At 42.7% G+C, this 217,939-nt stretch overlaps 1 protein-coding gene across 9 annotated transcripts; it reads left to right on the top strand.

Moving 5' to 3' along the window:
* The first annotated feature begins 4,489 nt into the window (after positions 1 to 4,489).
* SBF1 (SET binding factor 1) lies at positions 4,490 to 205,032 on the top strand. Of its 9 annotated transcripts, XM_088447263.1 has the most exons (44): positions 4,490 to 4,717; positions 58,546 to 58,631; positions 58,864 to 58,995; positions 59,639 to 59,758; positions 64,169 to 64,279; positions 64,456 to 64,479; positions 68,895 to 69,000; positions 69,111 to 69,243; positions 69,537 to 69,645; positions 71,244 to 71,357; positions 73,421 to 73,498; positions 79,167 to 79,280; positions 94,088 to 94,216; positions 94,360 to 94,458; positions 102,150 to 102,354; positions 102,609 to 102,721; positions 104,222 to 104,371; positions 104,679 to 104,747; positions 104,962 to 105,114; positions 107,041 to 107,297; positions 107,402 to 107,574; positions 113,057 to 113,130; positions 113,383 to 113,578; positions 114,360 to 114,487; positions 141,220 to 141,395; positions 141,780 to 141,854; positions 148,104 to 148,243; positions 156,727 to 156,931; positions 157,985 to 158,181; positions 172,959 to 173,090; positions 177,367 to 177,444; positions 178,048 to 178,104; positions 178,410 to 178,591; positions 181,784 to 181,960; positions 182,159 to 182,260; positions 183,161 to 183,346; positions 183,572 to 183,698; positions 184,028 to 184,158; positions 184,317 to 184,544; positions 196,236 to 196,343; positions 196,949 to 197,163; positions 201,233 to 201,320; positions 202,095 to 202,226; positions 202,419 to 205,032. In XM_088447263.1, the coding sequence occupies exons 1-44, from the start codon at positions 4,663 to 4,665 to the stop codon at positions 202,515 to 202,517; spliced, it is 5,763 nt and encodes a 1,920-aa protein (XP_088303389.1). In that variant the 5' UTR covers positions 4,490 to 4,662; the 3' UTR covers positions 202,518 to 205,032. The 9 variants fall into 9 exon arrangements, with proteins under 9 accessions (XP_088303389.1, XP_088303441.1, XP_088303407.1 ...); XM_088447281.1 differs by lacking the exon at positions 178,048 to 178,104 and having other exon boundaries at positions 4,491 to 4,717; XM_088447288.1 differs by lacking the exon at positions 141,780 to 141,854 and having other exon boundaries at positions 4,491 to 4,717.
* The last annotated feature ends 12,907 nt before the right edge of the window (positions 205,033 to 217,939 follow it).

Genomic DNA, 217,939 nt, shown 5'->3' on the forward strand with positions numbered 1-217,939 from the left:
ACCAAGGAGCTACCCGGGTTAACCCTGCAATAACCCGGGTTTTAGCTCTGGTTGAAAAGGGGTATCAGATGGTTTTTTTTTCTGAAAAAAAGCAGCTTATCCCGACCAGTGGCAAACGCAGGATTTTGAAAGGGGGGTTTCCAAATTGGTTACTGAAAAACATCTAGCCACAAATAAATATATAAATGCCCCCAGTAATGCCCCTTATACAGTGCCCCCAGTAGTAGCCCCGCCTATGCAGTGCTCCCAGTAGTGCCCCTTATACAGTGCCCTCCAGTAGTAGCCCCGCCTATGCAGTGCTCCCAGTAGTGCCCCTTATACAGTGCCCTCCAGTAGTGCCCCTTATATAGTACCCCTCTATGTAGTGCCCGCAATAGTCATGCCACTATGCAGTGCTCCTTATATAGTCCCCCCTATGCAGTGCCCCTTATATAATGTCCCCTGTAGTAGTCCCTAATACTAACACTTTTATAATAAATTGCTCTACAGTGTACATACTCCTACAAGTCCTGGTCTGAATCTCTTGCCATGCTTTTCTCACTCCCCTCCCATAGCCTACACACATACACACACACAGACATACATACACACACTGACAGACACTCATAAACACATACACTAACACAGACACACACTGCAGCGCAGCCAGCGCTTACCTAAGAACATGAATACAGACTTAGCCAAATAAATACTGTCTGGCACCACCCCTGCCGCCCGCCTACTCAACCCCCCCTCCCCACGCACCTCCACCCACGGCGCGCGGCTACGGGACTCGACAGCGCTGGCAACAGTGGATTACACTGTGTCACCCGGCAGCAGGCGCGCTCATCCTCAGATGCCGGTCACGATGGTGCCCCTATGCGGGAACTGACCTGGAGGGGTTTGCGTGCTGAGCTCCTCCTACAGCCAGCCCAGGCAGTCGGGACTCTTGAAAAAAAAAAAAAAGCAAAATTGCTCAGCCACTCGGGCCAGCGGCGAATGGAGCAACGGGCAGGGGGGGTTTCTAGGTACTCCGAAACTCCCCCTGCGTGCGCGTGTGATCCCGACTAATTGAATTTCCCCCTATAATGTTTATACAGTGGTGCTAGATTTGTGAAACTTTAATAATTTCCAGAATTTCTGAATAAATATGATCTTAAATATATTCAGATCTTCTTTAATGTCATTATAATATATCAAAAGAACCAAATAATATACCATTGATAGAGCTTCGTTTTCTGTAAAGTGCAACAGTCAATTGTTTATCACCCAAACAGTCACAGCCATTTAAAGAACAGAAGGCTTATTATATTGTGAAGTGAACCATAAACTGCCAAATGGAAATCTATATAAATCACTGTACATATTAATATTTATAGCCACATTAGCACCCATTGGGACATCTATACTTTGAGAGCAACATATAGGGACATAATTACTCAGCTACTTCTACTCTTAAAATATGCAGTAGTAGCTTGGTAATTATGTTCCTTTATGCAATGTGCATGCTTGGTCAAACAGCAGGTGCTATCACCTTACTTTTTTCCCCTCGCCAGGCCAAGCTCATGGCTACAGGTTCATAAATACATGCCCAAAAAATGTTCGTATTGCTGCGATATACATTCATAAGGAACGTTAATATTCAGGGCTGAACTGCAAGTTTTAATAGCTATTTCCCTTAGACTGGCTGTTAGTACACCTTAAGATGGATACACACCTGGCTGACAAGCACTGGGCCTGATTCAGACCCGTTCGCAAGCGGGTCGATGGTGCCCTAGTGCGCATGCGCACGACGGAGGTAGCTCCGTCGTGTGCATGCGCGAGACCCGCATAGCGACGGCCAGCTGTCGCTATGGGTCTTGCACCAAAGGGGGCATGCTGTCGATGGTGAGTGACAGCACGCCCCCTTTGGTGGGCGTTGCTGCCCAGATGGAGGCGTTCCCATGGGAACGCCTACCGTCTGGGTCTGGCCCCACTGACATCACTAGTGATATCAGTGGGAGTGCTTTTGGCTCTGATAAGAGCCAAAAGCACTCCTGGGCTTGCGGCAGCGAGACCCTACTGCAGGGTCTCGTCGCAAGCCCGATGGTCTTGACCATCGCGGCCATCTTTTTGGCCGCTCGCATAAGCTGTCGGTGGTCACCCACAGCTATGCGAGCGGCCAGGAGGCCGCTCCAATTTTAGGTAGGAGGGCACTGATTTAGAGCGAGTGCTCTGGTCAGAGCGTCCGGCTCTGAATCAGGCCCACTGTCCCAACTGCTGCCTGCCCTCACCCCCCATAATATGTCATGGGACCCAGAAACAGTGAAGTAGGACCCCATTTTTATAAAGTGAGAGGTATCCGAGACCCACAGGACAGGACAGGTAGGACTCACCTCTGGTGAGTGAATACTGAAGTGCTAATGTAACTGGCTGCACCTGAGCTACGTCTGTCACTGTGTGCAAGTGTGACAGCCCAGGATCTGCCAGCCCCAGCTCACAGAGTAAGTACCAGCCGGGACAGGCAGCTGGATTCAGGGGGGAAATCGGCTGGTGTAGGGACAGCCATCAACTATCGATGGTTAACAATCACTGATGGTTGAAACCATTGGATCTCTGCCAACGAATGCAGAGCAATGTGATGCTTTTTTTTTTTCTCATGTGCCAGAACACAAAGCATGGCAGCCCCCCTCAGACATGACCCACCCCCGCTCCTTGACTGGCCCACTGCCCAGCAAGTATTAAAGCAGGAAGGACCATTGGTGGATGAAACCATCAATGGTTGCCAGTCGATGGCTTCATACCATCGAGGACAACCACCAATGGTACCAACTATGGTTAACCCACCAATGGCCATTCATAGGCTGGTGTACGGAGCTGGAGTAGTTGGACTGGGCTAGGGACCTGGATTGTGGGAACTAAGCTGGGGTAGGATAATGAACTGTGTGAAAGTGACAAGTGAGAGCTGTGCTCCGATTGGCTCTCTGAGACAGTGAAAACCAAACACGTCTAGCTATGTGCTCTGTTGCCTAGCAGCAGCCTATAGAGTCGAGGGACCAGAGCATTAATATCTGAGGCAGACAGAGATAGCCTCCAACAAAGCCAAGATATCCCTGATGCAGAGGGCAGCAGCCAGGTGTGGTGCAGCTCTCACAATTTTTTTAAAAAGTAACCATTGGAACATCATCGAATCATTACCATTCAATGGCTGCAATCATCAGAATGCCGCAATTGAATGGTACAGCACTATCATTGATGGTCTGCAAACATCGACCATCAATGTCCATCCCTAGCCTGCAGCTGATGCAATCCCTAGAAGCCAGCTAATTATTTTGTGTACGTACGCACGCACATATGCAGACACCCCCCCATAGCAGCAGTGGTGGTTCCTTCCTTGTTAACTTTCTGTTTTTCCCCAGGTCTCCTCACATGATCACAAGTAAAATCAGTTGTCGGCAATGAATACACTGTTGCGTATATTTACTAAAGCGAGAGTTTTTAGAAGTGGAGATGTTGCCCATAGCAACCAATCAGATTCTAGCTATTATCATGTAGCAGGTCCTAGTTAAATTTTAAGTAGAATCTGATTGGTTGCTATTGGCAACATAACAACTTTCACTTTAGTAAATATACCGCGTGCTCCAACAAGATATAGAAAACATGCCGTTAGAGATCTCCGAGGATTGGAGTTGGGAAAAAATGCTATTAAAGCCTTTTAGCATTCATCTAATGCAGTGATGGGCAACAGGAGCTTTCACCTGCTATACCCCTTGGCACCTCTCTCTGAGACAGTTTCCACAGCAACTCCTGTCAGTCCAAACAGGAATCGGAGTCCTGTCCTGCTTTGTGTGCATCCAGGAAGGCGTCGTGGATGCCAACATCAGTCATTAGATGCAGACAGTATCCTAATGGTAGAAGCAGCTAAAATTAAACTTTTCACACCCCTGTCCCTCGTTCTACCAGACACGGACAGCAGAAGTCTAGGCTCTCAGTGACTATAGGGAGGACGGACACAAACCACCTCTCGTCTCCTCCTCCCCCCCCCGCCCCGCTGAGATAACGGTGGAGTGCAGCCGCAGCCCGGCCCCGGTGTAAACACAATACAGTTCCTCGCTCCCGGCTGTCTACAGCAGCAGCTGCGGCGCTGGGCTCACACTGGCACGGATTCCCGCAGCTTGGTGGGAAGGGAATGTTATGTATAAAGTGAAGCGTTAGTTAGAGGTGTGCGGAGCGGGCTCCCATGTAACTTATTATGCACAGTGTAAGTTTTCAGCCTCCGTGGCGCAGACCCACGAGGACAGAGGGGCCGCCGGTCTCCACGCGAACATGGTCGTGGCCTCTTCCTTTTGCCAATAGTACCGAGTCCGGCGGCTGCCGAGCCAACCCCTTACACATGACATGACAGCGCCCACGACCGGACGACGCCTGTCATTAGCATATGGCTGGTCATCGCCCCGCCCGCTCCCCGGTGCGGCCGCCTCCTCCCTGGGACACAGCTCTCTCTCGCTGCAGGCCGCGGGTGACGCTGCCATGTATACCCTCCTCCTGACCTCAACCCCCGCCCGCCCCGTGACGTCACGGCGGTAGAACCCGCCCGTTTCAGCAAGCTTCGAGGTGCATGCGCAATACCGGGCCGGGCTGGCAGGAAAGATGGCGGCGGCGGGAGGAGTCCGGGGTTGAGAGAGCGGCCCGGGGAACGGGGACATGGCGAGATTGGGAGACTACTTCCTGCTGGTGGGGTATGACCTGAACAAGCGAGGTGAGAATGGGCGGGACCATGAGGGGATGGGAGCCAAGGGTGTCTAGGGTGATAAGGATAGAGATCTTGGTGATGGGGGGGTGAGAGGGGATTGGGGTGTGATGGTATTGCTGAGTATAGAACCGTTCGGGGAGATAAACCTATACGTGTAGGAGATGCTGTAGAGATACATCCTGTATATTGTGATATATAAGCACATCATGATATAATACACTATGGTTAGTAGACTGATCTGTGCATATAAACGTGCAGTGTCTATTTCAGGGAAAAAGGTTGCAATGCATATTTTACCCCAGTGCTCAATATTTGAGTTCAATGAACATAACATGCCTGGCGATAGTGAAATACTCAGCTGCTAATGCATGTTTTGGATAATAACTATGATAACTCCACTATTCTGACCATTTGTTTGTGCTGTGAAACTGCAGAGCTGTGTATACAGTACTTGTTATTACATTTAATGTGTACATTCCGCTCCCTATTATCCTTGCTGCACTGTAGCCTGATCCTAAGGATAGTGTTTTCATGCCAAGTATCAGATTTGCCATTTTGTTTTAATTCCGTAACACCGACATATCTGTCTAATGCTGTAAGATTGTAGTCAGAGTGAACAGAAAAACATTTTATTTTTGTGGTTTTTTTTTTTAATTCAAACCAGACATAAAACCTTAACTGTCCACTCTATTTGTATTGTGTAGCTCACTGCTGAGCGTTCATCAGGCTTCTCTTCTAGAAGATGTTCACCTAAAAGATTTATACAATGAGATCTGTGGTGGAATTTATTTTTTTTTAAAGTATTTGAACCACTCTTTTCATTTGAGGTTGTGTGTGTTTATGTGTATGGGGATAGATAGACCCGGGATGTAGTTATCAGACTGGCGGACGGCATGCTGCTGGTCTGAATCCCGCCGCGGAAAGTCCAACCACCGCCGAAATCCAGATGGGCGCCAGCCCGAACGAGGTAAGTCCGGGGTACCCATAGCTGTTAGGCAGGGTTAGGTTTTGGGAGGAGTGTTAGGTTAATGCACTAAGGGAGGAGACTTAGGTTTAGGCACTAACGGTTAGGCTGCAAGAAGGGAGGGTTAGGGGGAGAATGGGGAAGGGTAAGTATACTTACCAACCATCCGGATGCCGCTGTCTGTATTTTGACAGAAGGCATCCCGACAGCCGGCATTACATACCGATTCCATATATCCTATGAATTTTAGTGCTATGAAGAGAGGGGCTAATTACATACATTTGAGTTCATATAGTAAGATCCCTATGTTGCAGTGTTTAAGGGCCCAGGTTTCAATTGTTAGCACCTGCGGCTGCAGGTGTCGGGCGCCCGGCAGAGCAATTCAGTTGTTGCAGTGTACGGGTGTCTACAGCCGCAGGAGCATACATTTCATCTCACAGCCCCAGAAATGTGCGATAAGTTGGCACTTTGGGCGCCCACACGGGGGTTTGGGCACCCAAAGCAGGGCTTTGTGCAGCTAAACCCTGTCTGTTTGGGCGCGATATGCATGGGCGCCCAAACACAATTGAATACCACACCCTGATTTCCCATCACTTTAGACTGGAGATATGGTGCGATAAAACAATTGAATCGCCACCTATGAGCATTCATAGGTAATTAACAAACCTTAATTATTGGAGAAATACAAAACAATAAAAAAATATTGTACATCAATATCACAGTACAAAGCGATCTCTGTTAAATTTTGAAATAGATGGTGCAAAAGTAATGAAATTGGGGCCTGATTCAGAGCCGCTCGTAAGCGGCCGCTCGTTTGCTCCGAGCGATGTTCGCACAACTGCGCATGCGTACGGATCGTTATACGCATGCGCTAACCAGTCAGTGCGGCCGAAAATCGTTTGTTCGCTAAATAGCGAATGCCTGCTAATATGAGTGACCGGAGGAGGCGTATGTGGGTGGTAACGGGAAGGTGCTTGAAAACGGGGAGTGGAAATCAGAACGCAGGCGTGCTTAAAGGTCAAAACGGGCGTTTTAACGGTGTGCATAATTAATACTGGAGCGTCATTGACCACGTCACTGGGTTATTTTATAGCCAGAACTGCTCGCAAATTTGTGGTAGCAAACACCAGCCACAAGAATAGCGAGCAGATCATACGCTGTTCGATGTACTCGATTAATCTAATAAATAGCGGACATGGTGTATGATGCGAGCGGCCAGGGGGCGTCTTTTTCAAAATTACAACCGCAAGTTTTGTTCGCTCGTTCAGACATAGAGGCGTCAACAGACCGCAAAGAGCGAACGGTTCATTTGAATAGCCACCCCTTTTTGTTGAACGAACGACCGCAAATAGCGACCGGCTCTGAATCAGGCCCTTGGTCCATTGAAATACAGTATGAGAAGCCTTAGAAACAAATGAAAAACCAAGGAAAGTAAAATGAGGTTTGATTGTATTATGAAACTGACATTAATATACATTGTAAATATTTTCTTTCAACACTGATTTCAATGTACACATTTTATATTACTATGTGGACATCCCATTTGTTGGATATCTAGTTTTGTCCTAATGTATAGGAACAATATAGATAAAGAGGCCTCTGGTCTCATTTTGTTTTAGGATATTAACCATTAAGATGCATTAAGGCACTAAACACCCCTTATTATTTTGTATTATATGTCAGATTCAGTATTGTGTATCATTACACTTAATAATGATAATTGTATGGCATTAATAATTAAAATTTTTACAATCAGTAAGTTTACAAGTTTAAGTACTTATACTTATTTTTTGGGGATTATGGATATATTCTGCTGCACATCTTTGCAACATTTGTACTCATTGCAATCTTTGTATGTTTTACCCAACAGTAACTGTTTTTCCTTGGAAAAATTTGCAGCATATATTGAGTAAAACATTGAAGCTCACATTTTAATATTTTCATTTATAACAGTGAAATAAGAACACAGTGTACCTGTGTCATTGTGAAAACAGAAATTCTCCTCGTGCTGTGGTTACTTTTGCACCTCTTCCTTATGAAGCAGGTTTGCTGTTGATATCTACTTCCAGGATTTGCATCTCCATCTGCTAGAATGTAGACATTTACTCATCGCCTCCCTTTTGTCTAGGCCACATAATTCTATGTAGCTTTGCACACCGGTTCAATGACTGTGGTCCTAATCCAGGGGTAGGCAACCTGTGGCAATCCAGCTGCTGGGGAACTGACATCCCAGCATTCCCTGCCACAGTTATAGTGTGCCCTAATGGCAAAACTGTGGCAGGGCATGCTGCAATGTTTATTTCCACAACATCTGGAGTGGCACAAGTTAGCTACCTCTGCCGAAGTGTTAAATTTGCAAAACGTCAGAGTTACTTGCTTTTCAGTATCTGCATCCTCTTTGCTCCCTGGAGGGGGAGTATGTTGGATATATTATTCTCCCTAGAGAAGGCTGCTTCATGCAGTTGGTTGTCCTGGTGCTCCTCTGGATCTATAATACATAACCAGTAAATCAGTTCCTATGCTACTTTAACCCCTTCAATGCTACGGACGAATGGGACTCCGAAGCACTGCTGGATTTCAAATGGGAGCAGGAGGACTAACCTAAATGTTGACCCACCCTTCATACTTGCTGTCAGTTGGACCTGAGAATGTGATGATGTCATTAGGCCCCACCCCCTCCATTGAAAATTCTATATGCATTTTTATAAGCCAAACATTAACACTCTATATAAAAAAATTTTTTTTTTCTTTTTAGTAAACCCAGAGATGGTGGTCCTAATACACAGATCTTCCAATCCTGACATTAATAAACATAGGAAGTATTAGGTTGTCTATTTTTCCAAACTGTATGCCTTGTTGAGCTACCATATTACTCATATGCATTTTATATTTTTCTTCCAAATGTAAAAAAAGACAAAACTGCATCATCCTTATCAAGTGCAGTTTTTACTATGAAAACTTACGGTGCTTACACACGGGACGACCGTCGGTGATGACGATAGCACTGAACGATCTCCCGGGTGTGCTGGATGATCGATATCGATCATCCATCACACCACCAACGATCGCGGGCCCCTATAGTAACCTGGTCGATATCGACCAGGTTGGCCTGCATGCACGGGCTATGGATAATTTCGTCATCGCCCATATGTGCCCGCGCATCCAAGGTCGTTGGAAGGGACCAAAAAATGTACGATATGATCGATATAGTTCATATTGAGCATTTTAATTGTCCTGTGTGTACGCACCATTACATGTAGGGGCGCCTGATGGAGCAATTCAATTGTGACTCTGTTCAGGCGTGAATGCTGCGGGTGAAAAGTCCTGGTTTTGGACTCCCAAACTGTTGTTTGGGCACACTAACCAGGACGGGTTTAGCCAGTCTATGCAGCTAAATCTGGTGTATTGGGCGCGACGTACACAAAATCAATTGAATATTGCCCCCCGATCTCCTGTCACTTTAGACAGGAGATCCGGTGGGCCTGATTCAGCAGGACTTTTGCATGGTTATAGCAAGTTGCCCATAAATACATCCAAACCGATTGAACAGAGAAAAATTTTAATATTCGTCTATAGGCCACACTCAGCAGGCTGGATGATCCAGCTCCTGTAGACCACTGACTGGGCACCGCGGCTTTCCCCAGTACTATTACCAGCCCCATACCCTGCTCGGCGGTGACAGCCCCCGACCACACTTGGTAGTCTCCGTTTCCTGTGCGGAGCAGAGGGTGAGGGGAGGGCGGGAGATCACAGTATCCATGGTCTCCACCCCTTCCTCTGCTTTTGAAGCATGAAAGTGATTATTATTACAGGACAGCGCTACTGATTGGTCAGAGCGCGTCCTGAGGGACCCAGCGTTTTTTTTTTTGGAGTCCCCACCCTCAATTCTCTTGATAAATGCGCATATTTGCGGTCACTGATACAAGAAGTTTATAGGATGTAATGTGCTTCATTCATTGCAAAAATAAAACAGTTTGTCTACATCATGATGTATATTTTAATTTTCTCTTTTCTATAATATATAATTTCACTACATTTATAATGATATTTGGCCCTTCGCTATTGATAATTGCTACAGAGACTTTAGATTTTAAATGTTTTTAATTAAGAATATTTAATTGTCTTTTGAGCTGATCCAATGTGTTTTCGTGGGGCGGAGTTCTTTCCATGTTATAAATCTCTTGATGAGTAATCTCATATGGTTTATCTGTGAACTGATTCTTGTTTTTTATTTATTAGGCCATTTGAAGTGACATAAGAAAGTTCTTTTTTTTTGTATCCTCTAGTAATTTTTTGAGTGTATGTACATACCTGTGGCTGGAGACCCAGCCCAGGTGGCTAAAATGGCCGCCACAACACTGAAGTGGTTAATCCTCGTGCTTCTGTGCCATTTTTTTAATAGACCAGTTCCAGCACTGAGAGATGGGACTAGTGCCAACAGTAATGCACGCGCATACTGTATATAATAAACTGTATTAAAATATATATATTGTGGTAAAGGGGATGTAGTCCGACAGTCTAAATACCTGGCTCCAGAATCCCGACCGCCGCCTTCCCCAAGGTAAGTATTGGGGGTTATGGGTGGGTTAGGGTTAGGCACTAAGGGGGGAGGGTTAGGTTTAGGGTGCGGGGAGGGGGAGCTTAGGTTTAGGCACTAGGGGTGGGAAGTTAGGTTCCGGCATCGGGGGGGGGAGGGTTAGGTGTAGGGAACTTACCTTCCAGTGTCGGCATTGTGGCTGTTGGGATGCCGCTGTCGGTATTCTGACAGCCTGCATCCCAACAGCTGGGATCCCATGCCCAACCCGCGGTAAATCACTGCAGTTGATCTTCAATGCATTGGTGTATAAAGCAAAGTATATTTAATAGTCTATGACATGTTTAAATGTATTTATGTGTTTAAATGCACTTTTTGTAAAAGGAATGACCAACTTCTGTGGCTGCAGGAAATTGTCATTTCCTAGCAGGAGGTCTAATGAATGGAAAGATCTTTTTTGGTCAGTCCACTCCAGGTGAGGCCTGGATTGAAGTTTTCTGTGGGAAGGTGTGAAAAGTGTGAAATGGCCCTGAGGTTGTCACTTGTGTTTCTGGGCTTTTGGGGGAAAAAAAACGTTTGTTTTCCATGATTTCCTGCACATTGGAGGAAGACGAATGCTAATACTATTGCTGGTTAACCTATATATATATTTTGACTCTGTGTGATAATTGTATCAAAGGATGAAAGTAAATTGCAAGTTCCTGTGGGATGTGAGTTGTAATTACATTTAGGATACATGGTCTGATTGGTATACAAGACCAACTGTGGGAGGATTTTACCATGCTGTATTATGTGTTCTGACTATAAGGATTGTATTGCTGTGAAACATCTGTATGCTGGCCCCCCTTAAGCTAGGTGAAGAGTCTTTTTTTTTTTTTTTTTAAAGACTATTTGTGCAATAAACATCTTGCCTTTACAAACGACTACTTATGAATCCTGCGACAACAGAATTGCGTCAAATGCTATTTTGTTCTTTGGCTTTTCTGGATTGAACCCAGTGTCTCCAAGCTCAAAGCCCTCTGCCAGCTACCTTGCAGAGCCTGGTCCATTGTCGACGCATACGCAGCAGCAAGCGGTTCCAGAGCCGGTGGAAGGACCTGGTGGTGGCAGCTAAGTTACACGCCCACAGTGCAGAGTCAGTAACAGGAGTTACTGGAGGTAAGAGGGAATCCCTGATACCTCAAGATCCAATGGGGATAAAAACTAATTGGTGATTGGGTGGCTAGTGAGGTCATCCGGTCACAATACCCTTGAATGGTGGTAGTGTTTTTTATTTGTATGTTAAATGCAAACTCATTTAAAATGCGTTTGTTGCTAATGCTTTAGAGCTCACTGTAGGCCTTCACAATGTGCTTACCTGTAGTAAATGCATGTGGATAGAACACAAATTGCAAAACGCCGATTGCTAGTGCCAGCGGTGGTAGACATTGTGACACTGGTTTCTATTGTCATACTCATTTGAGCAGTTCAATACGAGTGAGTAACCTGAAATGATACAAAGGTAAATGGAAAATTAATGTAGATTACAGCATGAAAACAAGTAATGGGTTAAGAACTTCTAGCTGTTCTACAGCAATGAAAAAGGCTTGCCTGGACTGTGCAGCACCACTAGTGGACTACTGAAGACTGGAAGAAGGTCTTATGAACCAAGAAATCTAAATTTTAAATCTTTGGTTTATCACGCAGGGTTTTAGTACGACATTTAGTAGGTGGAAGGAAGGTTCTTCAGTGTGTGGGGTTTATTTACTGAGCTTCCCTGTGTTTTTAAGCCCAACATTTAAAATGACAATGCTATTAAAGCATTGCCGTTTTAAATTTTGGGCTTAAACATGCCAGGTAGCGTTTGCTTTGACGGCAAGTTGGTCAAGGGTTTATCCTGCAGCTATATAGAGACCCAAAACATACTTCCAGGCAATGTGGGAATGACTTTTAAAGTAAAGAATAAAATGGTAGTAATTGAGGTATGGCATGGTCAGCACAGTCTCCAGACTCAAATGCCATTGAGCTGGTTTGGGATGACCTGAACAGAAGGGTGATTTAAAAAAACTAAAAATAAATAAATAAATCTATATATATATATATATATATATATAATCTATCAATCCTTATTCAAGGAACAAATTGCGCCAGTTAGTTTGCACATTTGTTGGAACTTCTTGTAGAAAGAATGCCTTGAGTGTGTTCGGCATCTTTATCTGTTACTTTAATTAAAACATTTAAGTTAACCTTGGATGGATGTGTTCTAAAACTTCTTACCAGCAGTGTGCCTGCTTACATGAATTTTACTTGCAATAAAGACACTAGTAAAACCATGTAATTAATGTTTATGATTGCGTTCAAACTTTTATCTACAAAATTGGAAAAATTAATAAACCAAGCTAGTTAAAATCCTACAACACCATTGACCTAAGTAGCTTGGCAATGCTTAAGGGACCTATCCATTAGCAGATCTTTATCTACGATGAAAGACAAAAGATAGAACACGAATTGCAAAACGCAGAGGGATAACTTGAAAATTCCTGGGGCTGCGGTGATAGGTATCTGTCATGTACATGACAGATTTTTGTAAACGACGAATGATATTGCATGACATCATTCATGGAGTGTTTTCTTTTTTTGTTTGTATTAATTTTCATTAAAAATATCGTTCGTCGTTTACCGCTTATAAACTGACAGATATTTCTAATATCTGTCAGTGATAAGCGATAATTGACCAACATGTTGGAGAGATGAAAGACACACTTTGTCTGCCGCGGGAGTGCGCATCTGTCATCGTTCAGGGCCTATCCATGACAGATAAATTGAATGACTGAACAATATATCGTTAATTGTTCAAATTTATCTGCTAATGGATAGGCCCCTATAGTGGCAGGTGCACTGTTTGTAAATATGGCACTCATGAGCACGTTCAAGTCAAAGAACTGCTATGTTTATATCGTGGCTTGATAAATACTGGTCGCCATGGTGATCAAGATTTGGCGACTGGATTATCCTATGGTGGGAGGAATCCTCAGGAGCCCCAGCATCCTTTAGTTGCATGTAATTCATACCACTGTCCTACAAAGACATCTATATCTCTTGCTGTGTATCATTTGGTTCCTGGTCCCGCAGCCTGTTTAACCAAGCAGCATTTAACCACTGAGTTTTAAAGCCCCCTTCCTGGGCCACAAGTTTATTTAGGGAATGTGAGTTACCCACATTCAATAGTATATTGTTTTCAGATGCAGTGGCCGATTCAATTGTTTTTTTCTCGCCTGATCTCCCATCTAAAATGATGGGAGATCGGGGTGCGATATTCAATTGTTTTGGATGTGTATGCCTTTCGCGCTTTTCGTTGCCCAAGTAGGCCGGGTTTAGCTGCGTATAGCAGCTAAACCCATCTAAAGTCCTGGTTAGCGCATCCAAAACCTGGACTTTTTCGCTGATTTCTGCTCACCACCTCAGGTGGGTGCAAGCAGAAATCTGTGGGCCTGCGGCATTCACAAGAAAACAGCAACAATTGAATTACATCATTGGGCTCCCATTACAGCCGCAGGTAAAAACAATATAACTCACCACTATATGGTTACGCAAAAGGTGAAGTTTACATTTTGCAATAAGAGTGAGTTCTATGATGTCAATGTCAGAAATGCAACTTCTGACATCAGCCTGATGACCGCTTTAGACAACTTTCCAGATCGGTGGAGGATATTTGCTCGCTCTTCACCGACAAATCCATTCTGATTTCAAATTTGGGACTCTGCTGTGTGGTATATTCTGAATTGTAGGTCCTACAGTATGGTATACAAATTGGAGGCACTACTATGTGTCTTTCTATGAATTGGGGCCTTTACGGTGAGGCATGCTATAAATTAAGGAACCTGCTGTGTGGCATACTGTTAATTGGGGGTCCTGCTGTGTTGCATGCTATGAATTTGGGGCAGTACTGCATGGAATTGTATGAATTGAGTGCTAAAGATGGGCATATGGGTGGGTCTTATGGATATTGAAGGGTCATGTGGTGGTTTGAATACATTACAGGGCCATGGACCTCATTCAGAGTCGGTCGAAGCGGCCGCATGGTCGTACACCACCGATGTTCGCTATACTGCGCATGCGTAAAGTTCGCAATGCGCGTGCGCAAACTAGCCGCTACGATCAGAAATTTCTCTCTCCTTGAACACAGCCAGGTTGGTAGTTTGAGTGACAGATTGAGGCGTTTGTGGGTGGTAACAGGGGAAGGCAGGGGAAGGTGCTTGAAAACGGGGGAGTGGAGATTCTAACGCAGGCGTGCCTAATTATGCGAACAGCGTTTTATGGGAGTGCATAGGGTTTATGGGAGTGCATAATTAACAAAGTAGTGTCATGGCACATGTGACATGGGAGGTTTTTACACTGACATGATCGTAGAGCTTAAGAGAGGGTATGGTCAACCTTAAGCTCTACGACCAGTTCCGATGGTCTCGATTAATCCTTATATGCCCAGAGATGACATGCAATACGTACGAGAAGGGGGCGTATTTTTTTGAATTCCGGCCGCTTCCTCCCCTTGGTCGGCCAGCTACCGATCCGAACTTAGGGACGCAACTTGCGAGGGAATCATTTGCATATCTGGCCCCTTTTCCCGTACGAAAGGGCGGCCGCTTCGACCGACTCTGAATGAGGTCCCATGTGTGGTAGTCTGATTTTCAAGTATTTTGTTTGGAAAATGATGGTCTGGTTCCGAAACTTTTTAGCTGGCCTCCTAGATTTAAGAAATAATTGACAAGCCCTGGTTTATACTGTATAATTAATGCTGAACTAACGTCTGAATAATGAGCTACCTCTAAAATTTATATTTGAACTCAAACTTTTAATAAGCTTGTTTTAAACTTGGATATTAAAAAGTTTCAAAACTGATTTTATTTAAAACAAAACCTAAACTGTAATATGGTGAAATTACCATGGACAACTAAAACAGTGTAAAGTGTGTCCTCCTTAAAGGCCCCTACACACTACACGATTTTGTTAACAATTTGGACAAATACAACTCATCGGAACGACAAATCGTTAAAACGGACAATGCGGCTGACGACCCCATGCAGCGGTATGCGGCATATCGGGTTGTCGGGCACCGGATCGTCCAGTGTGTACGGATCACACAATATGTCGACACGTCGTCGTCCGTCGCATCACTGGGTACACACGTCGTTTATTGTTTACCCAGCTTTAGTTTGCAATCAGAGTACAGGCAATTTGCTTGTTTTAAATCATGCAGTTCTAAAAGAATTTAGAGTTTGAATGGGCACGATTCAATTTAGCGCGATATAAATAGCGCCGGGAGATAGCTCCCGGAGCTATTCAATTCATCGCGCTGTTAGGTCGGGGAAGGCTTGTTATCGCGCCTTAAACAGGGTGTTTAGGCGCGATAACGGGCATTCCCCGACCTAACTTCCCGGCGCGAGGCTGTTTTCCCGGTGCTAAGGGCAGAAAACAGCCTCGCGCCGGGACTTATGTCGGATTTCTTCTCTCATCCCCGGAGGGATGAGAGAAGAAATCATTAGTCGGACTTGTCAGCGCGGTGTATTGAATAGCTCCGGGAGCTCACTCCCGGAGCTATTTACATCGCGCTGAATAGATTCGAGCCCAGTGTTTTCTTTATTTTGAACTAAAATAGACATAATAAATCAAACTGTATAGACTGTCCAATTGGAGAACTGTTTGCAATCCTTTTGTATCTGCCTGACCTCTCTCCACAGTGTCAGTGTACTTGAAAACAATTACTTGATTATTTTTATGTCCACTTGTTGGATAGATGAAATGGGTATGGGCACAAGGTGTGTACCCCACTTAAGAACAGAGCAGTCTGCAGTTTTAAGTACAGTTCTCTTTCAATACCACGTCCTGTTTAATACCACCCACTTTACCATTAGGTATATTATTTGCACATAATTCAATTCAAAGGTATTTGTTCCATTATGTCACTTTTATTTTATAATTTCTAAAGCGAGAGTATTGTACTAGCAGGGACACTATACTAGGAAATGTATTTATCCAGTAATACAAGATTGGAAGGGACTTGTATTTACAAAGTAGATAATTTAGGTCCATTATGCCTATTTCAGTTTGGACTTCTCTCTTAAATCTCAATATTTAATTTCACCATGTTATATGTAACTAATTCAGTAAAAGGATACATGCATGCATGCATGCATGCATGCATACATACATACATACATGGGCCAAAAGTTTTTAGCATGACACAAGTATTGGTTTTCACAAAGTTTGCTGCTTCAGTGTTTTTAGACCTTTTTGTCAGATGTTACTATGGTATACTGTTCTTGACACCAGGCCATCCTCCAAAAGTCTTTGTCCTGTGTCATGCCAACAGTAAAGCATCCTGAGACCATTCATGTGTGGAGTTTCTTCTCCGCCAAGGGAGTGGGATCACTCATAATTTTGCCTAAGAACACAGCCATGAATAAAGAAGGCTACCAAAACATCCTCCAAGAATGCTGCACTTACTGCTTGCATCAAAAAAGGTTGGGGTGCTTCGCTAGAGACACTATGGTCCAACTTACAAGTCCAAAGAAAATGGGCACTCACCAGTCTGTAGATAAAAGGTTGCTCTTTAATTACTCACAGATCACATTACAAGTAGTCAACGTTTCGGCCTGGATTGACCTTTGTCAAGACAATCACGCATAGCTACCACCATAGAGACCCATAGCCCACATGTACCAAGAACCGATTTAAGTAGCAAAGCCAATTAGCAAGGCACCTCCCACACCTCAACCAGGAAGTGCACCTCCGTGGGTTCGGAAGTGCTCAAAATCATCAACCTAGATAATAAGTACATATTGACATCCAACTTCGCATCAAAACAGTATAGCAAACATATCACTGTACCTGAATAGAGCACACGCCATACATATACACCGCAGCATCGCCGACCGGAAATGCAATGCATTTCATCTCGTTGTACACACAAAAACTGGAAGTGACGCTGCTGTACCAAGACAAAGCCAGGAACCACAACTGGAAGTGGTATGCTCAGCGCAAAAGTAAAAAGTATGGCTAAGCTGAGAAACAACTACAACAGTAACCTAGCAACCTCGATGGAGGTGTATCATTAAAGTGCCTGTAGATACCAATCAACATAATCACATCACTTCAAATGCTAATACTATTCAGATCGGCTCAAGGAGGACAAAACACCACATAAAAAAACAACACACAAAAAAAACAACAAATCGTTCTTGTATATAAAATATCAATTCAATTTCTTAAAGACAATAAAAACATAAATATAGGAATATGTCAAAAAATAAGAGAACAAGAGATATAAGAATGTCAAAAAATAAAAATACAAAAATAGTGAAGTATCTCTAAAGGTGCGTACACACGGGATGATCTGTACCACCGACATGAAAGATATCTTTGAAAGATACCTTTCAAAGATCTCTTTCAAAGAGATCTTTCAAAGATATCATTCAGTGAGTCATCCTGCCACATCTCTGAACATGCAAAGTTGATATCGTCCAGATTGACCTACATGCACGGACGATCATAGATATTGTTATCGTTTATGCGGGAAGGCGCATCGTTGGTCGTTCACTGCATAAAAATGAACGATATGAACGATATATCGTTAAACGATATAGTTATCGGTCATATCATAACGATATATCTGTCCGTGTGTACACACCTTTACTGTGCCAACATTATTGCCCTTACCACAAAAAAAGTATTGTAAGGATGATATTTGTTCAGGCCCCTTGGGTTAACAGTGTCCAAATTAAATATCCATCTGGCCTCACAGTTTTTCAGGCATAGCTCCCTATCTCCACCACGGGTCAACTTAGGAACATGATCGATCAGCATACATCTAAGTGATACCGCAGAATGGCCTGATGTAGCAAAATGTATGGCCACAGGCTTATCTGAGCTTTTAAAGTGTATTGCTGCACAGATCAATGAACGATGATTGGCCATGCAAAAGTATTCACCCCCCTTTGCATCTTTCATGTTTTGTTGCCTCACAACCTGGAATTAAAATGGATTGTTTGAAGGTGTGCATCATTTCATTCACAGAACATGCCTACAACTTTGAAGTTGTGTTTTTTTTTTTTGTTTTTTTTTGAATATTGTGAATCCAACAACATTTAGGACAACATAACAGAAAACTTCAGCATGCATAACTATTCACCCCCCTAAAGTCAGTACTTTGTTGAGTCACCTTTTGCGGCAATTACAGGTGCAAGTCGCTTTGGATAAGTCTCTATGAGCTTGCCACATCTTGCCCCTGGGATTTTTGCCCATTCCTCATGGCAAAACTGCTCCAGCTCCTTCATGTTGGATGGTTTCTGCTTGTGAACAGCAATCTTCAAGTTTGACCACAGATTCTTAATTGGATTGAGATCTGGGCTTTGACTAGGCCATTCCAACACGTTTAAATGTTTCCCCTTAAACAACTTGTGTTGCTTTAGCGCTATGCTTCGGGTCATTGTCCTGCTGGAAGGTGAACCTCCGTCCCAGTCTCAAATAACATGCAGACTGAAACAGGTTTTGCTCAAGAATATCCCTGTATTTAGCACCATCCATCTTTCCCTTTAATCGCATCAGTTTCCCAGTCCCTGCTGCTGAAAAACATCCCCACAGCATGATGCTGCCACCACCATGTTTCACTGTGGGAATGGTGTTCTTGGGGTGATGGGATGTGTTGGGTTTGCGCCAGACATAGCGTTTTCCTTGGTGACTGAAAAGTAACTTTTTAAACTCATCTGACCAGAGCACCTTCCTCCATACATTTGAGGAGTCGCCCACATGCCTTTTAGCAAACTCAAATCGTGTCTTCTTATTTTTATCACTAAGTAATGACTTTTTTCTGGCCACTTTTCCATAAAGCCCAGCTCTATGGAGTGTACGGCTTATTGTGGTCACATGCACAGATACACCAGTCTCTGCTGTGAAACTCTGCAGCTCCTTCAGGGTTACCTTTGGTCTCTGTGCTGCCTCTCTGATGAATGCCCTCATTGCCCGGTCTGTGAGTTTTGGTGGGTGGCCCTCTTTTGGCAGGTTTGTTGTGGTACCATGTTCTTTCCATTTGATGATGATTGATTTGATGGTGCTCCGGGGGATCATCAAAGATTTGGATATTTTTTTATAACCCAACCCAGAATTGTACTTCTCAACAACTTTGTCCCTGACTTGTTTGGAGAGCTCCTTGGTCTTCATGGTGTGATGCCTCTTGCTTAGTGGTGATGCAGCCTCTGGGGCCTTTCAGAAAAGTTGTGTTTATACTGGCAGATCATGTGACACTTCACACAGGTGGACTTCATTTCACTAATTATGTGACTTCTGATGGTAATTGGTTGCACCAGAACTTTTGAGGGGCTTCATAGCAAAAGTCGTGATTACATATGCACATGCCAAATTTCAGAATTTTATTTCTAAAGAATCCTTTTATATATATTTTTCTCATTTCACTTCACCAAATTAGACTATTTTGTGTAGATCCATCACATAAAAATCAGATTAAAAAAATAAAATAAATTACAGGTTGGTTGTAATGTAACAAAAAAGGTAAAAAGCCATGGGGGGGGGGGGGGGGGGCGAATACATTTGCAAGGCAGTGCATATGTGTGTGTGTATGTATATATAAATCTCTATCTCAATCATGACATTCTCTAAGATTTAATTACATTATATGTATATTACTTGTATGCTATATTTTTTGGCAAGTGTGTATTCAACATTCACTTCCTTGTTGGTACTACATGTACTGTATTCTTATTCTTTGCTACTGTTGATAATTGATGCAGTGATCATGTTGTAGCTCTCCTTATTACCTCTCTCTGCTCAGATACTCCATACATACTTACTTTTTTTTTTTTTTTTTTTTAAAGGTGGTATAAATCTTGCATTGCTTTCAAATAAATCGCCACTTTAATATCTGGTAGCTAAGCTGGCTACAAATGTCTGTGATTGAAGTTTGTGGCCAATAGTTTTTAATCAGTAACGCTTAATTTTTTTTTGTTGCACTGTTGACTACTAGGTATTTAAATGTTCATAGGAATAAATAGTAAATTGGAGAGCATTGTGTAAAATATGTAATATTATCTAATTATGTAATATAATTAGATAATTCCCAACCAGTTGGCTTGATCATGGTAACACCCCTTAGATTATGATCCCCAGCTCTATAGATAGACACATGGGAGGGGCTTATGGGCATGGTGGAAGCCTTCCCTGCAGCATGTCTTTATTTATAGTTCTAAATGGTGAGTACTAACATGTGCAAGTATATTTATAATTCGGTATGTACAGGTATATTGTGTATCCATGTGTGTACAGCGGTAGCAACTGTACATCTCTAATTGTTTAAACATTTAAGCAACTCATTTAAATGACTATTTATTTTGAAGCTGCTACTGATCTTTTTAGCTGACAAATGAACTATTGTTTTATATTTAGCATATAACAAATCATCTTTGTTATTAGTGGAGTTACATTTATCTGTATCAATCTACTAAATAGCTGATGCAAAATAGTCAGTGTGCTTTAGGTCCAGGCTACAGAAGTGACGCTTATCAAGCAACAAATCCTATTAGACAAGTATTATGACCTGTAAAGAGTAGTCCTCAAAAGAACTTGCTATATATGTAGTGTTCCCGCTAGGCTGTTTTAGCGGGGCGCGGCGCCCTGCCCTCCTTCGGGAGGGCAAAAAGCACCCTGCCCTCCAGGAGGAGGGCAAAAAGCGCCCTGCCCTAACAGCCTGCGGGAGCCGTTCTCACCCGCGGGACGCAGTGTCCCGCGGGTGGACAAACATGCGGTGACCCAGTCTATTCTCCCTTTCTGCAGCGCTTGGGGGCTGCCCGGCATGTCCGTAAGCGCCGGGCACGCCCCCAAGTATGACGAAAAGGGGGACGCGTCTTATAGACACACCCCCTTTTCGTAACCACGCCCCTTTTCGGACGCGCGCACGCACCAAAGGCGCGCGCACAACATTGCCCTCTCTAGCTCCGGCCTGCCTGCCGCCGGAGCTAGAGGGAACACTATATATGCTACTGCCTTTCGGACTCCTGCGTGACAGTCTAATGCACATTTTGCATTGTGACAAATCATATGTCCATTAACGTTCATGTGATACCCATATAATCATAAATCAACGTTCTATGGCCATAGTATCAAAACTGTGCTTCATTTTCCCTATTGAATGTAAGTTGAAGCAAAATTAGTTAGAAATAGTCTTTTGCAGTAATTTTTTTGTTCATAGTGTGAATGGTAAATGCATGTTTGGCAAATAAAACAAGGCTTGGATGTGCAACCAAGATATTGGCATATGTCTCCTCTCCTGCTCTATGTAAACCTTGTTCTTTGCATGTATAAGCACAGACTATTTAAATGAAGGATGCATCTTCTTCCTATCTCACAGCAAGGTCAGGAATTTCTGTGACATGAACCAATGAAGGGAGAATGTATACATAGTATGCATACTTTAGTTAGTGTATTTATAATAATATACCAGTTGCATTGGCTTGCTTATACTAGCTGAGATTATAGTCAGCGTATTCGTATTCTATCAAGGAATGCTTATATTCAAATATTACAGCTGTAGGCCTGCATTATAATAGAGCTGCCAACATATGTGACAATTTTATTTATTACCAGTTATTTATATAGCGCACACCTATTCCGCAGCGCTGTACAGAGAATATTCGTCCATTCACATCCGTCCCTGCCCCAGTGGAGCTTACACTATATTCCCTACCACATGCACTCAGACATACACACTAGGGGTAATTTTTGTTAGGAGCCAATTAACCTACCAGTATATTTTTGGAGTGTGGGAGGAAACCGGAGCACCCGGAGGAAACCCACACAAGCACAGGGAGAATGTACAAACTCCACACAGTTAGGGCCGTAGTGGGTATCGAAACAACGACCTCAGTGCTGTGAGGCAGTAATGCTAACATTGCACTGTCTGTGCTGCTTCAAGTCTAGTTAGTTTCATTTACTATATATCATATACTAGCTAGCACAGCAAATGACAGCTGCCTCTGTATATAAAGGGCCTCATGCGGAGTTGGATGTGAATACATTTTGCAAGGTTTTTTTCATCCTGTGCATGCGCATTAGAAAGGAGTATGTCTGCCTGCATACATACAGTTACTAAATTATTGTTCACCTATTTCCAAATGTGGGAGTCCTCCTTGGTCTATGTAGCATCACCTATCCTTAAACACAAATTTTGTCCATCTCTGTATAAGGCCCAAATGTCTGTAAATAATCTGTGCAGCAGATCCATAATACTGCATTACCTGTATAATGATTGTCATGGTTTTCATAACTTCGCTCAGTTGCACCTTAAATGCAAAAAATGTCAGCATGAGCATAGTTAACACTATGTAAGAGGCATTAAATCTTAACTAGAAAGTCAAGAAAGCTTATGCTGATGCCATGTTGATCTCTTTGAGGTTGAGTGTGTGTAAAATATGTGTGTGTGTGTATATATGTGTGTGTGTGTGTGTATATGTGTATATGTATGTATATATATAATATATGTATATATAGATATATATATATTGTTCACTCTAGCTCCGGCGGCAGGCAGGGCGCCGGAGCTAGAGAGGGCAATGTTATGCGTGCGCCCGAAAAGGGGGCGTGATCATGAAAAGGGGGCGTGTCTATAAGACGCGTCCCCTTTTCGTCATACTTGGGGGTGCGCCCGGCGTCTATTCTCCGGCGGTGACCGGGTCACCGCATGTTTCTGCACCCGCGGGACACTGCGTCCCGCGGGTGAGAACGGCACCCGCAGGCTGTGAGGGCAGGGCGCTTTCTGCCCTCCTCCTGGATGGCAGGGTGCTTTTTGTCCTCCAGGGCAGGGTGCTTTTTGCACCTGGCATCTATTCACCGGCGGTGACCGGGTCCAAGACTGCTCCCGCAGGCTGTGAGGTCAGGGCGTTTTCTGACCTCCAGAAGGAGGGCAGTGCGCCGCGCCCCGCTAAAACAGCCTAGCGGGAATGATAGATATATATATATATATATATCTCTCTTATCCATGTTAGTAGAATATTTTATTGGATTGCCTAATGTTTTGAAAAGAATAATATGTAAGCTTGTGAAAAACTAAACAAATCTGTTGTAGTATACATTGTTGCTGTCAGTCCAATTTTTGATTTTTAAATGGGAACTTGTGTTACTGAAATATGGGAGTGTGCAACCAACAAACTTAATAACGAACTCTGACTTTAGAAAGAAGAGTACCAACATTCAAGGAGAGAAAGCTAATGCTGGCCATACACCTGCATGATTTCGGGCCAATTTTCAACGCGCTGTACGATCAATCGTGTATAAATCTGGCATTTTTCAAGTAGGATACAATCCGATGCGTGCTCCCGCAGCTCCTAAAACGGATCGTGTGATCAGATGTGCAGCCCATATGATTCGTCATATTCGTATGCTGATTGTGCCCTGTTTTTTCACCATGCGATGAATCGTGCGTCCGAGCGGCATCATTTGTTAAAAAAATAAAAAGACTGATGCATGTACGGGGAGATGCATCTGTCTGTAATAAAATAAGCACAGATGCAGGGATGGTTCAGTGAGATCCGTGCATCTGTGAGAAAAAAAAAGCCCTGGTTGCCAAAATACGGGGGGACAAACATTGTAGGGGTCCCCCGTATTCTACGCAACCAGCACTGGGCTCTGATCCGGTTCTGGAAATACAGGGGGGAAAAATGAGTAGGGTTCCCCTGTATTTTCCAGAACCAGCATCGGATGATTTCCCCCTCCCCCCCCCCTCCCCTCCAGTGCGTGCATCAGTCCTTCTTTTTTTTTTTTTTTTTTTACAAATGACGCCGTTCAGACGACAGACGCGAGATGCATCGTATCGTGAGATTGTATATACAGTCAGGTGCATAAATATTGGGACATTGACAGAATTTTCATATTTTGGTCTCTATTCACCACCACAATGGCTTTGAAATGAAACAAACAAGATGTGCTTTAACTGCAGACTTTCAGATTTAATTTGAGGGTAATTACATCCAAATCAGGTGAACGGTGTAGGAATTACAACGGTTTCTATATGTGCCTCCCACTTTTTAAGGGGCCAAAAGTAATGGGACAAACTAAACAATCCTAAATCTAACTTTCACTTTTTAATATTTTGTTGCAAATCCTTTGCAGGCAATTACAGCCTGAAGTCTGGAACGCATAGACATCACCAGACGCTGGGTTTCATCCCAGGTGATGCTCTGCCAGGCCTCTACTACAAATGTCTTCAGTTCCTGCTTGTTCTTGGGGCATTTTCCCTTCAATTTTGTCTTCATCAAGTGAAATGCATGCTCAATCGGATTCAGGTCAGGGGATTGACTTGGCCATTGCATAACATTCCACTTTTTAACCTTAAAAAACTCTTTGGTTGCTTTTGCAGTATGCTTCGGGTCATTGTCCATCTGCACTGTGAAGCGCCGTCCAATGAGTTCTGAAGCATTTGACTGAATATGAGCATATAATATTGCCCGAAACACTTCAGAATTCATTCTGCTGCTTTTGTCAGCAGTCACATCATCAATAAATACAAGGGAACCAGTTCCATTGGCAGCCATACATGCCCACGCCATGACATTACCACCACCATGCTTCACTGATGAGGTATGTTTTGGATCATGAGCAGTTCCTTTCCTTCTCCATACTCTTCTCTTCCCATCACTCTGGTACAAGTTGATCTTTGTCTCATCTGTCCATAGGATGTTGTTCCAGAACTGTAATGGCTTTTTTAGATGTTGTTTGGCAAACTCTAATCTGGTCTTCCTGTTTTTGTGGCTCACCAATGGTTTACATCTTGTGGTGAACCCTCTATTCACCCTTGTGAAGTCTTCTCTTGATTGTTGACTTTGACACATATACACCTACCTCCTGGAGAGGGTTCTTGATTTGGCCAACTGTTGTGAAGGGGTTTTTCTTCACCAGGGAAATAATTCTTCTGTCATCCACCACAGTTGTTTTCCGTGGTCTTCCGGGTCTTTTGGTGTTGCTGAGCTCTCCGGTGCGTTCTTTCTTTAAGAATGTTCCAAACAGTTGATTTGGCCACACCTAATGTTTTTGCTCTCTCTCTGATCGGTTGTTTTTATTTTTCAGCCTAATGATGGCTTGCTTCACTGATAGTGACAGCTCTTTGGATCTCATATTGAGAGTCGACAGCAACTAATTCCAAATGCAAATGTCACACCTAGAATCAACTCCAGACCTTTTACCTGCTTAATTGATAATGAAATAACGAGGGTATAGCCCACACCTGTCCATGAAATAGCTTTTGAGTTGATAGTCCCATTGCTTTTGGCCCCTTAAAAAGTGGGAGGCACATATAGAAACCGTTGTAATTCCTACACCGTTAACCTGATTTGGATGCAATTACCCTCAAATTAAATCTGAAAGTCTGCAGTTAAAGCACATCTTGTTTGTTTCATTTCAAAGCCATTGTGGTGGTGAATAGAGGCCAAAATCTGAAAATTCTGTCAATGTCCCAATATTTATGCACCTGACTGTACATCGTGTGGCCGGGACTGCCAAGGAGCTGCCGGGGAGTTCAAGGGGAATCGTAAGTAAACTCTTATCTTATGCTGGTCGTACTAGTGTATGGCCAGCATTAGCGCAGTTCACTCTATGCAACAAGCATTAATGTTTTTGATAACAAAACCTAGTATGCATGTAAAAGTATATTTATCTACACTTCATATCACCGTAGTACAGTATATACACTAAGGGCTAAACGTAGTAGGTTCCGAGTTTTGGAAATGTGCGAGTATAGCTTTATACTTGCACATTTTTAGACCTCACTCTATGTAATAGGGTGCAAGAACATGCAAATTCGCATACTCCTGAAACTTGCACTGCAGAAGCTTGCATCCAGATGTTTTGCCATCAAAAACATACAACTCAGCCAATGTAATAGAGTACAAGTTTTTAACTCGCAAAATATTACTTACTTAAAAAACGTGAAAAAAATATAGACCTGCTTCAGGCTAGTGAGTATAGCCTAAGCGGATGCGAGTTACACAGAAGTCTTTGTGGAAAAAGCTCTCAAAGTGTAAAAAAAAATACGACGTGGTGTTCCCCCTAATAACACAACCAGCACCGAGCTTTTCTGAGCCAGTCCTGGTTTTGGAAATACGGGGGACAAGATTTGAGAAGGGTGTGTCCAAACACAAATCTAAATCTCTTTTGCACATTTTTACATCTGCAGTGAAGCATGCTGTTACCCAGTTACACAATTACTTGCTCTTTTCTGCTTTGCTGCCAACTCAGAATTAGCCCCTTTATCTAGTTATTTTATATTCTACTATCTCAGTGTTTATGGATTCATGCTTGTCATGGACAGGACTCTTGTGTTTTGTAACCATGGTGGAAGCTTCTTTTTTTATTGTTGGTTTTTTTTTTAAGCCTTGTTTGGGGCTGCTCCTGGGATTGTTGCTTCTATCATTTTATATTGCCTTGGTCCATGCTTTTGATTTTTGTCTATTATGCCATGCGATGTTTTGGCATTACATATGTATTGCCTAAGCTAATTTCTGCTTTTCCTTGTACTGTTTGTGAGATATTCTGTACTATACCCTAATGCATTGTATCCCAAACTTTTTTGAATCACGGCGCCCTAGTGTATCAGCAGTGTTTTCACGGCCCCCCCTAAGCCAAACGTTTGTTATTGAGAAATTCAGAAAAAACGTAGTAAAGTGAAGTAAATTGTGCTTATCTATCATCCTTAGGGTCAGTTATGTGATGGAGGAGAGTTGTGCTTCTGTTTGTCCACATTTTTCCATTACTTTGTCCATAAAGAATTTGATTTGGTGCTAGACCACCAACCTGAGGCACCACTGCAAGTGTCCCAAGACACCCCAGGTTGCCATGGCGCACAGTTTGGAAACCACTGCCCTAATGTATAGATTATGGGGTGTATGGCTTCTCTATTTTGTTTTCCTCCTGCTCCACTTTAATAAAAAGGAAAATAAATGGGTTGCTTCAAGTCAACGCCATGTGCAGTTCTGAAGTGCAACATCGTGTCCACCAGCCTTTGCGCATTTTCAGGGTAATGCAAAGAGGAAGCATCACTATTTTCAAAACACATACTGCTAAAGTAAAGTTCTATTCCATGGTATGAAATTGATGTTGACAAAGATCTAGTCATGGACCTTAAAACATACACCCATAAATAAGTTGTATTGCAGATACTGCTCACATTCCTTTTCAGGTATATGACCCCATCATGCAGGACCAAACCTTAACTTCTGTTCTGCTCGCTCACTGTCTGCTTGTAGTCCATGCACATGTACCTGCCACCTCATCTCTACTTGTGCCTCCACTCACATCACAGGTACTGCTGACTTCTGCCCTTTTAAGGTGGTAATAGAAATTTTTTAGTGTGATGAGTTCTTTCAGCCATTGCACACAGCATACCTAATTAAGGTGTTATGAATGCTACCTGTATGCAGTGAATAATCCCTAGTAATCTTCCACTACTGGTTAGACCACAGGCTCTGGCAACTCTTCCCTTAGTTGGAATAGTGATGTTCTGCTACAAGTGTTGGCTGTCTGAAAGATCTAATAACATTAAAGAGAATATATTACCACCTTAAAGTGGTACTGGTCAGTGTATCCTGTGATGTGGGTGGTGCTAAGGGCTAATGGCGCAGAACTGTAATGGGTTTGGTCTGTAGTGGCATTGCCACAGACGGATCTGTATGGATTGCCAAGACTGGTATTTTGATTTTCACATGTGAGGCAGACTGTCAACAGTACTCAAATGTGTCCTTCCTATCTACGTTTGATCATTTAACAGCTCCCATATATAAATGCACTATGTCTGCTAACCAAGTTTCTGAGTGTTTAATAAAGGATATATTTATTTTACAGAGCTACATACATATTTCTTAGCAGTATATGTTTCAGGCAAAGTCAAACCGTAACGCAGGTGTCCTGAGGCGAGTTCAGCAGGGAGGACAGAAATATTGTATATTTCTCCTGCACTGACAGGCTCTGCATCTCTTTTATTGTAAATTTGTTCAGAAGTTAAATACTGTAACTGCAGAATAGTTATATTTATACCCTTGAAGCCTCCATACTTTTTTAATTATTTTTTTTAATCTTAAGGGTTTGTTACTACTCATCATTACACATGCAAATATAAAACGTTAGGCTACAGTTTATTATGGAGCCCACTCATGTTATGGAACCCACACTTGCTCGACACGACTGCCAAAGAACCACATCACTGAACATTTTAACTGCATATGTACGTAGCATATTTGCAATGATCTAGCTGTTTTAGGCACAGGTTGAACAGCCATATTGTAATGTAAGCAGAAGTGCCTACATTTTTTGGATTAAATGAAAACCTCACATGTGCTGTAAGGGCCATTATTTGAACAATTTAATTTTCTATCCTTCATAGCATTGCAATGTGTAGCTTCCTTGCTACTTATTGTAAGTTAGATAGAGACAGGCTAGGTAGAAATACCCCATAAACTGTATATTAAGCTTCTCTTCCTCTTCTGTGTAGTTCAGGACCTGCTTGTTTGACGTGCAGCCCAGAGATGTGCATAATATATCTTTCAGATATAGCATATCTCCCTGTGTGTACAGGCGACCTACTGATACATTATGCTGGTCGCAGGAACCAGTGACAATGACATCACAACTGGGCGGCAAATTTAAATGTCCGCCCAGTTGTGATGCCTGGTCAGACATATTGAGAGGCCGATTGGTTAGTGAGTATGCTTGGTTGGTAAAATTTTACATATGCAAGTTACTTTATATCTATCATCCTACCAAATTTCACGAAAATCTGAGGCGGTCAGGATGAAGAGTTACTTTTTTTTGTGATGATTTGGCATGAAATGACCCAGGTACAGGACTAGATGCATTAACAGTTCCATGCATGTGGCTAAGAAAATAGAAAATAAATAGTAGAGGTGACCACAATCCTTCCATTTAGTCCATGGCATGGGAGATCCTTCATGGAGAACCATGGGGTCTACCTTATATTCCATATTTATTGCTTCAGGAGTCCAGTCTTTCACCCAAATATAGAACAGTTCCGTTTTTAGTGGTGTGAGAATTGCTCAGTGATAAAGGAGTATCCATGGTCAATAAACTGAGCCGTTTGAACTGATACAGTAAATTTCTCTGAGATGTATGACACTGAAGGCAGTGTTCCTGATAGCAGTTACTTCTGCCACAAGAGGAGCAGAGTTACAGGCACTATGGTGCAAAGAACATTTTTGAAATATCTGAGGATGTGGTTGCTCCAGTAGCCAATCCAGTAAGTATTCTTGCCAAAAGTTTTAACCAGATGAAAAAGTGATTAAACAGCATTCATTAGATTTCTTTAGTGCAATCAATATATATTTATTGAGGATTTTAGGAATACAGGATATGATTCCAACAGGACCTCTGATAGGTTCAAGCAATAGATCTGCGGGTTTGGTTTGATTCGGTTCTTATCGCCAAAATAGCACAATTTTGGATTTATTTTATTGAATATCCAAAACATGTGAAAGCCAGATAGCCAATATGATGCTGTTTTAAGATCCGAGCAAAACCGAACCGCTCATCTTTAGTTCAATCAAACCACTTCCAGAAGCATTAGACAAGTCTTCATACAGGTATACAAGATTAATATGGCGCTAGATATACTGAGTGCACACTCCAATATGAGCAGTTGCAACACCTTGGACAGAAAGTTCTCAGGTTTGGAGGCACAGTTCTGCAAAGCAGCCCCATCAATACTTTCTGTAGTCACTATCACATAGAGACATCCTCTACACTCCATAATGAGATATGGCCTCCAAACAACATTGTAAATAAACTCTTGATTATGCAGCATGTTTTGTTTTGGTATTTCCCTAGCATGTTTATTAGGTACATTGCATTGTAATGGCTGCCTTGGAGTATTGAAAAGGAAAACCGCAAAGTACATTTACCAGTAACTACTTTTTCTTACATGACAGCTCATATTTTACGAGACATTATTATAAATGTTTCAGAGACCGTTTGGGGAGTCACTTAGACACAGGAGAAGAGGAGGAGTTGCAGTGGCTGCGATTCAATTCAATGCGATGTTGAATAGCCCCGGGAGGGATCTATTCAATTCAGCGCATTAAGTCGGAGAATGCTGGTTCTCGCGACTTAACCTGGTTGTTTAGTCGTGAGAACCGGCATTCCCTGACTAATGTGCCGGCCGCGCGGCTCTTAGCGCCGCGCTTCACCGGGAATACAGCCGTGCAGCCGGCACTTTTGTCGGATTTCTCCTCGCATCCCGGTAGGGTGCGAGAAAAAAATCCTTTTCGCCTGACCAAACATTGCATTGAGTTGATTAGTTTCGGGATCTCCATCCCGGGGGCCATTCAACATCGCATTGAATTGAATTGCCCCCATTATATACTGTCTGGTGTCAATTTTAGCTGTCTAACTAAAAACTTTACGGATAAGGAATTATCAGCAAGTAAACTTCACTGTTTTTTTCACCATTGTGATTGAGTTTTGAATGCATGTCATTGCTGTAGGGCACAAAATGAGTATAATGTTTGTTTACCTTGGTATAATTGACCCACCAGAAATGTGATGTGTATGGCCAGATTAATTAATATGCAAATTCTTTGACTTCTGTAGATAACTGGCGCACTGACTTAAAAAATTTAATTTTCAGAGTCCTAAATTAAGCATTACTGAAAGAAAACAACTTATTACTGAAATAAAATATATACATAGCCTACATACATACATATGACATCCTTCCTTGTAGTGACGATCTGAAGATAGCACAAAACGTGTTGGGTATGCGATTTTGACAGTAAAAATGTCGACAATCAAAACGGGGAGACTTGAAGGTCGAACTCTGGCATACCGACATTCTAATAATGCTATTTAAAGCATTTTAACAGTGTTCTATTGGCAACTGCAAATATAATGCTTTACAATCTTGTTTATAGTTGTAGTTGTAAAGCCAGTGCCACTGTTCTGATTCTGGACATTTTGAATTTCAAAATCAGAACTGCATCCCACACCAACACACTGGGGTTCATGTATCAAGCCGTAAAAAGTGTGGAGAAGTTGCCCATAGCAACCAATCAGCTCCTACTTATTATTTTATAGACTGTACTTGATAAATGCTACTTCAAAGCTGATTGGTTGATATGGGCGACTTCTCCACAGGTCTGCTTATTCACGCTTTTCACTACTTCATACATAAACCCCAGTGTCCAAAACTTTCAAATCTAAGCGATTTTATAATCTCCTTACTATTCCATACAGATGTCTCAAAGTATTCATACAAATTTGCAAACTTTGGGCCTGATTTAGCATGGAACTCAATTGCATCTGTGAATCCTGACGGAATGCAGCTGCTAATTTATGCAGATTCAGGCAACCTTATCCGTGCATACAGAAGCCCACTGCTGCCTTCTCTGACCAGAGCGCTCGCTCTGAATCAGGGCCCTCCTCCATGAAAATGGAGCGTCCTCCTGGACGCTCGCATAGCTGTGGGTGACCACCCACAGCTTATGCGAGCATCCATGATGATGGTCAAGACCATCGCGACATCGGGCTTGCGACGGAGACCCTGCGGTAGGGTCTCGCTGCCGCAAGCCCTGGAGTGATTTTGGCTCTATCAGAGCCAAAATCACTCCCACTGACATCACTAGTGATGTCAGTGGGGCCAGCTTCAGACGGTAGGCGTTACCATGGGAACGCCTCCGTCTGGCAGCCACGCCCACCAAAGGGGGCGTGCTGTCAATCAAAATCAACAGCACGCCCTCTTTGGCGCGAGACCTGGAGCGACGGAGAGCCCGTCGCTATCCGGGTCTCGCGCATGCGCACGACGGAGCTCCCTCTGTCGTGCGCATGCGCAGTGGGGCAACATCGACCCGCTTGCGAGCGGGTCTGAATGACCCCCTCAGACCAGCATACACATCAGGAACATCGGCCACCATCGACCACTTACGGCTAGTCTAACCTGTCTCTAATTCTGCGAGTCTCTGCAGAGAGCTCTTGTGCTGTAGAGGTGATTGCACTGGCTAAATTATGGTTGCCCATTAAATGGCATCCAAAAGGTAAGACACACCTGCGGTTTTAAGACCATCCCCGTCACCTCCCCCAAACGTTTGTTAGCTGTCAATCATTTCTGCGTATTCGCTGGCTTGCGAGCGCCATCGCAATGCGATCGCACGAGTATGCTATTGTGCGCATGCGTACAGGATAAAAATTGCTCAGCTGTATTGATGATAGCAATTGCGATCCACGCTGAATCAGGCCCTTTCAACATTTGTGTGGTTTAGTAAGGTGATTATAGAATCACTCCAGTTTGAAAGTTTTTCATGTGAAAGAGCCTTTTCCGATTTGAGTGGATTCTGTAACTTAAACTATAATTCATAATATAACTTAACTGAGATGCTCCAGGTGTATACCCCAGTTCAGCAGTGCGATGCTCATTCTAGCCAACAATGGGCTGGATGCCTTGATGTCGAAGCAGCCAGTTTTTCATAGCCTGTATCATAAATATCAAGCTGCCTGCATGAGTGAGGAGTGCACCTATAGGTACACATCACATTGGGTTGAGCACCAGCTCTCGGGTAAATAAGGATATACTGCCTTTGAACCTCTATATACCCCTGCCTATACCTTCTAATATCCTTCCTATAAACCTCTAAGGATGACTCTAATTTGCGTACGCAGTCATCCAGTAATTAAAGACTCCAGACTTAGAACATGTGGTTTCAAAGCACAAAGTATTATTCAAGTAAAAGTACAGCAGTTACACGCTATGATCCTCATATAATCTTAGCGCAAAGAGATTATACAGACCCAAGTACAATTATACATACGCAGCGCTCTCTGGTCCAGATGTTAGGCATCAGCAAGAAACCCCTCGTCAATCAGCATTCAGCACAAAGACCAGGAACCCAGGGTCAGAGCATATTTATACCCCCCAGAAATAACACAATAGAGAAGTTTGTTGCTAATACCATTGGTCCTAACGGGGAGGGCATATGTTACAAGGCATTTAACTGGTTGATTCAAATAGACACAACCCAGCCTCTAACTGGGGGTCTCTGGTTTCCTGCCCCATACAACATCCTAACAGTTGTTCATATAATGTACATTTTGTTGCTTGAAGTCTCTGCGGTCCATAAGTTGAGAACGCATGATGCGATCTCCACACCGATGGTACCGGAATACTGTTGGGGCAGATGCGTGCGCATGAAGCTAATAAACAGCGTTTACATACAGGATCTTATGCATTCGCTAACATGCGATTAGTTACCAGCACAATTGTGCGTATTAATGTGTGTATGAGAAATGGTGCACTTAAATCTCACTTAAACTAAGTGAACACCTAGCAGTGTGGAATGCTGAGCCTTATAGTTCCACACGCCCCCCCTCTCTCAGCAGCCCCCATCCTTCCCAGGCTCAAAAGTACAGTCCTTTGTTCTCCCAGGTTCTTGTGTAAATGCAAATTAGCACAGCTACAAGACCCAAACCTCAGATAACACTCTTGGCTTTGAAGGTATTTTATTGCATGAAGCCTGCTAATGTAAGGTGCTACAAACGACCCTCTTGCTGTATTCGAGCAGGGCCACCTGGAGTGAGAGCAGACGTTATGTCCAGGAAGCTTGTCTACACAAGCTAGTTGTCACATGGCCATTTGCTCTGTTAATATATCCTTTAGGGGAATTATAATAATATACGCTTTATCCAGAGCACCCAAACTGCGTAAAGTCATGAAATGGGCTTTTGGTGAATCGTAACTTATGGCGATGTTCACAGATGCAATAGCATGATGCTAATAGTAATATCGCCACATGTACTAAAGTGTGAGTTTATCTAAAATGGCTCTTAGGCGGACATTCGCAAAATGGCGTCTTGCGATCTCATTTCCAAGATGGTGTCTTGCGGCCAGTCGCAAGATGGTGTTGCTGCGATTCAATTTTAAACTGATCTTGTCTCAGCCAATAATCCAGCTTCGACATAAATAATATGTTTCATGTATGGAACTGCATTAACTATGCCCTGCTTGTGGGAAATCTATAGCAAAATGTAATGGCATACCCACCATAGTTAATTCACATACTACCCATAAAAATTTTCTCATTGTATTTGATTCTGAGAAGTGTGCTCGACAAGGTAGATTTAGAAGAATAGTTTACAGCTGGCCATGTACTGCAAGATCTTGCAGGAAACCATCTGACAGGGCCAGGTAAGGAGCCGACTGCCCGATAGTTGGAGTGCATCCATACACACTATACGATGTCTGAAGGTGGCTGAACAATGTTCGGGTAGGTTTAAAAACCAATGGATCACGACCGTTTTTCAGCCATTTTCAGACTGAGCGATCATGTTCAATATCTTACACTGAATGCTAATTGTTCAAACCAGTTCTTTAGTTGGCTGGGTTGCATGATTATTGGGCATTACTAGTCTAACCATTTACAGCCATGGCCAAGGTTTTGAGAATGATGCAAGTATTGGTTTTCACAAAGTCTGTTGCTTCAGTTTTTATGATGGCAATTTGCATTTACTCCAAAATGGGATGAAGAGTGATCAGATGAGTTGCAATTAATTGCCAAGTCCCTCTTTGCCATGACAATGAGCTTAATCCCAATAACATTTCCACTGCATTTCAGCCCTGCCACATAAGGACCAGCTGACATCATGTCAGTGATTCTCTCGTTAACACAGGTGAGAGTGTTGACGAGGACAAGGCTGGCGATCACTCTGTCATGCTGATAGAGATAGAATAACAGGCTGGAAGCTTTAAAAGGAGGGTGGAGCTTGAAATCATTGTTCTTCCTCTGTTAACCATAGTTACCTGCAAGGAAACACATGCAGTAATCATTGCCTTGTACAAAAAGGGCTTCACAGGCAAAGATATTGCACCTAAATCAACCATTTATCGGATCATCAAGAACTTCAAGGAGAGCGGTTCAATAGTTGTGAAGAAGGCTTCAGGGCACCTAAGAACATCCAGCAAGCGCCAGGACAGTCTCCTAAAGTTGATTCAGATGTGGGATCGGTGCACCACCAGTGCAGAGCTTGCTCAGGAATGGCAGCAGGCAGGTGTGTGCATCTTCACGCACAGTCAGGCGAAGACTTTTGGAGGATGGCCTGGTGTCAAGAAGGGCAGCAAAGAAGTCACTTCTCTCCAGGAAAAACATCAGGGGCAGACTGATATTCTGCAAAAGGTACAGGGATTGGACTGCTGAGGACTGGGGAAAAGTTTTCTCTGATGAATCCCTTTTCAGATTGTTTGGGGCACCTGGAAAAAACGCTTGACCGGAGAAGGAAAGGTGAGCGCTACCGTCAGTCCTATGTCATGCCAATATTAAAGTATCCTGAGACCATTCATGTGTGGGGTTGCTTCTCAGCCAAGGGAGTGGGCTCGCTCACAAGTTTGCCTGAGAACACAGCCATGATTAAAGAATGGTACCAAAATATCCTCCAACAGCAATTTCTCCCAACCATCCAAGAACAGTTTGGTGATGAACAATGCCTTTTCCAGCATGATGGAAACTCCCCCACACCTTAATCCCATTGAGAACTTGTGGTCAATCCTCAAGAGGTGGGTGGACAAACAAAAACTCACAAATTCTGACAAACTACAAGCATTGATTAGGCAAGAATGGGCGGCCATCATTCAGTATGTGGCCCAGAAGTTGATTGACAGCGTGCCAGGGCGAATTGCAGAGGTCTTGAAAAAGAAGGGTCAACACTGCAAATATTGACTCTTTGCATAAACTTAACGTAATTGTCAATAAAATTCTTTGACACTTATGAAATGTTTGTAATTTTAATTCAGTATACCATAGTAACATCCGACAAAAAGGTCTGAAAACACTGAAGCAGCAAACTTTGTGAAAACCAATATTTGTGTGATTCTCAAAACCTTTGGCCATGGCTGTACAGTGGGGTGGAATTACACATTCTAGCTGTGCTTGCTTTGGAAGGGCAAGGTGATTTGTGAAGGAAAAATAATTTTTGCAGTTTTGTAGCTACTATGTAGGCTACTTATAGACATTATTTTAAAGGGTTTAATACTTGTTCTCTAATTGTACAATTCATGCTTTTTATGCTGATTGTTCAAAAAGTAATGGACCTGTACACACAGAAGTGTGATAGTGCTTAGCAAAATTACTATAGACTCCTATGGAAATACTTTAATACTATTAGCCTCTACAATGCTTTGATATGTTTTAATGAACTTACTTTTGTTAAAATTATGAAAAAGTACAGTGTTTTGTCTATGCTATACCTAGTGTTTGTTAAATTTGTTTTGTATATTCCTTAAATGTAAAACCTTGCAAAAAAAGACTACATGTTGCTAAGTGTTTTATATAATTTTGTAGAGTATGTTAAATATTATATACTCTTGTTTGCTCAGGCAAGATCTTCGGAAAGTATTTTTTTGGATGAGTAGCAGGCGTCTGTCTGCATCAACAGTGCAAGATATGTGTACATTCTGTAAAGCTGGTCTGTTTTCCAGGGAGCACATAAGCGGAGTGGCTGCTGACAAGTTACATGCAATAAGTGTGTATAAAAGTTTATGCATTCTATGAGATGTGTTTACAAGCTTTTTCCATGACCGATTAGAATAAAAAAACCGAACTAGAATACTGAGTAGTGTAATGGAGGGAAGACGAAACTATGCATTTATCTAATGAAAAATATTTGTATATTTAATAACAAAATTTTAAACTATTTGCTTGTTTCTTACGCATGCAAGTCCTATTGACTAGTTCTATGTGCTATCTGTGTAACTAGGTAGCTATGTAGGCTAAACGGGATGTAGTTAACAGACCGGTGGCTGGGATGCCGCCAGTCTAAATCCCGACTGGGTAAGCCCAACAGAGGATTTAAGATAGGCTTCGAAATCCCGACGCCAGAATCCAGAAGGACAGCACCCCAAGCGAGATAAGTCTGGGGCGTCTTCTTTGTTAGTCGCGAGGGGGAGGTAGGGAGAGCGAGTGTGTTAGGTTTAGGCAGCGTAGGGGGGAGGGTTATGGCTAGGTACTAATGGGGGAGGGTTAGGTGTAGGTACGAAGAGGGAAGACTTATGTTTAGGCACTAACAGGGAGGGTTAGAGTGCGGGGAGGGTTAGGGTTGGGCTACAAGAAGGTAGGGTTAAGTGAGTAGGGGAGAGGGTGAGTATACTTGCCTGACCCCTGTCGGGATGTCGGTGTTTTGACAGGAGGCATCCCGACTGTCGGTATTACATACCCATTCCGGCTAAACATTACAGGACAACTAAAAGGCTTATACACTATTAAAAATCTTCATAAAATTGATACGTACAGCATGTAAGCTTTCCACAGCTGTTTATAACCAGGGCTAAATCATATAGGCTACAACCTAGTGTACTAAACACAAAACCTTGATCGGGTGATGGTGTTATGGATTATTGTTTGGAAAAGGGCCTTTAGCCCACCCGTGTAGTTACTATTAAACCATGTGTAGCCTTTTATCTCATTAGTGTCATTGTGCTCTGTTACAATCCTGCGTAATATTATTATTTGTAAAGTTGTTTTTGTGTGTCTAGGTTTGTCCATTGTGCCACTGAACAAATTAAATTCAAATGTATTAGTCTAAAATGGATGTATAACTGCTGGCAGTGCCGTATCTGGTCATTTTATCACCCCACCAGCAGTTCTCTGCGGCACTTGTACAAATCGCCTGATTGTAGAATGCCTGCAGACGTCCTGGGAGAGGATTGATTGATGGATGTGATATTTTACTTGACCGCTATCGACATCCAAAACGAAGTGTTAAGTTTTAGGTAGAGTTATTCTTTAGTAATCATAACTAAATGGAGAGCACCCTTATCTTTTACAAGATGTTGCTTGGTCCATTAGTTTTGCTTGCCCAGTTTTTTTATATATCCCACAAGCATAAGCAGTACTCTAAGGGAGCTATGAGTGTATCCTGGTAATGCCTCTGACATGCTCCCTTACATCTTTGCCTGGTTTCTGGTAGCATTCCTCTGACCAGTCACATCAAATATGTCCATTACTGTAGAAATGAATTCTGACTTGTGACAGCTGCACTGTGGTTACTGTTATTTAGTTGCAATCCTAGTTGAAAAGTAGCATAAGAGATGCACTGATTAGCATGCAGAAAGTAGTATAAATGGAAAATTTAATTGAAACGAATTTTCTTATACATGCAAATTTTGCATGTATCATTATTTATTTATTAGCAGTTACTTATATAGCGCCAGCATATTTCATTGTGCTTTACAATTGTAATAACAGACAAAGAGGTAAGAGGGCCTTGCTCTCAATCTATAGATCATTAATCTGATTGCATGTACAATTCATGTATGTCTCTATTTACATGGTAGCCCTAAGCAGTCACAGTGTGTGCAGCCCAATGGAAGGTCAGAAGTAGAAGTTATGGCCTGAATACAGCGATTCCTACAATTCTGGATCATGACCTACTAGGGGAATGGGTATGAAGTCCCGGTGGCTGACAGCCGCCGGTACATATCCCAATGCCGGCAGCCCGAAGGGAGAAGATTCCGACAGAACAGGTAAGTACTCTATCCCTACATCTCCCCCCCCACTAACCCCAGCCCCCCTCCCCCTTACTGCATCCTAAACCTAAGCCCCACGGCTGGGGGGGGGTGCCTAACCATCCCCCGTAGGGGTGCCTAACACTAACCTCCCCCAACCCTAACCCTGCTAGGCTTCCTAAACCCTAATCCCCCTCCCCGTCCTGGGTTAAAGCTAAGGCCCCCTGCACTTACCTCGTTCGGGCTGGCGTCCCTCTGCGTTTGGCGTTGGGATTAAGATAGGCATTGAAATACCGACGCCTATCTTAAGTCCCTTGTCGGGATTCAGATGTCGGTATTGAGGCTGCCGGACTCATAGCTACATCCCCTACTAGGTAACAAGGATACCACAACAGATTTGCACTAGAATCTTTTAGTTTCAGAAAACTACTTTGGTTTACAATAAACAAGCTGAATTTATATTGAGTTTTAAGAGGATGACTAATAGGACATGATAAAGCCAAGTTATATAACTGAGAGCATCTCTTAATTACATATTACTCATATTTACTGTGCACAGTTGTTAACCTTAAATATACTTAATTGTCTAATTATTAGATTGTAATAAGACAATCCAACAATTATAACCATTCCCTTTATGTATTTGTTGACAGTTAGCAATGCACATTTTCAAGTTTCAGAAGTCAAGTAATGGCCAGCATATAATCAGTGTTTGCCCACAGAAAGTTGGGTTTTATATATAATTATGAATTCGACCCAGCTGCTTTTCATATTCGAAATCTCACTCTGCATACTGTTACCCAATAATATTTCATTATCCTGTCCAAATTATGGCTCTGTTCCTCCATCCTCTGCTTTGCATCTGCTGTAAACATATAGGAACCACACTGCAATAGTGAAAACCATGGTTATATAACCTGGCTTTCTGACTAATGTCCAAGTGTGGCTCTGGCTGCTGTAATAACAGTGTCTTCAATCAGTGTCTGGATGATCTAGCCACTGGGAACCAGTTCTTATGGATCCAGATAGATGCATTGCAGACAGGGGCTGCCATTCACAGGCCGTCTCCAAAAGGTGTGCGTTAGTTTCTCTGGAAACCAGTATTTGAAATCGAGCAGCTCGGGTAGCTCAGATAAATACTTATAAGTTGCTTACTGCATGTTTTCTTTAAAAAAAGGTAAAAACATTACAATATATGATCGCGGTAGAAGTTGACTTAAACACTTACAAAACTTTACATAAATGTATGGTACAGTAGGGTGAGAGAAATGTGAAAGGAAATCTATTCTCTCACAACATTACAGAACATAAGTACATGGAATAGAATCAACTCAAAGAACATCATTGTTTAGTAAGACCAAAGAAATGTGACGTTTTTATTTTGACTGAAAATGTAACCACCATTTGCTGCTGCTGATAATAAGCAGTGATGCTAGTGCATTTCTGAAGCCACCCCCAAGCTCAAAATAAACAGAAAATAAATGAATACAATCTAGTAGTAGTACATTTTGGGGTGGGCAGGTGGAATGACTGCTCTCAATGCCTGAAAAGGGACGTGGTCACTAGAAAAGGGGGCTAGTAAGCACTCCTTAGGATTTAATTTGAAAAGGTACATGTTAAAAGTAATGTTGTTTTATACATGCCACCCAAAGAACTAACAGGTACAGAACAAGTGTCAGAGCGCTTCCCGTTCTATTAGGTACTTAAAATACTTTTTACAATATTGTATACAAGTATATTTTCTACATTGCGTCTTTTGCATCATTTGGCATTGAACATTGGACCTCATTCAGACCCGCTCGCAAACAGGTCGATGTTTAGGCCCTGTGCACGCTCCGGAGCTCACTACAAAAGGGGCGACAGCTTGCCCTGTTTTGTGGGCGTGGTGGGGAAGTGGTTTCACAAACGGAGGCCGTTTTGTGGGCGGCCGCACTGACATCAGCAGTGATGTCAGTGGGGAGCTTCCTGCTCAATGAGAGCAGGAAGCTCCCTGGAACTTGCAGTTGCCGAGACCCGACCTTAGGGTCTCGTCGCAGGTCGCGACCTTCAACCTGGTCGGTCGCTAAAGCTTAGCTAGCGACCAGGAGGCCGCACTTCAAAATACAAGCGGCCGCCTACATTCAGAACAAGCGCTCGCATTTTGCGAGCGCCTCTGAATGAGGGCCATTGTGCTGTTTGTATGAAAATAGTAGCTTTATGATTTTATTTGTCTTCCTCATTGTTCAAGCAACATAAATTTCACAGTTTCATTTATTTATTTTTTTTGTTTTTCTCTGCGCCCCTCCACCCCCCCCCCCCCAAATCTCCATGTTTATTTTGATTAGGCGGGGTGCTTCTGAGCATGTTTGTGTGTGGGGTGCTATCACTGCCTACCAGCAGTTACCAATTTCAACACCATATTAAATCAGATTTTATATTTAACTTTGCAGCATTGCTGGGTTTTTGAAGCACACACGTTGCCAACTCCAAAATGCCTTAGTTTTTGCATTGGTGTGCCTGGATGGTATGCCCGTGTCATGTCTACACCCATCTCTGGGGAAACACCTATGCAGCTTACAACAATGTGAAACATTATGCAGAGTTTTACATGCAACCTAGTGTTCAGCCTCCTACCATTTTATTATCATGATTTTTAATAAAATAAACTTCTTTAGATTTTCTACATATATTTCTGAACTTTGCCTAATGTATGGCTTAAATTTATTGCAATGCAGTAACATTGGGGCTACTGTTTTGCATGTGGCAAACGGTTAATATTAAAACTCCTCACATTGCTTGGAGGATCCCAGGAAGTGTGCTTCTCCACCAAAGTCCTTTTCTGAAACAGTGGGGTGTAGTCAACAGACTAGCCCATTTGTTTCCATGAACAAATTGTTACTGCTTTTGTTGTTCCATTCATCAACAGTCTGTTGTGGATGACTGCTTATTATACTGTAGTGACTCGTTCTGCTATGACAGTGTTCTTTTTCCTGCACATTCCTGCCAGTATGTACAGTGCTGTGGTTTTTTTTTTACCCCTCTACTCCCTGTGAATAATACACAGATTTTGGGTTCATTCTAGCACCCTGCACCTATCACAACCTCTGCAGTTCATGTTTCCTGCCTGGGGTGCCGCTCTCTGCTCAGGTGCTTCTAGCACACTCAGCTGATGCAAAAAATCGGCTAAGATACAGATCAGAGTGTGCTAAAAGCAGAGAGAAGAGAGCGACACCCCAGGGTGTTAGAATGAACACTACACATATATACACTGTTGGTACCTGCCTGTAATTCTGTTGGACCAATCCCAAGCCGCAATCAAGTGATGTTGCATGTAGAGTTCAAAGGAATTGCAGGAGCATCAGCGTATACGTAATTGGTAGCAATGTCTGAGGAGCAGATTGAGAAGTTACAAAGGGTCCTATCTATCATTAAGTATTTGCAAGATATTCCCTGAAAACAGATGTTTTCAGGGGGTACCTGCAAATATTAAGGATCCCCCAGATGTACTAGGAGGGATCTCAGCAGATATCTCCGATGTCTGCCCTTGTCATTCCCTTTTCGTCAGCAATTGGAAGAGATCTTACAGAAGTGATAGTGGTAAGGAAGACCAATATCTTATATACAGGGGAATCACTTTGTTTTATGCATGATACTGGAAGATGATACTGTACATCAGACCTGGCCAACCTGTGGCTCTCCAACTGTTGTGAAACTACACATCCCACCATGCCCTGCCAAAATATTAGCATTCTCTAATAGCAAAACTGTGACCGGGCATGCTGGGATTTGTAGATTCACAGCAGCTGGAGAGCCACAGGCTGCCCAGGCCTGCTGTACATAGTCGGCTTCAGCTTTTTTTTTTTTTTTTTTTTAACTCCTAAGATAGTCCCTGGTAAAGAAGGAGGTCTCATGTTCCAGGGAATCATGGCAGCTCTGTTATCTTAATTGCAGTCACAGCTCTGCTTGTTAAGCTGCATACACACCTATAGATATATCTGTCCAATCCGTAAGGTGGGATGGAAAATCTGGTAATGTATGGGAGCAAATAACAATAGAAATTTGTTACCAAACACTGAAAAATGGACAAGATTTTTCTTCCCACCAGACAGATTGAACAGATATATCTGTAGGTGTGTACAATGCTTTACAGTACTTTCTACTCACAGGAATATCTTATCTCAGCCTGACAAATATTGCAGATTTTGATATCAGTGGCTGGCTGGGGTGGAACTAAGGCCAAGGGTCGATGGGAAATGAGCATCCATTGCAGGATTTCCACAGACTGGGTGGCCTGACGGTGTACAGATGAAGCAAAAACTATAGAAGCAGCATTGCACCCTAGGGTACACTAGCTTACCTGGTGGGCTACAAATGAATTCTCTGTTGCCTGTGTTTTTATATTCAAAATCTTTGTTCTTAATTCCTATTCTATATTTGCTGTACTTGTATACCTAGATACTACCCAAAACCTACCTCCTTAGAAAATGACTTGGTGCCTTTTTGCTATTAACATTCATCAACTGAACTATGATGGGAAGTCCTTTTTTTTGCAAACAGTGTAGTGTTCTCTCAAGTATACAGTGTTGTCCTTGCATAAAAGCTAAAATGAGTAAAATCACTACTTAACAACTGCAAATTAGTTTGAATTCAAAGAGAATTTGCTATCCGAACATACTGTGAGTTTGACGATATGCAATTTTTAAAAAATTTTCAATGTTTGCTTTTATTTGTTAATAATTGTAGCCTAGACATATAAGCATAATGCTGGTTACAGAGAAGCTGCCTGCAATCAGTAATCTATTTGGTGTGATTCTGAATTACTGATAAATTACAAATACACAAAAAGTAGCTGGCTGAAAGTAAAAATCCTGGATACGGGGAGTAAATTTTGTCTGCTATAGTAACAGCCAAGTCAGAGGCTTATCCCTCTCATGCGGATTACTGTATGCAGTCTCAAGGTGGTGATGTATAAGGTTAGCAGCCTTGGCTTAAGGTAATTCTCACAATTTACCCCTGCTCTGAATGGCAATAATAGCTATAGCTATTTGCCAAATACAAAAAAAAATAATTTCTCCTAAAATACTTATGTGCTGGATGCACTGTGAGGCAGCAGTAATAATTATATGCAAATGTTTATATTTTGTCATATTTTGTTACTTTCAACTTGCAGATATTGTGTTTGTTTTGGGTACCAATTTTGCCAGTATCAATGGATTCAATATAAACTGAATCTAGTAGAGCTGCTTTTGTTAGATCAAGTAAAGTGCCTGCTAATAGTGCTAGCAGGCAGTAAAGGACAAGTCTCTCCTGCACTGTCCTTAGCCTGCGTACTGCCATTGAGTCACAGGATTTTCTGTTCAAATGTGAAAGCAACATTCTTTGTACTGCAGTCGAGGTGCCAGGAACCAAATGATACCGTTCCTGTAAGAGCGTGGGCACTATATTCTGCCTGCTATATTAAAACTACAAATTTAACTAGCCACAACTATGTATTTATTTTTATTGTAATGTTTATATTGTGCAATGTTAAACATTGCTTAATTGGAAATATGAAATTCAAACATTCAGATTTGCTCTTAGTAGCTTGCATTTATATACTGTTTGTAAATAAACAAACCAAAACATAAAAGGAATTCGAAAAGAGAGAAGCTGTCGATACATACAATACAATAACAAAAACACAGTACTGCGCAGGGAGCACAGAGGGTGTGTGGTATAATTGATTGCCACCAGAATGTTGACAGGCAATAGGTTGACATGGTCAAAAGGTTGACAGGGAAAAAAGGTTGACATGTTTTTTTGCAATTTAACCCTAGCCATTCCCCTAAAGCTGGGTACACATTAGCTGATTTGTAGGCGATATATCATCCAATCCGGCAGATCGGGCCGAGACATTGTCAATATTGGCAAGTGTGTACGCACTACTAATGACCAAGCAAACTCCTGTTTGGTTGTCAGTCGCATTGTCAGGTCGGCCTTACATGCAGCTTAATCGGACAATGCGACTGACAATCCCATGCAGCGCGATGCGGCTGGTGCCAACATATCGGGCGCGTCTGGAACGTGTAATGTGTACCTGCCACCCAATATGTCCTATTGGCAGTGTGGTCGTCCATTGCAACGCTGGGTACACACATCATTACGTGTGTACCCAGCTTTACCCTTCCACTAGTGCCTGAACCTAACTCTCCCCCAGTGCCTAACCCTAATCTAAAAATGTTGAATAACCCTGGAAAAATATGTCTATCAACTTTTTTTGTGTCCATTTGTTTGTATTGAACATCTGGTATTGCACTATTGACTGTTGATATTCCATCCACATACAGTACAGAGGAAACTACTCCCATATAAACAGGCAGGGCCATAGCACAGTTAGACAGAAATCATATAGACCATAAATAATAGTACAAGGGGCGGCATAACGTATTTTTAAAGGCTGGACTGTGCATACCAAACCTAGAATGGTACCATCGATCCCAAATCTTGTGATACTTAGCATTTCTATGGGTATACAAGTAACGTGCATGATTGGAAGCTTCGTTAACAAGGGCTCTCCACTTAAATAGGTCAGTGTGCTATGGCGCTAACCACATCCTGGCAATAGTATATTTGTAAATCACTTTATTGGATTGCTCCTCCACCCTAAGACCAAATAAGCAGATTTTAGGATCTAATGTGCGGAGCATAGGAGCGGTCACCCTAATATCAGGACAGACACGAGTCCTAAAGTCAAAGACTTCAGATCAATCCCAAATGGGATGCCAGAAGAGAAGTTCTACTTCAATTTAGTGTCTTTATGATATTTCCTTTTCAAATTGGCAATAATTTTAATCTGAACTTCCCTCCCCCAACACTAGTCAAGCTAGTCAACGTATTTTCAAACTGTTTATAGAACTTTAAAGGGGCCTATCCATTAGCAGATCTTTCTAAAAGACAAAAGATTTATCTTTTGAAAATTCCTGGGGCTGCTGTGACAGATATCTGTCATGTACATGACAGATTTTTGCAAACGAACGATATTACATGACAACATTCTGGGAGTGGATTTTTTATGTTTCTATTAATTTTCATACAAAAATCGTTCGTCATGTGAGAGAGACGAAAGACCCAATTTGTCGGCCGCAGGAGTGCGCATTTTTATCGTTCAGAGTCTATCCATTAGCAGATAAATTGAACGACTGAACGATAAATCGTTCATCATTCAAATTTATGTGCTAATGGATAGGCCCCATTAGACACATCAACACTATTTTCAATTCATTAACACGGAAAAAACATATTGCAAATTAACTGATTTTATCCTAAAAAAATTTCCCTTAGTTGATGATCTTAATCGGTATGACAGCATTCTAAAAATGCCACCTAAACTCAGATGCTAAGAAGATGGCAACATGGTAAAGAAATGTTGTAAAGCTTTTATTTTGTTAAACTTCCTGCATATTTGTAGATTCACAAAATAAAGCAGCCAGGACCAGCATAACTATAGCCTTGCTTAGAAAATCTGCATTTCTAAACCAATGAAGGATGTGAAGAGCAAAATTAGTTTTGTTCTAAATCAAGTACAGTATCAATTGTTTTTCAGATTTGATATAAATGTGCTTCTTTTGCTGTGTTCATTTTTTGATGCAGACGAGTGTGATGGGATAACATGCATACTATTAACTTTTTTTTAATGCAGTTTTGTATTGCAATATTCTTTTGAATTTGGTGGTTATAAGTTAGTTTTACTTATGATTGCTTTTCTACTGTGGTGTTTTTTTTCTGTGGTACACTTTAAATCTCAGTAGCATAAATGTATGACAATTCATAAATGTATGTGTCATAAATAGGCACAGTCTGTCCTATTTATGTAATAAATACTTAGGCACGACATATTTTTGGTGCATAACGTCTTTGTCACTTTTATAATTGAGCTGCTAACACACACAGTACGTGGCTTTCTGAGATGGAAATAGAACAGGCAGTCTGTCCTACTGCATTCTCAGCACGATATATGATGCATAGATTCAGTTTTGACATTTCTCTTGTACTGATTTCCTGTCTCCATGCTACTGTGAACTCCTCTGCTGAGCAGGACAGAATGCAGGGTGGGGTCTGTGACAGGAACTTCTGGGGGACCAAGTCCCTCTTCCTGCATAGAGGTTGTTGGTTGTGGTGATTTTCAGTTTCCACAGTGGTCACTTGTCCCCTCATTTCTGTACGAGACACTAAAGCACAGGATATGCAGGAAGCGTGTATGATGAGTGCAAGTCAACAGACGCAGACTGTACAGAGGTCTTCAGCTTACTACTATTTTTTTTTACAGCGGCAGCAAGTGTTAATATGTAATATGCATTAATTAAAGATTTGTAGTATATTTGTACTTGATATGTGTGTAAATTATGAATATGTTTATAACTGAATATATTCTGTTAGTAGTATTTATAGATTTGTCAGTCTTTTACATGCTATTAATTTATATAATGACCCACTCTCAAGACTCAGTACTTCATCAAAGCCTTCCAGCTCCCATCCTAACTTGCTGCTACATACTCCTTCCTCCGTTTACCCCATCTGTGTCACATCTGTTTGTGTGCCCCTCCCCTTTAGAATGTAAGCCCTTACGAGCAGGGCCTCTGCCCTCTTGTGCTTCTCCTTACTTTACTTTCATCTACTTCTTACCCCCCACCAGGGCACTTAACACTAGGTTGCTTACGCTCTGTTGCATATCTAGGTGTTGTGGTCACTAATGTAGTAATGTATATTATCCATGTCCTTGTCCTATATTGTATTGTACTGTAAGTCACTTGTCAAATTATTTGTCTATGTACTTTGTAAGGCACTGCAGAACACTTGCGGCGCCATATAAATAAAGGATGATGATGATAATAATAATAATGACCAGTTTAGGTCTTATGACAATTAACTAATGGCTTAATTGTATTTCTAGAGTATACCTTGCCAGACCTCAACAGTGTTTTACTGAGGTTCTCCAATTATAGCAAAAACTATGCAGCATTTGTGTCCGTTTCTGTCTAGATTTACAACAGGTTATTTACATTTGTGTATATCTGTGCACTTTTCCCTACACTGTGGTATTTTACACAACAGAACTCTAGCTTTGTAGTTGGACCACAAGGATAACAGCCATTTGTATATAGCTATTTGCAGCCTTGTTAAACATTCTTAAATGATGCTGAATCATGGAGTACAATTTCTGTCAGGATTAAATAATAAGATCTAGAATAACAGGCTCTGCCTGAGACAGCCACGTCATGCTGCTGACCTCTCTGGCACAGCTTTCTACATGGAACAGTTGGTACACAGCACACTCCTTGCCTGGTATTGCATTTTATAGTGAGAACCTTTCTAGTGTCAATAAGTCTTGTACTATAGACAGACCTTCAATGATGATAAGGTTCTGAAGGTGTGTTTTGGATATATATATATATATATATATATATATATATAAATTTGAGATAAAAAACAGGTGTGTGGTGGTTTTCCTGAGAGATTTGCAGATAGCAACAGATTTGTTAACTGATGGATAAGTATTTAGGGCCTATTTATCAAACTGATTTCTCATAAAATTATGAAAAACCCATAGTGACAGCTAAGTATTTAGGTGGGTATTTATCAAAGCATTGAGAGATATAAGGTGGAGAGAGGTAAACTACCAACCAATCAGCTCCTTACTGTAATTTTTTCAAACAAACTTGTAAAATGGAAGCTAGAAGCTGATTGGTTAGTGCTTTCTCTTTGATATATACCCCCTTTAATTTATCTTTGATAAATACCCCCCTTAGTCTTAGCTGGCCTGACAAGCTACTTTTATACAAGGGGAGTTTAGGCGGGTTCAGCTATTTCTTGAAGCCCTCACTTTAATGAACAGGGCCTTTTTATTGGAAACAGAACTAACCAAGACCTTATATCTGATAAACACTGTTCGGTACTATGAAACGTCATAGCTGATATCAGGCAATATTTGCTGTTTGATAAATGATAAACGCGAGGCCAATGTATGTTTTGGCTTGTGATGTTTTCAGCTGTAGAAATGTAGTTTATTTGGGTTATATATAATGCAGCTTTTCCCCTTCCACTGTGTGTTTTCCAGTTTTTAAGCTTAGATAGGTCAGGTAGGGGCTTGCACATATCGGACACTTACAGTATTGCTGACAAGTTTGGTGTGAGGGTATACTTGCAATGCTGACCGGACGTTATGTGTTGTTTCTAAGTTAGGGGTGTCTTTCAAATGATTCAACATTATACCAGACGGAGTGGGATTGTATTACATAAATCCCGACAAGGAGAGACCGACAGGCTGAGGTAAGTTCTCTAACCCTCCCTTCTCTTCCCCCCCCCCCAACCCACCTGTAAGGGTGCCTAACCCTAATCTCCCCCTGTTAGTGCCTAAAGGGGGGGGTGCCTAACCCTAACCCCCCCCTTCCCCTAGCCTAACAACCCCCCCCCCCCCTCCACCCCATGGCTAAGAGAATGTGCCTGTACTTGCCTCGATTGGGCCCGCAGTGTTCTGTATTCCGGTGCCGGGATTATGGCAAACATCGGTATCTTGACACCTGTCATAACTCCTTAGCCGGCGTTCCGGCGTCGGGATTGTGTCCGGCGGCCGTCTGTCATATAACTACATCCCCACCAGATAGTGTATTGTTTTCAGTACTGTGGAGCCTATGGGAATACAGAAGGACCACATAATAAAGCAGAAAAAGTTTGCAGTTTGTGATCTCTTTCTGTTGGGTATGCAGATGCATTTTAAACGAAATACTGTTCTCAGATAAAAGGAAAGTCAACCTCCAGAGCAGTTTAAAGAATTTATAGCATAGATCAGTGGTTCCCATACTGTGCGCCGTGCCACCCTGGGGTGCCTTGGGACACTCATGGTGGTGGTCCAGCACCAAATCTAATTATTTATGGTCAAGTAATGTAAATATGTGGACAAATAGAAGCACAAACCTGTCCCCCACCACATAACTGAGCCTAAAGCAGTGTACGCACTTGGCAATATTACTGAGCGATTGCATGATTACGACATCGTAATCGTGCACAAGTTGTGCACTATAATGTCGGAAATGAACAGCAATGCGCGCTCCCGTTGGTCGTTTCTGACATCTATCATCGCCTGAACATGCAGGTTCAGGAATGATGGAGGGTGCCTACACTGAACGACATATCGTTCAGTGTAGGCACTACAGGGGACCAGGAATGACTGTACGATTACGATGTAGTGTGTACGCACCTTAAGGATGACAGGTCAGCACAATTTACTTCACTTTACCATATTTTGTGTGAATTTCTCAATAACAAACTTTTGGCTTAGGGGTGCCGTGAAAACAATGTTGATACTCCAGGGCAGGCATATCAAACATGCGGCCACAGAGTGTGGGCTCACATATATATAATTTGCGGCCCACACCCCTGCCACGATCGGAGCAGAGCTCCGATTAGGAAGTGTTTGCTTTACAGGCTTGCAACAGTGGTCTCTGTATCGATCAGAAGCCTCTGATCGTTTCAGAGGCCAGCATTCCAGGTGATGCAGCGCGCGGGTGAAGTCATGACTTCCCCCATGACGAGCGGAGCCTGCGCCTGCCACTCTGGATCTAATTGGATCCAGTCAGCGGCAGCGTTTACGCGGGACCCAGCAGCCGTCGTGAAGAAAGGTAATAGGGCAGGGCAGGATGCGGCACCCCGCTAAAACAGCCTAGCGGGAACACTATACCTCTTAATGTGGCTGAAATTGAGCTAAGTGGAGACTGTTTGTTTTTCTCATGGACAACTTTACGTGGCCCTTTTGCATGTCACGTCCAAACTAAATCTTATTCGTGTCAGGAGGAAAAATGACTAATTTGTCTACAAGGCAATCTTATAAGACCTTGGTTAATAAAGACTATTGCCGAAAATTCTAAATTGTTCCTGTGCGAAGCTGGGGCGGGTCACTAGTAGTCTATATTTCAGAGTGATCCACGAAAATAATTAGCCAGAATGTACTATTATGCAAGTGAATAGATATTGCCTGGAAAGCTTTTGTCTATATAGAGAGTGATATCATCCTTGTGTTTTCCAACCTAATCTAATTCTGAGTTGGGAGCAACACAAAAAAGGACAAACCATTGTAAAACCATGTTGAACTGCAGGTGGGGCAGATTTTAAATGTGCAGAGATTTAAGCTGCATACACACGGTACGATCTGTACCACCAACGACATTAAAGATATCGTTCAGTGAAGTCATCCTGCCACATCTCTGAACAGGCAAAGTTGACGATATCGTCCAGATTGGCCTTCATGTACGGTTGATCATAGATATCGTTATCGTTCATGCGGGAACGTGCATCGTTGGTCGTTCACTAAATAAAAATTACATATATAAACGATATATTGTTGAACGATATCGTTATCGTTCATATTGTAACCATATATCGTTCCGTGTGTATGCACCTTTAAGGTGCGTACACACTGAGCCAGTATTTACTCTGCATGCAAAAATAATGAATGTATTTGAACCTTATGCATTGCAGCATGGTTTGTCCCAAAGTTACTTGCTTTTTTGCTTTCCTCTCATCTCAGAATCTGCTCCAGAATGTGGTGAAGATTGTAAGCATGGAGTTTAGAGCTGTCTGAAACCGTTTTATCCCCTTTGTATTTTTTTGCACCCCCATTGGCAGTTTTAGTTGTACAATTAATTTTATCAATGATTTAACGCCCCTTTACATCTGCGATGTAATTGACCAATTCCCCGATACCTACACACCGACATGATGGATTTCACTGATTTGCTGATCACAATCAAAATATGATCGTGACCAGCAGATCTGGGATTTTTAAAATGAAAAATTTCACTGATTTCTCGAAGGGTCGGCGATCATCAATGGTCTCTAATCGGCATTGCCGGTCGGATCAGGGAATCGGTGAAACAGCTGGCAGATGTATGGGGCCCTTAGCTTATTCTTACAGAGCTTATTAGGCTGTTGCAAACAGACTTGTGACGATACTACATTTACCAACTGGTATACACAGCACTAATTTACATGTTTACAATTTTCCCTTATTGGTTTGGAATCTGTGGGGTTTTTCCTGGCATATACAAGGGCTTTACACTGCAGCACAAATTGTTTGGTACATCATCTCAATGATTCTTTAGGGGTTCTTCATCGTATGCAACTCTAACTGACTTAACAAGTGCAATTTCCATTCTGCCATGGAGCAACATTTATTAAACCACCAACCAAATTGTTTTATTTATGTCTGGAAGGCTCTAGGAAGCAGACATACCATGTCTGAGAGGGCATCACTGGGTAGGATGAGATGTAAGGAGGAGTTTTATCAAACCTTCCAAAGAAGACAAGTTCAGAAGTGGCCCATAGCAACTAAACAGATTCTACCTATCATTTTATAGAATGCAATAGATAAATGATAGCTAGAAGCTGATTGGTTGCAATGGACAAATTCTCCTATTGACCTTTAGAATATTTGATGCTTCTCCCAGGCATGTATCTCACACATCCAATTCTGGTATGCTCTCTATGGCAAGGTCTTGCTGCTACCGAGCCCTCTGGTCACTTTATATATTATAATTTGACAATACAAGTCAAGACAGTTGTGCAGGGTTTTATCTATACAAAATAAATCCCTTTTATAACCCTTTCACACTGCCAGCAAATAACCCGGTTTATTGCACATAAAGGCGCAGCAACCCGGGTTACTGTGCAGTGTGAAAGGGTCCAGTTGAAATGACCCGGTGTTTCAACTCTGGTAACAAGCAGGGTTGATCCCATCTCGTGGTTCAGTGTGAACAGGTAACCCGGGTTGAGGCGACTCTGGTTCCGTTCACTGCATAGGAAGAGCCGGCGCTTGGAGATTATCTCATCTCCAAGCTCCGGCTCGATGTTGGCGGTGACGTCATCGACCCGGCATTATTACCGGGTCGGGCCGCCAGTCTGAAAGGGGTCTCAACCAGTTCTCACCCGGGATGGACTCGTGTACAAATCCTGGGTGTGATCCGGCGTTTGCGATGTAAAAGAGGTATTCGATGTAATGGTTAGTATTCCTTTATAGTAATGTAGACATTGACAAGGAAAAGTATCTACTTAGAGTGCATTATATGTACTTCAAAGTGCAGACTGCAAAACATCACATTACAAAGCTTTTCAGAGTTTGGGCCTGTTAGTTTACACCACTGGTCGGGGAACAGGGGTAAATTACCCCAAATGGGGTAAATTACCCCAAATGGGGTAAAAATGAAATTCCTGGGGGTAATGGACGGACAGCCGGGCATGTATATTAATCATTGCATGCACGGCTGTCTGTCCATTACCCCCAGGAATGGAGGTCACTGGTGCCGGGTGCGGTTACAGGGGCATTATATGGGGGCACTACTACTGGGGCATTATATGGGGGCACTACTATATGATTTCCTTCCCTTCAAATCAAGGGATGGTGTAAACCGCTTTAAGTCTATGGAGGCTTTACTTGCAGGAGAGAAATCTTCCAATCTTTCTCCTGCAGCCGATCAGTTCCTGAAACTGACACAGTGTACATGTGCAGTGTCAGAGTCCCCCAGAGGAGCCTTTGATAATGTGAAAGACTCCCCCAAACTGGCAGGGAAGTAACTCACAGAGACAGCGGTTATCACTACCAGTATCCCTGCGTGTTTAGTCAAGTAAATAGCATCGATATTTTAGTTCAAAATACATAGGCCCCTTAGTGCTTCAATTTCATGATACGCAAGGTTTTTTTCTTCTTTACACTAATAGTTTCTTTCTGAGTTTTGAGCAAGCGGTTTAAAGAATGATCAGTCTAGTATTTTGTGAAGTTGCGATGAAATATGTTCCCCCACAAAAAAAAAAAATGTTCCTTCCATGCACCATTATAAAACACACTGCACTCATGTAGATTCCCTCTATCCCACGCCATAGTGGAGTTTTGTATGACCTAAATTCTGAACAACCTTAATTTCAATACCATGGGGTGCACTGAAAATCTTCTGAAACCTGTTTCTTGCCCTCTATGCCATATAGTGTTAGAGATGGTGGAAATATGCTACAGACGGAAGTGGTTTTGACACCACAGTTAATCTTAAAATGAAACTGTAAGCTAGGACTGTGACGCATCACAGGAAGAACTGCACCTGTATCTGCTGCTACATCTACAGGCTATGTACATTGTGCCGGCTGTACATGTGCTCAGCAGACACACACACACTTGCTAAATATTTACTAACTGGGTATTACTACTTTTGTTTGGTTAACATGGGTAAGTCTTCCAGATCATTTACGTTGCTTTTTGTTTGATCAGTCTGCATAAGGCAGTGTTTCTCAAACCCGGTCTTCTTGGAACCCTAATGGGGGGTATCCACTTAGCGATATACAAACGAGAGCACGATTGCGACATTGCAATCGTGCTGTCGTTTGTATAGCTAGTGATGTGCCTAGACTGAACATTCACTTGTTCAGTCCCGGCACATCCCTCATCCCCGCACATGCTGAACCTGAAGAGATCGTCAGGTTGATCTGCATGTACGGGCGATGTCGGATGTCGGAAGCAACCCGCGGGCACGCGCATCGCGGGTCGCTTCCGTCCAAAACATGCTTGATGCATGCGTGATTTGCAAGCGATTGCACGATAACGACATAGTTATTGTGCAGTCGCTTGTTTAAATCGCTTAGTGGATACCCCCCATATCAGTGCACGTTTTCCAGTTGATCAAGCTGGAGTGTAGGTGTTTTAATTGACTGACTCAATAGAATTTTTTTCCGAGGATACCTTGAAATCCCCCGCTGTTAGGGTTCCATGAGGTCTGAGTTTGAAAAAACACTCTCATAAGGTATTGTGAGGAATAATACATATTGAATGCAGTACATATATATATATATAGAGAGAGAGAGGTGTGTGTGTATATCTATCTATCTATCTATCTATATACACACACACACACACACACACACACACACACACACACACACACACACACACACACACACACACAGTCAGGTGCATAAATATTGGGACATTGACAGAATTTTCATATTTTGGCCTCTATTCACCACCACAATGGCTTTGAAGTGAAACAAACAAGATGTGCTTTAACTGCAGACTTTAAGATTTCATTTGAGGGTAATTACATCCAAATCAGGTTAACGGTGTAGGAATTACAACGGTTTCTATATGTGCCTCCCACTTTTTAAGGGGCCAAAAGTAATGGGACTATCAACTCAAAAGCTATTTCATGGACAGGTGTGGGCTATACCCTCGTTATTTCATTATCAATTAAGCAGGTAAAAGGTCTGGAGTTGATTCTAGGTGTGACATTTGCATTTGGAATCAGTTGCTGTCTACTCTCAATATGAGATCCAAAGAGCTGTCACTATCAGTGAAGCAAGCCATCATTAGGCTGAAAAATCAAAACAAACCCATCAGAGAGATAGCAAAAACATTAGGTGTGGCCAAATCAACTGTTTGGAACATTCTTAAAATGAAAGAACGCACCGGAGAGCTCAGCAACACCAAAAGACCCGGAAGACCATGGAAAACCACTGTGGTGGATGACAGAAGAATTATTTCCCTGGTGAAGACAAACCCCTTCACAACAGTTGGCCAAATCAAGAACACTCTCCATGAGGTAGGTGTATATGTGTCAAAGTCAACAATCAAGAGAAGACTTCACAAGAGTGAATATAGAGGGTTCACCACAAGATGTAAACCATTGGTGAGCCTCAAAAACAGGAAGACCAGATTAGAGTTTGCCAAACAACATCTAAAAAAGCCATTACAGTTCTGGAACAACATCCTATGGACAGATGAGACAAAGATCAACTTGTACCAGAGTGATGGGAAGAGAAGAGTATGGAGAAGGAAAGGAACTGCTCATGATCCAAAACATTCCACATCATCAATGAAGCATGGTGGTGGTAATGTCATGGCGTGGGCATGTATGGCTGTCAATGGAACTGGTTCCCTTGTATTTATTGATGATGTGACTGCTGACAAAAGCAGCAGAATGAATTCTGAAGTGTTTCGGGCAATATTATATGCTCATATTCAGTCAAATGCTTCAGAACTCATTGGACGGCGCTTCACAGTGCAGATGGACAATGACCCGAAGCATACTGCAAAAGCAACCAAAGAGTTTTTTAAGGCTAAAAAGTGGAATGTTATGCAATGGCCAAGTCAATCCCCTGACCTGAATCCGATTGAGCATGCATTTCACTTGATGAAGACAAAACTGAAGGGAAAATGCCCCAAGAACAAGCAGGAACTGAAGACATTTGCAGTAGAGGCCTGGCAGAGCATCCCAGAAACCCAGCGTCTGGTGATGTCTATGCGTTCCAGACTTCAGGCTGTAATTGCCTGCATAGGATTTGCAACAAAGTATTAAAAAGTGAAAGTTAGATTTAGGATTGTTTAGTTCAGTGTTGGCTAACCTTGACACTCCAGCTGTTATGGAACTACATAACCCAGCATGCACTGCTACAGTTTTGCTATTAGGGCATGCTAAAACTGTGGCAGGGCATGCTGGGATATATAGTTCCACAACAGCTGGAGTGTCAAGGTTAGCCAACACTGGTTTAGTTTGTCCCATTACTTTTGGCCCTTTAAACTGTGTGGGGCCCATATAGAAACCGTTGTAATTCCTACACCGTTCACCTGATTTGGATGTAATTACCCTCAAATTAAATCTGAAAGTCTGCAGTTAAAGCACATCTTGTGTGTTTCATTTCAAAGCCATTGTGGTGGTGAATAGAGGCCAAAATATGAAAACTCTGTCAATGTCCCAATATTTATGCACCTGACTGTACGTATATACGTGTGTGTGTGTGTATGTATATATATATATATATATATATATATATATATACACACATATACTTTAGCTGGGTACACACTTTATAATTCTCAGGCCGACCTGTCAGATATTTGGTCTTTTGTTCGATAATTAGCTGCACACGCTATGTTTGTCACGTCAGAAAGAGTGTATGGAGATCGGCCTGATCCTCCATATAACAAACCTCACCTCAACAATTTAAAGTCCAGGTTATCGTTTAAAATTAAGCAAATACTGTATAGGTTGTACACTCCACAATGGTGTTATCGGAATTGTTTCAGCCATTGGCTTAGTCATTGGCAAATCTGCCAGGTGTGTACTTTTAAAGTAGATAACCTAAGAAATCACTTTGTTTTACAATTTCTAGATTAGAACTGCATTTTTGCAAAGAATCAAATAAACGAAAGGCAGACTTATTTATCCTACAGAATTGCGTGTTCTGATTTAAAGGTTTAAACCACAATTGAACAATTTGAAGATTTGTTGCCCGATCTTTAAGCTGGGCATCCACTATACAATTTTCAGTCAGATATCTGTCCAATCTGGCTGGTTGGAATGAAAATCTGGTAATGTATGGGAGCAAATGACAAGCGCTCACAAACACTGGAAAATAGCCAAAAATGGTTTGCCCTTTTTTGTGTTTAAAACCATATGGTCGACTGTCATTTGTCATTCCAACCAGCCAGATTGGACAGATATCTGACAGATAATTGTATAGTGGATGCCCAGCATTAGGCTTTTCCAATCTAGCAATCTGCGCCCATACATTACAGATTTTTTCAGTGATTTGCAGATTATTTACAGCAAATACAGATCTGCCAATCTTGAAAAGCCCATGATTTTACTAGCAATGGTTTGCAAATCTGCTGACTGTTACCATAAACAAGCAATCAAAGCCCCAATTGATCTGTGAAGTCCAACTTGTTGGACAATCTGATTTACCAACTCCAATCACTTTTTTGGTTGAAACCTGCAATTGTTCAATTGTGGTTTTCTGATTGCTGATGTATGGGGGGCCTTAACCTGCTGGTATGATTAGTAGGTTCTTGCTTCTGTCAGAATGCTGTAGAATGTATGTATAGTTTGTCCCTCCATAAAGGCAACAATCGGAGATAGAGAAAAAAAACAGCATCATTTTGTCATACAGGTTGTTCCGGGGTAATTATGTTGGTATATCAGATTCTCCAGGACATCTTTCAAACAGTTGTCTGTCTCTTTCCAGAAATTTCTTAACACTAAGCAATCAATACTAAACACTTCTCATTTCCACAATATGTATGTATAAAATTCCCCAAATAAAATGGGACTGTGATGAAGTTTCTGGATCATAGTGTAATAGTAAGCCGTTTGTACTTGGTGGTGTTTCTGTTTTGCTTGGATAGTGAATGTTTAATGGCATTTTGAACTACAATGAGCTATTCTTTTTGGTTAGTGATAAATCAGTTTTATGCGGTTACATGTTTTCATGAGCAGAACGTTATTTAATTAGAAACATATTCTATCCAGATGATGGCTGGGGGTAAACAGTTGATATCATGTGTGAAATAATATTGTTTGCATTGTCCTTATGGCGTTTTTAGTGGGACACTTAATATCATTTGTTTAATTTTGTGATTATCGTAAAGTTCTTGGAGGTAACTAATTATTGTGTAGAATATTTGGATACTTTCCCTTCTGTTTGTCGTATGTATTGTCTGCACAGATGATTACTCTGTAATATATAGATTCTTCAGAACAAAATAAAAAATAAAATATGTAATGGCAAACTTTGTGTTTTTATTTAGATTTAGACTTTAAAAAAAAAAAAAAAACCTATATGCAACCCATTTTATGAAATACATAAAGTAATTTTTATATTTTATTTTGCCCGATATAAGTTATTACTCTTCCAAAGTACTGGTCATAGTTTTTAATTGACTATTTCAAAGTTTTATTTTAGACGTTTTCATTGGGATCATTGTGTTATGATTTATAATGTTAGACTTGGATAAGATGTCATGTGATTTTTTCCTCTTCCTGTAGGCAGTGGCATAGGACAGGGGAAGATTCTGCAGAGGTTCCCAGAGAAAGATTGGGAAGACAATCCCTTTCCCCAGGGCATTGAACTGGTAAGTGTTATGATAAATGCCGACTTGTAATGTGTACATTCTCTGTACATTAGTCAGCTGTGAATTTCACAGATGAATCTTTGCTTTATGCAGAAAACATGTTCTGTGAGTCTTCCTTGTTCTCGCTAGGTTTTTCAGAAACCTTTCATGATCCTTAAAGGTCCAGTAAACACAAAAACTATTCATGCCTTCTATCTCTTTTCATAAAATCCCCTTTTCTATTCTTTACTAGTTCTGTCAGCCTAGTGGATGGCAGCTGTATACAGAGAAGAATCCTCCAACGTTCTTCATTGCAGTTCTGACCGACATCAATTCAGAGCGTCACTACTGTAGTTGCTTCACCTTCTGGGAGGAAATCACACAGGTATATCTACTTTTTTATTTTATTATTTATTTGCTGTGTATGTATACACCCACATTATGTTCTCTACCTTGTTCTGTTAGGTCTCTGATTTCCATTGCACACAACCATTGTGTTTTTGTCATTAACCCTGCTTAGGTCTTTACGTATACATCCATAGTCTGCATTCCCTGCCTAAGTAAGACCTACTTATTATGTCTTGTTGAATTCAAATGTCTTGTATGCAGTCACTGTTCACAGACTGAGTTTGCTGTCACAATGTCTAACTCTCTGTGCTTCCTTCTCTTTTTCTCTGTCTGTTATGTCAAGAACTTAAGGAACCAGAAGCTAATGTGGTTTAATTTACCTTTTTTTAATTTTATTTCCGTAATGATCATAAATAGTCTGATTGAAGACCTGCATGTATAATAATAGTCTTTTAATTTGGACCTGTAATCTAAAGCTAGTTTTAGAAACATACTGGGGAGATTGATCTACTTAATAAGCAAAATGACCAGATGGCATATGCTAATTCCTGGATAAAGGCTGCTTCAAATATTTGTTTTGACACCACAAAACTTAAACACCCGTTGAATATATTACACATATTTGATAATACACAAAACCTTCAAAGCTATTTAATCTTTATATACCCTGAATTCTATAGAACCTTATTGATCAGAAAGATGGAGAAGCAGAAGATACCCCCCTGCCGTCTGCATCTCAGCTTTATGCTCCCAAGACTCTGGTACTCGTGTCACGTTTGGATCATCCAGAGGTCTTTAGGGTGAGTTGCCTTCACTGGTATCTGACTACCATCCTATCTGACATCTATATTTTGTCTAGAAGGCTGGACGACCTTCATTTTATGTTACAGGTGTGAGGTCTATGCACAGCTCTTACAGTGTATATCATTATCAAATATATATGTATATGTTGGTAATATCCCCAAAAAGTTCTAGGGGGTGATTTTATTCTTCGTGATGGCCACATTAAGGTGCTCAGGAAAATTGGTTACTATAATGCAGCTCTTTGAATGAATTGCCCCTGTAAAGTTTAGTATGTTGATGGGCGACAGGTGACTTAGTGCAAGATGCATTTATCTTCGACCTCCAGCTCTATCCTGCTGTATTGTGATATTTTTTGTTATAGCTTGTGACACCAGTTTAAATGTTGTTACAGGTAGATGCCTCTTTCTTTAATTAAATGTATTGTTTTAACTTATTATTGAGAATAACTGAGATTAACCACTTAACTGATGATTTTTCTCATTCATCCATGGAGAACACAGGGATTACAATGGGTATAGGTGGTGAGCTAGCTGAAGCCTTGGCATCAGACAGTTCATTTATTACAAAGGCTCCCTCTCCCCTATACCCCACCACCAGCCTACAGGACCAGTTTTAGTTTGGTGCCTGTACTAAGGGCATGTTTTTTAGGGGGTTCCTATTAGTCCCCCTGGTTTTAATTTAATTCATGAGTGGGTGGTGGTGGGACAGCATCCTAGGGACGTCCCCACATTTTCCGTGCCGGTGGCCAGTGCACTGGCAACTGGGTCAATGTCTCCGGCCAAGTTCCTCAGCACACCACGGAGCTACAGCCAGGAATTGGGTAATGCCGTTCCCTGCTTGCACTATTAATTATAGCGGCTATTTCCCTGGGGATTGCCGGAAGGGAGAGTACAGCTTATACCATTAGCTACTCCCCCACCCCTTGGTGCTTCCCTATCTCAGGCTACCCGCCAAAAGGGCTTCTCTCCCCACCCACAGACAAGTGCTTGGCAGACATTTTACAGGCCTTTGCTGAAGCTGAGAGAGACATGGACTGCCTCCCTGTATACCTCACCTCACAGTCAGGTTATTAATTTGGTTCCTTCCTCCCCTGTTGGGGTTGATTTGAACATTATATTGCCCATTTATACTTCTACATTGAATGTTTTCTGTGTGCCTGTTTTGTTTAATAGTGTATAGGAGTAGTCTCATAGGCTCTTGACTTTCTGTCTGCTGCCCTTTTTATCCATTTAAAATTTTCTACTGTCTTCTGTTATTTTTCTGTGTTTAGTCTTCTACTTAGTGGGAACACTCATTTGTTTATTAATCTTTCACATTTAATTACCGCTACAGGTTGAGTCTCCCATATCCAAAATGCTTGGGACCAGGGGTAATTTGGATAATGGAATATTCTGTATTTTGGAATATTTGCATATCATAACGAGATATCTTGGGAATGGGACCCCAATATACACACAGAATGCACTTATGTGTTATATACACCTTATACACACAGCCTGCAGGTAATTTTATACAATATTTTCAATAATTTTGTGGCTCAAGCAAAGTTTGTGTACAGAAATGAAATTCATTTGTGTTTCATATACACCTTATACACACAGCCTGAAGGTAATGTTATACAATATTTGTAATAATTTGTGCCTTAGACAAAATTTGTGTACATTGAACCATCAAAAATCAAAGGTTTCATTATCTCAGTCATGCCAAAATTATTCTGTATTTCGGAATATTTGGATATGGGAGACTCAACCTGTATATACATTGTTGTAGCCCTACTTATTTATTTGTGGTGTTCTCACATTCAGTGCTCTCCCAATAAACTTGTATGCCACTATTTTATTATAAACTTCTGTGTGTGGCGATATTTTTTGGAACACTTTTTGATGTCTTCCAAGAACAAGGCACCCATGGAGGGGGCTACTGCTGTGCTGCACAACCGCAAGAACTGTGCTGAAGCACTTTCTCTTCAAGCACAGGATCATGATGGCTTATGTGTCAGGTGTTTCACAGGTATACAGCGAGAGGTCCCTTCGGCCAGGGCTTCCTCTCAGGAACCGGCATGGGCTTCCATGATCTCGCAGGTAATGTTGCAGTTAGCTAACAGACTTGCAACCCCCAGACCCACCTCTTGCTACAGGTATGGGTTAGTTGGCTAATATTTTGCCTACTCAGGGAGACGCACAGCCTGCTGCTGTAAAGCCACCTTGGATTCAGACCTTCTCACAGTCAGTACAGGATGTAGCGCAGGTGTATACTTCTCCCCAACAAATGCTGGACAGGGGCCGCCGTCCAGATGCAGACCCACCCGGTAGGATAGCCGTATGCCCCCATCTTTGTGTGACCCCAATTCGGATGTTTTCTCAGACGGCGCGAACAATGTCTTCATCTTTTCTGAAGTGGAAACCTCCTCTGTTCTGGAGAACTCTCAACCCCTGGTGGATGTTGAGGCCCCAATCTGGGCGGTTAAGTATGCTTTGCTGATTAAGGACTCTGACCAGACTTCTAAGTCTGACGCTCCTGTATTTAAATGTCCGAGAAAGGGGGGCTGCAGAGTTCACTTTCTCTGCTCAGCTGGAAGACCTCCTGTCGAGGTGTGGGCTTATCATAACAAGCGTTTTGCAGTGTCTAAACGCATTTACACATTCTATCCTCTTCAAGCTGCAGATCGGACCAAATGGGAGTCCCCTTCTCCGGATGACACAAACATTGCCAGATTGGTGAGATCTACGACCCTTCCTATCCCAAACACTACTTCCCTTAACATCCAACAGATAGGAAACTAGAAATTTTCCTTAAAAAAAGCTTTTGTAATGCAGGAGCAGTCGCGCGCCTAGCTCTTGCGTCCGTTTCGGTGGCTAAAACTGTGGAGCGCTGGACTGACTCCCTGGATGAATGTCTATGCTCCGGAGATCACAGGTCAGAATTATTGTCTCTGGTTGAGCATATCAGGGAATCAGGCACTTATCTTGGGGAGGCAGCCATTGATGCCGACATCTTCACTTCTAATGTGTCATACTTCTAATGTATGTTATCACAAGTCGCTGCCAGGAGTGCCCTCTGGCTTCGTACCTGGCGGGTGGATGCGGAATCCAAGAAGGCTTTCGAGGCTCCTTCCATTCAGATAGTGGCTACGGTACATGCTTCTAAAACAGCCTTTCTTCCATCTGTTGCGGCACCTAGGTCCCGCACTTCTAGATTTCACTCCTTTTGTCCTTAGGGAAGAGCCAAGGGTCAGTCCTCCACCAGGTTCCTGGGCTCTTCCTCTAAGAGCTCAAAGTTCAGAGGAAAGCATACCTGGTCTATTAGACGCCCAGCTACCAAGCCGGCTGACAAGCCTTCCCATGACGGGGTGGGCCTCCACCTTGAATCCCCCAGCGTGGGGGGCAGTCTTCTGCTTTACTCCAAGGTCTCTGGATGTCGACAACTTCAAAGGCCTGGATAAGATGAGTAGTATTCCAGGGTTACACTCTTATCTTCAGGGAAAGTCCTTCAGCTCAGTTTTTTTTCCACAGGCCTTCCGGTGGATCTAAGAAAGGCAGGATCTCTCTGAGAGACCATTTGTTTTTTACTGACTTCCCAGGTCTCAGCCGCCAGGATGTACATGTGTGCAAATGGTCTCTCCAACCGGAGGTTTCTCAACTCCTAGTTCAGAATTGGGTCCATCCGGTCATCGACATGATGGCCTCACGACACAATCGCGAGCTACCGAAGGCACCTGCGATCCGGGAGCTTTTCTGGTAGATGCACTAGAGGTTCGGTATACGTTCCCACTCTTCTAAATCTTTCCTCCAATTTCAATGATTCCACGTATCCTCTGCAAGTTGAAGTTGGAGGGCGGCACGGTGATCCTCATTGCTCCAGATTGGCCATGCAGACCTTGGTACCCTAATTTTCTAAGTCTCTCCATCGACACCCCGTGGCTGCTTCCCCTCTGGCCGGATCTTCTGTCTTAAGGCCCGTGGTTCCATGCGGATTTGGCCGATTTGGTCCTGTGGGCTGGGGTTTGGGGTATAGGGAAGCGGTAGCCTGTGCTGCTGGGTAAAGAAATGTAACAGTTTGGTGCTCCAGGCTCTAACTCACCACCTATACCCATTGTCATTCCTGTGTCCCCATGGACTCAGAGAAAAGTATTTTACAGATAACGACAAAACTCCAGATTTTTCACCAAATACCGGTCAGAAATTCGTCATTTTTTTTACTTAATAAATATTAAAATGTATTTTTAAAAAATATATTTAAATAGTGTATTTAAAAATAAATATACTTAGGGTGTGTTTTGCATAATCGTCTTAATGCCAGGTAAGTGGTTAAGAGTAAGGTTAGAGAGTCACCTATGGAGTGCATCAGGTTACCTATTACTAGGGTAATAAGAAGCATGTCATGATTTAACGCCTCTTCACTTACAGGACTCCCTAGGACTGATTTACACCATTCACACAGATGGCCTGAGCGTATCTCTGGAGAATGTCATAGGAAACTTGCTAACCTGCACTGTCCCTGTCACCGGGGGTTCCCAGGTGAGTGTTACCAGAGAGTTATGGTTATGCTTTATGTGAATAACTGGGCAGCTGAAAATAGAGTTTCTTGCAAAGCATTTTATTATGCCTGTTAGAAATTTTGCGTGTTGAACATAGTTTTACTATTTAGAGCTTGTGCATTGCTTTCTGACTCCATGTTAATCTTTGTCTCCCAGTCTGACCCGGAGCAGGATTCTATGGTATGCACCTCATTATAATTGCTGACACACTGCCTGCTTATCCTCTCCCATCACCTCTTTTGGGGAAATGTGTGTTCCCTTCCATGTGTGAAGATTTAAAAGAAAATGGGAATGGCATAATATATTCCCAAAAGTGGAGTACCGAAAAAATGTTTTGAAAACCGTACATTTTTTTATTTAATTATACACAGATTATACATTTGGCAATAGATTTTAAATAATGTAAAAACATTCCCCCTCCTGGCAGAAACATGGTATCCTTATGCCTAGCTTCCCATTAGTTCTCCCCCCCCCCCCCCTTGGTGGTGCCTAAAATACCATGATGCACAAGGACTCATGCAGATTGTTGCAGTGACTTTTTGAATCAGCTGCATCTACAACCTCGGGGCCTGATTCATAGATGGATGCTAATGCGATCGCAGCTGCGTACCGTGCGGAAACACAGCTGTGATGGTATTAGCGGCCATCTCTGAAAACATGCTAATAGTTCCAAAGATCCCCTGAGCATAGGGACACCATTGCTGACTTCTCATTTGCGTCAATATCTGTAACATTGACGCACATTGAGCAGCCATCTTGCCCTTGCGGAAGGTCTGACCAGCCACAAACAATGCAACTCTCCTCAAGCGCAGAGGGCTCTCATGCTACGCAGGAGATTGCAATGGCTAATTTATGCACACCCATGTAACTGCGTTTAATCGGTAAGACACACCTGCATTTTTCTGACTACACCCTGTTACCTCCCTCTAATGCTGACTGCCTCTCACTCATTTTGTGAATGAGTTCTCTGTGCGTGCGAAATCGCAGGACAATCGCAGCGTGTGCGCAGTGCAACTTATACGCATGTGCAACAATCGCTCAATCTGCGTAAAAATCGCCAATGTGTCTGTCTCTGAATCAGTCTCTCAGTTTCTGTTTTGAAACCCCCTGTCAGGACCCTGCAGTTCTGTCAGATTATGGCAGCAATGTTTTATATACCCACACATTTATTTTCTCTTTTAGTGGTAGTGTGACACAGACAGTTGGTTCCGACAACTACTATCTAGGTAACTAGTATAAAAGTGCATCCTCCTTTCTATAACTCTCCTTTTTCTTTGTTTTTCCTAATGCCCTACCAAGGAAGTAGGCACATTACTTTTTGGGGGGGATTTTGCTTACAGTAATCTTTTTTTTACAGTAATTTCAGGAATCTCCTCACCTTGCCAATGTAAAAGGGCTGTTCTCTGCCCAAGGCCTTACTTGTGCTCAAATAGACCCTTGTCTGCCTGAATTCAGGCGAATATGGTCATTGCTACAGACACCGGAAGCATCCTATCCCCAGTCTTGACAGTGCCCTCGTCAGAAAGTGCTGAATGGAAACAGCACTGTCCCTGACAGCCGAAGAGCCGATTTACAGACTGAACTCGCCGGAGTGGGGTTAGCTTCAACACAAGGACAGCTATTTGTCTTATTTGTCATTTGGTGGCTGTGAGGCTGAGGGAGGGGCCTGTGGAAGTGAGGTCTTGCAAACACAACACTTAGTGGAAAGTAGCTGTCATGCTTGGACTATGTCCTCTTCTGTACGGTCACCATTTTTAAGATTTGCATAGTTGACTATCGGCTGCAACCCGCTATAATACTTTTAAGCTTTGTTGTTTCAATCTTCCCAGTGTGCTCATAGTGCTGCCTATTGATGATGGTCTCCTGTTCTCACATAATCTCTCCTTTTATGTGAAGTGTTCTCTTTTTCTCTCTTTACATACAGCAGGTGGTAAGTGAGCTCATCACTTAAGACAGCAGCAGGGTAGTAGATTCAAGCTGTCCACTCAGGATGGGCATTGCTTTTACTCAGAATTTTGTGTCCAATATGAGTTTTGCAGTAGCTTTATGGTCCTTGGTGTGTACTAAATGCCAGACTAAATAACCTGTGACTCTGATGTCCTCCATGCCACTCCATGGGGCTGAAAAACTTCACACCTGAGCCAGTGGGTCCATTCACTCAATCTGTGTTGCAATTTATTGCCTGCCTAGCTGACAAGGCAAGCCTGAGAACCTTGGGGCATTTCTATCCCAGAACTTGCTTGTGTTGGGTCTGTAAGGCAGTCCCTAAAAATAAATTTGCAAACCTGTTACCCACAGTGTATTTGTTCTCCTTCCCTGCCATTTAGTCTTCTGGCTAATGTTTCAGATCATTTGGAACCTTCCTCAAGTGAAGAAGAAGGCTAAACCAGGAAGTTGCAGATGTGGCCCTTAATAATTCTCTCTCCCTTCCAGAATCTGCAAACACTGTGACATTCTATATATTGTCTTATCAGATAGTATGTTTTGACCAGAAAATGGAGCTTTTGCAAGACGACCCTTGTGTTACTTTGTTTTTTTTAAAGCGATTTGTTGTATTGTTGTTTTCAACCCTGTATAGGTTTATAAGGCGTTGTCTCAGGAGAATGGTATGATCCAAACACTTCCATGCCTCATGCCGTTTCAGCCCTTTTACACTTTTTGTTATGGAGATTTACAGTTGAGGAATTCTCTGCTGTTGTCTGCCCTCATCTTTAACAGCTATCTTGGGAGAATCCCAATTTCTCTTGGGGTCACAGAGTCTTTCAGGGACCCTTGGTCACTATGGTATATGGTCTATTTGACCATGTAAGAGGTGCTGGACCTCTTCTGCCCCGTCTCAAACCATCAGAGGGGTTACATTTTCTAGGATATTATTTTCTGGCTGCTGTTTCAGTTTTGCAATTCAGTGACCTGGTAGACCTTTTACAGTCTCCATACCTGTTTCTTCATGGACTCAAAGGTAGTCACATGTTATGCCTAAATTCCCTTTCAACCACAAAGAGGCATAAATTCTCAGATTTTTCACGTTGTCTGCTGATCTACCTGTCCAGAGTTCTGCCATGTGGACATCCTGTTTGTAAGTGAGCCATTTCCTGGGAGTAATCATCTCCTGCTTAATCAAACCTGAAATTTAGCAGAGGTGCGTTCCAATATCCTATGGTCTGATAATGCAGTCGACCAAAGTGATCAATCTTTCTTGGTTTGTCATTGAGTTCAATGAACCATGTGTGCAAAGTGGCAACTCGGTCACACATTCTTTTTGCAAATGTTTTTAAAGTGGACATATTAGTCTTTGCTGAGTTCATCTTTAGTGGGACTGTCCTCCAGCCATTGATTCCCCTCTCAGAGACTGGGTTTGGGATCTCCCATTGTCGTCATCCTATTATTACTGAGAGAGAAGTGGGCAAATTCGTACTTGTTGTTAAATCCTTTTCTTCAAGGCTGTAATTAAACAGGCTAACCCGCGTAGGTATGCATGTCTCTGTTCATCCACTGCATCTTTTCTTGTCATCTTGGTGGGCTAATTGTGAACAGAGGAGCAGTAGGTGTACAGGGTAATTATAGGGAAAAGGAGTCTGTTCTTTTTTTTGTCATTGCCCTGCCTCATAGGGGTGCAACATTTCCCAATGTCCATGTCTCCCTACCGCTTCGGAGACACAGATTTAATGAAATTCCTTATTTATACTGGACATAGTGTAAAACAACCCAAAAACTTAAAGCAGAAGTAAATCTTTTGAAAATGTTACAGTTTTTAGAACATCTTTTTATATTGCACTTCTGAAATTCTTTCCACATGTCTGCAAAGATTAGGCTAATAGCAAGCACCATGGGAGATCCAGTCTTAATTTTTTTTTTAGTGTTATGGTCCCAATAATAATTTTACATATACTGCTTTATGATAATAAAACTATTTTATATTCCACATGCAAAGTAGTCATTTTTCCTTTACAATATGCCTGTACTACAGTCATTCTAATGAACAATTGATTGGTATATTTATTCTGCTTTTTTAAGGGTATACTAAAACTATGATATTTTGATTGCAGCTATTACATAAGCAGTGATCTCTACCATGTGTTGCAGTGTCAATGAGGGAGGCATGATGACTATAGGAGTCATTTATTCCTAGGTTACAATGTGCTTTTGATGGAGGGTAAACAATAAACATACGGCACAGCCTGCCTGCACTCTTCCAAAATAAATGTACAGTGTAAGCAAACCCTAAGAGTATGATGGGAGGGTCTGACCATGCATACTATACATTTTTCTCCTATGGAGTGTGTCCGTAAAATCTATGGGCACAAGTTTCCATACACGATACACGGAAATGAGCACATTCCTCACTCACTGTGTGGCTGCTTTGTGGCCTAAACTTCTGTAGTGACCCCTCTTCCTGCTGTTCACCTGCTCTGCCCTATCCTTAGTCCTCACAGTCTCCAGATTTTTTTTACGTCACACAGTCTGAGTATACTTCCCTTTCTCACTTGAATGCTGCCACAAAGTCTTCTATTTATAATATCTCAGTCTTACTGGAATGCATATGTACAGTAATTATTCTAATATCTAAATGTTGTTTACTTCTGAAATACAAACAGAGAACCATATCTCTGGGAGCAGGGGACCGTCAAGTGATACAGACCCCAATATGTGACTCGCTTCCTGTCAGCAACTGTAGTGTGGCCATGTTATTTCGACAGCTTGGTAAGCACCCATCAAATGCTCAGTCAGCCTCTTATCTCTGTCTATTAATTGTATGATTTTTTTGTTTTCCATCTTTCTTTGACATTTTACTTTTGACTCCTACTCTGCAGGCATCACCAATGTACTGTGCCTCTTCTGTGCAGCTCTCACTGAGCACAAGATCTTGTTCCTTTCACGAAGTTACCAACGTTTGACTGAAGCGTGTAGAGCCCTGTTGGCTATAATGTTCCCTCTCCGATACTGGTAAAATTCTCATCAATTGCAAACATCATCAAACTAGTACATACGAGAGAACAGGCATTTCATATTGGCAAGTTTGGGATACTTCTGAAGCTTGCCCTAATATGTGGTACCACAGATGCCCTTAATTCTTTCATTTAAGATTTTATTTTACTTTTTAGAAAAACACACACACACACACACACACACACACACACACACACACACACACACGCACGTAGATGTAACAAAAGTACTAAAAAGTATTAAACACTCTTCCACTACTTCTGCTTTACACCTTGCTTTTTGTCTTGCAGTTTCACATATGTACCCATTCTCCCTGCTCAGCTTCTTGAGGTTCTCAGCACCCCCACACCATTCATCATTGGAGTAAGCGCTCTCTTTCGGGCAGAGACCCAGGATTTGGTGAGAAGTATTTTTAGAGCTTGCTTATCCACTCTCACTCTTGCTGCCCCAAGTGAGCCACTTTCTATACATTGTTGACATATTGCTTTTTGGCAGGTGCACCTATATCCTCACATTTGCTTGTTTCTAGGGTCAGTGCATGTATGTTTAGGCTTAGCTAACATTTACTTTTGATCTTGACTGTAAACTGTTGCCCTATTTTTATTAGGGATGTGCAGGCTCGGATATTTTCGAGTTTGCACGTGGAGTTCGGATTTTTCCCTCCAAAAAAACGGAACTCAGAACGAGGCAAAACGTCATCTTACATGGACGAACATAATCATTCCTGGACTTTTGTCCAGGAATGATGATGTTCGTCCATGTAAGATGACGTTTTGCCTCGTTCTGAGTTCCGTTTTTTTTGAGGGAAAAATCCGAACTCCACGTGCAAACTCGAACCTATCCGAGCCTGCACATCCCTAATTTTTATACCTCTGATCACACAAATGAGTTTCTCTGAGATCAGCTAGTACTTGAATTTTGTCTGTCTGATCTTAGAGGTCCTTTTTAGGCAAGTTTGTCCCTCAACATATTGATGACACCAATTTTAATCCTACCTCAAAACGTTACTTTTAGCAATATGCAAAATTTGGATCCCTAAGCAATACCCCCACATAGTAACTAAATTCAAACACCTTAACTCAGTGGTCGCCAACCTTAATTGAGGTGTGAGCTCCTGAAGGGCTATTAAAGTTGCAGAAAAAAAATCTGGCTAATAACCGAACAACTGAAGGTCATTTAAGGAAAATTTAAAAAAAAAAAAGGTTTCATAGAAAAAAAACAATGCATTTAATTATTACAGTGATATTGTTGTAGTTTGTAAACAAAATGTAAGCACAGGCACATTTCCCTGTTACTTACCTGCTCCAAGGAGGTACGTGCAGTAGAGGAGCAAAAGATACTGTATAGGCAGGGCTGCTGTGTTATTTTCCAGCAGGGCTGGGTGGGAGTCACTCGCTCTACCTTAGCTTAGACGCCGTGGGTGGAACCACAGGGAAGCACAGCTGCAGCAATCACCTGACATGCTTCCCTGTGGCTCCACCCATGGCGTTGACACCATGGGGGAGCACGTGTCAGAGGTCACTTCCTCCTAGTTTACTCGGCAGTACTGCAGCTAGTTGAGCTACCAAAATTAAGACCGCGAGCTATCAGTAGCTCGCGAACTACAGGTTGGAGACCACTGCCCTAACTTAAACCCCCAACAGATGCATGTGTTTACACATGAACATTAGGCAACCATGCCTATAAAGCTGGCTGGTCTTGCACTAAGTGGTACTGGTGGTCAAAGATAGATATTTGAAATTTCAGCCTTTTTCGGGATCAATTCAATAAGAAGCAAGTAAGTGTGACCGTATGCTGCACTTACGGTACCGCCAGACTCGCAAATTTTTGTCTGCAACCCATAGGGCTGCATACAAAAATCCACGAGCCCAAGGCGAGGTGCAGGACCGTTGGCTCGTTTCTCTGCTATTACAAAGGTAACTCGACCCCCTGCTTGTCTAATTGATTTTTTAATATTGTCAATTTTGTCCCTCTCTAATTTTGTCCTCTCTCCTCAGCTTGATGTGGTGATTGCAGATTTAGATGGTGGCACTGTAACAATCCCAGAGTGTGTTCAGATTCCATTGCTGCCTGAACCTTTGCTCCACTACACACAGGATGCCTTGTCAGTGGTGAGAATGCATCTTCTTCAGCCAACCTTAAAAAACCTTTGTGGTTCTTTTACTTTTCTCACCTTGATTTTTTCTGCAAAATAGTGGTAGCCATTGACTTTTCTTTATCTTCTCTACTGCACCTTATTTTCTGCTTTGGTTTTTGACAGTCTTTCTTGCAATGTTGAATTAGTGGAGGAAGATATTATATGGAGAAATATGGTGAAAGGGGAAGAAAAATATAAAGGAATAGAATGTATGAGCATTTTCTGTATTTTTATAACTTGCACTGTCTGACTGTATCTTCTGTTCAGGAGTTCTAAATTGTAGATAAAATAGGCAGTAGCAGTGCAGCTGCTAATGGTAGTTAGACTAGGCAGTAGATCAGGGATGGGGAACCTCCTGCCCAGGGGCCGTATATGCCCCGCGGAATCATTTGGTCTGGCCCTCTGAGCTTTTTTTCTGCTAGTCTCATCTGGCTAGCAGGGTACCTAGAATGGCACCCTGCAGCCAGAATCTATGCAGCAGTGCCGCCTGGAGTGTCCTTAGGATGCTTCAGACGGTCACACTGCTGCCCTTACAGCTCCCCGGAGCATCCTCAGGATGCTCCGGGCATTGCTGTAATCACCGGCAATCGTGCCCCGTCCCCATGTGACGTCACACGGAGGGTGCGTGGCCTGCACCGGGCCCCAGAATAATGTTATATATATCAAAATGGCCCTCAGCAGAAAAAAGGTTCCCCACCCCTGCTATAAATGGTTGGATAGCCCATTACTCCATAGAATTATTGCCTGCCTTTTGTCTCCTTTAATTCTTTCTGTAACTGCAGTGTATATATCAACAGAATATTGAGGGCGTCTAGATAACAGCATTTACAAAATGCAGACACAAGTAGCTAGCGGTAGTGCTGTGAGGTCTTGTGTTACAGTTATTGGGAGTATTGCTTGTGTAGCTCTAACTTTAAGAGTAGACTATTATATTTATTTTAGTTTTGTCTCCAATTGTTAAGGAGATTATTTTAAATTTGCTAACTATTTAGCTGCTGTCTTATGAAAAATTGAAAAACAATTTAAAGACTATTCTATTTAAAATGTGTGGTCATCTGTTAAAGCTTGCCAACATTTGGATCTTACAACAGAATCCTAAGCATAAAGCAAACAACAACCACAAAATTATTTAAAATAAGAGTCAGGGTTTTGCAATAGCTTTGGTCAAGTCAAAGGCTGGACCACGACCCCACTGAGATGCATTGATGGGATCTTAATAGAGCGGTACATAAATTAATGACCATACTGCTATAAATACCATGTAAGAGACTGATTACAAAGAAATGATTAGCTTCAAATTTTTACGATAACTGAAGCATGGGATGTACTTATTAACTCGCACATGGGGGTATATTTACTAAACATCGGATTTTCAAAGCTGCTGATTTTCAGCAGCTTTAGGAGCTAGATTTAAAAGGGCAAGTGAACCTCTTACACAGTGGAGGCAGCCTCATTAGTTTTGAAGGTTGAACTAATTATCATTAGAACATAGTCTACAAAGTCAGTCAAAACCAATGTCAGGCGATTTAGTCTGTTGTCATTGGATAATAGCAAAATGATAGGTGCCATACAGTTCATCTCACAGTATGGTTTCCTCAGCAGTTTGTAGGTGGAAGATCCACTTTAAACTGTGACACTGATTACACTAGTGCTTCTACAACAGCAAACGATTTGCAGGTTGCCTACCATGTTGCCTGACTTGCTCTATAATAAATAGTACAATTGTTCTTAAGATAGATGATTAAAGTAATAACTTAAGTTTTATTACTGCCATAACAATGAGCCTGGATGACTAGTCGTGTACTTTTGACACTCAGGACTTTTGCTTTCCCAGTATATTTTCTTGCCTGTGTTTTGTTATCAGTCTTTGACCTAAACAAGTGCTACATGTTAAAAGTCTGTTCCTCATATACTAAAGTCAATTAAGCAGTGCATTTATGGTTAAAAATGAAGCATTACCTGATTGCCTATTGTATTTGAAAGTTTGTACTAGTAGCCATGTAATTTGCTGACATCCACTCCATCTCCTTTCCTCAGTTCCTAGATCCCTCTTTACAGATTGCTGATTTGGCATTCCCTCCATCTTCCATTACTGCCTCCACTCTGCGAATGCAGGTAAGTCTGTTACACGCATAATGTGAGTCTACCTCCGAGGTGTACAACCTGGTGTGGTCACAGCATCTGGTCTGTGTGTCCCATAGGGGTTTGTTATTCCATACTTTCAGAGTGAATCTGCCTCTTCTGGCAGGGTTCCAGAACAATGGTACACAGACACCAAGGGCCTGATGCCCGCAGCTGCATATCTTGCCAGAGTCACAGGAGTGATAATATGCAAATGCTAGTTACAGCTTATGCAGGAATGTTCAAGCTCTGAGGTGCCCACTTTTACTGCCCATGCACGCTGTAACACTGCCAGTGGTTCTGGACAATTCACAATCAGCGCACCATCGTGTGCACCATCAACAGTTGCATCTGTCCTGTGGGTGCTCTTTCTCTGAACATGGCCTCTGTGGCTGCTTCTGAGAATGCAACCGCTTTCACTGACACCCGCGAGATTCCTTTAAAATGTCCACATTTGTTTTTTTTTTTATTGTTCACTTCAGGCCACTTCCGAGTCACCATCCAGGGATGCCCATCTCTTGCCTCTCTGTTTCTGATACCTTCTCTCACATATGCAACAGCACATTTGTGCTTATACTCAGGGTAACGCATGGGGGTTTTCATGATATTTTGCACATGGGCAGTAGCAATTAGTCCCTCAACTTTGTGAACTCTGTGAACATCGACATTGTGTGTGGTTTGCATGCACCTCTGAATAAGGCCTCAAGTCTCAGTTGATAGAAATATTAAGCACCAGTAGTCTAATTTGTTCATCTAGATCAGTGGTACTCCGTATGAACAGTGCCAGTTGGGCAGGTCCACTTCAAGCACAGGTTGAAACATTCCTTCTACCACCTTTGATTTGATTTGATTTATCTGTACCAGTAGAAGATCACATAAGGCCAGAGATAGAAACCACAGTCCTTTACCAAGTGATCTCTAAAAAAAATAAAATAAAAAAATAAAAAAATTTCTGCAGTCCTCACACTCATTACGATCAAGAAACAATTATTGCCGAGATCAGATAACAAGCATCACCTACATCAAATACCATACGTATGTGTATATGTATGTATGTGTGTGTGTGTGTGTGTGTATACATTGAAGTGCCAAAAGTCAGGGGATGCCTAGTATCGTATAGGACCCCCTCAACCACGGCGAAGTGCAGCAATTCGATGTGGCATCGATTCCACAAGTGGACAGAAGACCTCAGGAGACATGTTGATGCATGCCGTCTGGATATATTCCCACAGCTTCCTGATATTTGAGCATCTTGAGTGTGAATGGACCTTTCCACTACGTTCCAAAAATGCTCGATTGGGTTCATGTCAGTTGAATGTTGTGGCCACACTATTCGTCGTAACTTTCCAGAATGCTCCTCGAACCATTTCTGGACAACTTGGGACCGTTGACATGGTGCATTATCCTGCTAGAATATTCCATCGTTGTGGCAGTACATGAAGTTCACGAAGGGCGGCAAATGGCCATCAAGCAATGCAATGTAACGGTTATCGGTCAATGACGTGTTTTGGCGGAACAGCAGACCCAACCCATGCCATGTGAAGACACCCCTCACTATTATGGAACCACCACCAGTCTGCACAGTGCCTTGTTGACAACTGGAGTCCATGGCCTCATGCGGTCTGCGCCACACCCGAACCCTACTTTCAGCCTGAAATAACTAGAACCATGACTCATCGGACCACGCCACATGTTGCAAGTTCTGCAGGGTCCAATTAGCAACGTCACAAGCCCAGGTGAGGTGCGGTGTCCGGTGTCAGTGTTAACAGGGACGCTCTGGTGGGTCTTTGCTCTCATATCCCATGGAAGCTAAAGAACACTGCACTGACTTGCTGGAATGCATCTGGTACCTCCTGCATTGAATGTAGATGTGATCTGTCCACGGTGGGTGGTAATGCCTTCCATAAGGTATTCCCGGTACACGTGACACCGTAGATCGAGGAATGTTGAATGTCCGCACAACTTTAGAAATGGAATGTTTTATCCTTCGGGCACCCACTATTATACCCCGTTCAAACTCTGATAATTCACATCTCCTTGCCATGAGCATCCTAGCCGGTGTTCAGACTGACTCACAAGATGTAATATTACAACTGCTACAGGTGTGGGCATTTCCAAGACGTCACAGTACAGTGACTCCACCTACCATTACCTTTACATACTGCTATCCCATGGCTTTTGGCACTTCAGTGTATAATATATTTATTTATTTGTGTAAGGCTGTCCTGTTTCTACAATGAGTGCGCAGTGGAAGCCTAGACGTGGGCCCAAACGGCTCCCATTGTGCGATGGAGATGGGACAGCATTAGCAGATGTTGACTGGCTGCTGGGGAGGGTGGGGTGAGTGTGTGGATATATGTTTATTTATTTTAGTGGAAAGCAGCGCTACACCTGTGCAATGTGTTAAAGCAAGCCTTCTTTGGAGTAACAGCTCTTGGGTACGGGTGACAGCTTTTTCGTAAAAAACGATATTCCAGCAATTCATTAAAATTCGTAAAAAGATAAAAGCGCCTTCAGTGTTAATATTTCCACAGTTCAATATGCGTGCCAAGCTTATTCTTTATAGCTTATCTGTATTTGCTCTATATCTCACACCTACTGGCCCCATACATTATCTCCATACGTTAGAAGATGAAAGTCAGGCTTATCTGTATTAGAGGTAGTTGAAAGTCATGAGTTCACACATGCATGTGATTCATCAGACCAGTCCACCTTCTTCCATTGTTCCATGGTACTGTTCTGACACTCACTTGCTCATTATAGGCGCTTTCAGTGGTGTACAAGGGTCAGCTTGGGCACACTGACCGGTCTGTGACTACTCAGCCTCAAACACACCTTTCTATCATAGCCAGCATTCAATTGTTCAGCAATTTGTGCTACAGTTTACTCTTCTGCGGGGTCGGTGAAGTCTTCGCTCCCCACATGTATCGGTAAGCCTTGGGCTCCCATGACCCTGTCACTGGTTCACCAGTTATACTTCCTTGGTCCACTTTTGGTAGGTAACTAACCACTGCATGCCAGGAACACCTAACAAACCCGGACATTCTGGAGATGCTCATACCCAGTCATTTAGCTATACAATTTTTTATTTTTCTTGCACAATTTTTCCTGCTTCCAACACATCAACTTGAGTGTTCACTTGATGCCTAACATGTCACACCCATTGTAACGAGATAATCAATGTTATATACTTCACCTGTCAGTGGTTTTAATGTTATGGCTGGTTGAAGCATTAAAATTAAACTGTAGTGGATATACTGTATATGCCCACATATGGGTAAAAACAAGGTTTGTTTGTTTTTTTTTTCACATTTTCTGCAAGTAGATAGAAAAAAATAAATTTTATTCCTTAAGGCTACACAATTTGCAAATAATTTTAGCAATTGCAATGTTACTTTCTTAAAGAAAACATAATCTCTAATTACACACAGTAAATATATCAAACATTTACATATACTGTTTTAAGGAACACATAAAGCCGCTATACCACAATATATATATATATATATATATATATATATATATATATATATATATATATATATATTTTATTAAGCTGAATAATATATGAAATAATTGTAGTGCTTATATTAAATTAACCCATAATGTCCTTACACTCCCCTGCCCCAGGTAGTTATGTTAAAAGGGAGATTCTTTTCAAACAAAGCTGACAATGTCATCAGTGACCACTGGGCCGACTTGCTTTGTAGAAATGAGCAGGCTAAGGGGCCTATGTATCAAAGCTTGAGAGATAAAATAGTGAGATATAAATCACCAACCAATCAGTTTCTAACTTACATTTTATAGGCTGTGTTTGAAAAATGACAGTTAGGAGCTGATTGGTTAATAATTTTCTCTCACAATTTTATTTCTCATCAAGCTTTGATACATAGGCCCCTAAATTTGTGGATTCTTGCATAGGGGTAGGGTAAATTATGTCATAGCTCCACTGACTGCATTCTCAGCTTTTTGTCCTGCATCAGATCCTATTACCGAACTGTTATAAACCGTGTTGTCCTGAAATGTGTATGTAATACTGCGCAACATATTTTACCTTCATATGGCATGTCTAAAATTTTAATTTTAGTGAGGCTTTGTTTGTCATAATTTACTACTTTGTGCCTCCTCCATTCCTTTTTGCGCTTAGGAATGTGCAGTTATATATATTTGAATCATGTGGTTAAAATAAAGGCATGTCTCTGCTGTGTGGGCAGTCTTACAGCTTTAGAACCACTGTACTAGTTTGTGGAGAAACATTTAAATCAAAGCATATCTAAATATTGGGAATAATTTAATTCTTGGGTGTATAAGCAAACATAAAGGTGGGTACGCACCTATCAGATATCTGCAGATCGAGTGATCTGCAGATATATCTGTAGATGATGGTCGTTCATATACACTGAACAACCTTTATCTTAGCTTGCGAGCAGGGCCTTCCTACTTATATATCTATATATTACCCAGTTTTGTTCTATTAATGTTCCAATTGTAAAGCGCAACGGAATATTCTGCGCTATATAAGAAACTGTTAATAAATAATAAATAAATCTTTCACGCAGCCGCGGGTCCCGTTGGCCGGGAGGCGGGTCTGCCCTCCTCTCAGCTGCTGCATGTGTATGGGTGGTCTGCTGACCGCCCGTACAGACTTGCCGATGGACAGATATGTCTGCAGATATATCTGTTCATCGGCTGTGCAGCACAGCCAATGTAATATGTCTATGAACGATGTCGTTCAGGCATATCGCTAGTACACACTGGCCGATGGGCACCAGATATATTGGCCGATCAAGTGATCGGCCAGTATACTTGTCAGTGTGTACCCAGCTTTACTCTTGGTACTTTGCTAAGGGTGAAAAGTTTCCTTGGTCATTTTAAATCAGACTACAGAACTAGCTGTTAACTGTGGTGTAATTAGTATGTGCAGTATGTATTTATGTTGTAATGTAAAATCATAATAATGGACCGTACACACTGTCAGATCACACAACGATCAGATATCGTTGTCTGAACGTCCTACATGTGCTGGATGATCGTTATCGAACATCCAACACATGCACCATTGCCCCAGCTACTATAATGACCCTCGATCAACGATCGAGGGTCCCTATAGTAACCAGGCTAACCTGGTCGATATCGACTAGGTTGGCCTGCATGCATGGGTGATGGTCGATATTGACCATCCGTGCCCGCTCATCGTTTGGGCGTTTGAAGGAGCAAAAAAGGATGATTTAAACGATATCGTTATCGTTTAAATCGTCCTTTAAATCTGACCGTGTATATGCACCAACAGATAAGATGAAGATAATACTTTTATTGTCATTGTTAAAGAACAACAAAATAACAACGAACCAGGTAAACCACATACGCATCACACCATGGAACAATTCACATTAGTTAAAATTTCCATTCAGGTTCATTCTAACAATAATAGATGGAAAAAACTGTTCCTATACCGCAAAGTTCTAGATTTGATACACCGGAAGTGCATTTTTGATGGTAGAAGGGAAAACATACTATGGTCCGGATGCTGGTAATACTTTATGATGCTATATTATATTGTAATGTAAAGTCATCTGTTGTATTTAGTTTTATTGTTATGTAGAGGGATAAGGGGGTGCATTTGTGTCATTGTGCATTTGTTTCATAGTGTGTTTGGTTACAGGATATGGAAGTGCGTGCTGTGTTCCTACGCCTTTTTGCTCAGATCCTGCAAGGATATCGCTGCTGTTTGCAGCTGATCAGAGTTCATCCAGAGCCTGTTATTCGCTTTCATAAGGTTAGTGCATTGCCTTTTGATTTAGCCATAAAAATGTGAAATGCGTTTGTGTTGTCCAGCAATGTACATTTAACACCCTTCGGAAAAAGCATGAGGCCACTTCCCCTGGTGACACAAGTGTGCACAAATGACTAGAGGGACAGGACCAATTAGTGACTTGTAGGGGAAGGAGAAGGACAGTGCTGGGGACTGAGACAGAGGTGTGAATATCTCAGATCCCTGGACCTCGGGAAAAACCTATAAACAGCCTATTTGCCTACATGTTGGGAGGAGCTGTGAAACAATAAAGCCAAGCCAGGGAAGGGGGTGCTGTATGGCATCTAGGAGTTTGAGGGTCCTAATTATCAATCAGTTTCTGCATTAATCTGCAATAGTTATCACTGAATTAAGTAAAATCACTGTTAATAAGCCTTTCATGCAGGAGGTATTGTAGATATCTCCTGTGTTTATCAGTAGTGGGGTGCACACTACAGTCCCTGCAATATAACGGGACATTGCAGTTGTGCTATTTATCAAGAATAAAAAAATTAAGTTTTCATGGCTTTTTTTCCGATGACTAATGCTGCCTGCAGGTCACGTATGCGTAGTTACTCTGCGGGACCTACCCTCTTATGTAAACTTGTCCTTCTGTCATTAGGGTTGAAAGTATAGCTTTTAGTCTCCACTGGGACAGCTGTTCATCAAAGTAGCAAATAAAAATGAAACTCGAAAAATACTGGCAATAAGGAACATTGGCATTTGGGTCATTTTATCCCAGTCTTAATCAATAGTCTACTGAGTGAGTTTTTCATCGAGAACAAGTTCCCGCACCCGTCCTATAAGGTAAAAGCAGGATTAGATAGATGTACATGGTTGTATTACTATTGCAACTCGAGTACTGTGCTCGACTGTGAATAAAGTTAATTTTGTTTTGAAATCAAGATATGGCTGGTGCCAAATTTTGCTGTGACATCTGTTTGCACTGCACCACCAGCATACCACTATTTGTGTCTGATTCAGAGCGGCACACAATGGCGATGTTCACGTATTTAAGTGTGTTTTTTTTTTTTTTTCACTACTGCGCAAAAATCCCTAAAAGCTCCTTTGTGCATATACGCAGAGTAACGCATGCACCAAAGGAGCTTTTAGGGGTTTTTTAGGGATTCAAGCACACTGTATGAAAAGTCTCTTAGAAAAGTGATGTGTTCATGGGCAGTTATAGGGAAGTGTCTTGGTGCACGCACAGAGATGTCCTTCTTATGGGCATGTTACGGGCGTGTCGGTGAAAGTGGTTGCGTACACAGACGCTTAACCACTCACTTGGGAGGACATACTCGGATAGAGGAACCGCACCTGGCATAGGGCTGGTGCTTGTTTGGAAGGTGCGTTTAAACACGCACTAATCGGTAAGAGTGGGCGTCTCAGTCCTTGCAAATTCAGACATACAGATGTACTCAAGGACTTTGTAGCTGCATTTCCATAAAGTCGCAGACATACGACCGCCAATAAACACAACCACGGCCGCTTCTGAGTCCACTTCTGAATCAGGCACTTTGTTCACATATGAAGCTGCTGTAAGATCCACATGTCCTTACCCAAGAGCTAGCCAGGGCAAATGAGAGCGCAGAGGGGGGGGAATGCATCACCAACTTATGCGCACTCTGATTGTACACACGGAGGGAGGGGGATACATATTTTCAAAGTAAAACTTTCTTCATGGAGTTCGTAATAAAAATGTATCACAACTATATAAAAATAGGAATGCCACTCCTCTCAAACAGAAAAATGATGCGTTCTTTAGCTTAATCATCCACTAAGCTTTGCTTTTGCTGAGTTTTCTGAGACTACTGCATCCTCCTATTGTGAGTAGAATTGTATCTGTAACCGTCCATGAAGATGTATTGAATGTCCGCCATGACCGTAGTTAACACCATTATGAGTTTCAGGATGTTTTGAGTTGTGTAGTTTTTAGTTACATTTCTCCAGTGCTGTAAAAAATATCCACATGAGTTTGTATTTTAGGCCACATGAATTATCTGTTAAATAACATATTTGGCATAACAATATATAAACTTGACAACAGACATCTCTTCACTACCCCAAGGAAGCCCTTACATCGGTTAACTTCCTTTCTAGATTAGGTAGGTACAGGTTGTTTAAAAGTGCACCCTGTGATGATATAAAAGGAAGCTGCTCCAATTACTCAGTGTCTATGCCTGTCTCTAGATCAGACAGGTAGTGTGTTAGTTTCTGCTGAAGCTCTGCTTTGGAACTCAATGCTTTCTTCATGCACAAGCATGTGCATTGTCATTTCAATGCAGAGAACTCGCTAGCTGGAGCTAAAAAGGACCAGGTACTTCTTTTCAGTCCGCTTCTCAGCTGAGTCTTCCTGCTCAAGGTAAACTTCTATATTTGGGGAACACTTTATTCTTATTTTGGAGTATATGATAATGTGCCACATGTGGCTTACTGGTATAAATGGATCCCTTGTCCTAGCGAAACAAAATCTGCCTTCAGAACACTTTTTTAAAGAGCTTATTGCATGGTCAAAACTAGATCTTGTCACAAGACGAGTTGGAGGACAGAGATAGAGAATCTCCAGATACTGATGAATATTTATCTAGTTAGAAACAGATATATAGGTATATTATAGTGTTCATCCTATACTTCTATGTTAGGGGAACACACACATACATACACACACACCGCCCTCCCCTCCCCCCCAAAAGCAAGAGTCTAGACCCACCCCTTGTGCAGAAGTAGAATAAAGTTCCCTCCACTGCGTCTGACATCAGTGATGATATAAAGAAACGAGCAGGGCCTGTAAACAGCCTGCACTGTAACTGTCCTGTTAGTTCCAGGAAAGGTCTCCGCTCTCCCTGTGGATAGGATTCTCCCCTCCCCAGGCAGGTCTAAACTCTTGCTTGGGGGGGGGGGGGGGGTTGGGCGGTGTGTGTGTGTATGTGTATATATATAGTGTGTGTGTGTGTGTGTGTGTGTATATATGTATATATATATATATTTATATATTATACATATTTCTACTTCAGGGTCCATAGGGTATCCACAGGATACCTTGGGGTATAGGTGTGACGTCAGTCGCAGGGCACCAAAGAGTTAAGCTTTCAGCCTCCCAGGATGCACTAGGTCCCCCTCCTATACCCCGCCCCCGGGCCAAGGCACCTCAGTTTAGTTTGGTGCCCGGCCGGAGTCGGGTGCACATGTTGGAGTGGGGGCTAGAAGAGCCCCTGAAGCTTTTTCTTCATGCAGCTGTGGCTGCACATCTGGATGAACAGCATGGACAGTCAGTCCTGACGTCCATGCTGTCTTCCCTACACCCCGCCGGTACCAGAACGCCGGTACTGATCCGGGGATGCTGGTGGGCGTCTGGGGTCACAGCTAGCGGTGACCCCAGATGCTCCGGACCATGGCCGGATCCAAGGGGGACAGAGGTAAGCAGCGGGGTCCCGCGGTGGGTCCCCGCTGGTCACATGGTCCTAAGTCCCCAGGCAGGGGGCTCCCTGGGGACTGGCTGCAGCGTGGAGCCAGGCGACCAACCTGCGCTTCCACTACCCCCTGGGACAGCGGACCGCAGCAGAGCGGTAGCGCTGCGGCGTCCCAGGGGTTAAATGCATGCCAGAGGAGCGCGCCTTCCCTGTCTCACAGCCGGCGCCTCCCCCGCTGCACACAGCCCTCTCTGCACTGTGCTGACTGGTCCTGTGTCAGCGCTCCTCCCCCAGGCCAGCTTCTCTCTGCTCCTCGGCGGCCATCTTCTCTGCAACGCATGGTGAACGCTGCTGGAAGTCTGGAAGGAAGCATCGTGGTCTGGGTCCCCCCGCATACCTCTCCTCCGCTGTGGCTCAGGTCTGTGTATGCAGCGCTGTGTCCTACCAGGCCCTGTGTCTGTGTAGTTGAGTGATCAGCGCTGTTAGTGCAGGAATTGTTATTTCTCTGCATTGTATGTGACTGTGCTAGCGCTGCCTGTAACTTTTCTTCTCTAAACTGTCAGCTTTATTACTGTCCCTGTTCTTCTGCTAAAGCCCTTGCGGTGCGGTGCTGCAGGGTGGTCTCTCGCCTATTTAATACTTAATTGGTGAGAGAGGTCACATACGTGGTGCCATTATGTCTGAAAGTGATTTTCCCCTCCGGCTACAGTGTACCACGTGCAAAGTACCGTTAGCGGAGGGGGAGGGTAGCGCGGAGGGCCTTTGCCGGCAGTGTTTGTCCATGGCGCGGCCTATTACGGTTACAGCACCGGTACAGGAGCCGCCCTGGGCTTGTTTCGCTCAGGCGTTAACAGCTTTAGTGGGCCAGTTAGCTCCGCAGCCCGCGTTTACTCCGATGGGTTTGTCCCAGCAGTCTGTGGTGTCGTCACCCATGCAGGGGTTCCCACGACAATTGGTGGTACCCCACAGTCTCCCTATTTCCCCGCTCCCGGGTTCTCAGGAGCCAGCGTGGGTTAACTCCCTGACGAGTTCTGTACAGCACTTGTCGGATGTGTTGCAAGGGGAGTCTGTGATGCGGCCTCATAAAAGGCCGGTGGCGTCTCTGTCCGCTCCTTATGAGGATGACGAAGGGACGTCTGATGATGGGGAGATTCTGGATCCTTACGATCAGGAACCTCTCCATACTAAGGACGCTGATGCTAAGTCCAAAGTATATATTCCTGGACTTATTCGGGCGGTCCGCACAGCCTTGGTGACTGAGGACGAAGTTCCCCCAGCGGCTAAATATACCAGCCGCAGAGACGCCTGGCGGTGGCTTATCCGTTCGCGGATAATTATTTTGCTAAGTGGGAATCCCCTCCACAGGTGGATTCTCACGTGACCCGTCTTGTCCGTAGTGCCACATTGCCGATGCCATCCATGTCCTCCCTTAAGGATGCTACGGACCGCAAGGTAGAAATCTGCCTGAAGTCCGCTTATTCCCTTGCAGGGGGGGCAGCACGGCCGGCTATGGCCATTTGCTGGGTTGCCAGAGCGATGGAGCGCTGGGCGGATTCATTAGAGGCTTCTTTTGAATCCGACTGTCCGGCCGAACAGGCGGAGTTGATTGGCAATCTCCGTGATTCGGCCACCTACATCAACGAGGCGGCTCTAGACATTAGTACTCTGGTGTCTAGAATTTCTTCAGCAGCGGTAGCTGCTCGTCGCACCTTGTGGCTGCGATCCTGGAAGGCGGACGCAGATTCCAAGAAAGGTCTGGAAGCGTTGCCGTTTACCGGAGAAGTTCTCTTCGGTCCGGATCTGGATAAGATTGTGGCCACGCTGGCGGCAGCCAAATCTGCTTGTCTCCCGTCGGCCGCTGCTCCTTCTGGTTCGGGACCATCGTCCTTTCGGTCATCTAGGGCCCAGGGCAGGCCCAAACCACAGTCGTTTCCTCGACAGGCTGGCCCTAAGAAATCGGTCAAGCCCCGGAAGCAGGCATGGAGTACCAGACGTCCGGCCCCCAAGCCAGATGACAAGCCTGCGGCCTGACGGTCCGGGCCTCTCTTTGGGGGATCCCAGGGTGGGAGGCCGCCTGCTACAGTTCGCCCAGTGTTGGTCGACCACTACGACAGACACTTGGGTTCTGGAGGTGGTCTCCCACGGGTATGCCCTCTCCTTCCGGCACAGATCCCCGGCTCGCTTCTTCACCACGGGTCTACCATCAGACCGGAACAAGGCTACGGAGCTGCGGAAGGTATTGCACACTATGCTCCAGGCTGGAGTTATAGTGCCTGTTCCATTCTCCCAGAGGGGCCAGGGTTTCTATTCAAATCTATTTTTGGTACAGAAACCCAATGGGTCATATCGTCCGATTCTCAACCTCAAAGCACTCAACAAGTCTTTGCGGGTCCCGAAGTTTCGGATGGAGACCCTACGGTCCATCATTCTGGCGCTGGAACCTGGGGACTACATGGTGTCATTGGACATACAGGACGCTTACCTGCATGTCCCTATTCTTTTGCGCCATCAAGAGTTCCTTCGGTTTGCAATCCGCAGCGACCACTTCCAGTTTCGGGCGTTACCTTTTGGCCTGGCGACAGCACCACGTGTTTTCACCAAGGTGATGGCGGTCATGGCGGCTTCTCTGCGGCTGCAAGGAGTCCGCATGTTGCCGTACTTGGACGACCTGTTATTGGTGGCAGGATCTCCAGAGCTCCTGTTACACCACTTGGACCTGACCATTGCACTGCTGCAACGGCACGGCTGGCTAATCAACTGGCAGAAGTCCACTCTAATCCCGTCTCGGAGGATTCTGCATCTTGGAGCCTTATTGGACTCGGGACAGCAAAGGATCTTCGTGACGGAGGACAAGATCTCTGCTTTACAGTCAAGGGTGCGCAGTTGTCTGCACAGCCGCCGGGTGTCCTTACACTCGGCGATGAGGTTACTGGGCTCCATGGTGTCGGTGTTCGACATGGTGGAATACGCCCTGTTTCACTCCAGACCTCTGCAGCACCTGATCCTGTCCAAGTGGAACGGGCTGCCTCAGTCTCTGAAGTTCCAGATGATTGTGCTCACCCCGGAGGTTCACCTGTCCCTTGCGTGGTGGTTAAAGACGACCCACCTCAACAAGGGACGTCCGTTCTGGGTTCCAAATTGGGTCCTGTTGACAACGGACGCCAGTCTTCGGGGCTGGGGAGCAGTTTCGGGTCCACACTTGTTCCAGGGCAGGTGGACGCCGACAGAAGCGGAGCTTCCAATAAATATCTTGGAACTCCGTGCGGTCTTCAATGCTCTCCTGCAGGCACAGCGGTTTCTCCAGGGTCACCCGGTGCAGGTCCAGTCGGACAATGCTACCACCGTGGCCTACATAAACAGGCAAGGAGGAACTCGCAGTCGGGCGGCTCTCGTAGAGGTCTCTCGGATCCTGGTTTGGGCGGAGCGCAATCTTCCGGCCATATCAGCGGTCTTCATCCCGGGAGTGCTAAATTGGGAGGCGGACTTTCTAAGTCGCCAGGACGTTCATCCAGGGGAATGGTCCCTGCACCCGGACGTTTTTCAACTACTGGTGGACAGGTGGGGTCTTCCAGAAATCGACCTCATGGCGTCCCGGCACAACAACAAGTTGCCGGTGTACGGGTCTCGCACAAGAGACGAAGGGGCGTCTCTGGTGGATGCTCTGTCCGTCCGGTGGACGTTCAGGTTCGCATACCTGTTCCCTCCGGTCTCCCTTCTTCCACGGGTAATCCGGAAATTCAAACAGGAAGGAGGGACGCTCCTGTTGATAGCTCCCGCGTGGCCCAGACGGCACTGGTTCTCAGACCTTCAGGGTCTGTCCGTGGACAGTCCTCTGCGGTTGCCGCTACGACCGGACCTTCTGTCTCAGGGTCCTTGTCTTCACCCGGACCTGACTCGGCTGTCTTTGGCGGCGTGGCTGTTGAGACGGCCATGCTGAGGTCCCGGGGGTTTTCCAGCTCTGTGGTGCGTACCATGTTACGAGCTCGGAAACCGTCTTCCGCGAGGATATACCATCGCGTGTGGCACACGTTCTTCCAGTGGTGTCGACCGAGAGGTTATGCACCGCGGGAGTTTCGTCTGTCTCGGATTCTCGCCTTCCTGCAAGCGGGACTAGATCATGGGCTTCGCCTTGCTTCTTTGAAGGTACAGGTTTCGGCCCTATCTGTCTGGTTTCACCGTAGGATTGCTACAATCCCGGATGTGCGCACCTTTATGCAAGGTGTTCTCCGTATTCAGCCGCCCTTTGTTCCACCTGTGGCGCCTTGGGATTTGGCTGTGGTCCTGAGGGCTCTCCAAGGACCGCCGTTTGAACCACTGGGCTCAGTGGATATTAAATGGCTAACAGCTAAGACTGTTTTCCTTCTGGCCGCTGCTTCGGCCAGACGTGTTTCTGAGTTAGGGGCTCTTTCTTGTAGACCCCCTTTCTTGGTTTTTCATGGGAACAGGGCAGTGCTCCGCACTCGGCCCGAGTTTCTTCCCAAAGTTGTTTCCCAGTTTCATGTTAACGAGGAAATAGTTGTTCCGGCCTTTAACTCACCGAGTCTTTCCGTGGGTGAGGCCTCTTTGGATGTTGTGCGGGCCTTAAGGACTTATGTTGACCGCACTTCTTCGTTTAGGAAGTCGGAAGCTTTGTTGTCCTCTATGGCTTCTGTAAAAAGGGTTGGCCTGCTTCAAAGCAAACTTTGGCAGCCTGGATCCGTATGGCTATTTCTGAAGCTTATCTTCATGAAGGCCTACCGGTCCCTCCTTCTCTGAAGGCTCATTCCACTAGGTCTGTGGGTCCTTCGTGGGCAGCTCGACGCGGTGCCTCGGCAGTTCAGATCTGCAAGGCTGCTACGTGGTCTTCTGTCCATACCTTCGTGAGGTATTACAGGTTTGACACCTTCGCCTCTCAGGATGCTTCCTTCGGGCGACGGATTCTCCTTTCTGCACAGGAGCGTCCCCACCCTTAAAGGATACTGCTTTGGGACATCCCCAAGGTATCCTGTGGATACCCTATGGACCCTGAAGTAGAAAATATGAGATATGGTAAGAACTTACCCTTGTTATCTCTATTTCTACGAAGTCCATAGGGTTCCACAGGACTCCCGCCCTGTCGCACCTGTGCTGCAGATGGGCTTTGCTCTGGTCACCGGTTTTCCGTCTCCCTCTGGTGAGAATGTGATTCTTGTATGTGTCCAGATCTTTGTTCTCTCTCTTCCTTCTCCTCCACCGGCCTATGGCTTGGTAACTAACTGAGGTGCCTTGGCCCGGGGGCGGGGTATAGGAGGGGGACCTAGTGCATCCTGGGAGGCTGAAAGCTTAACTCTTTGGTGCCCTGCGACTGACGTCACACCTATACCCCAAGGTATCCTGTGGAACCCTATGGACTTCGTAGAAATAGAGATAACAAGGGTAAGTTCTTACCATATCTCATATTATATAGTCCAATGGCAGGCAGCACTCCTCATTAGGTAGAATTAGATAGTAACATGCAGGTGCCCTCCTAGTCAACCATCAGCGGTCAGGTAGACTTGTACATAAGCAAATGGACGGCGAAACTCAGTGCAGAAATAAACACACTTGCAGCAGTGTTTAGAGAAACCAAAGTGTTTCTCTAAACACTGCTGCAAGTGTCTTTATTTCTGCACTGAGTGCCGCCGTCCATTTGCTTATATATGCACATATATAAATATATATATATCAATGATGACAGCACCTCCATACTGCACCAGTCACTGGGAGGTTCACTTGGATCATCTATCTCAGTCCCTTCACCCACACGTACCCCGAGAACCAACCTACATGTCTCAGCAGGTAGCACCTCACATTGTGCTTGGGGTGTGCAATCTAGGGCCTCTGCATTCTGTGTTGTGTATGCATCCGGAAAGTATTCACAGCGCTTCATTTTTTCCACATTTTGTTATTTTACAGCCTTATTCCAAAATGGAATAAATAAATTTTTGTTCTCAAAATTGTGCACACAATACCCCACAATGACAACGTGTAAAAAAATTTTTTTTAGATTTTTGGAAATTTTATAAAAAAAAACAACACTAAGGAATCACATGTACGTAAGTATTCACAGCCTTTGCTCAATACTTTGTTGATGCACCTTTGGCAGCAATTACAGCCTCAAGTCTTTTTGAATATTATACCACAAGCTTGGCACACCTATCTTTGGAAAGTTTCGCCCCCCATTCCTCTTTGCAGCACCTCTCAAGCTCCATCAGGTTGGATGGCAAGTGTTGGTGCACAGCTATTTTCAGATCTTTCCAGAGATGTTCAATCGGATTCAAATCTGGTCTCTGGCTGGGCCACTCAAGGACATTCACAGAGTTGTCCTGACGCCACTCCTTTGATATGTGCTTAGGGTCATTGTCCTGCTGAAAGATGAACAGTCGCCCCAGTCTGAGGTCAACAGCGCTCTGGAGCAGATTTTTATCCAGGATGTCTCTGTACATTGCTGCATTCATCTTTCCCTCTATCCTGACTAGTGTCCCAGTTCCTGCCGCTGAAAAACATCCCCACAGCATGATGCTGCCACCACCATGCTTCACTGTAGGGATGGTATTGGCCTGGTGATGAGCGGTGCCTGGTTTCCTCCAAACATAACACCTGGCATTGACGCCAAAGAGTTCAATCTTTGTCTCATCAGACCAGAGAATTTTGTTTCTCATGGTCTGATAGTCCTTCAGGTGCATTTAAACAAACTTGAGGCGGGCTGCCATGTGCTTTTTACTAAGAAGTGGCTTCCGTCTGGCCACTCTACCATAGAGGCCTGATTGGTGGATTGCTGTAGAGATGGTTGTCCTTCTGGTTGGTTCTCCTCTCTCCACAGAGGAATGCTGTAGCTCCGATAGAGTGACCATCGGTTTTTGGTCACCTCCCTGACTAGGGCTCTTCTCCCCCGATCGCTTAGTTTAGATGGCCGGCCAACTCTAGGAAGAGTCTGGGTGGTTCCGAACTTCTTCCACTTACGGATGATGGAGGCCACTGTGCTCATTGGGACCTTCAAAGCAGCAGATATTTTTCTGTACCCTTCCCCAGATTTGTGCCTTGGGACAATCCAGTCACGAAGGTCTACAGACAATTCCTTGGACTTCATGCTTGGTTTGTGCCGACATGCACTGTCAAGTGTGGGACCTTATATAGACAGGTGTATGCCTTTCAAAATCATGTCCAAACAGCTGAATTTACCACAGGTAGACTCCAATTAAACTGTAGGAATATCTCAAGGATGATCAGTGGAAACGGGATGCACCTGAGCTCAATTTTGAGCTTCATGGCAAAGGCTATGAATACTTATGTACATGTGATTTCTTAGTTTTTTTTCTATTTTATTACATTTGCAAAAGTATTGTGTGTAGAATTTTGAGGACAAAAATTAATTTATTCCATTTTGGAATAAGGACGTAACATAACAAAATGTGGCAAAAGTGAAGCGCTGTGAATACTTTCCGGATGCACTGTATGTACACTGGAAGGTCAAGACTCCTTCTACCCTGATTAGCACCCCTCCCACCTGTTCCTGGGTGTTTTTAATTAGCAAGGAGTCTTTGATCAGACTGCACTTTACTAATTATTTTAATTATTTATTTTAATCAGACTGCACATCTGATAAGGCACAATAAGGGTAAGACCTACTTAAATATATACTGTGTGTTAGTTTTGGGACTGGGTCTGAGGCGCGGAGCTCTCTGGGCTGGTGTGGCTGGACTGTTTCATTGCATTATAATGTACACTTTTTTTCACTTTTTTAGTTTGTTTATTTTATATATGTAGCACTTCTTACACTTTTAATTATAACCTCTTACTCATGTAAGACTTAACACATAGGAGTTTCTTTATATTTCTCTAATTATAACTTGTAATCTCACCCTAGTGTGATGCCGTGGGGCGGTTCTGCTGGGTTGGCCTGCGGGGTCCCGTGCCCTGTACATGTTCCATAGAAGTATTAAGGACCTGTCTCATAGAGGTCACCTGGATGCGGTGTCCAGACCCATAATTATGGCCATTATTATACTATGCTAAGAACCTCTTTGGTGCAATTTAGCAGAATTATTATTCGGTTTAGCATTGTTATTGTGTGCACTTGTATGTTTTCTCCTTTTATTGCTTGCAGCACTACATGTCTCAGCAGGTAGCACCTCACATTGTGCTTAGGGTGTGCAATCTAGGGCCTCTCCCCTATGCATCCCGGGAACCAACCTACCTGTCACTAGAGCTGTAGAGATTCGGCCCGGGACCAGAAGGGGTGTGTGGCCTAATTGCAGGAGGCGTGGCCACGTCATCTTAGAAATAAAAACACATCCTTTTTGCAGAGCGTTGCGGCATGTCCCCCAGGCTTCGGCTGTCAAAAAAAATATCTATATCCCTTCTCTTGTTGCTGGGTCCCGTGTCCGGAGCTGCATTGCTGCAGCATCAGTACTCTGTACAGCGCACAATGGTTGTGTTACAGGGGGCTATCACCCTCCCTGGTTTCGCCACTGCATCTGCGCATGCATCTAAGTTGTACTGCGCATGTGACCAGATTCCATACACAGTTGGAGTAGTGATTGAGATGCACGGTCTCAGAAATGCTTTGAAAATGTATTGTGTTCTACAAGGAGGTGGCTAAGCAGATGCATGGAGATGGTCCGTCTTATGAGCTTGTTATAGGAGTATCGCAGGCGCGCATACAGATGCAGAATCGTTTACATAGGGACCATACTCTTACGGATGATATGTACCTGCCATAGGGCTGGTGCAAGTTGCAATGGTGCATCTAAAGACACATCAAGCGGTATTTGAGCTTCTGAAGACACTCAAAGTGGGTGTCAGTCCTTGCACATGCAGATGCACCAGGTAAGGATTTGTAGTGGTAATTGCATAAAGTCGCAGAAGCATTACCTGTAAAAAACGCACACAAAAATTCTGCAGTGTCCGATTTAGAATCAAGCCGTACCTGTCCTGTTATATACACCACCTACCCCTTGTTATGTCTGCTTCATGGTGTTCAGGTAACAACTGGTATCCTCTGGAATGCTGCCTCCCTACAGCAGCCCATGCCACAGAATCACCAGAGACTTTGGAGAGTGGAAAATTCACAGCCTTTTATAGGGGAAAATGTACTAAGCTCTGGAAAGTGATCATTTGGAAAGTGATAAACTACCAACCAATCGGCTCCTAACTGTCATGTTACAGGCTGTGTTTTAAAAGTGACACTTAGGAGCTGATTGGTTGGTAGTTTATCACTTTTTCCAATTTATAACTTACCTGAGCTTAGTACATCTTCCCCATAAACAGAGACTGGCTGTAATTGTCCTGCATGGAACCAGATCAGCCTCAGCACTTAGATATTCACTGGGAGGGAGGAGAGGCTGTGTCCAGGCAGCCAGTAAGCAAGGGGGGGGTTACTCGCTCCTTGCAGCTCTCTACTTGACTTGTGCTAGACACACACACACATACACATATATATATATTATTTTTTTTGGTGAGTAAAAAAAAGTGAGTACAAAGAGAGAGGGCCTAGTTAGCGCTTCGTGAAACAAACCACATGGCATAAATAATAAAAGATACATACACAAAAATGTGACTCTGGTTCATTGCAGCCTCCCTGGTAAATACACCTGTTCATTGTAGGAAAATCTGGAGAAATGATAAAAGGGATAGGGGCTCCACAAATAGTGCATTACAAGAGATGACTAAAAGGACATATGCATATGTGCATACCAGAAGACAAATAAATACATGCTGTTTATATATAAATCTTGCTTCTCCTGTTTTTTTTCTGGAGATTAATATTTGTTGGTACCTGTACCCCAAAGCAAGGGAACTAAAACAATGGTGTAGTGTCTGTAAAAGTAGAAATAACAAGGTGCGTGTATAATAATAAGCATACCAAAAGGTGAATAAAATTCCACTTACCACAGTGTAATCTTGCTTCTCGGTTGATATATGCTCAAATCTCATAGAAATTAAAATCAGCAGAATGGTGTAGTATACTAATTGTAATAAAATTGTGGGAGTCTGCATACCTACAAGCAGACTTTTCAGAGCGTATTAGACTACTTCAGATCATTCCTGGGATATGTGGAATATATCACTACATGAAAATTCTCAGCATATTTCTTGCCACTTTAATTTTTTGGGTGACCTTAGATCTAATCATCTGTCTCTAATAATTTGTACATTTTACTTTACTGCATTTGTCTCTTATATACTTCAACTTCCATCTAAACTTTCCTATCTTGTAAACTTTAACCACCGAACTGACTGTTTAAAAAAAAACCCAAATGGTCAGAAATTGTCAGTGGTTTTTTAATTTAATAAAGTTTGGAATGTATTTTTTAAATATATTTAACATTTTTATTTAAAAAAAAAAAAAGTGTGAGTCTGCCAGTGAATGAACATTTTCAGGTTTAATACAGTAATCCTACATTTTAGGGCAATGCAATCTTAGATCTAGTGACTGGACTTGTCTGTTCATTTGCTAGCATTGTGCGTTCATTCACTGATAATTTCTACACCTCTCCTGTTTTTTGGTTGTAAATAATTCCTCAATCTTTAAACCAAAAATGTTTTTTAAAAGTATACATAGTAATAAATATGGCTCATGTCTCAAAATAGTTTTATGTTTTATTGTCTTGTCTACATACACAATTTCCTTAACCGTTCATTCTCTAGACAATTCACCCTACCTAAGGGATGTTTTCACCCCCCATGTGTATAGGCCCCTATTGTAAAATCACCTACTACCCCCCATCAGAAATAGCCCACCCAGTGGCAAAAGATCCCCTGAATTATCAGCCCCCACTCTCACTGCCACTGTCAATGGGCCCCCACTGTTTAGTCCCATATTCCCCCCAACCAAAAATATAGATCCCTATATTTTCAATAAAACATAATTAGTATGAAAGAACTATTATCTGACTGTTGTCAGATTATCGTTCACAATTCCTCATTTCCTTCTTGACACAATCCGCTAATTTATTGAAATGTTAGGGATATATAGCAAGTGTATCAGCAATCTGCGTATATTCAACTTTGCAAGCCTCTAGTCTTATAATGCTGCCTTCTGTGAAGGTAATCAGAATAACAGTAACAATAATAAGTCGCACCAATCTGCCAAGGGACCAGCACAAAACAGAAGTAAAGTTCACCACTAGTTTAAAATAATATTAACATTATGTATATAAAAAGATGCTTTAAAAATAAGAATGCAACTCATTTCTGCTAACAAAAAAGGGGATATACACAGTGCTGTTCTCATTTTAGTGTTCTGATAAATATTTATATCCATGTTCTAACAAATATAATAGTGTCCTCCTCCTGCTATAGCCACAGAAATGTCTGACAAGTTTGTCTTGTCATACTATGTGCTTATGGCCTTTTCCAACATTTTGCTTTTCTATTTCCTAGGCCTCTTTCTTGGGACAGCGTGGATTAGTGGAAGATGATTTTCTCACCAAGGTCCTGGAGGGCATGGCATTTGCAGGGTTTGTGACAGAGAGAGGCCCACCATACAGAGCCCTGGATTTGTTTGATGAGGTAGACAATGAGCAAAACCTGGATGTATGGATGTACTTTTTTAACTCTTGTCTATGTTTCCATTTGACCATTTTAGATGATAAATATAACTAGGCCACCTCCTGTTCCTTTTTACTCAGTAATCTTCTGTTTTTCCTCCAAAGCTGGTAGCTTATGATGTGAAGAAACTACAGTATCAGGAGGGAAGTCAGAAAAGCCTTGTGAAACATGTGCGCGAACTGGCTGAGAAGCTCTATCGGAATGTACGTTTCAGGGTTACATGGGGCGGGGACTGTCACATTACTTAAATCATGTGGGGTTATTGGGAATGCTAATGCAGTAGTCTGATAGTGGGAAATAGAAGCTGATGTTATGCTAGAGAGCTCAGTTATACACAGGCTCTTGTAAGAGTGCACCGTATTAGAAAAACTTGTGGAATTGGTTTGTGCAATGCAGGAATGGTTTTACTCTAACCTTTATATATGATACATTGTTAATTGAAAGCTATAATTAAATACCATGCAGCCAGATCTGATCGGTATTTACTTGAGAGCCTATTTTAGTGATCAATTTACAATGCAGAGAGCAGTGTAGTGTCTGATATAAAACACATAATATTTTGGTGGCTCATATACAATACAGTTTGTGTTCTTGTGACCTCAAATCTGATATAGTTTTAGTGACCAATTTAAAATAGAGTATTCTGATTGACAGAATACAGGGATAAACATAGGAGACATCATTACACAAAGCAGTGAGGTTCTTAGAAACCGATTTTAATATTCTAGTGGCCACTATAATAAAGAGACTAATGTATAATATAGAGAGCAGCCTAGTGACCAATATATAATGCCATGAAAATATTAGTGTCTGATGTATAATGCTGCGTGTATCTTATTTACCAGTGTGCAAATGTCTAAACTTTTCTGTAAATAAGTATATACGTAATACAGACCCAAATGATTAGTTTGAAGTTTTAACTTTTCTGGTAAGCCTCAATACCCAGTACACATCGCCCAACACTCTGGCGATTAGTGCCAACCATAAACAAATAAATTTGTCTGGAACCCTTAATACTCTCAGTGATATCCACCAGTTAGAGTGCTGGGTGTAGTCTACTGGTTATGATTATATCAAGTCTTTGCAGATGAACAATAATCCCCTCTCTCCTTCAGCAGTAGTACATTGGGGGAGTATATAGACAATAAAAATGTGTCCCCCTCACCTAGCCTCAATAAGCCAAGCTGCGCTAGATGCAAGTGGGCTGTGCCGAACGGTATAGCGTCTTTTTCGCTTGATGTTCTTCTTAATAGCAACGTGATGCAACACAAGCACGCTTCATGAGACTGCACTGATTATTTAATTGATATGCAAAACTTGTAGATCTGTGTGCGACTGACTCATTCTGTACAACAAAATATGGGGTGAAGACAAATCATAGCTGCCGCATTGTAGCACTTAATATACAGATTCAGACAGCCGCACACAACTATACTAGTGTTGCATATCAAATTAATCAGTGCAGTCTCATGAAGCAGTTTTGCCTCATCATGTTGTGACTAAAATGCTTATTTGAGCAAAAAAGACGCTCGGCAGAAGCCAAGTTAGCATGGAACCTGGCACGTCGAGAATGACTGTTTGGCGTTACTGCGGCAATAGTGTATAAAGACACAATAGTACCTGAAGGGCTTCCAGTCTTAACTGTCTGTAGGATGTAAGGGATCAATGGAGTAAGAGGGCGCAGATAGATTATCTGGAGTGGCCATGGAACCTTTACTGTGCTGATGAGATGCCCCTTGGGGCTGCCAAATGCTCCTCCTGTTGCAGAGTGGAAGATGCTTTCCTCATGGTCTGGGTGCTGCCAATGCACACTTTGATGTTCAGATAAGCTAGTGATGTTGCATTGTTAGAAAACTTATTGCTTGATTGTTGAGGAGCGGCATTCAGGTGTCTGTGTGAGGAATTGTCCAGAGTTCTAGAGAATCGATCGGTATGAACAGTGAAACATCCACTAAATTGGCTACGTATGTGGCAGATAATCTGCTGGAATCAAGGTCATGTCTTTTTTGTAATGCAATGTGTGCATGATCTTGTTTTTGGTGTACCATTTTGAAATTGGCTGCAATGGCAAAGTGGAAAAAATATTCTCTTTAACATACATTCTAACCACTTAGTTGAAGGATAGATAGCTGGACATTGCAGTCAACAGAATGAGGACTGTAATAACTGTAACTTAATAATGTTTGGAGGGTTTTTAGCCCTTGGTGATGCTTTGCGGGACTACATCATGGCAAAGGGAGCTGGAAAAACAATTTAAGGGTAAAGGGCAATGGGATTACAGTGGGGAAGAGTTGTTTTTCTTCCGGTGACCATCCTCCAAGGGGTAAAGTAAGAGGATTTTTGGTCACTTTACGTTGAATCCTTTTACTCTTAAGCAGGCTGCTGGTGGACACTGGACCATGGGAATTGTGGATGGGGACCAACTAGCTGGCACTGAAAGTATATCTGTAACTTTATATATAAGCTCCTCTCCTCTGCAACTCCCCACAGGCCAGTGCATCATAAAATGAGCCCAGAAGGAGAAGCTGTAAATCTAAAAAACTGTTAGAACAATAAAGCAGAACAGTAGGGAAAAGATAATTGAAATATAACCTCTCACGACCGAGCGTGAGGGAGGGCAACGCACTGTCCCCCAACCTGCTTAAGCGAAAAGGTTTCAACGGTAAGTGACCAAAAGTCCTCGTTTCTTTAGCAGCAAGACTGGGGGACACTCGACAATGTTCAATAGCCGCCACCAGGGGGAGAATGGTCAGACTGCCTAACCAGAGAACTGTACGCCCAAAAACAGTAAAACAAGCAAATGTGTGGACAGATGACCAGGTAGCTGCTTGACCGACGTGTTCTGCCAAAGCCCTGTGTTGCGCATCCCAGGAGGTCACTACCGCCCAGACTTGTTCGGCTGGCATCGGTCTCGTGCCGGATGGCATGCACTAGAATAGGCCAGTGTGATGACCAAGCGGATTCAACGCACAATGGACTGCATTGTAGCTGGCCAACCACATTTCTGTGCAATGCAAAGAACAAGCAGAGAAGCTCTGCTGCAGAAAGTCTTGTTCAAGTAAATCCACAAAACTCTGTTGCATGAAGTTGTGGATGCAGGAAATATTGGAAAGACCATTTTCTGGGTTAAGTGGAAAGTCAAACCAACTTTCATCTGGAATGTAGTAACCGTACGGAGAACCGCTCAATCATCATAGGATATGAGAAAAAGGTGGCCTGCAAGACCAAGCCCCCAAATTAGAGACATGCTGAGGCATGGTCATATGGAAGACGAGATTGCAAGCAACGAACTCAAGGTCCGTTAAATGCAAAGGTTCAAATGGAGCCTGCTTGAGACTTGAAAGGGCCAGCTCAAGATCCCACGGTGGTTGAACATACCCTGTAAGAAGGTTCAAAGCTCTAGAAGAAAGGCCATACGCTGCTGGAAATAAATTGACTTGGCCGAAATTTGTACTTTAAACTGGACTCCAAACTTCCTGAAGGAAGGCCAAGAGATAAGAGGCAAAACCTGGATGTATGAGCCCTTCTCTGTTCAAACCACAAGATGTATATTGTCCATGGTAATTGCGTGACAAAACCAGTTGCCAGGCCTGCTGCATAGTATGGACTACAGAGAGAGAAAAACCTTAAGCCTTTAAAAACTTGGTTCAAAAGCCAGGCCATTAAACCTAATCGAGGACATTTCTTGGGCAGAAACTGTTTCTGTAGGAGCAAGTCAGGGCGTAGTGTAAGACGCCACACGGGGCCTACGGACAATTTGAGAATGTTGTTGTACCACGACTTGCATGGCCAGTCTAGAGCCACTAGGATTACCATCATCCCTTGATCCGTGATCAACTTTAGTATCTGAAGCAACATTAGGATCAGGGGAAACAGATATGCCAGATGCAAATCCCATGGAACTGTCATGGCATCCACAGCGAAAGTCATCGGGCCCCTGGATCTCGCACCAAACTGTACAACCTTGAAGTTGTGTAGAGAGGTCATGAGGTACATCTATCGGAAGACCCTATTATGAACCAACTCTTGGAACACCTCTGGATGGAGAGACTACTCCCCCGGGAGAACATGGTTCTACTGAGGAAATCCACTTTGCAATTTACCTTTGCAAGCATGAACACCACTGAGAGTGCCAGTACAAAGGCTTCTGCTCAGGAAAAATTTCGGGCAACATTCACCATTGTTCCTGTGTTCTTTGTGCCTCGCTGATGATTTACATATGCCACCAAAGTGACGTCGTCCAACTGAATATGCACTGCCGGTTTGCCAGGATGGACTGGGCTCCCAATGGAGCCAGAAAGAAGCTCGGAACTTGAGCATGTTGATTGAAAGACCTGTCGCTGATGTTGACCAAGGGCCTTGAAGTAGCAGAAGTAATGTCACGGCACCCTAACCTAGGAGACTCGTGGCTGTGGTCACAAGTATCTAAGTCAGAGTGACCAAGGATCTTCCCTGAAGGAGATGATCAGAAACCAGCCACCAATGCAGAGATTGACTAATACTGTCGGACAGAACGAGAAACTGAGACGCGAGGGATGCTGAGTACCCCGTCCAATTTGATGAATTTCACACTGGAATTCCCGAAAGTGGAACATGGAGTACTTAGTGGTCTCGAAGGTGGAGACTATTATGCCCAAGCATGTCATGCACAACAAGCTCGACGGAGGAGGCACCAAAAGTATCATTGTGACCAAGTGCTGTAGAGTCTGTGCTTTGGAAACCAGCAAGAATACTCACTAAAGAGGTGGTGAAGACCACCCCTAGGAAATGAAGATGCTGACGATGTATCAGACGAGGCTGTTTATTTGAAATTCAATATCCAGCTCTGATCCTGAAGTACTTGTACCTTACAATCTAGGTGCTGTTGTAACTGTGAAAATGAATTGGCCTTTCTGAGCAGACTGTCTAAATGAGGTATGATCGTGATTCCTGCCTTGCGCAGCAAGCTCGCCATTACTGACTTTGGTGAAAACTTGCGTGCACCATGGCTATACCACAAAGCAGGGCCTGAATTCATAGTGATCAGATTTGACTGCAAAATGGAGGAAAAAATGATAACCTGCCCAAATCGGAGTGTGAAGATACATGTTCCTGACCTCCAGTGAGGCCAAAAATCAGTTGCCTCCATACCGTGGATCACTGACTGGACGGATTCCATTGAAAAGTAATCCACCCACAACCTGGTGTTCAAGGTGTGAAGATACAAGATTGCCCGGAATGAGCCATTTGGCTTCTGAACAATTAATACATTGAGTAAATTAAAACCCAGTTTTCTTTTCAGCACCAGAACTGGAGCATTGACGCCCAAGGAGAGAATTGATAGTCTGGTCCGATGTCACCCTCTAATCCGCATCCCGGGAAAGAGCGGTGACTAAAAAAAAAAAATTGTTGTAGTGGCCCTATGGAGATGGTGCCCAGCACTCAGGCGACTACACCTACTACGGCCTCTGAACTCAAACTTCCTCCTACTTGCTACCAGATTGGATGGAGAAAGACCCACGTGAGACGCTAGGGCTTGTCTGGCGCCTTGGCCCCTGAGTGCTGGTTGACACCAGAAAATCTGCCCTTAGGAGCCGAACCCCTGGCGGTAAAGAAATGGCCAGGAGTTCGGCCAGTTGCAAGGATGGAATTGCAAAGTTACTTGCGTGCAGGGCGGGGATGGGCAGCAACGGCCTTCGTTTTCCTAAACAGATACGTGACGCTGCTGTTGGGGGGAACGGAAGAGGCCAGTATCTCTGTTGGCTGACGGAGATTTCCTAGCCTCTTACTCTCATCTGCGGCAGCAGGCTTGCGTGACCTCATAGGTCACTTAGCCGGCCGATGTTCTTGCAGATTATCCTATGCTGCGTTGTACAAGCGTTGTACAATGCGTTGTAAGTAATTCATGCATTACTATAATTGCAAGGACGAAATTGCATCCTAAGCTGCATAAGTCCCTCAGTCTTAATAGCTCCAGCTACCCAGCTGAGGCTAGTAAAGGTTGGATAATAAAACCGGAGCCTATAAAAATGGACTTCAGACAACGTTCCAGTTTTTAAACCATTGGATCCTTAAAGGGTGCTGCCGCTTGAACAGACCACAGTCCTCGTTTGGTAATCCACATCTAAGCAGTTCATAGAGTGATGCACTACAGCATTGAGATCTTCTACACCGTGACTGGCGGAAGACTCCAGGTCTTCACCTTCCAGAACTGCACCGCCAGGAGCAGCTGTCTTGGTTCCCCGCACAGAGGAGCAATGCACAGTAGCCGCTATAATCTGATCATCTCGCTACTAGATTCACTAGGCCGGAAACTGACTGACTGTGCCCATGCTGGCTTTGTCAGGATAGAGGTGGCTACTTCTGATGTCTGCACGTCACCAGGCCTCGTAACACAGCACATAGCGCCCCCGAGTTCCACCTCTCCACATAGCAACTTGACATTGCATTGTCCCTCTGATTGAGAGGCCAGCCCTCGCGTTTGCCTGGGGTGAGAGCGATTGGTCGCGGGTGGCGACCTGGGAGGATGGGAGTGCACCTGGCTAACGTAAACCACGCTATAATGACACCTTTATACTTAACGGACTTTGCCTACCATTACCTCGTAATGTGCAGCAGGAGAAACAACACTACAGGGGTACAAGAAATAATCAGTGTCACGGAGTTACTCAAAAAGTAAACCAAGACACAAAAGGGATTGGTACTTATCCTTCCAGAAGGTTACCAGTGACAGCTACAGAGGGGGAAGAGCCTAGTGTACCCTCTTGTCGTGAATAGTCCTGAGCCCCCTCACAGCCTGGATGAGATCCATCGGGCAATGGCTGCTTTCAGCATGCAACTCACTGCCAGGGCTGCTCCTGCTCAAAGACGCCAGAACCGCTTGGTGGAACTCAGCTGTCAGAAGCTCCAAACCCCACCCCGCACTGTTGCCACACTAGACATTGCTATAGCCAGTTTCAGCCCAGCCCCCTAAGCGAGCGCACTCCACTACAGGAAGCCGCCACAGAAACCCGATTAAGATGGCGCCGCCATCGTAAACTGCACTAGCACCCCGCATCCTCTAAAAGGGTGAGGCGCTCGCAAGTCCAGGTCGTGTCAACAGAGACTGGAGTGACACTGTGGGAGCGACCGGATAGGCAGCACTCCCCAAACTGCCCGCCGCTGCATGTCGGCAATCCGGTTCCGACTCCCTGCAGCCGGTGAACTCCCACTATACACTGCTACAAGCAGTGTACAGCACACAGACGAAATAAAAACTTCAAATAATAGTTACAAAGAAAAACTAAGGGCTGGCATTGCAGCCCCCTGAAACCATGCCCAACTCCCACAGACATTTAAAATGCACTGGCCTGTGGGGAGTTGCATAGGGGAGGAGCTTATATTTAAAGTTACAAGTATTCGTTTAAGTGCCTGCTCCTTGGTCCCCATCCGCAATCCCCATGGTCCAGTGGCCCCAACCTTGCTGGCAGAGAAATAATCAATTATCTGTGTTCTCATGAAGCAGGAAAAAGACTGGTACTTGCAAGAGCAAATGCAGTCTAGCAATGACTTTTGCTTCTGAGTTTGGCTTTTTGTCAGACAATATCAAACAGCAGGGGGAGCACTCAACATAATTCAGTTTGAGTACAGTACTCCTTTTTGTATATTTGCATTTTAAAATCTGATATTGTGCACAATAAAATGAAAGTAATATAATAGTCTCACTGTCAATCTGTAACATGAGTTATGATGAGTTTGGTCAATATATCAGTGTGTGGATTTTTTTTGGGGGGGGTTACCAAATCTGCTAAATTTGTGGAATTAATTTTTTTCTGGAGCAAGTGGCACATGTTGAGCAGATTTTCAGAGGAGATGCGTATCTACATTGTTTGTTTATTTTTACGTGTGCATTGACATATTTTGCCATACTTTGTAGGAAAACCCTTATCCTGCTGTTAGCATGCATAAAGTGCAGCGCCCAGCGGAAGGCAGTCATCTGCGACCTCAACATAAGCCTTTCCCTCTACTGGATGAAAGTTCTGTACAATGGATCTTGGATCAGGCTGCTGCCAAGATGCATAATGCACCTCCAGCTGTTAAAGCAGAGAAGAAGTGCATGGTGCCGCCCGGACCACCTATTGGTTGGTGCTTTTGTTATATAGATTTAACCAATCCTCTTTGACAGTTTATGAAATTTCTACATTATGCACCTTAAAGCCCTCATGTCTTCTCAACTTCATTGTTCAGTTTGTTGTTGTTCGAAGTACAAAATAATTTTTCTTTCTGCTCACATTTGTGTCTTCCATCCCTTACCTCACTCCACATTTACATTATCCTCTTCTCCTGATACTACTAGCCATTTTCTCACTTATGTCTTTGTTTTGTTTGTTTTTAGCAGCAATTGTAGATTGGAATGGCAGTGCCCTAGCTAACAGCAACCGGCGACTAGAAGTTGTGAGGAACTGTATTTCTTACATCTTCGAAAACAAAATGCTGGAGGCCAAAAAGGTGATGGTCAACCTTTGTAGACTACAAACAATAAGTGAATTCATTTTACATAACCCATAACATACACATACTGGTCATTTTAGACCAAATTGGATGTGTATTTAATCAGATTTCACAGTAAGTCCTTTCCCAGTTGCTGCCCTTGCATTTTGGTACAGCGTGTGTCCAGATTGGGAACTGGTCCCATCAAGTGGCAGTTCTTTAAAAATACATAAATAAGGATTGCACTGTGTGTGTTTCATCTTTATTATATTACTTTGTGTGGAACATAAATATACATAGTTTGTAGGATTATATATTGGGGGGACATTGCAGGAGAAAAAAAAAAGTTACTGTTTATGAGCTCAGTGTAGTCTTTTTATAGCTTTTCACAGGTCATTTATAAATATTATGCTAGGTACAGATACTACATTTGAGAAAACGTTCCTGAAACCTTAAGTATTGCTTAAAGTATGAGCTGTATTAGATCACAGGCTAATGAACCTATGGAATTAACAATGATAAAGATTTTTTTTTTTGGGGGGGAAGCAACTAATAGGGACAAGAATTATACTATACAAAGGGGGGATCAGATCCCATTATCTAATTTTCCCTTCGTATAGTATAGTTCTTGTCCCTATTACATAGAGAGCGGTGTCCAATTAGCACCAAACTAATTGACCCCCGCAATCAGCGAAAAACGGGGACTTTCGCAAGTGCTTTTTTTTTACCCTATCCTATTATTTTGGTCAAAATAATAGGATAGTTCTCCCAAAAACTCATAGGTGCCGCGATAAGCTTGCGCACCTATGTGTTTTCGCCTTTTTTTAGGTGAAAAAACTACAATTATCGTGTATTCTTTTTCGGGACACATCAGGTCCCAAAAAAAAAACCTTGATAAGTACCCGCGTCAGGCCGACTTCGGGGCTAATTGTATAGCCCCGGGCAAGGTAATTAGCCTCGGTAATTTACCGTGGCTAATTGGATACCCCCCAGAGTGTTGTGAGGTGATAAGGGTGAGTTTTATATTCCTCCTATCCGGCCTACTATGAGACCTTTTCAACCTGAGTTCACCCAAATACAACTAATAAGCTCTTTGACAGCCTGTAGTGCCCACTTTGGATCTTGATATCTTGTCAGGCTGTCAAAGAGCTTGTCCCTTATAAAGGGAGACAGCAAGTGTACTAACATCTGTCCAACAATGATCAAGATGTCTATGTCTATGTATATGTGAGAATACGTTTTAAATGCGATTTTATGTTTTTTTTAAATAAAACTCTGTACTAAAAGGAAAGAAGGTTATTAGTTGTATTTGGATGAAAAGGTCTCCTAGTAGGCCCAATAGGAAGAATATAAAATTCACCCTTATCTCACAACACTCTATGTAATTGGGACAAAAATTATACTATACGAAGTGGGAATTGGATCCCATATATATTTACACACTTAAAATATATAGCCTGGATCAGTGAGTACTTATAAAAGCATTGGTCCTGTTTGACTGTGATCTTCTCTGTGTAGCTACAACCAGCTGTGCTTCGAGCACTGAAAGGACGCGCAGCAAGACAATGTCTAACCCAGGAGCTCAATCTTCATGTGCAGCAAAATCGTGCGGTGTTGGACCACCAACAGTTTGACTTTGTTGTGCGTCTGATGAACTGCTGTTTACAGGTCGGTGACTATGTCTGTAGGTTTTTTTATATTATTATTACATTTTCTTTTAATTGGTAACAAACCATAAGAAATAATTATTTCTACTACTGTAAAACCAACATGTACTTGACTTCTGTAACAAGCTTGATGCCATTAAAACCATGCTGCAATCCATAGAAGTGATTTTGGTGGATGTGCAGTGTAGTACATAAGCTGGGTGCATTGCTTAGAAGAATATGTGTAAGGGAGAAGAGTGAAAAGCCTGAAATAATTTTGAGTAGGAGAAATAACGCTGTTACCACTCTTCTTGCCTCTGATTCCTCAGGATTGCACATCTCTGGATGAACATGCTACAGCTGCAGCACTTTTACCTCTGGTCACAGCTTTCTGCAGGGTGAGTTTAGAGACTTAAAGTTACTTTTTTATTCGAACTTTTATTTTTTTATTTAGCTTACCTTACTGAAACAAAAGCTGCAGAACATGTTATCACTATGCAATTAGTAGTAATAGTTGTGTCCAATTAATCTTTATCTGGCGTTATTTTTAATGTTATTTTGTCCTTAACATAGTATTGTGTTGCTTGCAATGTTTCCTTTTCCCCCCTGCAGAAATTGAGCCCTGGCATCACCCAGTTTGCTTACAGCTGTGTGCAAGAGCACCTAGTTTGGACCAACATGCAGTTCTGGGAAGCCATCTTTTATGGGGATGTACAAAACCACATTCGCGCCCTGTATCTAGCACCTGAAGAGTCTGCATCAACGGTATTGCCTTGCCTAGATCCTAAACTACTTCTCCATGTGATTTTGCTGTGTGCTACATGCTACTCCCTTACTGTACATTTATATTCTTCATAATAATTCCAGTTGCCATGCTAATTTTGTTTGTAATCCATTTTACCTGTTTGTAGAATGTCACATCTCTTAATCAAAAACACATTGGTACTGGCAGCCACAAAAACCTCTTCCTTCCTGTGTTGTCCAGTAGTGTATTCCCTCTTAACTTTAATGATCAGCCCTAATCTAAAAGATAACACTTAAACATCACTTCATCAAAATATAAATAGTAGTCTCTATCACGCAAGTCAAATTGATACACTTGACAGAGGTCTATAATTAAATTTAAAAAAGTGAGTTAAGAGGTTATCAGACTTTGCATGCCTGGTCTAGAAAAAACTAATGACCCCATCTTTATACTCTGTTGTATAGGGAGACTTAATTAATAAAATAGAAAACATCTTTCCTTTATTATTTGTAACACATGGTTCAAATTTTATTTTATTTGATCCTGTGGGTTGGCTCCCTCATCTCTATCTTCTGAAGACACTTTGCAGTCTGTCATCTAAAAGCAAATAAAAGAATGTAAACTTCATTGAACTTAAAGTAAAGTGACTAAATGGGAAGCCAAGAAAAAGTGCTTAGCTTTGACTAGCACTTGAAGCCACTGAGTCCCTGACAGCAAATTGGAGTATAGGATGGACAAATCTGAGCTTTTGCTCAATTTCCTGTCACCATACTCTATACTGTACCACAATTGGACTCTAGAGCATCCCGCAATTGGATGCTAGAGAAATAAGTTTAAAAGTGTGTGATTGTCCTTTAGATATTAAATAAGATCTTTTTTTCTTAAGCTGGGTACACATCAGATGACCCGCAAACGATGCGATGGTCGTCCAGATTTTACATGAACTCCCGGACAAACGATATAGTGCATACACACTATACAAACGACCAAACGATATTTGGTGCATCATTCAGTAGTTCCAAGATTTCTAGCCAAATTTAAATAAGGGGTGCCATATATACACATGCACATCACTAGGTAAAATAGATGGTCAGCTGCAGTGCACATGGGAGAATAGGGAGGTGCAGGCATGGACATCACATACCAGACATGTGCAGATTGGATTCGGACTGCAGAAATCCCAAAAATGCTGCTGATGCTGCTTCAAATCACTGCAACGTCAATCCTGGTACAAAATGGCGGAGGGGAGTGTCCTGGGTCTGTCTCAGGCGATGTCCACATCGGGCAGGTCTGAACGACATGTCGTTTAGTAGAGCGTATACCCTGCACGACTTGAGTAAAATCGTTAATGAGATTGTCGGATTGAGTTGCATGTAGGGGTGACCTGAAGATGCCGCGGGAGCGCACATAGTGCGTATACACTTGATGATTTGAACGATTTGACTTTCCGATCCGTTGGAATCAGGGAAATTGTTTAAAATATCGTCTTATGTGTACCCAGCTTTAGATACACAAGATGTTTCCTGCAACATTATATACCCCCCTTCCCCCCCATGTACTGCTTTGCCCTCCAGACTTTTGAATGATCAGTATACAACAGTGGTTCTCAAACTCTGTTCTCAAGATCCCACACAGCTTATGTTTCCTGACCACCTGTGGATCTTTAAAATGTGACAGTTGGTGATATACCTGTGCCCCTGCTAGGTGGTGTGGAAAATATGAATTGTTTGAGTTCCTGAGGAAACACTTGTATAGTAAAAGAACCAAACTTTTAGTAATCACAGTACTGATGATTAAAAAATGGACACATCTGAGTATTGTTGGTATGCTTCTCATAATGACCTTTGGGGCTAAGTTTACCATTTTTCCCCCTTTTTACCTTACCTACGAGTATCTCTCAAACAGTAGTCTGATGTATGGTAATAATATACAATATCTTATGTCAGGATGAAGTAGAAGAGGAGGAGCGATCAGCACTGGAGCTGGCAGCAGAGCAGTGTCGCCTGTGGCCAACACTTCAACGTGAAAAACAGCTGGAGCTCATTCAGAAAGAGGAGAGCACAGTGTTCAGCCAGGCCATCCACTATGCCAATCGCATGAGCTACCTACTTTTACCACTGGATACTTCTAAAAACCGCCTCCTGCGAGGGGCTGCTGGCCTGGGAGACACAGAAAGTGTAACCAACAGCTTCATCACCAACAGGTTATTCACATAGTGTCAGTCATGTTGTAATCTCCCTTCCTGTGCATCAGCAGATGCTAATTCCCAAACTCCTCATATCTGTTGTTTTCTTATACAAATTTCAGCATGGCAGGCAGCGTTGCAGAAAGTGCAGACACAGAAAGTGGATTTGAAGATTCAGAAAGCTCAGATGTAGCCCATTGTGTGGTCCGATTCATTACACGTTTTGTGGACAAAGTATGTACAGAGAGTGGCGTCACGTCTGATCACCTCAAAGGGCTACATACGATGATCCCAGGTGCGCGACCTTAACATCAGTAAACTTCATCTATTGCACAATTGACTTGACTGAGTTACATGTCTATTTCTAGATTTAACTCTGGATCAGGCCTTTAATGTTCAAGTGTCATAAAAAAATGTTCTTTTATTTTGAAGACTTTGGAGGTGATTCTGAGTCAGGTATACCTGCGGCCACTGCTCTGTATGGCTGCGGAAGCCCGATTACTAGCTTATTCTAATCAGATAATTCTCTTGTGTATGCAGAAGATCCTTGTGACTGCATTTGGAAGCCTGTCCTGCCCACTGTTCTATCCGCAGCCATCATTTTAGTATCTGGACTTTCACCCACCTCTCCGTCAGCACGCTAGGATCGAGCACATAAGTCGGCCTACGTGATCATGACAATAGATCAGTGTTCACAAGGCTCGAAACGCCCATTTCCACGTATAGCGCGGTTCAAAGAAGGACTGAAAAATGTATACAAGCTAGCAAACTACATCTGTGTCCTTAAGTCTGATTTGACACACACAGTCGCCAATTTCTTTCTTTGGCATGTGCAGTCTACTGAAATACGTGAGGTCCCACTCAGAATCAGTCCCTCTATCTCCCCAGCCCCACCTCCTAGAAAGATGGGAACAACCTTCATTTGAAAGACATCAGTCCCTCTTTCAAACTATGTGCCCTCATAGAGATTGTTGCCTGGTGATAAGTGTGCACTACATAAAAATCATAGAATCCAGGGATGGGGGAACACTATCATAGGTGGTAAGCAGCAGTCTATCGTGCATCCTCCCATCTGGCATCTCACTGTTTGGCGGGCTCTGGGTAGGTGAGGGGGGAGGCTGTGAGGCTGTAGTGCCCACCTCCAGTGTAGGAAGGGTCGAGGAGGAGATGGGGCCAGGATCCTACTTCAGGTGGGGCTGGCTCCGTGCAGCGAGCTGCACTTTGACACGGCCAGTGATGCTGCCAAAAACCGGCGCTGACGTTTCTTTAAGAGATGTCAGTGCATCACGACTTTCGCCAGCATTACAGTTGAATTTTGCCGGGTGGACCGCTCAAGATATATAGCATGAGGAGAACAATGAAAATAATTTTTCCATCCAAGTGTATGATAACTAGAATGCAAATAGAAGTGTCACGTGCAAATGATAGATAACATGGGGCAGATTCAAATGGGTGTAATAATGTTGCAGGTAGCCTCACAGCTAATCGAATTAGCCCCTACATATGCGGTAAAAACTTTTTAATCTCCTTATTAAAACGAGGAAGGGCTACAAATTTTATTTGTTATATTATATGGGGATGATCTTAATTAAAATCTGCATCTACAGATGTGTCCTTCTGGTATACAGTCGGGAAACCGGCTGCCTTAATACCGGCAGCCGGCTTCCCGACTGTCATATCCCGGCGAGGGTGAAATGCCGGGCGTCTAGATGTAGACGCCTGACATTTCCCCGGCGCCGGGAGACCGGCGCCCGGCATCCCGATCGAAGGGATGCCGGGCGCCGCAAGCGGACAGCCGCAGGCGGGGGGGGGGGAGGAGGGTTAGGTTTAGGGCACCCGGGGGGGACTTTGGGTTAGGCACCCCCCCCCGGGAGGGTTAGGGTTAGGCTAGGGGGAGGGAGGGTTAGGCACCCCCCCGGGGGACTTAGAGGGGGGATTAGGGTTAGGCACTTGGGGGGGAGGTTAGGGTTAGGGGGTTAGGTTAGGTTAGAATATACTTACCTTAGCGACGATAGGGATTTCCAGCACTGTCGGGCTTCCGCTGCCGGGCTCTGCTCATCTGTCGGCCAGGTGCTGCCGGGAATCGAACCGGTTCCGTCCTTCTACACCATTGCTGCAGTCATGCCAAACAGCCTTTCTTGGTGCCTCAAGTCCTGTGTGACTTGATTTGCACTGAGTGTCTTCTCTGTGTCTTTTGCCCAAAAATGCGTCTTAAGGGGCATATCCATTAGCAGATGCATTTCTGAGCGATGAAAGACAAAAGATATCTATTGAAAATTCCGGTGGCTGTGCTGTAATATATTTGTCATGTACATGACAGATTTTGGCAAAAGACGAACGATATCGCATGACATCACTCAGGGAGTGGATTTTTTTCTCTGCAGCGCTCTGTAGCTGCTGCTAATATCTTTCGTTGTTTACCGCATATAAACTGCCAGAAGTTTCTAATATCTGGCAGCGATATGCGTTAATTGACCAACATGTTAGAGAGATGGAAAGATTCAATTTATCAGCCGCGGGAGTGCGCATCTGTCATTGTTCAGGGCCTATCCATAGCAGATAAATTGAACAATATATTGTTCAGTCGTTCAATTTTTCTGCTAATGGATAGGCCCCTTTAGTCATAGTCAGATGAGACAAATCTTTTGATGAGACTGCACTGATTTATTTGATATGTGACACCTGTATATCTGTGTGCGTCTGAATTTGTAAATGAAGTACTATAATCTTTTTTCCCTGTGATGTTCCGTTGCTTAGTAGACAGATTCAGTCGCACACAGATATACAATGTGTTGCAAATTAATCTGTGCAGTCTTGCGAAGCGGTTTGTCGCATCAGATTGCGACGAAGAAACATTTTTGGGATAAAAAAACACTCTGCGCAAGTCGTGTAGCATGAGTCCTCGCACTGCGTAGCGTATTGAGGCTTGGTGTATGAGGACACATAGCTGCGAAGGTCAAAATCAGAACTAATGCACTGCTCAGTCAAAAATCTTATGTATGAACTTTATGTACTGAAAAGCATATAACCAATCAAAGTATAAAAGAGTGGTCTTAATAATCCTCCTCAATGGATGGATTCACATACAATACCATATTTTTAAAAACTTTCACAAAAGCCATAATTGACTATTTTTATGATGGTAGTCATGTTGGCAGAGACATGTAGAGCCATGTAATTCGGTATGATCAACTGGATTTGCTGGGATGCCCAGTTGTAAATAATCTCTTACTGTATAATGATGACATTCAAATTGTTTGGAAATCAACTTAAATACTGATGAATAGCAACAATTGCTTCTCATAGATCATTGCAGATATATTTTCTGCTAGGCATAGTGTTAACAGTACCCTGAATGCTCCAAACCAAATTGCCAAAGATTCTGTTTGTAGAAGGGATGGTAGAACTTTAGTTGGTAGGTTCTACATAATTTTATGAAAAACATATAAATAGATACATAGGCTCCTTAGTGAAGACTAGATAATTATATCCTGACATGTAAAAAGATTTGAAAGGGTGCACCTTACTTTTGCTGTGACTATACACCATTTTAGGTTAGGTTTCTATAAAGTCCATGAGCGGATTCAAGTTATTGTCTTCTACCGCTTTGCCTGCTTTGTGTGGTATTTACAGTATTATAAAAAGCAATATCACATGTCCGTAAGACTGACAAAGGAGAGCTCTGGGAAAGAAATCTAGAAGTGTACTAAATGATTAAGCCTTTCAAGCAAACTTGCTAGTTCCATCATAGAAATACGTTATTATAGTATAATAAAAATATTTTGTGTGTTAATTCCTTAATATTTACTTTACATAAATACAAAGACCAAATAGTTAATTTAATATCCACACATAGATTCATGTTCCTGTTAACATACAGGTGTGTCCTCGTACACCTTGGGGCTTATGCAGTAGGCTGTGAGCTGCAGCCGCTGTGGGAACACCTGCAAGTCTTCCTGTATTTTTAAAGCGGAAATCATTTTAAAAGCAAAACCAAGCCTATCTGACGATTGGTAAGTGTATACACACTTGCCAATCGTCTGCCCGATGTGAGGGGCTTGACATCACAACTGGGCGGGTCTTTAATTTGTTGCCCAGTTGAGCTGTCACTAATCGGCAGGTACCTGCAGCATATGTACGGGCGATCGGCGAGTTCCCTTACACACCAGCTGGGACCGGTTGTAGACCAAGTGGAGTCCAGGGTGAGAATTTCCTTTGCTCCCTCCCCCCCAAACACACAAACACACACACCCTCTGATATAAGCAGATACTGTCCTAATACATGAGAGGAGGAGCTGCCTACACACAGGTCCTACTCCTCCATGTAGTCTGGAGATGGAGTAAGATATAGACGTCAAGCTCCGAAAAATAAACCTTTTCACAGTTTGATAAATATGACGACATATCTGTTCCCTTCAAATTATTTGGATATAGCGATGTTATATGGTATTATGCAGATGCTTACTTAACGCAGGAGATATTTACGATATACCCTGCGGTAAACCATTTGGTAAGTGGGCCCATACTAAAAATATCTAGAAAACATGCAGAAAATTAAATTTTTGTATGTTGGTCAGAAAAAAAAAAACAGCCTGATAAGTAGCAATTAATGACTTACTGATGTATAATTTGCAAGTCAGGGTTGTTATTTTTCTGCTGTCTTATGTTGCAAATAAAGCACATAATGAAGCTGTTTTAAAACAACTACAGTATTTATTTGCATCAGAATCTGGCTAACCTCTATTCTGAGACAGTCAGGTACCTCCTCCTGTAGCTGCTCTGGCAACAGCGTGTCCTCTTCATGTTGTTCTCCCACAGCCCGCAATGCAGGGGTGGAGGAGATGGAGTTGCGGAATGGTTTTGGAGCGGAAGAGAGGGCGGCCTGGGCCATATTTATTGGCAGACACTATGGTGGTAGCAGTGTGCAAAAGGAGGCTAGTCCACACAGCAGATTGTCTCTTAACCAAAGGGTGGTTTATTAACCAGGTAGAAAACAGGAACATGTAACACAGGATTAACAAGTAGGTACAGGTTGTAAGGATTCCTAGTTGCAGCCAGGAGCTTTAGGGTTATGCTGGGTAGTACACACATTGTAGGGCCACTTATGCATAGTGGTGGCAGTGGGGTTATGTCTAATAAAAGTAGCAGTGGTGGTACAGTGTAATTTGGGCTCTCCATGGGGCCTCCCGTTATATGGGATACTCAGGGGCACGTTTGATAGTTTTACAGACAGGCACTTGTTGGAATTTGAGCCTCCATGGTGAGCCACTCTGGGTCGTAGTGCACGGCCGGCTAGTCTAGTAGTAAACAAATGCAGAGCAAAGTGTAACTCTAGGTTCAGCCGGTGTCTGGGGCAGTGCGGCACCCTTTAGGTTATGGCATCGCATTGCAGGTAAAAGGCATTTTAGGACAAAAAAAAGACACTTGGCTCTAGCAGAGTTGCTCAGAACCAGGTGCGCCGAGAGGGGCTATGTGTTGTGTCATTATTAAATCTCCTTAATATAAAATTGTGCAACTTTCTGCATTAGAAATCACATTTGTTGTTTAATGAAATATCTTAAGCCTGTGTTTGTCAGCTACACTACATTATTAGTGCAAAGAGGATTACAGTATGGTGCATTTTTTATTAGATTGTATATAATGTGAGTTTTACACTATGGATGACACCCATTGGTCAGTAGATTTGTAAAAGAGTACTTCAATAATGTGATTGGTGAATGTGTTTTTTTGGCTACATAATATGACTAATATACCTTTGTTGGACTTTTCCTATGTAGACATTGTACAGATGCACATAGAGACTTTAGATGCTGTGCACAGGGAGAGCAAGAGGCTGCCTCCAATCCAGAAGGTTCGTATCTAAATTTGTAAAAGTTTAAAAAAATGCATGTAAACACCATGGTTCAGTCTTCCCATTACCTGAATGTTTGTTTAGTAAGGTGATTTATTTATCATTTATCTTCTGAATAGTCCTCCAGCTTGCCTCTGATACATCTCTGTTCCTCTTTGCAGTGACTCCACTTTCTACCATATACTTTTATCTTGTGTCTTTGCATGTTTTAATTCAGCTGGGTATTTATTTTTTTAATTTTTCTCTTCACAGCCCAAGCTTTTGCGTCCGTTACTGCTAGTAGGTGAGGATTTGGTAATTGATGGTCTTAGAGTCTATCTGCTCCCAGATGGGAGAGAGGAGGCGTCAGGTGGCAGTCTTGGAGGTCCACCCTTACTTCCTGCTGAAGGGGCTCTGTTCCTTACCACTTACCGTTGCATCTTCAAAGGCACTCCTGTGGACCCTTTAGGTAATTTACATTTTTCTATAATACAATAGAAACATTTCTTGTTTTTGATTGATTTGTCTTCATTTTCATCCATTTATTTTGATAACGCAGCATTATTACTCAGATGGCATATAGGAGACCAAACCTTGTCTGCAGCTTTACAGCTTGCATTTTTTGGATATATTTGTGTTTTCAACTGTGCTTATTGTAAAGTAACTTTACAGATAATCATACCACTGCATGATCCAGAAGAGTTTTAGTTTTGTGCATCTCCTCTTATACACCAGTCACTAATTTGAATCTTTTGATTTAAACAGTTATTCTAGTATTTTCTTTCAGGAAATTTAAGATTTTGATAAAAAAAAATTCCACTAATGACACTCTTACTCGCTTTGATATATGATTGATAATTAATTATGCAAAAAGCTGTATTAATGTCTAAAGGGGAGATCATTTTCATCACTACTTTACTGCAGGACAAGGTGTGAGCGAGCAGGCCAATTCAGAAGCAACACTGTGTCTGTGTTTGCAGCTTCTCATTGGTCTGCCTCATCACAGCGCCCTCCAGGGCATGGCAATGGTTTTCCGGTGGGGCTATGATACTAACCACGAAGCCCTGGTAAAACCATCTGCAGAGCTTCAGGTATTATTGCAGCATTTAGCAGCTATTTGGGAGGTTAACACACAAATGTATGGTTAGAGGATCATTCCTACATGCCTGAACGGACAGCAAAATATGCAGTATACATAAGTACACAAACTTCTACAGTAGCAAAATGATCAAATCTATCTCTGTATGCAGTGGCTGAACAGTCAGTTGTGCGGACGTTCCCCATAGCTTCTCTGACGAAGGAGAAGAAAATCAGTGTCCCTGCTCAACTGGACCAGTACGTTCAGGAGGGACTTCAGCTTCGCTCATGTACTTTCCAGGTGAGGTTACTACTTTGATAATAAACTTTCTTGTGAGCATGAGCTGCTAGGAAGTCACTGTCTCTGACAGTGGCTACAAAAATTGAGAGAGATCTTTTTTTATCCTGCTGTCCTAGAGGTCTCTTACAGTCTAATAATGCAGTCCTTTTTCCTGTGAAGGTGTGCTCCTTTCAAACATACAGCAGTGTCACTGATGCGCCTCCCCATTAATTTACGCCCCACATGATAGGAGAAGTGGCATTAAAAACTTTGCCTGTGCATAACCATTAGACTGTGGTAGCCTTCTCTCTCTGAATCTTGGTGTTAATATTTACAACTCTGTATAGTAACCAGTATATTTGCTGCAATAAATGGTTATCCTGTGATGACACAATCATTACATTACTAAGGATGTACCTGTGTAAAGAGAGATCAACTGAGCTTCTGAGGAGATATCAGGTTCAACCTAACTGTCAGCACTAATAAATCCTGTATAACTTAGATTTGATTTTTTTTATATTTTTTTAATGCATTGCACAAATTGCTTATAAATAACCCAATTAGGGGCAGATTCAATTAACCTGCGAAAAGCAGAGATTGTCAAAAAGTGCAATGTTTTCGCCTAATTCGCGTGTTTTGAGGCAAAGTTTTCGCCTGCTTACTCAATGCGGTCACCCACTTTTCGCCCTATTCAATTGTAATACACGGCTAAAAAGCATATGAGCGAATGAAGAAAATAGCTGAACTGGCGAGAAGTTCAGTTTTTTTAAAGTGGAAATCAGTCTGTACCCCCAATAAAGCCTAACTCACCCGGGGAATCAATATAGAAGTGTATTATTAGCCATAATAAAAGTAATTAGGGATCTTATTTTGAGTCAAAGGCTGTTATTTGCATAAGTGTGGAAAAAGTATATTAAGCAATGTCTTTTATGATTTTTTTTTTTGCTGTAGTTAAATTGGGGGTATATGTAAATGGATACTAGTATATTTTGGGGTTTGTAAAGTGCAGAATAAAAAAATGATAAAAATACACCTGCAATCATAAAAACATCTGTCCCATCCATAGAGCACCCCATAATACCTATCCCAGTACTTTAGCCCAATTTTCAATCACTTTTTGCATTTTCACCCCAAAATTTACATGTTTTTTTGGGTATTTATAAAATTCGTTCATATTTTTTTTTTGGTCTAATTAGTCATTAGGGGGGTGCATGAAGGATTCTTAATTAAGTTCCCACTTTTTTATTCAAAAATAAGGATTTTGCATTTCTTTTCTCCTGCCTTTTGGTGGAGAAACTTTTTCGCCTAGGCGAAACATCCTCGAAGTGAATAGGGCAATACTTCAGAAACAGGCGAAAACTGCGCTGCTTTTCGCCTCTAATTGAACTTGCTTCAGCTTTCAACTTGGTTAAACTCTCATACAGCAAAGTAATGAAATTTGTCTGCTCACAAAGGTATAAAATACCACATCGTAAAGATGTGAATTTTAGATGATCTTGGTAATAAATGTACATAATTCACAAACTGTTAACCTTATTTGTCCTTCATCCACTAGGGGACACTGGAGTTTAAGACAGTGGGGTATAGACGGTGGTAGAGTAGAGCCTGGCACTTGAAATAATTTAGAAGTGTAACTGGCTCCTCCCCCTCTATGCCCCGTCAGCCCCAATTTAGAAAATGTGCCTGAGAGAGTCGGTAGCACATTAGGCTGTCTCCAGCCTTTTTCATATATTTTTTTATTTTTAGATTTGTTTTTTATAAACACTGAGGACAGGCAGACTGCTTGTTGTGGCAGTCTGCCTGCTTCGGGGGAGCCGCCGGCAAGGGCACCGCAATGGCTACTGCAGCCTGTGTCCGGTGACCCTGAGGAGGGGGCTCCGAGGACTTTAATGTATAGCTGGGCTAAATGACATGCACGTCTGTTACTGTCAGGAGAGACCCGATCTCCACCCCTATCTCCTTACTGATAGTAAGCTCAAAGATGCCCTGGAGGCATATTCGCGGTTACAACATAGGAGCTAGTGGGGTCGGAGCTTATAATTTCAGCGGCCATAACTTCTGCCATCCATACCAGCAGTGTCCTGCATATCAAATGGTGCAATTACTATTCGGCTTCTCCCTCTCTAGCACGACAGTAATTGCACTGTGCGTTGGGTGCATCACTCCCTGCTCGCGGCTGTCGGCACTCTCCAGTAGGGAGCTCTAAGCAGCGCCAGCTCTCTGAGATGAGTACCGACGATGGCTTTATGGGGGCTGTAATAACAAGTCCTCCTGTTTAGCAGGAGTGGACTGTCTACGAGGGCTGCCAAGGCAGTCACAAAAACGGTCCCTCCTCTCAGTGAGACAACAGCCATCCACACGTGACTAAGTCCCTGTTCACTATCCACCCCCCGGGGCGCGCCTCCTCCTCCACGGTCTCTATGGAGAGGAGACCGCGGCATCCTGCTGCTCCCATAGCAGGGAGTTTGCAGCGCAGCCCTGTCATTTTGTAGTACGCGCTGTAGACACAGTACTGTAATAGAACTTCCCACTGTTTAAGAGACCCCGGCACGCGCCTACATGCCCTGGTGTGCTCCTTATAGCACTGCTATTTCATTAAGTGGAGCTCTCATTAAAGGCAGTTTGATAAAGGAGGATGTTGTGGCTCAAGAAGCTAAGACACAGCAGACATCATACTGTATTGTATGTGTATATACATAATTGTATATGTATTTGTAGATTTATGTATCTATATCAGAGTATGCTGCCTCCTGCGGTCTGATTGGCCATTCTGGAGGACTGTTTGCACTTGTGTGTATTTATGTATGTATTCTTTTATGGTACTAAGGAGGGGCTTCCGTCTGGCCACTCTACCATACAGGCCTGATTGATGGATTGGTTGTCCTTCTGGAAGGTTCTCCTCTCTCCACAGAGGAATGCTGTAGCTCTGACAGAGTGACCATTGGGTTCTTGGTCACCTCCCTGACTAGGGCCCTTCTCCCCCGATCGCTCAGTTTAGACGGCCAGCCAACTCTAGGAAGAGTTCTGGTGGTTCCGAACTTCTTCCATTTACGGATGATGGAGTCCACTGTGCTCACTGGGACCTTCAAAGCAGCAGATATTTTTCTGTACCCTTCCCCAGATTTGTGCCTTGAGACAATCCTGCCTCTGAGGTCTACAGACAATTCCTTGGACTTCATGCTTGGTGTTTGCTCTGACATGCACTGTCAAGTGTGGGACCTTTATATAGACAGGTGTATGCCTTTTCAAAATCATGTACAATCAACTGAATTTACCACAGGTGGACTCCAATTAAGCTGTAGGAACATCTCAAGGATGATCAGTGGAAACAGGATGCACCTGAGCTCAATTTTGAGCTTCATGGCAAATTTTAAATTTTTTTTTTATTACATTTTCAAATATCTCAAAAAAACTTTTTACACATTGTCATTATGGGGTATTGTGTGTAGAAGTTTGAGGACAAATATGAATGTATTCCATTTTGGAATATGGCTGTAACATAACAAAATGTGGAAAAAGTGAAGCGCTGTGAATACTTTCCGGATGCACTGTATTTGGTTAATTTCTAACAGACTGCAGTTACTGCTCCTATGCCTGAAGGTCAAGGGCTGCCCGCCGATATCAGCAGGGTCAGGCCTGGCTTGTATTATATTGGTGGGCATCAAATAAATCCTTGATATCCCCATCATTGTGACCACTATAAATATCAGGGGTCACTGGTGGTGATCCATCATCAAATATGTGATATTCTATGTGTACCTTGACCAATACATGGTCTTAGTTTATTTTTTATGCTATCCTGTGATTCTGCCCCTTTGGCTAATACGCTGTGCACCATTATATCGTTATTGTAAGGATAATTACATTAGCAGACCGTTTTGGGGTATATGTATAATCTCTCTATGGATACACATCCCTAATGGAACAAGCTAGAATGTGGTCTTGTCGTACGACTTTCATGTTTCCATTAGCATTCTGCTAGTTTTTACAGTATTTTCTACTGCAACATCTCCAGTCCGTGCTGTAGAACATTGGTTCTTAACCCACCGAAGCTACTCTCTATACCGGAAGAGGCTGGTTGCTGTGAGATGAAAACGGTCAGTGACATTCTGCATAGTGCCCAGAGGGTTTCTGGTCGCTCACAGGTAAGTGGGCTTACCCCACTACAGCTTAGGAAGATGCTCCTATTAATGCAACCTGACCTTACACAGCTGTTATTTTCCTTTACGCACCCTAGCTGCTGTCCTAGCAGCCATCCGCTCTTTTATGGTACCTGTTCATATCAGTTGGCTCTACACTTTAGAGCTTTCCTGATGTGTGGGTTCATAGTTCCAACATAGAGATTAGTGACACTATTCTATTAGAATCTGTTGGGGTTCTGGACTGAGGTGCATCTATGGGCTAGTGCACATCTTTACATTGAAGTGTGACAGTCACTATGTTCCATGTAGAATGCCTGGTTGGTTTTCTTGTTCAGTATCTGTTGATACTTTAATTACACTGTCGGGTACCTGATGGGTACCTTTAAGGTTGTCCTAGTGCTCTAGCCTTGCTTTTGGGAGGCTTCCCTATATTGGTAGCTCGCTCTCCCTGGATGGCTGTTGCATCCGTGATTTTTAACTGCTACAGTATCCCGGTTGTTTTCATGCTATGTTCGGGCCAACAGCTGGTACTGACTACGTACTTCCATCATGGTGGACGTTATTGTTGTTTGGGGTTTGTTGCTGTGGTTTTTCTCTTCAGCTGCAGGGTTCCAGGTGCTGTTTTATCCCTCTGTTTCCAGAATGGGTTATACTGATATCTGAACCTCTGAAAGGAATTGTAGTCTCAATTCTCTCAACGCCACATCTGCCTCATACCCAGTGGGTTCTCCCTCGTTGGAGACTTGTTTGATTTAACCTTCCGCTAGTTGACAACCCTGTAATTAATTGAACCTCAAGAATAGTCCAGGTCGACTGTTCGGTCGTGGCTTTGGCCTCCTTGTATACTCTTTGTTCGAGAAGTCAGTAGACAGGCTCAGCTCTGTTTCTGTAGTTTGGTACCATTATACATATATCTATATGATTTGTTTATATCCGGCAGTGCTAGGTTTTCTGCTGTTGGAAACGGTTGCATTTTCCTGTGTTAGACTCTGGTATGGTTTTCTCTAGTTTTTTTCTCGTGTTACCGCCCTGCTCCTATGGATTCTTCTTGGGACTCTCCGCTACCAACAGGTCCTGGGTGGTCTGTTTTCAGCTGAGAATACAGTGTTCTGACTATTCTCGTCTGCTGTTGTCCACTAGATAGATGTTTTCCTGTTCCATTAGACATACGCTGTATGTGGGGGAATTACTGTGGCTGTTCAGCGAGGAGTTTTGATGGTCTCCTAGCCCTTCGTCGCTTGTCCTCAGCCCTTGCTTTTCACTTGGACCTCCGGGTTCTTGGTGGTCCCTGTTTCGGTTTGCCCGCGGGGTCGGCAAGTTTTCAGCGCTTCCCACCCGGGAGGTTAGCTTTGGGACATCCCCACTGTCTTGAACTCCAGTGTCCCCTGGTGGATGAAGGAGAAAACAGGATTTTGGTACTTATCGATAAATCCCTTTCTCCAATTCCACATTGGACACTGGATGCCCGGCCAGCGCTGCGCACCTGCCGTTTTGTTTGGTTTATTATATTATATGGTTGTGTGACTGCATGGGTTCCCTGCAGTGGCTTCCTCTGTGCTCCTTCAGTTGGTCTTGGTCCGTTCTGTGGATTTCTCCTTCTCCTCATTTTCCTTTTGTCCTCTGTCTCCTCTCGGGCTCAGTTTCTTAAAGTGAGGCTGATGGGGCATAGAGGGGGAGGGGAGGAGCCAGTTACACTTCCAAATGATTTAAAGTGCCAAGCTCTATTCTACCACCGTCTATACCCCACGATCTTGAACTCCAGTGTCACCTGTGGAATCGGAGAAAGGGATTTACTGGTAAGTACCAAAATCCTGTTATTTCTTCTGAACAAGAAGTGGAGTAGAAACTCCAATAGCTAACTACAGCTGCTATTTTTTTTTTTTCCTTTATTTCACTGGACTGCGGTTTGGTTGAGAAGATTGCTACAGTGAAGCCCCACACTGCGCTGGCGACTGTGCAGGCTTTGAGTGGTTACTAGAGGTGCCATAGCAGTAAATCCATTGCTGTGGTTCCTAAACTCTGTCCTCAAGGCACCCTAGCTGTCCAGATTTTAAGGATATCCATGCATAAGTACCTATGTCAGTTTAATTAAACTATCTGCGCAGAAGAATGGATATCCCTAAAACCTGGACTGTTAGGGCGCCTTGAGGACCAAAGTTGGGAAACCCTGTTCCAGGAGAACATGGTCATTACCAGGGGAGGCAGTCTGCTGTCCCTCATTTTTGATTTGCCAGGCCCCTTTGGGTTTTGTGGCAGGTGTTCAGGAGGAGTCTGCTTGGATTCAAGGTTTTGCTTCATCAGTGCAGGATTTGATTGGTGCCTTCTTGATGGATAAGGTAATATTGCAGGAGACCATGGGCAAGAGTTGCTTCTTGACTGTGAATGCCACTAGACCTTGAGATCCTAGGTTTCTGTCTTCCACACCGCTTGTAGTGCATTGTGTCAGACCTTGATGTCAGCTATCTGTTCCTCAAGCGGCCAGTAGAGAAACAAACTGTTTCTACGAGCCTTTGCAGCTACCAAGAAACCGTGGAAGCAGTCTGCATGATGGACATCAGTACCGACCAGGATCTCCTGTTTTTAGGAGCCTGTCTGCTGTTCTTCTGGAATTAGTGGTTTGATTCCACCATAATAAATACAAATATAGGAGAAGTGTAACTTCAAATAATAACAAATCTTCAGTGTTCTAAACAATTTAATCAATGCAGATAAAATGTAACAAAAATAAAATTACATACATTATACATAGATCGGTTATAGTTCAAAGCAACCTTTGTCAATAATCCAAGCAATTAATATCACAAACAAAAACACACAGAGGGGGCGCTATACCAATAAAGGAAAGACTTAATTTGGACCCTAAATGAATGCTGCTACCAATAGAGGAGCTGACCCTCTTAAAATATAGACTTGTAGGACACAAATAAGGAGCGCAAATTCAAAGAAGGCCTAATTGATACACTTGAATAGATGATAAAAACAATTTCATATTTCTTTAATGGATCAAAAGGAAAGAAAAGAATAAAGGAGAGGACTTTAAAATAATCAATTAATTAAATACAATAAAAATAATACTCAGAAAAAACAAAGAAAAAAATATATAAAAAATTGAAATTAACAAATAAAAATAAATGGCAATTAAATTATATACAAATATACAAATGTATTAAAAGTAAAGTATAATGGAATTGCAAACCAATTGATATCACTTCTGTGGTAAAACTGAACCTGTGTATCCCTAATTGTTAGATCAGCACTAGTATGAAGCACTATTGCCAGTTTGTATCAATGTTATGAAACACTGCCATTAGATCTCCTCTCAAGAGAGGAGCCACCAGCAGAGAAGAAAATCTGCAACTTACATATAAAGTTTAGATAGTCACCGGAGAAACAATTGGGTCTTAGACTTTAAATCAAATCACAAACTGTGAAAGGTGGTTAATCCACCACTGGTTAACTTGTGTGGTACCTTTATGTCCCGGTTAAGTTGCTACAAGTCGTCAGGTCTTATGGGATTAATCCATTGCAAGTGCAATCGCGACCACGACTGTGCTCTCGTTGGAGCTTACTGGTTTATCCGGATATAGATATCTGCAGGGTGGGCCGGTAATAGGCAATATTCCGTGGTGTGTAGGATGGTTTTCTCAGAGGGTTCAGCTGGGATATCCTGCAGCATGAACCTGCAACCAGTCGTATTGTGCGGTGTATAAATATTAATCCTCAGAGGGTGCTGCATGAAGCAGTTGGGGCAGGCTTGACACGTTTCTCGGCAATTGCCGTTTCCTCAAAAGCAGTCTCCCCAGTATGTAAAGCCATTACTTTAAATACCTCAGGTAACCAATCCAATTGCGTGTTACTCACCTATATCCTGTTCTTACTAATCAATAGATAACGATTAGAACTAATGCATATACACCTCTTATTTAACTTATATAGTTTAAAAAAGGAAGCTTATTCAAAAGTCTATTACTTCATTAAAAATTATTGAAATCAAGATACACAATATCGACAGACTGAACAGGTATTAAAAAATGTATATTGAATGGTATATTACCTATCACCAGACTGAATAGGTGTTTGTGTATGTATATATATATATATATATATATATATATATATATATATATATATATATATATATATATAAAATTATTATGATCAGTACTGCAATTTGTATACAAGTATGTATCTAGAGATATAAAGTGCCTTGCAAAAGTATTCACCCCCTTTGCATTTTTCATGTTTTGTTGCCTCACAACCTGGAATTAAAATGGATTGTTTGAAGGTGTGCATCATTTCATTCACAGAACATGCCTACAACTGTGAAGTTGTGTTTGTTTGTTTTTTTATATTGTGAATCAAACAACATTTAGGACAACATAACAGAAAACTTCAGCGTGCATAACTATTCACCCCCCTAAAGTCAGTACTTTGTCGAGCCACCTTTTGCGGCAGTTACAGCTGCAAGTCGCTTTGGATAAGTCTCTATGAGCTTGCCACATCTTGCCCCTGGGATTTTTGCCCATTCCTCAAGGCTAAACTGCTCAAGCTCCTTCATGTTGGATGGTTTCGGCTTGTGAATAGCAATCTTCAAGTTTGACCACAGATTCTCAATTGATTTGAGATCTGGGCTTTGACTAGGCCATTCCAACACATTTAAATGTTTCCCCTTAAACCACTCGAGTGTTGCTTTAGCAGTATGCTTTGGGTCATTGTCCTGCTAGAAGGTGAACCTCCATCCCAGTCTGACATCACAGGCAGACTGAAACAGGTTTTGCTCAAGAATATCCCTGTATTTAGCACCATCCATCTTTCCCTCGACTCGAATCCTTCCCAGACCTTGCTGCTGAAAAACATCCCCACAGCATGATGCTGCCACCACCATGTTTCACTGTTTGGATGGTGTTCTTGGGGTGATGGGATGTGTTGGGTTTGCACCAGACATAGCGTTTTCCTTGGTGGCCGTAAGTTCAATTTTAGTCTCATCTGACCAGAGCACCTTCCTCCATACATTTGGGGAGTCGCCCACATGCTTTTTAGCAAACTCAAATCATGTCTTCTTATTTTTATCACTAAGTAATGGCTTTTTTCTGGCCACTCTATGGAGTGTACGGCTTATTGTGGCCACATGCACAGATACACCAGTCTCTGCTGTGGAACTCTGCAGCTCCTTCAGGGCTACCTGTTGGTCTCTGTGCTACCTCTCTGATTAATGCCCTCCTTGCCCGGTCTGTGAGTTTTGGTGGGCGGCCCTCTCTTGACAGGTTTGTTGTGGTACCATGTTCTTTCTATTTGATGGTACTCCAGGGGATCAACAAAGATTTGGATATTTTTTTATAACCCATCCCAGAATTGCGCTTCTCAACAACTCTGTCCCTGACTTGTTTGGAGAGCTCCTTGGTCTTCATGGTGTGATGCCTCTTGCTTAGTGGTGTTGCAGGCTCTGGGGCCTTTCAGAAACGGTGTGTTTATACTGTGACACTTTACAGAGGTGGACTTCATTTCACTAATTATGTGACTTCTGAAGGTAATTGGTGGCACCGGAACTTTTGATGGGCTTCATAGCAAAGGAGGTGATTACATATGCACATGCCAAATTTCAGAATATTATTTATAAAGATTATTTTTTATATATATTTTTCTCATTTCACTTCACCTAATTAAGATCCATCACATAAAATTCAGATGAAAAAAAATAAAATAAATTACAGGTTGTAATGTAACAAAAAAGGTAAAAAGCCAAGGGGGGTGAATACTTTTTCAAGGCACTGTAATACCAATCGAGAAAATAGAATATCAAAGATACCATTTTGAATAATTATTCTGATCAGGTAAGTGTATTCCTATTGTATCACCAAGACTATTAATATAATCACTCTCTTAATCGACAGAGACATAACAGTAGAAACAAAAAAGCGAAAAGCAAACAAATAAACTTAACAAAACATTATATATACATATATATGTATCCAAATACACAGACACGTACAGGTGGTAATCCAGTTAGTCAAAATATTAATATCAATAGTCCTAGGACTAAGATATAGACATAGACAGTCTCTGTACTACCATTTATATATTTCTTAAATAATTTTTATTATGATTAATGTCAATTAGTATTCAGAAATAGGTTTAGTTTACTCAAAACATATAAATCCGAATGGATGATAAAATAAACTCACGTGATGTCTCTGTTAGCCCCGGTCTCCCCCTTTCGAATAGTCAATTAGGCAAATAGATTCTGAATGACATAAAGGTACACAAAAGAAAAAAGAGAAAAAAGTATTCCTATCATGGGGCACTCCAGGACAGATACATAAAATGTTGTTATTTTCACCTAATCACCAGATATAACAACAATAATGACCCATGGAATAAATTTAAAACTTAACTTTTAATCAATCCTTGGATTGGATACAGCGAAATAAATTCTCAGTATATTTTTATTATTTTTTTATCTATATATAAAACCATTAAAATAATAGTGCCACCTTGAAATGTTTAATTAATATTTAATTATGCGGACTAACTACATCAAATTGAGTGTAGTTTGAAATGTCCTTGTGACAAAAAATATATTGGAATGACCACCAGACCCCTCAAACAGAGGGTGCTCGAACATGTAGGGAGCATAAGGAACTCTAAATCTGATCTGATGAAGTTTAAACAACTCACATCGGTAGCGAGACACTTTCATGATTATCATGGTGATGTCTCAGCTCTAGGAGCATTTGGCATAGAGAAGGTGAATTTGGGGATCAGAGGTGGAGATGTCACTCAAGAGCTACTGAGAAGAGAGAGTCATTGGACATTCCTATTGGGAGGTTTACAGCCAGTCGGAATGAATGAACATATACATTTTGGTGTGTTCTTAAAATAATTTGTCTCACTTTATTAATGAACTTATAAAATTATGGTATTAGTAAATTTGCACTTTATCTTTATTATCCTAATAATCAGGTTTATATACCTGTCGTCATTTGTTTTCACGTAGTATTTATCACTTTTTATGATTTATTTATTGTATCACAATACACTAATTTGTGTTTTCTATTGATATAGGCAAATTAAATATTTTTATTTTTCAATCTATTCTTTTTGATTGATTTTCACATATGAATCATCATTTTTTATGATTCATCATACATATATATATATTTTTAATTGCATCACTAAAATTTACATTTGATACAGGCACATTTAACACTTTTTAATAATGGTATTGGATACAACTGTTGTATTATTGGAAAATATATTTATTGGGATATCTGAATATGGTATGAACATTGGTGTGACACACATCTATATTAATTATATTACAGTCAATTGTAAATACTGTAATATTAGTTATGAATATTAGAGGATGTGTAGGAGGTATTATTTATTGTTATTTATAATTATTTATTTATTTTAAATTTATTATATATAGGGGTTTTTAGTACACATTATTAACACTATAAATTATGATTGTTATTTAAGGAGTATTCTTTATTAAGATGATGGTGGAATAATTCTATCAATAAGGATTTAACACAGAATAGTACCACATGATTTTGTAACCATTATAAAAATGTTGATTGAGATATGTTATTATGGATTTAAGACCTACTCTATTCTGTATTTTGGTATAGATTAATTATTGATCCACAGAATCGTTGATATCTCTAATCGATTGGTTGTAACCACTGTCAATCAATGAATATACTTTGTTTCTTTGCTAAAATTACTCTCTCTAGCCGTCAACCAATGAAAACACTGACAGGCTATACTGATTGGCGGATTGTTCCATCAGTCAGAGGGGAGAGAGAGACGGTTGGGGACTATGAACATATGATTTTACAATCCGACGGACCTGCTCCTATGATTAATCCACATAATAGGAGGTTTAAGATTAACTTTATTCTGTATCTTGGTACAGATTAATTACTGATCCATAGAATCGCTGATAGACTTTACCGATTGGTTGTAACCTTTGTCAATCATGAATATACTTTGTTTTTCTGTTAAAATCACTATCTCTAGCTGCCAACCAATGAAAACACTGACAGGCTATGCTGATTGGCCGAGGGTCCCATCAGTCAGAGGGGAGAGTGTTGATTGGTGGGTACTTTTAATATAGGATTTGACAACCCGACGGACGGGTTGCTCCTATGATTAAGCCATACAGCGAAACGCGCGTCAGGAGACATGCGATGCACGCTGTCTGGCGTGTTTATGTTGTGACCACCGAGTTAAAATATGTTCCTAATGGTATGGGCGTCTGTTAGACATATGGGACATTGATCAGCGGGCGAATGTGACCCAGCATTTACAGTTATTTGAAAACATTCATGTTCGATATCAAGTTGGAGACAACTGGATACATTGTTATACAACTACGATACCTGCATAGATAACGTAGCAAAGCTATTTAGGTGCAAATCAAATCTCTGTTTAAATCTTCTGCTAAACAATCTGATTGTTAACATCTGCACCTGTAAGATTAAATATAGTATAATATTAGCCCCTGCCAATGGGGGGATAGGAGAGCGCAGATGTGAATTATTTGCAGCTAGTGAACTACTAGAATCATATAAGCTCATAATAATAATATACCAGTGCAATTGGACATCTTGTATCCACAATATCGATCTCATTTAATTTTAAGGATAGTGGATACAAATAAGCTGGTTATAATAAGGGATACATGATATTAAGTCACTGGATGATCTTATTGGACATAAAACTGCACCATATATTTTCATGGTAGCTTATTATACGATATGTCTAATAACTGAGCACAGGAGTATGATCTAGTAATAGCTGCAGCAGGAGATATACAATGCACTAATAACAATACTTATCTACAAGCAGGGAGTAATAAGTAATATTAGCCTACAATGGTATGTTAGCAATACTGAGTGCATCATATCCATATGGTATCCAGTATGTAGCAGTAGATTGATTAATCCCTTCTCTGCATTTGCCGTATTTTAGAATAAAACAGTGAAGGCAACATTATTGGTTCTCCACTAATAGACATATAGCATACACTGATATTATATATGTCCATTGTCTACAGACGCCCATAAGAGACGTTAAACTACACTCAATTTGATGTAGTTAGTCTGCATAATTAAATATTAATTAAACATTTCAAGGTGGCACTATTATTTTAATGGTTTTATATATAGATAAAAAAATAATAAAAATATACTGAGAATTTATTTCGGATTGGTTAAAAGTTAAGTTTTAAATTTATTCCATGGGTCATTATTGTTGTTATATCTGGTGATTAGGTGAAAATAACAACAGTTTATGTATTTGTCCTGGAGTGCCCCATGATAGGAATACTTTTTTCTCTTTTTTCTTTTGTGGATATTTACTTTATTCCTGGGTGCACCCCCCTTTTTGTGAGATACGCAAAAAATTGCTAATTATTTATAAGGGATAGGACAATATCACAATATTATGATGGAGTATTAGGAGTCTGTGCGGATCTTGTTTACTCCTCGTTGTGACATAAAGGTACCACACAAGTTAACCAATGGTTGATTAACCACCTTTCACAGTTTGTGATTTGATTTAAAGTCCGAGACCCTATTGTATCTCCCGTGACTATCTAAACTGTATATGGAAGTTGCACATTTTCTTCTCTGCTGGTGGCTTCTCTCTTGAGAGGTGATCTAATGGCGCTGTTTTTTCTGATGATTTTTTTCTCATTTCCCCTGCACAATTCTAAACCATTGTTTTCTATCAGGTCTATGTGCTATTGGACTGATACCTGTTATATATAAAGAAAAATCCCTCTGTGACTGATCATTGTATACAGTTAAACTCAAGCAGTTCCTTAATGTTCAGGAGTATAAGCACGAAATTGGAGGGTTAATTCCCCTATAACATGAACTGGCAACAGTGTTTCATAACATTGATACAAACTGGCAATAGTGCTTCATACTAGTGCTGATCTAACAATTAGGGATACACAGGTTCAGTTTTACCACAGAAGTGATATCAATTGGTTTGCAATTCCATTATACTTTACTTTTAATACATTTGTATATTTGTATGTAATTTAATTGCCATTTATTTTTATTTGTTAATTTTAATATTTTATATATTTTTTTTCTTTGTTTTTTCTGGGTATTATTTTTATTGTATTTGATTAATTGATTATTTTAAAGTCCTATCCTTTATTCTTTTCTTTCCTTTTGATCCATTAATGAAATATGAAATTGTTTTTATTATCTATTCAAATACAAACAATTAGTAGGATTACAAATAAATGTCTCTGAGTGTTTGGTAAAAACTGTAATACATATCAACAGTACTGGCAAACATGAGGATCTCCAGAGAAACCGTTGCAAGTGAGACAGAGGTAACTAGTTACCTAACCAGGATGAAATTGTGTCCATCAAGAACTAGAAAATGTTAAAGGCGTTATCACACCGCTCGCTTATGTACCTTTCCATACTGCTGGTGGCCAACCAGGATCATTCTCACAAACTGCTGTCCGTCGGTGGTATTGGGTCCCTGCGATTGTAAAAGCGGCAATAGAAAGGCAGCAAAAGTGGAATATGGGGAGCTCTGTAGTTGGAGCATCCTGACCGCACTGCCAGCCTTGAATGAAGGCACTGAAGGTGACATGGGGTGAGCCATGTAGTACGAGCCTCCTGTCACATCACTGAAAGTAATAGCTAGGAAGTGGTGGAGATCCATGCAGAGTTATATTTTGGGTAGTTGCCCAAGGGCCCCAAGATTCTAGGGGCCAGAACTGTTCCACCCAGGGCCGGATTATCCACAAGGCAGTGTAGACGGGCACTAGGGGCCCATCTGGCACCGGCCAGGTGATCTGCGTTCCAGCACGCTGGCTGTCGGGCGTCAGGACTAGGTGCCGCTGCCTTCATTCACAACAGCCTGATGCCACTAACAGCCCCAACACTGCTGAAATTACGGCTTCTCCTCTCATGCACAGCAGCCTGATTGCAGCGGCGCTAACAGCTTCAATACTCTGGATCCGGCGATGGAAGTCCTATTCACAATCACAGCCACTTTTGGCCTCCTGATCACTTGCATTTTTCCAACTGGCAAATTTAAACCTGCAACAACAAAGAAGTTGGAGTATCAATCGGCCACCAGCAGCACAGAAACCGCAGCCGATAGCTATGTCAGTGTTTGCCATCTAACCAGGGGATCTTGACATAATGGAGATTTCTCCCTATTAGAGATTGTTCATCATCCGATTCAAGTAAGCAGAGAATTATTGATAGAGTTGCTGCTAGTTGTACTTTGAGACGATAGTACATTACCACAATGGTCGTCTGAACATTGGTACAGATTTATATCCAGTCTCTATTTTAATTTATTTCACACTGTTAGGTATTGTGACTTTTAACTCTAAGGTGTATTGCTTAACATACATATTGAATTTTATGATTGCGTTTAATAAATATTATACAGTTATTTTACCCAAAATGTGGTCAAAAGTACAAAAGCTGTCAGACAGCTGAAGAGGCTAGACGTGGATGTCTTGAGCTCCAGCTAATAAGCTATAATTAAGGCTAATAAACCTACTCTGGAGGCTCAATCCCATCCTCCCCACTACCCTGTGACCTGATCTCCTGAATAGTGGGGTTCGCCAAACAGGGCAACGACTATTACCGCAGCCGCGGGTTGCGGCCTTACACCCCCGCTGCAGCCGCGGCCTAGATTTATTGCCGCGTCCCGGCGGAGCCCACAGTAGTTGTAACTGTGCCCACCAGAGTGTGCCCCCTCCTTCCGGCCCCCCTGCGTCTGGCCCACTACAGATGCCACAGATCTTGCAGACAACATACCTGCTCAGAGTAGCCTTCCTGAACCGGCCCCGCGGCAGAGCTGTAGAAGACGCCGGCAGCATCCGGTGACCTAGAGGTAAGAGCCCCCCTTACCCTCAGGGGCGCCGAGAGGGGGGGGGGGAGCGGGTACAGATTACCCGGGTCCGGGCTTCCTGAGGGGCCCGGGTCCGGCGCCACTCCCCCCACTCACAGCAGCACGGCACACAGCGTGTGCTGAGCTGCAGTTGGAGACTGCTCGTGGCTGCTGAGCAGCAGCCACAGCAGTCTCCTATGCCTGTGCGGGAGAGCGATCACACTGATCGTGCCCCCTCTGGCTTTGCGCCGGGCTGAGGGGGCTCAGAGCGCCCCCCTGCTTCGCGGCGCTGCCAATCTTTTTTTTTTCTCGGCAAGGGGGCGTGGCCACGCCTCCCGCGATTAGGCCACACCCCCTATTACCGGGGCCCGTCACAGCTCTTGGCGGGCCTGCTTACCCTCACGCTGCCCACTAAAAACGCGGCCCAGGAGTCCCGGAGCTCGCAGCTCCCGCCCCTTGGGTGACACTTGGCACCACACAAGCAGGGAGTGGGAGGGGCCTTCGATCTGGGCACAGTGCCAAAACACACTCCGGCGCCATCTTAAAAGGAAACCCCCCCCATCCCTGACTCCTTTCTGCAGGTCACCTCCACTAGCACTGACCTCACTATCTCTCTGACCCCTGCTTCTGCCGACCCTGTGAGTCCTCTACAGAGACTCTCTAATAAGCATAGAGAGCGGGTCCTTTACATTGAGGAACTCCTACACACATTCTTATAAAAAATACCCAGCATTCCTATTTCCCAGCTGTGCTCAGCCTCAGCCGGCCATTCGGGCAGATCTGGCTTATTGGTCTTTCTCATTACTGTGGTCCTCAATTGAAACACTAAGTGAATATAAGCTTTGGACCTTGCAAGAAATTCTGTCTCACAGACTCTTTCATTTAGAATTATCATCTGCCAAAACAACAACCAGCTTTACTCTGAGCCTACTTCCATTGTCTCCTGGTTCATGACCTTCTGGACTTTCCTGTACGCACTGTTTGACCCCCCCTCAACAACCCTTTGCTATTATGATACTCACTATTTGCTACAATAATCTGTACTAATGACTCCCTGAATGTACCGATGTCACGCCCTCTGGTGGTACTAACCTAGGCTATATAGTTCAATACAGCATTTTTCTCCAATTCACTTATACCTGGTCTTCTGTTGCTGTACAACTCATTTCAAGTACTCTCCTTGCCAACTCACTTTTCTCTCTTCCCGACCCCAACGATCTCACCATGAATAGGTCCAACGCAAACACCAGAAAACGAGTGGGCGGAGATATAGCTCAGCACTTTTCCAATGGAGACAAGTCCTCAATGGCTAATGACCCTCAATCACCACGTCCACACCAGACAGATGATGATGATTCCCCCCCCCAGCTCTGTCCACTAAAGAAGATATCATGGCATTACGATCCCTTATCACAGACCTCAAGGAATCGCTGGAATCCAAGCTTGACAAAGCTCTCATCATTGTCATCCAGAACATCTAAACTGGAGTCTCGCCAATATACTCTCCAAAAATCCCAAAATGAAACCCACAGAGATCTATACCACATTATTCAAGATCTTGCTGAACTCCGCACTAAAAATGAGGATTTAGAAAACAGAGAGAAGAAATAACCTTTGTATCTGGAATATTCCAGAATCTGTATCCCCGGACAATCTAGAGACCTATCTACACAAAATATTCACCTTTATTATCCCTGATCTTGGCTCCAAGCAACCACCACTAGAAATAGTCCACCGGGCCCTAAGACCCAAACCTCGAGATGGTGAACCCCCACGGGACGTAATCCTGCGCTTTCTCAGCTTTAAGGATAAGGAAAGAGTCCTTGCTCCAACATGTAACAAATCTCATATTCTATATGATAACGCTAAGCTACAGTTCTTTCAAGACCTGGCTCCCCTGACGATTATTAAACGCCGGGAGCTTCGAGATCTGACTAGCTCACCACGCTCTCGAGGTATCCGTTACCGCTGGTGCTTTCCCTTCAAACTGCTGATTGACTTTAATGGGAAAACAGTTGTCATTAGAGATCCCAGAGAAGGCAAAGACTTTCTCAGTCATTTGGAGGACTCTGGCCCTCCTCCCATCACATCAACTGCTACTTAAAAGAAGTTTAATGTATCCTTTTTCCACCAACTCTAATCCATATTTGCTGGGATCTTCACAAAACCAAGACTTGACCATACCATAAATGACCACTTCCATTTTTTTTTTATTCTCAATGGTCACACAACCCACGTCTATGGCTCTGCCCCAACAACCATTTCATATCCTTTTCAACAACAATAATGTTATTTTATATTCTGATATATATATATAGATATTATCATTGTTTCACTCTATTTCTGCTTGATAATATCTCTAATCAATGTAATTTAGTTCTTAAAAGTATAGGTTAACATAGATACCTCTCTAATTTTTCAGCAGCTCAACCAAGCCCATATGTGTATATTACTGACTCTAACGTATCCTTAGAGATCTCCATTTGACTGCTAAATTACATTTATATAATGGGTATACTGTTACTTTCTATGTTAACGACTACATTTGTGTATTTCATATCCAACCCCTAATTGACCTTTCTACCCTTCGCCTGTGCTCCCTCCCCCCTCATCATCTTCAGTAACGTACTCACAGATTCATTAAGCGTTTCTACATTTTCTTTTCTTTTTATTATATGACTGCCACTGGAGGGTTATGACTCGCTGATACTCCCACCCTCTAATTCAGATCACCTCCACACACCCCCTCACATTGAATACTATTCAATATTATAGTCCATATTTTCTAAATTTCTTAAGGAGGCTCGGACTGTTTTCCCTGCAACCTTTCTGGACTTTACTGTCCTGACTTCCGTCTGCGTTTTCCTCTTCAGGACACGAGGAATTCTCATTCAGTTCCTTCCCCATTATCCCTTGTACTTTGATCTTATCATTTCCCTTTCTTCCCCAGCGAGTCGGATTCTCCTTAATCTTTTTTCAAACTACCTTTTCTAACGTACCCTATCATTATGTCACTCACCTGCGTCTCCCTAAACGCCAAGGGGTTGAATACCCCCAAAAGCGTTCTTCGCTTTTTCAATCTGTCCGAAGTCTCAAAGCTGGGATTGTTCTAATACAAGAGACTCACTTTAAAGCTAATATGAACCCTTCTCTACATTCCAAGAACTTCCCCACCTCATACTACTCATCTAGTCAATCGAAGCATAACGGGGTGTCAATACTAATTAGCAATAAAGTCCCTTTTATCCAAAGTTCTGTACACACTGATTCTGATGGAAGATACATTATATTAACTGGTAAACTGGGTAACCCGTAGTGCACAGTAGCTAATAAATATGCCCCTAACAATGGTCAGATTTCATTCTTCAACTCCTTTTTTTCTAAATTGAATAAATACAGGATGGAGTGTCTTCTTGTAGGAGGAGATTTCAAAGCCGTCCTCAACCCTGATCTTTACAAATCCCCCACCCCTACTAATCTGCGACCTTGCTCTTTGACCAGATCTTTGAATACACATATTCGTGATTCAGGCCTTTTTGACACATGGCGAGCTCTCCATCCTACTTCCCGTGACTTTATCTTCTTTTTAAATCCCCATCAATCTTATTCAAGGATTGATCTTTTTCTATGTTGCACCCCAGCATCTAAACATCTTTCCAATTCATCTATAGTCACCAATCACTGGTCTGACCATTCCATAGTTACTGCTTCATTTGATTTTTTTGACACACCCGTATCTCGACCTCCTTGGCGCCTAAACGAGACTCTATTGAGGAACCCAAAATTTCAAGAGAAACTTGCCCTCGAAGAATATTTTTCCTTAAACGTTAGACTCTACTTGTACACCTTTGGCCTGGGAAGCACATAAAGCAGTCATTAGGGGACACATCATTAGCTATGCCTCCTTCAGAAACAAAGAACTTAGATCCCAAATGACCTCCCTGACAGATGAGGTCCACCGTTTGGAAACCTCTCATAAACGCCTCCCTACCCGCTTCATATATAACCAATTAACTTCTGTAAAAGCCTCCCTTAATGCCCTTCAAGCCGAAAAAACTGAACAGTCCCTATGCTGGCTTAACCAATTATGCTATGAAAAAAGTAATAAAGTGGATTCCCTTCTAGCTAATAAGTTGAAGGCCCGGAAAGCCAAAACTGATCCCAGTATTAAAAGACGACCTTGGCACTCATCAATATAATCCTACTACCATCAATTCGCTATTTAAAACATATGCCCTGATTCAGAGCTGGACGCTCTGACAGAGCGCTCGCTCTGAATCAGAGCCGTCCCTCTTACTTTTTGGAGCGGCCTCTTGGCCGCTCGCATAGCTGTGGGTGACCACCGACAGCTATAGCGAGCAGCCAAATTGATGGTCGCGATGGTCAAGACCATCGCGACCAGACTTGCGACGAGACCCTTGCGGTAGGGTCTCGCTGCCGCAAGCCCTGGAGTGCTTTCGGCTCTATCAGAGCCGAAAGCACTCCCACTGACATCAGTAGTGATGTCAGTGGGGCTGGCCCCAGACGGTTCCCATGGGAACGCCTCCGTCTGGGCAGCCACGCCCACCAAAGGGGGTGTGCTGTCAATCACCATCGACAGCACACCCCCTTTGGTGCGAGACCCATAACGACGGCTTGGTCGTCGTTATTCGGGTCTCGCGCATGCGCAAGACGGAGCCGCATCCGTCGTGCGCATGCTCACTTGGGCAACATCGACCCGCTTGCGAGCGCTCAGCGCTCGTGAGCGGGTCTGAATCAGGCCCATATTACGAACACCTCTATAATATTTCCAAATACTCCCCCCTTCTTTCGCCAGCCGACACTTCAATCGCAGATTATTTAGCCTCTTGTAATCTTCCCTTCATAAATAACGCAACTTCATCTGCTCTCAACGACCTTATCTCCGCTGAAGAAATTATCTCGGCCCTTAAATCGCAAAAACCCTCAAAAGCCCCTGGTCCCGACGGATTTCCAATGTCTTATTATAAAACGTTCCAATCCTCACTGTTACCCCATTTAACAGCGTTTTTTAACCAAATCCTAGAAGGAGCTTCATTTCATCCAGACACGACTAAAGCTACTATCACAGTCATCCCAAAACCCAGTAAGGACCCATTATTAGTGTCTAACTACCGCCCCATTTCACTACTTAATACCGATCTGAAAATTTTCGCCAAGGTACTAGCGAATAGGTTAAACCCACTACTCCCCACTCCAATCCACCCCGACCAGGTAGGCTTTATCCTGTCCAGGCAGGCACAAGACAATACTAGAGGCATGATTGATGTAGTTCATTATATCAATACTCATAAGCTTCCCTCTCTGGTGCTTGCTTTGGACGCGAAGAAGGCCTTTGATAGGGTTTCTTGGCCATTTATGTTCCAGACACTGCGCAGCTTCGGGTTTCACTGTAAATTCTTACAAGCTATTCAAGCTCTTTATTATAACCCTTCCGCTTCAGTATCCGCAGGCGGTCTACTTTCAGACCCATTCTCGATCCCTAATGGAACAAGACAAGGGTGTCCTTTATCACCCCTGATATTTGCCCTTATCATAGAACCGCTCGCTAGCCGTATAAGGGAAAATCCTAACATAGCCGGTGTCAACATCAAACAATCCCAATATACCCTTTCCTTATTTGCTGATGATATACTCCTTACATTAACAAGACCTCTCACGTCACTTCCAAATCTATTTCAGGAACTCTCTCTCTATGGCTCCTTATCTGGCTATAAAATCAATCATGACAAATCTGAGGCCCTTCCTCTCCATCTCCCTGGAGGTACGAAGCAGTTATTACAATCAAATTTTAGTTTTTTATGGAAAAGGGATTCCCTGAAATATCTTGGGGTTTCCATCACAAAGTCCTATGACTCACTCTATAAAAGCAATTATCCCCCCCTCATTAGATAAATAAATACAGACCTGCAACAATGGCGAACATATTTTCTTTCATGGATAGGGCGTATTAATGCCGTGAAAATGAATATTATCCCTAAACTATTATACCTCTTCCAGACTCTCCCTGTACCTATTCCGTCTCACACTCTAGACACTCTTCAATCTGCGCTTGGCAAATTTGTTTGGGATAATAAAAAACCCGTATTCGTCGGGATATATTTACTAAACGTACATGGGTAGGAGGCCTAGGTTTACCCAACCTACGCTGTTACTATAATGCCACCTGATTAAGCCAGTTGGTCTCATGGCATTCTCCTCGACATGTCAAACGTTGGGTTGACCTGGAAAGCGATCTTGTGGACATATATTCAATCTCCTATTTGCCGTGGCTGCCTCGTAAACATAGACCCAAATCATCCTTACTGTCTCCCACTATTATGTTGACACTTAGTAATTGGGATCTAATGAATAAAAAACTAAACCTCTTCTCGCACCCTTCCCCTCTAACACCCATCTGGTATAATCCTGCATTCCCTCCAGGCCTATCACATGTCAGGGCTCACCCCTGGACATTGGCCGGTGTCACAAGGCTCCACCATATAATCAGGGCATTCTCTCCTCTATCCTTCGCAGAAATCCAGGAAAAATATGGAATCCCTAATAACCTACATTACCAATACTTACAAATCCGCCATTTTGTGACTTCACTTTCCTCTGCTCTCTCCCCACCCAACCCCACACCCTTTGAAAGACACTGCATTTATAAATTTAATAACAAGGGAGCCATTTCATCCATATACCATACTATTTTGGCGTTGGAGTCTCCTCCACTTGAAATACATGAACAAGCATGGGAATCAGTTATGGGCATATGCCTTGGAAAGGAGGCCTCTGAAACTATACGCTTGGCTATCTCAAAATGTTCCATCAGCGTAGCAATCAAAGATAATTCTTATAAGGTGTACACCAGGTGGTACCTAGTACCGTAACGTCTCCATCAGATGTATCCAAACTCTTCCAACCTTTGTTGGAGAGGTTGCGGCCAAATTAGTAAATTTTTTCACACATGGTGGACCTGTCCTCTGATCGTTCCATTCTGGGACATGGTTCATACCCTGCTCTCTCAACTCCTTAAACTTCCGACTTACCCCACCTCTGCTAATCTACTTTGTGCTCCGATCGATAATGTCCCCAACATCTCCAATAATTTAGCTCTTCGCATATCTTCAGCAGCCAGATATCAAATAGCCCGTAATTGGAAGGTCCCGAACACTCCCAGCAAACAGGAACTTGTGAACAGAATTTGGTTTGTAGCTAAAGTGGAATACATTACTAGTTTGCGGAACAACACTGTTTAGAGTACCAAGGGCTCCAGATAGATTGGAACTTCTGATCAAAATTTACCCCTCCCTGGTCTTGGTTAGTGACGTGATGATCACTTCTACTGAAACTCCTAATTCCAAATCCTCATTCGACTCGCTCTCCCTTTATCTTTACCCTACTCCATCTTCCTCCTTTTTTCATCCTTTTTTTTTTTTTTTTCTTCTCTCCCCCCACCTTCCTCACCCCTACTACCAATCTTATATATTCTAACCAATTTTAGAAGTCAATTTTAAATACGTTGTGCTTAACTGTTTATTTTTTTTGCCTATTTGAATTGTTTTATAATAATTCAATTTTTTGCCTGTTACATTTTTTCAATGTATTCTCAAACTCTTTCATTAAACGAATACAACAAAAATACGAAAGCTATTATTTTTGTAGGTTTGACCGCATTTCCCATTTGCACCAAGCTCCGGAAAGCAAAATTTTCTGGAGCTTGTACACCATAGGCAGTACCATCTATAGATTGCGTTGCCTAATAGTAGCCTATGGGCTTCTTTTCACTTTAGTCCCTGAGAGAAATCCAATAGGATCCCTCCCAGTGTCCTCCGCGGCTCGCACATTAACTTGCCGATGTAAACCCAGAATTCCTCACACCGCAAAGAATAGCGGTCCTTTGTGTTTTTAATCGCAAAACTACATCAATACAGCATTTCTAAACACTTATGCATGCAATCATTGGCAGGATACATTGCTTTCAAAATGTGATGCATGATGCATCACACCCTCACATTCTATATTCATATAGTTACCTGCATACATCATACTAGATGATGTCTAGTGTGCCCGACCTCGTCAGCAACAGGACTCGGCGGGGGTGCCGGCATCAGCAAGTGCATACACACTTGTTGATGCTGGCAGCAACGGCGGGGGCCATGATGCATTTGGCAGCATGGCCCCACTAATGATATCGCCCGTTGGATCTGCACGCAGGGCCGATGGAGGATGTCCTAGCGGGTAAACACTAGACAATGTGAAAATCTCCGATCTCCTGGATCGGACCACACATTGTCTATTGTGTACCTGGCTGTGCTGGCTAAAGGGAAGAGGGGGGGGGGGTGGTCTGGCAGAACATATGAAAACTCTGAGTGAGGAGCCACATTACCAGCCGTTCTGAGAGGGGGCACTGCAATGCTTTGTCCAGGGCCTACACTGCTATTAATATGGCCCTGGGTCCGTGGCTGGAGTCTCCTGTAACCGTAGGTAGCACCAGAGATGAATTGGAGGGAGCTCCATGGCCTGACCAAATAAAATAGCCGCAGCAGCAGCAAGATTTTAGTGATGAAGCTGCTAGATTTAAAGTGAACATTTTTCATAAGTCGAAACCAGGTTGGAAATCTCGCCACTGCCCACAACTCGAAGACTACTACATTTCGGGCCAAGGTGTCTTCCTCTACTGGGGAGTCATTCCGTCTTTACTTTCCTCAGAGATGAATGTTACAGTTCCAAATGGACAGAAGAGGTTTGGGGATTTACCTGGATCATCTAACTTCAAACATGAAGTTCTTGAACAACTCCGCTCAGGGTGGACAGATTCATATGGGAGGGAGATTAGAGCCTTCTCTGGTTTGTGGGCAGAACCAGCATTACCAATTAAAAAACTTCCATTGGATCTGGCAACAAGTTCACAAGTATTTGCAAATATCATGTCCATGATGACGGCACTTCTATACTTAGGTGTAAGTGACCAAAAATCAAAAGTATAAAGACCAATATGTATGATGAAGAATGAATATATATCTGAAATGTGCAACAAAATAATAACGATAATTGTTCATATATATTTTATCTCCCAGAGGTAGGAGTACATTAAATAAACATTACAATAACAATTCAATTCAACTTTATTTGACCAAGTATACATAAATATACAAGGAATTAGTTCCGGATTAACACACTTCCATAGAACTCACAACTACAATGCCAATCAACCATACCACAGAACAGCCCACCCTACCCCCTCACCCGTTGTGCCCTATACCGCCTACCAGAGGGTAACATTTGAATGGGTGACAGCCTGGATGTACATGATCTGCCACAATGTTACCAGCTCGCCTGCTAATCCTGGCTAAATATAGATCTTGAAGGGGGGGGGGGAATCAATACCTATAATTTTTTCTGCAGCCCTAACCACTCTCTGTAGTCTGTTCCTCTCCCATTCTGTAATAGAGCTGTGGCAAACAATAATTGATATACAAAGGACAGATTGAATTATTGTTGAATAAAAAAGGACTAGCAATTCTTGTGGCTGATTAAACTTCCTGATCTGACGCAAAAAGTACAGCCTCTGCTGAGCCTTCTTCACAGTGGAGTCCACATTAGTTCCCCATTTTAGGTCCCGTGAAATCACTGACCCTAAAAACCTAAAGGAGTCTACTACAGACATCACCGTGTCACTGCTGACAACAGGAGACATCACAGGCGGCTGTCTTCTAAAGTCCACTATCATTTCCACTGTTTTCTGTGGATTTAGCTCCAGATTATTCTCACCACACCAAATGGCCAAACGTTCAACTAAACTACTCTCCTGTAAGCGGACTCATCACCGTCCCTAATGAGGCCTATAATGGTAGTATCGTCCGCAAATTTCAATAATTTCACAGATGGCTCACCAGAACTGCAGTCGTTTGTGTACAACGAAAAGAGCAGTGGCGAAAGGACACATCCTTGAGGAACCCCTGTACTGATTATTCGACCACCAGATGTAAACCTACCCCACCTCACCTGCTGCTTCCTGTTCTTTAAAAAATGAAATAAATCAACATATAGCAATACAAAACCTTCAGGAGCTCATAGCCTTAAATTGCATCTGTAATAGCCAATAAGAAAGATAAAATAGTCCCGGAATGTATTTAGTCATATCTCCAGTACCAGTAATAAGAGAATATTATACCTCTGGAATTAGGTAAAAAACAGACTGGTATTAGTAATGCAGATGTTCAAAATTGCTGATAGTGAATATTCTCACTGTTCTAGGAAGCAAATTTTCTCAGCACTATTGGAAATGTGTGTTTCCCATGCTGATCTTCCGAGCCTACGACTTTTAGCTGGTAGATAAGCTAGTTGGTGGACCTGAAGGCAGGAGTGCGTCACCGCTGTTGGATAGAGTATTGTCGCTGGGCTGATTGTTGAAGTCCCGCTGATTCTGGATGGATGGATAGTTGCCTAACAAAAACTGGAGCTTGTCCTGAAGGTGTATGACTCTCGCGTGTTTCACCATATGGTATGGTTTCTTCATTAGGATAAGTGTAAATTACCAGAAAGTGCAGAAGGTCTATGCGTGAGCAGCCCTCCTTGACCAAATGATATTCAAGAGTTAATAAAAGTTAATGCGAAATACCTATTTTATTTATTTATTTTTTTCATTCTTTTGCATTTAGTTCACCTGCACACAATTTTTTATAGGCTTTGCTTAACTTGATATTTATATTCTGATTACAGCTTCTGCGGGTGGCATTTGATGAAGAGGTCCCATCTGAGGTCTCTGAAGGTTTCCGCAAGCAGTTGCACAAACTGAGGTACCCTCAAGATGTTCTGGGAACCTATCCGTTCAGTATTGGCCACTCCCTTCAGAATACTGCACAGCCAAGGACCAAGGATAAGAATCCCTCCATCAAGTGAGTTGAATCATACTTCTATCAAAACCCACACAGCCTCCCCAATTCATTAATTGAGTGTTACATGCCCCCCACTTTTCCTTCCATGCCCAAACCAGGCCAAAATGACATAATTAATTTAAATGCGTTTAGTATGTTAATCTACAAAACACATTTGAGTGCGTGCTCTGATCTGCATGTTGTTATGTTGCCTTCTTTGTATCATTGACCTTCCCTCTCTTCTATGTATTTCTTGTACAACTCCCTGTGGTTTTCTTCAGCATATATCAAGTGTTCCGGACCCATGCTATAAGTACCTTCCTGCCTTCTTAAATACCGTACTGTGTGATCCTATTTGTGGACCTGGTCCTCATCAGTGCAGTGACCCCCTATCTTTCTCTGTAGCTCTCTCCATGTCAGTGATGTGTTCCAAGGCCGTCTGGCTGTGGGTTTATCTCTCGGTCGCTTCCATTCAGAAACGTAAGACCTCACATTTATACCCAGCCTGGTCGTGGTCTCATGGTGACAAGCCGTACTTCTGGGTGTGCAGCTATTTCCAATCTGTCCATTTTCTATACTGGCACTGAAATACACACAGTAAACAATAAGCACAACAACTGAAGACTGTAACACAATACCAAGAAGCCTTTGAGCCCAATGCTGCTGTGACATAGCATTGGGTGAAAAGATGTGTGTTGGTGATTCACAGCATTGTCTTGCGTCATAACTTACTATCATGAGGGATAGGATGCCATCTAAAACCCAGTGCTACATTGAGAACACAGAGATTATATTATCCACTTTCATGTGTCATATACAGCAGGGTATCTTGCCAGGTCCTCAATTGTATTCTCCTCATGTGGAATTAAATCCACTTCACTTTGTATGGTCATTTATCTTCAATGGTTAGGTAGATTTCCACTGCATTATCTTATTTTAGCAACATTGGATTGTATCATGAAAAACTATTAATAATTAACTGTTATTTAAACTAAAATATTGGCTTTTATTATCTGTTCAACTGTTTGTATTCTTCATCACTTATAAGATATTAACCATATCACTACAAAATGGGTGTTGAAAATTCAACTGCTTCCTCTACCATCTAATCTGGGGGCACTGCTCTACTGTAGGTTAAAGGGGATGGGACAAGGAGCAGGCACTAAATCAGGGGTCTTCAACCTTTGGCCATCCAGCTGCTGTGGAACTACACATCCCAGCATGCACTGCCACCATTTTGATATAACAGCATGCTAAAATTGTGGCAGGGCATCCTGGGATCTGTAGCTCCACAGCAGCTGGAGGGCCAAAGGTTGGAGACCTCTGCACTAAATAGTTAACAAACGAACTATGCTCCACCCTCTTCTAAGCCCTTTTACCTTACCAGAGCTCAGACCTCACACTCCAGAAGGATTATCAGGTCACTAGCCCAGAGTGTCCCAGTACCTTATAGACCACTTTGGTGGTGGTTAAGGTAGCCTACATCTGGGTAACGCTGGGCACCGGTCCTGTCACTTAGATTCTGATGAACAGTGGTACAGTTCAGTGAGTTGTTTCTACTGCTGCAGCCTCCTCCCTGGGAAGAAATGGCAGGATGCCATTCTCAGAAAACTATACAAAGGACTTCAACCTTCAAGTATGTCTTCTGGGATCCAATGTTACCACTCTGTGAAGTTGTATTCCAAATCCATCCAGTTGAAGGCTCAGAACAGGCTCCCCGGGTCAAAGTTCTGCCCAGTGTACACCAACGGGAGGTCAGACTGGGATTCTAACCCCTGCCTAAAACCTGTCCAGGATCCAACTGGACCACCTCGCGTTGGTTTCATCACAATTGGTGCTGGGGGTGTCCAAATGCATAATCGGAAGCACAGACAAACAAAGAAATGTATAGACCAATGAATTTTATATATAAGATATATTTATATGGAGCCAGCACATCCAAAGTTTATGCAAACAAAACTTTATCTGGGTAAGAAATCTCCAGTAGACATAATATCAAGCAAGCAGAGGGATTTCACGCAAGCTAGCAGCAAATTTCATAGGGCTAATACTTATCAGCAGATAATTGGCATCAAGAAGCGTCTGCAGCAAATTATGTAATGCCTTTCCCTCATAAGCAATTTGGTCAGCTCAATAGTTGTTTCAGTGTATGAACAAAACTATCATCAGGAGCATAACTGACAAGTATAGTGTAGCCCTATATATTTATATAGATATACAGCCGTGGCCAAGAGTAAAGCATCCTAAGACCATTCATGTGTGGGGTTGCTTCTCAGCCAAGGCTTACTCACAATTTTGCTTAAGAACACAACTATGAATAAAGAATGGTACCAAAACAGCCTCCAAGACCAACTTTTCCCAATCATACAAGAGCAGTTTGGTGACGAACAATGCCTTTTTTTCAGCATGATGGAGCACCTTGCCATTAGGCAAAAGTGATAACTAAGTGGCTCGGGGAACAAAACATCTAAATTTTGGGTCCATGGCCAGAAAACTCCCCAGACCTAAATCCCATTGAGAACTTGTGGTCAATCCTCAAGAGGCGGGTGGACAAACAAAAACCCACAAATTCTGACAAACTCCAAGCATTGATTAGGCAAGAATGGGCGGCCATTAGTCAGAATGTGGCCCAGAAGTTGATTGACAACATGCCAGGGCGAATTGCAGAGGTCTTGAAAAAGAAGGGTCAACACTGCAAATATTGACTCTTTGCATAAACTTAATGTAATTGTCAATAAAAGCCTTTGACACTTATGAAATGCTTGTAATTTTACTTCAGTATAACATAGTAACATCTGACAAAAAGGTCTAACAACACTGAAGTAGCAAACTTTGTGAAAACCAATACTGGTCATTCTCAAAACTTTTGGCCACGGCTGTATATAGAAAGAGAGATGATGGACTATTTCTTCTTCTGGGCGCATGGACATCTGGTATACATCAGATGTATAATACGTGTTTATATATCACTGAGGTGGTATGGTATACGTCATACGTTTAATTCTATAAAGCTTATGTGCTCTCTTTTTTTGGGGGGGGGGGGGCGCATAGTTATTTGCTATACATCATACAATTGCATATGTCCTACGATTCAAGCGGTGTCCTACAATGGGCATGGCCATATAATGTGTATCAATTCTCATTGCTAAAAGTTCAGTTGCAACGTCTGTGTGTGCCTCAGGGCTCACAGGTCCTGGTACTGTCTTTATCACTCGGATTATAACTATCTGTGTCAGTAATTGGCTTTTCTTAGCGGTGACTTGTAAAGGTCATTGCACCCAGCCCTGACTAACTGCTTTTTGTCGCAGGGTTCCTGTGGGTCCCAATTGATCCCCCATAGGCGTCAATTAGATGGACATTGATAGGGAGGTTCTCGCATCTGGGGATGTCAACTTCATCTCTGTTCATTGCCTTTATGGCCAATATTTCTGCATTGCTTGAATTTGTTGGAAATTCCCTTATGGTTCTAGGCCTTCTGTTGATGTGTGTCTGCAGTTTCCGGTTTTCAGAGCTACTTTGATGCTCTTCTGAAGTTGCCAGGGTGTGGCAGTTCTCCCCGTGGAGCCATTCTTCTTAATGAGGCTGTTTTGAGTCACAACTCAGCTGGATTCTCGTTGTGATTTTTTTATGGTTAAGATCCCAAGACTTGGTGGTATCCCTTATGAAGCCCACACTGATTGCATTGTCTGGTCGTCTTCAGACTTCTGGTCAGGTACTGGGACCGGGTGATGATGTTCGTTGGTACCAGTTTTGCCACAATGAGAACAGCTTTTTCTTGTATCGTAGGCTTCTCGGCTGAGCTCGCATTTGACTGTCAGGAGCTTGTGTGTGTGGACGGTTTCATGATAAAGTCTTAGTGATCTTTTTCCTAGAGGTTCAGATTTTCGTCCATGGTTTTGATGGTTGTCAGCTGTACCCTCCGCATGTGCCCTGTCTGCCCCTTAGGTGCATTTTTGTCTTTTGTGATCTTCTAATTGAGCCTCCCTGAAGTTTTGTCTGACCCTGGTGCACAGGGTTGCTGTTTGTGGTCTTTATGGTTAAGCATCTCTGAGGTACATTTTTCTGTGATGGGACTATTTTTTTTCCCAATTGCTTGGATCGGGTTGATTGATGGAGCCCCTAAGTTCCAGTTTCTTCCCGATTCTTAGGGGTTTTCTCGGGCTACTGCCAGCTTTTCCTTTGAGTTTCTAGGATTCAGTTCCAGTTGCAGATGACTTAGGGTCCCTTATCCTGGACAGACTGGCCTGGCTTCCTGATGGGCAGTTCATCATGTACTGTGTCGGCACTATTTGGTACTCGTTCCTACTTTGGCCTTAACGCTGTTTTGAAACTCATCCAGGGGTATTTAATTTCTTCAATTGGTGGAAGTTGTTCCTTTTATTGCAGATTCTAATTCTGTTTCCTCCAATCATTAGCTTCTTTTGTCGACAGCCAGCATCCAGGTGCTTCATAGCATTATAACGTAAAGCAAGGCATAGGGTCTCAGTCTGATAGTGGTGCAGAGCCGGCCTGGACCTTGGAAACACTTTTGCTTTTATGCCTTGGATTACATTAAAGATTCCTGAGCCGCCAGTTGGCGTACAATTTTAAGACTGGCTTTTCCAGGCTTTACCACTCCTCCTTCCTTTAGGCTTGCTTTGGGAAATCTCACAATCTAGCAGTGTCGCCCAGATTAAATGTAGAGAAAAAAGGCTATTTGTACCGTAAAATCCATTCCCATCTGGGGAACACTGCATTCTCTCCCTGTAGCTTATTCTATTTTGGATAGGTTTTTCTTCTCTTTACCACCTAGTTAAAGACTTAGCTGGGTACACACTTAAAGATTTTCTGTCCTACCATCCAACTAGTTGATTGGTTGGAATGAAAATCTGGTAACATATGGGAGTAAATGATGATCAGCAATTTGCTCCTAAATGCCAGAAAACCGATATAAATGGTCGTCCAGACAAGTTTGTTAAATGTTTGATCTAAACAATTTGTTCAAACAACAGTTTTTTTCCATTTCCCAGCGTTTGGGAGCAAATTGCTGATTGTCATTTGCTTTCATACCTTACCAGATTTTCATTCCAACCAATCAACTAGTTGGATGGTTGGATAGAAAATCTTTAGGTGTGTACCCAGCCTAAGATATGAGCTCTGTTGAGTTAGGTCTTAGAGGGGGGGTGAAGCATAATTCTAGTTTAACTATTTAGTGCCTGCTCCTTTTGCCATCCCCTCTAACCCACAGTCTACCAATGTTCCCCAGATGGATTACAAGGAAAAGATTTTATGGAGAGAACAAAAAAAAACTCCTCTTTTACCACACATGTTAAAACACTAGTTTTGCATTGGTGTCTGCATTTTACTGATACTGTATTGGAGCAAAAATATCAAGAGTTTAGAGTCCATGCACCTGGCTTGTTACCCTTTGCTATCATAATACAAGAGCGTTGGAATAGATCTGATCAATCTCCGTGTTTTCATTTACTCTGGGTCTCTCAAATATGCACCACGTTTTCTTGTAGATACAGCTCAGGATTCTTAAAGTGCAAAGCAAGTATTTTACTAGTGCAGTACTGTGTGTAAGAAATTCATTTGGTAGTCTTTATGCATGTACCTACCCCATCCAAACTATACACTGCTTATTTTAGTTGCTTTACGGTAAACATAGAAATAGTTAAACACATTGGGAGACATTCATAAAAACTGGTACATGTCTAATTGTGCAGAAAAGTGCTGGAACTTATAGCAATCAAATAGTTTTGAAGATATAATGCAATTAATCCCATAAAAATAAAACAGAGTACACATGGGTACAATTTGTTATAATTAATGCTTTATTTCAGGCCAACCCTCTCCATGTGTAAGCAAGGTTGATTTGGGAGGTGCTAGGTCAACATAAAGCTTTAGGTGCTCAACTTGGCTACAACAGTACAGTGGGTGATTCAATTCAGTGCAATGTTGAATAACCCTGGGAAGGAGTTCCTGGAGCCTCTTCACTTGACTGCGCTGTTAAGTCCTCCAGAGGTGCTAGCAGAAATCTTACTCACGTGCTGGCCGCGATGCTGTTTTGCTGCTTAGCACGCCGTTAACAAACTCGCAGCTGGCACTTTAGTCAGAGAATGCCAGTTACCGCAACTGAACACCCAGCTTAAGGCCCGGTAACTGGCATTCTCCGACTTAAGTGGTACTATTCGGGCTTAACGGCGCCATCCATTGCATAACTCTGGGAGCTCCTTCCCTGGACTATTCAACATCGCGTGAATTGATTCGCCCCCACAGAGAGCTGTAGAGTGAAACTTACGCCTGCCTCAATTAACAATTATTGCAGCTCTGAAAATGAAAGCTAGTATCCGATTTGCTCTGCTACAGCACCTTTCTGCACAATTCCATATGCACCAGTATTGCAAAATATAACCTGGAATTTCGCTATGTGCTTTTCTTAACTTACATCAGCTTTCAAATTCCCTATGCTATCCAGTACCTTTTTGGATTTACTTCGTGCTGTGATGTACAGTACAGAATTGTGGTGGACCCTTCTTATCTGCAGCTGAAATAGGTTTATATGTACTTATAAATCGGTAACCCTTCCTATCTGTATTATTATTATTCACTTCAGAGTTTTGATTCCATAAATGTCTTTTTTTCTGTGGGATAACACTATGAACTGTGCAAAAAGTACTTGTTGGTTTTATCTTCTCCACTTATTGTCTTCTCTTCCTTGTGGGCTTTGCAACTTATTTTGCCAAGGACCATCTCTAAGAACCTTGTAAAGTCTGCTAAAAAGACGATTGGCCGGCAGTATGTGACACGTAGGAAATATAGCCCCCCATCCTGGGATCTTCGTGGGAGTCAGAATTCTTTGGAGCAGCAGGGTGATGACATTTCAGGTGGGTGTTTTGGTCCTGAATTATGTAAAATGTAATATTTGTGCTATGATGAACTCTAGCTTTCCTTTAACACCAATAATGCACAGGTCCAGGACAAATGCAGCTTCCAAACTTGAATTATGACATTTCTGGTTCACTGCATGCTTATGTTCCTATGAACTTGTCATCGTCTATATAGAGCGAGTGCTGGTCTTCCCAAACAATTATCATTCATGCCGAAAACTAAGAATTTTCTAAACATTTTTGTTTTGTGTGATTCCTTATTGATCACTTCAGATTTTGTACAAAATAATTACAGGAATTCAAAGCGTTCTGAAGGGTTCAGTGTTTGTTTTTCTTACATGTTCATGTGTAATCTTTTTGTCCACTTAGGGCCCTAGATTTTGTTGATGGGGTTTAGGTTGCATGATTTATGAATGTAACCCTTCATTTCTCTAGCATCCTATCTGGGGGACACTGTAAACCATGGTGGGTAGAGGGTGCTGTTCAAGAAGAAGACACTAAGTGCAAGCTTAAACTTGTTTAAGGATAGCCTCCTCCCCATCTGTATCCCATAGTGCAAAGCACCTCTGTTTCTTTTTTTGTGTCCAAGGAGTGGGCACGTTTATACATTGGGCTATTTTTGTTTTTGTTTAATCTTTTAACTAGCAGCAATGTTTATGCAGAGTTCTGATGTGAACTCTGCTGGAGGGCAAGTAGGAGCACTTCTCTGCTCTCCCCACACCACGCATGCCCTCTTGTGCTACCTGGAGAGGAGGTCCACGGCCACGGACCTGTATGTTGCTTTGAGTGACCTACAAGCTCCATGAGTAGTAACTCGCGGGCACTAGAACAGTGGCTCTGGGGGCCGCGGCTGAATCAGCAATAAGCCCTGTCTCTCTAACTGCTGTTAAGATGGGGCTTGCTGCGGTCCTGCCACCAGAGCGACCGCATTTACTCCCCTTAGCCCCCCCCCAGCAGTTTACCTGATGCAGGGCTTGACTTGCACAGTAAACTGGGTCCCTCCTGTGATTCCTGTCGCTAATTCAGGTTTACTACTTTGGGGACTTGTGGCGGAAGTATGCCCTACAGCTATATAATAATGCTGTTTGTAAAAAAAAAAAAAGAAAACATTTTCGCACAAGTGCCCAGTTCCCGCCCCTGCTTCTCCAGGCTCGACAGGTGGGAACCATACGCTCGCTGTATGTGCCCATGACTGTGCTCTGGATGCTGCGGTTGGCATACAGCCTTGTGTTTCTCAGTGCGATTGAGCTGGGGTTGGGAGCTGCACTGTTCTCCTATCCTTATTGCTCTGGCCTCTACACAGTGGTGCTGCTACTCTTTCCATGTTATTTTATTGAGTACTGTCCTGTCACGATACTCTCTCCATGTTAGTAGATTGAGTACTGACTTTCATATTATGGCACAATGATAAATTTATAGTTATTTGTTATTTTTCACTGGACATCACATTTCTGTGATGTGATATAATGCTTTATTAAGTTGGTATTCACATGCACTTACAGACGTGTCCTTATACATCTTTGCTGCAGTCGCGCTAAAAAGCCCCTATTGGCATGCCAGGTCCCGTGGGATTTTGCTAGCGCCGGGTGTCTTTTTTTGCATCGTCTTTTGCTGAAAATGCAGCTAATACTGGGTGTACACTATACAATTATCTGTCAGATATCTGTCCATTCTGGCTGGTTGGAATGAAAACCTGGTAATGTATGGGGGCAAATGACAGTCGATCATATGGTTTTAAACACACAAAAAAAAAAAATTGGTTAAATTTGTGTGTTTTAACCAATTTGTCTGAACAACCAGTTTTGGCTAATTTCCACTGTTTGTGAGCAAATGGATGACTGTCATTTGCTCCCATACATTACCAGATTTTCATTCCAGCCAGCCAGATTGGACAGATATCTGACAGATAATTGTATAGTGTGTGCCCAGCATATGTCACAACTTGTATGTGTGCAACCGAGTCTCTGAATCTGTATACAAAGTGCTACAATGTAGCGGGTGCAGATATACAAGTGTCACATATCAAATTAATCAACACAGTCTGCTGGTTCATCCTAGTCGCAACACATTGTGGGGTCTATTTACTAAGCTGTGATAAGGTGCCAGCCAATCAGCTCCGAACTGTTATTTTTCAAACACAGCCTATGAGATGACAGTTGGGAGCTGATTGGCTGGCACCTTATCACTTTTCACTCTCTCTTATCACTGCTTAGTAAATAGACCCCTGTGACTTAGACACATTTTCAGGAAAAAAAGACCCCCCAACGCTACCAGAGTAGAACGGAACCTAGCGGCTCACTCATGCCATACAAGTTGCGCTGCGTGACATATTGAGGCTAGATGTATGGAGAACACATCTTATACCCTGTGAAGCGATCCAGTATCCTGGGTCCCAGTAATGCTTCTTTCTGCAGAGTTACTGTGGTTGTCCGGGTTTTGGTCCTTTCTGCGCATACGCTGTCTTCTCAGACTGTGTTTTCCTGTGCATGTGCCGAGGGGTCTTCTAGCTATACTTGTCTGCGCATGCAGTGGCTGCTGCTGGGATACAAAGGGGCGGAGCTATAATTGAGAGGAGATGACACACAGGAAAGTAATCCACTTCCCTGTCCTTTTCGTATGGAGGATCAGATTACGCTACCCTGAAATGGCGAATCTGAAAAGAGCAGAGTTTTTTATGAATTGCACTCGCCATACAACAGTAGACCCGGAGCAAGGCCGCTGCCGGAGAAGTAATAGCTTTCACCACAATAACCCTGTTTATGAATAGACAAAAGCAGAGGGAAGCCCTGTTTTCAGCTAAACAGGGCTTTTCACTGCTCCGTGAAGATAGTTAGCTAAATAAGTAACTGCTAAGCCATAAACTTGTCACCAGAAGTTAAAAATGAGGGCACAATGCCACATGCAGTGTATACACATCGCTTCAGGTACATTGCACTTGGGATAGGCTCCTGAATCTAACAGACCTATGATGAACCTACAATCCTCTCCATTTGTTTAAGGATTGGGCCCTGACTTACTAGCTCTGCTGTTATGTCACACAGCTCTCAAGGGAAATTCTTTGAGTACAGACCTACTGGCTTTCATGTCTATCACAATACTCTATCCATGTTAATATAATGAGAGCTGTCTTAACAGTATTCAAGTTCTGTCCAATACTATCTCCATGTTGTTGGACTGAGTACCGAGAGCCTGTTTCAGAGATGAACACCATGGCGATCCCGTACGCAGATCGAGCGGTTATTTGCCATCGCGCATGCGTTTAAGCCGCACTGCTCATGCGCAGCAATCGCATTGCTATTACAAATGCACATAGGAATACATCTCTCAGTGATTGACAGGCTCAGTGTTTGGGGGGTGGTCAGAAAAACGCAGGCGTTTCTGACTGTTTAAATGCTGTTACATGGGCATGCATAAATTAGCCCTTGCAATGTCACTGTACCCCTCATTTTGTCTGCTACATACTGACCTACAGATGTGTCCACATACATCTATCCTCTGTGCGCTACACATAATGTGGGAGCTCCATGTGACTCTGTAGCGGCGAGCGTCTTTCCGTGCGACTTTTTACCTTCAAATGCGTCTAATTCGCAACAGCCGCTGATACTGTATCGTAGCGTTTCGCATGCAGATAAACCTGCAGCCGCTCACAGCCTGGTGGCTCTGTACTGGTCAAATCTGTTGTGGTATGTGGTACTCCGTACGGCTGAAGATCATCCTTGGCAACTACCCAATCTGCCCGGATCTGCTCAGTCTGGGTCCATTTTCCATCAGAACTTAGCTCGGTTGGCTGTTGAGGCCATGATCCTCTGAGCTAAGGGCCTTTCGGATCAGGTCATTCAGTCCATGATCAAGGACAGAAAGCATTCCTCTGCCACAAATTACCATTGCGTTTGGAGGATTTACATTTCCTGGTATGAAAGTAAGCGGGCCCATACTTCTAAATTGAATTTGGCTTGTCTCCTATAATTCCTGCAGGACGACAGTGTGTATATATATATATGTATGTGTATATGTGTGTGTGTATAATATATATATATATGTGTGTGTGTATGTACATATAGAAAAATCCACCAACTACAGGCACTCCCTCCAAGGGTTAAATGGCTCCGGTGCACAATTCGATAATTTTAATACAGAAGCTCCACCAAAAGAGTATGTGTGCATATATATATATATATATGTGTGTGTGTGTATATATGTGTGTGTGTATATATATATATATATATATATATATATACACACACACACACACACACACACACACACACAGTCAGGTGCATAAATATTGGGACATTGACAGAATTTTCATATTTTGCCCTCTATTCACCACCACAATGGCTTTGATATGAAACAAACAAGATGTGCTTTAACTGCAGACTTTCAGATTTAATTTGAGGGTAATTACATCCAAATCAGGTGAACGGTGTAGGAATTACAACGGTTTCTATATGTGCCCCACACATTTTAAGGGGCCAAAAGTGATGGGACAAACTAAACAATCCTAAATCTAACTTTCACTTTTTAATACTTTGTTGCAAATCCTTTGCAGGCAATTACAGCCTGAAGTCTGGAACGCATAGACATCACCAGACGCTGGGTTTCATCCCTGGTGATGCTCTGCCAGGCCTCTACTGCAAATGTCTTCAGTTCCTGCTTGTTCTTGGGGCAGTTTCCCTTCAGTTTTGTCTTCATCAAGTGAAATGCATGCTCAATCGGATTCAGGTCAGGGGATTGGCTTGGCCATTGCATAACATTCCACTTTTTAACCTTAAAAAAACTCTTTGGTTGCTTTTGCAGTATGCTTTGGGTCATTGTCCATCTGCACTGTGAAGCGCCGTCCAATGAGTTCTGAAGCATTTGACTGAATATGAGCATATATTGCCCGAAACACTTCAGAATTAATTCTGCTGCTTTTGTCAGCAGTCACATCATCAATAAATACAAGGGAACCAGTTCCATTGGCAGCCATACATGCCCACGCCATGACACTACCACCACCATGCTTCCTCTTCTCTTCCCATCACTCTGGTACAAGTTGATCTTTGTCTCATCTGTCCATAGGATGTTGTTCCAGAACTGTAATGGCTTTTTTAGATGTTGTTTGGCAAACTCTAATCTGGTCTTACTGTTTTTGAGGCTCACCAATGGTTTTCATCTTGGGGTGAACCCTCTATATTCACTCTTGTGAAGTCTTCTCTTGATTGTTGACTTTGACACATATACACCTACCTCCTGGAGAGTGTTCTTGATTTGGCCAACTGTTGTGAAGGGGTTTTTCTTCACCAGGGAAATAATTCTTCTGTCATCCACCACAGTTGTTTTCCGTGGTCTTCCGGGTCTTTTGGTGTTGCTGAGCTCTCCGGTGCATTCTTTCTTTTTAAGAATGTTCCAAACAGTTGATTTGGCCACACCTAATGTTTTTGCTATCTCTCTGATGGGTTTGTTTTGATTTTTCAGCCTAATGATGCCTTGCTTCACTGATAGTGACAGCTCTTTGGATCTCATATTGAGAGTCGACAGCAACTGATTCCAAATGCAAATGTCACACCTAGAATCAACTCCAGACCTTTTACCTGCTTAATTGATAATGAAATAACGAGGGTATAGCCCACACCTGTCCATGAAATAGCTTTTGAGTTGATAGTCCCATTACTTTAGGCCCCTTAAAAAGTGGGAGGCACATATAGAAACCGTTGTAATTCCTACACCGTTCAGCTGATTTGGATGTAATTACTCTCAAATTAAATCTGAAAGTCTGCAGTTAAAGCACATCTTGTTTGTTTAATTTCAAAGCCATTGTGGTGGTGAATAGAGGCCAAAAAATGAAAATTCTGTCAATGTCCCAAGATTTATGCGCCTGACTATAATCTATATATATATATATGTGTGTGTGTGTGTGTATATATATATATATATATATATATATATATATATATGTATGTATGTATGTATGTATATACATACATACATACATATACACACAGTACCAGTCAAAAGTTCGGACACACCTTCTCATTCAATGGATTTTGTTTACTTAAATTATTTTCAACATAGTAGATTAATACTGAAGACATCAAAACTATGAAAGAACACATATGGAATTATGTTGTAAACAACAGAGAAACGACAGTCTATCATTGCTTTAAGACATGAAGGTCAGTCGATATGGAAAATTTGAACTTGTATGTATCCTCAAGTGCAGTTGCAAAAACCATCAAACGCTATGATGAAACTGGCTCTCATGAGGACCGCCCCAGGAAAGGAAGACCAAGAGTTACCTCTGCTGCAAAGGATAAGTTCATTAGAGTTACCAGCCTCAGAAACCGTTACTTAACAGCACCTCAGATTAGAGACCACATACAGTCTTCACAGAGTTCAAGTAGCAGACAAATCTCAACATCAACTGTTCAGAGGAGACTGCGTGAATCAGGCCTTCATACTCGTATTGCTGCGAAGAAGCCACTACTGAGGATGAACAACAAGAAGAGGAGAATTGTTTGGGCCAAGAAACACAAGGAATGGACATTAGACCAGTGGAAATCTGTACTTTGGTCTGATGAGTCCAAATTTGAGATTTTTGGTTCCAACCGCTGTGTCTTTGTGAGACGCAGAGAAGGTGAGCGGATGGTTTCTGCATGTGTGGTTCCCACTGTGAAGCATGGAGGAGGAGGTGTGATGGTGTGCGGGTGCTTTGCTGGTGACACTGTTGGTGACATTCAAAATTCAAGGCACACTTAACCAGCATGGCTACCACAGCATTCTGCAGCGCCATGCCATCCCATCTGGTTTGCGCTTACTGGGACCATCGTTTGTTTTTCAACAAGACAATGACCCCAAACACACCTCCAGGCTATGTAAGGGCTACTTGACCAAGAAGGAAAGTGATGGAGTGCTGCGTCAGATGACCTGGCCTCCACAATCACCCGACCTAAACCCATTTGAGCTGGTTTGGGATGAGTTGGACCGCAGAGTGAAGGAAACGCAGCCAACAAGTGCTCAGCACCTCTGGGAACTCCTTCAAGACTGTTGGAAAACCATTCCAGGAGACTACCTCATGAAGCTGATTGAGAATGCCAAGAGTGTGCAAAGCTGTCATCAAAGCAAAAGAGGGCTACTTTGAGGAATATAAAATATAAAACCAATTTTGATTTGTATAACACTGTTTTGTTTGCAACATAATTCCATATGTGTTCTTTCATAGTTTTGATGTCTTCAGTATTAATCCGATGCGGGATGGCTGTTGAATAAACCGAAACGTTGCAAAGCCCTGCTTGCTCTTATTATGTACTTTCAAGACCTGGAGTGCCTCCGTTCAAGTTAGCGCGTATATCTATTTTTCGGTTGTGCACCTAGGCCTGGTCTCTTGGAAGGGTGAGTGCCAATTCAGTGACTATATGTGTGTGTGTGTATATATATATATATATATATATATATATATATATATATAGTACATTACACACACACACACACACACCTGACAAGTTTTTTTTTTGTTTTTTTTGCTGGTCATTTCATCTGCCCAATGAGTCTCAGAGTTGGCATTTTTTTTCTTGCAGGTCAGCGCTCCCCAAGACGGGGATTTTGTATACCAGACCTTCCTTTGAGCTGGCGGTTGCCTCCCGGTTTCATCTTAACTAGGTTATTGTGATTCCGGCTCTGTGTGATGACTCGTTCTCTGACAGCAGGGATGCTCTAAGTTTTCTTGATGTTGTTAGAGCCTTGCAGATCTATGTGCAGAGATCTGCTGTATACCGTAAAATGTACAGGTGCGTTATGATGCGTTCCGAAGAGGTTGGCCAGCAACTAAACAGTCGGTGGCTAGATGGATCTTGGCGACCATCCAACAAGTGTGTGTTTCGGAAGGGCATCAATTCTAGATCGCCTGGTGGCCCTTTGTGACTCTCTGTGAAACCATTGTGCAAGGCAGCTACCAGGTTTTTTATTTTTTTGATCCATAATTTTACAGACTTCTACAAATGTAATGTTTTTTTTTTTTGTAGCTAGAGACGCCAGTTTTGGATGTGAAATTTTGCATGCAGCCATAGGTGAGCCTACCCTCCCTTAGGAGGTATCTTTGGAATGTCCCCATGGACTCCAGTGTCCCTCAGATAGGATGCCAGAGAAAATAAGATTTTTGATAGTCGCCGTTAAAAATCCGGTTCTCTTAATCCATCTGAGGAACACTGCACCTTCCCTTTCTGTGTTACACTATTTGAGGGTTGTTATTGTTACGTGTGTTACCTTTATCTCCTATGGGCTATTTAAAGTAAAAACTGAGGTGCTTTGCGTTGTGCGCTGTAGGGGGGAGGGCAGCCCTCAAACAAGTTTAAGTGAGTACCAAAACCAACTTTTGCGTTGTATATGTTTTGTATACTATATACCTTGTACATTGTAGAAATTCTAGCGTTTGATGAGCAAATTTGATAAATTGTGGAGCATATATTTTGGTCTTTTATCAGTGACCTTGACATATTTTGCAGTGTCTGAAGATATGGACAGGAGTACATTAACCTTGTCCACTTTGAAGGCCCCTGAGAAACAAGCAGGAAGCAATATGGCAGAGCGAGCATGTTGCCGTGATTACCAGAGAATGGGGCTAGGTACTTTGAGTAACAGCTTAACCCGTGCTAAAAATGAACCATTCCGAATATCAACAGTGAATCGTATGTATGCTGTTTGTAACAGGTGAGGGTTATGGCTTAATGTTTTGGTTTGGAGCTTTTCTCACTTGTTTTTGTTTTTTAATAATAAAGTTTTTGTCTTTATTACTGATACACAAATATTTTAAATATTTTTGTAAAATACTGTCACGTTTAGTATAAATTGTGAGTACTGATGTCATTAGCAAAACGTGTTTCTTATAAGGAGTTATTCCTGTATTATTATCATCTTTTATATGGTGACACTAGTGCCTCATAGAAGTGAGTAAACAAAACAATAAAAAAGTGCAAGAGAATTACAGTGCAAAACTTAATATGGGATGAAAGCTATATAACCAATGTTTCATGTGTTGTCATACTACGCACAAAAGCAGTGCCAGTGCTGAACCAAAAGATTTGGTGCCGCTTTTGGCAATGGGGATGAGATGATGGTATAAGTGAGGGAGAAGCACATGAGGGAAGAGGGCCCTGCTTGTTAGAGCTTACACTCTAAAGCATTATAACAATTTCATATGATCAAAATTTTCAGCCTCGTTTTTGGATTTATGAAACCGTGATTATCTGTGACCTGTCCAGATGTGTCAACATACATCTAGCCTCCTTGCTCGTTAAATAGCCCTTCTAGTGGCGCAACTCTGTAGCGCTGAGTGTCTTTTCTTGCAACTTTTTCCCCTTAAAATGTGCTATTCGCAAATCGATGCTAATTGGACGTACAAGCAGCTTTTGCTGAATAAATTGATATGCGGCATGCCTGTATTCTGTGTGGGACTGCGGCTGTTTTTGCATGCAAAATGCTATGTTACAGTGTCACAGCCGCTGCCACTGTAATATAGCATTTCGCATGCAGATATAACCGCAGTCGCGCACAGAATATAGACATGCTTCATATTTTATTCAGCATAAGCTGCAAGTCACACTGCACTCATGCGTTGTGTAACGCAGCTTGTAGCACATGGAGGACGGATATATGTGGACACATCTGTACATATGCCACACATTGTCCATTCATTTGAATGTTCTTTGTAACAATTATGCCTTGTTAACTTAACTATTCATTTTTGTTCTCTTTATTGGTCAGCTATCCAGGGTTGCTAATCGTTCCTCAGACTATCCAGGACAACACTCTGCAGAAGATTTCCCGCTGCTATCGACAGAATAGATTTCCTGTAGTGTGTTGGCGCAGCCCTCGTACCAAAGCTGTGCTGTTGCGTTCTGGGGGTCTTCATGGCAAAGGTGTGGTTGGACTTTTTAAATCTACCAACACTGCTGCAACAGGTTAGTAGCTGTCCTATATTATTATTGGTGTATATATATGATTAAAAATAGACCGTTACATTGTACAGGCACTATAGGAAAACTAAATCCTTTTTTCCCTTATAACTAGGGGTGTGCACCGGCCACTTTTCGTGTTTTTGTTTTGGATCTGGATCTTTCTTCGTGTTTTGGATCTGGATTGGTTTTGCCAAAACCACCCTTCCGTGTTTTGGGTTCTGGGTTTTGTGTTTTGGATCTGTATTTTTTTGAAAAAAAGCATAAAAACAGCTAAAATCACAGAATTTGTAGGTTTTTCTGCTCCTATACTATTATTAACCTCAATAACCTTAATTTCCACTCATTTCCAGTCTATTCTGAACACCTCACACCTCACAATAGTGTTTTTATGTCCAAAAGGTTGCACCGAGGTAGCTGGATGACTATGCTAAGCGACACGAGTGGGCGGCACAAACACGTGACCCATCTAGGCGTGATACTGCAGTGGCAGACAGGATGGCAGTTTGAAAAACTAGGCCCCAAACTGTACATAATGCAAAGAAAAAAAAGAGGTGCAAGATGGAATTGTCCTTGGGCCCTCCCACCCACCCTTATGTTGTATAAACAGGACATGCACACTTTAACAAACCAAACATTTCAGCACCAGGGTCTGCCACACGACTGTGGCTGAAATGATTGGTTCGTTTGGGCCCCCACAAAACAAGCTGGCAATTAATCTGTCCCTGCACAAACTGGCTCTACGGAGGCAAGATGTCATCCTCATCCACCGATTCCTCACCCTCTTCAGTGTGTACATCCTCATCCTCACAAAGTATTAACTCGTCCCCACTTGAATCCACCACCACAGGTCCCTCTGTACGTTCTGGAGGCTGGTCTCCCTGGAAGAGCTGATAATTCATTTTGATGAACATCATCTTCTCCACATTCTGTGGAAGCAACCTCCTACGCCTTTCGCTGACAAGGTTCCCGGCTGCACTAAACACTCTTTCGGAGTACACACTGGAGGGGGGGCAACTCAGGTAAAATAGAGCCAGTTTGTACAGGGGCCTCCAAATTGTCTCTTTTTCCTGCCAGTACAGGTATGGACTGTCTGACATGCCTACTTGGATGCTGTCACCGATGTAATCCTCCACCATTCTGTCAATGGTGACAGTATCATATGCAGTGACAGTAGACATGTCAGAAATTGTTGCCAGGTCCTTCAGTCCGGACCAGATGTCTAAACTTGGTCCTGCTTGCCCTGCATCACCGCCAGCGGGTTGCTTAGGATACCTAAGTTTTTTCCTGGCAGCCCCAGTTGCGGGAGAAAATGAAGGAGCTGTTGACGTGTCACGTTCCGCTTCAGCTGACAGTGTGTTCACCAGCAGGTCTTTGCACCTCTGCAGGCTTGTGTCGGCCGGAAAGAGAGACACCACATAGGCTTTAAACCTAGGATCGAGCACGGTGGCCAAAATGTAGTGGTCTGATTTCAACAGATTGACCACCCTGGAATCCTGGCAAAGCGAATGAAGGGCTTCATCCACAAGTCCCACATGCCGAGCGGAATCGCTCCGTCTTAGCTCCTCCTTCACTTTCTCCAGCTGCTTCTGCAAAAGCCTGATGAGGGGAATGACCTGACTCAAGCTGGCAGTGTCTGAACTGACTTCACGTGTGGCAAGTTCGAAGGGCTGGAGAACCTTGCACAACACGGAAATCATTCTCCACTGCGCTTGAGTCAGGTGCATACCCCCTCCTTTGCCTATGTCATAGGTGGATGTATAGGCTTGAATGGCCTTTTGCTGCTCCTCCATCCTCTGAAGCATATAGAGGGTTGAGTTCCACCGCGTCACAACCTCTTGCTTCAGGTGATGGCGGGGCAGGTTCAAGAGTGTTTGCTGGCGCTCCAGTCTTCGGCACGCAGTCGCTGAATGGCGAAAGTGGCCTGAAATTTTTCGGGCCACCCAAAGCGTCTCCTGCACGCCCCTGTCGCTTTTCAGAAAATTCTGCACCACCAAGTTTATTGTGTGAGCAAAACATGGGACGTGCTGGAATTTGCCCAGATGTAATGCCCGCACAATATTGGTGGCGTTGTCAGATATCACAAATCCCCAGGAGAGTCTAAGTGGGGTAAGCCACTGGGCGATGATTTCCCTCAGAGTCTCTAAGAGGTTGTCGGCGGTGTGCCTCTTACTGAAACCGGTGATACACAGCGTAGCCTGCCTTGGAACGAGCTGGTGTTTCTGAGATGCTGCGACTGGTGACGCTGCTGCTGTTGCTGCGTAAGGTGATACATCTACCCAGTGGGCTGTCACAGTCATATAGTCCTTAGTCTGCCCTGTTCCACTTGTCCACATGTCCGTGGTTAAGTGAACATTGGGTACAACGGCATTTTTCAGGACACTGAGGACACACTTTCTGACGTTTCTGTACAGTCTCGGTATCGCCTGCCTAGTGAAGTGGAATCTAGACGGGATTTGGAACCGGGGACACACTACCTCCATCAATTGTCTAAATCCCACTGCACTAATGGCGGATACCGGAGGCACGTCTAACACCAACATAGCAGTCAAGGCCTCAGTTATACGTTTTGCTTCAGGATGACTGCTGTCGTACTTCATCCTCCTCGCTAAGGACTGTTGGAGGGTCAATTGTTTAGTAAAAGTAGTGGTGTTCCTACTTCCTCTCTGGGATGATGAACGACTCCCAGCAGCTGCAACAGCAGCAGCGGCAGCAGGAGGCGTAGCAATGCAGGATCCTCCGGAGGAATCCGGGATAGGAGAGTCAGTCATGCCAGTGACATGGCCTGCAGGACTACTTCCGATCCTGACTAAGGAGGAAATTGACGAGGAGGGAGTTGACGGTGTGGTTTGCAGGCGCTTGGATACAACCGGACAACGGGATTTAGGTGTCCCTGGACTGCTTACGGTCTTAGCCAAAGTTTCTGAACTTGACAGTAACTTATTATGAACGCGCTGCAGGTGCCGTATAAGGGAGGATGTTCCTAGGTGGTTAACGTCCCTACCCCTACTTATTCCACCTTTACATAAGGTACATATGGCAAGACAGTTGTTGTCCGGATTTGGATAGAAATATTGCCAGACCAAAGAGGTGGAATGTTTGGTCTTCTGCCCAGGCATGACCGTGATGGGCTTTTTCATCCCACGGACAACAACTGTCTCCCCCGGAGCCTGATTTAAACAAACCACATCACCATCAGAATCCTCCTCGCCAACTTCCTCCTCAGCGCCAGCTACACCAGTATCCTCATCCTGTTGTACTTCAACAGTGACATCTTCAATTTGCATATCAGCAAGTGGACTGTGGGTGCTCCTTTCAGCACTTGCAGGGGGCGTGCAAATGGTGGAAAGAGCCACCTCTTCCCGTCCAGTGCTGGGAAGGTCTGGCATCGCTACCACCACCACACTTGGACTCTCCTTGGGGATTTGTGATATCTTCTTAGAAAGCACAGTTCTTCGCTGTGCTTTTGCCAGCTTAACTGTTTTGATTTTTTTAGTGGGAGGAGGGCTTCCATCGTCATGTGAAGCTGAACCACTAGTCATGAACATACTAGGGATCGACCTTAGCCGTTCCTTGCCACTCCGTGTCGTAAATGGCATATTGGCAAGTTTACGTTTCTCTTCAGCTGATTTAAATGTTTTTTTCAAGGTCATTTTCCTGAACTTTGTCATTTGGGATTGTATGTGCCCTCTATTATGACATTGGGCATCGGCCTTGGCAGACGACGTTGATGGCATGTTATCGTCTATGTCATGACTAGTGGCAGCAGCATCAGCACTAGGAGGAAGTGGTTCTTGATCTTTCTCTATTTTATTTTTATCGGAGAAAGTTTGGTCCTCCATTTATGTTATATCGATTTGATATATACGTGCGGCTAAACACAGAAAATATTTTTTTATTTTTGCTGGAGAGTAGTGCACTTTGTGGGTTACACCAGCCTTTAAGAAATGAGCCAGCCGGCTCTTTACTTATGGGACACAGGCGCACGCTTGGCGCTGCTCCTTTGTTGATGCACGTGTGGCTACTGCGCACACAATTCACAAACACAGAAAATAATTTTTTTTTTGGTTTGGACTGGAGTGTACTTTGGGGGTTACAGCACCCTTTAACGGTCAAGCCAGCCGGCCCTTTACTTATGACACAGGCGCACGCTTGGCACTACTTTGTTGATGCACATGCGGCTACTGCGCACACAATTCACAAACACAGAAAATATATTTTTTTTTGGTTTGGACTGGAGTGTACTTTGGGGGTTACAGCACCCTTTAACGGTCAAGCCAGCCGGCCCTTTACTTATGACACAAGCGCACGCTTGGCACTACTTTGTTGATGCACGTGCGGCTACTGCGCACACAATTCACAAACACAGAAAATATATATTTTTTTGGTTTGGACTGGAGTGTACTTTGGGGGTTACAGCACCCTTTAACGGTCAAGCCAGCCGGCCCTTTACTTATGACACAGGCGCACGCTTGGCACTACTTTGTTGATGCACGTGCGGCTACTGCGCACACAATTCACAAACACACAAAAAATATTATTTTTTTAGCACTTGGGGGGAGCACCCCTGATGGACAGAGCACCCCCTGGACAACACTACAGCACCCCTTTAGGACTGGGACACTGCACAGGACTTTGGAGTGGACACAGCCCCTATGGAGAACTGACTGCACAACACAGTCCAGCCAGTCCCTATGGACTTTGAAGTAGTGGACACAGCCCCTATTAACAACAGCAGCACAACACAGCCAGCCCCTATGGACTTTGAAGTAGTGGACAACAGCAGCACAGCACAACACAACACAACACAACACTACTCTGCACTACACTACACTACACAGCCCAGCCAGCCCTAACTCCCACCCTCCCTCTTCACTGTCCACAGCCGAGTGAGAAAATGGCGCCGACGCGGGTTCCTTATATAGGATCCAAAACCCGCGAGACCCGGAAGGCGGGATGATGACGTTTTGCCTCGATTTCAGATCCGAGTCAGGCGGGAAAAGTCGAGCCTGACTCGGATCGGACTCGGATCGGGGGGGTTCGGATTTCAGAAATCCGAACCCGCTCACCCCTACTTATAACCCTTCTTCTCCACTGTCCCTTCTCTGTTATCTTTCCCCTATGTCCCTCCTGCCCCTCCTCAGTTATCTATTCCCATTTATCTCTGCTCTTCCTCAGTTATATTGTCCCCTAAAACCCTTCTTCCCCTTTTCATTCATTTCCCACATATCCCTCCTGCTCCTTCTCAGGTATTTGTTCCCCTCTATAGCTCCTTTCCCTCATCAGTTTTTTTTTTCCTAAAAATATCTCTTGCTCCACCTGTTAAATTTTTTTACCCCAAAAATCTCTCCTCCCCCCCCCCCCCCTCCAACCACCCTATTTTTTTTGTTTTTACCCAAAATCCATCCTGTCCATCCTCAGTTATTTTTTTTCCCCTTAATCCCTCCTCATGTAGAGATGTGTCCTCATACACTATTGCTGCAGTCACACCAAAGAGCCCTTCTCAGCCTGCCTGGCCCGTGCAACTCGGCTTGTACCGTGCATCTCTTTTGCTTTATTTTTGCTCAGTTGCACATATATATATATACAAGTGTCGTATATCAAATTAATCAGGCCAGTCTCGTGAAGCAGTTTTGTCGCATCTTGTTGCTACTAAGACGCACATTTGAACAAAAAAGACGCTACACCATTCTGTGCAGCTAACTCGCACTATTTGTTTTGGGCCGCATGGTATTTTGAGACTAGGTGTATGAGGACACATCTGTATTTTCCCCTATGTCCTTCCTGCCTCCCCTCCATTATTTTTCCCCTAAATCCCTCCTGCTACACCTGTTATTTTTTTTCATGTGTCCTTGGCATGGTCCATGGTACCGCCCATTCTGTCCTTGTTCATTACCAAGGGTCATGTGTATACCCTAGCTGCCCTGTATAAGGAGCATATAGATATCTATGTAGAGCTTGCAGCATTCGGGTGCTCCCACACTGGTCACCATAGTGCCACGGGCAGGAAAACTGGGAGGGTGACAAGTATTACTATGCTTAATGGAAGGGTGGAAACCAGTATTTTGAAAGAACCAAAGGAGGGACATCACACCTTGCAGGGGTTTCCCGTGGATACTCTCAGATCCAAGAAAGACTTATAAGTAACGTTTTCAAGGGAGTACAGGATATCTTTTTCAGAACTCCCTTCATACATATTCTTCATATCCCAAAGACTTGCTTCACAGGGAAAACTTTCATGTTACTCCTGGAGAGGTTTTAGTATATTCCTAAAGTCTTCCTTTTATTCTCCTGTTTCATCTTGGGACCTTAGGGCTTGATTCAGACTTGGGAATAGAGTGAGATATTTCTCTCAACTGATCATCTTATACCCCTTTCAGACAGAAAAGAACCTGGTAATTTCCCGGCTCTAGCCGGGTCGACCCGGGTTTTTTTTCTGTCTGAAAGGGTCAGCACGGGACCTAATTCCCGGTACTTCGACCCAGGTATTTACCTGAGTTTTTCCCGGGTCTTACATGGGTTGGCGGCTGTCTGAAAGGTGCCGACCTAGGTTTTTCTACTCCGGGCATAGTAAGCAGCGCTTATTGGCTGAGATGGCGGTGCACAGGCTTCACTTTTTATGACCTCATCTCTGTGTGCCATAAAAGCAGTCCATTTATTATGACACACTGTATATTGCAGGGATAATCTGTGTTCTGTGTGAAAGGGGTCGACCCGGGAATTTCCCGGGTCTTATGTGCTGTGTGAAAGGGGGTTAGGAGCAAATTCCCGGGTCCTTCCCGGGTTGAAAGATATGGGAAAAACTCAGGTTTTAGAGATTTTTCTGTCTGAAAGTGGTAATAGTGAAACCATGCTGCACTGCAGGTGGGGCAGATTTAAAATGTGCAGAGAGATTTAGTTTTGGGAGGAGTGTTTCCAACCTGTCATCTAAATTGTAGAGTAATGATAAAGCTGTGCAGTATTTGTGTGCTACATGCAAAAGCAGCCAGTATTTACCCCACATGTAAAAAAATAATGTATTTACACCTCTTGCATTGCAATATGGTTTGTTCAGGTTCACAGTTGAGAGAGATATCTCACTCTATTCCCAAGTCTGAATCAGGCCCTTAGTCCCTGCAACCGGTGTTTCTCCTTTAGTACTTCATGGCAGCCCTTACAAATTAGGCAGAGGCTGCTAGGTAAAAATACAGCAGGGATGGTATATTATGTGGCTCCTCCGCCTTCCTTGTATCTTTGAGTCACTTTCTAAACTGTCTCTGAAAAATATATAACATTTGAAACATGGTTGGGAAACCTGGGCTGCCATGGACCACCTTGTAGATAAGGTATTATCAGATAACATAATTTGCTGTTCTCTCTTTCAAAGCGTAGAGTGCTTGTCTGAATAACCACACAAAGATATTTAAAATATATGTTGTAATTTAATATCACTGTTGCAAATACAGTATATAATAACAATAAAAAATAGGTATAAATACAAAATAATGCATTGATCTGTTCAAGCTCTGTGAATAGAATTTTTCATAAGACCCTTTCCATATAAAGGTATAATGGATCAGTCCAGCATAATTAGATATCCATGATGGATGTTATAGCTATATGGTTTTATCCAAAAAGGTTAAATTGATTTGTATGTTCCAACCAATCTTCTTTTGTGTCAGTACCTATACTGGTATTTCCAGGTCCCGAATATTTAGGCACACATTGGTGGATATATGGGTATCTGTGGCACCAGTAAGCGTTATGGCCTTAAACACTCTTAGTCCCCCAGTTAAATCAGGGATACAAGCGTGTAACCAACACTGGAATATGTACTCACTGAGAGGTGTCTGGCACAGACTCGCTACAACCGCTCGTCAGCGGGAGCAAGCTGGTTACAGCTCTGCCGTACTGTGGCACAGCAGCCAGATCACACAGGGGCAGCCGTCTGGATCTGTCAGCAGAAGCACGCTGATTGCTGCACTTCGGCTGCCGCTCCGCCATCCAATATGGTATGGCAGCCAAGCTATGTGGTGAGTAATAGAGTCTCAGGTAATCCACCGGCGTATCGAGTGGTCACAGTGGACAGTGGGTCAGTGTGAAGGGGTAAAAAAGAGCTTTGAGCAGAATATTCTCTCCGTCCTTGACGCGTTTATCCGGTTGTGTTACTACCCAATTTTCATCAGAAGGTATGGATCTCACTGAACCAGTTTTGGCACCTTAAATAGCTGAAATTGCCTTTCAATCAGCTGTTTAAACTGGTATCAGTGAGTGAATTTAGCACTATAAAGCTGCATACACACGTAAAGAATTTCTGTCCAACCATCCAACTAGTTGATTGGTTGGAATGAAAATCTGGTAACGTATGGAGTAACTGATGATCAGCAATTTGCTCCTAAATGCCAGAAAACAGATGAAAATGGTCGTCAGACAAGTTTGTTAAATGTTTGATCTAAACAATTTGTTCAAACAACAGTTTTTGTCCATTTTCCGGCGTTTGGGAGCAAATTGCTGATTGTCATTTGCTTTCATACCTTACCAGATTTTCATTCCAACCAATCAACTAGTTGGACGGTTGGACAGAAAATCTTTACATGTGTACCCAGCTTTAGAAAATGTGTCCAAAACTAGACACTACTACACCTAAGCATAGTACATTTAAAAGAAATCTATTTACATATAAAATTCAAATAGATAGTCTGTGTTACTCAGTTTTTACAACAAGGAGAGGAATGAAATAAACTAACCATAGTCATGCAGAAAAAAATAATAAAATATAAATAAAAAGTATCCACATATATAGAAAGAGTAACGCTCTCATACTCTATAGATTACTATCATCAGAGAGGATGCATATTTAATCGTACCATTGTTATTCATAAAGAATATATCTATTCAGCATGTCAGCTCATGAGGTATCATAGATCACTTATTACACATCCATCTTTCATCCTGCAATATCTCGAATGCATTTACATTATATCCGGGATTGGTAGTTACCATGGTAACAACAAGGCTGACACTGCGTCTCACCAGCGGGAAGCCAGCCTCTGGTGGAACGCAGATTGTCAGCTTCCTCACATGTTGGGGATAGCACTGTTGTACTAGCTGCGTGTGTCTGGTGACTCTTTGAGACGCCGGACTAGCGTGGTTACCATGACTACATTGGAGCCGAGTGTGCATTCCACCGATCGAAAATGACTCCTGGGTGGAGCGCACGCGGCTGATCGATTAACCACCCTTTACAGCAGCAACAGGTTTTTTGCGATTTGCTTTTATTAATTTTATGCACAGATTTAATGTTTATATGCTATATAATATTATGGTGGATGTGTTGTATATTGTTGTATGTTTGTTACATCACATATTGTTCCACTGGAGAGTTTTGGGTTATTTTTTTAGGTTAGACAGTTAGGGGTGGGTTTATTAATTAGAGTGGGAGGTGTCTGCAGGTGCTCTCAGGGTACTTATAGAGGTTTGCAGCACTCAGTTATGTATCTTGACAAAGGTCCAGACTTGGGACCGAAACGTCGATATGATGTGAAACCTGCTATTCATAAATTATAATAAAGGATTTTTATTCAGAAGACTGGTGAGTGTACCCCATTTTTTGTTAAACTTTTTGTCTTTTATGGGTGTTTTTGTGACTCCCTTTTGGGTAAGCTACCCCAGCAAAGTGTCTGTGAAGACATGAGTGTGGTCCTATTTGGAATTATATATATATATATATATATATATTTATTTATATATTACATCCACGCCAAAACTTTGTTGCATATTGGCCATTATATAAAGAAAAACCCTTTCAAGGCACAAAATATTCAGAATTTTAGTTCACAACATAATCTATTGTAATGGTCAAACAGGGATACAATGATAGATCTTTATAAATATAGATGTAATTGTACTATACCTTCCAATGGTACGGTAGACCCTATACTGGTTTGCCACTTAACCCATAATCTTATCATCATATTCGAGGTAGACTTCAGGTCTATTAACTAAATCTAACTCAGAGGTGAAATAGTCTCTGCCCAGTGTTATAAAGAGGAAGAGCTACTTATAGGATCTACAAAATTGACAATTACAGCAGAAATTCACTAACTTATACAAAAATCTACAACGAGAAAGTATTGGGTTAATATGGGTTAATATATTCTAAACTTTAGCATCATGTGTTGCGATTATTATTATCATAGAGTAGTGTTAGTACATAGTCATAGTGGGATCACTATTCCTTTCAAAGATATTCCTTAACATACTAATAGCTAATATCCTCTAGAAATGAAAGCACACATATCACATCACGATGCAGCGGCACTAGGTTCTGTAAACTAATTGATGTGTCTTAGGGATAAGAGAAAACATTTCAGCAAAAATCAAATTCGATGGTTTCGTTTAACCCATCTGGAAACAAGGTATGTAGTGCATGGATCCAGAAGGCCTCTCTCATGCATAGTCTTTTATATCGATCCCCTCCTCTTTGAGTTCTTGGTATTTGCTCAATAATGGTTGCACTAAGTAATTCAGGATTGGCCCCATGTTCCTGTGTCTGGTCATGCGATTCATAATATTATGTCTATGTTATAAGAACCGTAATTTAAATTTCCTGATAGTCCGACCGACATATTGCTTATTGCATGGACATGACAAGACATAGATGATGTATTTCGTCTCACAGGTATTATAGGTGCCAACCTCAAAGAGCTGTTCAGTAATAGATGAAGAGAAAGTTTTGTCTCTTGGCTATGTGTTTACATGTAGTACACTCATTATGGTTACACTTAAAACACCCAATGGGTTTAGGAGCCCATGAGATTTTATTGGAATCATCTATCTTTTTGCCCAATGAGTACATTGTATCATATTCCAGTGTTGGTTATATGTTTGTATCCCTGATTTAACTGGTGGACTAAGTAGAGTGTTTAAGGCCATAACGCTTAGTGTTGCCAGTGATTGTAATAACCAGAGATACCCATATATCCACCTATTTGTGCCTAAATATTCAGGACTTGGAAATACCAGTATAACAATAGGAACTGACACAAAAGAAGATTGGTTGGAACATACAAATCAAACCTTTATGGATAAAACCATATAGCTATAACATTCATCATGGATATCTAATTATGCTGGACTGATCCATTATACCTTTATATGGAAAGGGTCTTGTGAAATACATTCTCTTCACAGAGCTTGAATAGATCAATGTATTTATACCTATTTTTTATTGTTATTATGTACTGTATTTGCAACAGTGATATTAAATTACAACATATTTTTTAAATATCTTTGTGTGGTTATTCAGACAAGCACTCTATCTCTATATTTCCTTACAATAGGATGTATACTTCCAATACAATAGGAAAGGTCTCAAAGAAATTAGTGTGAGACATTTTATGGCTGCTCAGGGAACAAGTCTCCTCAACCTATCCAAGTGATAATGCCTAAAGAAGTTATGGATAAACGTACATTCTGCTGCCTTTCAACTTTCTGTCATCGAGGTTCGAGCCGTTTTTGTCTAAGAAGTTGTCACCTCTTGAGTAGAGTATCTCTGAGCTCATATTTTTGTATGATTAGAAATGGTTTACTTGGAAGGGATATAACTTTTTCCAAGGTCCATCTGGAACCACAAATATTTATGTATTCATCAGGCATTTCGTTATGAATAAGTACACAGTAATGCTCTCACTAAATCCAGTGAATGCAGTATCTTCTCTTTGCTAACAAAAGGCTGAGGGCCAATAGATGGTAAAATAAATTCCTGGTTAATATGAAATGTGTATACCATATTTGATAGAAAGTTTGAATTGGTTCCATTTTAACATTGTAGACACCATGAAAAAACTCCTTGGGCTATATTTACTAAAAGTTGATTTTTGGTAGATTTTGTGTTTGAGTCTAAATTACACATTTACTAACAGATGATTTTTTACATTTTTTTAAAAACAAATCATCTCTAAGTAAATGTGTGATTTAGACCGCAAAATACTAATGGACCAAATATCGACTTTCAGTAAATATATCCCTAAATCACACATTTACTAATAGATGATTTTGACATTAACATTTTTTTTGTGAAATATAATCTGTTAGTAAATCTATGATATAGACCCTGAAATACAAAATTGTCCAGAAAATCGACCAAGCATTGACCTTTAGTAAATATCCCCCTTGTGCCATAGTCCAGTAACTCTCCAAATCTTCTGACCAAAGTAATTGCCTCTAGAAACACTACCTTTTCCTGTCTCTAAGCCAGTTCAGTCTCTTTCTTCTGGGTCTAGAACTGCATGTCAACATTTTCAAACAGAATTCCTAAACTAAAGACTGTTGTTTTGCATTTGTGCACACACCATGTCACATGAGAAGCTCCAGGCAGAAAAGGCCATGAACACTGGGCACTCTTGCAGTATTTCAGTTTTGGTCGGAAGCAGATAGATCCTGAGCCCAATCCCAAACAACTGAAAAACACCTGTTCAAGTTAAACCCCTAAGTTATGGGTATATTCATAGGATATTGCTAGAAAGATTGGTTAGTATTTTTATTCAGTACCCTTGCAGAACCTTTATGGAAAAAGGAAGATAAGTCACATTAATAAAGCTGTGCAACTTGTGATGAGTTTTTTTTCTTACACAATGTAAAGGAGCATTTCTAACATTTGCAAATGTCATACTAATGTGGGGTACACACCTGGTCAATCGTCCCGCCAACCATGCAACATATTTGGTAGGCATACACCATATTTGGTAAAATCGGCTGTTTGATATGTCTGGCTAGACATCACAACTGGCTGGGTATTTAAACAATAAAACAAGGTACCACTCAGCATGTGCTAAATGATGCAGCCTATACTTATACCTTCTGAATAAGTACCACCTAATCAGCTTCTTATATGCAGTGGATCAAATAAAAAAATATTTTGAAGGCAAAATACCGGTGCTTGTTACTTTAATGACAAAATATAAAACGATGTGAGACTTAGTCCTTATTGACAATTACCTACCCTCCAACATGACCCATTCCATTAGGTACACAATGCTCTGCTCCTGGACTCCCCACCTATGTTGTAATTGTTGTCACTTGTGTTGAACTAGGTAATAGATGAGAAAGGTGTTTCCCCACAGGTGGCTGCAGTCATAAATTAAGAGTGAAGTCCAGGAAGAGTATTTTGTACCTAATGGAACGGGTCTTGTTGGAGGGTCTGCAATTAAATGTTGCCGATGGATTTAGTTCCTCTGTTTTTCTCCTTTCTCACGTTTCTCAGTTCATATAACAAAAAGGGTGAGAAAAAGGAACAATAGTGTAGTTCGTCTGGATTTGTGAGTGTTGTAAAATCACTCTTCGTACTTCACTGAAGATAAACTAGGTGTTGTCTCCTGACCCGTCACCTCTTCATGAAGAGAATCTCGCTAGCATACTTTATTTACTTACAGATAAGTATTGCAGGTTTGAACACATAAAGGTATCTTTAATGCCCAGACCAGGATCACACCCTTATGTGTCCTAACTTCAGATAATAATCTTGTACCATTACATACAGAACAAGTAATGTACTAGTGCCTATCAAGGTTTTTTTTATATTCAAGAGAAACACCCCCTTCAGATAGCCAGACAACTCCCACACATCCGGATTTGTGTCTGGCTGTCTGAAGGGGGTGTTTCTCTTGAATATAAAGAAACCTTCAAGGGCCAAGCCCACACCGGTATCTGGACCTGCCTGATGTCCCAGCAGCCATGTATGTTCCATTGCAAGGACTGCCATGTAGTACTGAAGGAGAAAACTGCATATTATGTTACCTGATAATTCCTTTCTTCAAAGAGTATGTTTCCCACCCATATTGTTTCAGATGTTGTAGAATTTTCAGAGAGCGCTTGGGAACTTACTCAAAAACACGGAAGAGAAGGAGCTGCATCCAGGAGTGTGATTTTGTCTGTCTGTCTTAGAATTGGCTTAGGGGCTTATTCAGAGATGGACGGAATTGCACGGCCGCAAACAAGCTGCTGTGCAATTCCGTCTATATCAAATGCAGCAGGAGGTGTCCGTAGGAAACTGACACCTCCTTGCTGCATCTTCGATCCCACGGTCGCAGCCTGGGATCACCATCGCGACCAATGGTTGCTCCTTTGGCCAGGCTGTGTAAGCTGCAGCTTACCGCAACTGACTGGGTCCTGGCAGCTGTGAGGCCAGGAAATCTGTGTCCTCCAACGCAGACCCTGACCTTGTCCATGGCAGTTAACTAGGGTGACACACTCCTGTGTCTGGGAACAGTGGCCAGCCATGCCCCCACTCCACCCCCCAAATGCAGCAGCATGTCAATGATGCTGTGGCTGCTTGAGGGGGCCTGCAAGCAAGATTGCAGAACGGGTCGTGTGCATGCGCAGACCCCAGTCCAGAGTACTTTGAAGAAAAGGAAGCATAATTCTCTGTTTTCTGCTGGCCAATGCCTCACCAAGGAGTTCCCATCTTGCAGCTCTGTACTATATTTCACAAACATGAATTGTAAAATGCTGTAGGGTATGCTGATACTACATAAGTAATAATGATAAAAACATAGTGCTTCATGTAGTCCCAAGTTTGCAAAGCGACCACCTGGTTGTTAAGAATATTTGGCATTGGCAGAGGAGCCTTCAGCACAAATTTGTGCAAACAGTGGTTTATTTTCAGCCATTTCTTGAGTTGATCTACAAAGACTTTTTGCTATGCCATTCTCAGTATTGTGTTAATTATAAATTTGCCTTATACAATGTTGTGAAACAATTTTAGCACATTCTGACCTTTGTTTATGCATTTTCCATGTACTCAGGGCCGTCCCAGACAGATTCCACTTCATTGGAGCAGGAGAAGTACCTCCAGGCTGTGGTGAACTCAATGCCCCGCTATGCAGAAATGAGTGGGCGCAACACCCTTAGTGCTTTCCCTTCTGCACATTCTTATGGTAAGGAGGACTTTATTGTGTGAGAGGGAACAGCCTTCATTAACTAACTTGGGGACCACAAAGTATTTTTGTTCATCCTGCAGTAAACGATAGTTACATTTTGCTGTATTCTGTCTCCTTATTTTTTTTCTCATACCTTTCCAACTTCCATACAGTCCTATGCTAGCTATCACTACAGTTCTTCTTGCTTCTGTGCATTGGGGATTAGAGTATATGTGATCTTTATATATTGCTTGTTTGTATACTTTAATTTACACTTGTGTGCCAGAGACTTTAAACCAGTGATTAAAGGAAAAATATATAAAATCAGCTAATTTCAAACATAAACTTGAAAGCAGAAATGTTCTTTAATTGAAGTTTGAATGCGTTAAGATGCAAAAGAGTAAGTATTGATAATTGCTCACTCAAACCTGGTGCGTTTATGATCACTCTCTGAATGACCTGTATTAATATAATTCCCACAGATCACAAATTTAATAAAAAAAAATGACAGGTAAAATCCAGATATGCTGTTACTATATGGTTAGGGGAATATCTCCCACAAAGGTGTCTATCTTGTACCACATATAATTTTCACTTACCATCCTGCCATAAGCTTCAGTCTGCCAGCTGTTCTTACCCCACAGTCACCTCTCACCATTTGATCACCACTTACACCAGCACATCCATACTACATTCATCTGCTTCACCCATATAAATAAGAAGGCTTTTGAATGCATAGCTGTTATATAGTTGCCATCAGTCATCGTGTCTGCTGAATGGTGTATTTTTTTTAAGCCTCTGGTCATTTCAGATAATGCTAAAGTTTCTCTTATAATACACATGGACCATGATATACAACTTGCCTCAATAATAAGCAGGATGGAGAGATTTCCCCGTATTTAGGCTTATGTGGTGTTTGTGGCTTATTTAAGTAAATAAAAAGAAATATGTGCTGGTGTAATGAAATACACTTACATATACCAATACGTTTGTTCTTTTATTTGGCGCACATGTGGAGAAATTTATAAAATATTATTTCTTTATTAGGTATTCATTAAAAAATTCCAATCTGAACAAGTTCCAGCGAAATAGGGGTTAAAAAAGTAAAGTCTAATTGTGTAACTAGTAGTGATGAAAATGTGAAAATAAAATCAAATAAAGAACCCTGCCTGTGGATTTTCTTATTAATAGTATTTTAGATATCTATGCTCTGTTAAGACAAGTGTTATTCTTACATGGCTCTGTGTTTATTGATTAGAGACAAAATATAATCTCATGTAATTGGTTGTTGTATTAAGCAACAATATTGTCAGTTGCAAGTTATACACATACTTCAATGAGAGTTGTTATCTATAAGGATAATTGATGTCTGGTATATTTAATTCCAATCAATATATAGTGTTGGCAAAAGTAGCTCATTACAATTATAATCAGACCATAATATACACATAGTTCATGCAGATTTAAGGGCAATATTATTGATAGCCGCTATTTGTACTGAGCACTCAGCATCATTTATATAAAGTATTGTCCTGTAGCTAGACATATAATCATATAATCGTCAGCAATGTTGTAAACAACTACACGATGCTCCTATTTATTTATAATGAGACCAGAATAATATAAGCCTATGAAAATTCAAGAGGCATAACAAATGCTAATTCTGTTATCTATCTAGTCCCATGACTTCAGTGTACATAGATTATATGCATGAACTATGTGAATATCACTTGTCTTAACAGAGCATAGATATTTATAATATTATTAATAAGAAATAAAAGCCACAGGCAGGGTTGTTTATTTGATTTTATTTTCAAATTTTCATCACTAATAGTTACACAATTAGACTTTACTTTTTTAACCCCTATTTCGCTGGAACTTGTTCCGATTGGAACTTTTTAATGTATACCTAATAAAGAAATTCATTTTTATAAATTTCTCCACATGTGCGCCAAATAAAAGGACAAACTGTTGCTTTCCCTCTTTTTGTGAATATCATAGTATTCATTTGTTGATCGGCAGCACCCCTGCTTTAGAGTCGAATAATATTAATAATCATAAAAATATGGGGTCACTACAAATATCAGTATGTAATGTGTGCAGATGTATATATTCCTTTGTATCGTATATATATACCAATATGTAAAAGAAGTTATTTATTTAGACCTATAAAGCAATTATTAGTAAACATCACAATAAATATATATTCCCTTTTACAAACATTAATAGCAGTCAGCACAATATTAAACATATAATCCAAGCAAACAGCTAACCATCTCAATATTCAGAAAGTAGCAATAGGATAATGATGTTACTAATCCTTTTTAGAAACTTTGTTGCAATTCAGGTCTTTTCTGTAGCTGGAAAAGTTAGCATATAAAATCAACTTCTTTATGGTAAAAACCGAGCGATCTCTTTTATGTTTAAAACATAATTTCCTTAATTAAAACAGATCCTTATCTTAAGGCAGTGAATGCATATTTTGCATGTAGCCTTAGTTGCTGCAGCATTCATTCACTACCAAGAGTATTGTGTGGCTTGAAATTTAGTCTTCTGCCCAGAGAGAGAGGTTATGCTAGAAGCAGTACATGCTGGAATAGTGGAGACCGCTCCTGAAAGACTTTATCATCCAATTAATTTCTCTGACGCTCTCTTTCCCCTAAGTTCAGCGGGACCTTGGGAGACCAGTGCTCTACAGACGGCAGCGGTACTTGTACTCCCCGTTCTCCGGTAAATTAGAACTATCGGCAGGTTCGAGGTACTTAAAGTTGCTGGATCCGGTATAAGGGGGCAGATGTCAGCTCTTTCCCATCCAAGGGCAGATCGTAGGTAAACGATACAGGTATAGTGCAGTCAGTAACCACTATCAGGGTATATTAAGGAGACAGCAACACGTTTTAGCTGGTACTGTGGCCTTTATCAAGCTGGTTTCTAATTTACCGGAGAACAATTGCAAACCTTATGCGCACACGCTAAAAGAAAGGAGACACAAGCTGGATCCCAAGTCAATAGAATGTATCATGAAAGCAAGGGATACAGACTGTGGGACATTACAAAAAAAAAGCTCATAAAGTCCAGGGATGTGGTATGTTGTGAAACGGCACCACCCAATGTGAAACTGGAACATGAAGCACAGCACAAGCTTATTATGCTTGATATACCGACCGCTGGAAGCGTGCCTGAATTAGAGACTCACAGTGTGAGTAACTGAATTATACCCCTTTCATACAGAAAAGCAAATTGCCAGATCAAGCATTTGGACCCAGTAATTTGCAGATCATCGCAGATCCTTTTTCTGCGTGAAAGGGTCAATCTGGGTCAAAATTACCTGGACTTTGACCATGGTTTTGACCAGGGTTGAAGTCCCGGGAATTGGGATCCAGGTTGACCCTTTCACACAGAAGAAATACCTAGGTTGATCCGCAATTTATCTGGTCAAAATTCTTGACCCGGCAATTTGCTTTTCCTGTGTAAAAGGGGGTGCAGGCTGGGACCGGCAAGAAAAACCTGTATATTAAATGCCGGGTAAAATCCGGGTTTTTCAAGTTAGTCTGTGTGAATGTGGTGTTAGAGACTCAAGTGCAGAACAGGAGTTTAGTAGAAACAATAAAGGAAAGCCCCCCAAGAAATGTTATGAGCAGTTTGCAAATATCACTTTCTGTGAACCCCAAAATATACAGGAAGCAAAGTCAAGTATTAATTGGGAAGAATGGAAGTCAGCAATAGACAAATACATGGCATCATTACAGGCTGCGTCACCGCAAGACAGTCAACAACAAGTGGGTCTTCTGTGAAAAGCTGAATGTAGAGGGGACTGTTACCTGTTGCTGTTACCAATAAACCCAGTATCCTAGTTAAGGACATCTATGTGGCCTAACAGCCACTGTCACATCTGCAGCACCCTATTGGGGTCACCCCAAGGTTTCACCAATAGGTCATATCAATACAAAAGTGACTATGTTTAGGCAGATGCATGCTCACATTTCTAGGAAGTTTTCCAGCTATTGAGACTTAAGGCCTCTAATTTTCTCTACATACTCATATAGGCTTAGTGTCACAGATTCTTCACCGAAATTAAATTATGCCAAAGGCATTTGTGCCATTAATGTTGGATTTTTCAAATGCGCATGGCATGTCTGTTTTTAACCTCGCTTGGCTGAGGTTTTTCTAATGCGTGGTTTGAAGCCTTGCTATATTGAATAAATGGCCTTGTACATACAAAATATTAGCAATAGATGTGGAGTGTTCCTGATTAGAGGTGTACAAGGTATATAAGTTGGTATTTCTGCTGCAGATTCCCAAGACAAACGTCAACCCAAGCTGGGTTCATTGATGAAGCAGGTGATGGGAGGGAAGGAGGACATTCGAGGAGGTAGGCTCCCTACTTATCGGAGTATGTTTGTAAAAGTTTTGGGACAATTGTATGTAATCTGTCTGACCCATGCAATGAGTTTTGCGAGCTGATTAGAGTTGTTATATTGTAGAGAAAATGCAGTTAGCTGTATATGATTATTTATATGCAACATATAGAAGACCTCATTCTCACATTTTTTATTCCAACACTGTTTCTTAATTCTTCTGTGCAGATCTCAATTTACATTGATTTCCTCACCCATCTGCCTCCAATATTGTTTACCATACATTTACATTTCCAGTCTGTTAGTTTCTTATCATATGCATATGTTTCACCCCCTCATCATCATCCTCTCCATCTCTCATGATGATCCATGTCATCTCAAACACAACTACTCTCCCCTTTATTAGATCACATGCAGTGACAGCCGTTTTCACATATACAGTACATTGAAGATTGGAACTTACTGTTGTGTGCCAGTAGTGTAACCACACCCTGTTCTGGTTATATCCCACTTTATTCACCTCACTCCCTAAATGTTGTTCCCATCTAACACTTGGGACCAGAAATTTTTTTATAAATTTCTCCCTGACCCAGTTGCCCCCTCTCTTCTTAAACCAGGTCATTCAGTACGGGGTACTAAGCACCCCGCAGTGAGACGAGGCTATGCTGAGCAAGGTCAGTACACACGTCCTGTTGTTTGCACTAAATTGACTAGGCTTTGCCAGTAAATTCGATTCTTACCTTGTCCGTCCCTGTCTATAACCTCACAGCCTAATAACTTAGCTCCCCACTTACTGATTCAGGTTAATAAAGCTTAAGCTGTCTGCTTACATTTAATGTCTGCTGTTTACCCTTTAGTTTTGTCAATAGAGTTTGCTGTACTTACAGGTAGGCTATAATGATATGAATAATGGATGATTTTTCTGTGCAAGTAGTTTACAGTATATTTCAGTACTTGTCTCCTTGTTTTGCTCATGTAGGTAAATGGGGAAGTATGCGTGGCGGCGGGAGACTTAGTTCCTATGGAATGAACTCAGATGTAGGAACTAGACTAGCTGCAAGAGAGCTTCTGACCCCCCATCAAAATGGAGGACCTTTGGATAGTGCTGTGCCCCCTCGGAGAGCTGCCCTGTACATCATAGGTGACAAATCCCAGCTTAAAGTGAGTGTGATAAAGCATTCCTGTGGAAAATTCTCAATTTGTTAATGCTTTGTTTTGTTTTATTTCTCTTATACTATAGGCCTCATGTAATGCTAGGAGCAAATCCAGCTAAAGGTGCAGATTTACACCTGGACAAAGCATGTAGTGCAAATGTGTTATTTTATATTTCTCTTTAACCCTATGAAGGACACTGGATACGCTGGGGCATAGAGAGAGGAGCCATAAGCTTTGTAATAAATTCACCTCTGATAGTTCAATCTCCTCCCTCTCTTTACCTCATATGTCCATTGTAAGCTTCTGTTTTTCTATGTGCCCACTAGCTGGGAGCTGCATAAATGGCTGCCAATGTCAGACGCTATTTTTACACTCCATTTATATAACTTTATTGGAATCCTCTCTGCCATCACCCTCATTTGCACAGCCGCAGCGGCTGAGGGATCCCTGGAGAGGCATCTGCCTACTGTCCACTCCCAACCTGAGATCACCTTGGGAGGAAGTGTTATGAATATCCAGTGTTACTCTTTGGCTTGGCTTCTCTCACTGTAAGGCAAGTCTTATACACTTATATCTTATGCACCGGAGGTTACTATTAATTTTGGGTCTATTTTGCAGTCCATTACTAGCTTTTGTCTTTGCTCGGCAAATTGCATCATTCTGTGTCTGGTCTTGCAGTGCACTTTCATTTTTGCTTTTTGTGTACTACAACTGTTCTTTCTATCTCTCTTTCTCATTCCTATTTGTCCGATTAAAGGGGAGTCCATCCAAGGCTCTTCCTGGGAGTGGGACAACACTAATATATTTTAGCAGTTCCAGATCCATTTCAGAGTTGATGCTTTTGTGTGCCTTGGGAGATAAGAGCCAGCAGCCACACTCACCAGCATAAGGTTCCACCGAGTAGGATGAAATTGCTTTAGCGAGGTGCCTGGCCTGTGTATGTGTATCTTTTACAGCTGTCTGCACTTTCTTGGGGATTAACCACATTTCCATATAATTGGGCCTGGAAATTTCCGTGTCCTTTGGCAAGGATTCCTGTATGCAGCAGAGAATAGGGGATTTAGAGTCAGCCTCATGCCATGTCAAGTAAATTTTTTCGACAGAAGGTTTTATTCTCTTCCCCTTATTTGGGTGACTAATTTATCAAAGCATTTTCTAGACCTAACAAAAAGTTTCAGGTCTCAAGCAAATGGCAAAAGCTTTATCATCTCCACAAAGCAGGATTGTGTCCTCTTTGTAGTTCATAGGAGATGCAACAGTCCATTGGGGCTAAACTTCAACGTCACTCGCCAAGGCACGTTGTATGTGCTGGCTTAAGATCTGGAATGCTGATACAGGGTTGCAGATGACTTTTATAGTTCCTGCATTTTTTTAAGGAACATATTAGTACCAGTGCCCTGGCCACAGAGTTTCTTTGTACCCATCAAAGCCCTTGACTCCTGCAGGTTAGGAGTCTGACAATCAAGAGGTCAGCAGGAAAGCAGATTTGTGTAGAGTACCTGCAGTTTGATTCCACCAAGACAGTGAGGAACTGTAAGTCACCATAGATCTCCTGAATCTATTGCCAGTCTTCCTGGATGGAAAATCTTTGTGTTTTGCCATAAGGGAGGCCATTCAGTTGGGGTAGTTATTCCAGTACTGGATGAATTGTAGTGATTAGGATTTTACTCAAATCTCTCCCTGGTCTAGAATCATGGACACATTATTTTGACTCCTTCTGAATCTGAAATCATCAAATATTCAGACTGTGTGTATAGTCAGGTTCAATTTGGGAGTCCTTTAGTTTGATTCAATGCAACATGGAACAGAGCAAGTTCATGGTGTCCTTGTACATCATGAACACATTCTTGCATGTTCCAAATTTGGGGGAGAGACCACGGTGCCTCCTTAGATTTGTTTTTTTTTTTCTGTTACTGCCTGACCCAGGCCCTGTGAAGCTTTGATCCTTACAGCTGTTGATTTTAATGCAGTATGGACCATGCTCTCGTGGCTAGGAATCCTGATTAGCTACGTATTTCCACAAAGGTGGCAGACCTCCATCATCTGGTACGATGCAAAGGGTTTTACTGTTCCCAAGTTACAGGATGGGTCTGGAAGGAGGTTTTAAGATGAAGTCTTTTTAAGGATTCACATCTCGGCTCACTCATTTTTCTTTTGAAGAAAACAGTCTCTATTGTTAAGTAAAGATATTCTTTCTGGGTATGAAGCATGTGCAGTTCGATACTTCCATTGGTAAGTCACCAGGTGTGCATTGGGACAAGACAGACTGTTCTGCGTTTGTGTCAGCACACATCAACCAGTTCATTGGGTACTATTTGGGTGGCACGACATGTTTATAGGATTCCACCGAGTCATTATTTAGAAGCCAGTTTTAGCTGAAGGGTGCGCTCTGTACCACTACTTCAGAATGTACTGTCCCTTGTGGACAACTTTTAGGTTGTCCCCAGCATATTGAGTATCCCCCAAAGGATTCAAAAGATAATGGCATGTTAAATCCTTTTATCTGAGATGAAAAGTGTACACTGGACATCTACTATTAATGGTCTTATTGGAGAACTTTGTACCCTCTCCCTCTTTTTCTGTACTCCTGATTCTGTCCTTTAGATCCCCCTCCCCCACAGAGCAACATGGTTTTGTCATAGTCCAAAATTGCATCTTCTAGTTGAAGTTTAAATTGAGCTTATACTGTAAGTGACACTTTTGTTTGTAGCCCCTGGACAAGTCTATGTGTAAGAAATATGTATTAGCATGCCTTCAGCCCGGCATTTGATGAATGTACAGATATATTGGCCAATCAATTGAACGGCCAATATATCTGGTGCCCGTCGTCCAGTGTGTACCAACGATCTGTGAATGACGTTGTTCACAGACATATTGCGTCGGCTGTGCTGCACAGCCGATTGACAGATATATCTGCAGATATACTGTATCTGTCCATCGGCAAGTGTGTACGGGTGATCAGCTGCAAGAAGGAGGTGCCCATGACCCGGCCAGCGGGACCCGCGGATGCCTGGAAAATGATGGTTGTTCAATGTATATGAACGACCATCATCTACAAATATATCTGCAGATCACTCGATCTGCAGATATATCTGCTAGGTGTGTACCCATTCTTAGTAAAGGTCTATATTAAACTTTTAGATCATTGATAAATATCTTGTGCTGTTGCCTTAACATCCTTATTTTTCCTTTGTCCAGGGAGTGAAACAGGATCCACTACAGCAGTGGGAGCTGGTGCCCATTGAGCTGTTTGACGTCAGGCAGGTTAAGGCTAGTTTCAAGAAACTGATGAAGGCCTGTGTGCCAAGTGCCCTCTCCACAGACCCCAATCTGTCATACCTGCGCACACTGGAAGATTCTGAGTGGTTTCTACAGGTCTGCTTGAAGCCCTTTTTTCTTTGGTCTTTTTCCTGTTCTTATTTTTTAACTTAATATATTTGTTGGCCCATATTTGCATTTGCCCAACTCTTTCACCTCCCCTTTACTTTGGATACCTGCCTGTTTGACACACTATAAAATCTACTTTTAGTACAAAAGTTATTCCAAACGCTTATTTTTTATCACTATTTCCAGCTACACAAGCTGCTTCAAGTATCTGTGCTGGTTGTGGAATTACTGGATAGCGGTTCGTCAGTCTTGGTTGGTCTGGAGGATGGATGGGATCTCACCACACAGGTAATGACTTTAAAAGACTGTCTATGTAAGACAGACTACTAACACTAGAGAATAGAAAACTAAAGAGAATTGTGATTGGTGTATACATTTTATTTATGGTTCATACCTAAAGTTCTGTGACAACCTTTTCAGTTAATGGTCCCTATAGAGGAAAGAAGGCCACCTGTGGCTGCTGAAGGAAAGGGATGTAATCATAGCCTATAATGAGGATTTTTATAACTGTAGGAGCCAGGAAACCTTGCCATGCACTCCCACAATAAATGGATTTAATAGACGTTGTAGAAACTGCTTTGGAAAGAATGGGACATTGCCTAACAAACATAAATTACAGGGTTGTTGGTATTAATAACACAATATAGTAAGTTGGTTCAGCACATGCTCTAGTTGTCAACGTGCCCCTCTTAAAGTAAACTAGACTATGCTTTATAGGGGAGAGCTGCCTTATTCTAGATCAGTGGTTCTCAAGGACCCCCAACAGGTCATGTTTTCAGGCTTTCTGTCTGTGTAAACAAGTGGGCTAATTACTGACCCAGCAAATTAGATCAACTCATCTGTGCATGATTAAAGAAATCTGGAAAGCATTACCTGTTGGGGGGTACTTGAGAACTGAAGTTGAGAACAACTGTTCTAGTTTCACTAGGGTTTTTTGTGATCGCTTGTTATATTCGTTTCCCAAATAATTATATTCATGTTTTCCTATTTGCATGAAGATTATGCTGATAAATGATTCTAGTAAACTCCTTTTCACCCCCTTTCCTAAATGTACTGTGTGCAAGATAAACACCTTTTTTTTTTTTTAACTGTTCTGATGTCTATATAGAACAAAATCTGCCAATCCCCACATCCTTCAGATAGTTTGTCTCGTGCGGTGCAGCAATAATATAACCTGAATTTCCTTAGGTGGTATGTTTGGTCCAGCTGCTATCTGACCCATATTATCGAACGATTGAGGGATTTCGACTACTCATTGAGAAAGAATGGCTGTCATTTGGTCACCGATTTAGTCATCGTGGTGCGCACACAGCTGCAAGCCAAAGTAACGGAATTACACCTATTTTCCTGCAATTTCTGGACTGTGTGCATCAGGTCAGTGTTTTTGTAAGACTGGCTGTTTAAGAACAGTTGTATGTTTTTCTAATTGGTGTGGAATATAGCCCTCTGCTGTGTCGTTAAATATCTTTATATAACTTTGAAACACTGTCTCATATTCATAATACATGAGTGCAGTCAGGTACAAGTATTTGGCCTAAGTACAGAAAAACATTTTTAAATAATTCTGAATCTTATTTACCTGTTATACCATCCATACAGATACATCTGCAGTTCCCCTCTGAGTTTGAGTTCAGCCAGTATTACCTGAAGTTTCTGGCATATCACTATGTGTCAAACCGGTTCCGCACCTTCTTGTTGGACTCTGATTGTGAGAGGATTGAGAAAGGTAAGGGTTGGGAATAAAAGAGATTAACATTGAAAAGTACATTTTCAAATAATTGTAACAACATAGAAATATATAAGACCACTTTAATAAATAACCACTTATCTGACGGTTGCAAAACTGTGTCCTAAAAATAGGATCGAAAATATATCTTGATTCATGGTAAGCCTGTGTAAGGGTTTTACATTAAGAATATTAGGGGGGATGGACTAAGCCCGATAAGAGGGAATAAAATGGTGAATGTATGTTCCTGATAGTCCTAGAGCAAATGTTTTCCTGAGTATCAGTGTTTTATGTTTTGTATGATCCTGGAGACCATTTTTTCATTTCAGGGGTTCTGTATGAGGAGAAGGCTGATCGCCGTGGTCCCCAGGTCTGCCGCTCAGTGTGGGAGTATATTGAGCGATTGCACAAGAAAAGTCAAGTGTTTTACAACTACATGTTCTGCCCTGCGGACGGGGAGGTGAGAAGGAAAACACAGCAGGTGCCACTCACCATGAATATAAGCAGTGTACATTCAATATAAGTAACTGGCATTCTATATAGAGGGGCTTTAATCAGTAAATAATTTACAAGACTGCTTCCACTAAAAAATAATGTTTGAGTGTTACTTCTCTACAGGTTCTGCGCCCTTACAGCTCTGTGTGGGGTCTTCGTGTATGGGATTATTACACTCATGAAGCTCTGAGTGAAGGCCCTTCTTATGATTGGGAGCTTCTTCAGGGATCCCGGCATGAAGAACCTGAGAAGAATGATAGCTCTGCCCCCCAGACCAAGCGCAAGATCATTTGGCCATCTTACCATGCACCACGGCGGCTCCAGCCAGATGCCATCACCTGTCTGTTAGAGGTCAGATACTGTAAAAATGAACTGGTCACCTCCGAATATTTTCTTTTTAAGTCTAGTATATTTACTGTAATGATCATTTTTGCTTTGCTTTATTAAAAACACAGCTCTATAGACACAAAACATATTTTAAACACACTAAGGGCGTGAGTCTTAGTCACACGCAATGCTGATGTCAAACGCAGTGGAGTGATTTTTTATTTTGCCCAAGTGCCTAAGCTGCACCAATTGTGTTCATATAGAGTTGCAATTGTGATTTCAGATGCACTCACCGAGAATTGTATTGAAAATGTAGTGGGCGCTCCTGGGCGGTGGCAGGGAGATGGCTTAGCGCCCTCACAGAGCTGTCTTATGAGCGTGTTATAGGAGTGTAACTGGCATGTCAGTTAAAGTGGCTGCATACACTGACACTCTATCCCTCACACAGGAGATTATACTCTGATGCAGAAACTGTACCAGCCATAGAGCTGGTGCAGGTTTCTATGGTGCATCTAAAGATGCATCAATCAGAATATCTGCGTCTATGGACGCTGTCGCATGGATGTATACCAGGGTATGACTGGATAGCGGTATTTGCATAAAGTCGCAGACAGGCGACTGCTAATAGACGTAGACACGAGCGCTGCTGCTTCCAATTTGCCCTTAAATCTTTATTTTATATTCATTCTTTGAATCTGTAGTGCATACTGAACCCTTGTAACACTTATAATGTAAATTACTTTCTTATGGCTGGCTGCCTAACAGCTATGGGGCTGAGAAAAATCTCTAGCTCACAAACCAAATGTTTGCCTTAATAAGCTCACCAACATTGTTTATGCCTTACATTTATGCAATGCAAGTACCAATAGTGCGTTTTTTGGGGGCTGATGCAGAGATAAAGAAGTCAGCTTTCCAGACAAATCTTGACATGTTTTCACGCTCTTCATGTTCCGGACTACATACTCTTCATCCTCTATTATTCCCACAAACAGGTCATAACCCACAGGATTACATCACCCACCCACCCACCATGCTATATTGGGGCAGGAAAGCCTACTCAGGAAAATGTGAGGGCCCATTTTACTAGGTCTGTAGGCACTTATGTTAAGTAGAGGTCTCAAGCCTCAACGCACATGAAGTAAAAAAGCGGCGACCTAGTATTACAGGAACATAAATTCTATAGATTTACTACCCAAGGAAGCCAGTTTTGAGTGTAAGGTTCTGAGCACCATTCCGGAGCTGTCCCACCCTTCGGGACAACTTTGGATTGTTTGCAGTGTTCGTGTCCCCCAAGTATGAAATAATTTTTTTTTTGTTTTTACTTTATTAGATTCCATGGAGGACTCTGGACACCTTCTCTCCTGTTCTGGTTTTATTTAGCCTGCCCTAATTTGTTCTGCTTTTGACACTGTTTCTTGTGTTTTCCATACGCTGCCTCTGCCATTTTTGGGCATTTTTAGTTGGGGGAGAAGTTTCAGCTGTAAATTTAAAAGTGCCCAGGCTCCTCATAGTACTCGATATAGCACTGTTACCTATGGAATCAAAGAAAATTATTTAATATCGAATATGTACAAAAATCCAGTTTTACAGCTTTTTAAAACACTACACCAGTGGTTCCCAAACTGGGTGACGTAGGGCACTTGCAGGGGTGCCTTGAGTTGTTGGTCTGGTACCAAGCAAAATGATTTTTAGTCAGTGTGATGGGCAAAACCAGTGCTAAGGGCTGCCAATCAAAAAATATGCGGTCAAAAAGAAGCGCAGCTCTGTCATCCACCACATAACTGAATATAAGGGTGACAAAAATAAGAGTTATGGTATAACAGACCTTTGTTAACTCTTTCTTCGAGGTCCATAGGGTCCACAGGAATTACCTTGGGGTATGTGGTTGGAGTGATCCAGGCACCACACAGTTACAAGCTTTAGCTCCCAGGATGCACTGGGTCCTCATCCATATATACCCCACTCCTGGCTACAGGCATTCAGTTTGTTACCAAGGAGAAGGCCAGAGGAGAAGGAAGGACATTTGTACCACAGAAACTCTCTCTAAGAAGAGGGAATCATTGAAATACAAAAGAAAAGGATTACCCAATAAAACCAGATGCGTTAGGGTGGGTGCCCTATGGACCTCGAAGAAAGAGTTAACAAAGGTATGTTATACCATAACGCCCACGATGGTCCCACGGATCGAGTAGAATGTGCCACTGTGTCTGGAACAGAGAGATCAGCTTGTGTGTAAGCTTGAGATATCGTCATACGAAGCCACCTAGCCAGAGTCTGTTAGTTAGCTGGCCAGCCTTGCTTATGACAGCAATACAACACAAAAAGAGAATCCGATTTCCTTATAGAGTTGGTGTGATCTACGTAGATACGTAGAGCGCGTACAACATCCAAAGAAGCTTCACCTACAGAGAGGCCTGGAGACTGAAAGGCCGGAACTATAATTTTCTTCATTTACATGAAAGCGGGATACAACCTCAGGGAGGTAAACCTTCCTGGTACGAAGAACAGCTCTATCCTGATGAAAAACAAAAAGGGAGAGCGAGAAGAAAGGGCTGCCAAATCAGAGACCCTGCGAGCAGAGGAGATAGCAAGAAGATAACTGCCTTTGCTGTAAACAACTTAAGGTCTACTGATTTCAGGGGTTCAAAACGGGGAGCCTGTAGAGCCCTGAGAACCAAAGACAAATCCCATGGAGCCACCGGAGGGACAGAGGGACGGCTGAACCCTCAGAACACCCTGAAAAAATGTCCAAACATCAGGCAGCGGGGCGATCCTTTGCTGAAACCAAACTGAGGGCAGATGCTTGAACCCTCAGGGTGGCCAGACGGAGACCCCGGTGTAACCCAGCCTGGAGAAAAGCAAGCACTTAGGAGACCCTAAAATCTATAGGGTCATATTTTCTATGAAAAACACCATTAAAAATAGGAGTGCCAAACTCTGCAATAGATGAGGGCAGAGGAAGGCTTCCATGCCCTGAGCATTGTCTGAATTACAGAAGTAGCAAAACCCTTGGCTCTTAAGATGGAAGATTCAAGAGCCAAGCCGTCAAAGACAGACGGAGAAGGTCCGGATGCAGGCAGGGACCCTGTGTTAACAGGTCCGGCCTTAGAGGATGAGGCTCTGAAGGTCGGAGTATCAATGGCGTCTGGGCCAAGCAGGGGCTATCAGTATTACTGTTCCGCCATTCTGCTTGAATTTCCTGATGACCTCTTGGGAGGAGGGAGAACGGAGGAAAAAGATACGCTAGCTTGAAGTCCCATTACACTGCTAGAGCGTCCCCAAAATTGGCTGAGGGATCCCTGGTTCTGGACCCATACATGGGGACATTGTGGTATATTTATGGATAGGAGACCCCCCTTGGTCGTCCATCCTCCCTGAAAGGTGTGACGACCCGTCACTGCGCCCCATCCGCAGAGGCTGGCATCGGTAGTGGGGAGCACCCAATCTGGAACACAGAAGGGGAGAACGTTGCTCTGACAAGCTGTCTGCAGTCACATTATTGAGGGAGAGCTGAACTTTTGGGAGATGAGGATCGTTCGAGACCTTACCAGATGATAATGACCGTCCCACCAAGACAGACTCCATCACTGCAGGGGCCTGGCATGGAACTGGGCCTATACCACCAAGTTCGAAGGTGGATGCCATGGACCCCATGACCTGCATTGCTGAGTGAACTGACACTCTTTGACCGCTGAGCAATTTGCGCACCCACAATTGTAACGTAGCAATTTTGTCCCCCGGTAGAAAGATACTTTGTACCAGGGAATACTAGTAGCGCCCCCAGATGTACCATCTGTTGTGTTGGAGAAAGAGAAGACTTTTTCAAATCTACTATCCAGCCGTGCTCCTGTAGGCAGACAATGGTCAGCTGGAGATGACTTTGTAAAATCTACGGAGACTGCGCCAATATCCGGAGGTCGCCAAGTATGGCAGTATCCTGACTCCTTCTGAGAAGAGCAGCCATAACTGCCATTATCTTTGTAAACATCCGAGGGGCTTGTGGACAGACCAAAGCAAAACTGACGAACAGCAAAACTCAGAAACCCCTGGCAATAGGTACATACAGATATGCATCCTGTATGTCCAGGGAACCATGAAATCCCCAGGTTCCATTGCCAGCATACTAGCCAGTAGAGTCTACATTCGGAACTTGGGCAAATGGACAACCTGTTGAGAGATTTCCGTTTCAGAATAGAGCGATGCGACTCATCTAGCTTCTGAATCAAGAACAAATCTGAGTAATAACTCCTTCCTTGTTACCAAAGGAACCGGGATTATCACCTCTGAATTTAGAAGCCTGAATGCTTTACTAGATAGCATGAGGGAGTTGTGCAAACAACCTTCTGGAAAGTAACCCCTTAGGAAGGTGCCACGTAAAACTCCCCAGTTAGGGAGGGAGATTTCCCACTTAATGCACTTTCCCTGTGGGAGAGGGTAAAAAGACACTAGTCTTTTTTTGGAATCTGGAACAGTTTATCTGGCGTGTTCCATGCTTCCTCAAAAGCTCAGTAAACTGTACAGATTGAAGTAATCCAGCCTAAATCACCCTCTGGTGTCTGAACCCCAGATTTATTAGGTTCTTAGGAGGCGGTACTTCTTCATCTTCTACAATGAGGATTGAATCAACCGCCCCTGCTAGAGAGGAACATCCACTGATGATTGACGCTCTTCCTTTCAGAGATAGGCCCAGAGGGAGAAACTTGTGTATCCTCAGCCTGATTATATATATATATATATATATATATATATATATACACACACATACGAGAGAAAGATATATAGAGAGAGATATATATATATATATATATATATATATAAATATATATAAAAATCTGAATCTGAAAGCAGGGTGAACTGAGAGGATGGTGCAGTCCATTTATATGCTTATATGGCTGATGCCGTTTTCACCTGTAACATCTGCAGATCCGTAGATGCTAACAGCCAGATTCTGAATTGAGTGGAAAAAACCTCCATCCAGGAGGGATGTATGAGAAGAGGAAACATAGCAGGCTCTAATCACTGTGGGAATCCCAAGTGGGAGGCAGTGTGGGGGCTGATAAGCAGTCCACTAACTGCGTCACAACCTGAGACCAGGGGAACATTCAAGGTGACCCCTGAACAGGTGCTGGCAAGGTGGACTGTTGTGGTGTATAACAATAAACAACATCAGTCCATCCTGTATGAAACCTGAGTGGCCTACTGCACAGGGTTTACATGAAACCAGCCAATAGTCTTCTGATTCCCTTGTCCTAAGACCTGGGAAATATTTGCAAGTAACCTACAACAAGTGTAGGGTTAACAATGCCAAGTGAACCCCTTCACAGACAAAAATAAATTTGAAGCACTTTCTAACCCCCTACACCGGCAGTTTGGGGGCTAGGAAGAAACAAACAGAAAAACCCTTCAAACAGTAGCATAAGTCACACTTTGCAAAAGGGCCTTAAAATCACTTACCTAAACATATCAGTTTGGTAAGATCTACATGCCTATATAAATATATTTGCAAAAGGGCATAAAAATCAACTACCTAAACACATCAGTTTGGTAGGATCTACCTGCATATAACATATTTGCAAATGAGTAGGATATAAGTGCAATGCATACAAATACATTGGCACTGAATCACAAGCAACAAAAGTTGGTAGGATTCCAGTGCTATATACCTTCCTAGAAAGAGGCCAAATCTCCCCTCAGCCAGCACTCAAACGCAGCTGAGCATCCCTAATTAATTAGGAGAGAGGGGGATGGGCAGCCCAGTCTTCATAAGCAAATGTGAAGTACAATTTAACTGAAGCACTTGCCTTAGTCATATAGAGGCAACAATGTAATGTGGCCACCTTCACAAATATCTAGTAAATATGAAGTACAGTTATAACTGACAGTTTTTTCAGAAAAATAAAGGCAGTATAAAACACAGCAAAACTTAATGCATTTAAGCTATATATTTGCAATAGGCTCTTAATCGACTACAAAAAGCACAAACAGCTTAGTAGGATATTGAGCTCTGTATAACCTGGCCACCAAAGCAGAGGTATACAGGGCCATGATCTGGGAAAAAGAAGCCCAGGAGCTTGGTAGGCTGGACTGATGTGGTGACTCCTTGTAACAGTGACCACATAATCCATTCTGTATGAAATCCTGAGGGGACAAGCCCACCTGACAGGCCATACATGAAACCAGCACAGGGGCTTTCGCCAGCTGCTTAACACTTTCTCTGGACATAACAATATCCCTAATGTTATGCAATGTAATATAATATGTGCCAGTGTTTCACGCCCAAAATAATCCAGACACCTGTAGCAGAGGGCTTATGAGGAGAAACAGCAGTGGTAGTTATAACTGTCAGTTTCTTAGGAATAAAAAAGGCAGTTTAACACAAGTCACATACAATGCATATATATATATATATATATATATATATATATATATATATATATATATATATATATATATATATATATATATATACCACTTAATGTCCGCACAAACAATTTAAGTGTGTAACATACGGTAGGGGTGATTCTCTAAAGACACATGGTCCAAATCACAAAATCCAGAAAAAAGGGCACTCACCGGTCTTCATCCAACAGGTCAAGCAACATTTCACATGCTTACATAATGGCATAACATTGTGTCGACGTTTCGGTCCCACAGAAGGACCTTTGTCAAGACCGTATCATATTCACACCAACATCACTGTGCATCAGCTCCATTTTTTGTTCTTGATAAAAGTGGATTGGGAATGAAACGTCGAACTCAACTAGACAGTTGTGTGTAGTTATTCGCATCCTCTCAAGACCAGTGAGTGCCGCCGTTTTTTCCTTACATAGTAGCATTGGTGTAATAATTTATTTGCACCCTGGAGGGCACCTGGGCATGTATTGAGTTAGCACAGTGGAGTGCCGGTATTTGTATATATAATACTAGGTGTGTGTGTGTGTGTATGTATGTATGTGTATATATGTATGTATGTGTATATATGTATGTATGTGTATATATGTATGTATGTGTATATATATATATATATATATATATATATATATATAATACTAGATGGATGGTCCGGCTCTCCCTGGAAGAAATGATAGTGGCCGGGTGCCCGCACAAGGAGGGGACAATGCACAGCAACGGGTAACGTGCAGCACTCCTGGCAATAACGGAACTCAGTCTTACAGCGGCATATAGATCTATATGCCGCTGTAAGACTGTGAGTTCCGTTATTGCCAGGAGTGCTGCACGTTACCCGTTTGCTGTGTATATATATATATATATATATATATATATATATATATAACTGTATAACCTGGCCACCTAAGGTATAGAGGGAGACTGATTATTATTATTATTATTATTATTATTATTATTATCCTTTATTTATATGGCGCCACAAGGGTTCCGCAGCGCCTTACATAGTACATAAACATAGTGCACAAACATAGTACATAGACATAGTACATAAACAGTTGAGCAGAACAAGAAAACAGTTTCATACAGTTTAAGACACTACAAGACAAGTACATGGTATATAAACACTGCTGCAACAGAAGCAGGATGGCAAAAGTCACGGGTTAGGTGCTTTTGAGTATAGAGCAGATAATAGAAGTAAAGAAAGGATACGCACAAGAGGAAAGAGGGCCCTGCTCGTGAGAGCTTACATTCTAGAGGGGATGGGCAAACAGACAGGGGTGACACGGATGGGGTAGACAGTGACAGAGGGTTAGGATGACAGATGGCTGGATTCCTATTTTACAGTATGTGTGGAAGTCATTTGAATTAAGATTTATGCCACTGACATTCTACTTTAAGAGGCAGTTTTTGTAGGTGTCTGTGGAAAGCCATGGCTGTTATATCAGTTTACGTGAAGTCTGACGGGTAGCTGAAGCCACTTCATGAAGGGCTATTTAGAGAGTTTGGTTAACGTATAAACCAGCAGTCTCAGGTAAATGTTGAAATTGGTGAAAGTAGTTATTGTAAAGAGATGTTCAGATGTAAAATAATAAGTTGTGATCAAGTGTGAATTCTATAAGGCACATTTATTGATTTGGAGGGTGATGGGAGACATGTGAGGTTTGCAGGATATTTATTCCATAGTATATCCGCTGTCCGTGTGTGGGGCCTGGATTTGGTGATATGTCACCAGATAATAAAAGCAGAAGAATGGAGAAGTAGATATAGTTGTAGGTGTGTAAAAAAAATTTATAGTGACACAATGAGGCTGTAATAGTCAATTTTTGATGAAAAGAAATCTCATTAGTTTTTAGAGGAGGTGAGTGACTCAATAGGGCGGCAGTGTGCCCAGAGAGGTAAGATGCAGGGAGAGTTCGGGATGTTATATCCTTAGAGAAAATACAAAGGAGGGAGTTGAAAAAAAGAAATGTGTAGTACATGGTGAGTTTTAGGTTTGTTTTTTTTAGACAAATTTTAAAGTAATCAGTATCTTAATCTGAAATTACCTTAGATGTTGGTGAATGTTTGTTCAAATGTTTGATTAACTGTTATGTAATCACACTTTGTACATTTAACACTTGGTGTTTTTAACCCCAGCTGCAAACAGCCCCAGCTGCCCCTACACTGAATATAAGGAGTGGTATCCCTTGATTAAGACAGGCTACAACTGACTCAATTGGCCTGCTGATCAAAGGAGATAACTTGCTCTGAGTTGGAGCAAAAACCAGGCCAGATATATACCATAAACTATGCTTCACTGACCAATACAGACTATACAAGAAGAGAAAAAAAAATCTATGCAAGAGACAGTCACATACATTTGAATCCACACACGATTGCAAGCATGAGGTTCTATGCAGAATATCGGTGCAATAAGCAGGATGAGACAGTCACATACATTTGAATCCACACACGATTGCAAGCATGAGGTTCTATTCAGAATATCGGTGCAATAAGCAGGATGAAACAGTCACATACATTTGAATCCACACACGATTGCAAGCGTGAGGTTCTATTCAGAATATCGGTGCAATAAGCAGGATGAGACAGTCACATACATTTGAATCCACACACGATTGCAAGCATGAGGTTCTATTCAGAATATCGGTGCAATAAGCAGGATGAGACAGTCACATACATTTGAATCCACACACGATTGCAAGCATGAGGTTCTATTCAGAATATCGGTGCAATAAGCAGGATGAGACCGTCACATACCTGAGGGATGAAATGAAATAAACAGATGATTAGTCCATATTCATGCAGGATAAATGTTTGATTAACTGTTATGTAATCACACTTTGTGCATTTAACACTTGGTGTTTTTAACCCCAGCTGCAAACAGCCCCAGCTGCCCCTAGACTGATCATACCTCCTGAGATTCGCAGCTATCGAGAGCACCTGAAAGTGGTCTCAGGGTGTCTCATATAACAGGAAGGCAGGTAGGAGCAACCCAGACGGAGGAAACCTAGTCTTTGGACCAGCGTCTGGGTTGTGGGGAGGGGCCGCCGGGGAGAGCCTACCTCCCCTTGGCTGTATGGATCCACCGGGCTCACTGATTTATACATGGCTGCCGCCATTATCAACCCCAGCTGTCAGGAGAATCTCATGTCCCGGTGGTCTAGTTAGGGAAGCAGTTTACTTGGCTCCTTACAACAGCGGCTTCAGGCAGGTCTCCACCGCTGGAGGTACAGACTGGCACGTGGTTCCCCGCCGTCGGCGGCCCGCGGGGAGCCACCTTACCTGCATCCCCGATGTCTCCGTCTGCAGTCCTGGGCTCAGCACTCACTCTGCTGACGCCCGCCGAAATCACCAGTTCCTTCACTGGTGTTTTGCAGCGCCGGTGGGGGTAGACGGAGCAGCAGCACGGGCGTCCATTCGGATGCCTAGTGCTGCTTACTCAAAAGAAAAGAAAAAAAACTTGCTTGGGACTGCAGAGGCAGTCCTCTGTTCACCAGTTGCACTCCTGCGCACCAAACAAAAAACTGAATGCCTGTGGCCAGGGGAGGGTTTTTTGGAGGAGGATCCAGTGCATCCTGGGAGCTAAAGCTTGTAACTGTTTGGTGTCTGGATCACTCTAACCACATATCCCAAGGTAATTCATGTGGACCCCGAAGAAGAATAAGCCCAATTTACTTCATATCAATTTTGCTGAATTTCTCAATAATATAACCCAGGGGTGCCATGGCAAAAATGCTGATACTCTAGGACGCCGTGGTTCGAAAAAGATTGGGAACCACTGCACTACACTCTGTATTTACCAACTGCATGCAAACAATTTGGATATATGCAATTTATTTCATATATAGTTGCATTTAACAATACACCATCTTCATTAAATATACAGAAGCATTCGATGGCCTGTTCTATTGCGGGCCCTACTGCTTCCTCTGTCTAGCATACTCTGGCCACATAGAGGAAGAGACCTACTCAGTCTCTCTAGGTCATTACATCCCACAAGATCATCACGTTCCTCTCCTGAAATACGAATGTGAACATTCTGATGTTTTTTGTGCTTACTGGATGTTTTATCCCATCCACTTAAAAACATACAGAAAACATAGAGATGAATACTAACAAAAAAGTGTGCAGAGCTTGGTCTAGGGCAGGGGTCAGAGAACTTTTTTACCTTTTACCCCCAAATAAATTTAGATACGCCGACGTTACCCCCTTGATTTGAAAGGAAGGAAATCCTATAGTAGTGCTCCCATACAATGTCCCTGTAGTAGTGCCCCTGTAGCAGTACCCCCATAGTTATGCCCCTGTAGTAGTGCCCCCATAGTTAAGCCCCTGTAGTAGTGCCCTCACTTATGTCCCTGTAGTAGTGCCCTCACTTATGCCCCTGTAGCAGTACCCCCTGTTATGCCCCTGTATCAGTACCCCCAGTTATGCCCCTGTAGCTGTGCCCCCATAGTTATGCCCCTGTAGCAGTGCCCCCATAGTTATGCCCCTGTAGCAGTGCCCCCATAGTTATGCCCCTGTAATTCCCAGCTCCTGCATCCGCCGTCCTGTCCGCCCGACTTCTCCTCGGAACTATGGGAGAGACGTCATGACGTCTCTTCCATAGTGCGAATGGGGAGAGCTGGAAGCTGGAGTTCAGAAGAGAACTCCAGCCTCCGGGTAACGCGGCGCTGCAGGGAAGGAGCCGGGCGCCCCTGGTAATATCTCATCGGGCGTCCGGCTTAGAGCCACCCTGCGGCGCCGGGTTGGAGGTCACTGGTGCTGGGTACAGCAGCGCACCCGGTTCACGTGCACCTCCAGCCCTGCATCCATTACCCCCAGTAATTTCAATTTTACCCCATGTGGGGTAATTATCCCTGTTCCCCGACCACTCGTCTAGGGCATCCTAGAATGAAAAATGTTGTGTTCCCTGACCTATGGATTCCTATTCCTCTACACTTGTGTCGTATCTGTTCTACTGAATTTCACACCTAATCTGCTGAAATTCTACTTAGCTCGGCAGCACTGCTGCAAACTACTACAGGCCACTGACTATATTCACTGTTAATAACCTGTTAGATAGCAGCTAAACCTAAAAAAGTGGCTCCCCTATGTGATCTTAAGATTTTGACTTTCCATGATGTGCCACAAGCCATCGACTGCCCAGCGCTGCTCTGAGCAGTTTATGCAAATACCAATTTTAAAGGTATAATAATATAGATACGTACTGTATACTCTGAATAGCTTACAGTATTGTGAAAACTACTTATTGTAAGTAATTTGGTTAAAATAAGTCAGTTTGGGGTCTTTTTTGTTTATTTTCCACAGGAGTTACAGAATCTGGAGATGGAATTGCGGGCTGTTCCAGAGCGCTGGAAGGAAACGTGGGATAGGGTGAAAGCTGCCCACAGGACAGAGATCCGACATGAGGGCCGGGTGAGTTACACTATACAATAGGTAAGGATTGGATTGGGGTGTGTTTATGTATATCCGCTCTGAATGATGCAGTGTAATTTATTAGTGATTTAGATTTTACTGAACGGTATACCAAATATATTTTAGACTTGGCTGCCATTAGTACAGATGTGTCCTCATACATCTAGCCTCCTTGCACGTTAAACAGCTCTTCTAGTCACAACATGCTGTGGCGTGACTCGGTAGCGCCAAGCGTCTTTTTGTGTGACTTTTTACCTTCAAATTCAATGCGAATTGGTAGCACAAGCAGCTTATGCTAATTAAAATGATATGCAGCATGCCTATGTTGTGTGTGCAACTGCGGGTGTATCGCTGACACTGTAACGTAGCATTTCGCATGCAGATACACCCGCAGTTGCACATAGAACATGTTCTATTTACTCACATTGCTGTGCGATTAAGACACATTTGTAAAAAGTAGCACAAAAAGATACTCACCGCTACCGAGTCACACGGAGCTCCCACGTTTTGTGCAACGCGACCTGTAGCGCACGGAGGATAGGTGTATGTGTACACATCTGTATACTGTTACTATCTGGCTGAATTTAACTTTGTCTTACATGTAGAAGTCCAGTGCCCTGCTGATGTCATCAAGTGTACCCTCGCAGCGGCATTCATTGGGCATTTATCTACAAGAAACTGGTGTGGGATCTACGCTAAATCTGAGCTTGGAGAGTGGTTCCAGCACAACAAGTACTCCTACTGGTGCCGGGAAACTGGGAGCACGGAATAGCACTAGCACGTTATACAATCAGTTTAACACTGCAGAAAGAGAAAACAGGTATTACAATCCTATAACATGGGGGGGAACAAAGTATCATTGGTTTAGTACTTTAAGGTGCGTATCCACTACTAGATCTTGGAACGACAGTACGATTACGACATCGTAATCGTACAGTCGTTCCTGATCCCCTGTAGTGCCTACACTGAACGATATGTCGTTCAGTGTAGGCACCCTGCCTCATCCCCGAACATGGCCAATCTGTAGTTATCGGCAGATTGACCAGCATGTTGGAGCGATGATTGATGTCAGAAACGACCAGTGGGAGCGCGCATCGCTGATCGTTTCCAACATTTTATTGCCCATTTCATGCACGATTAATGAGCGATTGAACGATAGCATTAAAATCGGCAAGTGGACACGCGGCTTTAGAGTCTTTGCTATCAATCACATCTGAGAAGGTGCACACCAGATATTCATTATTTCTCTTACGTCCAGTGGGGAAAGCTGAATCAATGGTGTACAGAGGTGTTGGATGACAAGTCTAAGCCTCTCCCCCTCTATCTGAGAAGCGCTCAGTTTTTCTTTTTAAGTGCTACGGTATTGTTACTGAGGGAACTTTTCAGTATTTAATTGTGCATTTCTTTTTTTTATGCTTTTGGTTTATTGCTGTCATGTAGTAGTTGCTGTGATGTTTATCAGTGTTTTATCAATGGGGATTGTGCTGTCTCCCTTCACTACCTACACTCTGGACAGCAACCCTGTCATTATTGCCACAGGTGGTGACTTGGACCCCTGTGGCCCTTTGACTCTTATTTCCTTTCCCCCCCTTCAGGGAGTAGAGAGTAGCTACTAAGTAGTGGTCATACGGGCACTGCTGATCTGCAGACTGCCTTTTTCTACGGGGAAAGACAATTCAAAGTGCTGACAGGATACAAGCTACAGCATGGATTATAACATCCCTGAGGCTAGGAGATACCGAGGAGTTAAATAGACTTTGGGGTCTAGTTACTAAGCAGTGTTAGGAGACAGAGTGAATAGTGATAAGGAAGTGATAAGGTGCCAGCCAATCAGCTCCCAACTGCCATCTGACAGGCTGTGTTTGAAAAATGACAGTTGGGAGCTGATTGGCTGGCACCTTATCACAGACTTATCACTATTCACTCTGTCTCCTAACACTGCTTAGTAACTAGACGCCTTTGTATTTTCCCTTCTATATATTTATACAGATTGAAAAATTTTGAAGTGCCTTTACTTTCTACACAGAATTATTCTGCCCCTGTCTGACAAAAGGAGCGGTACTGCCCTTCTAGTGGGGCAGCTTCCGTGACGTTGCAGCATGGATAGTGTAATGGTTTGCATTACTGCCTCAGAGCACTGAGGTCATGGGTTCGATTTCCATCATGGCCCTAACTGTATTGGGTTTGTATATTCTCCCTGTACTTGCATCTGTTTCCTCCAGGTGCTTGGTTTTTTTTTTCTCCCACACACCAAAAATATACTGGTAGGTTAAATAAACCTTAGCATGTATGTGTATACACATGTGGTAGAGAGTATAGATTGTAAGCTCCATTGTGGCAGGGACTGATGTGATTAGCCAAATAATCTCTGTAAAACGCTGTGGAATATGTTTGCACTATATAAATAACTGGTAATAAATAATTTTATACTTGCTTAGTGTTACTTTAAATTACAGACTGGACAGTCTGGGGTTAATGCTATTTGGCCGACCTTCCATGCTAATACTGGTCTGCCGGGTTTAGCTCCAGCTGATAATACTGATCTGGTGGAACCTGCTTAAGCAGGAAATTTAACAAAAACTGAATTAAATTACTCAATTAGTTAGTCGCACTCCAGCCGTAATTGTTATTAACAGTTCTTTCTCCCATTTATTTGTCCTGATCCAATAGTTACTTCTACTCAGGGCCGGTACAAGGTTTCTGGGCTCCCTAGGCAACATTTCACCAACCGCCCCTGCTCCCTCCAATTCATAATATGCCAAGCATCAGTCTCCCCAGTTAAATAACATGCCACACAATGGTGTCCCAAATTCATTGCCATTAATTTTTTTTTTTTTTTGTGGACTCAGCGTCGCCTTCCAGTGGCTGGCACCGTTAGGCGTCTGCCTAAGGTTGCCTAATGGTAGCATCGGCCCTTCTTTATACTCTGTCTTCCCTTTTGGTTCAACTAAATGGATCTCCATCAGTCCAGTCGGTATAGAGTTTGGCTAAGTATTATTTTGATTCGAGAAATTCTTTGAATTGTGTGCTAGACAAGGCCTAGGTATTGCAATTGAATGGCTCACCATCAATGGTGGTTATACCATCGATGGCCATCACACATACAGAACAGGCAGCGGCTGGGACTGATGGAAGGCAGGACACAACAGGTTAATCACGGACGGAGGTGGTGCTGTTGGCTTTATTCTCTAAAACCAACATACGAAATGCATTTTTTTTTAATACTATGGACCCGCCCGAGCTTTGCACGCGAGCAATTTTACATTTATGGCAATCGTTTTTATTTTTAACCAATGTCTTATAAGATTGCCTTGTAGACAACATTAGTAGTTTTTTCCTCTTGACGTCAACACGAAAAGATACTTTTGGCATGGCATGCAAAAGGGCCAGGTAAATTTGTCCATGAGAAAAGCAGTCTCCACTTAGGTCAACTCTAGCCACGTCTGTCCCTGTGCTTTATTTATGGTCATGCCAAGGCAGACTCTTATCGGGAATTGGACTGGTTTGAAATGAAAGAATCGTTTTTCACATAAAAGAAATAGGAACGGTAAAAAAAAAAGGGGTATCAGTAAACAGGGCTTACATCAATTTTTCTGGAGAAACCGGATAATAAGTATCAATCGCTACATGTTTCTTCATTGACTTGCTTCGCTAAAATCGTCACTGCTCGGCTCCCTTTTGTCATACATTAATGTATCATACACCTAAACCTTCCTCGACAAATGCTCTATAGAATAGTGAAAACTGCATCAAAATCCGTCCAGTGGTTCTTAAGATTAGCCTGAACAAATAGACAGACGTCTACCAGGGACTTTATTTTATACTATGTATGGATTAGGTCAAAGACATTAGTATGTTTTGAGGGGAATTCAATTCTCTGTGATGAGCAACTTCAATGTCCAGCTATGTGCTTTACCGCTTATTACAGTAAGGAACCTTTCCTCATTGTCCTGCACACCGCTGTAGGAGCAAGGGAAAATGTACAAACTCCCCTTGCTACTGTTCTGTGTGCACATCATGGACAATTGAACCACACCCCTTACAGTAGGCTGATTCTGCTTACACCTCCATATGCTGTGAGCAGGATCAGCCTTCTGGAGTTAACTCACAAAGTTTCCACTCTGAATTATGTCTGCCCTGTGGTATATTAAGGTACTGAAGTGGCTCCATGTCTTTAGATTTTCTTCTAATCTAAGAATGTTGTATAATGCAATAAGGCTTTTGCTTATTTTCCCTCTTGATATTTGTTGTAAAAAGTTTTTCAAAAGTTGTGACACTATTTGGAGGTTTTCGATACCTCAGTTTAAAGGGAGCAACTTTTGTTTTACAACTGTAATGGTTGGTTAACAAACCAGATTTCTTCTGATCTGAATAATTGATTATAAACCTGAATATGAACTAAACTTACTGGAAGCCAGAGGCTACTATTATACATTTGCTGTAATAATTTCTGCTTTTATATGGCGTGAGGCAGGTACTGTAAGAATCTGTATATTGTTCTATACTGAGCTGCTTACAGCATTTGTGAATAGCTGTAGTTTATCAAAACAATATTATGGTTCATTCTACCTATGCAATATGGTCTTAAAGACTGGTATCACAACACATAAAGATGCTGATCTTTTTTGTAAATCTTTGACAGATTATTGTGGTTTTATTTTAGTACAGAGTTTTGTTTGTAACTTTTCCATTTTTTTGTAGTTTGTATTTTTATGCAATACACACCCTTGACAGGGAGTTCAGTTGTACTTTCCAATTGATCCACCTATACATGGGAATTAGGCAAAGCTGCCCTATTTCCACAGTGTGATAATGTGGGAAACCACAAAACTCTGCCCCAGCGACATTATATCAGTCGGAATAAGAATACTATTTCTGTGTCTTTCTAGATCATATGAGGGGATTTTGTATAAGAAAGGGGCTTTTATGAAACCCTGGAAACCACGCTGGTTTGTGTTGGACAAGACAAAACATCAGGTAACAGAAATACAATAATATTATTAGACAGCCCATGTAGGATCATTGTTCTCTTTGGCCACAGGCTTGTGTGGGGCCTGTTAGCATTGTTGAAAGATGGCAACACACAAGCAAATACAAGTCTTCTTTCATTATCATCTGATCCATTTATTTACCACCATGCTCAATAATGATTATTAACAGACATTTCAGATGTTTGCAAACCACACTTCTATCATTTCGGGTCAATTGCAGCTGCTATCCAACTGTATGTGGCCAGAATAACGCACAATATAGGATTAATATGTAAAATGGGCTCATAGCGGAGGTTATTCCATTTTTCATTCTCAGCAGCTAGAAATTCATCGTTTGCTGGAATTATGCAAGTCTTACATTGTGGAAGAATTGCTCTCCCATGTGACATCGTCATATCTTATCTTCTCTTCAATGGAGGAAGTAGAAAGTTAATTTACTGCAATTTAAAGGACAGTGTATTTTAACTAAATATTCTAATATTGAAAAAAAAAAATACCACAACTTTTACCTGCAGTCTGTTTTTGTTTTTTGTACTGATTTTATTGCATGTCGGCAGTACAGGTATTTGTTAGCTCCCAGCATTACTATGTACAGTAGATTTACTCTTCGTCATGTGTTTTACCTTTTGCATTAACATTTCATTTCTCTCCCTTCCTTATGTTTTTAGATTAATGTTGTATCAGATCCATTTTATACTGTCTGCTTTATACTACTTTTAGCAGTCTTTTCTCACATGACATGTTTTTACTTCCTGGTTAGCTGCGGTATTACGAGAATCATACAGACACTGAATGTAAAGGGGAGATTGATTTGGCCGAGGTAGAGGCTATATCTGCAGGTACTCCAACATTGGGTTCTCCGAAGACTGTGGATGAAAGGGCATTTTTTGATGTAAGTCCAAATGTTTCTTTCCTACAAAAAGGTTTTTTGGAGGCTAAGTTGCATCCAATGTCTCAAGTATTAGTCTACATAATTTTTTTCTTATAGTACTTTTTTGATCTGCTACTTACTGTACAATGTTACTAGCATAGTTTTATATGTAATTTCCCATATGTTTTACATTCTTCATTTTATTCTCTCCAGTTGAAGACAACTCGGCGTGTCTATAATTTCTGTGCTGCAGACCCTTTGCTGGCCCAGCAGTGGATTGACCGCATCCAGAGCTGTTTATCTGATGCATAAGTCTTCAGGAACGGAATCACAAATGTCAGGAGACCACTGAAGAAATAGTAACACTGGGGTACCACTTGGAAGCATACAACTTAATTTGTAAACTCATGATAAGCTAGTGTATCTACATTAATGCCACATTAACCTAATTTGTGGCGTAAAGACAGCAAGTTAGCAATTTGGGTATGTAATGTCCACTGGAGTCATCCTACAGGAACCATGAAGAAGACCACTTCTGGCCAGCTTGCAGTGAGAGCTGCAACCTTCAAGAAAGATCTCCCGCCAAGTATAAAAGGTTATGGCTAGTATTTTTCTGAGAATAGCTGTTGCCTCAATGGTGAGATCAGCTGCTTTTTTGGTTAAAAGAAAACCAGAAAGAATTGCTCTAATTAGGCTCCCAGTTCTTCATGATGCTCCACTGCAGTGACAGCTCTGGTATTCAAGAAATAATATGCATCTAGTTAGTCTTAAATACTTATCTGTAAGATACATTTGGTCCAACGGTAAATTTTAAATTATTTTATAAGGGTGAGAAGTATGAAAACGTGACCTGCACTTCCTTGTAACAAGGGAATTAAAAAGTTTAACAAACCTGGCTGAAAAAGAAAGACCTCTGCATAGGATACAAACAAAGACATGTCTTTATTCACATCTCCACACCCAATGGTTATCAATCCTCAGTCATTTTTGGTTTTTAGTATAAAGAAACATTGGACACTTTATAGATCTTCTTTGGCTGTAAGTGCATGGATGTTTGCACAGAGGCATTTGATTGTCCAGTCCTTGAGCCCCGGCTGCAGAATGGTTGGACCTTGGACTCTGATGTTCCAAATGTAACGTAGGAAAAGAGGTGAAAACCACTAAGGATATTATTTTTATTTCAGTGTCACAGGATTTTGCTTGCTTAACTCTTCCTCATTGTATAGACTGTAATGACAAGGGAGAAGATGCTTGTATGATAAACATAGTTTCTGAATAGTAATATAAATATTCAAGTCTCAAACTCATGGAGATGAGCCTCAAGAAATTCTGGACCACACCTATCGCCAACAGACCTGTGAAATACGTAGCCAGTCAGCTGTGTAATCTGGTCTTTGTGTACCATGGATAGAATGCAGTGAGGACAGGACCTTTTGTTCACCATGTGTACCATTTGGATTAACAGGAATGGTTAAACTGCTAACGGTATTTTAACTCAGTGGTTATTGTACTCCATTTAATTATTATTACTGTATATTGCTGTATATAGAGGAATGTCCAAAACAGCAAGAGATTTATGGAGATGTGTCCTGGGAAAATTAGGAAGATGATCTTTTTAACCCTTTCACTGCAGGAAAGCAGAATATTTTGTCAGATTGTGCCTGCTATTTGGAAGATGTAGTCTTCTTTTATGTCCACTCAGAAATGTATTTTGCTTCATTCTTATACTAGGCTTACAGTTCAGGTCTCACAGACCAGCCATGTATTATTTTTTTACCTAAATATGTAATTTGCACAGTGCTCACTGGGCATTACTGAGGATATTAGTGCTCAAATAACTCAAACCTACCAAGAGTAAGTGTAGATTACAATAATACTGTGGATTTACTGTGAAGAGAATGTAAAATGGGAGAGTTATAAAACTATAATATATGTAGACCTACAAACAGTTTGCTGTGAATATGTATAAATATTACACATGTTGAATCCCAATTTAATTAAGTAAGAAGTTATGCAAAAGACTTTTTGCTTTTTGTATCACACATGTTCAGCTTTTAATTAGCGATAAGAGTCAGTGTAGTGTAAAGGTCTAAGTTACACTAACGCGCAGTACAAAGTTCAAGGATAGCACTGTTATCTTATGAACATGACTCATTTTGCCATACTGTAAATAGAGACAAGACTGACCAGGAATGTAATGAAACATAAGCCTGACTGTATCATAGCCTAAAAAATGCAAGAAAATAAAATACAAAGCTTTATTGATTTAAACCATTCATAAATTCTAATTACTCTGTAGCAGAACCTGAAAAGCACACAACATTGTAGGGTCCCAACAAAACAAGCCTGCTTTTGCTAATTGGGTGTGTGTGGAGGGAAAACTATTATATGTTCCCTACAATGTAATTCAGCCCTTTTTGCTATATATATATATATATATATATATATATATATATACATATATATATGATCTGTAGCCAATTAACTCACCATTCCGCTGATGTGTCCAGGACCTGTAAGTTATTCTGCTCTGCTCCCACCCACAATATTTCACAAATTAAATGATTATTATCTCACAACTGGTCTAGTAAATTATGTTTTCGCTTTTTAAATGCACTTTTTTTTTATTATTAATTTTTGCTGAATGGGCATGGCTGAGGCTTCCTCATTCAGTCAGTGCCCCATCTATCCCCCCCTATATGTTTACCAAATACAAGAGTAAAGTTGACTGCAATTAATCATGAAATAAGGAATTTTAATAGGAAAAAATACTATTTATTTAGAAGAGGTATTTCTCAATGGCATGTAAATAAACTTGTTTGTTTTATATGGATTTTTCCTTATTACATTTTACAGTTTTATTGCCAAGTTTCTGCTAAAAGAATATCATTAGTCCCATTTTTACATATTAAAATCTAAATTGGGGGGTTAGAGTCTGTGACCTGAAAACATTCTTATTAATGGGTCACTTATTACTATGGGGTGTTCTGTAGCTTGTCATATGATATGCACACAATATCATATCTAAACACATTTGCTATTGTGTATATTTTATGCCTTCTAATTGGGTCTTTGAAGATTTTAGGTGACACATTTGCTGCCTGCCCAAGACATGTATTATCAGGATCCTGACCATCACAATACCAGCAGTAGAATTCCGACTGTCAAAATACAGACGAATCCCAATGGTGAGTGTTAGGGTTAGGCACTAGGGGGAGGGTTAGGCTGCTGTAGGGGACGTCTAGGGTTAGGCTGCGGGAGGGTTGGTTTAGGGTTAGAATACTCACTAAAATTCGTCTGCATTTTGACCTTCTGAACTCCGCTGCCGCTATTGTGACCGTCGGTATGGTCACCACTGGGATATTGTACATAATCCATAATTACCTTAATACTGTAAGGATTTAAAATGGGAAATCCATGTATTTATGTTAGGGATGTGCAGGCTCGGATAGGTTCGAGTTTGCACGCCGAGTTCGGATTTTTCCCTCCAAAAAAACGGAACTCAGAAAGAGGCTAAACGTCATCTTGCATGGACAAACATCATCATTCCTTTTGTCCAGGAATGATGATGTTTGTCCATGCAAGATGACGTTTAGCCTCTGAGTTCCGTTTTTTTGGAGGGAAAAATCCGAACTCGGCGTGCAAACTCGAACCTATCCGAGTCTGCACATCCCTAATTTTATGTACAACCCTGTAACAAACTTACAGCCACTCTCTGGAAAAGCTCTATAAGGCATTTGTGTCTATTCCTGCCTGCCGCATTTTAATATCAAAAACAATCCATTGATGAGTATTAATGTTCAAAGTATTTTTTGGAGCAACGGTTAGGCAATCTGTAATCCATTTCATTATACTCTATTGAAAATAATGTGATGTTAAAATATTCCATGTAACTGCTTCCATTATTGTAATTATTCTTTGGTGGTGAAAGGGTTGATAAGCATCACATTCCTGTGCTTCCCTAGGCAGGCCTGCTAAATCAGGGTGGCCAATGTAATAGAAGGATACTCTTTGTACATAATACAATTCTCAGGTTGAAGTTTCCTGTTTTTGTAGAATACATCAGTTCTTGTTCATTGTGTCAAACATTCAGTCATTGGGTTTTGTTTCGATATATATATGAAGACAGGAATAATATCCAGAGAAATAAAAGAACTAACAAATGTTTAAACTGTGATACATTTATATACTGAATGTCTTTTTTTACTGCCTTTTATGGAAACCTCCGTGTATGCGCTCAAATAGCAAATCTTTGGCAGGGCATGCTGGGATGTCTAGTTCCACAACAGCTAGAGGGACGCATGTTGAATCCCCCTGGTGTAGAATATTTTTAGCAGATGCAGACTTGTCAAGAAATGTTACCACATCTGTGGGAAATGTCACCAACTCCTTTTCTAGTCAAGAAATACTATCAAGCTAGAATTTCTGACAAGTAAGATATCCATATGAAAGTATCACTATACATAATTTTATTTATATGGTACCTTAAGGGTTCTGTAATTGCCATACAAAGTGGCAATAACATACAGCAAAATAACATAGTACATCTGTGATCATAAAGGGCAGTAACAGACAAGTTCACTACTTTACAAATATCCATATTTACAATCCACATTATATATTTACATAAAGACCACAGAAGGAGAGGGTCCTGTTTTCAAGTGCTTACATTTTAGAGTCTATGGGTGGACATGTAAAGGGAGAAGTGAGCAGATTTGGAAGCTGGTGACTTAGGAGGGGGAGTGATGGCTTGGGTATATGTAAAGTCGTGTCTAATAGAGCATATAAGGGCATTCAATTCGGATGTAGGGAAAAGGTTATCAGGGTAGAGAAGAATTGACAGTAATTGGAAAACTGAAGTAGAAGGGAATAAGAATGAGGCTTGAGATGTTGAGAGTGGAAAAGTGGTTGAGGGCTTTGAAGACAGTGAGCCAATGGAGCGATTGGAAGGTAGTTAAGAATAGACTGAAGGGGGAGTGAGGAGGGGATATAGGTAAGCCTGTAATGGAGATGATAAATGATAAGGGAATGGATGAGTGTTTGTTTTAGAGACTTCCAAAGTGAGAAGGAGCAGATCTTGAATATGTCGCAGAGATAAGAAAAACGGGATGTGGGAGCGAAAGAGGACCTGTGGAGCTTGGGCAGGTGGTAGCAGAAGAGTGAAATCCCTGGACAGTTCAGGGTTAGAAGGGATGCGTAGTCCATGCTGTACCAGTCCAGAGGTGGAACAGGACACAATCAACAGGGCTGAAAGTCTGGTGGAAGCAGGGGTCACGATGCTGGCCAGGGCTTTATTAAATCAGAGACCGAAGGGTGGTGTGAAGGACAGCAGGGATCATGTCCATGAGGGTTGAAGGAGGACTTGTTGCAATGGCGAGCACTAGGTGCAAAGGTGTTGTACTTTGACAGTGAGGACCATTGGCGGGCAATCCTGTAACCAATTGCACATCTCAAATGTGACAAATTCAAATAAACCTTAATAAAAATACATACGAGGGTGAGTCAAAAATTTTCCACATACTGGCTGTAGAATGTATTTTAATCAACTTTCAGAAAAGACAAATACATTATTTTTCGACATAATCTCCCTGCTTTTCAATACACTTTGTCCATCTGTCAACAAGCTTTCGTATTCCCTCATTAAAAAATGTTTTAGACTGAGCTGCAAGACACACCGTTGTCTTCACCTCTTCATCAGACGTGAATCTTCGTCCTCTTAGGGCTTCTTTCAGGGGACCAAACAGTGATAGTCCAATTGGGCAAGTTCAGCACTATTGGGAGGATTAACACATCAAAACAAAATTTTTGGAGAGTGTCGACAGTATGAACAATGGTGTGCGGACGTGCATTGTCATGCAACAACACAACACCCTTGGATAGCAGTCCTCTGTGTTTTGTTTGAATATTAGGCTTCAGCTCTTCAGTGAGCATCTCACTATAATGAGCACGGTTGATTGTTGAACCTTTTTCCTGATAATGTTCCAATATTGGCTCTTGAGAATCCCAAAAAACTGTAAGCCTCAATTTCACAGCTGATGGTTGACTTTTGAACTTTTCTTGCTCGGCGATTGAGGATGTTTCCATTCCATACTCTGCCGTTTACTCTCAAGTTAGTAGTGGTAAATTCATGTCTTGTCACCAGTAATGATTCTTTTTAAGAAACTTTCATCTTCCTTAGAGTATCGTCCAAATTTTGTTTGCAGATGTCCAAACACTTCTGTTTGTGCTCTTCCGTGAGTGTTTCGGTACCCATCTCGCACAAACCTTTTGAAACCCAAGTCTGTAGTGGATTATTGCATGGTAAGAGACATTTTTGATTTGCTACATAATCCAATGTCACTCATCCAACAGAATCAGTTCACGTGCATACTCAATGATCTCATTAGTCGTGAATGTGGACAGGTGTCTGGCTCCTTCATGGCTGACACTTGTACAACCTTCTTTGAACTACTCTATCCATTCATATACACTTCTTTGCAACAAAACACTTTCTCCATACTGTGCACAAAGGGCCTGATTCAGAGCTGGACGCTCTGACCAGAGCGCTCGCTCTGAATCAGGGCCCTCCTACCTAAAAATGGAGCGGCCTCCTATGCGAGCGGCCAAAAAGATGGTCGCGATGGTCAAGACCATCGGGCTTGCGACGAGACCCTGCGGTAGGGTCTCGCTTCCACAAGCCCAGGAGTGATGTCAGTAGGGCCGGCCCCAGACAGTAGGCATTCCCATGGGAACGCCTCCGTCTGGGCAGCAACGCCCCCGGCACGCCCACCAAAGGGGGCGTGCTGTCACTCACCATCGACAGCACGCCCCCTTTGGAGCTCCCTCCGTCATGCGCATTAGGGCACCATCGACCCGCTTGCGAGCGCTCAGCGTTCACGAGCGGGTCTGAATTAGGCCCAAAGTCTTTGCTAAACATCGGCACCAGATACATCCTCAGACCAAAAAAAATGAATCGCTGTATGCTGCTCTTCTTTCATGCAAATCACAAGTGGGGCAGCCATTTTTTCTTGCACTGCAGTCACAAATGAACTGACGTAACACGTTCAAACCTGCACAGCAGTGACTGGGGAGACAGCGACATAGTACGGAAAGCGTTGATAAAACTGGGCGGCCAACAGAAGTCTTTATATAATTGGAGGGCGGATAATGTTTGACTCATCCTCGTATGAGTAATGATTTGCGCCATCTATTTAAACATTAATTACGGTAAATACTACTTTATAACAAAGCTGCTTTGGTAACCATTCTGATAAGACTGTCATAACTATGGCCCTGATTCAGAGTCGGACGCTCTGACCAGAGCGCTCGCTCTGAATCAGGGCCCACCTCCATAATTATGGAGCGTCCTCCTGGACGCTCGTATAGCGGTGGGTCACCACCCACAGCCTATACGAGCGTGCAGGTTGATGGTCATGACCATCGCGACCATCGCCACTGCGAGCCGAAGCCTGCGGTTGAGTTTCTCAACCGCAAGGCCCGGAGTGATTTTGGCTCTATCAGAGCCAAAATCACTCCCACTGACATCACTAGTGATGTCAGTGGGGCCGGCTTCTGACGGTAGGCGTTCCCTTGGGAACGCCTCCGTCTGGGAGGCACGCCCACCAAAGGGGGCGTGCTGTCAATCAACATCGACAGCACGCCCCCTTTGATCAGACACAACGAGCGAAGGAAAGTCCTTCGCTCGTCGCATCTCGCGCATGCGCACGACGGAGCTCCCTCCGTCGTGCGCAGGCGCAGTGCACACCATCGACCCACTTGCGAGCGGACAGCCGCTCGCGAGTGGGTCTGAATCAGGCCCTATGTCTTTAAGCCAACTAATAAATGACAGTTGTAACTCAAATAAACAAGCACTAGGACAGTGGTATGTAGAAGAAGGGGTTCAGTATGATTTATCGCCGGCTGCATGGCTGGCGGTTCAAATTCCGACAGTGGCATCAGTGAAAATCCCGATCGTCGAAAAGTAAGTACTTACCTATTCTACCCCCTAACCCTCCCTTAGGGGTGCCTAAGCCTAACCCCCCCCTTCCCCGCCGCCTAAACTTAAGTCCCCCAGGGGGGTCCTAACCCCCCTTCTCCTAGCCTAAACCTAACCCCAAGTCTTCCCCTGGGTACCTTAAACCTAATAGTAGCATCCTGGGTGAGAAAAGGTCTGATCTTAGAAATATTTTCTAGAGGAAAAGGATAATAAAAAAAAATACCTTGTTTCTAGCAGAATGTAGAGTATAATAAAGGAGTTTATTATTTAAAATAAAAGTAGAGCACCTCCCAAAATTAGCTACAGTATACTCCACAGATTCAACAGCCTTGTCTGAGCCAAGTGACACTATAATCCTCTGATCCTGGTTGTCATGGGGAACTTGCATGTTGGGTTCCATTTTACTATTAACATTTTCAGTATAACAATACATGCATTAAAATGGTAGAATGTCTCCATGGGGCAATCCCAGACCAGCACTCAAATCTTCTAAGTGGGCTGATCAACTTCACAAACTACTTATACTGACTGTCAGAATGAAATTGGGTATGATATGCCGTCTGTTGGGATGCCTCCTGTCATAAAACCTTACCCTCCTTTCTGGTAGCCTAACCCTCCCTGTTAGTTCCTGAACCTAGGTCCCCCTCCTTCGTGCCTAAACCTAACCCCCCCCAGTGGTGCCTGACCCTAACCCCCCCCCCCAAAACCTAACGCTAACTGCCCTAACCCTCCCCCCCTTGGCAGAGGACGGGCGCCTTGGTCTTGCCTCATTCGGGCATCCGTCCGTCTGCTTTCCGGCGTCAGGATTAAGATAGGCGTCGGCATTTCTGGTGCCTATCTTAACTCCCTTGTCGGGATATCAGCGTCGGCATTTAGACCAGCGGCCGCAACAGCTAACTACATCCCCGTCGGAATATATATATATATATAACTAGAGAAATGCTGGAAAGCACTCAGAGACTATATAGAAAATGCAAACTGGTACAGCATAGTAGTCAACGTTTCGGAGAGACCTCCTTTATCAAGACTATAACAAATGCAAAGACAAACATACAATAAATAACTTACCACCCGCGTGACAATTCCAGCTACCAGCCAAGACCCACTGACGTCATAAACACGACTCGTGGACAGCCGTGGACTCTCTAGGGGGAGTGGTTTAGCAGTGAATGAGGTGAACACCTGTCACCATAGTTACAACACCATTTGCCGTGCTTGTTAGTTTTTTTGTGTTTGTTGTTGTAACTATGTCTTTGCATTTGTTATACAGTCTTGATAAAGGAGGTTGACTACTAATGCTGTAGCAGTTTGGATTTTGTATATGGTCTGAGTGCCTTCCAGCATTTCTCTAGTTGCATATACCTTTGGGAACGGCACCGGAGCCATCTATATGTTGATCTATACATGAGAGCCGGAACGTCTTCTCTTACATACATATATATATATATATATATATATATATATATATATATAGTTCATTTGGTATTACTTCTCTGCATAGGGGACACAGGCTTTAGACAGTGGGTATATGCGGGAGCCGGAGTCTAGGCACTACACAGTTGGCTTTTTTTCTTCTCCCAGCAGCTCTGGCTCCTCCCCTATCCTCAGCCCCAGAACATGCCAGTTTTTAGTTTGGTGCTTGCAGGAGCGGGCACTGTTTTAGAGAACTGCTTTTAAGCAGCCTCAGCTTTTATTTGTTTTTTAAGGGTGGGCAGTAGGATGGGTTGAAAAGTGGGTCAAAAAGGAAAATTTTTCCCCATCAATAGCGAGGGTGAAAAAAAGTTGAGGGATCACTCGAGAAGATGATTGCTGTTTAGTTTTTCAAAATTGGATAATATATTAGTCAGCCAACCAGCGCCTAAAGATTTCCTATTTACGCCCTATAGGCATGCCCACAGAACACCACCGCAAAGTGCTCTGGCAGCGCTTTTTTTCGTACTGGTTGTTTCTAAGTAGCAAAATACAATAGTTTTGACTCATAATACACACCCAGCTCACCTTATAGTGTCCATATAGTAAGTGCGCTCAACATAGCTGTAACTAAAATGCAGTAGTAGGGTGTCTGTTGCCCTCTGCCTGCAGCTCTCAGCTTGTTGCCAATAAATACATGCAACAACCCAGGACTCACTACTATGTAAAGTAGGCCCTCTCTCATTTTTAGGAGTGTTGAGCAACGCTCAATATTTCTTCTATTATGTCTGAATGCGTTCGTCTATGGTTTGTAGGGTGACAGTAGGTAATGATGCTTTAGTCCATACAGCTATAACTGTTAGCAACAGCCCTAGCGACCTCTGCAGTTGACTGGTTACAATGTGTATCCAACAGAATGTCACTTCGAATTACATGGACTTAAAGAACTACTTTTTCGTAAGTCGGAGGAACAGTACCACCAAATTCTTGAAGGGGTCCTGAAAATAGGACAGTTAGGAGGAGGGGTGAGTTGTTTTCTTTCTAATGGAATCGGCCAGAGCCTTATCCGAATCAATCCTAATAATGGAAATTATTCGATGGTGTTCTGATGGTTAATTTTTTTAGGAGCTTCCCTGGCTCTTGTGTGTTTGCATCAGGGGCATCTTGTTCTCGTTGGAGGATGTCTCTGAGAATCAGTCAGCCTCAGTGATACCTTCCCTCTCTAGGCTGCTGCTAGGCAACCAGACACATTGCTAGCTCTGATTGGTTATCACTGTATGAGTGAGCCAATCAGCACAGCCTGCCCCTCTCCCCTGCACTGCTGCAGCTTCTACTAGCACAGCCACAGCATGCAGAGCAGGGAAGCAACAGGCAAATGGCAAGCCTTTGATCCCACAAGTCACTCAGTGACTGCTGCTGGAGACAGGCTGGACAACAACGAAGCACTTTGCGGTGGTGTTCTGCGGGCATGCCTATAGGGCATAAATCCAAAATCTTTAGTTTAGGCACCTGTTGGCCGACTAAGATATCCGATATTGAGAAATTAAAACCGCAATCATCTTATGGAGTGGTCCCACAATTTTTTTTTTCAACCCTCGCAACTGATGTGGAAACTTTTTTTTTTTTTCAACCCACCCTAGTGGCAGCACTAGGCATCTTACAGGACGCCTGCGCTGCCACTCCACCAAACCCTCTGCATCGGCGAGTGAGTCAGCGTTTTTAGCTGGGCCCTCAGCAAGACACCAGGGAGCCGCAGCCAGAAACCGCAGGCTTTGTGTGTGGGGACTGCCCTTGATCGCTGTACCATGTCTGCCAAGGGCAAGGCACCCAGGGATGGGGGTGTTCCTGTTGCATAACTGCATGACTTTGACCATTGCACTTTATCCTCAGGCTCCGGACAATGATGGGCCTGTGTCCAGTGCTTCACAACTTCCAGCCAGGAACTGGCCTTGGCTACCTATCTCTCACAAGTACTGTTGCAGTTAGTTGATAAACTTGCAAGCCCCGGGCCCAGCTGCCCCCAGTTGTACAGTCTCAAGGTACGTTACAGCCGACTGCCATAAAACCTCCATGGATGCAGTCCTTCTTGCAGTTAGCGAAGGTGTCGGCATCTGTCCAACATGCTAAACAGAGACCTTACTTCCAAGCGCAGACCCTCGATATGAGATAATTCTACACCCGTCATTATGATTCGGACTCCACAATAACACTATGTCCAATATTTCAGACGTGGCGACCTTCTATTCTGGAGGACTCCCTACCTTAGGTAGATGTAGCAGCCCTGATTAAGGCAGTTAAAGCTGTCCTTCGCATCAAGGATGCTGAGCAGGCCCTAAGGCTAGTGTTCAAATGTCACAAGAAGGTTTCGGCAGAATTCCCTTCTGCGCAGCTAGAGGATCTTCTAGCGGAGGTATGGGCTACCCTAATAGGCGCTTCCAGGTTTCTAAGCGCAGTTCCTCTTTTCATCCACTCCCTAGTCAACACCACTACCCTTCCTAATACGGCATACCTTAAGGATCCGGCAGATAGGAAGCTGGAATCTTCCGTCAAAGGTATTTATTCTCATGCAGGTGCCAACACACGTCCAGCCCTAGAGTCCGCTTGTGTGGCTAAAGCCATCAGGCGTTGGCAGACGCCCTTGAAGATGGCCTCAGATCAGGTACCCAGAGGAACAAGCTATTGTCTTAGTGAAGCACATCAGGGAGGTGGCCTCTTATCTCAGAGAGGCAGCAATAGACTCTGGTATCCTAATCTCCAAAGTGTTCGCATCCTCTGCGTCTGCAAGGTGAGCCCTTTGGTTTCATTCCTGTCTCACTGAAACAGACCCTAAAAAGCCCTGGAGGCTCTTCCTTATTTAAGGGACATTTCTCTTTGGTCCATATGTGGACAAGATCGTGGCCATGGTTGTGGCGTCCAAGATGGCCTGTCTGCGCAAACTTCTAATTTTCGCTCCTTTCATCCACATGGAAAAGCCTATGCCCAGCCTTTTTCAAGTTTCCAGGGCTACTCATCCAAGGGTTCCAAGCCCCAACGTAAACAGCCCTGGTCTCCCAGCCGCATGCTACCAAGCCCACTGACAAGCCTTCCACATGACGCTATGTCCTAACCTTTCAGGAGCGGCCTCTGGACTAATTTTTTTTTCCACAGGCCTTCCGGTGGATCAGGCAAAGCTGAAGCACTTCTGGAGTCTATTCATTCCCTGCTGACCTCCAAAGTAATTGTTCCAGTTCCATTGTCTCAGAGAGGCATGGGCTTTTATTCCAAACTCTTCTTGGTTCAGAAAACAAACTATTCCTTCCAACCAATCCTCAACCTGAAGACCCTCAACAGGTACTTGCACGTCCCCAGATTCCACATGGGAGTCTCTACCTTCCATCATTCTGGCACTGGAGGCGGGGGATTTCATTGCTTCCTTGGACATCCAGGAAGCCTATTTGCATGTACATTTCCAGCTCAGCCACCAGCACTTCCTCAGGTGTGTGATCGGGGAGGAAGATTTCCAATTTCTTTACGAAAGTTATGGCAGCTCATTTGCGGAGGAGGGGTATCAGGATTCAACCTTATCTGGACGACCTACGTATCCTCGCCCAGTCACCGGATGTCCTCAGGGAACACCATCTCACAATAGATCTCCAGTCCCACGGATGGATCATCAATTGGAAGAAATCCTCCTGGACTCTTGCAGATGTACCATCTGGGGGCATTGCTGGATTCCAACGTTCAGCGGGTCTTTTTTCCTAGGGGAGCATGCCCTGTTTCACTCCCGGCCTCCTTAGATGGAAGTTCACTCCCGGTTTGTCCTCTGACATTCACAAACGGGCCTGGCCAACTACGAAGCAGACCTTGGCCAGATGGCTCCATTCAACCATCCGCCACGTTTACACTACGTAGGACCTTCCTACCCTGGCCGTGGTGACAGCTCATTCCTCTAGGTTGGCGGGAACTTCTTGGGCAGCTCGATGTGGCGCCTCTGTGAAGCGGCTTGTAAGGCAGGCACGTGGTTCTCTGCCCATACGTCTCTCAAATTCTATTCAATTGACACCTTTGCTTCTGTAGACGTGGCTTTCTGGGCGAAAGGTTTTCAGCACAGCTCAGGAGCATCCCCTCCCTTAGGGGGATAGCTTTGGGAAATCCCACTGTCTAAAGCTTGTGTCCCCTAGGGAGAGATGACTAAAAGGAGATGTAGGTTCTGACCTGGTGTAACACTGGGTATTGAAATAGGCAGGTATTTTTGGTAAAGCAGTAGCTTTTAAACCACTTAACAGACAAATTTTTTTCCCAAACAATGCTCAGAAATTGTCAGTTTTTTTTATGATTGAATAAGACCATCTTTTAAAAACTTTTCCAACAAGATTTTATAAAAAAAAAAAAATTTCAACATCGTATACCATAAAAATAGCATTTTTGATGGTACAGTTGACAATACCCATCACTACAGTATACCATCGATGGCCGATGGGTTCAACCATCGATATAAACTATTGATTATTTGAGTCTGCAGCCGCTGATGTTTCCTTAACATCTGTTGGGGGGGGGGGCTGCCATCGTTGGTGCAGCAACAGTGCCAGTCAGCGATAGCAAAACCACTTGTCAGACTATCGATGGTCGGTGACAATCCCTAGTATACTGTATAGTATACCATCCCTAATCGGAGGAACCGTATCGAGTCTTGATCAATACAGGACCCCTATAATATATATATATATATCTCACACAATCCACTGCCCGATCACTGTGTCCAGCAGTGATCGGGGCAGAGCCGGAGCTTGAACAGGGAGGTTTGGTATGGATGCCGCTGCTGTAGCAGCCGTGGCCAGAACATACAGAGCACTGACACAGCCACACCTGGAGGAGGTGGCCCACCGGGGGGACACAGGAGCCACCACCGTGTCCGGCCAGGGGACTCAGAAGCCGCCGTGCTGAGAGGAGAAGGGAGGAGGTGTCCGGCCAGGAGACACAGAAGCCACCACAGTCGTCGCTGCGCTGAGAGGAGGTGTCCGGCCAGGGGACACAGAAGCCGCCGCAGTGCCGGGAGGAGGTGTCTGGGCCACGGGACACAGAAGCCGCCGCAGTACCGGGAGGAGGTAGGTGTCCGGCCAGGGGACACAGAAGCCGCCGCGCTGGGAGGAGGTGGCCGGCCCGGGACGCTGGAAGAGGAGGGAGTAGGTGGACGCCCCGGGAACGATGAAACGGCCACAGTGCCGGGAGAAGGGACACAGCAGCAGGCAGCCGAGCCGATGATGCAGCACTGGCTGTTGCTGCTTACAGCAACCTAGAGAGGAGTGTCACGCAGGCTGCCAGATTACTGCTGGCCACAGTGATCGGGATATACTGGAGCCTGCAGCCGCGTCGGGAGGGGGGTGCTGCCAGATGCCCGATCACTGTGGCCAGCAGTGATCGGGACACACTGGAGGGGCAGCCATGGTTGCCGAGGGACCAGCAGGTCCCTCTGATGCAGGTGGCTGCTGAAAGATTAGCTTCCCGAAGCCGCCTAGTGGGCACTTCTGACTGGTCGTATCAGATACGACCATGTAAGGGAAAGCGCAGCCTGGTGTGGTCGTATCTGATACGACTGTGCCAGGCAAGTGGTTAATAGCAGCAAACACTGCACCTTAGCATACGTGAGTTTAGGCCTGCACACATACAGGCACATAACATAAAATAAACAAACATAAAAGTCTCAGCACTCCTTGTGCTAATCAGTCAGCAGTTGCTTGCAGGCACAATTTGGGCATGCTCTCCCAGCAAAGCCCTTAGACGAGTATAAATCCTCTTCACTAGCCGTACCTGGAAGTGACTTGAGTGAGGGCGGAAGTGGAGGTTTCTGCCCACACTTTCCACGAAAATAAGAGAGTTGGCCCCTTGCGGGCTCGCTTCGCCCGCCACATGATATTCCCCGTGCCCACTTGGATGGTAGGGAATGACGGACACTGGCAGATGACATCATCGTACAGAAATGGAAGGGGATCTATCTCTTCCCCTTGGACCCTGGCACTACAACACGGTGTCCCTACTTCCTGGCTGCTACTCAGGTGTGTGAGAATTTTAAACCCTTCCTGTACTCCAGTGATTATTCCAGCTGGGTCTGTATAAATGTGAAAACCTCGAATTCCACACCTCCACTGCTAATGCAGAATGCACAGGTTTCACTCCAGCCTCCTTTTGGAGGGAGCTGATTCCACCAGAATGTGGGTAATTCAGGTGAGAGACAATGACTCTCACCAAATCTTTTCTTCGAAATCCATAGGGCGTCCACCTTGATGCGGAGTTTTTGCTATGCTTCTGGTTCCTCTGTCAGCATCCTCTAGCAGTGGAGTAAGTTCATCCCAGACGCCCGGAGACAAGTTAT

The sequence above is a fragment of the Taudactylus pleione genome, unplaced genomic scaffold (genome assembly GCF_031769625.1).
Source record: "Taudactylus pleione unplaced genomic scaffold, aTauple2 ptg000019l, whole genome shotgun sequence".
NCBI classification, from domain to species: domain Eukaryota; kingdom Metazoa; phylum Chordata; class Amphibia; order Anura; family Myobatrachidae; genus Taudactylus; species Taudactylus pleione.

What these genes read in the sequence shown, in the direction of transcription:
- SBF1 (XM_088447263.1), top strand. Translation starts at nt 4,663, where the DNA reads ATGGCGAGATTGGGAGACTACTTCCTGCTGGTGGGGTATGACCTGAAC. An exon ending in ATGTTCCCTCTCCGATACTG is followed by an intron (nt 69,244 to 69,536) that starts GTAAAATTCTCA and finishes TTTGTCTTGCAG; the next exon opens with TTTCACATATGTACCCATTC. An exon ending in TCTGCCCTGCGGACGGGGAG is followed by an intron (nt 184,159 to 184,316) that starts GTGAGAAGGAAA and finishes ACTTCTCTACAG; the next exon opens with GTTCTGCGCCCTTACAGCTC.